At 36.4% G+C, this 288,358-nt stretch overlaps 1 long non-coding RNA gene and 2 pseudogenes across 3 annotated transcripts; 1 reads left to right on the top strand and 2 right to left on the bottom strand.

The window, feature by feature from the left end:
• Positions 1-41,030: 41,030 nt before the first annotated feature.
• On the bottom strand, positions 41,031-41,932 carry LOC147370834 (eukaryotic translation initiation factor 3 subunit K pseudogene; annotated as a pseudogene). The gene has a single exon (XR_015166185.1). The product of XR_015166185.1 is annotated as a eukaryotic translation initiation factor 3 subunit K pseudogene (transcript).
• A 53,842-nt stretch (positions 41,933-95,774) lies between these two features.
• LOC147370835 (uncharacterized) lies at positions 95,775-228,818 on the top strand. The gene is made up of 3 exons (XR_015166187.1): positions 95,775-96,056; positions 225,555-225,624; positions 227,771-228,818. It is a non-coding gene; the product is annotated as an uncharacterized LOC147370835 (long non-coding RNA).
• LOC147370836 (DNA topoisomerase 1 pseudogene) lies at positions 161,983-165,742 on the bottom strand (annotated as a pseudogene). The gene has a single exon (XR_015166186.1). The product of XR_015166186.1 is annotated as a DNA topoisomerase 1 pseudogene (transcript).
• Positions 228,819-288,358: the final 59,540 nt, after the last annotated feature.

Raw genomic sequence — 288,358 nt, forward strand, 5'->3', positions numbered from 1 at the left:
TTTTGAACTGTGGTGTTGGAGAAGACTCTTGAGAGTCCCTTGGACTGCAAGGAGATCCAACCAGTCCATCCTAAAGGAGATCAGTCCTGAGTGTTCATTGGAAGGAATGATGCTGAAGCTGAAACTCCAATACTTTGGCCACCTCATGAGAAGTGTTGACTCATTGGAAAAGACCCTGATGCTGGGAGGGATTGGGGGCAGGAGGAGAAGGGGACGACAGAGGATGAGATGGCTGGATGGCATCACCGACTCTATGGACATGAGTTTGACTGAACTCCAGGAGTTGGTGATGGACAGGGATGCCTGGCATGCTGCAATTCATGAGGTTGTGAAGAGTCGGACATGACTGAGAAACAGAACTGACCTGAACTGAACTGAAGAACTCTTGATGGTGAAGGTGAAAGTCACTTAGTTGTATCTAACTCTTTGCAACCCTGTGGACTATACAGTTTATAGAATTCTCCAGGCCAGAATACTGGAGTGGGTAAGTTGTTCCTTTCTCCAGGGGATCTTCCCAACCCAAGGATCAAACCCAGGTCTCCCGCATTGCAGGTGGATTCCTTACCAGCTAAGCCACAAGGGAAGACCAAGAATACTGGAGTGGGTAGCCTATCCCTTCTCTAGCAGATCTTCCCAACCTAGGAATCGAGCTGGGGTCTCCTGCATTGCAGGCAGATTCTGTACCAACTGAGCTATCAGGGAAGCCCATAAAAACTCTTAAGAGGATTATTTTATTAACTCAAGTGCCTAGTCTTGAAACACATTTTGGTTTTCATACTATTGCTTTTGCTAAATATTTACTAAGTCTACTTGACTGTTCCAAAATAGGAATTTGACTAGTCTTTCTTTACCATTCCTATCTTGAATAGGGGTAAATAAATATCTCATTGGTTGTATTAAAATATATTGCAATATATATTATAAGGAAAATCACTTAGTAGAATTATTTGGAATCACTATACCAAAACAACTTCAGTATTAAGATATTTCACAGAGCAATTTTAAAGTAAGAATGCAACAAAATTGAGTAGGATTATTTTTGTTGAAGTTGTTAGCACATTCTGGTTGATATCTACAATAAGCAGCTTCAATCCTCCTTTTTTTCCATGTTTCTATCATGCAGAACAAAATTAGAATGTATTTGACTGTTTCATTTAAGATATTTAACTATTAATTATCTCACGTCAGGAAGTTATGACTTCCCTTTAATTATCAAAAAACATAAACAATATAACAAAGTAATATCAATTAAGCTTTATTTGGCTTAGCATAAACAAAGAACAGCCTGCCCAGGACTTTGAGGGATATGAAAATTCTCAGAAACTACGCAAAGTCCTATACAAAATTCAAAATTCAATACTTTCATCCTCCATTTCAGGTCTACTCTTCTAACCATATTTGTGGTTGAACTCCAATCTTCTAGCATGAAGTGAAAAAAATAAAGTGAAACCCTTAGTAGCTCAGTCGTGTCTGGCTCTTTGCAACCCCATGGACTGTAGCCCACCAGGTGCCTCTCTCCATGGAATTCTCCAGGCAAGAATACTGGATTGGATAGTCATTCCCTTCTCCAGGGCATCATCCCAATTCAGAGATGGAACCCAGGTGGTCTCCTACATTGCAGGCAGATTCTTTACCATCTGAGCCACCAGGCAAGCACTCTAACCATACATGTGGTTGAACTCAAATCTTCTAGTGTACTGCCAACAAAATGTTGGTACTTGCCATCTACTGCTGCTGCTGCTGCTGCTAAGTTGCTTCAGTCATGTCTGACTCTTCACAACCCCGTGGACTGCAGCCTACCAGGCTCCTCCGTCTATGGGATTTTCCAGGCAAGAGTACTGGAGAGGGTTGCCATTGCCTTCTCTGGCCATCTACTGCTACAAAGAAAAAAATCACAGCTGTTGTGACCACTGACCTTTACCACACACTTTAAGGAGTTCAGGATGGAGATCAGGAATGAGGTACTCTGTGTGCTCTGGGAAAAATGGGCAAATCATGTTTCCAAATGGTTAGATATTTTCAGAAGATTTTATAAGCCTAATTCTTGAATCTCCTCTTATTGAGAAAAGCACTAAAATTCTTAATGGTGATGTCTAATCCTTGAAACTAGCAATAACCTTCACAAGGCTAACAGTGATCTTCTGCAAAAAATATGTGCCTGATTGCATGTACTCCCCCTCCACCAAAATCAGCTATACACTGAACTTTCCCCCTACCTCTTTGAAGGAGTTTCTCAGAATTATCTGAAACACTGTCTCCCAAGCTAGAGTCCTCATTCACCCTGCAAAATCTTAGCTCACAACTCTCATGTACATTTTTTTCCCTGTCAACAGTGCATATCAACACAGAGCACAAAAAATAAACATATAACTCCACACAAAAGAAGCACACATGCTTTTCTTGGTTTTTTTTTGGTTTTTTTTTTTAACTCCATAATTTATAGTACAGTTAGGTATTTTCTTATTATTGTTGAGTTATCAATCAATGCTCACATACTATACTTTTAATATTCCAGTTAGTTTATTGAAGCAACTTCCTCATAAATTCCAAAGCAACATATCTACCTACATTTTTGTGGTCAAAAAGTTATTCACATGGACACATCTGTGAACATGAAAACAATGGAAAAGCTATTCTTTAATTGCAGTGGCAATATAACTTGAGTACCATTATCCCAGAGCAATAATAGACAATAATTTCTACTAAACAGCATATTTTTGCCCTCAAGATGTGTTTCTTTTTTTTATAGCATTCTGGTATTATCATTAATATTAACTTATTTAACATGCTGAGAATTCCAAAATGAGTCTGAATTTTCTTTTATCTAGAATTAATATTGTTTCTTATAATTTATACTGTTGTTCTGGTCTGTTTTTCATGTTGAAAATGCTCTTTAAACATCAAGTGAACCTATGTTGTTCACTCATATTTAAGTGTAAGACACACACAAAAAGCTAACTGGAAACCATAACTGTAAGAAAGTGGAGGGACTTCCCATGTGGTCCAGTCGTTAAGATTCTACACTTCCAGCAGAGCACAGCCAAAACAAAGAAACAAACAAAAATGATAATAATAAAATGCAAAAAAAGGAGGAGGAAACTTGACAGAAACTACAACACTCAGAAATACTAGATTTCCTTGTCCCTGAATTTCTCTAGAAAGAATAATCAGATTTGCAACCTAACATAAATATTCATCTCACATTTCAATGGTAAAAGAAGGTTTACCATGGAGTTATTACAAAAATTCATTATATTGACTTGAGTAGCTCAGACTTCCTCTAGGTTATATGACACTAGACTTCAGAGTCCCTTTGGTGCTTTCTTTCTAGGTAATTCTAACTACTTCCAGTCTTCACTTCCTAGTGAGAAATGCCTTCTCCCTCTCTGGCATGGTAAAGAGGACCACAGGAACCAATTTCTAATGGACACATTTTAATGAGGGATGTCACCTGAGCAAGAATATATTTTACCTCACTGAAGGCAGTGCAGAGAACAGTGAAGATGGAGATAACCTGGAGAAAAGGAGTACTTAGCAAGTAAACGTCATGCCCTGTTAGCAAGTGATAAAGGCTTGTAATTAAGAGACAGGCAGTGAGAATGGAGATAATTTCCTTCCATTCATTTCATGTAGAAGTTGAAGTAATTGCATGCTGCTCAGTCCTTTCAGTCCTGTTTGACTCTTTGCAACCCTATGGACTGTAGCCTTCCAGGTTCCTCTGTTCAGGGGATTTTCCAGGCAAGAATACTGGAGTGGGTTTCCATTTCCTCCTTGAGGGGATATTCCCAACCCAGGAACCTGCATCTCCTGGATTGGCAGGCTGACTCTTTACCTCTGAGCCACAGAGGAAGCCCAGTTAAGTAACTGTGTCCATGTAATAAAGGCAGATTTTGGAGATGGTGGAACAATTATAAGCTTATATCTTTTTTGTGAATTCATTTGTATACATTTACTACAATGAGCATATGCTATTTATAATCAGAAAAAGGGTAAAAATACTACAGATGCTATTTAAACGCAGATTGTTAGCTAGGTTTCTAAACACATGGAATAAAATATTCCATTGTGAGGAGAAAAGGGCATCTTATAACTAAACTATAAATTCCTCTTTGTTACCTAATACTTTCCACTGTTGTTTGTTCTCCACAACAATCATTCACCTTCTGGACTTATCTATTTAAATAAACAGTTTGGTACCATGCACACTGTGTCTCTGATAATGTACTCAGTGCAAAAGAGCATTCAATTCCAAAGAAATCCAGAGTACTTGGAAAAAACAATTCTTAGATTTATTTTGTACTTTATTTAATACATATTCATTATGACAGATGACATTTTAGCAATGCTTCAGCTAAGAATTTCAAACTGTTAGGGGAAGCACATTGACTGAAACCACCCACCCTGGCCAGGCACCATAGTAACTATTTGTATGAGTTGTTTTATGACAGGAAGTCCTGGTAAGGAACACAGAAAGAATAAGCCACCACCAACCAGAAGAGTTCAGGAAAGGTCAAAAGGAGACACCACATGTCCGACCACCTCCTAGAATCCTTCTCTTTGGCATCCATCTTGGCTGAACAAGGCGTGCACTGCCAGGAAGGACTCTGAGTCAGAATGATTGGCTAAAGACAACCCGGAAACTAATCCCATTACCATAAAACCCAATACTGTGAACCACATGGTGGAGCTATCCTCCTGGGTTCCCTTACCCTACTGCTCTCTATCTGGGTGCCCTTTCCCAGTAAAATCTCTTGCTTTGTCAGCAATGTGTCTCCTTGGACAATTCATTTCTGAGTGTTAGACAAGAGCCCAGTTTTGGGCCCTGGAAGGGGTCCCCCTTCCTACAAATTGGACTTGAATGAATACAAATTGAAACCAACATGGCATCTTACAGTTAAACTGCCTTCAGTGAAAAAGTAAAACTACAGAGCAATAAAGTGAGAGTTTTAAAAATTAGGTTTTTTATCCTTTAATCTAAACAACAAACCATAATTCTTTACAGTTCAAGGTGAATAAAAATGTATTAAACACTGTAGGTATTTTTTAGTAGAAAATTGTTGATTTCATGGGCAATTATAACACATGTAGGTAATGCTCTCTAATCTCACTGTAATTATATGTCATGCTTCATAGAAAAATTTAATCACTATGGATGTAAAAGAAAGACTATTTGTCATCTCAGAAAGCAAGATGGGGCAACCTAGGTATAGCAGTTAATTTGTTTATCTTTGTGCAAGACCTTTGAAGATCAGAATTTTCAAGGCTGTGGTCAAAGAACCACTTATTTAACATACTACCGTGAGCAGATGTTGCCGGATTAAATTGCTACTAAATGTAATGGTGTGCTGCAGTCCATGGGGTTGCACAGTTGGACATGACTGAGCAACTGAAAGTTTTCTGAATGTTGAGCTTTGGGCCAACTTTTTCACTCTCCTCTTTCACTTTCATCAAGAGGCTTTTTAGTTCCTCTTCACTTTCTGCTATAAGGGTGGTGTCATCTGCATATCTGAGGTTACTGATATTTCTCCTGGCAATCTTGATTCCAGCTTGTGCTTCTTCCAGCCCAGCATTTCTCATGATAATAAAACGAAGATCATGGCATCTGGTCCCATCACTTCATGGGAAATAGGTGGGGAAACAGTGGAAACAGTGTCAGACTTTATTTTGGGGGCCTCCAAAATCACTGCAGATGGTGATTGCAGCCATGAAATTAAAAGACGCTTACTCCTTGGAAGAAAAGTTATGACCAACCTAGATAGCATATTGAAAAGCAGAGACATTACTTTGCCAATAAAGGTCCATCTAGTCACGGCTATGGTTTTTTCAGTGGTCATGTATGGATATGAGAGTTGGACTGTGAAGAAGGCTGAGCACCCAAGAATTGATGCCTTTGAACTGTGGTGTTGGAGAAGACTCCTGAGAGTCCCTTGGACTGCAAGGATATCCAACCAGTCTTTTCTAAAGGAGATCAGCCCTGGGATTTCTTTGAAAGGAATGACGCTGAAGCTGAAACTCCAATATTTTGGCCACCTCATGCAAAGAACTGACTCATTGGAAAGGGAGGGAGCGATTGGGGGCAGGAGGAAAAGGGGACAACAGAGGATGAGATGGCTTGATGGCATCACCGACTGGATGGATGTGAGTTTGAGTGAACTCTGGGAGTTGGTGATGGACAGGGAGGCCTGGCGTGATGCAATTCATGGGGTCTCAAAGGGTCGGACATGACTGAGTGACTGAACTGAACTGAACTGAGCAACTGAACTGAACTGAACTGAAACATAAACATCCACTGAAATTTCGGTTTAGAAGTACTGCCTTCACCTGTGAATACCTGTCTCCTTTTTATTGTTGTTGTTCAGTTGTTAATTTTCTCCTATGATTAGATAGAATTCTTGATACCACTATTGACTAAAAATACAGATTTGGCTAAGGAGAGAGAGAGATGTTTCCTCATTTTATTTTAACCTTAATATTTTTATAGTAGGTGTTCTGTTGGCTCACACGGTAATGAATCTACCTGGAATGTGGGAGACCCAGGTTCGATCCCTGAGTGGAGAGATCCTCTGGAGAAAGAAATGGCAACCCCCTCCAGTGTCCTTGCCTAGAGAGTTCCATGGACAGAGGAATCTGGTGGGCTACAATTCATGGAGTTGCAAAGAGTTGTCACAACTGAGTAACTAAGCAAGCATGCATGCACGCATAGTAAGTATTTAGTAGAAAACACACACACACACATGTATGTGAACCTGTACAGGTCAAACCTATGTTGTTCAATAGCCAACTGTACATATCCAGAAGAAATAAAAAGAGGGGTTCAAATAGATATTTGTATTACAGTATTTATTGTAGCAATATTTATATTAGCCAAAAGGTGGAAACAATGTAAGTGTCCATCCACAGGAAAATGAACAAATGAAATGAGTAGTAATATATACATACAATGGAACAATATTCAGCTTCAAAAAGGAATGTAGTTCTGATACGTCCTACAGAAGGGATAACCCTTGAAAATATTATGCTAAGTGAAATAATATATGAAAAATCTAGGCAAATTCATAGAGAAAGGCAGTTGATTCATGACTGCCATGGGCTAGGGTGAAGTGGTATGGGGATTTACTGTAAAAAAGTTACAGAGCATCTGTTTAAGATGATAGAAAATTTTTACATAGACAGTAGTGATGGTTGTATAACACTGTGAATGTATTTAACATCAGTTAGTTTTACACATTAAAATAGTAAATTTATGTTGCATCAGTTCAGTTCAGTTCAGTTGCTCAGTCGTGTCCAGCTCTTTGCGATGCCGTGGACTGCAACACGCCAGGCCTTCCTGTTCATCACCAACTCCCAGAGTTTACTCAAACTCATGTCCAGTGAGTCGGTGATGCCATCCAACCATCTCATCCTCTGTCATCCCCTTCTCCTCCCGCCTTCAATCTTTCCCAGCATCAGGGTCTTTTCAGATGAAACGGTTCTTCACATTAGGTGGCCAAAGTATTGGAGTTTCAGCTTCAACCATCAGTCCTTCCGATGAACACTCAGGACTGATCTACTTCAGGATGGACTGGTTGGATCTCCTTGCAGTCCAAGGGACTCTCAAGAGTCTTCTCCAACACCACAGTTCAAACGTATCAGTTCTTCAGTGCTCAGCTTTCTTTATAGTCCAAGTCTCACATTCATACATGACTACTGGTAAAACCATAAAATATATATTATGTTACATATATTTATCATAATAATTTTTTAAATAGTTCAATTAAATACATGAGGAAGATCTTGAGAGGTCAACCAAATTACATAAACTGTGTGTTCCTAAAATGCTCTGTAAAACAGGAGAAAATCTTGTCTTGAAAAAGGAAGAGTTTGGTGTTTTAACAACTTGCAACTTATTAATTAGCTTTGAGGCAAAGTATAGGCTACTAGCAAATTACTAAAAGAGAAAATGACACATTCTTTAGAATATAATGATTTTTAAAATCCTGATGTTATTAACTGATTCATCATACATTTCTAGAGTGTAATATAAAACACAATTCAACCTAATTAATGAAATATTCATTTTAGTTCATGCTATAGTCAGTAGTCAATAAATGTTTGTCAAAAGAGTAATTTAAAAATAAAATAAACCCTATAATAGGATGCAAAATATAAGAGGATATATTTTTGTTGTACAAAAAAGCATGCCAAAGGGAACAGTGAATATTGTGGAAATAATAAGAATTTCATGGTCCATAATTAATGATAAAATTCTAGCCAATAGATTATTTCCTTCTCTTACCTTTAAAGTTGTAATTGAAAGTGAAAATGAAAGTCCCTTGGTCATGTCCTAATCTTTGTGACCCATGGACTATATAGTCCATGGAATTCTCCAGGCCAGAATACTGGAGGGGGTAGCCTATCCCTTCTCCATGGGATGTTGCCAACCCAGGAATTGAACTGATCTTTTACCCACAAATAAATAAATACACACACACACACACAGGGACTTCCAAGGTGGTGTTAGTGGTAAACAACCTGCCTGCCAATGCAAGAGACTTAAGAGATGTGGGTTTGATCCTTGGATCAGGAAGATCCCCTGGAAGAAGGGCATGGGAACTCATTCCAGTACTCTTGCCTGAAGAATCCCATGGACAGGGGAACCTGGCAGGCTACAGTCCATAGGGTAGCACTGTTAGACACAAATGAAGTGACTTAGCACATACACACATGAAAGACAGATAGCACAGATGAGATACACAGATAGAGATTTAGATGTAGTTATAGATAGAAACACCTTTATGTCATTTCTTGCTCTGGTGGCAAAGAAGCTCTCAGGTTGAGACAGATTAGCCATAATCAGCCTAGGCAGCTGAGCCATACCATGAAGGACAGCTGCTCTGAAAGAGCAGCTCGATCTGCAATGGTGTAGAGACATTGACTGAATGTACAGACACATACAAATCTGCATGACTCTTTGTGACCCCATGGACTGTACAGTCCGTGGAATTCTCTAGGACAGAATATTGGAGTGGGTAGCCGTTCCCTTCTCCAGGGGACCTTACCAACCCAGGAATAGAATCCAGGTCTCTCACAATGCAGGTGGAATTTTTGTCATCTGAGCCATCAGGGAAGCCTGTGAATGTGGGAGTGGATGTCAATTAAGCCATGGACTAATTTGGGACTGTTTTGTCCCATAGCACAGTCTAACTTAAATTGAGTGATGCACATACAAAGAGATTCTTCTTCTACTTCTGATTTTTTAAAATGATTTATGTATTTATCACATTATGACTGAAATATTTATTTAGTCTCCTAGAGCCTGTGGTTCCATTAGTGCTAGATATATAAATACTGGAAAAGAGAGCAGGTAGGGATTTTTTAAAAATCAAATCTACGTATATATTCAGTGGGTAATTACAAACAACTCCCTAATATATTGGGTCATTTACATGCTTTTCTTCAGTGCAAACAGATACTGAACAGATTATCTTATCAGGCTTTCTTACAGAAGCTAATATGCAGACACAAGGGTTGGATTTACTTTCTCTCATTTTCTTTTCTGGAGATCACTCACAATCTGGGCATGAATTGTATTGCTCCTCTGAGCTTATCATTTCTCATTTTGAGGTTCCAACCTCTTCTCAGATTTATCTTAATGTTTTCTGCCCTTAATTTATCACTCATTTCCCCATGCATATGCATGTAAAAAAGCATGTTTTATGTATGTTTGTTAAAAAGTTTGGATTTTGTAAACTACCCTAGAGACCATAAAGAAAAAAGCAAAATATAAAATTTCATGTGTCAAAACCAAAGTTATTTAATTTTTTCCTTCATGGAATGCCTATAAAATTTATAAAGTTCATTAAGAATAAGCTTTGAAAGTCTTTGGATAACTGTAAAAAAAGACAGAAGGAATGTGGTTAAGAGTAGATGAAACAGCCATTGGGATATTTGCACCTCCCTGTCATGCCTTGCCTCCCTTCCCTCTCCCCATTGGTGACCACTGATTTGTTCTCTCTACATTTGGGAGTCTGTTTCCTTTTTGTATACTCACTAGTTTGTTTTACTTTTTAGATTCCATATATAAATGATATCATAAAAAAAAAGCAATCACAAAAAACTGATACTTTCTAATTACATCTAACTAGTTACTGCTAGTTTTTAATTACAGCTAAGTTTCCTTAGGGGAGAGTAAAGATTCTATGGAACAATAGAATCTTACTTTGGAAACATGTCTCTGCATTGTTAAAAGCACATTTGGTTATTTAGCACTAAGTTTTGTGAATGAATCATAGACAAAAAGTGAATGAAAACAAAACACAAAATCTGTATTTTTTCAATTTAGTTTTAAATTCAGATTTAAGTCAGTATCACAAATATTTTTACAGACAAAGCTATGAATAGCACAATTACAGCCAGAAAAACAGAACACTATAGAAAGCATCCTCTAGCTAAAGTTAGACACTCAGTCCTGACTTTCTATCCTCCTCTGCACCCATTCAGGAGCACAGCTTCTCCCATAAGTTTCCAAGACAGATTTCTGGTCAATGCATTCATCTCTTGTTGGATTTTGTACTAATGTCCGTTCATCTAGTCTTTTCACTTAATATGTCCTTTACACATCCTCTGCAGGTGCTCCGGTAAGATGAATCTCTTTTTCATATGTATAATTTTTCAGATTATCTTACAGGTTATTATGTTGTTATTGTTGTTGCTCAGTCGCTCAGTTGTATCTGACTGTTACTTCATGGACTGCAGCATGCTAGGCCCCCCTGCCCTTCATTATCTCCCGGAGTTTGTTCAAACTCATGTCCATTGAGTCGATGATGCTATCCAACAATCTCATCCTCTGTTGCCCCCTTCACCTGCCTTCAATCTTTTCCATCATAAGGGTCTTTTCCAATGAGTCGATTCTTCACATCAGATAGCCAAAGTATTATATTTAACAAAATCTCCTGCTGTATACAGCAAATTCTTGTTGCTCATCTACTTTACATACAGTAGTTTGTATCTTTTAATACCATACTCCTAATTTATCCTTTTCCTCTCTCTTTCACTTTTGGTAACCATAATTTGTTTTCTATGTCTGTGAGCCTGTTTCTTTTTGTATAGATTTATTTGCATTATTTTTTAGATATAGTTTAAAATTATGTCAAAAAATAAACATAACCAATGAAGTGAAAGATCTATATGCTGAAAACTAGAAAACACTGATAAATAAATTGAAGATGACTCAAAGAAATGTAAAGATATCCCATACTTTTGGATTATTGGAATCAATATTTTTAAAATGGCTATACTATCCAAGATTTAACATGATTGTTATCAAAACATTCCCACAGAGACCCAGAATTGCCAAAGCAATCCTCAGGAATAAGAACAAAACTGGAGGCATAACTCTTCCAGATTTCAGACAGTAATACAAACCTATTATAACAAAAGCAGCATGGTATAAACACAAAAACTGATAACACAGATAAAGGGAACAGAATAAAGAGCCCAGAAATAAACCCACACAACCTATATTCAATTAATCTATGATGAAAGGGGCAAGACTATACAATGGAGAAAAGGCAGTTTCTTTAGCAAGTGGTATTGTGAAAAGTGGACAGCTACATGTAATTCAATGATATTAGAATACTCCCTTATACCAGATACAAAAATATATTCCAAATGGTTTAAAGACATAAATATAAGACACGATGCCACAGAATTCTGGAAGAGAACATAGGCAAAACCTTCTCAGACATAAATTGTAGCAATAGTTTTTTGATCAGTCTCCCACGGCAAAAGAGATAAAATCAAAAACAAATGGGATCTAATCAAACTTAAAGAGCTCTCTTGATTTGTTGTCCTCATTTCACTGATTTTCATACTCAAGAAGTTTTGCAAAGCTGGTCCTAATAAGCTTCTTTTTCATCTCTGGATTTTAACAACTTAAGAACAAGGATCTGGTGACACTATACGTTCTAATCAACTGATATTATATGGGCAAACAAAATAATATCCCATTCTTTTATTGAATTTTTTTGTGGTCTTTATCTTCCTTTTCTTGCATGGAGTGCTGTTCTTTCTTATTTCAGTTGTATAAGAATCAGTGGTCTTGATATTTCAATTCCAAATGTGAGAGAACAATCCCCAAATGTCAATGTTAGTGTTTCTTTCCCTTGTATATAATATAAATCATGAATTTCAACTTTGATATAAACCATATTTTCCCCCAAATTTAGATCATATGATTCAGTTTTCTCATATTTAAAGATTTCACTGTAACAACATAAGATTAATCAGATAAAACTCATTAATATGTTAACCAGAAAATTATTCAATTAAATATAAATAAATCAAAGAAACATAAATATATTAGTTGAAATATATATATTGCACCTAATTCATTAGACCAATAGTATACAAATTATAGACATTATTTCAACCTGGGTTTCATTCTTTAGTTCATACTGCATGTTTGACTAAGAACACTTGACCAATAATCAGATGAAATTATAAAAGGCACTTATTTTTGAATCTGATTTCTGGAGGCACAAATACAACAGCACTGTTAGATACAGGTGTGGTATTTTGTTTGTGTGTTACAAGTAGTTTGAAATGGGACCAGCTACTTTCATTGACCTAATTTACTGAACATTAATTAAACAAGTAAATTTCAACCTACTGAATACATAGACAAGCGAGTAGTACTTATTTAGGTGACAGATGAGTCTCTGACCTAATGAAAGATTTTAGTAAATTATAAAGTATAGGTATTATAGGTTTTAATGAGTGATAAAGTTATATATTAAAACAAAGAAACATCAGGCCCTAAGCCCTCAAAAAAAGAAAATAATAGAGTGAAAGAGAGGTAGCTGAATGAGCCTATTTTTTTTTTTTTTTAAGGATGAGTAAACTGTAAGGCCTGTTACATATATTGACAACATCAAATAAAATAAATGGCCAGACTTTCAAAGGAATTGAGTGCGTTTACAAAGACACTTGTAACAGCATTCTCTGATTATGGAGAAAGACTTTAGTTTTCAAAGGACACTCTGGAAGCAGGGAAATCTCTAATTGCTTTGTAGAGTAGTTCAAATCACTGAGGCAGCATTGTGAATTCAGTATAAAACTGAACAATACTTTGTGGAATGAAAAGATGCTGAAGTGGTTGTTAACACAACCTGGCCTTAGAAACAACATAATACTAAAATTCTAGGAACTATGAAGACCATAGTAAATGGTATAAGAAATAACTTTTAAAATGAATTTATGTTCTTATATAAATCTTTTTGAAAATTGGAAAATATCTGCAATACAGTTTTATAAATAGCATCAATCCAATTCATTGGTTCTAACTTTTTGATGTGCATAAATGTCATCTGGGTAACCAGATAAAATTTAGACTCCAAGCCTTCTCATTCCAAGAAATACAGATTAGCAGGTTTGGAATAGAACCAAATCCCCACATTTTACTGAGCACACTGTATGAATCTTTATATCTCACTTTGAAAACCTCTGCTAATCAGTCCAACATGTGTCAGGGAAAGAGAAAAATGACATAAAAATCAACAAAGTAGTTCTTTTCTTAAATTGCATGGACATCACTTGCTGTAAGGCTATTATTAGGAGGGAAATGGACTAATCACCAAAGTGGCATAAGTGGAATTAATGAAGTTTATTCCTTGGGTGAGATCCCTATTACCTGCATAAATCATTATAAAAATGTCCTAATGTGAAAATATCAAGAGATAATTCAAGAAATGCATTTCACTGAACAATGATACAAATCAAAGATAATCTAATAAAGACAGTAAAAAAGCAGAATGACACACCATCTTGCCTATATAATAATAAATATATGCTGTTTTATTAGAGGGTTTTGTGGGTTAGTTTTATTTTATTGTATCGCATTTCATTTCCAAAATATTTCTAGGATGTAAGCAAGAATATATAACAAGGAATGTTGGTCTTTTCTAAATTGTTTTGAAGAAAAAAAAATTGCATTTTGGCATTCATATTGCAAAATCTCAGTTTTCCCAGTATCCATTTTGTAATTGCACTGAAAGCATCACAAAACATATTTTTCTTTCCTATATTAGACATGGATATAAGAAATTATTATGTTTTCAGGCCTCAATTCTTTCTTACCCCAAATCATAATTCATTCAAAAAAAATAATGATAGCAACAATTTCATAAGTGAGCCTGAGCACTCCTTATGGGGACAATCAGTGTTGGGCGAATCATCTTATTTAATCCTTATGCGAGCCTTTGACATAGGTACACTCATTATGTGTGCAATGCAAAGGAAAAAACAGTCCTAGATGGCATAAGCGATTTCCCCAATGTCACAGAGCTAGCTGACCATGTAGGAAGAGAAGTGGGTTGAATGTGATGTAAAATGCATCAGAATGTGAGACATGGGGCCTGACTTGTCTTCTTTCCTCAATTTGCTTCAAGCCAGGAATACTTTTTTTTGGAGGGCCTAGCATTTTTGATGGAAATGGGCTAGAAGTGATATATTAATAAGACATGGTCTCTTGCTTCAATGAATTCACAGCCTAGTCTGAGAAAAAGACACATAAAAAATGATTCCAAATTCTAAATGTAAGTAAAATTAATATGATGCATGGGTTCTATAACAGAAATATTGTATGCTGTATTTGGAGGAACAGAACATATTTGATATTACTACGTGTGAGAGTACTCAGTTGTTTCAGTTTTGTCTGACTCTTTTGTGACCCTATGGAACGGAAGCTGTCAGGTTCCTCTGTCCATGGGATTCTCCAGGCAAGAACATTGGAGAGGGTTGCCATGCCCTCCTCCAGGGGATCTTCCTGACCCAGGGATCAAACCCACATCTCTTATGTCTCCTGCACTGGCAAGCGGCTTCCTTACCACCACTGCCACCTAGGAAGCCCTTGCTATCACTCTGCGTGCTTAGTTGCTCCGTCGTTTCCTACTCTTGTGACCCCATAGATCTGCTATCACTATATTGCTATTTAATTTGATTCTTTTACAAGAGATTGTTATTGAAAATGGTAGAAGCACTTTAGGCTGAGGAACAACAAAGGTAACCAAAACAACAGAAATCTTCTACCAATTACAACAATGAATATCAAGCATGAGTGCAGAAGGCAGTGTATTATCTATCTATTATTTTAATTCTATCAGCTTGGTCTTATTTTTCCAGGAAATTGAAATATAGAGATTAAAGAATTTGTCAAAGGTCGCCATCAAATAAGTGGTGTCACCAGGGATTGAGTCTAAGGAAGTCTGACTTCACTGCTCAAGCTCTTAACAACAGCACAGCAATTATTCCCACCTGAACACTTGGTTGACACACTTGGGGACCAGCAGAAGAGTACAATTAGATTCCAGTGATTTTGAAGGACATAATGTGAAATGAGGCTGAATACTGAGATTAGGAACAGATTGTGGATGGTCTAGTATGTCTTACTGCAGAATTTAGAATTCAGTCTATAAGCAATACTCAGTGACTGTTAAATATGAGAAACTTAATGACCAGATGCGTGCCTTAAAGAAGACAACTGTAAAGGCAGGATGGAATCATCAGGCAGCCTGAAAATTCTGGAAAATATGAAAGTAGTTTACATGTGAGTTTAAAGAATAAAGTCAAGGCAGTAGGAATAAATCCCCAGAAACAGAATTGCTTTAAATGGCATTATAATGACAGAACTGATCGGAATCTGCCAATCTATTTTATGTGCAGAAAGCGATCCAAGTGTAGTTCATTACACTAGCAAAAGCCTGTAAGAGTTTACTTCATAGCAGGCCTTGCCTTACAAACATTCAGCCAATTAATCCTCTTAAAGCCCTAAGAGGAATATTCCATTATTACCCATTATACAAGTGAAGAAACTGAGGCAAAGAATACCTAAATATTTTGCAACAAATCTTTCAGCTAGTAAGAATTAGAGCAAAATTTGAACTTAATTAACTTATTTCATTAGAAGGATTGAAACTGATATTTACAAAACAAGTAATATGTTGTTATGCCTTAGAGAATATAATTTAAAATAGGATATTATTCATCATAATTATGAGAGATGTATTACAGGTGGAAACTGGCAGGTTGCCCAAATGCAACCCTCACCAGATGGCTTTGATCTGTCTAAATTTGGCAAGCTTAGTTGTAACCCTGTCTTTAAGGCAGGGGAAACTGATATCACCATGCCCCCAAAGTAATCAAATTTAAGAATTCTAATTCACAATAAAGCTTATGAGAAAAGGATACACACTATCACAATGTCAATTCACGTTTTATAAGGAGAAATACAATTCTCAGAATCAGATCAGCTTTAGCATCATTCTCTCATTCTGACAGGCTTTATGGAAAGTCAAATTATAATTGGAGTTTTTCTCAGTGAGCATGGAAATGATGCAAATTTATTTATTTATATGACACACGAGCAATATCAGGCTCTGTTAGCCCAACATGCCATACTCCATGATTGGGATTTGCCTACAAGGAAGATAAGATTTCCAAATTAACCCTGAGAAGGACTCTCTCCCAGGTGGAGTCTTTGTATAGTGATGCCAGTATGTATACAGGTGACTCTCCTTTCTTTGCTGAGCAACACCATCCATAATGACTTATGCATGCATATAAATGTGTAACTACATATTTAAATATCATTTCACATAGTACGTGTGCTACATATATGTACTGCAATATATACAACTATATATAATATATAAGATAGTCATTCACCTAAAAAACTGGTATTCACCCATCTCTATTTTTCTCCTTTATATGATAATTCAGAGTGCAGTGTCAAGTTCCCAGTCTTATTCCCTCATTTCCAAAAGCTTACTGGGTGAAGTAACTTTTTACCCTGGGATGTACCAGTTATGATTATGTCCATTTTAGAGATGTTGATATTAAAATGTTTGAGGGGTTATCCATCTGAAAAAAGTCAAATAGGAATTTTGAAATTTAAAACTGCAAGCAAACCCCAAGCAGAATAATAATTATCAGATTTAATTAAGACAATAATATTATAATATTAGCTCTTAAAAATTGCACATCAAATGTTTCCTAATATTAATAGGGTAATGTCTCAGACTCAAGAAACATATGCTATCTACATTGTTAAACAAAAGAAATATTCACCTGCATGATGGGATTAAAAAGTGATTAGATGTTTGGCAAGGTTTAGAACTCCAGTTCCCTAACCCTCATACCTCTGTCAGTAAAGAATCTGTCTTCAATGCAGGAGATCTGAGTTTGACCCCTGGGTCAAGATGATCCTCTGGAGAAAGAAATGGCAACACACTCCAGTATTCTTGCACGGAGAATCCCATGGACAGAAGAGCTAGGCAGGCTACAGGACATGGTAACTCAAGAGTCGGAAAGGACTTAGCAAATAAACCACCACCACCAGAGCTCTAATTAATCTCTTAAAGAGACAGGTAACATCTAATACATCATAATATCAAGGGTTTAGTTATCATTATTATTTTACTGTGGCAAATTTATATTATACATCTCATAATGGTAATCAATTGCCCAATTATGTGTGGTCCAAGATTAAACCCATCATTTTACTATACACATGGGTAAGCAGAGTTTTAAGACTTTTAGAAGGAAAAATGCAGCCAAGAAAAAAATCATTACCTATAAATGTTTCTTTTTCAACAAATGTCTGTTGTGAGTCTCAGTGAACTCCGGGAGTTGGTGATGGACAGGGAGGCCTGGCGTGCTGCGATTCATAGGGTCGCAAAGAGTCGGACACGACTGAGTGACTGATCTGATCTCATCTGATCATCAGCCTACTTCTCTCATATTTATGAATCATAATGTAGTTACTGTTGTGAAAAGAATGAATACCTACTACTTGTGTTTTATAAGAGGGTAATATTTTTGTGGTGCTGGAGAAGACTCTTGAGAGTCCCTTGGACTGCAAGGAGATCCAACCAGTCCATTCCAAAGGAGATCAGTCCTGGCTGTTCTTTGGAAGGAATGATGCTAAAACTGAAATTCCAATACTTTGGCCACCTCATGCTAAGAGTTGACTCATTGGAAAAGACTCTGATGCCGGGAGGGATTGGGGGCAGGAGGAGAACAGGACAGCAGAGGATGAGATGGCTGGATGGCATCACTGACTCGATGCACATGAGTTTGAGTGAACTCCGGGAGTTGGTGATGGACAGGGAGGCCTGGCGTGCTGCAATTCATGGGGTCACAAAGAGTCAGATACGACCAAGTGACTGAACTAAACTGAACTGAAGACACATATTTGGTGCCAAGATTCTTGAACCAGAACCTTCCTAAAAAGATGAAAAATAGTGACAACTCAACTGTGTTGAAGGTCGGAATGATTGGATTTAATGAAAAGAGTTTCATAGAAGTTATTTCCATTTTATTTTCTATACTCTAATCAATTATATGCATGGTAAGTAATAACATCAGTTCTAGAGATTTGGTCTCTAGATCATATCAGGTGGTTATTTAAAGTTGCTTCATTGGCAAACATTAATATTTCAACATGTGACTGCATTGTATCACCTATTTAGGTGTGGAAATGAACAGTAACTCAGAATCAATGCACACTTGAAAATATATACTCTGAGTTATACATGATAGTGTATGATTGGAGAAATACTTGTATTCAAAAAGCATTTGCCATCATCTTGTTAATAGGCCTTATTGCTTTAAATCTTCAAGGAATGCAAATAACTGATAATTCTACATTTATTGAGGAAATCTCCAGTGACTTACTTCAGTTAAATGTTCCAACAGGCATGTTTAGCACTACTTTTGGGATTGGTAAAATTCCAGAAGTCTGTAAATTAAAGTTCTGCAGAGTGCTATCAAATATGCATAATGAAGCCCAAGATGTAAATTAAGAAGATTTATATGGCTGCATTCTGCTTACGTTATTCAATAGCAATGCCTCATAGGCTTTTATGAAGCAAATGAAGTGTTCTTTTTCTTGAATTCCACTTTAAATGGTCACTATGGATTCATTCTTACATTACTTGATTCATGCATTATAGGATGAATTGTCGTTTTAAATCTACAATTCATCCTAAAGGTTTATCACAAAACACAGTCAAATTATATGGTAATCCATGCATACCATTGCAAAAAAGCTATATAAACAACTCAAGTAGATTTAGAGATAAATGAACATCATTTATACTGATGACCTTTCCAAACATGATTCAGGAATTATGATGTGGCATCCAACAATTCCCTTGTCATTTTAGACTTAGAGATGTTCATCTTGCCGTATTCACTCTTAAATTTGAAAAATGTTATAAGCTTGATAAGTAACACTAAGATCTATTAAGAGGAATATATGAATTTTATCTAGATAGAGACAATTTACCACCATATATAATTCTGTTGATAAGATAGGCATGTATCCTAATACTGGAAGCCTAGGTTCTTGAAAACATACATTATTTTATATAACAGTTAAGTGACAAAATAGCATCTAAGTCTTCAGATCATACTTCGTAGTTAGAGTAAAGGCATTTGAAAAGAAGAATAGAGACAAATAGGAAATTTTGGCATTACTTCCCTAGTAGCTCAGACAGTAAAGAATCTGCTTGCAATGTGGGAGAGCTGGGATTGATCCCCAGATGGAGAAGATCCCCTGAAGAAGGGAATGGCTACCTACTCCAGTATTCTTGCCTGGAGAATTCCATGGACAGAGGAGTCTCCTGGGCTTACAGTCCATGGGGTGGCAAAGAGTCAGACACGACTGAGCTACTAACACTTTCATTTTAAGGAAGCTATTAGAAAAACTTGTAACAAAAATGTACAGGAGAAGGATGTCCATTGGAATTAAGAAGTTAATTGTGAAGATTAAAAAGAAATGTCTAACAAGTTTAGACCTATGCATATCTTCAAATGTTTATGTCTGCATGCATTGGAAAAATGAATGTTATGTTCAACTTAAAAGGATTGGATTGTTCTCTAACCAAAAACTAAATTTTACTGGCACAAATTAGAAATCAGTTTTGTCTAAGAATCTTTTTATTTCCAACTTATTTCAGGGCATGGCAAGCATGTCAGAAATAATTTCATATTGAGTATTATAAATAAAAAAAAGGACAAGGCAGGGTGAATAACTGTAAAAATCCATTAATATCAAAGCTTGTTCATAAGCTTTAAATACTGACACACATACTTTTCATTTACATTTTTACTCTTACACATAAACTACTGTCTCCTTGATTCGTTGTAAATGTTTTATTTGCTTCCATTTTGAAGAAAGGTCTTCATCACTGTGGCAAGAAGGAATAGGTGAGAAAGCTTATTATTGTAACCCTCTCTTCAATCGACTCCATCTAAACGAGACTATCTTGACAAGATCATTATTCATTAAAGTCCAGTTTAACTTTAAAAAGAAGAGTGACCTTAACATTTAGATTAAAGGGTTTATTTTAAATTAAAACTTCAGTTCAGTTCAGTTCAGTCACTGAGTTGTGTCAGACTCTTTGCGACCCCATGAATCGCAGCACGCCAGGCCTCCCTGTCCATCACCAACTCCCGGAGTTCACTCAGACTCACGTCCATTGAATCAGTGATGCCATCCAGCCATCTCATCCTCTGTCATCCCTTTCTCCTCCTGCCCCCATTCCCTGCCAGCATCAGAGTCTTTTCCAATGAGTCAACTCTTCACATGAGGTGGCCAAAGTACTACAGTTTCAGCTTCAGCATCCTTCCCTCCAAAGAAATCCCAGGGCTGATCTCCTTCAGAATGGACTGGCTGGATCTACTTGTAGTCCAAGTTACGTGATTAATAAAATGAGAGTGATATAACTTAGGCTTTTTGTTGGGTACCTTACTCTTCTAAAAAGAGATTACAATGTTTATAGTTAGGGATCTGGTTCAGACTGAGTATTACCAGACTTTGCATTGTTATAGCCACAATGATTTGTAACAGGAGTTGGACTGCTGCTGCTGCTGCTGCAAAGTCGCTTCAGCCTGGCCAACTCTGTGCAACCCCCACAGAAGCAGCCCAACAGGCTCCTCTGTCTCTGGGATTCTCCAGGCAAGAATCCTGGAGTGGATTGTCATTTCCTTCTCCAATGCATTCATGCATGCCAAGTCGCTTCAGTTGTGTCCAACTCTGTGCAATCCTATGGACAGCAGCCCTCCAGGCTCCACAGTCCACAGGATTCTCCAGGCAAGAATATTGGAGTAGGTTGCCATTTCCTTCTCTCAGAGTTGGATTAAGTCAGCTTAAAGATTCTGAGAATATTTGGTAAATGAACTGGAAAAAAATATCATTTTCACTTGATAGTCTTTGTCTTGTAAGGAGAGATCAGAATTTTTATGCTCATTAGAAGAGACAGAGACAGTAAGAGAGACAGAGAGAGCAGTAAGACAGAGATGCCGAAAGAGAGAAAAAGAGATAGAAAGAGAGAAAGAGTTAAAGCTATGAAAAACAACAACACAAGATCATTGTATGTGATGGTTAACTTTATATGTCAACTTAGCATGGCTATGCTGTCCAGATATTTGGTCAAACATTATTCTGCAAGTTCCTGTGAAAGTGAATTTATATACTACCATCAAAATCAGCCGATTTTGAGTAAAGTATATTACCCTCCATTACGTGGATGAGCCTCATTCAATCCATTGAAAACCTTAATAGAAAAGGACTGACGACTCCTGAGCAAGAAGAGATTATGCTAGCAGGCTATTTTTGGATTTGAAATTCAACTCTTCCTTGAGTTTTCACACACCCTGTTGGTTCTGTTTTTCTGGAGAACCTGGCTAATACATCACTGTATTTATTGTTTAATCAATGACTGAAACCATATTCACTTCTGGCTTCTCAGTTACTTCAGGCCATTAAATCTCCTTTTTGTTAATAATTTGCCTTGATTTTCTCTTACTCATAGATGAAGGAATCCTGATGTAGTTTATATATCTCAAAAGAAGCAGAGTAAGAAGAAAAGGGGAAAGTTCTTAACTGATAAATGCTAACATGTCTATAAAATGTCAAAGTAAAAGAAGCTTACTCTCTGAGCCTCAGCTTTTCCATCTACAAAATGAATATAATTATAAATAATTATTTTATGATATAAAATGAATATGTGTGGTAGTGTTTTATAAACTCTAAAATGCCATAAATACACTATATTATGTGACCATTTCAAGAAGTCTGGGGTTTTACTTTCTTTTTATTTAAAATATTTTAAAGTATCATTTTATTAGTATTATGCGTCTTTGTAAAGTTCACAGTTTAAATAATATAAAATATTAGAAACACTGTAAGGAATCTCTAAAATAAATGGGTGGTTGAACAAGACAATCTGTGTGGTATATAATAAAGACATTAATTGGATTTTTATGTAATGGTGAGAAAGTTAAGTAAGCAGCCTATAGATTTTATTCTCGTAGGTAATACAGTTGTGCTTTTTCTTAAAGTATGTTTCTGTGTTGTACACCAGCCTCTAGAAATTTTTCTGCAGATAAATAAAGCCTGTATGGATGTATGAAGCATTTCAATATGCTGTATGAGATGGCTTTTCTAAGAAGTCTTCTAATTTTAAAAATCTGCTTTAAGTATGTTAAATCCATATGTTCCAACTTTATATAACCACAGATATTTTTATTCAGATGATATACTGTATCATCTTCTGGAATCATGTTACAGAAAGCTCAGTGGAAAACCACAACTTAGTGGTAGGTCTGTTTTCATTCTGGACACGAATTCAGTGGCAAACCTGGAAACACATAATTCTCCCCCATTACAGATTTCTATAGCACTCAGATTATATTCTACTCTGATACATTCACTAAGGAGTAAAGGGGAAAAAAAGGAAACTCAAGGAATAAAAGAAAAATTTGAAGGAATAGACACAAAAATTGCATTGTTCTTTCTGTGTATTATATGTCTATGGAAAGAAATATAAGAGGAAAAAACAATAGGTAAGTAAGCCAGGTATTGTTAGTAGGACTCAGGTTTCTGGGGAAGAAAATTAGATATGATTTTTAAATACAAATCTTACAGAAGCACAAAATTGATTAGTAAATACTATAGCATTTCTTCCCAGTCTACTTAAAGCAACACTGCATATAGAAATCGCCTCTCAAATTATTTATCACCATTCAGGTTTGTTATCAAAATTATTTTCAAATTTTAAGTGATATTCCATATAATTACAGAAAAACATTTTTTTCAAAATACAGATATATTAGATATTCTTGTTATGTTTATGTGTGTATACATATATACTTGCATGGGAATTATACTTTTTTTGTAAAATCATGCTTAGTGATTTTATTTCTTCTTTTTTATGTTTTAAATTCAATCAATCAAAGTTGAGTTAAATTCTCTCTTTTGGTAATGATAACCCCCAGTAAGTTAACATGATTGCTGTATTAGTCACATATATTCAATAAAATGATGCCACACATCTAGCCAGTAGCATGAGTATACAAAAATCCCAAGATTCCCAAGAAATCTAAACATTTAATTCAAGAGTACCCTGTTTCGACAGTCATACAGACTGACTACCAGTGTTGGGTCTCACTAGTCAACCTACACAGGGAAGGTGATGAGATTTTCAAATCAATACTATCCTACCCACAGTTGAGAACTTTTAGAGCTTATGCAACAACTATGTTCAATGTCAATACAGATTTTTTCTTAAATTTTAATAATTGATATAATTTGATCATGAAAAAAGCCACGTGTTGTTAGTATGGATATTATTTTCTATTTTTTTCTTAAATTAGCTATGGAATGAACCATAGTCACCTTCCTAATGAGTACTACTGAGTCGATGAGGGGAGAGAATTTCAAAATGAAATTTGTGAAGTGTTTATTTTTTTAAAGTAGAATATAATTCAAATTTAAAAATCACAATCAATAATCTGAATCATATTTCTAAAAATTAATGAGACTATAGATATGCAGGTGCTTTGTGAATTAAGTTTCTAATGGATTCCTTGGTGGCTCAGTGGTAAAGAATCTGCTTATAATGCAAAGGACATGCGTTTGATCCTTGTGTTGGGAAGACTTCCAGGAGAAGGAAATGGCAACCCACTCCAGTATTCTTGCCTGGGAAATGCCATGGACAGAGGGGCCTGGTGAGCCATAGTCCATGGGGTCACAAAGTGTTGGACATGACTTAGTGACTAAACAACAGCAAAGAACACTTAAGATGGTATTTCATTTAGCATTTAGATGTAATGAGTTGATACAGTAACGCCAATTGCCTCAGGGACTGCATGATGTGTGTGTATGCATGTATCTTTTAATTGAATGCATGCAAATAACTTTGCTGGGACTTGTAAATATAGTTACTATTACTTTGGCTTCAGTTCTTATTCTGCTTCTTAGAAGAAGCTGAGGTTGAATGGTTCTAAGAAGACCTACAAGATGTTTTAGAACTAACATCCCCAAAAAAGTCCTTTTTGTTATAGGGGACTGGAATGTAAAAATAAGAAGTCAAGAAATACCTGGAGTAACAGACAAATTGGCCTTGGAGAACAGAATGAAGCAGGACAAAGGCTAATATATTTTTGCAAAGAGAATGCACTAGTCATAGCAAACACCCTCTTCCAACAACACAAGAGAAGACTGTACACATGGATATCACATGGTATGTCAATACCATGGTGGTCAATACCAAAATCAGACTGATTATATTCTTTGCAGCCAAAGATGGAGAAGCTCTATACAGTCAGCAAAAACAAGACTGGGAGCTGACTGTGGCTCAGATCATGAATTCCTTATTGCCAAATTCAGACTTCAATTGAAGAAAGTAAGGAAAACCACTAGACCATTCAGGTATGACCTAAATCAAATCCCTTATGCTAATACAGTGGAAGTGAGAAATAGATTTAAGGGACTAGATCTGATAGAGTGCCTGAAGAACTATGGACAGAGGTTTGTGACACTGTACAGGAGGCAGGGATCCAAACCATCCCTAAGAAAAATAAATGTAAAGTGGCAAAAGGGTTGTCTGAGAAGGCCTTAAAAATAGCTGAGAAAAGAAGAGAAGCAAAAAGCGAAGGAGAAAAGGAAAGATATACCCATTTGAATGCAGAGTTCCAAAGAATAGCAAGGAGAGGTAAGAAAGCCATAGTCAGTGAATAAGGCAAAGAAATAGAGGAAAACAATAGAATGGGAAAGTCTAGAGATCTCTTCAAGAAATTCAGAGATACCAAGGGAATATTTCGTGGAAAGATAGGCTCAATAAAGGACAGAAATGATATGGACCTAACAGAAGCAGAAGATATTAAGAAGAGGTGGCAAGAATAAACAGAACAACTATATAAAAAAGATCTTCACAACACAGATAATCATGATGGTGTGATCACTCACCTAAAGCCAGATATCCTGGAATGTAAAGTCAAGTGGGCCTTAGGAAGCATCATTATGAACAAAGCTAGTGGATGTGATGGAATTCCTGTTGAGCTATTTCAAATCCTAAAAGATAACGCTGTGAAAGTGCTGCACTCAATATTCCAGCAAATTTGGAAAACTCAGTAGTGGCCACAGGACTGGAAAAGGTCAGTTTTCCTTCCAATCCCAAAGAAAGGCAATGTCAAAGAATGCTCAAACTACCGCACAATTGCACTTATCTCACATGCTAGCAAAGTAATGCTCTAAATTCTTCATGTAAAGCTTCAACAGTATGTGAACTAAGAACTTCCAGATGTCCAAGCTGGATTTAGAAAAGGCAGAGGAACCAGAGATTAAATTGCCAACATTGTTGGGTCATCAAAAAAGCACCAGAGTTCCAGAAAAACACCTACTTCTGTTATATTGACTATGCCAAGACTTTGACTGTGTGTGTGGATACAACAAACTGTGAAAAGTCCTTCAAGAGATGGGAATACTGGACCACCTTACCTGCCTCCTGAGAAATCTGTATGCAGGTCAGGAAGCAGCAGTTAGAAATAAACATGGAACAACAGACTGGTTCCAAATCATGAAAGAAGCACATCAAGGCTGTATATTGTCACACTGTTTATTTCAGTTATATGCAGAGTACATCATGAGAAATGCTAGGCTGAATGAAGCACAAAGCTGGAATCAAGATTGCTGGGAGAAATATCAGTAACCTCAGATATGCAGAAGACACCACCCTTATGGGAAAAAGAAAAGAAGAACTAAAGAACCTCTTGATGAAAGTGAAAGAGGAGAGTGAGAAAGTTGTTTTAAAACTCAACATTTAGAAAACTAAGATCATGGCATCTGGTCCCATTATTTCATGGCAAATAGATGGGGAAACAATGAGAGACTTTATTTTTGCAGGCTCCAAAATCACTGTAGATGGTGCCTGCAGCCATGAAAGTAAAAGATGCTTGCTCCTTGGGAAAACAGTTATGACCAGCCTAGACAGCATATTAAAAAGCAGAGACATCACTTTGCCAACAAAGGTCCATCTAGTCGACGCTATAGTTTTTCCAGTAGTCATTTATGGATGTGAGTGTTGGACTATAAAGAAATCTGAGCACCAAAGAATTGATGCTTTTGAACTGTGGTGTTGGAGAAGACTCTTGAGATTCCCTTAGACTGCAAGGAGATCCATCCAGTCTGTCCTAAAGCAAATCAGTCCTGAATATGGGAGTACTGATGCTGAAGCAGAAACTCCAATACTTTGGCCACCTGATGCAAATAACTGACTCATTTGAAAAGACCCTGATGCCGGGAGAGATTGAAGGCATGAGGAGAAGGGGACGTGGGGGATGGATGGCATCACAGACTCACTGGACATGAGTTTGAGTAAAGTCCCGGAGTTGGTGATGGATAGGGAGGCCTGGCCTGCTGCAGTCCATGGGATCCCAAAGTGTGGGACACGACTGAGCAACTGAAGTGAACTGAACTGAACCTCACATAAATTTATTAAACTCCTTGACCTTCATCTCCTTGATATGTAAAAGGGAGAGTCAAAACTAACTAAATTTTGGTTGATTCATTTGGAGATCATGCAATCTAAAAAATAAAAAAGATTATCACTGATTAGATTACCTAGGATAGAGTAGTTCCATAAAACCATTTTCTCAATGAATTGTTGGACACATGTATTCACCTGGATATTGTTGAGATATAAATGAGTATTTTTTGAAGCATATAGTGAAATAAATTAGAATATATGTTTTTCATGGTATCAGTACTCATTCTGATACTAATCAGTACAGTGAACACCTATCACCTCTCTGAACTTACTGTGTATTTCTCCTGCTTTATTCCCTTTGCTGTAGCCCATACTTGTCTTCTTAATGCACTGGGAGTGTTCCAAGTGGACCACATATATGCCTGCCTCAGATATTTGAATTAAACTCCTTTTTTTAATTGATGTATTGTTGATTTACAATAATTCAACTCTTCCTTTTATTTAAACCAAGGTCCACAAACTTTTCTGTAAGGTACAATAGTAATCTTTTTTTCTTCCTGTGTTTGCAGACAATATGGTCTTTGTAGCAACTCTGCTTCTAAAAGCAGTCATAGGTAATATGTAACAATAGATGCAACTGTTTTCCAATGAAACTTTACTTACAGAATAGGCTGGAGTAGGAGGAGTAGCTGGAGAAGGCAATGGCACCCCACTCCAGTACTCTTGCCTAGAAAACACCAGGGTGGAGGAGCCTGGTAGGCTGCAGTCCATGGGGTCTCGAAGAGTCGGACACGACTGAGCGACTTCACTTTCATGCATTGGAGAAGGAAATGGCAACCCACTCCAGTGTTCTTGCCTGGAGAATCCCAGGGACAGGGGAGCCTGGTGGGTTGCCGTCTACGGGGTCTCACAGAGTCGGACATGATTGAAGTGACTTAGCAGTAGCAGCAGCAGGAGGAGTAGCAGGCAGAAGGTTAGGTGCTATATGAGGTCTGCAGGCCCTGGTTTGTTGATCCTTGGCTTAGACTGCTTTCCTTTCCGATATCTGCATGACTTGCTCTCTCCCTTTCTCTAAGTTTTTGTTCAAATTCCACCTTTTCAAGTCTATCCAGAGAAATCCACTTACAATCGAATATGACTCCACCCCTCACTGGGCTTCCCATGTATCTCAGTGATAAAGAATCAGCCTGCTAAGCACAAGACACAGATGACACAGGTTCAACCTCTGGGTCAGGAAGATCCCCTGCAAAAGGGTATAGCAACACACTCATTCTTGTCTGAACAACCCCATGAACAGAGGAGCCTGGCGGCTACGGTCCATGGGGTTGCAAAGACTCTGACACGACTGCAGCTACTAAGCACGCTCGCACCACCACTCACCAACACAAACTTTCCCCTTCCTTAATTACATTTTATTCAAAGCAATTATCATCTTCCAAAAGACTTTACTGGGTTTTGTTTTAAATTATCTGCATCTTATTAGAATATTCCATGAAGTCCAGAATTTTCAATCTTCTTTTTCTTTCTCTTTCTATTCAATGTTGTATCCCCAGCATCAAGTACAGTACCAGACTCATAGTAGAGGTTCAATAAATATTCACCCTAATTTTTGGAATCTGATGTGAGGTAGGTTAACACTATATAAAGAATATCTTGAAGGAAGAAAGAGGGGGAGAGAAAGGAGAGGAGTAGTGATTTGTATTTAAGACTGCTAGGGCAGTGGCAGTGGAATTGCTAACCTGCTCTAGCACGTGCTTTTGCTGCCAGGTTCAATGATGCATGCTACTGCACTGTAACCTGAAGTTTCTTATCTGTTAAATGATGACACCCATTGAATGCGTTCAATTATTCGGTAACAAATAATCAGTACTAACTTTCTTTCTTGATGATATTTCAAATCTTCCCTCAGGATATTATTGGGAATCCACTAAGAAAGCAGTGCCTTTTCAAAGAATGCCACAGATGCCAGAAGTTGGGAAATAAAAGATAAGAGGAGACTTTTCTGGAAAACATCATTGATGTAAGGATAAGGGTTATGGTGGCATGTTCTTTTACCCTTTTCTTCTGATAATGATATTCCTTTACAGTCCATGGTTATTTGTATGGGTTGTTATAGAGTGGGAAAAAAATCTGGATTTGAGTGATATGGAGTAACATTTGAAATATTTTTTTCTCTTGTTTAGAAAGCCTATTTTGAAGTGGATTGGCATCATCAAACAAACAAAATGTCTGAAGATTCTTGTGACTGATGTACCAGCACGAGATTCTCAACCCTGCTAGAATCTTGGGGAAGTGAGGGGATGTAGAGGACTGTGATTCTAGAACACAGCAAATGTGATTCATTTGTAGACATTTGGGGTGATCCCTTAGCTCCTTTTCTTAATAAACTGCTTGACAAATAGAGTTCTCAGAGTAATGAAAATAAACTCACAGTAATTATGATTATTTTATGGTCAAAGTAGAAAATCCCCTATAGATAATAAACTTCTGCTTTGTTTTATGAAGAAATAACAACACTGTGACATGTAATTTTAAAAATTATTATTTGAGCCAAAACTCATACATATTGTGCTATTTGTTAAAGTCTAAATATGGTGTTATTATTTAAAATAAATAATTGAATTAAAAATAAACTAGATATTAATTGCAGCAGAAATTAATTGCAAAGATGAAAATAATGAAAGTGAGAAGAATTGCATATTTGAGATATTATTTAAAAATGGAGGATTAAAAGTAAATAGAGTTATATGACCTCAAAGATTCATTCTTATTGTATTATTCTACATGCCTTTATTTGAATAACTATGACTTTTCAATAAAGTGTTTATTTAACTAAAATGGAATATTGGTCATTCCCACTTTTTCACATAACTCTATTTTAATGAACAAAACAAAACTTTAAAAATTCATTGAATGAACACAGAACAAATTAACATTCCAGATAAACAACTGTTAATGAGAGCTATAATGTACTGCACAAAACAGAAATCGTGGATCAAAGGGGTAGACGGTAAACAGTTTTGAACCGATATCAACTGAAAGATGTACTGGCAGTGTCCATAAAAATCAGCACAACTGAACTGAGCATTAGGATTCATCCCGAAATCTAAAGTCCAAATACCTAGAAGACAGTTAAGACTTTCCTTATTCATTTATATGTTTAACATAAGCAGTCTTGCATTTTATATATCCTTACTAGAAGGATATGTCAAATGTCATTCACATGGTTTAATTTAAAACTTAGACAAATAAAGGAATATTAAAATTCTTTCCTATCAAGGTCTTGTTTTTGGCTGTCTACTACAGATACTGTTTAAACTTAATTAAAATAGATATGCCATAGTTCTTTTAGTAGTATGCGAATGCATACACTATGAGGGCTTACCTTGTAGCTCAGTTGGTAAAGCAGCTGCCTGCAATTCAGGAGACCTAGGTTTGATCCCTGGGTCAGGAAGATTCCCTGGAATCATTGCATTATATCACCAAACATGTTCTGACATATGACTTCAAGAGTTTTACCATTGCACTAGCCCCAAGCATCCAGTATCGTGCATTGAACCTGGACTGGCATCTCGTTTCATACATGATATTTTACATGTTTCAATGCCATTCTCCCAAATCTTCCCACTGGGACGACCCAGAGGGATGGTATGGGGAGGGAGAAGGGAGGAGGGTTCAGGATGGGGAGCAGATGTATACCTGTGATGGATTCATTTTGATATTTGGCAAAACTAATACAATTATGTAAAGTTTAAAAATAAAATAAAATTAAAAAAAAAAAGTTTTACCATTCATACTGGTTCATCTGAAGGACAGAGCTATAATCTACTTCTTTCTAAGAATGATAATAGTCTAACATTTCTATGAAGACAGGTCGTAATTAAACTAAATTAAAATTAAAATTTTAATTGAAAAAGGATTTTTACATTGTCACATTAAGAATCCATTCAATTTAGGGTAGTGTCAGATTTCTTTATTTATTTTGAGGATGTGCCTTTTTCTTAAGGATACTTCTCAACTGCATGATAATAATGTAATATTTTAATCTCATTGACACTGGTAAATATTATGATTAGCTAGATATGTCTTTAGTTCTGCAGTTAAAATGTACATTTACTGAACAGCAAACCAATTTCATTTACTGAAACTAAACTTCAGTCATGATTATGAACCTATTTAAAGGAAGAGAGGACTGTTTAAGTGGCCATGCAAGGAAGATTTAAGTGAAAAATGTATACATTTACAATGACTCATTGACCCCTTTCCAATAAATTAAACTTAATTTTAAACACTACTTTTAATGTATCATGGAAAATTTGAAATGAGGAGAACTATGATAAAACATGTCTGGATTTTTAATATGCAGTTTATCTGTTATGGTAAAAGAACCCTACTTCAGTACAAAAAAATTATTTGCAAGTTTGTCTTATAATTGTGAATACTTTCATTAATAATCTGTTAGAATATACACAATGGCCCTTTCTTTTATGCTAAATGGCTGGCAAGTGTTTTGCCAAATTTTAGCTGTAGAAGAAATGAAATCCTGTGGAATAGACCTGGAGAACCAAATAAAGAAAATGGAAGATAATAATTTAAAAACTACATATGAACAACTCAGCTACCTTATTTGTGACCTTTTTATCAACAGTTTAACTTAATATCCATAAAGATAAAAAGTAGAATATCTGCCCTGGTTTGACACGGTTGGAAAATATGGTAAGAGAGTTTTCTTAAGTGATGAAAAGAAAAATCACCAAATGTGTTGCAAAATATTTCTAACATAAAGGGAAAGAGAAAGGGAAATCGCTCAGTCGTGTCCGACTCTTCGCGACCCCATGGACTGCAGCCCACCAGGCTCCTCCGTCTGTGGGATTTTCCAGGCAAGAGTACTGGAGTGGGGTGCCTATAACCCTCAAAAGGCTTCTACCCAGAATACATAAAGTATGCCTCTAAAGGAATTAAACAGAAAAAAAAAAAAAAACTGGCCAAAATAGAAATAGACTATATAGAATGGGAAAATGGGCAAAAATAATATTGTAGCTTATAAAAGAAGCTTTATAAATGAACAATAAACATCTGGAACGCAAATAATATCATTAGCTATTTTATACATATGTAATTTTCTGGTGTGGCATGTATAATGACTGTAAATTCTTGAGAAAATCTAAAAATTAAATGACCTCATGGCACTTGAAAGTGAACAGAAGCAGGAGGACTCTGGTGGTGAGACAAAACTTGAAAAGAAAGAGACAAACAACAGAGAAAATTAATAGAGCCAAATGTTGACTCTTTGAAACACTAAAAACATGATGAAAAGCAAACTAAACCTCTAGGTAGACCAAAAAATTACAGTATGGAATTTACCAGTATCAGGAATTCAAATGATGTGTATGTAAAGATGTTCCTTCATGGGTCTGATAAGAGATTAAAATGATAAATTCTACTATGAATCATTTTTATGTCAATAAACTTTTTTAAAAATTAAAAGATGCACCCACTTAAAAATATAATTTAGCAAAAATGACACAAGATGAAATAGAGAATATTCATAGTATAATATCTATTACGTGCATTGAATTTTTATCTTAAAACTTTCCATTAAATAAAACTCTAGACACAGAATCTCTTCATTGGTAAATTCTATTTAATACTTAAGACAGAAATAACTATTTAATGGGGAAAGAACTGTGTTTTCAATAAATTTTGCTGGAATAACTAGATATTAACATACGAAAAAAAATAGCCCCATATCATAGTATGCACAAAAATTACATGTACATGGGTCATAAACCTCAACATAAAAGTTTAAACTATAGAGTTTTTGGAGGAAAAGTATATAATACTCTAAAATTTTGTCTTTATATTTGAAAAAGTATTTTCCAAGACAGTATATATTTGAATATTGCTTTTTAAAATAAAATCTGGAAATTTTTGCCTCTTAATTGATGTCTTTATACCACTTTGATTTAATGTGGTTATTGATACTTATGTTAGCATTTCTGTTGGCTCCATGAGTTTTTTTAATTCATCTTTCTGCCATTTTGAAATAACTAAATGAAATCTTAATTTCATTTTTCTAAATACAGATTTATTGAGCTATAATCTTTAACACAGAGAAGGCAATGGCACCCCACTCCAGTACTCTTGCCTGGAAAATCCCATGGATGGAGGAGCCTGGTGGGCTGCAGTCCATGAGGTCGCTGAGAGTCGGACACAACTGAGCGACTTCACTTTCACTTTTCACTTTCATGCACTGGAGAAGGAAATGGCAACCCACTCCAGTGTTCTTGCCTGGAGAATCCCAGGGACAGAGGAGCCTGGTAGGAGGCCGTCTACGGGGTCGCAGAGAGTCGGACACAACTGAAGTGACTTAGCAGCAGCAGCAGCAGTAGCAATCTTTAACAAGATTCATCTTTAAAAATTATACAGTTCCAAATAGTAGTTGTTTTTGTTTTTAAACAACTTTACTGAGATATAATTCACTTATGTGAACATCTATGTCTACTCCTGCAATGAAATATACGGTTTCTCCATTTAACTTGTACAACTCAATGTTTTTGTTATTATGCTATTAAATTTCTTTTTTACCACTTTGCAAAAAAATTATACAGTTCAACAAGGTTTGACAAATGTATACATTCTTGTAACCATCAACTTGATCAAGATAAATAATTTTTCAATAGTTTACCAAGGTTTCTTCAAAAATTGAGCTAATTCTCCTTTTCTTAATAAGTTGTAAAAATGATATATTCTAAGTAGATACTTTTATTACTTATATGTTTTACAAATATTTACTTTCAGGTCTATGGTTTGCCTAAGCTGCTTTTTTAACTTTATTACTTTATCTATGGACTTACAGAAAAATAGGGAAGATGGTAGAGAGAGTTCCTATATACCCCACATCCAGTTTCTCCTATTAGCAATATCTTACATCAGTATGGTACACATTCCAATTAATAAACACTTGTTGAGAAGTTATAACTTTAGTCCTTATTGTATTTAGATTTCCTTAGCTTTACCTAGTATCCATTTTCTACACAAGAATTCCATCCAACGTGTGTATGTGTGTGTGCCTGTGTGTGTGTGTTTGCCTGTGCATGTGCGTGTGTGTGTGTGTGTGTGTGTGTGTGTGTGTTAGTCGTTTCAGTCATGTCCGACTCTTGGCAGTCCCATGGACTGTAGCCCACTAGGCTCCTCTGTTCATGGAACTCTCCAGTCAAGAATACTGGAGTGGGTTGCCATTTCCTCCTCCAGGGTATCTTCCTGATCCAGGGATCAGATTCTTTACCATCTGACCCATCAGGGTACTATTTTATATTGAACTGAGGCATTTCCTTAGGTGCTTCCTGGCTGTGAAAATTACTCAGATTTTCCTTGTTTTTATTGCTCTTCCCATTTTTGAGAAGTCGTGATTAGGTATTCTGAAGAATGTTTCTAAATCTGGATTTGTCTGATATGTTTTTGTTTTTTGTTTTTTTTCTTGATTAGATCTAGTTTACTGGTTTTGGGGAGAGATACCACAGAGGAGAATATTCTCATCATCTCATCTCAAGGTTACATACTACTAACATTACATATCACTGTTGATTTACTTTGATTTTCTGGCTGAGGTAGTGGTTTCCAGGTTTTTCCACTAAAGTTACTCTTTTTTTGTTTTCTCAGTTTCTATGTAGGATGCTTTGGAAGCAACTCCATGTATTCCACACATATGGAGTGGGCATTAGGCTTACCTCCCTAACGGTTAGTTTATTTGGCATTCTTATGTACTGGAGATTTATCTATCTTCTCCCATTTATGAGTGAATTCAGTCACTTATTTATTTTAGTATGTACATATGAATATCTATTTTATATTTTGGGTATAATTCAATACTATTATTGTATTTATATGGCTCAAAATGTCTCAGTCTTCACCAGTTAGAGCTCTTTTACTTGTTCAGACAGTTTCCTGTATCTTTTTGTCATATCCACATCATTCTTTATCACAGCACTTTCCTACTTTCTGACACTACTCATTTTGTTTATTTCCCTGACCAAGTCCTACAATCAGCAATTCTCCAAGAAGCTTTGCTTCTTTTTACTAAAAAATGGTATTACATCAACATCTGAATACTAGATATGCTTGTTGCTACTGGGGAGTCATTGCTTCTGGGTAAGAAAGCTAGGTATTTAGGAATGCTATTTGAATTATTACATATTTAATAAATTTGATATTCTCTTAAAATTAAATCTCAATGGTAGCTTTATTTGGGGGTTAAGTTTTCTTAGTACAAAATTGGAGAACTGCTGGACACATTTATTTTCAGGTTAAAATATTTGCTGTGTATATATTTCCTTCCATTATATGCTAATCTTTATTTTCTTACCTGATTTTTGCTTTGTGGTACATCGTTCACCTATAAGGTTTGGTCTTTAGGATTAAGTTTTCTTAGCCCAAATTCTAGCACTTAATGATATGTTGACTAAAACTGTTTCCTAATTATTTGTTTTTATAAGTAAACTGCACCAATAGATTGTTAAGTACCATGAATACTCATCAGCACATTCAACACTGAACTTATAGAGCAAGTTCCTATTGAGCACTTCTCTCTCTCAGCAAATAAGAATCCATCTACAGTCATAGATAGACAGATGGCATATAGATACAGGTATTGGTATAGATGTAGATATAGGTATAGATACAGCCACGTGAAAGCCAGCAATAGTTTGGGTATCATATTTAGAACTATACAAGTTATTCTGAATCTCTATGCTTGGAATCGAGCTTGACTTTTAGTAGCATTTCAATGAATACTTGTTGAACAAATAAATTATCTCTTTTAGGGACACAAGCGTGATCATCCACATTTGACAAGTAGCTTCCAGCTGTAATCTACTGTAACCAGGCCCTTGGCATGTTGTCATTCTGATTGATGCCAATACATAAAACCATGTTCACATTTCTTGTATTGAGGTTCAGTAGTTGTGTTTTCTGGCAAAATTTTGCTCATGGCCCTTGGAAAGGAGTTGACACTGATTAAGTATCCTACTCAAATTTAAGTCTGCCTAACAGAGTGAAACGTTTTCTGTGCTATTGACAACACAGACAATTCTGACAAACATAAACAGCCTCAGGGGTACCCAGAAAAATATCATCTTGTTTACATGACTCACTTCATGAACCCAATCTGCCACAGACCCACTTTGCCATCTTTAAAGCCTATGCCAAAATTTGAGCCTTCCTGTTACAGCATTTCACTCCTTCATATGCAGTAACCTACAATTACAATTCAAAAGCATATACACATTTTCACAATTTTTATCCCTAAACAGAAATGTTCCAACATCTTTTACTAGTCTTTCTATTGAAAGAGATAGCCAGAGTCAAAGTAAATATTTAAAGTAAAATTGGATGGTTTTGTATCAGATTTGGTTTTCATACGACACAAAAATAACTCAGTTATACAGATTAGACTTTCTTTCTTCAAGAACAATTTTCTGAACTAGATGAACGATTCAAGACTTCCAAATATAATCCTTCCCAGTCAGTAAAATGATACTCTCAGTAAAATGTACTTGATCTTTTTCTTTGAAATTTGAAGTTTCCAATATAAAAAGCAATAAACAAAATATAATGATGGTCTGGCTTGGATGGTCTCAAAATAGTTGCTACCTCATGACGGTCTCCCTCTACTTTCATACACAAATTTCATCTCAGTAGAAAATTCTAGGGAGCTGATTGCATGAAACACACAATTGCTCAGATTCTGTCCTGTGGACACCTTCAAGATTGTGGTCCAGGAACTTGGAGCCCAAGGCTATCTATCTTGTATTTACTTTTCATTACATTTTGGGAGCATTTGAAAAATAGGAATATTTGTATTTAAATATTTTGTTTGGATTATGGGAGAACTTCTCTCACTGTTAATTTTCCATTAAAATTAAAATAAATTATTAAGGCTTTGAGGGCCACAAAGTTCCCCATAATCTAGCACATATGTAGCATTTCAAACTCATTTTGTAATACTGTCCATGTTCTTCACCACTTTCTCTCTACTCTGGTTTTCTTACTGTTCATGGAATATACTAAGCACATACCATTATCAGAAATTTTGTATTTGCATTTTCCTCTGTGTGAAATGTTTTTTCCTCAAATATCCACAAACATACGTTAGTAGTAATATTACTACCACTATGAGGATGTTTTTTAACAACCCCATATAAACCAGCATCTTTTATCATGATTAGTCCATTTCCATGTTCAATTTTTTCAAAACATTATAATCAGAAATGTGTATTTATTTATAGTCAAATTATTGCCTGTTTCTCACTCTAGATTGTACATTTAAAGAAAGCAAGAAGACTGGCTGCTTGATTCACTTGAATTATTGTATGCAGTTAACCAAGTACCAATAACTCTATGCCAGAGTTACAATTATCACCTTAACCTATGAGAATTGCTCTATGGCAAATACATTGCATTACTCCAAATGGAACTCTCTTGAGTCATGTCGTGCACAAGCTACTTTCTGTATATGTCTACATTAACTGCATCCCTTGAATCTATAAAAGTGACTAGCATAAAGAAAGCCCATAAATATTTTTGGACTATTATTTTATAAAAGCAAAAGGGCTTCATTGAAACATGTGGTCCCAGAGCTATGTAAGACTCTTCAGTCATCTTGTTCACTCTCAGCCAGTGTTAGCTATTCTTGCAGCATGTAGCTATGTTAGACCATTTCAGTTTTAAGGCCTGAAGGCACTTTTGCATTAGTTAGGGTATGCTAAACCTCTCTAAGAACCAAACCAAAGATAAATAAAGCTCAAAAACAATAGTTTATTTTTTTCTTGCTCACATATGAGTCAAAGGCAGATGTCCCTGGTTAGTGGATGGCTGCCTCCCACATAGTTATTAAAAATGCAGGCTTATTCTGCTTTGTGTCATTTGTACCCTCAGAATGTTATTGTCATTTTATTCAAATGTTGGAAGGGAAAGAAAATATGGAGGAAATATACCAGTTATTCAGTAATCTTTTACCAGAAATAGCACAAAAATTTCACTCATTTCTCAATTGCAAAAAAATTCACACGATCATAACAAAGTACAAAGAGGACTAGGAAATCTAGTAGCTAGTTCTGCAGGTGCATTCTAGCTATACCTGTATATTGTCAATGAGAGAATAGGATTTTAGTAAAACCGAGCTCATGAGATATCTGCACACACATATTTCCACAGATAGAATACATTCATGCCACACCCTCTGGAAGGTTAGAGAAGGACAACGGGATACGGGACCCAGAGTTTCAACCATCCAATCCATATATGCTACATTCCAGCATCTTCACTGGATATATTTCAGGTTTAGAAATAAAGTTTTGAATTTGGACATTCTGTACCTGCTTTTGATAAACCTTGACCCATATTTAGTAAGTTCACCTAGATTTACATCCATCAGCAAGAACTACACAGAGGGTCAGGCCTGGCAGCCAGAAAAGGAAATCCCTAAGTGAGGAGCTATTTCCTAGCTACGTACATTCTGTAAAAGATGGTGGCCTAGCTACAGAGCATACCATAGAAGAAATGCTTGACTTAAATGCATTTAAAGGGTATAGTTTGTCATGTTTGCTGTGCCCAAATAGTTGGCTTCTGGTAGAATCTCCAGACAGTATGAGATCCTCTACCATAGTTCTTTTAACAAAATGAACAGATTAGAAAATGAATATTCTTAAAGAACCTAACAATGCTACTTTTTTTACATACAGTGCTAGTTTTGTTTTTGTTTTTTTTTAATTCCCCAAACAGCTCAGTCAGCTCATCCTGTGGCTTCTTTCTCATTTAAAGATGGCATTTTTATGTGTCATTTGTTACAGCTTCCCAGGCAGTATAGTGGTAAAGAATCTGCCTGCCAATGCAGGAGATGCAAGAGACGCAGGTTTGATCCCTGGGTTGGGAGGATCCCCTGGAGGAGGAAATAGCAACCCACTCCAGTATTCTTGCCTGGAAAATTCCAAGGAAAGAGCAGCCTGGCAGGCTATCATCCATAGGGTTGCAAAGAGTAGGACATGACTAAGCACTACATGTCATTTGTTAGGTGGTATCAAAAGCACACTTCAGTTTGAAATACAAGTCTTCTAAAATGCAAGTGATAATAATCCTTAATTATTTCTTATCTTGATATGAGATTTGAGATAACAGAGATTTTATAGTTTTATTTGTTTTTGTGGTTCTTGGTTTTTGTGGTCATGTTGCCATTGTTTGGCAATACCTGAGTAGTCTAAATCCAAGTCATTTTCACTTTGGCTGGATTGACCAGTCAATCTCAGAATGCCATGTGTTATAATAACTTCTTCATATCATAAAACTACTTCACTGTCTATGACTTCTGCTAATATTATACTATAAGGAAATTAAATGTAAAACAGGTGTTGGTTGTCACCATCAGATATTTCCCGACTATGTCCCGTTATCAAGAAACTTGACATAACCTGTTTGCATCACATGAAGACATACTGCATATATGGTGGCTTCTTAAAAACATCTTCACTATGTTAATTATGTGGGATTATGGATGTGTTAATTATATTTATTTTAGTAACTGTTTTACAACATTTATGTATATCTAATCATGTTATACATTTTAAATATATACAATTATATTTGTCAGTTATTCCTTGATAAAGTTAAAACACACAAAAAAGCATGTCCCAAGATTCTTTGATACTCCTTTCCTAGAATGATTCTCTCCTTGGCTGTGGGATTGACTCAATAACTCATTTCTAAAAAGTAGAATGAGGTGCAAATAACAGTGGGTGATTTTAGAGATTGAAACTAGGTTATAAAATATTTCCACTGTCTTTTTGTTTTCTCTAGAGGCTCTGGGGGAAGTTAGGTACCCGTTCATGAATAGAGGCCCATGTGGTGAGGAATGAAAGCCTTCAGCCAACAAACCTGTAGAAGAGCCATTTTGGAATTACATCATTCAGTCACAGATTAGCCTTCTTATTAACAATGCCTCTGCTGACACGCTGACTGCATCCATATGTAAAATTCACTTGTGTAAACTACTCCTGAATTCTTAATGCACAGGAACTGTAAGAAACACTTATACTTGTTTTTCAGTTCAGTTCAGTTCAGTCACCCAGTTGTGTCCGACTCTGCGGCCCCATGAATCACAGCATGCCAGGCCTCCCTGTCCATCACCAACTTCGAGTTTACTTGTTTTTAGCCACTCACTTTTAGGCGTACTGTCAAGAGTTGCTAAGATATTCCCTGGCATTTCTGCCACTGTATCCACTTTATTTGGTCACGTGGTCTGCAGGAACCTTAAATGTCATCAAGCATATGCCCTAGAATGCATCCAGTGTCAAAAGCAAATGTAAGTCCCTGATGAGACTACTTCAACAGCACCTGTGATCAAAATATCCTCTGCTTCCCAATGCCTTATGTAACTCTTTGATGAGATGCTTCCCTCCTGCCTGGCCCCACAACCCATGGCATTTACCAAAGGCCTGCTCTTTTGGTTTGAATTCACCAATATGGCCTCAGTCTGATAACTCCAAAGCACTTTATTCATAAAGCCTAATAAAGACATGTTCCCCAGTTCCTTTCTCTTTCTCTTTGCATACAGGCTGCCTTAACCTCCCCATGGGGTCCCATGAGATGTGGCAGGTATTTCTTTTAGAAACTGCTAATAATAAACTTTTCTATTTCACTTGCTTTTGAGGTCTTTCGCAGAACCATGGCTCACCATCCACATCCTATGCTCCACTTAACAAGTGTTAATTTGACAAGTAATTTGCTATGCAGTGATAGGTGACTAATATGCATTTCATTCCATATGTAGTATTCTCAGCTAGCCTCTGAGATTGAACCAGAAATGGTATTAGCAAGTTTGATTATATCCAGCTTGCTTAACATATTTTATCTCAGGTATCATGCCAGTGGAGAAATGCCTTTATGGAGTGCCCTATGATCAACTGCAATTCCCAAGTTTCATTCTGTTTTACATGTATTAACCAGGTCAATCTATTATGCAAAGTGTGACAGGGTATCAACTCCTCCAGTGAACAGTTTGTAATTGTTAGCATTAATTCCAATTAATCCCCAAATAAGTCTAAACTGCCTTAAAACCTGTCCTTTGTAAATCATAAGATTCTCATTTATTCTATTAATTTTGGATGCAATATAAATGCAATTTTTTCCTTTATCATCACTTATCAAATCAAAACTAAGGTACATGTGTTCTGTGTCAGCCATCATCTCTCAAAGCAAAATTTATTTATTCCTTAAAATATTTCCTAAAGCAGCACATGATTCCACTACCAGATGAAGATCTGGCCCGACTCGTCAGCGCTCCAGCCGTACTTGCTCATCCACACCTTTAGCTGGCTGTCTGTCAGATTCCCGAGCATCTCAGCCAGCAGCCAGCGATCGATGTGTTGATACGTGATGCCCACAACATGGCAGATAAATTTTCGGACAGAGTCTTCAAAGCCGGTTATACCTTCCAGGAGGTCCATGTTTTCATCCAGGGCTTGCCAGAAGGCTTGGAAGTGGCAGGTCTCCAGCAGGTCTCCGAGGTACAAAATCTGCCGGATGGGCCGTTCTTCTTGGTGGGCCTGGTCGATCATGCACTTGCACAGCGTGAAGTCGGTGTGGGGCAGGTTGGTGAGGGCCTTCAGCAGGATCTGGGCGGTGACCGTGGTCTGGAAGAAGGCCGGGTTGAACTGGTACAGTTTCAGGACAGCCAGGTTGGCTTCCAGATCATAGGCATTTTCTTTGGCCTGTGTCTCCACATAGCGCTCCAGGGTGGCCAGGTTCTCAGGGTTGTACCTGTCGATCCCCTTGAGCAACTTGCCCACGTTCGCTCTCATCTGCTCAAACATCGCCATGACTGCTGCCGCCTCCCACACCAGGTTTATAGCCGAAGACCCTGCCGGCAAAGCGTCCTCGAGGACAGGAAGAGGAAGAGTTGGTGGAAACGGAAACTACGTAATTATTTTCTCTCCAGCCCCGGGGGCGGTGAATCGTGCTTTGGGTCTTGCGGCGGCTGCCACGCTTTCCGGCTGCCGCGTGACTTCTTCCCAGCCGGCGCAGTTAGCGCGTGCGCATACGCTCTACTCGAGCAGAAGCTACGGCGCGAGAAAAGTTTAAGATTGGATGCTTGTTGCAATATCATATCATCACTGTACATAAATCTCTTGTCTCAACATGGGGAAAACTGGTCCTCACCTCCAGGCAATTGAAGCTGTGCACATGACCTCAAATCTTTCATGACCTAGAGCTTAATATCTACTACAGAATGATTCCCTTCCCAGAGCAAACAACAAGTCTATCTCCTTACTTACCATTTTTTTTTGGACATTTTCCTTCTTCACTCCATCTTTGAATTGAATTGTCAAGTCTAAATCATGTAGATTGGAATAACAGACCGGTTCCAAATAGGAAAAGGAGTATGTCAAGGCTGTATATTGTCACCCTGCTTATTTAACTTATATGCAGAGTATGTGTCATGAGGAATGCTGGGCTGGATGAAGCACAAGCTAGAATCAAGATTGCCAGGAGAAATATCAATAACCTCAGATATGCAGATGGCACCACTCTTATGGAAAAAGCAAAGAAGAACTAAAGAGCCTCTTGATGAAAGTGAAAGGAGAGTAAAAAAGTTGGCTTAAAGCTCAACATTCAGAAAATTAAGATCATGTCATCCGGTCCCATCACTTCATGGCAAGTAGATGGGGAAACAGTGAAAACAGTGGCAGGCTTTATTTTTTGGGCTCCAGAATCACTGCAGATGGTGACTGCAGCCATGATATTAAAGGACGCTTACTCCTTGGAAGGAAAGTTATGACCTGCCTCTGTTCAGTTCAGTTCGGTCGCTCAGTCGTGTCTGACTCTTTGCGACACCATGAATCACAGCTGTTCACCTGTTCATCATCAACTCCCAGAGTTCACCCAAACCCATGTCCATTGAGTCGGTGATGCCACCCTGCCATCTCATTCTCTGTCATCCCCTTTTCCTCCTGTGCCCAATCCCTCCCAGCATCAGAGTCTTTTCCAATAATTTAACTCTTCACATGAGGTGGCCAAAGTATTGGAGTTTCAGCTTTAGCATCAGTCCTTCCAAAGAACACCCAGGACTGATCTCCTTTAGAATGGACTGGTTGGATCTTCTTGCAGTCCAAGGGACTCTCAAGAGTCTTCTCCAACACAACAGTTCAAAAGCATCAATTTGTCAGTGCTCAGCTTTCTTCACAGTCCAACTCTCACATCCATACATGACACTGGAAAAACCACAGCCTTAACTAGACAGACCTTTGTTGGCAAAGCAATGTCTCTGATTTTGAACATGCTATCAAGGTTGGTCATAACTTTCCTTCCAAGGAGTAAGCATCTTTTAATTTCATGGCTGCAATCACCATCTGCAGTGATTTTGGAGCCCAAAAAAATAAAGTCTGACACTGTTTCCACTGTTTCCCCATCTATCTGCCATGAAGTGATGGGACCAGATGCCATGATCTTAGTTTTCTGGATATTGAGCTTTAAGCCAACTTTTTCACTCTCCTCTTTCACTTTCTTCAAGAGGCTTTTTAGTTCCTCTTCACTTTCTGCCATAACGGTGGTGTCATCTGCCTATCTGAGGTTATTGACATTTCTCCCGGCAATCTTGATTCCAGCTTGTGCTTCTTCCAGCCCACCGTTTCTCATGATGTATTCTGTATATAAATTAAATAAGCAGGGGTAGGGGCGGCAGCCTGGAGGAGCTACCCCACACCCGAGGTCAGTGGCAGCGGCTGAGAGGAGCAACCCCACGTCCAAGGAGCGGTGGCTGCGTGGGCACAGGAGGGCCTAGAGGAGCTACTCCATGTTCAAGGTCAGGAGGGGTGGTGGTGAGGAGATACCCTTCATCCAAGGTAAGGAGCAGCGGCTACACTTTGCTGGAGCAGCCGTGAAGAGATACCCCATGTCCAAGGTAAGAGAAACCCAAGTAAGACGGTAGGTGTTGCAAGAGGGCATCAGAGGACAGACACACTGAAACCATAATCACAGAAAACTAGTTAATCTAATCACACTAGGACCACAGCCTTGTCTAACTCAATGCAACTAAGCCATGCCCTGTGGGGCCACCCATGATGGGCGGGCATGGTGGAGAGGTCTGACAGAATGTGGTCCACTGGAGAAGGGAATGGCAAACCACTTCAGTATTCTTGCTTTGAGAACCCCATGAACAGTATGAAAAGGCAAAATGATAGGACCAGCTCAGATAGCATATTAAAGAGGAGAGATATTACTTTGCCAACAAAGGTCCATGTAGTCAAGGGTATGGTTTTTCCAGTAGTCATGTATAGATGTGAGATTTAGACTATAAATAAAGCTGAGTGCCAAAGAATTGATACTTTTGAACTGTGGTGCTGGAGAAGACTCTTGAGAGTCCCTTGGACTGCAAGGAGATCCAACCAGTCCATCCTCAAGGAGATCAGTCCTGAGTGTTCATTGGAAGGACTGATGATGAAGCTCCAATACTTAGGCCACCTGATACAAAAAGCTGACTCATTTGAAAAGACTCCAATGCTGGGAAAAATTGAAGGTGGGAAGAGAAGGGAATGACAGAGGATGAGATGGTTGGATGGCATCACAGACTTAATGGACATGAGTTTGAGTAAACTCCAGTTGGTGATGGACAGGGAGGACTGGCGTGCTGCAGTCCATGGGGTTGCAAAGAGTCGGACTCAACTGAGGACTGAACTGAACTGAATCATGTACAGTTAACCAGCTTTAGCTTATGGAAGATAAATATTATAATAGAAAGTTATGTCCCATACTTTGAACTACTGCAACAGATACAAATGAGGGTGCATTACATATCAACAGATGGTTCACAAATTTTAAAAATGAAATCTAAAATTGAAAATAAGGAAAATATACAACTACATGTTTTCTCAATTCTAATCTGGAGAATTATCAATCCCAAGTATTTTTATTCACTTTTTAAAAATCGAAGCATAGTTGATTTCTACTGTTAATTTTCAGGTATACGGCAAAGTGATTCGGTTATACGTTCATATATATCTATTATTTTCAGATTTCCCTGTTATAGGTTATTACAAAATATAAAAATATACAGTAGGCCCTTACTGGTTATATATTTTATATAGTGTGTATATGTTACTCACAACTTTCTAATTTATCCCTCTTCCCCTTTTCTCCTTTGGAAACCAAAAGTTTGTTTTGGATGTCTGTGGGTCTACTTCTGTTTTGTAAATAAGTTAATTTGTATCATTTTTATAGACTTCAAACATAAGCAATATTGTATGATATTTACCTTTCTCTGTTTGGTTTACTTCAGTTAGGAGGATAATCTTTAGGTTTATCCATGTTGCTGCAAACAGCGTTGTTACATTGCACTCTGTATATTTATATATACATACACACACATATATATGTATATATACTGCATCTTATTTATCCATTCATTGATTGATGGACATTTAGGTTGCTTCTTTGTCTTGGCTATTATAAACATGGCTGGTATGAACATTGGGGTGCATGTATCTTTTCAAATTATGTTTTTCTTTTCCAGATATATGTCCCAGAGTGTGATTTCTAAATCATATGATAGCTCTATTTTTAATTTTATAGGGAACATCCATAATGTTTTCTATAGTGACTGTACCAATTTATGTTCCCAGCAGTAGTGTAAAAGGATTCCTTTTTTTCCACATGCTCTCTGGCAGTTATTATTTGTAGACTTTTTAGTGTTCAGTGAAGGCCATTCTGTTTGGTGTGACATGATACCTTGTTGTAGTTTTGATACACATTTCTTTAATAATTAGGAATATTGAACATATTTTCATGTGTCTTCTGGCTATGTGTATATCTTCTTTGAAGAAATGTCTATTTAGATCTTCTGCCCATATTTTGATTTTTTTTTATATTGCGCTGTTTCTATTATTTGGAAATGAATCCAAAGGGGAAATGAGCAGGGATAAATTAGTGGTTCTGGGTTAAAATAAATTCACTACTATATATAAAATAGATAACTACAAAGACATTACTTTCCCAACAAAGATTCACCTAATCAAAGCTATGGTTTTTCCAGTAGTCATGTGTGGATGTGAGAGTTGAACTATAAAGAAAGCTGAGCACCAAAGAATTGATGCTTCTGAACTGTGGTGGTGGAGAAGACTCTTGAGAGGAGATCCAACCAGTCCTTCCTAAAGAAAATCAGTCCTGAGTGTTCATTAGAAGGACTGATGCTGAGTCTGAAATGCTGATAATTTCATCACCTGATGTGAAGAACTGACTCATTTGAAAAGACCCTGATGCTGGGAAAGATTGAGTGTGGGAGGAGAAAGGGATAAGAGAGGATGGGATGGTTGGATGGCATCGCTGACCAATGGACATGAGTTTGAGTAGGATCTGGGAGTTGGTGAAGGATCTCCCAGCATGAGTTGGTGAAGGGAAGCCTGGCATGCTGCAGTCCACAGGGTCGCAAACAGTTGAACATGACTGAGAGACTGAAATGAACTGAATTGAACTGATACATTAATCAGTTGCATTTCTATACTCTATAAACAAAGTATTAGAAAGAAAAACTAAGAAATTAATCCCATTTACGATTGCTTTGAAAAGAATAAAATACCAAGGAATCAATTTAACCAAGGAGGTCAAAGACTTGTACTTTGAAAACTGTTAGGTAGTTAGAATAGGAAAAAGGAGTCCAGAATGGTGGTGGCTAAAAGACAAGGAAGGTAAAAGTTTATGAAAATAGAACAAAGGAAGGTCTGAGGACCAGAGTGAGGACCTCAGATAGAACAAACAGCACTCCTGGCTAGCCCAATTTACATAGGGCAGGCCCAGGGGGGAGGAGGAAAAACATATAAAAAAAGGAGCCAAAGAGCCAGGGTTTCTCTCTCTCTCTTTACATCTTTTGGGTCAGCCTGCCCTCACACCTCAAGGATGTATTTTCCTTTATTTTCTAAATAAAACTGAGCTGTAACATGGAACTGTAACACTGATCTGTGCGAGAGCTGTGACATGGTCTGTCTGAGCCTTTTAACGTCTGTTGCTTCAAATTTTTTTTATGATGAAACAGAACCAAGGAAATTACACACTCCCATGACAAAATCTATAAGACATTGATGAAAAAATTGATGATGACGCACATAAATGAAAAGATATATTGTGTTCCTGGGTAGCAAGAATTAATGTTGTTAAAAGTCAATACTGAATAGTATAACATTCTACAGGTTCAATATAATCCTTATTAAAATATCAATGGAATTTTCCCACAGAACTAGAGCAAGCAATTCTTAATTTATGTGCAACTACAAAAACTCCTGAACAGTCATTTTTGAGAAAGAACAATAACATAGGTATCACAGTCTCTGATTTAAAATTATATTTCAAAGCTACAATAATCAAAAACAGTATAACACTGCCACAAAAACAAACACACAGATCAATGAAAAAGATCAAGAGCCCAGAAATAAAGCCACACTTATACAGTCAATTAATCTATGACAAAGGAGGTAAGAGTATACCACGGGAAAAAAAAAAAAAAAAGTATACCATGGGAAAGACAGCATCTTCAGTAGATTTGAAGGTATCTGGAAAGACAGATAGCTATATGTAAAAGAATAAAATGAGACTATTTTACATCATATTAACAAAAACAATTCAAAATGGATTAAAGGCCTACATCTAAGAACTGCTGCTGCTGCTGCTAAGTCGCTTCAGTCGTGTCCGACTCTGTACTACCCCATAGACAGCAGCCCACCAGGCTTTGCCGTCCCTGGGATTCTCCAGGCAAGGACATTGGAGTGGGTTGCCATTTCCTTCTCCATTGCGTGAAAGTGAAAAGTGAAAGTGAAGTCGCTCAGTCGCGACCGACTCCTGGCGACCTCATGGACTGTAGCCCACCAGGCTCCTCCATCGATGGAATTTTCTAGGCAAGAGTACTGGAGTGGCTTGCCATTGCCTTCTCCAACATCTAAGAACAGAAGCCATAAAACTAGAACCAAATGGCGGCAGTATACTTTTTGACATAAGACTTAGAATTATTTTGTGGATCTGTCTCCTTTGTTGTCTATCTTCAAGGACAACAAAACAATTATTTTTTTTAAATGGACTTCATCAAACTAAACAGCTTTTGTACATCAAAGGAAACCATCAGTAAAAGGTAAAGGCAATTTAGTTAATGGGAGAATATATTTGCAAATGGTAAATCTGATGAGTAGTTAATAACCAAAATATACAAAGAACACATACAACTCAATATCCAAAGAAAAGAAAAAAGAAATGTAAAAGGAAGGAAAGAAATACAAAAGAAAGAAACAAGCAAATAAATAACTAAAAATGAACAGATGTCCTGAGTAGGCATTTTTTAGAGAAGACCTACAGATGGCCAACAGACACATGAAAAGATTTTCAGCATCACTAATCACAAGGTAAATATAAATAAAAAACAAAATGAACTATCACCACATACCTATCACCAAATAACCATCATTATTTTCAAAAAGACAACAAATATTATCACAGATGTGAAAATAGGGACCACTTTTGCACACTTGCTGGAATGCAAATTGGTACAGACACTCTGGAAAGCAGTGTGATGATTTCTCACAAGTTTAATTATAAAACCCTATTATCCTGCAATTCTACTTATGAGTATTTATATGAAAAAAATACAATCCATAATTTTAAAAGATATATACACCTCTACATTTACTGGATTATTGTTTAACAAATCCAACATATTGTTTAAAATATCCAATATGTGTTCATCTGTGGATGAATGAAAAAAAGAAGATGTAGTATATGTGTATGGAGAAGGGAATAGCAACTCACTCCAGTATTCTTGGCTGGAGAATTCTATGGACAGAGAAGCCTGGTGGACTATAGTCCATGGCGTGCATAAAGTCAGACATGACTGAGCAATTAACATGCAGTATATATGTATAATGAAATACTACTCACCTATTAAAAAATTTAAGCCTTGCCATTTACAGCAAATGGATAGACCTTGAGGGTGTTATGCTAAATGAACTAAGTCTGACAGAAAAAGACTCAGACCATATGATTTCACTTATATATTGACTCTATAAAAACAAAACAAATGGAGAGACATAAAATAGGGACAGACATGCAGATACAGAAAATAGACAGGAGTCTGCTAGAGGGGAGGGAAGCAAAGTGATGAGAAACAGATGAACGGGACTAAGAGGCAAAAATTTCTAGGTATAAAATACATAAGTTATGAAGATGTAATCTGTAACACATGGAATACTAGTCAATACTATTGCTATAAATTTGTATGGTGACAAATAATAATTAGACTTACTGTGTTATTTCATAATGTACAAAATAATGAGCCAATACACTGTACAATGGAAACTTACATAATATAATAAGTCAATTATATTTCAATAAATGGATTCAAGGGCTCTTCAGGTGGCTCAGGGGGTAACAAATCTGCCTGCAGTGAAGGAGATGCAGGAGACAAGTGTTTGATCCCTGGGTTGGGAAGATCCTCTAGAGGAGGGCATGGCAACCCACTCCAGTATTCCTCCCTGCAGAATCCCCATGGACAGAGCATCCTAGTGGGCTACACTCCATAGGTTTGCAAAGAGTCAGACACAACTGAAGCAACTGAGCACAAATAAAATAAAATAGAAGGTGGGATGATTTGGGAGAATGGCATTGAAACATGTATAATATCATATAAGTAATGAATTGTCAGTCCAAGTTCGATGCAGGATACAGGATGCTTGGGGCTGGTGCACTGGGATGACCCAGAGGGATGGTATGGGGAGGCAGATGGAAGGGGGGTTCAGGATAAGGAGCACATGTACACCCATGACAGATTCATGTTGATATATGGCAAAACCAATACAATACTGTAAAGTAATTAGCCTCCAATTAAAATAAATAAATTTAAATTAAAAAAGGAAAAAAAAAGAAAGTGAATTATGTCTCAATAAATCTAGTTATTTGAAAAAAAAAGAAAAAAATTATATGCCTTATTTCAAGCTTCCATTATTTGTTGTAAAAGTTATAATTTGTTGCATTTGTTAATTCCATTAGCATCCAAGGAGTCAAAGCATTTATATTTGATATTATATTATTCTTTGGTTACCAGTAAGGACAATTTCATAAATTTATCAATGGGAGACCCCAAGTGAAAAGACTCAGGAAATATTTTCCTTCTTTTATTTTAAAGCTCAGCAGTATAAATTTCTGTGGAATTTGGAAACTGGAGTATTAGAACTAGGAACAATCATGATGAGAACACTAATTAGTAAACATAACTTTAAAGAAGTTAATGATTCTAAGTTGAAGACCAACAGAGAAAAGGATATTCTGAGTCAGTCATAAAAATCCTTCCCCACTTTCTTGCATTCATGCTTTCAATTCTCAAATAAAGGAACAAATTTCAAAGGCAAACCAGGGAGTTCTGAATTTTATATATGTAATCATGTATTTATGCACAGTAGTTCATCAGAACCTATAATCAAGAATTCTACATAATTTGCAGAACATTAGGAAATCATTTAGCAAGAACACTTTTTTAATGGTTCTGTAAAATATGAAGGGGGCTTGTAAGAATTAGATTTTATTATAATTAAATTGAATGTATATAATCTGAAGCAAACATTGTTGGTAGTAAAAGTAGTTAATAACCTCTTACCCTCACAAAAAAGATACTTATCAAGAAAATTTTTATTTTATAATAATGATAATATTTTAGTATCACATGAAATATTTTTTTTGAAAAATTCCTAAGGAAAACTATGCCTTGTTCTTAGTATGTATAATGACAGTGCTGTTCTTCAACTGATTAGCCTACAACTGTCAGATACAATTTTATATTAATATTTCCAAAGACTGCCTTGTCATGTATTAAAATACGGTGTAAATTTTGTCAAGAAATGTCATGTAAACAAAAAATCATTGGGATATTCTCAGGAACTCCAGTTGGTTCTCTCTCAAGAAGATTCCCAAGGCATCAACAACTTAGTAAACTTGCCATAGCTTACAAACTCCTTATTTTTAAAGGTTTCAAATACTGATTTCCTGTCACAGGCAAAATAAGGTTATCTTCAGAGAAAGATTTGTATTCACCTTACATATTAAACAGCATTTTCTCTTTTTGGAATGAATACTTTAAATAGACTTATTTTTGTTTAAGGAAGCACTTGTCAATTCTCTATTCCTTTCTTCAACTTAGGCTTTAGCTCTTAAAGAAGAGCTTAAACTTTTCACCATCACTTATCTGGAGTGATGTGGAGTGGAATGGAGAGATTTGACTTTCTTAGACTCCAGGCTTCCCTGGGTGATCATATGGTTAAGAATTTGCCTAGAATGCAGGAGACCTGATCCCTGAGTCAGGAAGATCTCATGGAGGATAGAATGGCAACCCATTCCAGTTTTCTTGCCTGGAGAATTCTGTGGACAGAGGAGCATGGCAAGCTCCGGTTCATGGGATTGCAAAGAGTCAGACATGATTCAGTGACTAACATTTTCACCTTCACTTTAGGCCCAAAGGGTAAAAGGCTGCTTATATTTCCATCAATGTCTTGGTTGATCTACACATGAAGAGAAGATGAGGGAGATGAGCTCTCTGCTATATATCAAGATTATTTGGTTTCCATTTCAGCCTTCATTAGTGTTACCTAAAATGAGCCTTTTTGTATACTGTATGCCTTTACCAATTCTCACCATCTAAAACATAATTAACAGAAAGTTAACTCATTATTGGATACCATATGCTGTGCTGAGCTTAGTCACTCAGTCATATCTGACTCTTTGTAACCCCATGGACTATAGCCCACCAGGCTCCTCTGTACAAAGCGATTCTCCAGGCAAGAATACTGGAAAGGGTTGCCACGCTCTCCTCCAGAGGATTTTCCCAACTGAGGTATTGAATGAAGGTCTCCTGCATTACAAGAGGATTCTTTACCATCTGAGCCACCAGGGAAGCCCATTGGATACCATGTACGTTCTAAATTTTAAAATATTTATGTCTTTATTACCTCATGAATTTTTTACATATTGTGCTTCAGTTCAGTCACTCGGTCGTGTCTGACTCTTTGTGACTCCATGAATTGCAGCATGCCAGGCCTCCCTGTCAATCACCAACTCCTGGAGTTCACCCAAACTCCTGTCCATCGAGTTGGTGATGCCATCCAGCCATCTCATCCTCTGTCGTCCCCTTCTCCTCCTGCCCCCAATTCCTCCCTCTTTTCCAATGAGTCAACTCTTCGAATGAGGTGGCCAAAGTACTGGAGCTTCAGCTTTAGCATCAGTCCTTCCAAAGAACACCCAGAACTGATCTCCTTTAGAATGGACTGGTTGGATCTCCTTGCAGTCCAAGGGACTCTCAAGAGTTTTCTCCAACACCACAGTTCAAAAGCATCAATTCTTCGGCGCTCAGCCTTCTTCACAGTCCAACTCTCACACCATACATGACCACCGGAAATACCATAGCCTTGACTAGATGGACCTTTGTTGGCAAAGTAATGTCTCTGCTTTTCAATATGCTATCTAGGTTGATCATAACTTTCCTTCCAAAGAGTAAGCGTCTTTTCATTTCATGCCTGGGGTCACCATCTGCAGTAATTTTGGAGCCCCCCCAAAAAGATAAAGTCTGACACTGTTTCCACTGTTTCCCCATCTATTTCCCATGAAGTGATGGGACCAGATGCCATGACCTTAGTTTTCTGAATATTGAGCTTTAAGCCAACTTTTTCACTCTCCTCTTTCTCTTTCATCAAGAGGCTCTTTAGTTCCTCTTCAGTTTCTGCCATCATGGTGGTATCATCTGCATACCTGAGGTTATTGATATTTTACCCAGGAATCTTGATTCCAGGTTGTGTTTCTTCCAGCCCAGTGTTTCTCATGATGTACTCTGCATATAAGTTAAATAAGTAAGGTGACAATATGCAGCCTTGACATATTCCTTTTCCTATTTGGAATCAGTCTATTGTTCCATGTCCAGTTCTAACTGTTGTTTCCTCACCTGCATACAGGCTTGTCAAGAGGCAGGTCAGGTGGTCTTCTATTCCCATCTCTTTCAGAATTTTCCACAGTTTATTGTGATCCACATGGTCAAAGGCTTTGGCATAGTCAATAAAGCAGAAATAGATGTTTTTCTGGAACTCTCTTGCTTTTTTGATGATCCAGCGGATGTAGGCAATTTGATCTCTGGTTCCTCTGCCTTTTTTAAAACCAACCTGAACATCTGGAAGTTCACGGTTCATGTATTGCTGAAGCCTGGCTTGGAGAATTTTGAGCATTACTTTACTAGTGTGTGAGATGAGTGCAATTGTGCGGTAGTTTGAGCATTCTTTGGCATTGCCTTTCTTTAGGATTGGAGTGAAAACTGACCTTTTCCAGTTCTGTGGCCACTGCCGAGTTTTCCAAATTTGCTGGCATATTGAGTGCAACACTTTCACAGCATCATCTTTCAGGATTTGAAATAGCTCCACTGGAATTCCATCACCTCCACTAGCTTTGTTCGTAGTTATGCTTTCTAAGGCCCACTTGACTTCTTATTCCAGGATGTCTGGCTCTAGATAAGTGATCATACCATCGTGATTATCTTGGTCATGAAGAGCTTTTCTTGTACAGTTCTGTGTATTCTTGCCAATACGGTGTAAGCACTATATTGTGCTTACATAATTTCAGAAACAAAGAAAACCTACTTGAGAAGTCAAATTACATTGTTCATTTTTGTATTTAAGAATATTGAGCAAATAATGTAGAGTTTAAGAAAGCACATGCCTTTAGAGGATCTTCACAAGTTAAAGAATTTTAATTTATCTGTATTATTAAGAAATTTTAAAGTTTTGGACAAAGTTTATAGTTGAACCAAATGATTTTCCCACTATGAAAAGTAATTTTAAATATTTAACTAAGAAATCCATGAAATTTTACTAGGAAGTATCTAACTTTTCTACTGGAGGGATGACCAGAGATATAAGGAAGCAATTCAAGTTGGAATATCTTCCCATTTGAATTCTTCTTTTTTTTTCTCTTTTTTCAATATGACTCTCAACACTGTTTTTTTTGTAAGTCCTCCAATATTTTTTTATAGTTTAGTATTTGTTTTATATTGGAATATAGTTAATTTACAATCTGTGTTAGCGTCAGGTGTATAGCAAAGTGGCTCAGTTTTATAACATATATGCATTCTTTTTTCAGGTTCTTTTACCCGATAGTTTATTACAAAATATTGAGTAGATGTCCACTTCTTTTTAGAAAACTGTTTAGAATGAAGAGCTTTCTAGTATTTTTTCCTTTCACATTTGTGAATATACTAATTATCAGTATGGAGATTTTCTCCAGATTTTATTTTACTCAGCTTTGTCATTAAGTATGATTAATATAATTGTTAACTAATGAAAATAATAATGATAATAATAATCTTAGATAGTTTAAGTTTAGTGTCCTATCTATGCCTTTCATATGTTAAAGTGTACCCCAAAGGACTGATAACAAATGTAAAAGAGCTGTATAATCCACTAAATAGTTAATTATTTAATTCTTGATAAAATGTTACAAATTGAAGTCTTACATTTACCTTGCAAAATTTTCACATTTTCTTGTTAGTTTTCTAATATGTTGACATTTATTTAAGTATACAGCCATAAAAACAAATATCTACTTATTTTTGTACCACTTACTACATGTTATACCTTCCCCACCACACACAAAATTGATAATGTAGGAAGTTCACAATCATATGTAGATAAGAAGGAATATTTAGGTTTTCTAAAAAGAAGGAATATTTAGGTTTTCTAAAAACTTTGCTTTTTAACAGACTTCAATCAAGATGTTTTTTGTAATGTCTGTGCTTTGCATCCAAAATGCACACTAAAATGAGATTCATTTTTCATTATATCAGTCATTTCAGAGCATAAAATTGCAGAATTAGCATCAGCATTAGTTCCACAATGTACTTTCCTCAGATTAAAAGTCAGCAAATTAATGTAAACAACACGATTGAATTCATTGGCAGTGATATTTTTGGCAACTCAGTCACTGTTAAAGAGTTATGCTAGAATTGTTTTCTCTTTATTAGCAGGCATGATGTAAGTGATGTGAGAAACAACTATGAAATTATAATCTGCATAATAGACAATTCTGAAGCAGTTATTTTTCCTGTTTGCATGTGCTTTTGAGAATGTGAAAATAAATTTAACATCCAACCATTCTTCATATGTTTCTCTGTACTAACTACGAATACCAAATGCTCATTTGTGATAGCAATAGAACTCAAGAAGAAACATAATCCAGAGATTTATGTAAGAAAATTTGATGGCATAATAAAATATTGTTTTTGTAAAGGAGCTCAACAGCCATTTGAGTAAACTTTCTGAATATTTAACAATCTGGCCAATGACATATTTTCTCAGCACTGAAAGTTTTGAGTTTTTGTAGTTAATTTGACTATTCATTATAATTACACTCTGAAATTTACAGGTTATGTATCTTAAAAAACTCTCTAATTTTGATTCTGTCAAAGTAGAATCACATTAAGATTGCATAATTCATATAGTAGGTAAGCTGACGAAGTATCAAAAACATTAAATAGATATATGATAAGAACAATGAAGTGCTCTTATAGAAACTAGGCCATATTTGATATTTACATATTTAATTTGTGTATTAAGGAAAATATATAGAGAAATAAATGAAAAAAAATGAAATCTATTATATTTTAAATACCATGGAACACTGAATTTCAAACATGTGAACCTATGATCATTTCACTATACAGTTTAAATATACCTAGGTGTAATGCACTTGAAAGTGAAAGTCACTCCATCATGTCCAACTCTTTGGGAATCTCTTGGAATTCTCCAGGCTAGAATATTGAAATGGGTAGCCTTTCCCTTCTCCAGGGGGTCTTCCAGACCCAGGGATAGAACCCAGGTCACCCACATTGCAGGAGGATTCTTTACCAGCTGAGTCACAAGGGAAGCCTGTGACTTAATGATGTTAATAAAAACATCATTAAAAACACTTAATGATGTTAATAAAAGTAGATTACACTTGGAAGTCTCTTTTGGTAGATATCATTTGCACTGAAAATTCATTTGAGAGTAAAACCATCAAAAATTGTACAAGTATTTTCTGAATCCACACATTGGAAAAGAAAAATTTTCCTAAGAGTTACTTCAAATACAAGTGATAGGATGACATAAGGGAATAATTAAAGGCATTGTAAAATAAAATTTGATGTATAATTTATTATGAGGATAAATTTTTCTAGAAAGATAAAAATATGGAGGCTGAAATACTGTTAAAATCATGTTACCAATAATCCTCCATCCTCACTTCAGCAGAAAATGTAACTAGATGTTTCTTGGAACTCTGTAATGGTCAACATTCACTTAAAAGAAAGTCCACAGACTTCTGGAAAGACAATGTAAATTTTGACAAAAAAATGCAGTCAATAATTAAACTCTACTAAAGAATCTGATTTACCTTATTCAGATACTAGTACCAGAAACCAACTGTAAGCTAATGTATATTCTGTCATATGCAATCTCTTCTGCTCTTAAGGTCTCCTCATTTCAATAAGATTTGTACACTTGGACATTTTATGTCACCCTGCTGTGCCTGCATGCGTGTGTGTGAGCTTGTGTTCAGTTTCACCCAATGCATATTTTATCTGAAATGCAGTAAATACAGAATGTGAAAAAAAGTTCAGAATAATAGAAGGGACTTCTTCATCTCTTTTTCCCAGAAGATGAACCATTTTGTGACTCCCTGATGTATAAGAACAATCAACAGGATCTGAGCTACAAAATAGCTTTCATATACTTACATTACCAGTATGACAGGAAACTTACATAAATAATTTCTAGTTTAATCACTACAATTTTAAAATAAACATCATTATCTTCATTTTACACTGGGAAATTGATGCTAAGTAATACTAGAGATAACTAAAAGATCACATACTGCTTATAGAGGGAAATTAGATTTAAATTGATCAGTTGACCAGCTTCACAGATGATGTCTTCTTGAACAAAGGAATTGGTTCATGTTCTTGTGATGTCTTCTGTCCTTAAGTTGTTCCATGATGTCTTCTGTCCTTAAGTTCACAGTCTCATAAAGATTTATATTTATAGTTTGCATAATTTTTACATTATGCCAAAGGTAAACAATAAATCAGTGCACACTTGGGCAAGTGTTTAACCAAATAAACAAAACAAGAATGAGCAAAATAACATGTTTCCCAAAACTGTAACAGTGTATAAATTCACTGAAATATAGTAACTTAAGTATCAGTTCAGTTCAGTCCTGTCCAACTCTTTGTGACCCCATCAATTGAAGCACGCCAGGCCTCCCTGTCCATCACCAACTCCTGGAGTTCACTCAAACTCACATCCATTGAGTCTAAATTGTTATGAAATAGTGCTTTTAAAGAAATAAATGCCATGAACATGGGGTTTTCTAGACAAACCATTATAAATAGCAAGGTTAATGTTGTCACTCTTCAGACTGGAGGATTCTTTGTTGTGGTTACCTTAAGTTGAAAATGATGATGGGTTTTCTCTTACTGTGTTAGAATAGAAATAGAGATTAAAATAATTATAAGATGGTTTCATTCAGTTCAGTTCAGTCGCTCAGTCATGTACGAATTGTTGCGACCCCACAAATCACAGTACGCCAGGCCTGCCTGCCCATCACCAACTCCCAGAGTTCACTCAAACTCATGTCTATCGAGTCGGTGAGGCCATCCAGCAATCTTATCCTCTGTCATTCCCTTCTCCTCCTGCCCCCAATCCCTCCCAGCATCAGAGTCTTTTCAAATGAGTCAACTCTTCGCATGAGGTGACCAAAGTACTGGAGTTTCAGCTTCAGCATCAGTCCTTCCAATGAACATCCAGGACTGATCTCCTTTAGAATGGACTGGTTGGATCTCCTTGCAGTCCAAGGGACTCTCAAGCGTCTTCTCCAACACCGCAATTCAAAAGCATCAATTCTTTGGTGCTCAGCTCTTTTCACAGTCCAACTCTCACATCCATACATGACCACCGGAAATACCATAGCCTTGACTAGATGGACCTTTGTTGGCAAAGTAATGTCTCTGCTTTTCAATATGCTATCTAGGTTGGTCATAACTTTCCTTCCAAGGAGTAAGCATCTTTTAATTTCATGGCTGCAGTCACCATCTGCAGTGATTTTGGAACCCCAAAGAATAAAGTCAGCCACTATTTCCACTGTTTCCCCATCTATTTCCCATGAAGTGATGGGACCAGATGCCATGACCTTAGTTTTCTGAATATTGAGCTTTAAGCCAACTTTTTCACTCTCCTTTTTCTCTTTCATCAAGAGGCTCTTTAGTTCCTCTTCAGTTTCTGCCATCGTGGTGGTATCATCTGCATACCTGAGGTTATTGATATTTTTCCCAGGAATCTTGATTCCAGCTTGTGTTTCTTCCAGCCCAGTGTTTCTCATGATGTACTCTGCATATAAGTTAAATAAGTAAGGTGACAATATGCAGCCTTGACATATTCCTTTTCCTATTTGGAATCAGTCTATTGTTCCATGTCCAGTTCTAACTGTTGCTTCCTCACCTGCATACAAATTTCTCAAGAGGCAGCTCAGGTGGTCTTCTATTCCCATCTCTTTCAGAATTTTCCACAATTTATTGTGATCCACATAGTCAAAGGTTTTGGCATAGCCAATAAAGCAGAAATAGATGTTTTTCTGGAACTCTCTTGCTTTTTTGATGATCCACTGGATGTTGGCAATTTGATCTCTGATTCCTCTCCCTTTTGTAAAACCATCTTGAACATCTGGAAGTTCGTGGTTCACGTACTGCTGAAGCCTGGCTTGGAGAATTTTGAGTATTACTTTACTAGCGTGTGAGATGAGTGCAATTCTTTGGCATTGTTTTTCTTTAGGATTGGAACGAAAACTGACCTTTTCCAGTCCTGTAGCCACTGCCGAGTTTTCCCAATATGCTGGCATATTGAGTGCAGCACTTTCACAGCATCATCTTTCAGGATTTGAAATAGCTCCACTGGAATTCCGTCACCTCCACTAGCTTTGTTTGTAGTGATGCTCTCTAAGGCTCACTTGACTTCACATTTCAGGATGTCTGGCTCTAGATAAGTGATCACACCATCGTGATTATCTTGGTCGTGAAACTCTTTTTTGTACAGTTCTTTGTATTCTTGCCATCTCTTCTTAATATCTTCTGCTTCTGTTATGGCCTTACCATTTTTGTCCTTTATCTAGCCCATCTTTGCATGAAATGTTCCCTTGGTATCTCTAATTTTCTTGAAGAGATCTCTAGTCTTTCCCATTCTGTTGTTTTCCTCTATTTCTTTGCATTGATATCTAGCTTTATTATTATTATTATTATTTTTTTTTTGCATGTGGATATTCAGTTTTTCTAACACCATTTGTTGAAAAGATTTTCTTTGTTCCATTGTATTACCTTTTCTCCTATGGCAACTGTCAGTCGACTATATCTATGTAAGTCTACTTCTAGATTATCAGTTCTGTTCCACAGATTTATTTGTGTGCTACAAAGCATTCGGGATCTTATGTCCCCAACCAGAGATCGAACCCATGTCCCCTGAATTAGAAGCACGAAGTCTTAACCTCTGGACCACCAGGGAAGTCTAAGATGGCTTATATATATGCTATTATAGCACACAAATGCAATTTCTTCCATACTGTGTGTTTAATATATCTGTACTTAACCTAATCACTATAGTCTTTAGGTATTTCATCTATACAGAGGTAAAATAAGGTAAAGGAGGAACATAAGTAGAATAAAAATGAAAAAGATTGTTGTAAATATATTTCTTTACATTTTCATAATATAACTGTGAATTTTCTCTAAGGTATGGAAGATTATTTTGTGGAAATTTGTAAGCTAATTCTAAAGTTTATATGCAGAGGTCAAAGAACCAGAAAAACTCACACAATATTAAGGAGGAGCAAAGTGAGAGACCTGACACTATTCAATGTCAAGACTTACTAGAAGTACAGTAAGCAAGACAGTGTGGTATAGGCAAAAAATACACAAATAAATCAGTGGAACAGAACTGATAATTCAGAAGTAGACTCACATAGATATAGTCAACTGACAGTTGCCAAAGGAGAAAAGGTAACAATGGAACAAAGAAAATCTGTTCAACAAATGGTGCTGGAAAAACTGAATATCCATATGCAAAATAATAATAATAATAAAAAAGAAGCTAGATATCAACATTTTAGGAATCAGTGAACTAAAATGGACCGGAATGGGCAAATTTAATTCAGATAACCATTATATTTACTACTGTGAGCAAGAATACCCTAGAAAAAATGGAGTAGCCTTTCAGCCAACAAAAGAGTCCAAAATGCTGTACTTGGGCAATCTCAAAAATTACAGAATGATCTGAGTTCATTTCCAAGGTAAACCATTCAATATCAAGTAATGCAAGTCTATGCCCCAACTACTAATGTGGAAGAAATTGAAGTTGAACCATTCTATGAAAACCTACAAGACCTTCTAGAACAATAACCAAACAAGATATCCTTTTCATTAGAGAGGACTGCAATGCAAAAATAGGAAGTCAAGAAATACCTGGAGTAACAGGCCAGTTTGTACTTGGTGTACAAAATGAAGCAAGGCAAAGGCTAACAGAGCTTTGTCAAGAGAACACACTGGTCATAGCAAACACCCACTTCCAACAACACAACAGATGACTCCACACATGGACATCACCATATGGTCATGGTGAAGTCAGATTAATTATACTCTTTTCAGCCAAAGATGGAGAAGCTCTATAGAGTCAATGAAAAAAGACCAAGGGCTGACTGTGGCTCAGCTCACGAACTCCTTATTGCCAAATTCAGACTTAAATTTAAGAAAGTATGGAAAACCACTGTGCCATTCAGATATGACTAAATGAAATCCCTATACAGTGGAAGTGACAAATAGATTCAAGGGATTAGATCTGATAGATGACTGCCTGAAAAACTATGGACAATGGTTTGTGACATTGTACAGGACGTGGTTATCAAACCCATCTCCAGAAAAATAAATGCAAGAAGACAAAATGGTTGTCTGAAGAGGCCCTACAAATAACTGAGAAAAGAAGAGAAGTGAAAGACAAAGAAGAAAAAGAAAGATACACCCATCTGAATGCTAGTTCTAAAGAATAGCAAGGACAGATAAGAAAGCCTTTCTAGTGACCAGTGCAAATAAATATAGGAAAACAATAGAATAGGAAAGACTAGAGATCTCTTGAAGAAAATTAGAGATACCAAGGGAAAATTTCATGCAAAGATGAGCACAATATAGGACAGAAACCTGATGGGCCTAACATAAGTAGAAGATATCAAGAAGATGTGGCAAGAATACACAAAAGAACCATACAAAAAATAACCTCGTGACCCAGATAACCATGATGGTGTGATCAATCACCTAGAGCCAGATATCTTGGCCTGTGCAAAGTCCTTAGGAAGTATCATACGAACAAAGCTAGTGGAGATAATGGAATTTCAGCTGAGCTATTTCAAATCCTAAAAGATGAGTGTTGCGCTCAATATGCCAGCAAATTTGGAAAACACAGCAGTGGCCACAGGACTGGAAAAAGGTCAATTTTCATTCCAATCCCAAAGAAAGGCAATGCCAAAGAATGTTCAAACTACCACACAGTTGTACTCATCTCACCCACTAGCAAGCTTAGTTCAGTAACTCAGTGGTGTCTGACTCTTTGCAACATCACCAGACTGCAGCACTCCAGGCTTCCCTGTCCATCACCAATTCTCAGAGCTTACTCAAACTAAAATTTACTCAAACTAAAACTTACTCAAAACAAAAATTTTGAACAAAGTAAATGTTCAAAGTAATGTTTGAACAAAGTAATGTTGCTCAAAATTTCCCAAGGTAGGCTTCAAGTGTACATGAACTGAGAATTTCCAGATTCTCAAGCTTGGTTTAGAAAATGCAGAGGAACCAGAGATCAAATTGCCAACATCTGTTGGATCATAAAAAATGAAGAGAACTCCAGAAAAAAAAATCTACTTCTGCTTCATTGACTACACTAAAGCCTTTGACTCTGTGGATCACAACAAACTGTGGAAAATCCTTAAAGAAGTGGGGTTAACAGACCACCTTACTTGCCTCCTGAAAACCTGTATGCAGCTCAAGAAGCAATGGTTAGAACTGGAAATGGAACAACAGACTGGATCAAAATTGGGAAAGGAATATGTCAAGGCTGACAATTGTTACTTTGTTTATTTAACTAATATGCAGAGCATATCATGCAAAATGTTGTGTGGATGAAGCACAAGATGGAATCAAGATTGCCAGGAGAAATATCAATAACCTCAGATACTCAGATGACACCACCCTATGGCAGAAAGTGAAGAGGAACTTATGAGCCTCTTGATGAAGGTGAAAGAGAAGAATGAAAAAGCTGGCTTAAAGCTCAACATTCAAAAAAGTAAGATCACAGCATCTGGTTCCATCACTTCTTGGCAAATAGATGGGGAAACAAACCACTGCAGATGGTGACTGCAGCCAAGAAATTAAAAGACGCTTGCTCCTTGGAATAAAAGTAATGACCAACTTAGACAGCATATTAAAAAGAAGAGACATTACTTTACCAACAAAGATCCATATAGGCAAAGCTGTGATTTTTCCAATAGTCATGTATTAATGTGTGAGTTGGACCAAAGAGAAAGGTAAGCATCAAAGTATCGATGCTTTTGAAGTATAGTGTCTGAGAAGACTCTAGAGAGTCCCTTGCACTGCAAGGAGAGTAAACCAGTCAATCCTATAGGAAATCAATCATGAATATTCATTGGAAGAACTGAGGTTGAAGCTGAAACTCTAATACTTTGGCTACCTAATGCAAAGAGCTAACTCCTTAGAAAAGACCCTGATGCTGGGAAAGACTGAAGGCAGGAGGAGAAGGGGACAACAGAGGATGAAATGGTTGGATGGCATCACCAACTCCATAGGCATGAGTTTGAGCAAGCTCTGGGAGATGGTGAAGGGCAGGGAAGCCTGGCATGCTGCAATCCATGGGGTCACAAAGAGTTGGACATGACTGGGCAACTGAACAATAAGACACAGACTTCATACCATTCACAAAAATTACCTCTAACTGTATATAAAACTATATTTAATATAGACTTGCTAAAATTATTGCACAAGATATATCTGGTAATGAGCAGTATCCAAATTGCACAAAAAACTATTTTAACAATCTTCCTTTTCTAAACTGCCCATACATTTGGAAGTTCTTGGTTCATGTACTGTTGCTGCTTAGCTTGAAATATTTTGAGCACCACTTTGCTAGCATGTGAAATGAGTGCAGCTGCATGATTGAACATTTTTTGGCGTTGCCCTTCTTTGGGACTGGATTGAAAACTGACCTTTTCTAGTCCTGTGGCCACTGCTGAGGCCACAAATTTTCTAAATTTGCTGCCATATTGAGTTTTTCACTTTAGCAGCATTCTTTTAGGTTTATAAATAGCTCAGGGGGAGTTTCATCATCTTTAGTAGCTTTGTTTGTAATAATGCTTCTTAAGTCCACTTGACTTCACACTCCAGGATGTCTGGTTCTAGGTGAGTGACCACATCATCATAGTTATCTGGGTCACTAAGCTCTATTTTGTATAGTTCTGTGTATTCTTGCCATCTCTTCTTAATCTATCTGCTTCTGTTAGATCTTTTCCACTTCGGTCTTTTACTGTTCCCATCCTTCAATGAAGTTTTACCTTGATACCTCAAATGTTCTCCAGCAACTGTGCTCCTTTGTTTTACCCAAAGGAACACACAATGTTTATAGCAGCTTTATTCATAATATATGGTACACACAATGTTTGTGTACTATAAAATTAGTACTATAAATATAGAAGCTTTATTCATAATTCATAGAGTACACACAATGTTTATAGCAGCTTTATTCATAATTGCCAAAAATTGGAAGCAACCAAGATGTCCTTCAGTAGTTGAATACATAAGCCCACTGTGTTATAGCCAAATAATGGACTATTATTCAGTGATAAAAATTAATGAGCTATCACATCATGGATGGACCCGAGGGAACCATAAATACATATTAAAAAGTGAAAGTAATCAATCTGAAAATATAAATTCTGTGTGATCCCATTTACATGACATTCTGGATAAAGCAAAACTATGAGGACAAAGGATCAGTGGTTTCCAGGCTTAGAGGTGGAGTGATGAATAGACAAAGTATGGATTTTCAGGGGAGTGAGTGAAACCAATTTTTATGCTGCCACAAACATGCATACATATCATTATACATTTGACAAAAACAATAGAAGGTACCATGGGGGAAGGCAGAAGTCCAAGGTAAACTGTGGATTTTACCAAGGGAGAAGCTCAATGTGAATTCTGGACTTCATGGGTTAATGATGTTTCAGTGCAGGACCACTGCTTGAAATAAGTGTATCATGCTAGCACAGCCCGTTGTTGTTGATGAGGGGAGCTGTGGTGCAGATCAGGGAGAGAAAGTGTATGAGAAATATCTGTACCTAAAAAAAAAAAAAGTTGGTAGGACTTCTACCGTGAATAAAGCATAACAAAATTTGGCTCATAGGGTATATCTTGTGGTTATGATATCCCATTATATGCTAAGATGATTAAGAAACTTTTAAAGAGAGAAGCCGCAACAGTTGGACACAAATTCTGTTTTTCAGGACTGGGGATGTGTAACACTGAAATATGTTACCACTCTCCTTGATCTGACACTGGATGTCCTATTAATATACTTTTCATAGAACTATCTGCAATTGGGAAAGTAGCTTATTCCTAAATAGATACTCTTGCTCCTGTTCATAGAGTCCATAGCTCATGACATGTTGATTAAAGCAACAAATAAGCTAACTTTATCTTCAATAAATTTTCAGTGTTCTCAAGTGCAATAGTAACAGAAAACAGGCTTAAGCAACTTGGTCTGTTATTTTATAAAGCAAACAAAGTTAAATGTAAACGGAATGTCTTATAAAGTGTTAAGCTTCTATTTTGCGATCAGATCAGATCAGATCAGTCGCTCAGTCGTGTCCGACTCTTTGTGACCCCATGAATCGCAGCACGCCAGGCCTCCCAGTCCATCACCAACTCCCGGAGTTCACTGAGACTCAACGTCCATCGAGTCAGTGATGCCATCCAGCCATCTCATAGACTTGATCCATTTGAAGATGAGACAAATAAACTCTTTTTCCACAGCAGTCGGGCTATGCTTATGGCATAACCTCTTCCTAGAGTCATGTGATGCACAGTTGTCACAACTGGAAGTATTAGTCACTCAGTCATGTCCGACTCTTTGTGACCATATGGTTTGTAGCTCACCAGGCACCTATGTTCATGGGATTTTCCTAGGCAAGAATACTGGAATAAGTAGCCATTCCCTTGTCCAGGAGATCTTCCCATCCCAGGGATTGAACCTGGGTCTTGTAGATTGCAGGCAGATTCTTTACCATCTGAGGCAGAAGGGAAGCATGAGAACCCATACAAATAAGTTATTTAATATCTAAAACTGCTGCTTTGAATAATATCAACATATGTCTAGAGGCAAAGGACTTCCTTACATTGCTTAATTTTCTATAGTGGGAGTTTTAATTTTTATTATTTTTTAAAATAAGAAATATATTATGATGTGATAGCTCATCCTAACTTCATTGAAGCAGTTTTCTAGAAAGAAAGAGGAAAACAAATGTTACAATGCCATTAAAGTTAGAGGGCTTTACAGCTGGCAAAGAGAACACTGCATCATTCTATTTATCCAGTAACTTTTAGTCCTTGTTGTAGCCCAAGCAACAGGCTATATGCTTTAACATATTTTTTAAAGTGATCTTGACAAAGTACAAGCAATATATATTGCTGAAGCTCTGTGTGTGTGTGTGTGTGTGTGTGTGTGTGTGTGTGTATATCTATATATATATATTAGAAATAGCCAAAAATTATACTGTCTATAATTTTCACAAGGCTTCAATTTCCAGTAAGTGAATCTATTATACCATTTTTTTAAAAGGGACACAAATTATTTCATTTCTCAGGAGAAATTATGGTTCAGAAGATTTAAGGAAAATGACAAAATCAGAGTGAAAAAGAAATGTTGAAAATGATGCTGTGCTTTTCCATTTTTTTTCCCTTCAGTGTAGATTCAGCCTGAATCAAGGCAGACGCACTTCAAAGGCTTTTCATAAGTGATGTCAAGTAATTTCAACTGAATTGAAACCACCAGGTTCAGGAGAGATATTGAAGGTACCAGGACCCTAAGGACACTAGAAACTTCACTAGTTCCAAATTAATTTAAAGTATATTAACATCAAACACTGGAAAATACAGGTTAGTGATGGCATTAGATGAAGACTTTAGGGTACTATTCTCGGCTTTCCTTTTGAGTTGTTAGTTGTCATGGAAAAGCTATGTATAGTCTATACAAATGCTTTTTTTTTTTTTTTTTTTTAACTTTCAGAGATCCAGATTCTCTTTTTCTTAGAAATTAAATTCTGGAATGACTGGTTGTGGTTTATTTACCCTGATTAAGATATATTTGCTTCTGTGAGAAATTATCTACAAATTGATGCATCAGCGTAGAAGGTAAAGTTAAAAATCTTTGTGCTGCAACATACATTCTAGTTAATGTAGAACAAAATGAGTCAAATCTCCTTACAGTATTATTAATAGAATTATCTTTTTTTAATAACTGTTCACTCTTACGCAATACAAAAAATGGAATTGTAGTTTTGTTTCTTCACTCTTCAATCTGAAAATTAGGATAGAAGTGACTTTAGACATTGTTTTAAGCAAAATTCTTGGTGCCCGAATCTGGCATATCTGATCCATATCACACATAAGATGGTATAACTGAATGAACAGCATTTGCGCTAGGATTTTTTTTTTTTTTTTTGATAGAAGAAAGACTTAAGTGAGACTTTAAAATGCTTGTTGTCACTTTACCTTTCTTATACCTTCACACTTACTGGAGCAGCATTCTCCAAACATATTTAAACAGATATTTGGAAGTGTTTCCTTGACTGATAGTCACATATTTTATAAAATTTAATAATTGAAACAATAGTGAATCCATGACTGTGCTTTCAGAATTTGGGAAAACTTTAGAATTTTAGTTCTCATATATCCTATATAGTTAAACAAGGATTTGAAGGTTTCTACTTGAAGGTCATCTGAGTGGGAAAAACTTTTAAACTTCCTCTCTTGCATCGCCAAATAATTGAAATTTCCTGCATCTAGCTATTTCAGAACCCACAAGCTGTTATTGTAAGAAGGAAGTGGTATTGGTTCTTATTGAATTTTTATCCAACAGGATCAGGAATCATAGGTAGTAAATTTATCCAAAAAATGTTACCACAGGACAAAGAATCATGAAAAATAGTACGTATACATTGCTCATTTACAGCTGGGAGGGAAGCAGTTTTCTCAGCACTAAGTTTAAAATCCTCTGCTGCTGCTGCTGCTGCTGCTGCTGCTGCTGCTGCTAAGTCGCTTCAGCCATGTCCGACTCTGTGCGACCCCATAGACGGCCTCCCACCAGGCTCCTCTGTCCCTGGGATTCTCCAGGCAAGAACACTGTAGTGGGTTGCCATTTCCTTCTCCAAAGCATGAAAGTGAAAAGTGAAAGTGAAATTGCTCAGTCGTGTCTGACTCTTAGCGACCTCATGGACTGCGGCCTACCAGGCTCCTCCATCCATGGGATTTTCTAGGCAAGAGTACTGGAGTGGGGTGCCATTGCCTTCTCCACCAATTAAAATATGCTTTCCGTTCATTTTGTCTATCTCATACTTTCTCTAGTCATGCATGAAGATAGACAAATTTGGGGATTTTGAGAGCTCCCTATTTTAGCCAAAAGAAATTTAAATCATCCTAGGTTAAATAGGGGCTTCCCTGGTGGTTCAAAGGATAAAGCATCTGCCAGCAATGCAGGAGACCCGGGTTCGATCCTTGGGTTGGGAAGATCCCCTGGAGAAGGAAATGGCAATCCACTCCAGTATTGTTGCCTGAAGAATGCCATGGACAGAGGAGCCTGGCAGGCTACAGTTCACGGGGTCACAAAGAGTCAGACACGACTGAGTGACTTCACTCATTCAGGTTAAATAACCCATTTAGATAAGTAATTACAGAATAGGGGTGTAATTACAGGTGTTAAATATAAAGTTGGCATAAGCTCCTAAGAGTTCATTTTTCTTTAAATTTTTCCTGTAAGAACTTCCCATTATTCTGAATGTCACCAAAAGAAGAAAGAAAACCTGAAACTCACATCTCTTACCAAGCCATGAAGACAGAAATCCTGAAACGTGAATCACAAGATAGAAAAAGCTTGAATCTGAATGCTGAGATTAAAAATAAAATCTAAAATAAATCCCCAAATAAAGACCTAGAGCTCAACTAAGCGGGAGGTTCAGATCCAGGAGCACTCACCTGGAGTTCCGAAGCAACCGAAGAGAAGGCTGGACTCAGTGGGTCTGCGTCAGCACCATACATAGGGTCTGAACAGCTGCTGGACTGCTTAGGGAGCACTGATCTGGATCGTGCCAACCATGCCAGCTATGTTCACCAAAATTTCAGAGACAGAGACCTGATTGAACTAAAGAAGCATTTACAGGGCTACCCAGGTGGCTAAGCCAGTAAAGAATCTGCCTGCAATGCAAGAGACTTGGGTTTGATCCCTAGGTCGGGGAGATAGTCTGGAAAAGGAAATGGCTACTCACTCCAATATTCTTGCCTGAGGAATTCTTTGGACAGAGGAGCCTGCTGGCCTACATTCTATAGGCTTCCAAAGAGTTGGACACGACTGATTGACTAACTCTACATTTCTAATTGAGGTTTTTTTTAGGATTGCAGCCCCAGAAACACAGATTAAGAAATGTCTGAATTGTGTTCCACCAGACTACAGTATGGAGGAAGCCATAAAAGCAAAAGCTGCTAGGTCACAGTATTACATAAGTTGTCTCTCAAGAATTATAATTGGAGCTGGCAAGAAGTGAGGGTTTGTGTTAAGCAAGGGTTGGTTGGAGTCTGAAATGGTTGCATACTTATAAGTGGAACCTTGAGATCATAAGATTGCAGGTTGCAGATATTGTCTGAATGTGGCTTGTGGTGACCTTGGGTTTGGTTCAGTTTAGAGAAAGTTCAAATCCTTAATAGTGAAGGAAGGCTTCTGATACCAGATCCTCAGTGGCTGCCTAATTCCAGTTTTGTATGCCTGAATGTTAACTTTTTTTTTTTCTTTTATAGCCAAAAAAGGGAGGGGAAAACTTGAATGATGTGATTAAGGATCTTGACCTGGATTATCTAAGCAGGCTGGTAGTAAATGCAATTAAGTGTATCTTTTAAAAAGAAGGCAGAGAGAGATTTGACATACACATAGGAACAGGTAATATGAAGACAGAACATAGAGATTTGAAGAGTTTGGCCTTAAAGCCTGGACTGATGTGACCACAAGCCAAGGAATGCTGATAGCCACCAGAAAATGAAAAAAGCAAAGAATGGATTAACCCCTAGAGGGAATGTGACCTTGCTAACATCATGATTTTGACCTAGTGATACTTATTTTGGACTTCTGATCTCCAGAATGATGAGAAAACAAATTTCTGTATTTCGAGCCACCAAGTAGTAATTAGTTACAGCAGCTATCAGAAACTTACATATATGAACATAGGGTTGTATGGGGTGGGGCAGCATGGAAAAAAGTGCTATAGACCTTATAAACCAGCCTTTATATTGGACGCTTCCAGATTTTGATTTTTATTGACCCTTACAATTACAATAACAACAGAGAGTCAGGGCTTGCCAACTTTCCATTTTGCCAAACAATAAGACTTTCAAAATTACTCTCATAATTTCTATCTTTTTATGAGATAACTTTCTTGACTTATTTTTCCTGTTAGAGACAACTTCCCCAGCCTGTTTTAGCCCTGAAAGTGGGATATACGAAGTTTTCTAGGAAGGCTGATCTTGCAAGGTATACACAATAGCCCTGGGGAGATTCTTCTCTTGCTCCCACATGCTATTAATCAATCATCATCAAGTCCAACCAGTTCTACTTTCAAAATATGACCAGATCCTCAGCATGTCACCTCATCTCCATTGTTTTCACCCTGTTCCAAGACACCTTGTTAGCTTCTCTCTAGGATTCCTGCAGTTGGCCCTGACCTGTCTGCCTTACCTGTCTCTCCCCCTTCAGTCCATTCTCAGCACATCACTTGGAGAGATGCCTCAGTTCAGTTCAGTTGCTCAATCGTGTCCGACTCTTTGCGACCCCATAAACCACAGCACGCCAGGCCTCCCTGTCCATTACCAACTCCTGGAGTCCACCCAAACCCATATCCATTGAGTAGGTGATGCCATCCAACCATCTCATCCTCTGTCGTCCCCTTCTCCTCCTGCCCTCAATCTTTCCCAGCATCAGGGTCTCTTCAAATGAGTCAGCTCTTCACATCAGGTGGCCAAAATATTGGAGTTTCAGCTTCAACATCAGTCCTTCCAATGAACACCTAGGACTGATCTCTTTTAGGATGGACCGGCTGGATCTCCTTCCAGTCCAAGGGACTCTTGGTGCAGGAGTGACAGCTGCCAAGGTGCAGAAACGGCTTAGAGGAGCTACCCCACGTCCAAAATAAGGAGCAGTGGCTGCACTTTGCTGGAGCAGCCATGAAGAGATACCCCATGTCCAAGGTAAGAGAAACCAAAGTTAGACTGGGCACTGAGAGAGGGCATCAGAGGGCAGACAGACTGAAACCACAATCACAGACAACTAACCAATCTGATCACACGGACCACAGCCTTGTCTAACTCAATGAAACTAAGCCATGCTGTGTGGAAAGAGATGCCTACTAAAAGCCAAATCATGTGACTCCTTCACTCAAAACCCTCCAATGGCACCCACTACACTCATGATACCATTCCAAGCCCTTACCATTATCTACCAGGTCAACAAAATCCATTTCCACTATCTATCACAGTCTCCCTCTCTCTGCCCTAGACACATCGCCTCTTTTTTCACACACACACACACACACACACACACACACACACACACACACAGTACATTCCACCCAAGGGCCTTTATACTTGCTGCTTATTGTCCAGATACCCTCATGGCCATGTCTTCACTTATCTTTGTGCTCATCTTACAACCTCAGAGAGGCCTCCTTTGTTTTGTGAATCACCTTGTGAACCCAAAACACTCAGTAAAGGTTTGACCTCAACCCTATTACAGTCAGACATTCATACCAGTTGTTGGTATTCTGACTTCTACTTGGAATCCTAAGACAGTCCCATGCCAGCACTTCTCAAACTTTAATGTGAGTATGAACCAGAAAGATGGCTGGTCAGTGCTTCTCACACTGCAACATGCAAATCCATTTGCAGATTCTGATTTAGCAGGTTTGAGTCAGAACCTGAGATTCTGCATCTCTAACGTTAAGTCCAGGAGATGCTGACGCTGCTGTCTCCCAGCCCGTACTTTAAAAGTACTTTCATCCTGACTTAGGTGAAGAAACTCAGCACATTATCCCAGACACACAGGCTAGACCCAACTTCTCTCTTTGCCTCTTCCCTACCTGTTTACAATTTCCTCCATCAGTCACAGGGCTGTCAGATCTTCCAGCCTCATGGATGTAATGGCATGATAGCTGAGTCATTGTGAGGTCCCAGACCAGCCTGCAGGATGAACACAGAGCTGGACTGAGATGACTGCTCTGGGAACGTGACTGGACAAGACCCCCTGCTTTTTTCCATGCCCACCACACACACCAAGACCACCACACCCCACCCACTCACCACGGACCACCCACCACCCGTGTACCATGCACCATGCCCACCACGCGCTGCGGTGCAGGACCCTGCATCCTGCGCACGATGGTGTACCACACCCACCACGTGCTCCAAGAACAACCGCGCACCACCAAGCACTTACCACACGCACCACCACTTACCTGCCTCACAACAAACAGGCACGGAGCAGGTTCAAGGTGACATTAAAGTGGAGCAAGTTGACAGTGCACGGTGCAAGGAAAGGGAAGAAAAGGCTCCTTTCTGTTTCTTCTTTCCATTCTACTCTTCAAAAAGGTTGGGAAGGTAACTGCCCTTCAAGAACTTTTAATGAAATCCTTCTAGTTGTTTTGCACCTAGCTATTTCGACAAAATATACTGAATCCATTTATGAGACAATAGTTTCTATTCAATTTACACAACATTTGCAAAGTGTCAAAATTAAAGATGATAGAGGTAGAAAGCACATTAGTGCTTCCACATTAGGGGTAGGGAGGTGGATGTGACTACAGAGGTAGCCTCAGGGGGAACCTGTATTTTTTTCATGGAATAGTTTTGCATCTTGGATGCACTTAATTGCATGTAATTGAATGTCATAGTACTATACACACATATTGTGCCTACATCACATTCTTGGGTTAATTATGTAATACATTACCATTGGGAGAACTGGGCAAAGAGTATACTGTGCCTCTCTGTAATACTTTTGCATCTTCCTGTGAATCTGTAATTATTTTATATTAAAATAAGTCTATACATTTGGAACTGAGACAATTACTACAGAGCAGTTTCTCAGGCCTACTGAGCTGTTTATGAGTCATTTATCAGCTGAGCCACAGAAGCCCCTCTGGCTAGTGGACAATGGTAGGATTATCTGTTCCCAGGGATTAGTGTCAGTTTAAAGGACATTTCCAAACTTCTTCCAAAATGTACTTTCTCTATTAAACATTTGCCCTGATAAATGACTGCAAATCCATTGAGGAACACTGGAAGGAAGATGCACTTATGGAGTTCTCTCAGGGTTTGTCCATTCTCAGCTTGTTTCAAGGAATTCTGTATTTGTGAATTGACTCAGGGATGGGAGTTCCATCAGGACCATGTAAGAAGATGCAAAAAAATCTCCAAAATTAGAGGGCTCCCTCTTTCCACCTTCCCCAACTCCTGGTAAGTGAATAAAGAAGATAATGGGGCTTCGCTGGTGGCTTAGATGGTTAAGAATGCGCCTGCAATGCAGGAGACACAGGTTCAATCCTGGGGTCAGGAAGATCCTCTGGAGAAGGGAATGGCAACCCACTCCCGTATTCTTGCCTAGAGAATTCTATGGAAAGGGGAACCCTGCAGGTTACAGTCCATGGGGTCGCAAAGAGTCAGATACGACTGAGCAATGAATGCAATAAGACTTAGTCCTCACCATCATACCATTGGTTGGGCAAAGATTTATGAAGTTGACCTTCTGATTACAAATGCAGGTAGTTGACAGAGTAACCAAGACAACATAGCCTTAGCAACTTTGTATTATTGTTTTGTTTCTGCCACTCCAGGAATCTGTAAATCAAATCCAAATAGAGAATATAATTCAGTAGTAGCATTTCCTCTCTAACAGATAGAGACGAATTGTAAGGTTTGGTAATCTATTAATCAGTGTATTTCTCAGTGATCTGAAAATGAACCAGTAGTTAAAACGACTCCTAGTTTTTCAGCCTAGGAGAATGATTCAGAAATTTCTGGCAAATGTTCCACATTAATAAATTAGGCCTAATACCCTAATATGTTATTTTCGTCTCTGTTGAGCTCTCTCAAAATCTTCACACATAACTCCTAGGTTTCTGACCTGAATGCATGACCCAAATATTGCAATTATGTTGGTGTGTAAAGCTTTTTATACAAGTTTGGCTTTGCAGTTTCTCCCTCATAACATCTTGAATGTGGCGTTTATTGTATATCTGGTGGCAATAAAGGGAAAAAAAAGGAATATGAAAGAGGTTCCCATTCTCATTCATATGATTTTCTCATGTGGATTCATTGTATTTGTTTGAAGAAAGGCTGCTATTCAGCAGAGATTTTTGGAGAGGTTTGGAAATTGTGCCCCTCCTACTAGAATCCTGTCTAATGATGTCTTTCCAAATTTTACTCTTACTTTCTCTTAATATATGTCCTAATTTTGACATATGTAAAAAGATTGTTGTTCAATCTATCATTATTATGGGTTGGATTGATTATCTCAGAAAATGTATGTTAAAGCCCTAATTCTCAGTACCTCAGAATATGCCCTTGTTTGGAAACAAGTATTGTACAGAAAGAATGAGGTTAAAATGAGCATTTTAGGGTGACTCCTAATTTAACGTGACTAGGGTCCTTATAATCATGCGGACATTTGGACCCTAGACATGTATGCACAGAGGGAAGGCACTGTGAGGACACAAAGGGGAAAGTCAGTCATATGACTGGAGTGAAGAGTCCACAAGCCAAGAACACCAAGGAATGCTATCAAATAATAGAAACAAGAAGATGCAAGGAAGGATTCTGCTCCAGAGTTTTCAGAGAGAACAAGACTCTGATCACAGCTTAATCTTGAATTCCTAGCCTCCAGAACTGGGATACAATAAACTTTACTTGTCTTAAGAATTTTAAGTACCACATTTTAGTACTTTGTTAACAAAGTCCTAGAAAAGTGAATAGTGCCATAATTCACCAAACTGAAGGGATACATTTTATTTTAAATTGTATACCTATATAAATCTTGTTGTTACCAAGAGAAGTGATGATTTTATTGAAAAAGAAAATCCCTGTGTTCTCACCAGGCTTTGAGATGAGAATTTAAATCTCGAGCTGGTCACCATTGTTCCACATAATGCAAATGGTCAGCCCTCCCTCCCTCAGCCATATTGCCCTTTGTAAACATTGTCATGATCATTGATCATAATACCACTACATCTGTTAAAACTTAGCTCTCAGTAGGTAATTCATTCCAGGTAACCATAGGCAATAATAATTAAAATAAATATTTTGCCACTGCATGCCATGAATTTCTAATGTATTTACTTTGTGTTAATTGGTTCCTCACTGACTTAATCTCAGTATGTGAAATCACTAATCCTGAATTGTCTTGAGTTTCTTACTTTTCTTTTCTTTTCTTTTTTTTTTTGCAAGCACCTTTGTAATCAATTACAATATTGCTTATAATTCTTTAGTTTAAGGAAATAATATGACATTTATGAAGATAGAGTCATATTAAATAGTTTTTCAGTTCAGTCGCTCAGTTGTGTCTGACTCTTGGCGACCTCATGGACTTCAGCATGCCAGGCTTACCTGTCTATCACCAACTCCGGGAGCCTACTCAAAACTCATGTCCATCACGTTTGTGATGTCATCCAACCATCTCAGCCTCTGTCGTCCCCTTCTCCTCCCACCTTCAATCTTTCCAAGCATCAGGGTCTTTTCTAATGAGTTAGCTCTTTACATCAGATGGCCAAAGTATTGGAGTTTCAACTTCAGCATCAGTCCTTCCAGTGAATACTCAGGACTGATTTCCGTTAGGATTGACAGGTTGGATCTCCTTGCAGTCCAAGGGACTCTCAAGAGTCTTCTCCAACACCACAGTTCAAAAGCATCGATTCTTTGGCACTCAGCTTTCTTTAGAGTCCAACTCTCACATCTATACATGACTAATGGAAAAGCCATAGCTTTGACTAGATGTACCTTTGCTGGTAAAGTAATATCTCTGCTTTTTAATATGTTGTCTAGGTTGGTCATAGCTTTTCTTCAAAGGAGCAAGCGTCTTTTAATCTCATGGCTGCAGTCATCATCTTCAGTGATTTTGGAACCCCAAAATAAATAGCTTTTAGAATCTCCCAAATAGCCAAGGTTTAAATACTGCTTCTTCTTCTTGTTGTCCACTTACTAAGTTGTGTCTGAGTCTGCAACCCCATAGACTACAGCAGGTCAGGCCTCCTTGTCCTTCACTATTTCCTGGAGTTAGCTCAAAGTCATATCCATTGAGTTGGTGATGTCATCCAATCTTCTTTTCCTCTGTTACCCCCTTCTCCTCCTGCTCTTAATCTTTCCCAGCATCAGGGTTTTTTTCCAATGAGTTGACTCTTTGCATTAGGTTGCTAAATTATTGGAGTTTTAGCTTCAATAACAGTCCTTCCAATGAATATTTAGGGTTGATTTCCTTAAGGATTGACTAATTTGATTTCCTTGCTCTCCAAGGGACTCTCAAGAGTCTTCTCCAGCACTGCATGGAACACAGTAATTATAATAACAGTGAAATATACTATAATACTTTTTATTTATAATAGAGTTGGGCATGACTTGGCCACTGAAAAACCATAGTTTTTTCATATCAACTATAGTTCATAAATAAATAACAGCAAGATACACTATAATACTCTTCTACAAATCTCTTCTAAAAATTCTTTTTCAAATTCCATTGATGCACCACCACTGTACTCATTATCTGTGATTTTAGGGAGTCTAGGAAAGAAAGCAGAAAAAGTAACATACCATAGTAGTTTAGTTCCTGGACTTTGGAGCTGCCCTAGGTAAATTCAAATCTTACTGCCCCATCCATTAACCCTGTGACTTTGGCCTTATTAGGTAATAAGCTGTGCTTCAGTTCCCTCCACCTATAAAATGAGAATAGTAATAAAGCCTATCCTCTAAACTTGTTATAAAGATTAAATGAATGAATATTTTTTAAAATCTGAAATTTATTAAGCATTAGATAAAAACCTTATGAAACAGGAGATAAATAACTAAATAAAGACCAGACACTATAATATCTGCCTAACTTGTACCAGATAAAACTAAACATCTTCAACCATGCTAGAAGGATAAATCAATTTATTGCAAATATTTAAAAATTTCTGCTTTCTGGTCTCATGTGTGTGTGCCATAGTTTACACATCTAGAATCCTGGCAGCAAATAAGTTTAAGAAATATGTTTTTGTAGATTTGGAGCATCCATATTGAAAATGCATAAGTCAATTCATACTATGTGTGGTACCCAGCCACACCAACTTCTTCCCACGCAGACATCTTTCTTTGGATAACAGAGAACATGTAATTTTTTTTTTTTTTTGACAATGTCAGGGAAACCCCATAACTGTAAGCAGTTAAATCTCTTGGAGAAGAATTTATAAAATATATTAAACAATAAAAATATTACAAGATCAGAATTTGGGACAATTCACTCTAACACGATTATAAATCTGAATCTCATTTCTATCTGCATAAGTGGCATTCCCCAAATCAAATTCCAACTCTGCAGCAAGCAGCAGCTCCAGGGACTTGTTCACAGTGACTCCCCTTGGGACATAAATTTCCTTGGCCTTATAACTTTTTCACAAAGATCGTACTTGGGGAAAAGTAAATTTTGAAAACATTGTTTTATAACATAAACTTCAATCTGGCTAACCTATAGTGAGTTTCTGCTTTTGGTACAGAATGATTATTGATGCAGCTAAAATTTTTGCTCTGATTTCTCACGTTTTCTGCTGTTTGTGATAATATACACAAAAGTTGTTTGAATGTTTCAGGTGCTGTGTTTTTCAGTTATTGTTAGCTTTATCTTGTAGTGGCTTTTGGCCAGAAACAGTCAACCTGGTCTTAACACACCATTAACCCAATGATACTTTCTCTAAAGCCATGTTAAAGTTCTTAGATTCATTCATTTTTTTTAATAGGAATATAGCATGAGTAGAAAACTGTTTTACTAGCATTGAAATTACTCAGTTACAGCAATTTCATAAGTGAAGCAAATTTTTCATTGTAAATGTTGGCTGCTTCATGATGAAAAGCAAATTTTCACCTATATTTTCACTTTTTTACATCACAACACATTTCTGCAGCCAACATTTTGCATAGTCAGTGTCACTTCAGTGCTGAGTTTTCATGTGAGCTTGTTTCACATCCAAACTAACTAGTGGTTTATATGTATGTATATATATATCGGCTTCCCTAGTAACTCAGTTGGTAAAGAATCTGCCTGCAATGCAGGAGACCCAGGTTCAATCTGTGGGTCAGGAAGGTCCCCTGGAGAAGGAAATGGCCATCCACCCCAGTACTCTTGTCTGGGGAAATCCATGGACAGAGGACATGGTGGGCTACAGTCCATGGGATTTCAAAGAGTCAGACACAATTGTGCAACTAACTTTCACTTTTCATATATATATATATTTTCTTTTTTTTTCATTCTGTCAGAACTTGTCTTAGTTTGCCAATTATGTCTTCTTCGTTTATCACATATTTTCAGTTATGACACTGTCACAGTTTTAAACTTTCAAGCTATGGACTGGTACTGTTTTTAATTGTTTCTATATCATTCCTCTAATAAAATATCAACAAATTATGGTTATGCTTTTTAGATTAAATATGGTAGTAGTTTCTGACCTCATAGTTTCAGTAAATTGCCTCAATTCAGTAACACATTCAAGCTCCTATAATAATTTATTTTTCTGCTTTACCATTAAAAGAAGATATTTCTTTTTTTACTGTGTTCTTTTGCTCATTTTGACTCGTTCACATGGTATTGTCAGAGACATGCACACACAGTGCAGTATTACCAAATAGCAGTTATATGTAACTGACTGGTGAGAATACTGAGATCAATTGATAAGCTCAAGTAGATTGAACTCAGGTTTAGCTGCCAAATATCTGTGAAAAACTACCTTCAACAGTTTTAGTGTGTGTGTGTTTAACATAGGAGATGCATGCATAAACTTATTGACCTATATTAATAAGCGAAATAGGCTGGTTTAATAAATAACCAGATTCAGAGATACAAAAATTATTTTTACTGACATTTGTAAGCTAAAATTGCAGTTAATTAAATTAATGATTAAATGATTTAATCATTATTTTGGAAACATTAAATAAAAGATATTTTCTTTCTTACTCTACTTTTGTTTGGAAACTGACCTCTGAGAGCTTTTGTCTTCATCAAAATGTCTGTTACTATTGTTTGTTTTGTTTTGCAGCATTCAGTACAGAAATTGATTTGAACTTTGAAAGTTATATTTAATATTATTAAATCAGAACATCAGATAATTAAAATTACAGTTATTTTTAAGCATTATTAAAGAAAGAAAGAAAGTGAAGTCGCTCAGTCATGCCCGACTCTTTGCGACCCCATGGATAGTAGCCTGCGTCAAGCTCCTCTGTCCATGGGATTTTCAAGGCAAGAAGTACTAGAGTGTGTTACCATTTCCTTCTCCAGGGAATCTTCCCAACCCGGGGATCGAACCCAGGTCTCTTATATTGTAGACAGATGCTTTACTGTCTGAGCCTTTAAGCATTAGTAAACCTTGGCATTATTATTATTATTACTTAATTTATAATATAGCTACTCTAAAGGTGATCATATAATTCTGCTATGTTAAAAACATCATTTTAATGTCAAAAACATCATTTTAGTTTCAAGTTCCAAAAAACAATTTGGATAAATAATTCTCATTTGTAGATTTTTTTTTCTTCCTTAACAGTGTAAATTGAGAAAGCTGAACTAGATATTTGCAAATTCATTTTTCTAAAACATGATGTAAAAAAAAAAAATCTGTAACTTAATATTCCACCCTGCAGCTTTACAGTGTGGAGGTGTGTATATTGCTAAAAATCTATTTTAATGTAGGGAAATTAATCTGAGTTTTTCCTTGACAAATTAATAATTTTGAGATAGTATATAACCAAGAGTGAGACATTAAATTCTATATTCAATTTAATAACCTACCTTCACCTTTGCTGATATCCACTTGCCATCTTTCTTTTGACTTTTATCTTCCCTCTTCCTGTTCTCTTGCAGTCACACTAGATTATATGTTGTGTTCAGATACATCAATAGTTCTCCCAATATAGTGTATTTATTTCATTTTTTTTTCTTCTAAATATGGACAATTCTTTCATAGATATTTTTATGGGTCACCCTCTGTTTTTTTTGTTTCAATCCATTAAAAGGTCAACTAATCAGATATATTTCCTAATCATCAGAGACAAAATAAACTCTTAAATCACACTTATTCAATATCATTTTGATAACACATTTGTCTATTACTCTAAGTCTCTGCCTCCTCACAACACTTAAAATGTAGCTGCATGACATCAGTAAATGACAATTTACTATTTATTAGTATATTTAATGTCTTCTCATACTTGAAAATTAAAATAAATTCTGTAGACATTTTTGACTGAATATGCCAGCAAATTCAGAAGATTCACAGTAGTCTCAGGACTGGAAGAGCTCAGTTTTTATTCCAATCACAAAGAAAAACAGTGCCAACAAATGCACAATTGCACTCATCTCACACGCTAGCAATGTAATGCTCAAAATTCTCCAAGCCAGGCTTCAGCAGTACGTGAACCGTGAACTTCCAGATGTTCAAGCTGGATTTAGAAAAGGCAGAAGAACCAGAGATTAAATTGCCAACATTTGTTGGATCATCAAAAAAGCAAGAGAATTCCAGAAAAACATCTATTTCTCCTTTATTGACTATAAAGCCTTTGACTGTGTGGATCACAACAAACTGTGAAAAATTCTTCAAGAGATGGGAATACCAGACCACCTGACCTGCCTCTTGAGAAATCTTTAACAGGGCAGGAAGCAACAGTTAGAACTGGACATGGAACAACAGACTGGTTCCACATCAGGAAAGGAATACGTCAAGGCTGTATAATGTCACCCTACTTATTTAATTTATGTGCAGAGTACATCATGAGAAATGCTGGACTGGATGAAGCACAAGCTGGAATCAAGATTGCTGGGAGAAATATCAATAACTTCAGATATGCAGATAACACCACCCTTATGGCAGAAAGCAAAGAACTAAAGAACCTCTTGTTGAAAGTCAAAGAGGAGAGTGAAAAAGCTGGCTTAAAATTCAACATTCAGAAAACTAAGATCATGGCATCTGGTCCCATCATTTCATGGCAAATAGATGGGGAAACAGTGGAAACAGTGGCTGACTTTATTTTGGGGGGACTGCAAAATCACTGCAGATGGTGACTGCAGCCATGAAATTAAAAGATGCTTGTTTCTTAAAAGAAAAGCTATGACCAACCTAGACAGCATATTAAAAAGCAGAGACATTACTTTGCCAACAAAGGTCTGTCTAGTCAAAGCTATGATTTTTCCAGTAGTCATGAATGGATGGGAGAGTTGGACCATAAAGAAAGCTGAGCGCCAAAGAATAGATGCTTTTGAACTGTGATGTTGGAGAAGACTCTTGAGAGTCCCTTGGACTGCAAGGAGATTGAGCCAGTCCATCCTAAAGGAAATCAGTCCTGAATATCCATTGGAAGGACTGATGCTGAATCTGAAACTCCAATGCTTTGGTGACCTGATGCGAAGAACTGACTCATTGGAAAATACCCTGATGCTGGGAAAGACTGAAGGTGGGAGAAGGGAAGAACAGAGGATGAGATGGTTGGATGGCATCACCGACTCAAAGGACATGAGTTTGAGCAAGCTCTAGGAGTTGGTGATAGACAGGGAGGCCTGGAGTAATGCAGTCCATGGGGTCGCCAAGAGTTGGACACGACTGAGAGACTTCAACTGAGATATTTTTGAACTTATTTTTGTTTTTATATTTATGTTCTCCATGTAGGTAGGGAGATAGGAAGATAGGTGAATGATTAGTACAATGACCTCATTTCTATTTAACTGAAAATAAACATGTATGTAATACCTGCTCTGTGGCAGATACTATTATATTTTTTTTTAGAAATATTAATTTAGCTACTCTTCACTTTGAGAAAAAAACATATCCCCTTACTTTCAGCAGTGGCCTAGCAACAACTAAGTCTCAGTATTATTAGCTGCCATGTCAGTGCATGAAATGTCAAAAATATTTTTGGTGGAACATTCCATAGTGTCTCACTATCGCCTGTAATTTGTTTTTAAATATGACTTTGCAGCTTTGCTAACTTTATGAATTGCTTGCTGATACATATTTTTTCATGGGATAAATTCATTAATTTGATTTATCAGTGGGCATGTAAGTCTCCTATTATACTTGGCAAATAATACTAAAAAACTGTCAAATCTCACTACTAAGAAAAACGACATCTTTAGCCATCCCTTTATATTTTATTTTAAACTAAATCATTTATACAGTTGCAATTATGGAGAGTACTATCCAGAGCAGGGTTGACTACATGGTATTTATAAACTGGATTTCATCTGGTTATAGCTGAGAACTGAAACATGACTCTATATTTTAAATATTCTCTTCTCTATATGAATATCTGACCAAACCATGATATAACTATTCATTAGATGAATGTGGTCCTCAGTATTTCTATAAGGTAGCTGAAGTGGATAATTGTTAAAATCAAATGCTTTCATAAGTTCTTTGGCTCAGACAAAGAGACCTGGGATATAATTCCCTTGATAGAACTTGCAGTTTTCATTAAGTAAGAGGAATTTTCATATGGATAAAGATAAGAGTACACCCCAAAGAGTTGAATAGTGAAGAAAGTTAAAAATTCGTACAAGATAGCAGATAGAGTAGTTTAGTTGCTCTCTAAATACTAAAATAAAAGGTTAACATATAAAGACTTCACAATCTATAAAGTTGTATAAATATAAACAAGTATCTTGTTATATGCCTTCCTGGACAACATTACACTCTAAATTAATATGCAGTTTTTTATAACTTTAAATACTATTAAAATACATTATCCATGTATAAAATTTAATCTTGTTCAAATTTAGCAATTTTGCTCTAAATACCAAGATAACTTCACAAGTATAAATTCTGTTTCTTCTGGATGAGGTTTAGGACCAAATATCACTTTATAATAAAATTTCATGCTTTTATTCATGAAGGAATTTGTGACTTTCATAGAGAAGAAAAAGATTTAGTTGCTCTTTGTGATACCTTTAAAGTGAATTTGGTTAACAAGAGCTATTATATAATTCTATGTTAAAACTTTTTTCAGAGCTTCGATATTTCTATCAATAAATTCAGAAATGAATCCAAAGCAAAGTCATTATTCTCATAGTGAATACATTGTTTAAATCAGAATTGTCACTTATGGTATTAATTTAAAACATCAATCACAATTATATGCTTTTATTATTATATAATGACATTACCCATTAGCGAAAAAATACCATTCAAACCTTTAAAAAATTCATGAAGTCTTATCAGCGTGTGTCAAGGTCACTACTAAAGTTTCTGCATGCTCAGTCACTCAGTCATGTCTGACTCTTTGTTATCTCAAGAGCTGTAGAGCACCAGGCTTCTCTGTCCATGGAACTTTCCAGGCAAGAATACTTGAGTGGGTTGCCATTTCCTATTCCAGAGAATCTTCCTTACCCAGGGATCGAACCTCCATTTCCTGCATTGGCATGTGGATTCTTTACTCTGCACCACTGGGAATCCCTAATCAGATCAGATCAGTTGCTCAGTCAAGTCCAGGTCTTTGCAGCCCCATAAATCGCAGCACGCCAGGCGTCCCTGTCCATCACCAACTCCCGGAGTTCACTCAGACTCACATCTATCGAGTCAGTGATGCCATCCAGCCATCTCATCCTCTGTCGTCCCCTTCTCCTCCTGCCCCCAATCCCTCCCAGCATCAGAGTCTTTTCCAATGAGTCAACTCTTCGCATGAGGTGGCCAAAGTACTGGAGTTTCAGCTTTAGCATCATTCCTTCCAAAGAAATCCTAGGACTGATCTCCTCCAGAATGGACTGGTTGGATCTCCTTGCAGTCCAAGGGACTCTCAAGAGTCTTCTCCAACACCACAGTTCAAAAGCATCAATTCTTCAGCGCTCAGCCTTCTTCACAGTCCAACTCTCAAATCCATACACGACCACAGGAAAAACCATAGCCTTGACTAAACGAAACTTTGTTGGCAAAGTAATGTCTCTGCTTTTGAATATGCTATCTAGGTTGGCCATAACTTTCCTTCCAAGGAGTAAGCGTCTTTTAATTTCATGGCTGCAGTCACCATCTGTAGTGATTTTGGAGCCCAGAAAAATAAAGTCTGACACTGTTTCCACTGTTTCCCCATCTATTTCCCATGAAATGATGGGACCGGATGCCATGATCTTCGTTTTCTGAATGTTGAGTTTTAAGCCAACTTTTTCACTCTCCACTTTCATCAAGAGGCTTTTGAGTTCCTCTTCACTTTCTGCCATAAGGGTGGTGTCATCTGCATATCTGAGGTTATTGATATTTCTCCCGGCAATCTTGATTCCAGCTTGTGTTTCTTCCAGTCCAGCGTTTCTCATGATGTACTCATATAAGTTAAATAAACAGGGTGACAATATACAGCCTTGACGAACTCCTTTTCCTATTTGGAAGCAGTCTGTTGTTCCATGTCCAGTTCTAACTGTTGCTTCCTGACCTGCATACAAATTTCTCAAGAGGCAGATCAGGTGGTCTGGTATTCCCATCTCTTGAAGAATTTTCCACAGTTTATTGTGATCCACACAGTCAAAGGCTTTGACATAGTCAATGAAGCAGCAGTAGATGCTTTTCTGGAACTCTCTTGCTTTTTCCATGATCCAGCGGAATCATGGAATCCCTAATAGTCAATATTATTTCTCTAAAGTTAAAATAGCATTTTATTAGTTTTAATACAGTAAAATAAAATAGATATGTATTTTGATATTCAAATAGAACAAGATAGCTTTGAAGTTTATATGAGGGGAGTCCTGTAGCAATGATACAGAATTGATGAATTGATGGTAACAAATTTAGATTTTATGTCAGTGTAAAAATTTTATGTAAAAAAAATAAAAGTAGTGTAAAGTGACTGAAAGTTTCACTGTTAGGCATGTTAATTGTGTGTTCCCCAAATTTATTTTGTAGTATTTGGAACATTTCTGCACAATAATAATTATAAAAAGTTTTACAAGGGAAAATTTTATATATTACAGTCATGCCATGTAGCAAATAAAACAATTTTCACACACATAAATACAAATTATAATTTTATAAAAATATGTATTTGTATTTATGTAAGGATATGTATCTTCTTTTTCTTAATTCAAGAAGAGATATTTTACTGGGACGACCCAGAGGGATGGTATGGGGAGGGAGGAGGGAGGAAGGTTCAGGATGGGGAACACATGTATACCTGTGGCAGATTCATTTTGATATTTGGCAAAACTAATACAATTATGTAAAGTTTAAAAATAAAATAAAATAAAAAAAAACGTAAAAAGTTTTTAAAATTAAAAAAAAAGTAAAAAAAAAAAGAAGAGATATTTTAATGCCTTTATCTGAGATGTAATAAAATATATACCTTTGAAGAAATACTGGTTAATATTTTAGAAGAGTTGTGAAAATAAAGTCAAAGAGAAAAATCCCATTTTTGAAAATATGTTAATTTTATATCATACTCTTATTTCCCAGAAAAATTTTTATTTGGAAAAAATATGATGGCAGTTATTCTGGAATCTCAGATAATGAAGACTCTTTAATTCACACTGTTAAATACCAAAATGATCCTTACTTGTCTAATCTGGCCCACTCTTCAAGTGGTAGTTGAGCAAGAATACTTGGATCTTCTGCAGATCAGGCCCATCATTCCATTCAAACCTGCTTTCACTTTTGATATTTTCACTTTATGAGCCAACTACAATTAGTTAGGTCAATAAGCTGTTCTGAGCATTGCTGTTGTTCAGTCACTCAGTAACCCAACTCTTTGCAACCCCATTGACTGCAGCATGCCAGACTTTCCTGTCCTTCATCATCTCCCAGAGCTTGCTCAAACTCATGTCCATTGAGTCGGTGATGCCATCCAACCGTCTTGTCTTCTGTTGTCCGCTGTTCCTAGCTTCTATCTTTTCCAGCCCCAAAGTCTTTTCTAATGAGTCTGCTCTTCGCATCAGGTGGCCAAAGTATTGGAGTTTCAGCCTCAGCATCAGTCCTTTCGATGAATATTCAGGATGGATTTTCTTTAGGATGGACTGGCTGGATCTCCTTGAAGTCCAAGGGACTCCCAAGAATCTCCTACACCACAGTTCAGAAGCATCAATTCTTTGGTGTTCAGCCTTCTTTATGCTGCAACTTTCATATCCTTACATGACAACTGGAAAAACCATAGCTTTAACTATATGGAACTTTTTGGCCAAGTAATGTCTCTGCTTTATAATATGCTGTCTAGGTTTGTCATAGCTTTTCTTCTAAAGAGCAGGTGTCTTTTAATTTTGTGGCTGCAGTCACCATCTGCAGTGATTTTGCAGCCCACGAAAATAAAGTCTGTCACTGTTTCCATTGTTTCCTCATCTGTTTGCCATGAAGTGAAGGAACTGAATGCCATGATCTTTGTTTTTTTAATGTTGAGTTTTTTTTTTTTCTAATTTTATTTTATTTTTTATTCTTCACATAATTGTATTAGTTTTGCCAAATATCAAATTGAATCCGCCACAGGTATACATGTGTTCCCCATCCCGAACCCTCCTCCCTCCTCCCTCCTCATACCAACCCTCTGGGTCGTCCCAGTGCACCAGCCCCAAGCATCCAGCATCGTGCATCGAACCTGGACTGGCAACTCGTTTCCTACATGATATTTTACATGTTTCAATGCCATTCTCCCAAATCTTCCCACCCTCTCCCTCTCCCACAGAGTCCATAAGACTGTTCTATACATCAGTGTCTCTTTTGCTGTCTTGTATACAGAGTTATTGTTACCATCTTTCTAAATTCCATATATATGCGTTAGTATACTGTATTTATGTTTTTCCTTCTGGCTTACTTCACTCTGTATAATAGGCTCCAGTTTCATCCACCTCATTAGAACTGATTCAAATGTATTCTTTTTAATGGCTGAGTAATACTCCATTGTGTATATGTACCACAGCTTTCTTATCCATTCATCTGCTGATGGACATCTAGGTTGCTTCCATGTCCTGGCTATTATAAACAGTGCTGCGATGAACATTGGGGTACACGTGTCTCTTTCCCTTCTGGTTTCCTCAGTGTGTATGCCCAGCAGTGGGATTGCTGGATCATAAGGCAGTTCTATTTCCAGTTTTTTAAGGAATCTCCACACTGTTCTCCATAGTGGCTGTACTAGGTTGCATTCCCACCAACAGTGTAAGAGGGTTCCCTTTTCTCCACACCCTCTCCAGCATTTATTATTTGTAGACTTTTGGATCGCAGCCATTCTGACTGGTGTGAAATGGTACCTCATAGTGGTTTTGATTTGCATTTCTCTGATAATGAGTGATGTTGAGTTTTAAGCCAGCTTTTCCACTTTCCTTTTTCACCCTCTTCAAGAGGCTCTTTAGTTCCTCTTCATTTTTTACTGTAAGGGTGATGTCATCTGCATATCTGAGGTTATGAAGCAAAAAACCCCACCCTGCCTCACTACTGCTAGTCACTTTGTGAGTTCTTTTTTAAGTTTCTTTGAATTTGTCCATGAGTGTGTAGTGGGTAATATAGTTTAACAGTGACTAATTGGAAATCTTTGTTATGACATACTTAGTTTGCATTTGATTAAGTCATTTGTTTAAAAAAAATATGTATGAGTATTTCCAGAGAGATGGCTTGCTTGTTTCCAAAGGTTTGCAGTACGGTCTGGTAAAGTTTACCCTAACCTAGATGTTAGCAAAAATAACTGGTGAAAATCTTTTGAAAACAATTCTCTATTCTACCTGTGATTTTGTTTTCCTTCTTAAATAGTTTGATGACTCTTTAGGCACATTTTATCTTCAAATCTTCCAAGTTCTTTTTTGTTTTCTTTCTCTTGGACTTAATATTCCTGGTTATGTGAGTATCATTGTGCATTAATATTTTTTCTGGTTATTGATTTGTAGCTTTGTCTTTGAACCTTTATTGGAAAATGTGTTCTTTTGAATCTTTATATTCAGCATTTTAATTTATGGTAATTTTCACATGCACAAAAATGTCTGTGTATAAAATGCTCAGTTGAATGGATAAGTAAATAAATGAACATAGGTATTTTAGGGCCAGTATCTTAAACATTTAGTTTTTAGTTTTGGACAGTCTTACTTCCCAGGCTCTTCTTCTCTCCGATTTACCCATTTTATGTTTCTCTTATTATACTCCAGCACACTGCAGTATTTCTAGCCCACCCTGGATTATCTTGTTTCCTATACATTATGTTCTGTTTTTGTAAAGTCATTGTTAATATTGTTAACTTTATCAGGATTATAAAATCTTTGAAGATGGTGATAATTTATATAAATATTTTTAATCATTTCCAATGCCTTTTACCAAGGTGGAGACCAAATCAATTCTACCATTAATTCTGTTGAAGCCATAAGAATATCGTGGACTTGGCTTTCATCATCTAGTATGAATAGTCCAAATTCATCTTTTAAATTTTCTTTAATTTAATATTTTATAATTGCATATATGACCATGCTGCTTCACTATGTAATTCTCAGTGGCTTTTTCTAGTTTTAAAAATGAAAATCTAACTTGTAAACTACAGAGATAATTCTACTCAGGATCTGCTCCTTAGAACTCTCCATACCTTCCATTAAAATTTCTGTAAATCTTTAGCCACCCTAAAAAGAAAGTCTATTAATTAAAAAATAAGAATACACAGTGTATATCCAAATGGTCAAATGCAATAAAAATTGGTCTAACAATTCATTTAGCCTAGGCTGTGATGTTTCTATTAAGATAAACTTATTTGTCAGTAAAAGAGTAATAACTAAATTTCCATCAAATGTTTTCAGTGTCAGTGATCTTTTTGAGAATGTTACTTGACAAAAGTTAAAATTAAATATGTGCTGATTTTCTTGAGAAACATTTTTTAAATCAGTTGAGGTTATAGTTCAACTAACTAACAAGTGAATCATTACTGTATCATAGTAACATTCACCATAACATATAGTTTTAGAAAATATTTTCACAACTATATTTTTACTTATCCTCAGAATAATCCATTTGAAATTCATTTTATTTGAAGTTGTTTCTATTTTATATATTTGAAAAATGGATCAACTTTCAGTCTGAAAGATTCTTGGGTAAATGCTGTTACGTCCCTCTTGTGACTGTGATCTGCAATTCCTAAATCCAGGAGATGTGAACTTGTCTTCTTGCAGTGCCTCCATCTTCATTAATAAGAAATGCAAGAGCAGATCTAGTGATTTGAGTGTACCTGAGAAGAACTGGTACATAATACTGTTGTTTGAGCAGTTTATTCTTATACAAATGAATGGTAGTGCTTGCTGAATAGTGTGGACTTTTAACAACGTATGCTGTTTGTTTTTACAGTCTCAGAATACTTCATAGAATCCTTCAACTTTTTGCAAACTCCATACACATAAATATGCATCAGCTTTTAAAAAATGGCTTCATAGCAGCATAAATGCTTGTATTATTGCCTCCAGAAGTATTTACAATTTTAAGCCCAACTGGTTTAATTATATGCTGACTGCCAAAGCCATTAAATACACAAGTATCATCATCCTAAATATTTAAATTTTCCTCCCCATATCTTAAATAAGCAAATGAAACAAAGAGATTATTTGAAATCTCCAGATTAAAAAGTGCTTTCAGTGTATAGTTTTTAGATAAAATACAGGGCACCAGCTAAATTTGAATTTAAGATAAATAATGGATTTTTTTACTATAAGTATTAAGTATTTAATATAAATATTATAGAGATACTTATACTAAAACATTATACATTCTGTATCTGATTTTCAGATTTGACTGTGTATCCCATATTTTTATTTACTTAATATAGCAACCCAATCTCAGAGAAAAATATTCTTTACATCTGTCATTTTTTGTGTAAGTCTTACTGTTAAAAATTAGTGACTAAAAAGATTAAACAACAAGAATGTATTGAAATTAGGTAAGTGTCATTAGTTAAGAATGAGACTGAGTGCCTCAAAGGAATCGGCTCACACAGTTAAGGAGGCTAACCGTGCAGAATCTATAGGACAAACCAGCCAGCTGGAAATTCATGTAAGAAGGAATGTTTTGGAATTGTCAGGACAGGTCAAAGGGCTAAAAAAACTCAGGCAGGGTTTCAGTGTTGCAACCTTGATGCAGAATTTCTCCTTCTTTGGGAAACTTCAGTCTTTGCTCTTAAGCCCTTGCTTGAAATGACTAAAAGAACCTCATTCACATTGTGAGGGATCATTTTCTTTTACAGAGTGTAAATGTTAATCAGATCTAAAAATACCTTCACAGCAGCATCTAGCCTCAGTTCAGTTCAATCATTCAGTCATGTACAACTCTGCAACCCCATGGACTGCAGCATGCCAAGCATCCCTGTCCATCACCAACTCCCAGAGTCTACCCAAACTCATGTCCATTGAGTCGGTGATACCATCCAACCATCTCATCCTCTGTTGTCGCCTTTTCCTTCTGCCCTCCATCTCTCCCAGCATCATAGTCTTTTCAAATGAGTCAGCTCTTTGCATCAGCGGGCTAAAGTATTGGAGTTTCAGCTTCAGCTACAGTCCTTCCAATGAACATGTAGGGCTGATCTCCTTTAGGATGGACTGATTGGATCTCTTTTCAAGGGACTCTCAAGAGTCTTATCCAACACCACAGTTCAAAAGCATCAACTCTTCAGTGCTCAGTTTTCTTTATAGTCTAACTCTCACATCCATACATAACCCAAGACAGACAGGTCATGTTGAAGAGTTCTGACAAAATGTGGTCCACTGGAGAAGACAATGGCAAACCACTTCAGTATTCTTGCCTTGAGAACCCCATGAACAGTATCAAAAGGCAAAAAGATAGGACACTGAAAGATGAACTCTCCAGGTCAGTAGGAGCCCAACATGTTACTGGAGATCAGTGGAGAAATTACTCCAGAAAGAATGAAGAGATGGAGCCAAAGCAAAAACAACACCCAGTTGTGGATGTGACTGGTTATGGAAGCAAGGTCCAATGCTGTAAAGAGCAATATTGCATAGGATCTTGGAATGTGAGGTCCATGAATCAAGGCAAATTGGAAGTGGTCAAACAGATGACAAGAGTGAACATCAACGTTTTAGAAATTGGTGAACTAAAATGGACTGGAATGGGTGAATTTAACTCAGATGACCATTATATCTACTACTGTGTGCAAGAAGCCCTTAGAAGAAATGGAGTAGCCATTATAGTCAAGAAAAGAGTCCAAAATGCAGTACTTGGATGCAATCTCAAAAATGACAGAATGATCTCTGTTCATTTCCAAGGCAGACCATTCAACATCATGGTAATCAAAGTCTATGCCCCAACCAGTAATGCTGAAAAAGCTGAAGTTAAACGGTTCTATGAAGAACTAAAAGACCTTTTAAAACTAACACCCCCAAAAAATATCCTTTTCATTATAGGGGATTGGAATGCAAAAGCATCTAGCCTAGTGGTTGACTGAACAACTGGACACCAAGGCTTAAAATTGGTGAAACTAATGATCATACCACTCTAGGCACTACTATAATGGATTTTGATCATGTCATTCAGATCCCAAATCAGCTGACCCTAAGATAAAGAGACTATTGGGGTAAGCCTGGCATAATTACATGAACCTTTTAAGTCTGTGTTTAGTGGTCAGAAAGGAAGTAAGATATGTTTAAATTTTGAGTGGCATTTAAAGGAGCCATGAGAAATTTTTCATCACTGGCTTTGAAGATAGAGTGAGGCTCATGGCAAGAGGGTTGGTGGCCTCTAGATGCTGAATGCTCTAGCTGATAGCAACAAAATGGGCACCTCAGTTCTACAACCATCAGGCAATGAATTCTGTCAAAAATCTGAGTGAGCTCTCAAGCAGAATCTTCTTCCAAGCCTCCAGATGAGAACAGCTTGTCTGATACTTCTGTGTTGCAATGTAAAAATACTATCTTGTGATAACCTGAGTAGAGAACCCAAACATTGCACACTAAACTCTGACCAAGAGATTTATAAGCTGAAACAGGTGTTACTTTAAGTTACTGGGCTTTCCCGGTGGCTCAGCAGTAAAGAATCTGCCTGCAATGCAGTAGATGTGGATTTGACCCCTGGGTTGGGAAGATCTCCTGGAGGTGGACATGGCAACCTACTCCAGGAAAATCCCACGGACAGAGGAGCCTGGTGGGATACAGTCCATGGGGGTCACAAAGAGTCGGACATGACTGAAGTGACTGAGCCCATGCTTTAAACTACTAAGTCTGTATTTGTTAGGCAGCAAACTGATACACCCTATTTATTGTTTATTACATTTAAATTTTCTTGAATCTTCTAAATTCTAATAAATTCTATGGAAATTATGTCTTATATGATATTATTATACATTATGCAATGTAAAGTAATACATGTATACAAGTATGTGTTTATATATATATACACACATACATATATATATATATATATCCCTATTACTTTGTTGAAACTTAACATACTAATGTATTTTTTCTTTAACTTGGCTTAGCTATCTCCCTAACATAAACTGGATATATTGCCTGCTTAGCTAAGAGAACTCTATGCCTTGTATTAGTGGTTAACAGTGCAGCACGTGGAGATAGGTTGTCTGATTCAAATGCTACTTCTGACAATTCTATGCTATACAACTTTAGGCAAGTTAATTTTCTTAGTGTCTCTCTGAAATGTAAGGGAAGTAAGTTGTTGTGAGATATCAACAAGACAAGACCTGTGAAAATACCTGGAACAATTCATAGCACATAGCTTTCTGAAATGTTACCAAGTTGTGCTATTCCTATTAATTTTGTAAAAATTATTATTATTATTTTGTACAAAAAGTGTTATTTTGTAAAAATAATACACAAATACATTCTCTTGTAATAAAAAAGGAATACTGACACATATAAGTATGAAGAGTGAAAGCAGTCTCCTCACTCTTCTCACAATTATGTCTCTTACCTATGTCAATAACTAACTGAATTTTCATAGTTTTAAGGTTTTCTGTGTTACCTCATGTGACACGTCCTTCTTCATACTCATCTGATGATCTTGCACATTTTCATATGTAAAGATATTAGTTGGTTTTTTAGATATATAATTACATTTTCAAATCTGTCAAATATCTCATTGAAGGTTTTTTTTTTTTAATTCCATTGATTTGTTAATTTGGGGAGAATAGTCATTTTTAGATAGTGATACTTTTTCATCAATTTTGAATTTTACACAGAAGTATATTGAGCAGAACCTCAAAAGAAAGAAAAATGTGAGCAAATAAATTAATAAATTATCTAATTGTTGACATTTTTCAAATGCCCTTCAATAGAACTGGCAGATACTTCATAATGACATCTGTGCTGATTTCTTTTAGTTACTAAGGAATCTGTGTGATCTACATGTGTTAAAATTAACACCTTGAGTTACACCTTTGTAAAGCATTGGGAAGCTAGTGTTACAAATTTTTGACATGTTCACTACTACAGAATTTATTTCTAATTAGAAGAGACAATTGGAGGAATTTTTGTTGTTGTTGTTTATTAACAGTTAATATTTTAGATTGATTTTTAGATTCACAGCAAAATTGAGTACTTCCTATATATTATCTGCCACCATACATGCATAGCTTCACCCATTATCGACATTTTCCACTGGGGTAAGTACTCCATTCATTAGAATCAATGAAACTATATTGACAGATCATTATCATCCAGAGTCCATAGTTTACATTAGGATTCACTGTTGTTATGCATTTGTTCTACGACTGACAAATGTGTAATGGCATGTGTTCATCATTATACCATCACAAAGAGTATTTTTACTGCCCTTGATAGCCTCCTTGCTCAGTCTGTTGATCCTCCTGCTTCCCAAACTCCTGGCAGCCACTGGAATCTTTTCTCTATCTCAGTATTTTGCTTTTTTAGAATGCTATATAGTTGGATCATACAGTCTATACTTTTAATATTGGCTGCTTTCACTAGGTAATATGCATTTGATAATCCTAGCATCCATAATCCAATATAGTGTTGCTATTATTATTTTAAACAAACTTATTTTTACACCAATTAAAAGTTTTAAAATAATATCATTTTTATTCCATTTATTTTTTTTTAATTTTTCTTGCAAAGCAGATCTACTACCAACAGATTTCATCAATTTTTCCTTCTCTGGGAAGTCTTTATATCTCCCTTGCCTTTGAAGGATCGTTTCTCAGGATACAGAATTATGGTTTGGTGGAATTTTTTGTTTGTTTTTCTTTAAACACTTTAAACATTTTAGTCCACTTTGTTTCCTTGCATAGTTTCTTGAGTAGAGGTATGTAATTTTTATATTTATTCCTCTACAGATAATTCATTTTTCCCCTCTGACTTATTTCATATTTTTTTCTTTATCTAATTTTGAGTAGCTTTAAGATGATTTTCCCCTATGTAGGTTTTTTTTTGTATTTAATCTACCTTATGCTCTTTCGGCATCCTGGATCTGTGGTTCATGCTTGGTATTAATTCGAGGAGCTTCTCAGTTATTCATATTTCTAATATTTATTCTTTTTTTCTCTTTTTATCCTTTTGATATTCCCATTATATTAATGTTACATATTTTGTAGTTGTCTCCAAGTTTTTAGATAGTCTGTGCTGTTTTTTTCTCATCTTTTTTCCCTTTACTTATCACGTTTGGGTGTTTCTATTGAAATATCCTCAAGCTTAGAGAGTCTTTCTGCAGCTGTGTCCAAGGTACTGATAAGCTCATTAAAGTAATTATTCATTTCTGTTAAAGTGTTTTTGATTTCTAGTATTTCTTTTGGGTTCTTTCTTATCATTTATATTTCTCTGCTTATGTTGCCCATCTCTCTTGGCATGCTATTTTATCCATTAGCACCCTTAACATGTTAATTGTACTTATTTTAATTTTCCAGTCTTGTCAGGAGCCATGTTAGGCATTACTGACAAAATGGAGGCATGGCTCCAGCCTTCTATCCTCATTCCTCAGGCACAGACCCGGGATGAAGGAGTTAGCTCTTGTGATTCTGACTTGTTTCTTCCTTTCTTCAGTGAGTTGGCTGGAAAGAATGTTAAGGTGCTTATTATTCTTGAGACAAGTGTGAGAAAGCACAAAGCCTTCTGCAGTTGTGCCCAGAAAATAATCTATAAAGTAACCATTGACATTTGTTCAAGGATTTTTACAAAGAATGTCCCAGGATGAGCAAGTAGGCCGCAGCTTGTGGTCATGGTAAAGATTGTTATCTGAGACCTGTTTGTGAGGGATATGTTTATGGCAAAGGAAGTTTGCTGAGCTTAGGGTTTAGGAATAATTAAGAATAGCTAGAAGCCTGGAAAATCCCATGGATGGAGGAGCCTGGAAGGCTGCAGTCCATGGGGTCGCTGAGGGTTGGACAAGACTGGGTGACTTCCCTTTCACTTTCCACTTTCATGCATTGGAGAGGGAGGTGGCAACCCACTCCGGTGTTCTTGCCTGGAGAATCCCAGGGACAGGGGAGTCTGGTGGGCTGCTGTCTATGGGGTCACACAGAGTCGGTCACAACTGAAGTGACTTAGCAATAGAAGCCTTTTTAGGAGATAGAGAGCTTAAGATACTAGGGACAAGCAGGATTTGGAAAGATAAGAAATAAACTGTGGAATGTGATATGCAGCCCAGACATAAGCATGAGTTACAATGTAATCACAAGTAAAAATGATTCTGAGAGAATCGCTGAAGCAGGAACTCTGTTTGAAGGGCAACAATGAGACAATAATCTGGGTGAGGGAGAACTGAAAATGTCAAACCTCTGACCTAATGCTTTTGAAAAGGTATAAAAGAGAACCTGATGCTTGAAATAAACATGTAGTCCCATACCTCGAGTCAGAGGCTACATCATTTCCCACCAACACCACTCATCCCTTCAGGCTGATCCCCTGGATGCTGGAGCTGGACTCCAGCAGTCTGATAATTCTGATGATTTAACATTCCTAGCATTTTGGTTTTGATGTTTATTTTTGCCTCTTAATTTTTTTTTAATCTTTTGGTACAGCTTGCAACTTTTTTTTTGAGAGCTAAATATGTATGTGAACTGGATGAAAAGAACTGCTTTAAATAGGTCTTTCTTTAGTAATGTGGAGATGAGGTGTTGGGGGTGGGGGCGGTTGGTGAAAGTGTCCTGTGATCCAGTGATTAGGTACCAGCCAATGCTCCTGGGGTGTCAGCTTCACAAGAATTTCTGGGTTTTTACTAAATATTTAGATGGAATAGGATGGCTCATGTGGGCTGGAATTGTATATTTCCCTTCCCCATGTCAGTTAGGCTCTAACAGTATAGCAGGTTAGATTTGGTTATTAGTTTCTCCTGAGGCAGACCTTATTAAGAACAGAGTAACCTGGCATATTTCCAAATTGTTCCTTTTCCCTTCTTTTTGCAGGAAGCAGAGGGGCTTCTTTCTTCAGTGTTTACTGTGGGAACCTGGTCAACCTCCTGGAAGTAAATCTCCCAATATTGCAGGGTACCCCCTTCACCAGCAGCTGGTTCTTTATGAAGTTTTTAACTCTCAAGAGTCGGCCACACTGGGCCTTCAGCAACTCGTCAACTGCAGTTTCAGTTTTCCTACCATGGGATTTGTTCCTGGGGCAGCTTCATTCTTGAGTGTCTGCTCTGGTAAGTCATGACTCCCTGTGTTCACCTCTCTGTCTCTAATATCAGGGGTGACCTTTTGCTCTGCATCCTCTCCTCTCTTACTGATGCAAGGTGAGTAGTTGTTATTGTTGTTTTTCAGGCTCTTCAGTTTCTTACTTGTTATTAGAACGGAGTGCAAACTTCCAGGCTCCTTATACATGCAACTGAAAGCCAGAAGTCCTCATTTTTTTTTTTTTAATTTACCTTTAGAATGATTGAACTTTAATATGTTGATGGTAGTACAACCAGTAAATACAGTGGATAAATTATAAAATATTCTAAAGGACTTTTATTTGAGTTGAAATGAATGTGATTGCATAATGTGACTGTTAATTAGACAGAGCTTAAGAAAAACACAATTATAAATTTGGATTCCTTCAAGTTTACAATTCCCAGGTTAGGCAACTTTTTACTGTTTGAGGAATATATGGTGTCTTATTTAAAGAAAATCACTACTTTGACATTGACATCACTACTTTCTCTTCCCTCATCACATTGATATTTATCACAACAAAGCCCTGAGATAAGTTATTGTGAAACAAACACTATTAGCACTCTTAGAGTTTAATTATGAAAGAGCTAAATGTAACACAGACATCTGGCTGATATCACTGCTAACAACTGGTGCTCTTAACTTTGACAAGCTGAGAGGCTTCTTTGTAACAATTTCAGTCAGTTGATGGGATAATAGTGCACCTGATAACCTCAACTTTCTATAAGACACAAAACGACTGGACCAGATAATTCCACATATGTGTTGATCTATACAATATACACAGTATACAATAAATATTGAGTTAAAATTAACCAGTATTATTTGAAAATATTAGTAGTTTCTGAGAAGCATGACCCAAACTTGGAGGCAACAAAAAGATGGAAAGTGTCTTCATTCTGAATAAGAAAAACTTGTTATTTAAAGGTATATTTATAAATAGTATGTCACTGATTAATATCACCAGAACAACCCAAATTTCTTTCTTTTTGAATGCTTAATTCTTAAGCCTACTTTTTAAAAAGAACTTTTGTAAAATAATGTAAAGTAATACATTTTGATGATAAATTAGATTTTTACAAATTTTGGTTAAGTAATAATACCAGTTAAAAATACATTCATGTATTATAGCACAGAAATTTGAAGCCTTAACTGACTATGGTACTTTGTGTTGGATTAGACTCCAAACAGTATTTAGGGAAAAGCCTGTGTCTGGCAGTTGTACTTGTCAACGCCTATAAATAGATACTGTGGTTTGATAATTAGGAAGGGGGTCAGGTCAAACTTTTCTGTAACCCTCAGGGATAATAAGCACATGTTATACTATTAAACATATTTGATTAATAAAAATGAAAGGAAAACTATACCAAAGCTGATGCTGAAGCTAAAACTCCAATACTTTGGCTTCCTGATGTGAAGAACTGATTCACTGAAAAAGACCCTGATTCTGGGAAAGATTGAAGGCAGGAGGAGAAGGGGACATTGGAGGATGAGATGGTTGGATGGCATCACCGACTCGATGGACAGGGGTTTGAGCAAACTCTGGGAGTTGGTGATGGACAGGGAGGCCTGGCATGCTCTAGTCCATGGTGTCTCAAAGAGTCTGACACAACTGAGCAACTGAACTGAACTGACACCAAAGTTTATACCAAAGCTCCAACCCAGGTGATAAAGCATGTGGATCTGTACATGACTATCAGTAGAGGCTCTAGAGCTTCATTTATATTTCAAGATAGGAACAACTGGGGAAAATAAGAAAAGTTATTATTATTTTTTTAACAAGACCTTTTATCTTCCAGTCTCTCTCAGACTTTAAGTATACTGTGTTCTCTACAATCATTGATTTTCAAAGCCCATTAAAATTTTCTTGAAACATAGATCTTTCTCTTTTCAATAAGATTAATGGAAAAGCCAGTTGTTAACACACACACACACACACTTTTTCCTAGAAACTTAAATACTGAATATGAAAGAACTAAGCCAAGTTTCCCCTACTTTATATCATTCTATATTTCTTTCAATTTAACCTTCAGGAAATGGATTTTCATAGGGGCATTAAAATACCACTCATGTTCATACTTTTTAAATTTTTTACATAGATGGAATTTTTTGTTTCAGATACAAAACATTAGATGGCTGAATAAGATGACATGGTATATAAATGCTTTGAGAAAAGTCATTTGGAAATAGTTATTTGCAATTTATTATAAATATAGCCAAAATACAAAAGGAGTTTATCTAAAATTTATTGTAAAATTAGGAAATTGGTACACTCATTTTGATACTTAAAATTCATCCACTTCTTTGTAAATAAAATAAGATCTAAACATAGCCAACTATTTTTATCCTTTGCTTTTCAATTGAAATATAACCCCCACAAACTAAAATGAATAAATTTTAAGTGTATAGATACTGGATTTTTTAAAGTAAGTATTTCTGTAGAAATATCAAATATATCAAGAACTAGAATATTAATAGCCTCCAGCATATTCCCATTATGGCTTTACTCAGTTATTAGTCCTTTCAAAAATGTAATCACTCTTCTGGTATCTACTGCCTACTGATATCTACCTACTTAGATATCAGTAGGTAAATATTCTGTAAATAACAGTAGGTGGATATTCTTACATATAACCAGTGTTCATTGCTTTTTATGGATTTCTTTTTCATTAAATATGTCTGTGAGATTCATCTGTGTTGCTGTACAGAGTTATAGATTATAATTCTGCTTTTCATCCTGCCTTTCCTGTTTTACCTTGGTGACAATTTTGCTAATTTTTCTACTTTGGTGAAGATCATGAATAATGCTTCCTTAAATATTCTTGAACTTTGGTAACATATGCAGATTTCTGTGAAGTGTATATATAAATTTTAAAAATATATATAGGAATTTAATTGATTTATAAGTATAGATATGTTCAACTTTGGTAGGTACTGCTAAACAGTTCAAAGTGTAAAAATTTACAGTTTTACCAGAAGTGTGTGAGTTCCTGTTACTGTATATTCCTACTAACATTTGGCATTGCTATTTTCTGTTTAGTTGTAACCATTTTAATTCTTTTATAATAATATTTTATAAACTTACTTTTGAATAACATCTTCTTAAAGTACCTGTCACTTCTCATTTTTATTTTAGATGTAGTTTAACTTTTCATTATTGATTATTACTTATTTTTATGCATTTCTAAGAATCTTTACTTGTATTTCAAATATCTCACTCAAATCTGTGGATTGCCACTTATGGTCTTTCAAAACTGGTTTTTGATGCATTAAGAATTTATTAAATTCAATGAATTTAAATTTATCACTCTTTTTATAGTAAAGACTGTGTGATATCAGAGGACATAGTAACATATTCAAATATCACTCCTGTATGTAATGTTGGAGAAAATTTACTGTTTCACTCTGGGATTGTTATTTATGATCCATCTAGAATTGATTTTGTACATGGTGTGAATTAGAAATCATCATTTCTCCATATGTTACTGTAATTCTTATACAGTTTGTGAAAATGGTTACCATTCCCTTTTGCATTCAAGCTATTTTTTAATGTAATTCATGTGATATGGAAAGAATACGGAGAAGAACTTACTAAAAAGATCTTCATGACCCAGATAATCATGATGGTATGATCACTCACCTAGAGCCAGACATCATGGAATGTGAAGTCAGCTGGGTCTTAGGAAACATCACTGTGAATAAAGCTAGTGGAGGTGAAGGAATTCCTGTTGAGCTATTTCAAATCCTAAAAGATGATGCTATGAAAGTGATGCACTCAGTATGTCAGCAAATCTGGAAAACTCAGCAGTGGCCACAGGACTGGAAAAGGTCAGTTTTCATTCCAATCCCAAAGAAAGGCAATGACAAAGAATGCTCAAACTACCGCACAACTGCACTCATCTCACACACTAGTAAATTAATGCTCAAAATTCTCCAAGCCAGGCTTTAGCAATATGTGAACCGTGAATTTCCAGATGTTCAAGCTGGTTTTAGAAAAGGCAGAGGAACCAAAGATCAAATTGCCAACATCCACTGGATCATCGAAAAAGCAAGAGAGTTCCAGAAAAACATCTATTTCTCCTTATTGACTATGTCAAAGCCTTTCACTGTGTGGATCACAATAAACTGTGGAAAATTCTTCAAGAGATGGGAATACCAGACCACTTGACCTGCATCTTGAGAAATCTGTATGCAGGTCAGAAAGCAACAGTTCTAACTAGACGTGGAACAACAGACTGGTTCCAAATAGGAAAAGAAGTTCATCAAGGATGTATAGTCACCCTCCTTATTTAACTTATATGCAGAGTACATCATGAGAAACACTGGACTGGATGAAGTACAGGCTGGAATGAAGATTGTTGGGAGAAATATCAGTAACCTCAGATATGCAGATGACACCACCCTTATGGCAGAAAGTGAAGAGGAAATGAAGAGCCTCTTGATGAAAGTGAAAGAGGAGAGTAAAAATCTTTTTTTAAATTCAGATCACTAAGATCATGGCATCCAGTCCCATCACGTCATGGCAAATAGATGGGGAAACAGTGGAAACAGTGGCTGACTTTATTTTTCTAGGCTCCAAAACCATATGCCGATGGTGATTGCAGCCATGAAGTTAAAAGACGCTTACTCCTTGGAAGGAGTTATGACCAACCTAGGCAGCATATTAAAAAGCAGAGACATTTCTTTGCCAGCAATGGTCTGTCTTGTCAAGGCAATGGTTTTTTCCAGTAGTTATGTATGGATGTGAGTGTTGGACTACAAATAAAGTTGAGTGCTGAAGAATTGATGTTTTTGAACTGTGGTGTTGGAGAAGACTCTGAGTGTCCCTTGGACTGCAAGGAGATCCAACCAGTCCATCCTAAAGGAGACCAGTCCTGAGTGTTCATTGGAAGGACTCATATTGAGGCTGAAACTCAAATACTTTGGCCACCTAATGCAAAGAGCTGACTCATTTGAAAAGACCCTGATGTCCGAAGATTGAGGGCAGGAGGCGAAGGGGATGATAGAGGATGAGATGGTTGGATGGCATCACCAACTCAATGGACAGGAGACTGAGTAAACTCCAGGAGTTGGTGATGGACATGGAGGCTGGGTGGCTGCTCTTCATGGGTCGCAAAGAGTCAGGAACGACTGAATGACTCAACTGAACTGAACTGAAGGTGATATGGTATTTTTAAGTTCTAGCAATTATATATTTTTTAATTCCATTTAATTCAGATTGAGTCTGAGCAGGTAATGTGACACAATTATACTCATATTTTCTATTTTTTTATAATTTAGTATTCTCTGCATGGTTTATATTTGGTCTTTCTGTTATCTATTTATTTTTTCATTGAATTATGTTTTTTGATATGCGTGGTATGATTTTGGATACTTTAAGTGAAAAGTTGTGCAGTCTCTGGGTAATGTTATCATCTTCTAGAAGAGACTTTATCCTTTTCTCTGGAGGCAGGTAGAACACAAGCAAATCACCTTGCTTTGACAGTAACTGTGGATGCTTGAAACTTTACTTTGTGAATTTTCTTCTAATATTTCTTATATGTCTTTCTTTTAGGGCATAACCCTTTAGAACTATGATATAAACATGGAGTGATTGCAGAGTCTGACTTCCTTTTAAGGACTTCAGCTGTATCAGTTTTCCCCTAGAACTCTGAGACTGCCAGAATCTTAATATAGCTTTTCTTTCTTTTTTTTTTCAGAATATTTAAACTTTTATTTTGTACTGGGGTATAGCCGATTAACAAACAATGTTGTGATAGTTTCAGGTGAACAGCAAAGGGACTCAGCCATACATATAAATGTATCCCTTCTCTTCCAAACTCCCCTCTCACCCAGGCTATCACATAGGATTGAGCAGAGTTCCATGTGCTATGAAGTAGGTCCTTGTGGTTATCCATTTTAAATATAGCAGTGTGTACATGTACACCCCAAGCTCCCTAACTATTCCTTTCCCCAGTTCTTACCCCCAGCAGTCCTAAGTTTGTTCTCCAAGCCCGTGAGTCTCTTTCTGTTTTGCAAGTAAGCACATTTGTATCATTTCTTTTTAGATTCCACATATAAAATATGTCATAATTGGCTTTTCTTTCTTAGTAGCTGTTTTACTTTGCTGTTTTTAACCTTTTACTCTGGGCATGTCCAACTCAGGAATTGGTAAATGCCTTTTGAGCGATTGTATACAGAAGACCTGAATCAACTTTGATCCTTCCATTTATCTGCCATCCTCTCCTCTTAATTCCTGTGGTATCCATAAACTTCAATATCTGCTGCACCAGCTCAGTGGATACAACAAAAGTTCCAGATCTTATTCTCTGATCAGGCTCTACAAGCTAAAGATACAATGAAGGCAAATAGCTTTTCAGGAAGAAGGCTACTTTGAATTCAGTCTTGGTGAATCTCAATTGATACCTTAGTTGCATTCTGGTGCTTTCAATCAATATTTTTTATTCATTTATTATTTTCATAATTTATAAGACATATCTGTTTCATTGACTAATATGAGATTACTTATTATAGGTAGGGATGAAACTCAAGGTTAGTATTTATCAAGTTATATGGATAACAGTAAAAAAGTAAACATATATGAAAGGCAAGTCTTTTGATTCCCTAACACTCACAAGGGGTAGATTTGCAGAAAGTTCTAAACAGCAGATTTTCAACATTAAATTCCCCTAATGTGATGCCAAATCATACTTCTCCCTATGAGTGACACCGATTCCATTTGCAAAATTCTCTGAAATTCATCTCTTGAGGGTTAAAAAGGGGCTCTTCCTTGAGCTCCTTATCTATTCTTTTATTCTGTAGAGTTATCTCTCATTCCTTATTATTTTGATTCTCTGTTAACATTAATAAATTTATGTATTAAACTTTCTCTGTTCAAATTATTCTGTGATCCTTCTCTCTCTTCATTGTACCCTGACTGATGCAATCATGTAAATAAGGGTTTTGAGGAATATCCAGATGTACATAGCACAGGTATAGCTTCTCTAAATATAGTTTATATCCTTGGGCCTTGGAAGACTGATATATAGAGAAGAAAACAAAATATAGGTCAAATATAAATTTGGAACAGGAATATTGATAATGTAGTCTTGATTCTAAGACAGTGAGATGCAAGCCTACTTATACTCAGATTCTTGTGACAGAACTGTTTAGAATTCAACAAAGGGTGCCACCCTAGTTAGAGTTGTATAACCTAGTCTATATTGGTCAATTTATTGCAGAGTCAGGAAGTTGAGTAGGTTACAGCAATAGAATGAAAAATCAGTGGAATAAAATTTCTGATGGATATTCTGGAGACATGTTATTAGTATGAAGATTAAAATCCCTAGATTTAGAGAGAGAATCTGAATTCTGAAATTGCATTTAATAATGAAAAGTCAATTTTTAAAGCTGCCTAGTCCTATGTTTCTTACAATTGGGGAAAAAATGTAAGTCAGTTTTGTCATAGATGTGTTTAGGATGTGTGTGGTGGAAGGGAAACGGGTAGAAGGATAATACAAGCCACAGTAGGGGGTTTCAGCATCATTAGCAGCAGCAGCAACATCAGTATCTTCAAATTAATAATAAAAAACTGGTGAAATCGAGCAAAAACTATTTGTCAAGGAACTCTGTGTCTGAGGAGTACATAATCTCTTGATCTTCCAATTTTTAGAGCCTGAAAAGTCTGAGGGCATGAAGGGAGTCTTTGATTAGGAATCTTGCCTGGAAGACTTTAGGAAATATTGCTATAATCTCTATTTCTCTCAGTATAGTGACCAGAAAAGCAAGTAAAACTTTCAACATTTTTAAAGAGGTTTTTGTTAAAATTTTGTTGTTGAAATGTGCTTCTTATAGGGCATTAATCAAGCATTGAACTATTTAAATTATGATTTGTAAGCGGCCCAGAGCCCCATACCTTTAACAATAATATTTATATTTCCTTTTGCTAATACCATGCTCAAAACATTTTGGGAATTGTATTTAGTATGTCACTTAATCAGAAGGAGAAAAAACATGTGTTTGACAGGCACATTGGCAATCCAGTTCTTTATTTACTTGGAATAAATGCATTTTAACTTAACCTGTTGACATTGAGGATTACAATGTGTTAAATATTTTGTGAATATAAATCAACTTTTTTGTTTTTAGTTCATTCTGTAGAAGAAACTGATATCCTAACTCATTTGGATGTAGAACCAAATTCATGACAAGGGTGAATTCACCAAGCTTCCCTGGTGGCTCAGACAGTAAAAAAAAATGGATCTTTCCAATCCAGGGATTGGGTTGGAAAGATCCGCTGAAGGAAGGCATGGGAGCCCATGCCAGTATTCTTGCCTGGAGAATCCCCATGGACAGAAGAGCATGGCAGGCTACAGTCCATGGGGTGGCAGAGTCAGACACGACTGAGAGACTGAGCACAATATGACCTTAGCATTTGGTCCTTTGATAACCATTGTCTTCCCAGTAACTTTTTTGCTGGAAAATTTCTCAGTTTAGATTCCCAAAGTGAAACTGGACACACCGATCTTTTTTTTTTTTCAGTCCAATTTATTATGCTCTCCTTATAAGACAGCTCAAGCCAAAGATATTAGAAATAGCCACTCCAACAAGGTAGGGAACTGAAACAATATATAAAATAAGTATAATAAGAAGAGAAAATACAGTGATTATGACTTATAAATAGCTAAAATAATATATGAATAAATATAATGAGATAAATTCAGTGACATAAATAGTAAAGATCATGTGAATTCATGTAATATTCAAGAAGAAAACTAATATATAACCTTGTACGTACTCATAAGACATATTTAACTAATATGATGAATAATCTTATAATTGTTTTACATATATTGTACACACAGTAAAAATTTAATTATTGGTTAAAATTATATTGTTGCGGGAATTAAAATTTAATTCTTTGTAATCATAGCTTGAAAAAGAATGCTCAGAGGATTGTGAATTTTTCCTTTCAATTAGAATATTGTCATTTTTATTAATGAAAGATAATTATATAATAAATTAATAACTCTACTCTTGGAAACTAATTTTCTTTCACAGTTTTATAGAGCTTAATATTATTACTGCTTTTATAACAGACAATGCTTTGAGTCTTGGAAGATCCTCAAACTCTATTTATTAAGGTGATTATTATCTAAGAATTTAGTAACATTAAATAATATGTATTTTTATATAATACAAGGTTGTGCAAGGTTTAATTTTAAAACATGAAAATTTGGTACAACAAATAAAGGAAAAAAGCAAATGTAAATTAGAGATTTCACTTTCTCCATTAAAAGTAAATTAAGACCATTAGTAAACAATCGTCTATGCTACCCTCCCACACAGCTCAATCCAGCTGCATCTGTGAGTCAGACTATTTTCAACTGCTTTTAATTAGCAGTTTTTTAAAATATTTCAGAGGTTGCAAATTAAAGAGCACATTGACTAGCAGATTCTGTACTGTTTAGAAAGGAAATGTCCTGGGGAGAACTCCAAATAGTGATAAAGAATCCCAGTAGTAATTGAAGGCAATGATGGGGCATGTATGAGGAAATTGTTTTAAAAGTGATAACTACTAAAGTCTCAGACTTGGATGCTCTGAAATTAAGATTTAGATGAAATTAGTTGAATTTCTCTCCTATGATTAATAGATTTTTTAATAAATCTACCATTTCACTAAAAGCATTATAAACTGTGGTACTGAGAAAGTGAGGTGATCTGATTATTGTAATTTTATGCATGACATAGATTTTTTAAAAAATTACCAAATTTAGAACAGGTGATATTGTCAAGATTTTATTTTACCCATGTGCTGTATTCTGTGTTTAGTTGCTCAGTCGTGTCTGACTCTTTGCAACCCCATGAACCATAGCCCTCCAGGCTCCTCTGTCCATGGGGATTCTCCAACAAGAATACTGGCGTGGGCTGTCATGCCCTCCTCCAGGGGATCTTTCCAACCCAGGGATGGAACCCAGGTCTCCCACATTACAGATGGATTCTTTGCCTTCTGAGCCACCAAGGAAGCCCATATCATGTAGTAAATACTGTATCTCAAATTATGTACTATGAAAAATAAAAACCTGTATTCTTAGACAGGTATTACAGACAGAGATTCATGTATGTTCATTCAGAGTTTTTTTTAATTTTCATTTTTTAAGATAATTTATTTTTTAAGCAGTTTTAGATTGACAGAATTTGAGAGCAATATATAGAGTTTCCATGTACCTGCTGTTCCCATGGATGCAGCCTTCCCTGTTATCAACACCCACCCCCTCCACCAGAGTGGTACTCTGGTTACAGCTGATGAAGCTACATTGATGTATTATCATGCAAAGTCCCATAATTTACCCAAAGGTTCACTTTTGATGTTATGCATGCCACAGGTTTATACAGATGTGTGATTACATATATCCATCATAATAGTGTCATACAGATTATTTTCATTGCCCTAAAAATGATCTGTGTGCTCTGCCCATTCTGTCTAATTATGGTATCTCAAATGCTGGATTTTTTTTTTATTAAGATAAACTGTGCCTAAGATACTGTCCTGAAACAAACAAAATTATTCCAAGCCTATCTTCAACTTGAAACAGTTCTTTTTCTCTAAAAATCAGCTGGCAAATTAGTTTATATTTGTATTTATTGATTTATTAGGCTAACCTATAAAGCTCCTATCTATTTCATATGTGTGTATGTATGAATAAGTTTGTATACATTCATCTACACTTCCCATATCTACACCCCCCAAAAATAAAGATTTAAATCAGTTTTATTATATGAATCAAAAAATATTAGAAAAAGATCAAAGTAGAGGTCTTGCTCTTTTGAAGTCAAGAGAACCTTGAAATACTTTGCTTCAGAATATTTGATTTTTTTTAATAAATTCAGGATAGTCACAAACCATGTGCTGAGCAAATAAATACATTGATATGTAGCAGCTAAGTCACTACTGAATCATTCCAAACAGAACAATTAAAAAATGTATTCAGTAGAGGTTTTGTTTTGTTTTGTCCCTATATGCCAATTTACATAGCTATGTTAGTTTTACCTCATTATTAAAAACCGTGTTGGTTTAATATATTTTCTAAAATATCTCTCAGGTATTGAAAATGCACAAATATAATGCTAGATATTGGCTATAGAGAGATGAAGATGGTATTCCCTCACATGTAAAGGTCAAATAGTTTATAGAAGTTCTTATATGGTACTGTTATTATACTTTAGAGAGGATAATCATGTGTGATTATTCATGTATTGTTATAGAAATTAAGAATATTGTATTCATTTATTCAATTGAATATAGATATGTAAAGTTTACTTATAGTCAACAGAATATAAATTAACCCTAACAACTCTATGCTAATAATAATATTACCTAGCATAGTGATACTTTTTAGACAACAATCTATATATTGATCTTGTTGCTGTAATCCTTGTATTTTGTGGTAGTTTAAGGAAGAATTCTGTTTTATTTCTATTAGCTATAATGATTATGCTGCTGCAGAATGTAATAAGTGAGCTTATTTAAAATATAATGGGTATATAACTGCATTTATCATGTTAAGGATGATATAATATGCTTATTAAAGAGTCAAAAGTTCCCAGTTAACTTTTGTTACTTAATGCAAACATGCTGAGCAAATGCTGATGAGAGATCAAAGTCTTTTTGAATTTTCTTAACTGATTCAAATATGAACTAAAAGGAAAAAGAAATTGGCAGAGGTCAGGATGTGCTCTTTACCCTCTTCTGTTTCTTTAACCATATTTGGTTCGATTGAAAGGACATTAGCCTGTTATAGAAGTTGAAGATATCCAGTCTGTTGCTTTGGGCCTTAAAGTTTCCTCATCTGTAAAATCAGGATTAATAACTTAGGGAGTTAGTAATAATGGAATAATTTAATTATATGTGGTATTTAGCATAGTGAGTACCACACAGTAAGAGAGGTATTTTCTAGGATTTATTTATTTCTAGTCATTCACATTGATTTTATTCATTTCAATAAGATTAAATGAAATATTTTAGCTTAATACTATTTAAAGATAATTAGAAATGTTTTTCCTAACAGGAATAAAATCTTCTGTGGGTACTTAATAATGTATCTTTAACATTATAAAGTTGATTTAATCATGCAAATAGCTAGATTTAAGAATACAATTTTGTTTAGTAGATTGACTGACTGATTCACATATAGATGATACTCTGTTAGCTTTGAAACAGCTCTATTCTCCCTTGGTAGTTTTCTTTGTACTTTGAAATAACTTCCAGACAGCAAAATAGTTACAAAGATTAACAGCAGCAACACAATTTTTAAAGTAATTTTTTTTTTAAGTTTTCAAGAGTTACTTGGGGGAAAGCTGCTGACATAATGGCCAACCACAGTAAATAATAACTAACACTGATAGATAACTTACTATTAAACGCTCAGACTTCAAGTTTTGTTGTGGCCAGGTAAAGTCCTTTAAAAGAAAAGGATCCAATCAAGTATAGCATGTTGCATTTATTTTTCATTAATCTCTCAGTGTACTCAAAAAAATAAAAAGATGTGTCCCTTGGGTACACAACATATACTTGAGTTCCTGGTATTAACAGGAGAATTGCTGTTAGGTTAGGTTCAGGGAACTGAGAAATATAGATTAGCAAAGCAGCTAGGACACATTCTCTCACATATTCATATGATGAAATAAAAAGGATTCACCATTCATTAATATTGGGAGTATTAATATTCAGAGTGCCGTGTCATCAAATATTGGTTGAGGCACACAAAAAAGGAAACAAAGGACATTAATACAAAGAAAAATAATTAGTATTAATATAATATTTTGAAAATTGAGTTAAGTTTATCAAAAAAAAGTAACTGGTAAAATGCTAAATTGCTCCCCAAATGTTCACAATAAATCTGAAATACAAGAATGGCATGTAAGACACAATTTTCCAGCGATTTCAGAGGATTTCTATTGCTTCAAATGGCTGATTGCTATATAAGCAATTTTCCAGAATGTGAAATTTAAGTCATTGAAATAGTTTTTTGTCTGAATTTTTTTTTAATGTATAGAAATAGCCTTAATGTAACTTTCATTACTTATAGATGAATCACAAATCTGAATGTGTTAGACAAGCAAAGGCAGTTCTAAATAAAATTATCCCTTTTTTATAAATGCTGTAATTTCTATACTAAAACAGATTTTTTTTTAAATTTTATTTTATTTTAAACTTTACATAATTGTATTAGTTTTGCCAAATATCAAAATGAATCCATCACAGGTATACATGTGCTCCCCATCCTGAACCCTCCTCCCTCCTCCCTCCCCATACCATCCCTCTGGGTCGTCCCAGTGCACTAGCCCCAAGCATCCAGTATCGTGCATTGAACCTGGACTGGCATCTCATTTCATACATGATATTTCACATTTCAATGCCATTCTCCCAAATCTTCCCACCCTCTCCCTCTCCCACAGAGTCCATAAGACTGTTCCATACATCAGTGTCTCTTTTGCTGTCTCGTATACAGGGTTATTGTTATCATCTTTCTAAATTCCATATATATGCATTAGTATACTGTATTGGTGTTTTTCTTTCTGGCTTACTTCACTCTGTATAATAGGCTCCAGTTTCATCCACCTCATTAGAACTGATTCAAATGAATTCTTTTTAATGGCTGAGTAATACTCCATTGTGTATATGTACCACTGCTTTCTTATCCATTCATCTGCTGATGGACATCTAGGTTGCTTCCATGTCCTGGCTATTATAAACAGTGCTGTGATGAACATTGGGGAACACATGTCTCTTTCCCTTCTGGTTTCCTCAGTGTGTATGCCCAGCAGTGGGATTGCTGGATCATAAGGCAGTTCTATTTCCAGTTTTTTAAGGAATCTCCACACTGTTCTCCATAGTGGCTGTACTAGTTTGCATTCCCACCAACAGTGTAAGAGGGTTCCCTTTTCTCCACACCCTCTCCAACATTTATTATTTGTAGACTTTTGAATCGCAGCCATTCTGACTGGTGTGAAATGGTACCTCATAGTGGTCTTGATTTGCATTTCTCTGATAATGAGTGATGTTGAGCATCTTTTCATGTGTTTGTTAGCCATCTGTATGTCTTCTTTGGAAAAATGTCTATTTAGTTCTTTGGCCCATTTTTTGATTGGGTCATTTATTTTTCTAGAGTTGAGCTGTAGGAGTTGCTTGTATATTTTTGATATTAGTTGTTTGTCAGTTGCTTCATTTGCTATTATTTTCTCCCATTCTGAAGGCTGTCTTTTCACCTTGCTGATAGTTTCCTTTGATGTGCAGAAGCTTTTAAGGTTAATTAGGTCCCATTTGTTTATTTTTGCTTTTATTTCCAATATTCTGGAAGGTGGGTCATAGAGGATCCTGCTGTGATGTATGTCGGAGAGTGTTTTGCCTATGTTCTCCTCTAGGAGTTTTATAGTTTCTGGTCTTACGTTGAGATCTTTAATCCATTTTGAGTTTATTTTTGTGTATGGTGTTAGAAAGTGTTCTAGTTTCATTCTTTTACAAGTGGTTGACCAGTTTTCCCAACACCACTTATTAAAGAGATTGTCTTTAATCCATTGTATATTCTTGCCTCCTTTGTCAAAGATAAGGTGTCCATATGTGCGTGGATTTATCTCTGGGCTTTCTATTTTGTTCCATTGATCTACATTTCTGTCTTTGTGCCAGTACCATACTGTCTTGATGACTGTGGCTTTGTAGTAGAGCCTGAAGTCAGGTAGGTTGATTCCTCCAGTTCCATTCTTCTTTCTCAAGATAGCTTTGGCTATTCGAGGTTTTTTGTATTTCCATACAAATTGTGAAATTATTTGTTCTAGCTCTGTGAAGAATACTGTTGGTAGCTTGATAGGGATTGCATTGAATCTATAAATTGCTTTGGGTAGTATACTCATTTTCACTATATTGATTCTTCCAATCCATGAACATGGTATATTTCTCCATCTATTAGTGTCCTCTTTGATTTCTTTCACCAGTGTTTTATAGTTTTCTATATATAGGTCTTTAGTTTCTTTAGGTAGATATATTCCTAAGTATTTTATTCTTTTCGTTGCAATGGTGAATGGAATTGTTTCCTTAATTTCTCTTTCTGTTTTCTCATTATTAGTGTATAGGAATGCAAGGGATTTCTGTGTGTTGATTTTATATCCTGCAACTTTACTATAGTCATTGATTATTTCTAGTAATTTTCTGGTGGAGTCTTTAGGGTTTTCTATGTAGAGGATCATGTCATCTGCAAATAGTGAGAGTTTTACTTCTTCTTTTCCAATTTGGATTCCTTTTATTTCTTTTTCTGCTCTGATTGCTGTGGCCAAAACTTCCAAAACTATGTTGAATAGTAATGGTGAAAGTGGGCACCCTTGTCTTGTTCCTGACTTTAGAGGAAATGCTTTCAATTTTTCACCATTGAGGACAATGTTTGCTGTGGGTTTGTCATATATAGCTTTTATTATGTTGAGGTACGTTCCTTCTATTCCTGCTTTCTGGAGAGTTTTTATCATAAATGGGTGTTGAATTTTGTCAAAGGCTTTCTCTAATGACCTCATATGGAAAGGTTCATGTGCTTTAAATTTATAAATATGTGTTTGAATAAGATCTCAAACAAATTAGATAAATTAACTGACTTTTGAGAAATAAAAGATAAATCTTATCTTTCAATGTTTTCTAGATATTAATTACTGTTTTTAAGTGTCAGAGTTTAGAATTTAGACTATTTTGTATTGTAGATCATATAGTTTATTAAAAGATAAACTATATGAAAAATTTTAAGAGTTTGAGTGAAAATCTATTGGAATGGGGCAGCACCAAATCAGAAGTGGTGAGGAGCATTCCTCCCACAGTAGTTAGGGGGAAGATATAGAGAAAGTATGGAAGCAAAGAAAGGGAAATTTTGGTTGCCTATACCTTAAAATCTAGTTGGTTGTTTGTGATTGGTTGTCCTTAACGTTTTGATTTTATAACCTTGAGGCATTTACAGTCTTAGATTTTGGCTTGCTTAACTAGTCTACCACCACATTAAAGCTATCTCAGCCCAATGCCCTCCTGTTTTAATGAACAATTCTGATACTTTAGAGGATTTGATACTCAACTTTAGGTATAATAAGTTGGTTCCTAGCATTGTTTATTTGAAGAATTTAAATTTTAGATGGTTTGACAAGTCTGTATATATTGTAATGTGAAATCTATGACACCATTTTTCCTTATAAAAACTCAGAAAAATCAGACAAGTGTTTCTTAATTTCCATATGATGAGATACTAAGATTTACAGTGTTGGTATTCCTTGAAACTTGAAGAATAAGAAATGCTTTACAGATTAAATACCTGCCGTTACTGAATAGGTGAAGAAGCTTTACCAGTATTGATTTGGGAAAGATTGAGGGAAGGCAGAGAAGGAGGAGGTGGAGGATGAGATGGTTGGATGGCATCTTCAACTCAATGGACCTGAGTTTGAGCAAACTCTGGAAAATAGTGAAGGACAGGGAAGCCTGACATGCTGCAATCCATGGGGTGGCAAAGATATGACCGGACTGAGCGACTGAACAACAACAGCAATTTGGGATAGAGTCCTAGAGGTAAATGCATCTGTGGATCAAATGGTAATGTATGTACTTTTTGGCAGATAATGTAAAATCTCTCTCTGTAGATTTCATCTTTTTTAATCTCATCAGAAATATGATAATACTATTAATTCCTCACTTTTCTAGACATTTGAGCTTCCCTGGTGGCTCAGATGGTAAAGCATCTGCCTACAATGCGGCAGACCCAGGTTCGATCCCTGGGTTGGGAAGATCTCCTGGAGAAGGAAATGGCAACCCACTCTAGTATTCTTGCCTGGAAAATCCCATGGATGGAGGAACCTGGTAGGCTACAGTCCATGGGGTCGCAAAGAGTTGACATGACTGAGAGACTTCACTTTGACTTTCACTTTTTTCTAGTCATTTACCTACCTTCTTATACAGGCTCAAATTTCAAAGGCTCTGAAATCTATGCTGTGGGTATATTAATATAAATTTTATAAACATTCAAGTTAATTGGAAACAGGATGTTCATTTTTCAGAGAGAATTTGCGCTTGACTTTGACTCTGTTTCCAATGATTCTGTTTCCAAATCCTCTCTGATGTACTTATCAAGTACAGCTAGAAAATAGATTTGATGCCAAAACACCCAGGTGAAAATTGAATTTAGGGATTAAATATTCAATTGTAGCTCACTTATGCTCACAAGTAAGCTAACATTCTGAGTTAATTTGTGCCTGAGGTTTTGAAAGAGTAAATCCTCTCCATGCAAATATCCAGCATTTTAATCCAACTAATTTACACTTAGTGTTGACCTCTTTTTATAAGTAATAATAAAAGTTCACAAAACAATATTTTTTAAAGTTGAATCAGAAGAAATGTAAGTATCTGGACAAGACATCATTATAAAAATATGATTAATTTTATACCAAACGGACATAGAGTAAAATATATGTATATTTTTTTTTCAGAAAAACAGAACAGAAATTTAAATTTAGTTTTCAAATAGCGTGTCAAGAAATAGTTTTAGCCATCTCAAAGAACACTGGACCTAAAATTGTGGCTGGAAGACAGAAACACAAAATCTTAGGAGACAGTGAAAATGTAGCACAGATTTGCTGTACACATCTGATGATGTAAAGTTTTAAAATTTAGGTAAATAGGGTTTAGAGAAAACACTGCTCTATTTGAAGCCATTTATGGGGATAAGAGGAACTATGGGAAAAGCACAGAGTATAACCCTCTTAACTGAAAGACTTCCTCTAATGCATAGGCATGCTTATGTTTTGAAGCAAGTCATTTAAAGAGAAATTCTATGGCTTTGTTGGCATTGTTGTTGTTGTTGTTCAGTTGCTCAGGCTCCCAGACGTGTCCAACTGTTTGCAACTCCGTGGACTGCAGCACACCAGGCCTCCCTGTCACTCACCATCTCCTGGAGTTTGCCCAAGTTCTTGTCCACTGCATCGGTGGTACCATCCAGCCATCTCATCCTCTGATGTCCTCTTATTCTCATTCCACCCTCAATCTTGCCCTCAGTCTTTGTTGGCATTATTATTATTATTTGATTCTAACTTTTTCATCCTGATTCCTCAGGAGGTTATGAGTACCACCTTTTGTCATTAACTACTCATAACAAAGAGCTTAAAAACAAAAACACATTCCTGTTTTTTCATTAAATTACTATGTGAAGTCAGTGACTTTCAGGCCATTGTCCTTAAGAATAACTTCTATTTTCCAAGAAAAAAAAAAAAAAAAGATTTTGTTAGTAAATATCTCCCTGGATTGTATCAGCATGATTTGATTGTATACATTTGATTTTGTTCAGATGTAATCTTTGAGGATAATATGCCACAGGGGATGGAAAACTCTTGGAGATAAAATGGTTGTCCATGGGTAAATGTTTTTAGAAAATGAGGGAGGAAGGCAAAAGTTCAGCAGATTGAATTAGTACACGTTTGAACTGAAAAGCCAGATCCGAACACAATGTTGAAAGTCCAGTTGAATGCCAAAGGCTGAGCTTGCTTGAAGTCATTTTCTGAAAGGAATCTGAGGAAGAAACATCATTGTCCAAATGAGCTGGAAAAAATGCTGGCTCTTTATACTGTCTGTTTGACTTTTCCAAGAACAGAAAACAGCAACATTGCCCATAACAAACAGCACTTGTCTTCTTTACAGAAAGTAAAGGTTGGCTGACAGCCAATGTCAGTCTTGCTGTGAAAATAAATAAAAGCAAATACAGCATCACAATTCAGCCAGGAAAGACAAGTGGAAGGAAAAAAAAAAAAAAAAAAAAAGTGAGAATTCAGAAGAGAAAGCAAGTAGAGAAAAGGAGGCAACAAATGGATTATAAGTGAACAAATAACCTTGCTGAAACTCTTTAATATGTTGATTTACTGAAGTGTAAAGAGAATTTATTAACAGGTTTGAGACCACAGGACTCACAAACCTAGGTATTAGTTTTGGTTCTGTTATGTATGAATAGCTAAGGCCTCTCTGGGTTTAAATACTATACTTATTTACAAAAATTAAAAAAAAAAAAACAACAGATAGGATAGTTAAAAGAAGAAGAGCCTATAGACCCTTCCTGCTGTAAGACCTGAGGGATAACGAATGCTTGGTCTATGATTTTTGTAAAGTTGTGCTTGTTTCACTATCAAAGTGTGTACTCAGTCATCTCTGACTTTTTGTGACCCCATGGACTGAAGCATGCCTGGCTCCTCTGTTCATGGAATTTTCCAGGAGAGAATACTGGTTGCCATTCCCTTCTCCAGGGGATCTTCCTGATCCAGGGATTGAACCTGTATCTCTTGTGTTTCCTGCATTGGCAGGGAGGTTCTTTACTACTAGCACCACCTGGGAAGCCCTCATTACCAGGGTACTTCATCAAAATTTAGGACTACACTTCTATTACTTTTCCTGATATAATTTGTAGTACAGTTATGATATATGTAATTTGTAGTAAAGGTATGATTTTATACAATTTTATCAGTGAACAAAGAGCAACATACAGGTAGCATCCCTGCAGAAAACAAAAACAAAAACTTGGCCAATGGAAGTGTTTGGAAGTCAACTTTTTGTCATTGCCACACAGAAAGTTGTGTATGGCCACAGTTGTATGGCTGTTGTTATTGGTAATCCACAAACTGCTTCTTCCTTCTTCCCTTAAACATGTACTGATTACTAACTCTACACCTAAATATAAGTTAGAACAATTAAGTTCTATGTTATGTATATTTTACCACAATGAAAACTGTACCCAAAAATATATATTGATTAATTCCAGCAAGAATATGTTAAGGAAAAAACATTGAAGTTATGTTATTCACTTGGTTTAAATGGGATATGTTTGTGGGGAGGGCATCCTGGTTTTCTGCAAGATATTATTTTTATATATTGGATAAATTTATAAACTTTAACCATTTCTTCAACTAGCAATTGGAAACTCTCAGTGCAATAGGATTGCTTACTGACCTTTACAAAATACAGCTGCCAAGAATCCATTCTCAAGAGTTCATTTAAATTACTCTATGGTACAGACTATTCAACAGGATTGTTCAATTCTAACATGCAGTCAGGATTGAAAACTCCTGCTATACAGTGAAGAATCTTTGAAGGCAGGGACTGCATTTGTCCTGTTTACAAGTATAGCCCTTGCATATTAACTAAGTATCCATAGGCTGAATGAAGGATTACATAAACAATAATCTCCTAGTTTATTGTACCTGTATATTTAATCTCTATTATTTTCTCTGAAGCAGTAATAGTCATGCAGATTCCACAAAATCAGCCAGAAAACATGAAAATAAATTAATCAGAGTCAGTTACCTCTTCTATTTTCCTAATCTCTACCACTAACTACCCCACTGATAAATGTAGTAAGTGTGGTACATGAACTTTCAACTATTGTATCTGACTTGGTGTGCATATACATATACACATATACATACGCAAATGTCTTTTAAAAATTACTTACACTTTGTTATTCAGGAAAATAGAATGAAAATATACATAGTGATCTGCACTTTTTCCACTTAAACATTTTACTGTTTTTTTTTTTTTTTTTCAAAAAATCACACCACAAGTACTAGTTCATTCTTCACACAGAGCTAAATCATATTTTCACAGTATCTGTTCCCTAAGCTGTTTAACCATATTCTCCATTCATTTTTCTTCCTTTCTCTTCTGCACACAGTCCAGTATTACTTTGGCTTCCATCATACCAGAAAAGCCAATGTTAAACTGTTAGCATCATTCTCCAACTATATGTAACATTTGATCAAGTCTTCAATCCTTCCTTATTTCAACTTTTTTTTTTTTTGCCTCTTAGATCTCACTATCTCTCAATTTCCTATTTAACTGTTGCTGCAACATTTGTCGTAGAAGTCAATGGCACCCCACTCCAGTACTCTTGCCTGGAGAATCCCATGGATGGAGGAGCCAGGTAGGCTACAGTCCATGGGGTCACTAAGAATCGGACACAACTGAGCGACTTCACTTTCACTTTTCACTTTCATGCATTGGAGAAGGAAATGGGAACCCACTCCAGTATTCTTGCCTGGAGAATCCCAGGGACGGGGGAGCCTGTTGGGCTGCCATCTATGGTGTCGCACAGAGTCGGACATGACTGAAGTGACTTAGTAGCAGCAGCACCAGCAGCATTTGTAGGTAATATCTTATCTTCTCTAGCTGTAAGTTAGTAACTAAGCCCCAAAGACATTTCTATTTTATATACACTCATTGTCTTATTTCATCTAGCACCAGGGCTTTTAAGATGCCCTGTAGACCATCTATCTAATGTAGTCTACTGATATCTCTAATTTTGCATTCAATAGGCATCTTACACTTACTGTGCCCAAATTAGGACTTTGGACTTTCCACTAAGTTTTCCATTATCTTTTCCAGTTCAGCAAATGGCAACTCTGTTTTGGAGTTCTCAGGCAAAAATCCCTTAAGCCGTCCATGAATTCCCACTTTATTTTGTACCGTGCAACAATTCATTGACAAATTCTGCTCTTACCTTAGAAACCTATACAAAATGCAATCAGTTTTTACCACTTCATAGTCAAAGACAACACTGTTTTTCACATGGAATACGTCATACCCCAGTCATTCTCCCTGCTTCCCTCTTGGTCTCCTTAAATCTCTATACAGCAGCAGCAGTGATCCTTTGAAAATATTAATTAGGTCACATCATATTCTACCCAGGTCTTATCTTCCTTCACTCATTGAAATCCTATCCCTATGTACATCTGACTCCTGTCTCGCACCACTGCAAAACACAGACCATTACTCCTCAGATTTCACTTTCATTGTCATTTCTTCTATTCCCGTCCCACCTCTTTACTTAAGCTTCTTCAGAGGCACCAGACATATTCTAGCCTTTGGGTGTTTAGAATTTCCATTTAGCCTATGTAATTCTTGGGTAGATATTTGTAAGGCTTGATCTGTTATTTTATTTAGGTCTTAGCTTAAATATCACCTAATTAGAGAGGTTTTCCCTGATATTTCTAATCTAAGATTATCAGAACTTGTTGTACGTTACCTGGCCTCATTTCTTTTAACTTTTACCATACAGTTGCTGAATAAATGAATTATGATTGTTACCAATATCTTCCTGCATAAAATGTTATGTCAGTTATCTTATATTCATAGTTCTTTATATATTGGTGCTGTTAAAATTGGGGAGCTTCCCTGGTGGCTCAGTCAGTAAAGGATCAGTCTGCAATGCAAGAGACCCAGGTCAGGATCTGGAGTAGAATGATAAAAAATAACAGTACTCTCAGGGATTTATCAGATTTCTTTCAAAGAAATAGTGTGGTTTTGTATTCAATGTGTGTTATATATTTACCTGCATAATCACCTGTACTGAAGTTTGCTGATTGCTTTTTCTTTCTGACTCTCTTTTCTCGCCACTCTTTCCCTCCCTCTCTCCCCCTCTCCCTGTCTTTTTTCCTTATAACTACAAATTCTTTTAAAAATGTGGAAATGTAAGTTCTTCCTCTTGATTGTGGGTTGGCTGTATATAATATCTTGCTTCCTATAAATAGAATAAAGTGGAGAAAATGATGTACATACTTGGAAGAGTTCTGGATATGTGTGTGTATATATTAGCATGTATATACAACTATATATTTATACCTAAATACAAACAAATAGTCTTATACATCTGTAGTTCAATATTTTTTATAGTAACTTCTTCAGTTTGTAAAATTAGACCTTATTTGAATGCATATATAAAAATAATTTTGGTTTTTAATATTTTTACAGGTACAGTCTCATGTTGTATCATATAACTATGAAAATATTTTAATATTTCATAATTTAAAGTATTTATATTGAATTTGTCAGCATTTTCATTTTTTAAATTTTCTTCTGTTTTGATGGCTTATAAACCTCTCTTAAAGTAGTTTATTTCACCTTATTTTAAAGCAGATGTTATGTTATTTAAGGAAGTTTCAATGTTCTGGGATCCTTGTGTACTTTTATAGACACATATCTCTCACAAGCACTAGAGAAATATTTTAGACATATTTTTTCTAGGAACTTTGTAAACATGGCATGTTTCATTTGTCTAATGGGATACAGAGAATCGTGCACACAGATGGCAATGAGACTGACTTGAGAATCGTACTTAACAGTTCAAATATTTTCCTTTTTTTTTCCCCAAAAGTAAAGAGATAAATTTATTCAATTCAGATTGCTCTACTTTATGAAAGGAAATACTATCAAACATCCTCTAGACTCCCAATTTGGCTTCTAAGTACAGACCATGATTCAGGAAGAAAAGTACTGACTAAATATAAATAACAGGGATTTAGAACAAATGTTTATTATCAACAAGGAATCTCTTTATTGATTCACCTTCTGTTTCTTTCACCTGCCTTTTTCACTGGTGGCTGCATGGTCTGTTCCTCAGAGATTACATGGATTCATCTGGTTACCTTCATTTCATAGAAGTCCCACAGGAGGCCCATTGTAACCATAAAAAGGACTTCAAAATCTTATTATTTTCTTAGTTTTTTCACCCTGTCCTAAGAAGGGATAAGAATATTTAGAAGAAAATAGTTTGATGAAGGCACCACTTTTTGTTTGATAGTTTTACTCTATAACAAAGACGTTTATCTTCATGAAAGATAGGTGTTTGGGAGAAAGTAATACATTTTTCCCTTTAGATCTTTATTCCTTCAGTTATTCCTAAAACATATCCTATGTTTTACATGATATAGTAAGTGTCTTAAACTAATCTTTGTAGCTTATCAATATATCCTGTACTACAGTCATGCAGTATATTTCTGTCATTTACATTTCATGAATATTCAGTTCAGTTCAGTCACTCAGTCGTGTCCGACTCTTTGTGACCCCATGAATCGCAGCATGCCAGGCCTCCCTGTCCATCACCAACTCCCGGAGTTCACCCAAACTCTTGTCCATTGAGTCAGTGATGCCATCCAGCCATCTCATCCTCTGTCGTCCCTTCTCCTCCTGCCCCCAAACCCTCCCAGCATGAGTCTTTTCCAATGAGTCAACTCTTCGCATGAGGTGGCCAAAGTACTGGAGTTTCAGCTTTAGCATCAGTCCTTCCAAGTAAGGAATATAAATATGTTTTTAATTCTACTTAATGCATATGTATTAGATTATTTAATAATTTATATTCATGTTACTTTATCAAATTATATATATAATTAAATTCATAATTATATAACTCTCCCACCATCCCAGTTACCACCAACAGGATTGCAAATGAGAATGCCAAAGTTTCTTCCACTTCTTTACTCTATGTCAACTGGGTAGAGGAAAGTCAAACTTTGTTAATCAAATTCTTGAAATACAGACTAGAAAACAGTCTTATGGGTTACAGCTTTCATAATAGATTGAAAGATAAAAGATAAAAGTCATAACATGTAAAATTTTATTTCATCTCTCTTTTTATGATCTCGTACTCTTTTAGAGCCTTAAGTATAGGGCAGGCCCATTTATTTTATCATATGGAAGATAGAATGTCTTATTCTGTCTGCTTTGTTCTGAATCTCTTACATTCAGCTGTCAAAGTTCTAAGCTGTTTTTTCATAAAATATTAAGTCCTTGTTATTCCCATTTAAGATTTCCTCTTTCTTTACAAAAGATGGAAAAATGAAAATTGGTTTGGGAACTGCTGTACTTTACTTCGGAGAAGGCAATGGCATCCCACTCCAGTACTCTTGCCTGGAAAATCCCACGGACAGAGGAGCCTGGTAGGCTGCAATCCATGGGGTTGCTAGGAGTCGGACACTACTGAGCGACTTCACTTTCACTTTTCACTTTCATGCATTGGAGAAGGAAATGGCAATCCACTCCAGTGTTCTTGCCTGGAGAATCCCAGGGACAGGGGAACCTGGTGGGCTGCCATCTATGGGGTCGCATAGAGTCGGACACGACTGAAGCGACTTAGCAGCAGCAGTACTTTACTTTGTCAAGATGTCACTGGATTCCCCTTACTTCTGTTTCCCTTGTTTGATTTGTTAACTGTTCCACCCCTGGGATGGTTTCAAAGAAAGGTGAGAGTTAGATGAGAGTTGGATTACAGTCAAACAACTTCTATCAAATGGAACCTGAGTCATAATTCACTTAAGCCATTTTTGGGTCTTAGAACCCAAGCTCCAATAGAAATACAGTTGACCCTTGAACAAAAGATGCTTAAACTTTGGGGGTTCATTTTATGAAGATTATTTTTCAGTAAATACTGTAGTATTACATGATCTGCAGGTAGTTGAATCTGCTGATAAGGAACATCAGATGCAGAAGTCCAATTGTGAAGTTATGCAAGGATTTTCAACTGCAGGGAGTTGGAACCCCTAACCTTCCTTATTTTTACAAGGGTCAACTGTATTTTATTTTACTTCAACTTCTTCCTCTAGAATTGAATAATCTTATTTTAGTTCCGTACCAATTTTGCTTAAAAAGAAGAATAAAATGTTACTTATGATGATACATAAGCGTGATTATGCTGTATGTTCTCTTGTGTGTATACACAAATGTATTTATGTAAAAGTTTCCTTGTGGGTATGAAATAGTAAAAGAATTATATAATTAAAATTGAAGTCTGACATTTGATTTTAGATATTCTAATCAGTAATACCAGTCATATTGCCACTTCATCTGTAAATCAAAATGTAAAATTCTCTACAACTAGTTGATATTAACTCTTTTAAAGCAGGAAGAAATTACTCAAGTCACATTATCAGCACTTGAGGAACTCCTTAAACATCTTAAGCATGTTTCCTATAAAATAAAGATCTCTCTTTGTTATTACCCAACATGTAAGCACTGTTATCAAAAATAAGTTTCTCAGCAGTTTTATACTCAAAGCGGAATATGCTGTTTCAGTTAAAACAAGCATCCTGTTGTAATATCTTATTTGTATCTATTTTTATATGGGCTTCCCAGGTGGCACAGTGTTAAAGAATCTACCTTCCACTGCAGGAGATGAAAGAGACACAGTTTCGATCCCTGGGTTGGGAAGATACCCTAGAGCAGGAAATGGCAACCCACTCCAGTATTCTTGTCTGAAGAATCCCATGGACAGAGGAGCCCAATAGGTGGCAGTTCATAGGGTTGCACAGTTGGACATGACTGACTTGACTTAGCATGAATTCTTTATATATTTAAATTTAGATATTTTAAAAGTAATAGTGACATATATACTTTATTTTCTTTGTTCCTGTATATGTGAAGTTTTTATTTTTATTAAAATGATATTGAAATATAACATATAACAAGAAGAATTCACAAATTATAAGTGTATATTGATTCATTTTCAAAATCTGAGGATGCCCATGATTATAGAAGTATCAGAATTGAAAAACTGTCAGAAATCCCTAGCAGTCGGTGGGCCACAGTTTGGGAACTGTTATCACACAGGGTGAACAGAGTCTGTTCTGGAAATCGGGCTTCAGAGCCAGTATTCTTGACCACCATTGCTGCTGCTGCTGCTGTTACATTGATTTAAAAAGCAGAGACATCATTTTGCCAACAAAGATTCGTATAGTCAAAGCTATGGTTTTTCCAGCATTTGTGTATGGATGTGAGAGTTGTACCATAAAGAAGGCAGAGTGCTGAAGAATTTATGCTTTCAAATTGTGGTGCTGGAGATGAAGACTCTTGAGTCCCCTGGACAGCAAGAAGATCAAACCAGTCAATCCTAAAGGAGATCAAACTTGAGTATTCATTGGAAGAACTGAAGTTGAAGCTCCAATACCTTGGCCACCCAATATGAAGAGCCAGCTCATTAGAAAAGACCCTGATTCTGAGAAAGATTGAAGGCAGGAGGAGAAGGGGCCAACAGAGGACCAGATGGTTGCATGGCATCACTGATTCAGTGGTCATGAGTTTGAGCAAACTCTGGTAGATAGTGAAGGACAGGGAAGCCTGGCGTGCTGCAATCCATGGGGTTGCAAAGAGTTGGACACAACTGAGCAACAACAGTTTATTGAATCTATAGTTTACCTTTAAGGATTTAACTACAGTACTGCCTATAACTCAGTTTTTAAATTAATAATTCAGTGAATTCATCTTTTATCAACATTGAGACAAATCTCCTTGACTCCAGTAACAGTTAGAAGTATGTCCATAGATATCAACATCTCCCTTCATATTAGTAACTAAAAATAAGAAGGAAACTGACAACCATCTTATTAAACATAGGAAATCCATTAAAAGTACCAAACTTTGCACAAAGATGAAGCTTGATAATTGAAAGAAAGGCTAAATTTATTCATAGGACAATATAATACAACCTTAAGTAAAACAGCTTTACTGAGAGAATCTTAAGAAATCATGCTAAAGATTTTTAAAAAATATGTCCTAACTGCCTTATGATCCAGCAATCCCACTGCTGGGCATACACACTGAGGAAACCAGAAGGGAAAGAGACACGTGTACCCCAATGTTCATCACAGCACTGTTTATAATAGCCAGGACATGGAAACAACCTAGATGTCCATCAGCAGATGAATGGATAAGAAAACTATGGTACATATACACAATGGAGTATTACTCAGCCATTAAAAAGAATACATTTGAATCAGTTCTAATGAGGTGGATGAAACTGGAGCCTATTATACGGAGTGAAGTAAGCCAGAAGGAAAAATACCAATACAGTATACTAACGCATATATATGGAATTTAAAAAGATGGTAACAATAACCCGGTGTACGAGACAGCAAAAGAGACACTGATGTATAGAACAGTCTTATGGACTCTGTGGGAGAGGGAGAGGGTGGGAAGATTTGGGAGAATGACATGGAAACATGTAAAATATCATGTAAGAAACGAGTTGCCAGTCCAGGTTCGATGCACAATACTGGATGCTTGGGGCTAGTGCACTGGGACGACCCAAAGGGATGGTATGGGGAGGGAGGAGGGTGGAGGGTTCAGGATGGGGAACACATGTATACCTGTGGCGGATTCATTTTGATATTTGTCAAAACTAATACAATTATGTAAAGCTTAAAAATAAATAAAATTAAAACATAAAAAACAAACAAACAAACAAAAATATGTCCTAAAAAAAAATCAATTATCTTTAAAAAATACAACAGTAAGGTCAGGACCTACTCATCAGTGATTTTCTTTGTATAAAGAGGACGCTACCTGCTATATAGAAATTAGTTTATTGGAAATTGGACTAAAAAGTATAAATTCTATTAGATTCCTGTCACAGTAATTCTGGAGAAGGTGATGGCACCCCACTCCAGTACTCTTGCCTGGAAAATCCCATGGACAGAGGAGCCTGGTAGGCTGCAGTCCATGGGATCGCTAGGAGTCAGACACCACTGAGTGACTTCCCTTTCACTTTTCACTTTCACGCATTGGAGAAGGAAATGACAACCCACTCCAGTGTTCTTGCCTGGAGAATCCCAAGGATGGGGGAGCCTGGTGGGCTGCCGTCTATGGGGTCGCACAGAGTCGGACACAACTGAAGCGATTTAGCAGCAGCAGCAGCAGAGTAACTCAGGCAAGAGAAGATGGTGGGGACTGGGATAGGAGGAGTGCAGGTGAAAAAGAATTCCAGAGGTCTTTCAGATGTAGATTTGTCCCAGCTTTGCATGTACTGTGAACAGAGATTTAGAGCAAACCACCAAGTATGATACCTAGAATTATGACAGAAAAAAAATGAGAATATGAATGGAAAAGCAACTTAGAGGAAAATGGTAATTATTTTCTGTACATGTTAACTTTAATGTCTTTGGTCCGTCCAAGTATTGGGCCTACTAATCAACTGGAAAAGAAAATGTGCCAGGGAAAGACCTGGGTAAAAGATATTCAAGGAACAAATAGATGTTTTCTAACAGCTAAGAAATAGAGGGATAAGATGAGACAGCCTGATTACATTGTGTAAAATGAGAAAAGGTAAAGAATGCTGGAAAGTGAAATTATGAAAAGTTATTTGAGGGATAAGAAAAAAAACATTATTAGTATAAATTAAATACCAGAAAACTTCTACCTAGAAAAGCATAACCCAGCACAAAACTGGCATGAGAAATAGGCTGAGCCACAAAATGACACTAAGAATGCTTAAAGAAGAAAAAACAAACAGAAAGCAAAAAAAGACTGGAGTCAAATTAAAAAATATGTACATTTGCTACACAAACCTTCCTAAGGACTTAATTTTTTTCCTGCAAAGTGAAATCAGAGAGTCTCTGTATTATACTCAGTATCTGTAGTTTGCATAGAGAAATGAGCTGTATATTCCTACAAAAAAATTACATGTATGATTTGCTTTTTATATCATTGATTAAGCAAAAAATCATTACATGTGACAAAGTCTGTCACGTAAGCACCATATATCTGTTTTATATATATATACATACACACACACTTATCAATTTCATTTAAAATCCAGGTGTTCAGATTGTACATACTTGTTAATTCTTAGGGTACTATTCAGATGAACCTCATTTCTATTACATATGTTATAGTTTTATATATTGTTTTGCTTATTTCAAAGATATTAAGGTACTGTAATATAATCAGTAAATGATTCTATAGTTCTATTTCATGTGCTTTTACAGATGATGCTGACATACTTAAAAAGAGATTGGCTAGTTGGCAACAAACTGGGACAGACTGAAAAGATTATCTTTCTTCTTCCATTATTCACAAATGGGGCAGTTTTCTCATCTTCCCTCATTATGAGTTTTGGAGAAATAAAATTGCATCGCAGTAGAAAGTTTTCCTTAGATACAAGTCTTGTTGCTAGGGGCAGTCATGTTTGTAACCTCTTGTAACCTTGGTGACAGATAATAATGTACTTTGTGCTCTTCAGTTTTAAAAATATTTCCTCTTATACAATATGCAGTTCTTTACTCGGCTCCATGTACTTGGAATTGTCCAAAATTTATATAAAGATGCATATCACAAAAATATATAGATGGAGACATAAAATCTTAGATTATGCACAGTCAACTTATGTTTCCCCACATTTCCGCCTCACACTCAAAGAGAATCAAGAAACCTCTTTTGCTCATGGGCATGGTTTCAGAATCTTTCCAAGTAACAATGCAGGCATCAAACACATTAAGCTGGCTTTGACATGAAAGTGAGTCCTAAATGATGTTTTTACTTTATTACAAATTGTAATGGAGATATTGACATACAACATTACATTAGTTTCAAATGTACAATGATGATATATATGTATTTTATATATATGTATATGTATACTGCAAAATGATTACCAGAGTCTAGTTAGTATCACCATACAAAGTTACCATTTTTTCCTTGTGATAAGAACTTTTAAAATATATTCTCTTAGTAACTCTCAAATATGCAATATGATTGATTAAATTACATTTATCATTTTCATTAGAGAAACTGAAATGGATGAAATAATTCAACCTTAGCTTGACAGTAGCAAAAATAAGATTAAGTTGCATGTTCAACCAGGCAGGTTTTCAGGATAAATAATAATAATAATAATGTTTGGTGAAATTTAGTATCTTGCCAAAGGTCATTGGATGCCATTGATTCATCTAAATACCTGGTTCAGAGTTTCTTCCCCTAGAACAAAGCTCTTACTGAAGTTCTTCTATTTAATTTTCAGTTTCAGATCCTCTCCATGGTCTTTATTTGCTAGTACACTGTGTGTGGATTTCTAATGATTAATGCTGGAAGATAAACAGAGATCTCATGAACTCTTCCCTTCCCTCCCCTCCTCAGAGCTTGCCTTTTCTGTAGTGTTCCCTTAGCTTGGCCAACGCCATCCGCCTAAACACTGCTGAGAATCCCTGAACCTCGGCTGTCATCTTTGAGTCCACTCAGTCCTTTGTGCCTTACCCCTTTCCTCACTAAATTCTAGGTGTTCCTTCTGGCTATCTCGCAAATCTATTAATCTAATTCCAGGTGTTTTCAGGTTTCATTTCTTTCTCCTATTATAGCCACTTAAAACCGATCGTCATTTATTTTCTTTTTTTTCAACACCTTCAATCCATTCACAAATCTGCTCCCAAAGTAGAATAAGAGCTTGAGCATGTCTCCATACTAATTAAACTTTACTATGATTTCCCTTTCTCTTAAGGTCTAAAATATTTATTAAAATTTATGTCCCAATTAGTAAAACAACTCCTTTTTCCTTTGATCTCTTAGCCTAGATTATTGTTTTTGTTTTTAATGGACTTTATTTTTCAGAGCCATTTTAGATTCACAGCAAAATTGAATGAAAGGTTCAGATATTTCTCATATAACCCCTGCTACTGCATATTCATAGCCTCTTTCCTTATTCACATCCTCATCAGAGTGGTGTATTTGTTGCAGTTGATGAACCTGCATTGTTACATCTTTATCATCCAAAGTCCGTAGTTAACTTTGAAAGTCCCTCAATTGTGTCCAACTCTTTGTGACCCCATGGATTATACAGTCCATGGAATTCTCTAGGCCAGAACACAGGAACGGGTAGCCTTTCCTTTCTCCAGGGGATCTTCTCAACTCAGGGATCTAACCCAGGTCTCCTGCATTGCAGGCAGATTCTTTACCAGCTGAGTCACAAGGGGAGCCCAAGTTTACATTAGGGTTCCCTTATTGCCGATATACATTACAATGGTTTGAAAAAGTGTGTCATAACATGTACCCACCATTATATTAATAGCATCATGCAGAGTAGTTCCCCTGCCCTGAAAACCTCTGTATTCACCTAGTCATCTCTCCCTCTCCCACAACTGCTAATAATGGTAACCACTAATTTTTTAGTATCCATACTTTTGCCTTTTCCAGTATGTTACATAGTTGGAATTAGACAATATGTAGCTTCTGTCTAACTTGTTAACTCCAATTATTTTTTTTTTAAAAGAACAAAATTACCTTACCTCTTTAGTTAGGTCCAATGTTCTACTTTTCTGCATATACTATTGACTCAACCTACATAATTTTATCTTTCAGTTCTCAGTTGAGATGCTGTCTCCTTAGGAAAACTGTATTGAAATTTCCCAGAATAGGTTATCTTTCCTGTACATACTTCCATGATATGCTATACATCTATGTTTCCAGAATATCAAAAATGAGATTATTCTTAGTTATATGTATAAAATACTTTTGCCCCTCATATGTTAAGCTGTGTTTGGACAAGTATTATGTCTGTGATTTACACTGCTCTATCTCTAGTAACTAGCTTGAAAATTAGTATATATTAGATGCTTAAAAATGTATTGAATGATTAAATAGATTAGTGCCCATGTACCAAGTGAGGAGGAATAAGGGGCTATAACTTTAGTAACTGATATTAAATAAATACATAGACTGTGAAAACTGCATTTAAAAGTCATATGGAAAATTCTAGCAATCAGAATCCAGCAACACATTAAAAAGATCATACACCATGACCAAGTGGGCTTTATCCCAGGGATGCAAGGATTCTTCAATATCCGCAAATCAATCAATGTAATACACCACATTAACAAATTGAAAAATAAAAACCATATGATTATCTCAATAGATGCAGAGAAAGCCTTTGACAAAATTCAACATCCATTTATGATAAAAACTCTCCAGAAAGCAGGAATAGAAGGAACATACCTCAACATAATAAAAGCTATATATGACAAACCCACAGCAAACATTATCCTCAATGGTGAAAAATTGAAAGCATTTCCTCTAAAGTCAGGAACAAGACAAGGGTGCCCACTTTCACCATTACTATTCAACATAGTTTTGGAAGTTTTGGCCACAGCAATCAGAGCAGAAAAAGAAATAAAAGGAATCCAAATTGGAAAAGAAGAAGTAAAACTCTCACTATTTGCAGATGACATGATCCTCTACATAGAAAACCCTAAAGAGTCCACCAGAAAATTACTAGAAATAATCAATGACTATAGTAAAGTTGCAGGATATAAAATCAACACACAGAAATCCCTTGCATTCCTATACACTAATAATGAGAAAACAGAAAGAGAAATTAAGGAAACAATTCCATTCACCATTGCAACGGAAAGAATAAAATACTTAGGAATATATCTACCTAAAGAAACTAAAGACCTATATATAGAAAACTATAAAACACTGGTGAAAGAAATCAAAGAGGACACTAATAGATGGAGAAATATACCATGTTCATGGATTGGAAGAATCAATATAGTGAAAATGAGTATACTACCCAAAGCAATTTATAGATTCAATGCAATCCCTATCAAGCTACCAACAGTATTCTTCACAGAGCTAGAACAAATAATTTCACAATTTGTATGGAAATACAAAAAACCTCGAATAGCCAAAGCGATCTTGAGAAAGAAGAATGGAAGTGGAGGAATCAACCTACCTGACTTCAGGCTCTACTACAAAGCCACAGTTATCAAGACAGTATGGTACTGGCACAAAGACAGAAATATTGATCAATGGAATAAAATAGAAAGCCCAGAGATAAATCCACGCACATATGGACACCTTATCTTTGACAAAGGAGGCAAGAATATACAATGGATTAAAGACAATCTCTTTAACAAGTGGTGCTGGGAAATCTGGGCAACCACTTGTAAAAGAATGAAACTGGACCACTTTCTAACACCATACACAAAAATAAACTCAAAATGGATTAAAGATCTAAACATAAGACCAGAAACTATAAAACTCCTAGAGGAGAACATAGGCAAAACACTCTCCGACATACATCACAGCAGGATCCTCTATGACCCACCTCCCAGAATATTGGAAATAAAAGCAAAAATAAACAAATGGGACCTAATTAACCTTAAAAGCTTCTGCACATCAAAGGAAACTATTAGCAAGGTGAAAAGACAGCCTTCAGAATGGGAGAAAATAATAGCAAATGAAGCAACCGACAAACAACTAATCTCAAAAATATACAAGCAACTCCTACAGCTCAACTCCAGAAAAATAAACGACCCAATCAAAAAATGGGCCAAAGAACTAAATAGACATTTCTCCAAAGAAGACATACAGATGGCTAACAAACATATGAAAAGATGCTGAACATCACTCATTATCAGAGAAATGCAAATCAAAACCACTATGAGGTACCATTTCACACCAGTCAGAATGGCTGCGATCCAAAAGTCTACAAATAATAAATGCTGGAGAGGGTGTGGAGAAAAGGGAACCCTCTTACACTGTTGGTGGGAATGCAACCTAGTACAGCCACTATGGAGAACAGTGTGGAGATTCCTTAAAAAACTGGAAATAGAACTGCCTTATGATCCAGCAATCCCACTGCTGGGCATACACACTGAGGAAACCAGAAGGGAAAGAGACACATGTACCCCAATGTTCATCGCAGCACTGTTTATAATAGCCAGGTCATGGAAGCAACCTAGGTGTCCATCAGCAGATGAATGGATAAGAAAGCTGTGGTACATATACACAATGGAGTATTACTCAGCCATTAAAAAGAATACATTTGAATCAGTTCTAATGAGGTGGATGAAACTGGAGCCTATTATACAGAGTGAAGTAAGCCAGAAGGAAAAACATAAATACAGTATACTAACGCATATATATGGAATTTAGAAAGATGGTAACAATAACTCTGTATACGAGACAGCAAAAGAGACACTGATGTATAGAACAGTCTTATGGACTCTGTGGGAGAGGGAGAGGGTGGGAAGATTTGGGAGAATGGCATTGAAACGTGTAAAATATCATGTAGGAAACGAGTTGCCAGTCCAGGTTCGATGCACGATGCTGGATGCTTGGGGCTGGTGCACTGGACGGCCCAGAGGGATGGTATGGGGAGGGAGGAGGGAGGAGGGTTCGGGATGGGGAACACATGTATACCTGTGGCAGATTCATTATGATATTTGGCAAAACTAATACAATTATGTAAAGTTTAAAAAAAAAAAATTAAATGAAGGATGAAAAAATGCAGTTAATGTGTTAATAGTTACTTTTGAAAGTTTTAGATTTCCTGTTGTTATCTTGTTTTCCTTTAAGGAAAAACAACCAGCTGCTAGTTATGTGTGTTTAAGTTACATTTCAAGTCAATGTTTTATGTAAGTGTCTATGTACAGCAAAGTGTCTTATAAGATCTTCTATAAAGAAGGTGATCACCAAGTTGTTTCTATACAAATACCGAAATTTTTGGCAGAAGATTACATTGCCATTGTACAGCTGGAAAGTGGTATATTTGGGTAACTGCAGGTTTTCTCATCTGTCCATATTGTTACCATTCAAAGGCATTTTTTTTTCCATTGTAATCTTTTGAAAAATTGAATGTTAATGAAAATGTTCAAAAAAATTAATGCAAAAAATTAGCCATGATAAAAGTACAATAAAGAAAAGAATTACTGAATAAAAAAAAAAAAAGTCATATGGAGAAACAAACCTGATTCATTCTGGATAATAACTTTTGTGTTACACATGCTGTTAAAGAATCACATTTTTAAGAATTGATTAAGCCAATCTAAAATCTTAGACAATGTTAGGAGATACGTGTATGTGTATATATACATATAAAACTAGAATAGTTTTTTTAACATTATATATATATATATATATAAAATAGGAAATTGTAACAGTAGGTGAAGAACTTTTTCTTTTTATAAGACACAGAGGAAAATAATACAAAGGTAACTATTTTCCATGGTTAGTTATTTTACTGGTTTGATAGGGAACTTTTATTCCTAGTTATTAGCTATTCTCTGATTGATTTAGGTAGCCACCTAAAGAAGGAAGTCCTATATTCCTCCTTCCCTTAATATCCCAATAATTTTGAATACTGTTCTTACATGTCCTTATGGGAAAAGCTATACAGATAAAAAGATAGGAAAATTACAGTGTTTTATTTTTTATCTTAAGCAAAACTCTTTGGCCCAGTTGTGGAACAGATATAGAAATGAGGTTGCTGACTGTAGAATTCTGTTGGGCAAATAATATCACTTGCTTTAAAGACACTAGTGCTCAGAATTGAGCCAGACAACAGATGGAGAAAGTATAAAATAAGTCTGGGTAAGCTCCATTGAGTAGTGTGTGTGTGTGTGTGTGTGTGTGTGGGTAAGCTCCATTGAGAAGTGTCTGTGTGTCTGTGTGTGTGTACTTTTTTGTCTTTATAGAAATTTTAGAGAAATATTTCCCTAGTGAAAGTTCTCTCACAAAATGTATAACTTTATGTAAACAGTGAATGGAATAATATGAGAAGAGTCTAAGATTTTTTGTGTGTGTTTTAGATGAATCTTTATTTGTCACACAGGAAATCAGTAGGTTTCTTGGAGTCAACTTTATATGGATAGTAACAGCTGCCTGTAAATTACATTTGATTGAATACCCCTCTCATTTAAGTTTCTTTGCATTTTTCAAAGATATATTTTATCTTTATAATTTTCAATAGACAAAAGTTCTGATCGGAATAGTATTTTTATAGTTTATACTACTTTCTGCCATTCCCTTTGGTGCATATTTAACTGTTTGATATTATATTGTAAGATGATGTCAGTTGTCATTTACAATATTGAATTGATACAATTTATAAAAGATTATTTCAAGTAGCAAAACAAAATCTGCAGAAATATTTTTTATTTCAAGCACTTTTTCATTACATATTAGTAAATGAGACACATATATCATGACAAAAGTGATTATGTGCTTCAAAATAATAATTGATTATCAAAATTTAAATTTAAAGCACACGTTTAATGTCTCACTACAGAGGTCTGCAGAACACTGATTAGTATTCTAGTGAATGTTTTATTTTTATCATCCAGCTTGAAGGTGTAATATAAGCATTTTAAACAGTACCAATGAGACTACTTGAACCTGTGATAAATAATATCCCTGTAGATTTACAATATAGGCTTTGCTGGTGGCTCAGATGGTAAAGAATCTGCCTGCAATGCAGAAGACCTGGGTTGGATCCCTTGATTGGGAAGATCACCTGGAGAAGGGAATGACCACCCACTCCAGTATTCTTGCCTGGAGAATTCCATGGACAGAGGAGCCTGATGGGCTAGTCCAGGAAGTTGGAAAGAGTCTGACATGACTGAGTGCCTAACACTTTCACTTTCAGATCTACAACCTAGACAAATGTCATATAGAAACTTTACCAACCCATTAGTTAATTATTCATTTGGGTCATGGAAATGGCACATCTTAAAAGTGCTAATGGCACATAATGTCCAGCATCCACAAAATGAGTATTCAGTTCAGTTCAGTTTAGTTGTTCAGTTGTGTCCGACTCTTTGCACCACTATGAACTGCAGCATGGCAGGCCTCACTGTCCATCACCAACTCCCGGAGTTTACCCAAACTCAGGTCCATTGAGTCGGTGATGCCATCCAACCATCTCATCCTCCATCATCCCCTTATCCTCCTGCCCTCAATCTTTCCCATTATCTGGGTGTTTTCAAATGAGTCAGCTCTTTGCATCAAGTGGCCAAAGTATTGGAGTTTTAGCTTCAACATCAGTCCTTCCAATGAACACCCAGGACTGATCTCCTTTAGGATGGACTGGTTGGATCTCCTTGCAGTCCAAGGGACGCTCAAGAGTCTTCTCCAGCACCACAGTTCAAAAGCATCAATTCTTTGGTGCTCACCTTTCTTTATAGTTCAACTCTCACATCCATAGCAGACCTCAAAAAAGAGTCAATGCTATTTATCATATTAATTTTTACATTCATATTATTTGATGTAATTTAATGTTGAAAATCTCATCTGGCACAGTGCAGAAATCTTAGTGGTTCATTCTTCCACATCTCAATTAATAAACATGTTGTCTTCCCATTTAATTAGACCCCAAAATCCAGGCTTCCTTTACTTCTTTTTCTCTCACATCATATTTCCAATCATCAAATTGTATCCAGAGTCCTACCACTTCATAACCTTTACTGCTATTCTAGTGCTAACATTCTAACTAAGCCTTTTCAACTGATCAGTCCACTTCTATTCTCATTATTCTATAAATCATGTTCAATATATCAGCCAGTGCGACTCTTTCAAAGACAGATCAAGACTTTCCTCTGCTTAAAATCCTCCAAAGTCTCCCCATTTTATTCAAAGTCAAAGCCAAGATTCTCACAGTGCTATGCAGCATTTGACCACCATTGGTCCACCAATCAAGGACCATTGAGGGTTCTCAATCTTCTCTCTGATTAATCTCCTACTGCTGCTGCTGCTGCTAAGTCGCTTCAGTCGTGTCCGACTCTGTGCGACCCCATAGACAGCAGCCCACCAGGCTCCCCCATCCCTGGGCTTCTGCAGGCAAGAATACTGCAGTGGGTTGCCATTTCCTTCTCCAATGCATGAAAGTGAAAAGTGAAAGGGAAGTCACTCAGTCGAGTCCGACTCTTCGCGACCCCATGGACTGCAGCCTACCAGGCTCCTCTGTCCATGGGATTTTCCAGGCAAGAGTACTGGAGTGGGGTGCCATTGCCTTCTCCGACTATCCCCTCCTTAATCACTGGTTCACCAACATCAACTCCTTGATGTGCTTCAAATATTTAGGTGTGTCCCAGCCATAAAGCCCTTGAACTTTATGTTCTCTCTATGTGGAGACAAACTTTTTCCAAATATTCACAGAGTTAGCACCTTCTTTTCTTTCAGTTCAGTTCAGTTCAGTCGCTCATTTGTGTCCAACTCTTTGTGACCCCATGGACTGCAGCACACAAGGCCTCCCTGTTTATCACCAACTCCTGGAGTTTACTCAAACTCATGTCCATTGAGTCGGTGATGCCATCCAACCATCTCATTCTGTGTCATCCTCTTCTCCTCCTGCCTTCAGTCTTTCCCAGCATCAAGGTCTTTTCAAATGAATCAGCTCTTCGCATCAAGTGGCCAAAGTATTGGAGTTTCAGCTTCAGTATCAACCCTTCCAATGAACATTCAGGACTGATTTCCTTTAGAATTGACAGGTTGGATATCCTTGCAATCCAAGGGACTCGCAAGAGTCTTCTCCAACACCACAGTTCAAAAGCATCAATTCTTTAGTGCTCAGCTTTCTTTATAGTCCAATTCTCACATCCATACGTGACCACAGGAAAAACCATAGCCTTGACTAGACGAACCTTTGTTGGCAAAGTAACGTCTCTGCTTTTCAATATGCTGTCTAGGTTGGTCATAACTTTCCTCCCAAGGAGTAAGCATCTTTTCATGTCATGGCTGCAGTCACCATCTGAAGTGATTATGGAGCCCCAAAAGAACAAAGTCTGCCACTGTTTCCCCATCTATTTCCCATGAAGTGATGGGACCGGATGCCATGATCTTTGTTTTCTGAATGTTGAGCTTTAAGCCAACTTTTTCACTCTCTTCTTTTACTTTCATTATGAGGCTTTTAGTTCTTTTTTGCTTTCTGCCATAAGGGTGGTGTCATATGCCTATCTGAGGTTATTGATACTTCTCCTGGAAATCTTGATTCCAGCTTCTTTCAAATCATGTATAAGTGTCATTTTCTCACAGAGACCCCACCTTAAGCTTTCTATTTCAAATTGAGACCTGTCCTCCCCTTACGTATTGATGTGTGTGATTCTGCTTACTTTTGTTCCATTTTTTCCTTTCAATAACACTGTGACCTCCTAGTTTGCTATATAGTTTATTGTTTATTATGCTTCTTATGTAATTTCTGCAGGGCAAGAGATTGTTTTCTTTTTTTTTTTTCTTTCAATCTGTTTTGTTCAGTGATGCCTTTCAAGAGCCCAGAACAGTGATTCTGGCATCAAATAAATAAGTAAATGAATGAATGATAATCCAGCATCTGTGTCTTGATATCTTTCCAAAAATGAGATTTTGTTTGTATGATTTTGATTGACTTTTGATAACAGAGGATAAACCAGATGGTCAGAATGCTCATGAGCTGTGAGAGGCATTTATTACTATATATTGTTAGATTGAGATATGAATTGATGCTTACACTATAGCATTTTGATGTGGTCAGGGTGAATTTTAGAATCCAAATAATATATTACTTTATATCAATATGCCTTTAACTGTTTTCAGTGATAATTTATAAGCTTTTTACACTCCGTGGTAGCTCAGATGGTAAAGAATCAGCCTGCAATGCATGAGACCTGGGTTTGATCCTTGGGTTAGGAAGATCTCCTGGAGAAGGGCATGGCAACGCACTCCAGTATTCTTGCCTGGAGAACTCCTTGGACAGAGGGCCTGGTGGGCTAAAGTCCATGGGGTCACAAAGAGTCTCACATGACTGAGAAACTAACATTTTTTTTCTTGCTTTCAAATTTAGGACAATTTGCTAATCATGAAAATATTTTAAAATTTTTATTTAACTATACTTTTAGCTTCCAGAATTTCAATAAAAATAGAATCATTGAAAAAATAAATCTAAAAGTATATTAATGAAGTAATGGAAATATCTTTTATGTTATATGATATTGGAAATGACACACACACCACACATAAATACACACAAATTATAGCTGCATACGAGAATTATATCTGAAGAAATTATATTGAAAACTAGTAGACTATCAGAAGTATATCATTTAAATCATTTGAAGATAAGTTCTACCATAACAGATCTTACATTAGTAATATACATGGAGAATTTCCTTTAGAAGTTGAATTGAGACTTTTACCAGTATATGTTGTATGTTTTCTGATAATTTATAGTTTCACATTAAACAATAAAGTATCTGTGTTCTGCATTTGAAACTTTTAATGCATAAGAATCAGAAGTACACTTCAGTTCAGTTCAGTTGCTCAGTTGGGTCTGACTAATTGCGACCTATGGACTGCATCATAAAAGGCCTCCTTGTCCATCACCAACTCCTGGAGTTTACTCAAACTCATGTCCATTGAGTAGGTGATAGCATCCAACCATCTCATCCTCTGTCATCCTCTTCTCCTCACACTTTCAATCTTTCCCAGCATTAGGGTCTTTTAAAATGAGTCAGCTCTTCTCATCAGGTGGCCAAAGTACTGGAGTTTCAGCTTCAGCATCAGTCTTTCCAATGAATATTCAGGACTGATTTCCCTTAGGATGGGTTGGTTGGATCTCCTTGCTGTCCAATAGACTCTCAAGAGTCTTCTCCAACACCATAATTCAAAAGCATCAATTCTTTGGCACTCAACTTTCTTTAGAGTCCAACTTTCACATCCATACAGGACTACTGGAAAAACCATAGCTTTGACTAGACAGATTTTGTTGGCATAGTAATGTCTCTGCTTTTTAATATCTTGACTAGTTTGGTCATAACGTTTCTTCCAAGGAGTAAGTGTCTTTTAATTTCATGGCTGCAGTCAATAATCTGCAGTGATTTTGGAGCCCCCAAAATTAAGTTTGTCACTGTTTCCACTGTTTTCCCATGGGTCCCCACAGGTCCCCATGGGACCAGATGCCATGATCTTAGTTTTCTGAATGTGGAGTTTTAAGCCAACTTTTTTACTCTCTTCTTTCACTTTCATCAAGAGGCTCTTGAGTTTTTCTTCACTTTCTGCCATAAGGGTGGTGTCTTTAGCATATAGGGGGTTATTGATATTTTTCCCAGCAATCTTGATTCCAGCTTGTACTTCAGCCCAGCATTTCTCATAATGTACTCTGCATATAATGTAAATAAACAATGTCACAATATACAATCTTAATGTGCTCCTTTCACAATTTGGAACCAGTCTGTTGTTCCATGTCCAGTTCTAACTGTTGCTTCCTGACCTGCATACAGGTTTCTCAAGAGGCAGGTCATGTGGTCTGTTATTCCTATCTCTTGAAGAATTTTCCACAATGTTGTTACCCACACAGTTAAAGGCTTTGGCATAGTCAATAAAGCAGAAATAGATGTTGTTTTCTGGAATTCTCTTGTTTTTTCAATGATCAAGCAGATGTTGGCAATTTGATCTCTGGTTCCTCTGCCTTTTCTAAGTCCAGCTTGAACATCAAGAAGTTCACGGTTCAGGTACTGTTGAAGCCTGGTTTAGACAATTTTGAACATTGCTTTACCAGCATGTGAGATGAGTGCAATTGTGTGGTAGTCTGAGCATTCTTTGGCATTGCCTTTCTTTGGGATTAGAATGAAAACTGAACTTCTCCAGTCCTGTGGCCACTAAAGAGTTTTCCAAATTTGTTGGCATATTGAGTGTAGCACATTTATGCATCATCTTTTAGGATCTGAAACAGCTCAACAGGAATTCCATCACCTCCACTGTCTTTATTCAAAGTGATGTTTCCTAAGGCTCACTTGACTTCACATTCCAGGATGTCTGGCTCTAGGTGAGTGTCACACCATCATGACTATCTGAGACATGAAGATCTTTTTTGTATAGTTCTTCTGTGTATTCTTGCCACCTCTTCTTAATATCTTCTGCTTCTGTTAGGTCCATACCATTTCTGTCCTTTTTTGTGCCAAGACGCTTACTCCTTGAAAGGAAAGTTATGACCAACCTAGATAGCATATTCAAAAGCAGAGACCTTACTTTGCCAACAAAGGTTCATCTAGTCAAGGCTATGGTTTTTCCTGTGGTCATGTATGGATGTGAGAGTTGGACTGTGAAGAAGGCTGAGCACTGGAGAATTGATGCTTTTGAACTGTGGTGTTGGAGAAGACTCTTGAGAGTCCCTTGGACTGCAAGGAGATCCAATCAGTCCATTCTGAAGGAGATCAGCCCTGGGTGTTCTTGGGAAGGAATGATGCTAAAGCTGAAACTCCAGTACTTTGGCCACCTCATGCGAAGAGTTGACTCATTGAAAAAGACTCTGATGCTAGGAGGGATTGGGGGCAGGAGGAGAAGGGGACAACAGAAATGAGATGGCTGGATGGCATCACTGACTCCATGGACGTGAGTCTGAGTGAACTCCGGGGGTTGGTAATGGACAGGGAGGACTGGTGTGCTGCGATTCATGGGGTTGCAAAGAGTTGGACACAACTGAGCAACTGAACTGAACTGAACGGAACTTGCATGAAATGTTCCTTTGATATCACTGATTTTCTTGAAGAGATCTCTTGTCTTTTCCATTCTAGGTTTTCCACTATTTCTTTGCACTGATCACTGAGGAAGGCTTTCTTATCTCTCCTTGCTATTCTTTGGAACTCTGCGTTCAAATGGTTATATTTTTCCTTTTCTCCTTTGCTTTTCACTTCTCTTCTTTCACAGCTATTTTTAAGGCCTCCTCAGAAAAAGCCATTTTGCTTTTTCACATTTCTTTTTCTTGGGGATGGTCTTGACCCATGCATCCTGTACAATGTCACAAACCTCCATCCATAATTCTTCAGGCACTCTATCAGATCTAATCCCTTGAATTCACTTGCCACTTACAATGTATAATCATAATGGACTTGATTTAGGTCATACCTGAATGGTCTAGTGCTTTTCCTTACTTCCTTCAATTTAAGTCTGAATTTGGCAATAAGGGTTCATGGTCTAAGACACAGAAAGCTCCCAGTCTTGTTTTTTGATGACTGTATAGAGATTCTCCATTTTTGACTGCAAAGAATGTAATCAATCTGATTTCGGTATTGACCATCTGGTCCTGTTTATGTGTAAAGTCTTCTGTTCTTGGAAGAAGGTGTTTGCTATGAGCAGTGCATTCTCTTGTAAAACTCTATTAGCCATTTCCCTGCTTCATTCGGTAACTGCAAGGCCAAATTTCTTATTACTTCAGGTGTTTCTTGACTTCCTACTTTTGCATCCCATTCCCCTGAAATGAAAAGGACATCTTTTTTGGGTGTTAATTCTAAAAGGTCTTGTTGGTCTTCATTGAACCGTTCAACTTCAGCTGCTTCAGCATTACTGGTTGGGGCATAGACTTGGAGTATTGTGTTATTGAATGGTTTGTTTTGGAAATGAACAGAGATCATTCTGTCATTTTTTAGACTGCATCCAAGTACTGCATTTTGGACTCTTTTGTTGACTATGATGGCTACTCCATTTCTTCTAAGGGATTCTTGTCCACAGCAGTAGATATAATGGTCTTGAGTTAAATTCACCTATTCCAGTCCATTTTAGTTAACTGATTCCTAAAATGCCGATGTTCACTCTTGTCATCTCCTGTTTGACAACTTCCAATTTGCCTTGATTCATGGACCTCACATTCCAGGTTCCTATGCAATATTGCTCTTTACAGCATTGGACTTTACTTCTGTCACCAGTCACATCCATAAGTGGGTGTTGTTTTTTCTTTGGCTCCATGTCTTCATTCTTTCTGGAATTATTTCTCCACTGATTTCCAGTAGCATTTTGGCCACCTACTGCCCTGGGGATTTCATCTTTCAGTGTCCTATCTTTTTACCTTTTGATAGTGTTCATGGGGTTCTCAAGGCAAGAATACTGAAGTGGTTTGCCATTCCCTTCTCCAGTGAACCACATTTTGTCAGAGCTCTCCACCATGACCCATCCTTCTTGGGTGGCCCTACACAGTATGGCTCATAGTTTCATTGAGTTAGACAAGGCTGTGGTCCATATGATCAGGTTGGTTAGTTTCCTGTGATTGTGGTTTTCAGTCTGTCTCCCCTCGGATTGAGAAGGTTAAGTGCCTTATGGAAGTTTCCTGATGGGAGAAACTGACTGAGGGGGAACCTGAGTCATGTTCTGATGGGCAGGGCCATGCTCAGCAAATCTTCAATCAAATTTCTCTTGATGGGTGGAGCTGTGTTCCCTCCCTGTTATTTACCTGTGGCTAAACTATGGTGGAGTTAATGAAGATAATGGTGACCTCCTTAAAATGTCCCATGCATGCACTGCTATACTCAGTGTCCCCAACCTTTCATCAGGCCACCACTGACCCATGCCTGTGCTGGAGACTCCTGGACACTCCCAGGCAAGGCTGGGTCAGTCTCTTGTTGGATCACTGCTCCTTTCTCCTGGGTCATGGTGTGTACAAGGTTCTGTTTGTGCCCTCCAAGAGTCTATTTCCCAGTCCTGTGTTAAGTTCTTGCAGCTCTATGGTGGGGTTAATGCTGACCTTCTCTAAGAGGGCTTATGCTGTACCCAATTCTGCCACACCCAGCCATACCCAAGTCTGTTGCATCTATAGCCCCTTACCCCTGGGGCAGTCCTCTGCTAACCCGTACCTCCACAGGAGATGCTCAAACACAGTTCTGTCTCAGTCTCTGCAGGGTCTCTGGGTCCTGGTGCATACAAGGTTTGTTTGAGCCCTCTGGGTGTCTCTGGTGGGAATGGGGTTTGATCTAAACACGGATTCACCTCCTCTCCCATCTTGCTGGGGCTTCTCCTTTGCCCTTGGATGTGGGGTATCTCTTTGCAGTGGCTCCAGCACTACGCAGCCACTGCTCCAGTGCCTACCATCTTGCTAGGGCTTCTCTGACCTTCAACATGAGATGTCTCCTCATGGCCAATCCAGCGCCTCACAGCCGCTGCTCCAGCGCCACACAGCTGCCCATCAGAGGGCAGACAGACTGAAAACCACAATCACAGGAAACTAACCAACCTGATCACATGGATCACAGCCTTGTCTAACTCAATGAAACTATTGAGCCATGCCATGTAGGGCCACCCAAGAAGGATGGGTCATGGTGGAGAGCTCTGACAAAATGTGGTCCACTGAAGAAGGGAATGGCAAACCACTTCAGTATTCTTGCCTTGAGAACCCCATGAACAGTATCAAAAGGCAAAAAGATAGGACACTGAAAGATGAACTCTCCTGGTCGTTAGGTGCCCAATATACTACTGGAGATCAGTGCAGAAATAACTCCAGAAAGAATGAAGAGACAGAGCCAAAGCAAAAACAACACCTAGTTGTGGATGTGACTGGTGACAGAAGTGAAGTCCAATTCTGTAAAGAGAAATATTGCATAGGAACACTGGAATAAGAAGTCTATGAATCAAGGCAAATTGGAAGTTGTCAAACAGGAGATGGCAAGAGTGAACATCAACATTTTAGGAATCAGTGAACTAAAATGGACTAGAATGGGTGAATCTAACTCAGATGACCATTGTATCTACTGCTGTGGGCAAGAATCCCTTAGAAGAAATGGAGTAGCCATCATAGTCAGCAAAAGAGTCCCAAATGCAGTACTTGGATGAAGTCTCAAAAATTAAAGAATCATCCCTGTTCATTTCCACAGAAGTACAGGAAGTTTTAAAAATCTTCACCAAGATGGGATAATTTAATGTTTTCTTATTTACATAATGCAAATTAAAATAAAAAATTATAAGCTTTCATGAACATGCTTATTCTTATGATTCTAATAATGGTTTCTTTGTCCTTTGTAAATATGAATGCTAGTAACAGCGACAGTAGCATCAGGATCACAAAAAGCAATGAAAATACATATCGGATGGCTATGTTCCAGTCTTTATGTTAAATTAGATATGTGTGCCAGTTTTTCCTATTCCTTGGGGATAATGCTTTAGTAACTTATAAATTTAAGTGTTCTTCTTTTAATCATTGTGCAATTGTTATGGAAAGAAAACATCATGAGACATTATTATTTGAGAACAGAAACAGTTTCCATTTCCTTAGTAGAGAGACTGTTCATCAGTTTTGAAATTTATTTTTGAGAAAACCTTTGCCATCTGTATATCTGTAATGTGATACCTTCAATCTGGTCACTGATTACTGTCCCACAAATAATCCAGATTTATAAGATCATCTTGAATTAAAAATTAGCAGATAGTAACTGACTAGTAAAGATATCTAAAGTTTTGTTACACATTAAAAGTTATTTTGAGAAACTATGAGTCTAAAACAATATGGTCAGATGACAAGTTTCAGAGAAGGAAGAGTTCTAATGACATTTAGGTACTATGTAAATTCTGTTGTTTATGATTTCTTACAGGGCTTACTGTTGCTGAATTATTGGAATTTTATTATAGATAAATGATTTTGGAATTACATGCTGTGGTTAACTTTGCAAGAAAAAGATGAACTGCTTACTGAAATCAAACAAGCAAACCAATATCAAGCTATTGTCTAATGAAGGTACCTTAATGAAGGCATGTTCAATTTGTCATTTAGCACATCAGCAGGACTATTTTAGTACTGAACAAGGCAGTTTGATGTTCAACTTCAAGATCACTGTTGACTATTTGCATAAAGTCATCAACATGTGGGTTTATCAGTGATTTTAAGCTGGTTTCATTGAAAGATAATTTTCAAAGTCATTTTCATACTGATTAAGAGTTTACTTCTTGCAAAATAGTGTAAAAGTCAGAAAGAGGAATTTAAAGATTCTTAAGATTTTTATTACACAAAGAAAATTAATTCATGTAAATACATTCAGATTACATTAGCTAATAATAAATATTGGCCTGCTTTGAATGGCAGGGATGGGAGCTGTTCTTTTTTGCTAGAAATACAGTGTTTATAAGTGCCACGTCTTCAGTGTTCTAAGCTTCCTTGCTAATGTAGTGATTGTGTCAAATTTTACATGAACTATTTTTTAGCAAGAGATTAATAGTCTCAGGCCTGGCGTGCTGCGATTCATGGGGTCGCAAAGAGTCGGACACGACTGAGCGACTGATCTGATCTGATCTGATACATACATTTAAAAAATTGCTTCAGTCAAAATAGTTGCTTTTGTTCAGTTGTGAAATCATGTCTGACTATTTGCAACCCCATGGACTAAAGCACACCAGGCTTCCTTGTTCTTTACTACTTCCCAGAGTTTGCTCAAACTCAAGTCCATTGAGTCAGTGATGCCCTGCAACCATGTCATCCTGTTTCCTCTTCTCCTTCTTCCTTCAGTCTTTCACAGCATCAGGGTCTTTTCCAATGAGGCAGCTCTTCACGTCAGATGGCTGAAGTATTGGAGCTTCAGCTTCAGCAATAGTCCTTCCAATGAATATTCAAGGTTGATTTCCTTTAGTATTGGCTGGCTTGATCTCCCTGCTGTCTAAGGGACTCTCAAGCATCTTCTCCAGCACCACAATTTGAATGTAACAATGGTATTAATAGTAATGCTTATGAATCCCTTCTGTATACATATTTATATTTTTAATTTTCATACATAAAAGTTCAAACCCAATTTATACTTTAATAGTGCCTTCCACCCCCACCCCAGTTTTCTTTTAGTTTGTCTTGACTCATCACTTAGTTTCCTAACCTGCAATACAAGACCTGACCCTGACTCTCCTTTCCTCGCTGCTCTCTGAGCACCTGAACCTTCAGAATCCCTTTTCTTGGGTTTTCTCTGAATTTCCTCATTAGTGACACTTGCCTTCTCAGTATTCCACCTCACTAACTGAAGCAAACCCTGACTGTTCCCTGGGAACAGATTTAATTTAGCAGTTAACAATTTAACATTATATTATGTGTAGTGATCTACACAGCCTGACATCCTGGTGCAGCCAGGACATTTCCTCCTCTTGGAGTTCACCTAGTCCTTTTGAAGAGCCTCATGCTACAATTGTTCTTACTCTTAGGGAATTTTCACTATAAATTATTTGGGTTCTAATATCTCTTTTTTTCTTTCCTGTATCCCTCTGCACTCACAATGTAAGTGGTTACATAGCATCAGCAATTAGATTTACCATCATTTGCTTAATCTCATATTTCAAACTTTTAGCCAATTATGTGGTCTTAGCTACTCAGCTGAATTTTTGAAAAATTTATTTATAAAAATGTATTTGTTGCTTTTTTAGATTAAATTCTTTCTTTTTCCTCTTAGCCTTGGTGAGAGAGTTCTAAACTGTCTATAAGGGTAAATAAATACACAATGTTAATTAATGAAGATTTATGCTTAATTCTAAAAACTATATAATTGGATTATCCAGAGATGCAGAGGAAGGGATTCAGTTAAAAAAATAGATAAATAAACTGCTAAAGTTAAAGGACATATATTTGGCTTATTGGGACTTGTAGAAGTGCTAAAGATGAATTTGGAGTTAGGGGGAGGAAAGAAAAAGAATCATTTCAAGGGAAGGGAGTATAGAGGAAAAAGTAGCCTAGTTGTCTTTATATTAAACTTGGATGGGGAGGGAGTTCAAATAATGGAAATGGAATTTCAGAGATTTAATTTGTATCAAAGCCTTATATTAGCAAATGATAAATGCCTGAAAGAAGTGTCCCTATGAATATTCTGAATTTTTTCACTTGCTCTGGCCTTCATGTCATTTTTAAATTGTCTGTAAGATGACTTTGATTTTTCAATTTCAAATCACGTTATTCTTTCCTGTTGCAGGTATTTTGAGTCACATTAATGATTAGTGATAAAAACATGTACTCCTTGGATGCTAATACTCTCCTTAAATGTGAAATTCTTCACAGAAACCGTCTTATTTTAAAAACACATCCAGAGATGCAAAGTATCTTGTTTTTTTTTTTTTTTCCTGTTAAACAGTGAAGTATTTTAAAGGGCTCTCTTAGTAGGCTTTCAAAATGCATTCATTTATTTGTTTGAATAAAGGAGATATGCTCAAGAGCCATTTAAAAACCTTACTTAATGTCTTTTCTAAAGCCCTAGACAAGACTGGAAACTAAATGCAAAAGACAGAAAACCTCTGAAAATACATCTTTACAAATTCAGTACTAAATTCTCCTTGGAGTTTTGGTTTTCTGTTATCGAATTATAGAACTCCCAGAAGATCCCAAAGGGTCTGATGTTCATATCAATAACTCAAATGCACAAAGCTCCAAGTTTATCATAAGGTTTTTGAAAGAAAAACTAGTTCTGACTTTAACTTTTGTGAGGGCCATTAAAACAACTGATGGCTTCACTTTGCTATCATGTGAACAATAATTTATCATTAAAATGATAATCCCTGTTGGGCAACACAATGTTTCTACTCATATCAAATATTATTTCAAAAGGAATTATGGTTCTCAATCTGCATTTCTTTAGGTTTCCCTGAACAAATAGAAAAAGAAAGCAGGAAAAAAAATGATGAAATCCTTGTAGTGCTTTTATAATGTTACTTTTCAAGATGCAGGCTGTATTCTGTCCTCTGTTTTATGTGGTATTGTGCAGAATCTTTAGCTAGAATACTAGTCTAGATCTAATGATTTCCTAAGTAGAGTGGTCATTCTGTTTCTAAGCCAATATTATAAATCTTGTGTTTAAGCCTCTGCCAGATTTATTGATATACAATTGGTCAACTGTTATAAACAAAGTTTCATTATTTTTTGTTCTTGATAGTTGTTTGCTCTTGATGTGACTTTCACAAGTAGAAAATAGAATCTAGTTACCAAAATGAAATAAGGAACTTTGTAAACATGAAAACAAACAATGAAAGAAAAGAGGACAGTGACAAAATTACAGATAGTTCTTGTTATTCTGTCAAGTGGTAGTTATATGTTATCATGTTGTGTGGCTATTGTATTAACAAACATGTAAATTCAGGGTTAGGTTCCTGCAGAACCTCTGTTTACAACACTTAGACAACTGATCAATACATGCTTTTATGTCTGTTTCTGCTTAAAAACACCTCGTTTAGTGTATATTATTAATTCATTAACACTGAAGTCAGGGCCTACAGAACTATAACTCACGCCTAAGTAGTTGTCTAACATGCATTTTTCCCATAAAGTGTATCACAGCCTTTTTGTGTTTACAAGCACTATGTCAGCCTTTCAACACCACACTTGTGGGCATTTTTAAGAAATAAAATGCCCATTAAAGCACACAAGTGTGTTAAGTGGTACTAAATAGACTGCAAAAAGAAGACTTGTTTACAGAATGAATACTGTTACAAGAACCACCTCAGCTGGAAAGTGCAGTGTAGGGAATTCACATTTTTTTGCAGCCCTGTGTCATTTCCACAGATGACTGAAAATATTGTGAACATTGATTTTGAGGTTACAAATACATTTTTGTGAGTATTCAGATTCTTAAAAACCAACTCTGAATAAGGAGAATTGACTGTATATCTCAAGTGATTTAGAAAACCATATATTTTCTCTTTTTATTTTACAAATGACCATTGAATTGGATACTTCATAGAAATATTTCTTAAGAAGATATCTATTTCACAGACCTAATGGATAACAACATGTCTAAAATATCAATCTAGAAATATTTGCAAATCCTGGAAAGATCAAAATGTCAAATGTTGCTGTTATGCTTTAATATTTTACTCTTTCACTGTCTGAGATGTATAAAATACTACATTCATAATGTCTTAGTGTTTGGGTTGCTTCTATTTTTCCCTTAGAGAGATACCACTATTTTTTTTACCCAAACCTTTTATTTTTCTATTGATATATTTTCCAATGATGTTTATTATACTTTTATGTTTAAATGATGTTATTTTTATATTTCTTGTTAATAATTTCCCTTGTTTTCCAATTTAATTATTTGCTATTTTAGTTGAATTTATTTGAGCCTGCTGGGTGAAAATTATGCCATGGTGTTGGCTGCCTGGTGATGGGAAGTAGTATAATGTTTATCAAGTACAGGACATCCTCCTTCATGTGACATAACTCTGTTCTTTTATTATAAATCTAATTTGTAAAATGTTCTTTTTCTGTTAAAACCTCCTTCAGTTCCTTTATTTTTTTCCTACAGTTGTATTTTTAAGCATGTAGTGTCTGATAATCCCGTTGTTATTATTTCTGGGTTGCTACTATGTACTTCTCCAGAATCTGAGTTCAGAAGCCTTTTAGAAATGAGTTGAGTTCCTTTGCTCATTCTGACTCCATAAGTTGGTTTTCAAGCTTTCATTTTATTTTTTGTTTTTCCAATAAAATTTAATTGAATTTAAAAGTCAACAAATACATAATGTCTCTTCCTGCATAAGATTATGACTGTTGTATGTTTTTTATATTTAGTATTATGATAGGTTGTAGATAATATTACATTTCATCTTCCTCTTTGCCTATTTTTCATGTTGGCTGTTTATAGTTCATTTGTTTCCAGCAGTTTATGATAAGTAAAAGAAAATGAAGACCAAAAATGTGTCAGAAATAAATGACCAAGAAAAACGTATTAGAAAATATTCCAATAGTATAATATATATGTATAAAGAAAGTATCACCTAGAAAGCAGTTAATCAGTGAAGCGTTATTAGAAATATAACAAGAACTTTTAACAAGCTCATGATGTAAACTTGTTTAAAAGTTTCAGGTGGCCATGCTGGAATCTAATTGTTTCATTCATTGTTTGGCTAAAATAAAAGAATAAACAGAAACAAATAGGAATACTATTGGATGAGTGCAGCTTCTACCTGATTTCAGTGACTTTTGAAGAAATGTAAAGGGGGCAATTTCAGATACTAAGAGTAAACAGCCATGGAAAATCAGAACTGAAAGAAGTCATAAATATCTTTGGAGAGTTTTCTGCTAGAATTCTGGTCAGTGAGATCTGTAGACCTGCAGCATTGCCATTATCTGGAAATTTGTTGGAAATGAAAATTCTTAGATCCACCTCATGTATGCTGAATCAAATTTCTTTAGAATAATAAGATCAAGCTGTGTTTATAGAAAAAGCCTCCCATGTATTTCTTATGCACTCCAATCTAAGAACAACTAAAGAATGAGTAATGACTCTGTGTGTGTGTGTGTGTGTGTGTGTGTGTGTGTGTCTGCATGTGCTACCCTGTGCATAGATATACAATTTAATGATATCAGTTCAGTTCAGTTCAGTCGCTCAGTTGTGTCCGACTCTTTGCGACCCCATGAATTGTAGCATGCCAGGCCTCCCTGTCCATCACCAACTCCCGGAGTTCACTCAGACTCACATCCATTGAGTCAGTGATGCCATCCAGCCATCTCATCCTCTGTCGTCCCCTTCTCCTCCTGCCCCCAATCCCTCCCAGCATCAGAGTCTTTTCCAATGAGTCAACTCTTCGCATGAGGCGGCCAAAGTACTGGAGTTTCAGCTTTAGCATCATTCCTTCCAAAGAAATCCCAGGGCTGATCTCCTTCAGAATGGACTGGTTGGATCTCCTTGCAGTCCAAGGGACTCTCAAGAGTCTTCTCCAACACCACAGTTCAAAAGCATCAATTTTTCGGTGCTCAGCCTTCTTCACAGTCCAACTCTCACATCCATACATGACCACAGGAAAAACTATAGCCTTGACTAGATGAACCTTTGTTGGCAAAGTAATGTCTCTGCTTTTCAATATGCTATCTAGGTTGGTCATAACTTTCCTTCCAAGGTATACACATCTTTAAATTTCATGGCTGCAGTCACCATCTGCAGTTATTTTGGAGCCCAAAAAAATAAAGTCTGACACTGTTTCCACTGCTTCCCCATCTATTTCCCATGAAGTGATTGGGCCAGATGTCATGATCTTCGTTTTCTGAATGTTGAGTTTTAAGCCAACTTTTTCACTCTCCTCTTTCACCTTCATCAAGAGGCTTTTGAGTTCCTCTTCACTTTCTGCCATAAGGGTAGTGTCATCTGCATATCTGAGGTTATTGATATTTCTCCTGGCAATCTTGATTCCAGCTTGTGCTTACTCCAGCCCAGCATTTCTCATGATGTACTCTGCATATAAGTTAAATAAGCAGGGTGACAATACACAGCCTTGACGTACTCCTTTTCCTATTTGGAACAAATGACAGACTGATCTCCATTAGTTTCCAAGGCAAACCATTCAATATCACAGTAATCCAAGTCTATGCCCCAACCAGTAGCACTGAAGAAGCTGAAGTTGAATGGTTCTATGAAGACCTACAAGACCTTTTAGAACTAATACCCCAAAAAAGATTTAATAATATAGTAAGTGAATATTATCAAAGATAATGACATCTACATGTCCCAAACAGTATGAAATCTGGAGTCCATCAGGTTATCAATAATTCAGTTTCCTTTCTCATAGGCAAGATGTGATGATGCTAGATACTGATTCTGGTAAAATGAAGACAGGCTTTTATGTCTCCTCGGAGGTGGATGCTAGTGTGTTGTTTAACATGTGGACAGTGAAATAACACTGCCTTAAGCAAGGAGATCCAACCAGTCCATTCTGAAGGAGATCAGCCTTGGGATTTCTTTGGAAGGAATGATGCTAAAGCTGAGACTCCAGTACTTTGGCCACCTCATGTGAAGAGTTGACTCATTGGAAAAGACTCTGATGCTGGGAGGGATTGGGGGCAGGAGGAGAAGGGGACGACAGAGGATGAGATGGCTGGATGGCATCACTGACTCGATGGATGTGAGTCTGAGTGAACTCCGGGAGTTGGTGATGGGCAGGGAGGCCTGGCGTGCTGCAATTCATGGGGTCGCAAAGAGTCGGACATGACTGAGTGATTGAACTGAAGTGAACTGAACTGAAGCTTAACTCCTGACTCTCCCACTTACTATCTGCATGACGTCAAACCAGGTACTTAATATCTCTTTGTCTTTGTTGCTGATTTGTAAAAGGAAGAAAGAATCAATGATACCTACAAGTTTGTAGCAAGGATTAAACACATTAACACTTTTAAGGTAGTGGTATTTAACATCAGGTCTGATTTGTATGGATCCATTGTTAGAAATAGTAGTGTATGTGTTCTTAAATAGAATTGCATGAATAGATTCCATACCCTCATTCCTTAAAAATATCTAAAACTTCAAATTGATTTGCATGGGAACTTATAAAATGATATTTTGTCATTTTTGTTTGGGACGTATATATTTCCTATAATCCTAGAATTCTTGTATCCTTTTGTTCAAATGGAATTTTCCAATATCCCGTCTGTCATTGGCACAGTCTCCTAATTTTGAAGCAGAACTTTTATTGTAACTAGATGGATGTACTTTTGCTAGTTTTCCCGAGTTGAACAATGTGCCTGATGCTCCATTTTCCTGACAGTTTGGTAAAATCCCTTTATGTCTTTGTATGCAGGCTCTGTGCTTTGGAGGGGGCTCTTTTACCCATTGTTTAAAGAGGAACCTACCTGTCAGTCACTGTAGCCCTTCTGTATTTTTCTGCAATTTGCACATCGATCCTTAATCTGTGTCCCCTGAAAGGCTGCTATTTTTCACTATTTCATTTGACTTGCTAAGTTTTTGGTTCCAATTAAAGAATCGTGGGTCACAGTTATAGCAGTTGAACACTGTCATCCAAAAGACCACAAATCTCACATCCATCTACTCGGCCTTATCTGCATCCCATCAATTACAGCAGTCCTAGAAGTTTCTAACAGATTTTGACATTTATGTCTTTATTGGCAATCATCTTAAGGGAGCCTGTCCTTATATTTGAAGCATGAAGGTAGTTAGAAGTTACAATCTGTGATGCTAGCATTGGGAGATTTGAATGCCCAAATCTCTCAGCTTCTTGAATGATCCCATATGCTGTATAGATGCTTTTAAAGTACCTTCAAATAGTTGAGCTAGAATTAGGTGAATCCTATAGTTAAGCTATCCGGTGAGCGCCAATGGGAGAGGAAATTGAAGGTCTTTCAGATTAAAAGTTCAAATTGTGATGATTGCACCTTTTAGCCTCCAAACTGGCTTTTACCTTGATCTCCCTAAGCCTGTTCAGTTCATCATACTGAAAAGATTATGACATTTTCTAAATCACCTGGGGGGGAGTATTCCATTTCAATTCAATGACTAAGTCATTCCCTGGGCCTGCAGTACTATCCTGCTGTGTTTAGTCCTTTAATGTGGAAGTAATTCTTATGTTTATAAAGTTTTGGGGCTTTTAAATCCCACAAGGAAACCTCACACTTTAATGTGAGATAAGCTGAAAGAAATTATTCACTGTACCTCAACTGGTCTAAAAGGAAAAGCTTATCAAAGTAGGGAAATGCTAGGCACAGCCACTTTAAACATCAGTAAAGAGACATCACTGAAAATAAAATCACATGAAATAGCCTTTTGATGTTGGGAATTTTGAATTGAGACGCCCAATCTGAATCTTCATTTTTCACAAATAATGCTTTCATATTTCAAAAGTTATATGTATTCTTTGGAATAGATTTTTAAAATATTAAAGCAATAGAAAGAAATTACCTTCAGTTGAATGCAACCATAAATTTATACATCTTTTCCAGTATTATTCTATACATGCACACATGAATTTAAGTAGTTATCTGAATTTAGCATTACTTATTAATTTTATCCATCATTATAATTTTGAAATGATTTTTAATATTTTATAGATAAATCATAATATTGAATTTCCATATTTTATTAAAATTTTTTATTATAAATCAATTATAAAGTCATGAACATCTTTGCTCATCAAGTATATCTTGGCTTATGTTATTTATTATTGCCTTAGGCTAAATTCTTTGCAATAAAATTGATGGTTAATGACATTAAACATTTAAATATACTGCCAATATTTCCTCCAAAAGATGGTACCAATTTTTGCCCTTAACTTTGACAGCAATAAGTTTTATAAACTAAAAAAAAAAAAAAAAAGGATTTTAACCAAAAAATGTGTTAAAAATTATTTCATTCCAAATTTCTTTTATTGTTTCACTGGAGAAAAAAGAATATTTTTTATTTTATTATTTTTCTCTATTTTTTGGGGGAGGAGGGTTTGTCTGTTACTTATCTTTAATATTTCTATGTCATTCTTACCAACACTGTGAAGGGGAAATCTGCTTCCAATTTTAGTAATTGGGTTCGTGTTATCTTTAGATATATCTATTAGATATATCTTTGAGAAAAAGTTTTAAAATGAGAAACTTTATTTAGCTTTTATAGACATTGTATAAGTACAACTTTTAGTAAAACATGAAATGTGTTCCCTACCATTTCTTTGCTGCTTTGTCAGAAGCTAGATAATACTTGTAAACCCTCTGTGCTCATATTTAAGTTCACACCTGTTAGAAAACTTGAGAGTTATAAGGCTAATAGCAAAGAAGAAAGTCACTATGCTTGAATTAATTTTAGCTGAAGGATGTGGGACCTTCCATTATTGTTTGTTGTTGTGTCATAAAAGCAGTTAATCAAAATGCTGATATTTTGAAATATCCTTTTCTTGATAATGTTTCTGTGATGTGTTGCTGCTGCTGCTAAGTCACTTCAGTCATGTCCGACTCTGTGTGATCCCATAGACGTCAGCCCACCAGGCTCCCCCATCCCTGGGATTCTCCAGGCAAGAACACTGGAGTGGGTTGCCATTTCCTTCTCACAATGCATGAAAGTGAAAAAGTGAAAGTGAAGTGGCTCAGTCGTGTCCGACTCTTAGCGACCCCATGGACTGCAGCCCACCAGGCTCTTCCATCCATGGGATTTTCCAGGCAAGAGTACTGGAGTGGGGTGCCACTGCCTTTTCTAGGCCAGTTTTTAAACTCCCTTCCTATGAGAGACTTCCCTGGTGGCTGAGACGGTAAAGCGTTTGTCTAAAATGCAGGATCGGGAAGATCTCCTGGAAAAGGAAATGGTAACACACTCCAGGATTCTTGCCTGGAAAATCCCATGGACAGAGGAGCCTGGTAGGCTACAGTCTATGGGGTCGCAAAGAGTCAGACATGACTAAGCGACTTCACTTTCTTTCCTTATGAGAACTGTCTGTAAGTGTTGTTTCTGGGCTTTGTCTTACTTTACTATGCAAAGCAAATCATGAATCTGCAGAAGTAAAATATTTGAATAGTCATCTTCATCTGTTGAGGAAACAGATATTTCTGTCTACTATGTAGCACCCAGTTCTTAGTTTTTAACTTCACAGATGTTTCACTGTGTTAATTTGATCTGATCCTCTAATTAATTATTGTTCATGACTGCATAATATCCACCAGTTTATATGTTCCATTATTTTTTATCCAAGTTTATAATCAACATATCTTTTTACTATTATAAAGAGGTCACAGTAAATACAATATCTTCATATATGTAAATGTATGTGTTATTTATAGCATTATGGGATTGACTGATATATAATGTATGCAAATACACCTAATTGTAATAGAGGTTATCAAGTTGCTTTCACAAAATTATGTAATGATTCATATTTCTGACATGGTATGTAAACATAGACTTTTTTATTTTTCAGATCCCTGGCACAAATAAATTGTTGTCTATTACATGTTTGCCAGTCTGATGAGTATAAAGTGATATCCTGGTTTTACTTTAATTTGCATTTCTCTGATTACTAAAAATGTTAAACATTTTTGTACATGTTATTTTGTTCATTTGGGTTCTGTTCTGGGACCTATCCATTTATATATGTTTTATCTATTTGCTATGAGATTTGTGTTTTTCTTAATGATTTGTAAATCTCCTTTTTATAGCCATCACAAATCTGTTCTTTTCATCATAATATTTACTAATATTTCTGTTTGATTTATGTTTAAACTTTTTTTTTCAAAGGCTTAGCTAGGGGTGTGTTCACTGTTTTTCAAGTAGATCAGATTGTTTTGGTCTCATTTTTGTCTAATATTTACTTTATTACTATTGAAACTCTTAATTCAACTTTTTAAATATTAAATATTTTAGTTCAGACTTATCGCTGTAAGTTTTATCTTTCCTGATTTTCTTCTACTAACTCTAAATAAAGTTCCCAAAGGCAGATTATCTTTATATCTATGAAATTGAAAGATTTATAAAAAAAAAAGTTTGTTCTTTGTTTTCTTTTAGATATAATTTTAATTACTACTTTGTACTGTTTGAAACAATTTCTAGTCTAGTATATTCTTTTATTTTTTTAAGGAAACAAAAACATAATTCTAACATATTGCATTCTTGTAACATAATCTTTTATAATAGTGGCTCAACTTTAGTACTATCAGTGAAAATAGTCAATAAAAATATAATAAAAAGAATAGAAAGGAATTTTATTTGAGCCAAATGAGGACTAGCCTGGAAGCCCACTTCTCAGGTTACTCTTAAGAAATGGCTCACTTATTGAAAAAGAGAAAAGAGACAAAGCTCCTTTTTTTCAGAATATTGAGAAATGTCCCCTGAACAAAAGATTAACTAGTTAGGTTAAGAATACAATCATTAATAAAATTAATAAAAATAATTAGTAGCTTTTTCAGAAAACAGAGGAGATCTGCTGCTCAGAAAGAAAGCAGAATATTGTAATACTTATTGCCCTTCAATCCTGTAGTCACCAACCTGGGTTTAAAGCTGGGTTTAAAGAAACAAATAAGTAACATAGCTCTTGTTATTTTTATTTTAATCAGAACATATTCCCAGTATACAAAGAAATTCTAATTTCTAACTCAAAAGATAGCATTTTTTTTGAAGTGTATGGCAAAACCAATACAATATTGTAAAGTCACTAACCTCCAATTAAAATAAATAAATTTATATTAAAAAAAAAGTGCTGGATTGTCACATAGAAACTGCTCTTGGTAGGGGCACATTATATCTTGAAGCAACGGTGTGTTTCCATTATACACAGGAATATATGCCAATCAAAAGGAAAAAAATAACTCACTAAATAAAGCAAAATAAATAAATAAAATAAGCACACAAACAAGCAAACAAATAAATCCTAAATCTAAAACAACACTCTAATAGCTAGGCATTCCAGGAAATGCAGATTTTTAAGTTAACCACTATTTTAGCTGTCAACAGAACTGTGTGATGTGAGTAGGACACTGTATTTGGCTTACAGAAATTAATGCATGCTATTTACATGTAATTTAGCCTTTATTTATATCTGAGAGTAGGACATAAACAGTTCCCAAATAGTGTGTGTATGCATATTGTATGTGTTTAGATAGAAGCTAAATAAAACAGAGGAAAAGTAGTATGCTAAAAATGTTTTGCTGTAAAAATTATTATGCTCACTGTCCAATAAATATAATAGAAACTATTTAATTACATGGAGGAAAAACCTGAAATTTTCCCTTATTAAAAAAAAGAAACACTAAAGTGTTTGAAATGAGAATAGATTTCTCTGTGAAAAATGTATCTTACTCAGGAATAATAGAAATTCAATTGAATAAAAAAATTCAATTATAAAAGACAAATTGAGTTAAAAGTATTGATGAGCCCTCATTACATAAGATCAAATAAATTTTTTTTATTTATTTCAAGGATAAAAAATATGTCTGAGTTATTCAAGTTGAAAAATAAAATTATGCTGTGGGGAAAATTTGCTTATCTTTGTAGATTTGAATAGAAGATAAAAATGAATCATTAAAAATTATGTAAGATATTCAACTTTAAGAAGGAATAGAGATTTGAATGATTTACAGTATTTTAATTTTGTTTTCAGATGGAAGATGGTGGTATATGTACATAAGATTAACAGAATTTTTTGCCAACTGAACTAAACTCATTTTTTTATGTGCAGTAACAATGTAACTCTGCAATATGTCCGGTCAGTTCACAGCTTTTGAACTCCTGTTATATTTGCCAAAGAAACAGTTTTCTCACATCCATTTACTAATTAAGTAAGCCATTTGTTTTGCCAAAGATATCCAGTGTCTGTAACATCATTTGGCTTAGTTAAGACTTTGTTGAGACTGCTGGTAATGATCCAAGAAAAAGATTAAACTGATAATATAATTCTGTCTAAAGTTGTGGACATTTGAATAAACACTCACCATACTTGATATTTATATAACTGATTAGGTAAATGTAATATCCCCTAAGGTAAAAATAAAGCTAACAAATGCCTAAAATGCACATACACGCATCAGTAGTACCATGTTGGGGGAAACAATAAACACAATATTATTATGGGATTTTGTGTCAGGAAGACAAATTTGAAACTGATTATGTTTTAGGCATTTTGCTTTAATAGCCATGAGCCTTAGATCCATCATGCATGAAATGAATATAATACAGACCACCCACAATAGTACTGTAAATATTAAATTAGATAATGAAATAAGAGAACAGCATGGTGCCTGGCTTGTCAAAAATTGCAGTTGTGTTAATGATTATATGAGGATAATTTTCTTTGGAGGATAACTGTAATTTTTCCTTGAAAAATACTTTAATATTTGAGCACACAGCTCCTGAAACATGATTCCAGATATATATGCTTTAAGATTGTGTTACAAAATCCCTGATGAAGTATTCTGGAACCTATACAATTAATCTCCCCAAATACATTTAATAATAAGGGATCATTATTAAAAGTTTAAATGCAAAATCAGAATAGATGTACATATGTGTAGTGGAATATTTATGTAAAATCATCTGAAAAGGCAAACTATTAAAACTTGACTGAGATAATTAATGAATTTAAGGGGTTGTTGATTTTTCTGAGTTGTTTTTCAGTCACTAAGTTGCATCCTGACTCTGAGACCCCATGGATTGTATGTAGCACATGAGGCTCCCCTGTCCTTCACTGTCTCCTGGAGTTTCCTTAAATTCATGTCCACTGAGTTAATGATGCTATCTAACCATCTCATCCTCTGTCACCCTCTTCTTTTGTCTTTAATCTTTCCCAGAATCAGGGTCTTTTCCAATGAGTAGGCTCTTTGCATCAGGTGGTCAAAGTATTGGAGCTTTTGTAAGGCACATGCATAATTACTTTGAGAGCAGAGAAGAGACAAATGACTATATCCATACTGCAAAGGCCCTTTATTGTTATTATTTTGCTGAGTTTTTTGATGAGTGTGAGTATGTATCTGGGGGAACATGTGGGAAAAGCAGACATAGAATTTGGAGCTGCCAAGGTCGTTCTAGAAAGAATAGAGGAAGGAAGTTAGAAGATAAAGCAGAACTGAGACTTTGGAGATGTCAGAAGGTCACAAAGTCTTCCACATGTCCCTTTGGTTACCTTACAAATCTTCAAAATTTTTGCTAAATTTCTAAAAATCTTGGATTAAGGATAGTGTTTGCCAGCCATTCAAGGGAATGGATTTGAACATCTGGGCCATTTATGGTACTATATGGCCAAACTCGGCGGGAAAAAGGCAGAAGAAAAATCAACCTTTAGTTATGTGAAAAAGTCTCAGGGACTGGTGGATTTCAAATTTCACAGCCGTTGAAAGAAGCAGGGATTGAAGTTTCTCCAAGGGACAAAGGGGACCTAATTATGTATCTAGGTTGGAATATAAAAAGTAAGACATTTTATTATTTGTTTCTTCTTTAAACTAGAGCAGATAATATAGTTATAATAGATTTTCACATCAAGTGGCTAAAGTCTTGGAGTTTCAGCTTCAACATCAGTCCTTCCAATGAACACCCAGGGCTGATCTCCTTTAAGATGGACTGGTTGAATCCCCTTGCAGTCCAAGGGACTCTCAAGAGTCTTCTCCAACACCCACAGTTCAAAAGAATCAATTCTTCAGTGCTCAGCTTTCTTTATAGTCTAACTCTCATATCCATGCATGACTACTGGAAAAAGCATAGCCTAGACTAGACAGAACTTTGTTGACAAAGTAATGTCTTTGCTTTTTATTTTTATTTATTTTTAATTTTTTTTAAATTTTATTTTATTTTTAAACTTTACATAATTGTATTTGTTTTGCCAAATATCAAAATGAATCCATCACAGTTATACATGTGCTCCCCATCCTGAACCCTCCTCCCTCCTCCCTCCCCATACCATCCCTCTGGGTCGTCCCCGTGCACTAGCCCCAAGCATCCAGTATCGTGCATTGAACCTGGACTGGTTTCTCGTTTCATACACGATATTTTACATGTTTCAATGCCATTCTCCCAAATCTTCCCACCCTCTCCCTCTCCCACAGAGTCCATAAGATTGAAACTGGAGCCTATTATACAGAGTGAAGTAAGCCAGAAGGAAAAACACCAATACAGTATACTAACGCATATATATGGAATTTAGAAAGATGATAACAATAACCCTGTGTACGAGACAGCAGAAGAGACACTGATGTATGGAACAATCTTATGTCTTTGCTTTTTAATATGCTGTCTAGGTTGGTCATAACTTTCCTCCCAAGGAGTAAGTGTCTTTTAATTTCATGGCTGCGATCACCATCTGCAGTGACTTTGGAGCCCCCCAAAATAAAGCCAGCCACTGTTTCCACTGTTTCCTCATCTATTTGCTATGAAGTGATGGGACCAGATGCTATGATCTTAGTTTTCTGAATGTTAAGCTTTAAGCCAACTTTTCCACTTTCCTCTTTCACTTTCATCAAGAGGCTCTTTAGTTCTTCTTCACTTTCTACCATATGGGTGGTGTCATCTGCATATCTGAGGTTATTGATATTTCTCCTGGCAATCTTGATTCTAGCTTGTGCTTCTTCCAGCCCAGTGTTTCTCATGATGTACTCTGTGTATAAGTTAAATAAACAGAGTGACGATATACAGCCTTGACGTACTCCTTTTCTTATTTGGAACCAGTCTGTTGTTCCATGTCCAGTTCTAATTCTTGCTTCCTGACCTGCATATAGGTTTCTCAGGCGGCAGGTCAGGTGGTCTGGTATTCCCATCTCTTTCAGAATTTCCACTGTTTATTGTGATCCACACAGTCAAAGGCTTTGGCATAGTAAATAAAGCAGAAATAGATGTTTTTCTGGAATTGTCTTGCTTTTTTGATGATCCAGTGGATGTTGGCAATTTGATCTCTGATTAACACAGACATTATTTTTAGCTTTCTGTGAGCACTTGTGCATATTCTATATGCTTTTTTTTTGGTGGCTCACTTTCTATCATTTATAGTTCCATTGTAGATCACCAGGTTGATGGTGATCAGTTCTCAGCTGAAGACCAGTGGAATCTTCTGTAGCTCCTCTCAGCATCATCTGTCTGCATCACCCTCCTCTTAGTGCAGTGTTCTCCTATCCTGTCATCTCTCCTGAAAATTGTAGCAGCTTGGCCAATCTGAATCTTCAGCATTTCTCTCTTCAATTCATGGAGACTAACAGAATCTATTTGGGTTTTCCATCTTTGATCTTACCCTACAGAATTTCTCCATATAGTAAGTTGAAACACTGGTAGACCCTGACTTACTTTTTGATCTTTTCTCAGGGATCACTGCCATGTACTTCCTGTATCCCAGTATGTGAAAAACATGTCCACCAGCCAACAATGTTCTACCTTGATCAATAGCAGAAAAAGTTCCATGGACTTTCAATTCAATGACACTTGCAGTCTCTATCTTATGGAAGAGTGTGATTTTATATATAATAAGTATTAAAGTCAGAATTCAGGATTCATAATAATGAGATGTTTTGGGATATAGACATAATGACATTCATCAAATGTTAGTTATTTTCTGATTGTTTTATACATAGAAGAATAAATATACAATGAAAATTCTGTAATTAATAAACATACTTTTTCTGCACATACTACATATTTATAAGATTTCTTTAGATATTTCAACCCACTCCAGTGTTCTTGCCTGGAGAATCCCAGGGATGGCAGAGCCTGGTGGGCTGCTGTCTATGGGGTCGCACAGAGTCTGACACTACTGAAGCAACTTAGTAGCAGCAGAAGCTTTAGATATTTAAAAAATTCTGGTTTATTTATGGCTTAGGTAAGAATATTAATGGATTATACTTGTTAATGCTAGATAAAGGAAATAGCATGTGATAATGCAGGCCCTATAGAAGTTGAAGAAAACTAATCATGAATGCATTATTTTAATTGTTAATACCCATGTAAAAGAGTTTAAGTAGATTAATTGAAAAGAAAACCACCTAATTAAAGTTGAAGAGTAGGCAACTTAATTTGTAATTTAATTTCAGTTTTCATTTTCTGCTAAAAGATTTGAAATATCAGCTGAAAAGACTATCACATAGTAATCATGTTTTTGTGTATATATATTTTATGTATATGACTCTGTGCAACCCCATAGATGGCAGCCCACCAGGCTCCCCATCTCTGGGATTCTTCAGGCAAGAACACTGGAGTGGGTTGCCACTTCCTTCTCCATATATATGCGTTAGTATACTGTATTGGTGTTTTCCTTTCTGGCTTACTTCACTCTGTATAATAGGCTCCAGTTTCATCCACCTCATTAGAACTGATTCAAATGTATTCTTTTTAGTGGCTGAGTAATACTCCATTGAGTATATGTACCACTGCTTTCTTATCCATTCATCTGCTGATGGACATCTAGGTTGCTTCCATGTCCTGGCTATTATAAACAGTGCTGCGATGAACATTGGGGTACACGTGTCTCTTTCCCTTCTGGTTTCCTCAGTGTGTATGCCCAGCAGTGGGATTGCTGGATCATAAGGCAGTTCTATTTCCAGTTTTTTAAGGACTCTCCACACTGTTCTCCATAGTGGCTGTACTAGTTTGCATTCCCACCAACAGTGTAAGAGAGTTCCCTTTTCTCCACACCCTCTCCAGCATTTATTGCTTGTAGACTTTTGGATCGCAGCCATTCTGACTGGCATGAAATGGTACCTCATAGTGGTTTTGAGAAAGAAGAATGGAACTGGAAGAACCAACCTGCCTGACTTCAGGCTCTACTACAAAGCCACAGTCATCAAGAGAGTATGGTACTGGCACAAAGACAGAAATGTAGATCAATGAAACAAAATAGAAAGCCCAGAGATAAATCCATGCACCTATGGACACCTTATCTTTGACAAAGGAGGCAAGAATACACAATGGATTAAAGACAATCTCTTTAACAAGTGGTGCTGGGAAAACTGGTCAACCACTTGTAAAAGAATGAAACTAGACCACTTTCTAACACCATACACAAAAATAAACTCAAAATGGATTAAAGATCTAAATGTAAGACCAGAAACTATAAAACTCCTAGAGGAGAACATAGGCAAAACACTCTCCGACATACATCACAGCAGGATCCTCTATGACCCACCTTCCAGAATATTGGAAATAAAAGCAAAAATAAACAAATGGGACCTAATTAAACTTAAAAGCTTCTGCACAACAAAGGAAACTATAAGCAAGGTGAAAAGACAGCCTTCAGAATGGGAGAAAATAATAGCAAATGAAGCAACTGACAAACAACTATCTCAAAAATATACAAGCAACTTCTACAGCTCAATTCCAGAAAAATAAATGACCCAATCAAAAAGTGGGCCAAGGAGCTAAACAGACATTTCTCCAAAGAAGACATACAGATGGCTGACAAACACATGAAAAGATGCTCAACATCACTCATTATCAGAGAAATGCAAATTAATATCCTCTTGATTCTGTGTAATACGCTGTGCATTTTGGTCCTTCCAAGATATATTTGAAAAGCTCACACCTTAGAGAAGATCTTTCAGGCGTAATTCATCTTGAGTCATTTGACTCATATTCAGACACTCTCCTACTCAATTTTTCTAGGTAGCGTTTTTTGTTGTTGTTGTTGTTGTTGTTGTTTTTAACAATTTTTTGTACTTTCAAAACATTTGTTAGATATTTCTTTTTTTTTTTTTTTTTCCGTTAAGTTGTAGGAATTTATTTTAAATAACCTACAGTTGATTAAAAGGGAATTCATGATAAAAATAGAAGATACTTGAGGAAAGATGTGGGAAATGGACTCTGCACACACGCTAAACTAACAATGCCTCTAAAACTAATGATTATAGCAAAAAATGTCTTCACATTAAAATTCTGCTTTTTATGTGTTTTTTTTCCATTTTTTACACAATTACAAAAGAAAAAATAAAAGCCCTAAAATCTTGATTATTTTTCCTTTTTTTTTTTTTTTTTGACCAAATACTCATTTTCCTCTAAATTTTTTACCTGTGGAACTTTTATACAATAAAATCTTTCAAGTGAAAGACTGGGGTTTTAAATGAAAAAGATGGGTATCTGAAAGGGCATAGAGAATGCTCAGAACAAAGAATGATGGGAAAATGGTTTCAGTCACTGATTATTTATTATCCTTAGACTCGCTCACCCCTCATCCCTCCCCAGCCCCAATCTACACGATCTTTAAGATCAAGAAAAAGGTTTAAATATTTTAAAATAATTAAAAAGAAATAAAAATTCACATTTAAAAAGGAACACTCAAGTCAGGAAATATTTTCCCATCATGCTTTTCTGTGAACAGGTGTCTGAACCAAAACACTGCCGATGTCACGACTGCTTCAAGTTTAATGAAAATTGATTCCCATGACAATAGATAGTGACAACTCTAACAGGTGCGTTGGGTTTTTGTTCTACTTAATTTTAAATTCCTGAAATGGGGGGAGGGGAGTTTAGGAATTCATTTCTATTAAAATATAGAAGTTATTGCAAAACCCTAACTGTAAAAACGCACCAATATAATCGGACTTCGTATACAGTAGCTAAGAGAATCCAAATGTTTCAGTGAAACAGTGAATTTGCCTGGCAGAACTCTGACAAATTCCCATCCACTTGACCCCTTGAAAATAAAAACAAAATTCAAAACAAATCATACAGCTAGAATTTTGATATCTGAAATATTTTTAAATAAGTTGTCCATAGGACAACTGGCTCAGCTCTCCCTTATAATATCTTTTCTCAAAGATGTTAGTTAAGACTTGCTGCCTCTTTCCCTCGGGTGTGAGGGCAAGTGAGGCTCACAGTTTATCCATCTTTCCCAAACCACACTGTTCCTTTTCACAGAACTCTTGCCCCTCAAGACTGGCTAGAACTCGTAGTCCTCGTCAGCCATGTCAATGGCCCAGGCAAACTTCTCCCGCTGGGTTTTGTTGTAAATTTTCTCAATGGGGACCCCCCACTTCTTGCACCAAGCCACGGTGACCCTTGGGTCCAAATAATTGAGTTTAGAGGTTCCCAAAGCAATCTGTTTATTCTCCTCTCGGTCTGTGGCCTGAACTTCGAGCTTCATCAGCTGTTCCTCCAGCCTCTGGACAGCCTTCTTCTTTGACTCTACAACCTTCTTGGTCTTTGCATCCTTCAGGACTTTAGCATCAGCCTTAGCACTTTTCAGGTCTCTCCGGGCATCTGCTAGCTGTTCCTTCTTCGCATCAATCTTAGACTGCAAGTTCATCATGGACTTCTCAAAGGTTTTTGGTGGAGCCCTCTGATGGTTACAAAGAATTGCAACAGCTCGGTTGGCACGGTTATAAGACAGTATCTTTGCTGGGATGTTCTCGTCAGGAGCTGTGAGTTCCTTTAGCTGCTGCTGTAGCGTGATGGAGGCGTTGTATGTATGGAACACCTTGGCTGTCAAGCCCTCCATGAGATCCTGAAGATGTTTATTTAGAATACCAGTATTGAGTCTATCAAAAAGATCATCCTCAGGCTGTTTGTTTTCCATAAATAGTTGTAAGTTCTTAAAAACTCGTTTCTCAACGGGGACTTTGTTATAGTATCTGATTGAGTCCTTTCCCAGGAAGTCAAACTCCACCACATATTCCTGACCATCCAACTCTGGGTGCAGATTGATGTGCTCCACACGAAGCGAGCAGCAATCTACAGTGTCCGCTGTTTCTCCTTCCTCCTTCTCATTGCCTGCTCGCAGAGCAAGCTTATCGATGAAGTACAGGGCTACAGCTCTCTGCCGGACTTTCATCTCTTTGGACTTCCAGTCTTCCCGATACTGGTTCCGGATCTTATCCACACACTTCTTCAGCCTCCGAGCAGTCTCATATTTCTGCCAGTCTTTCTCACCCTTGATTCGTGAGCTGGGGTTCAGCATGATGTATTTAATAGAACCTTGGATGTTCTCTGTCCAGGAGACTAGCCAAGTAACCTTGTTATCGTGTCGGACTTCTTTCCACTTATGACCTGGAGGAGGAGAAGGAACCTTGGCATCTTTGCTACAGTTGATGATTATATCCTCAGGCATGATTCGTCTCTTCAGCATGCCCATCTTGGGGTGGTTGCCGCGGCCACGGAAAAGCCCAGGAGGTTCTATCTTGAAGTTGGCGATCCTCTCTCTGTGGTTGTCCATAACACAAAAGCCATATTCTTTCAGTAATTTTTCATTCTCCTCTTTGATTTTCAGTTTCTCTTCCTTGCTCATCTGTTTCCGAGCTTCTGTCTGGGCTTTGAAATACTGGCTCATCTGGGTAAAATCACATTTGCTGAGGTTGGTGATAATATTCTTCTCTTCATTGGTCATTTCCTTTCTCCAGTCTTTAAAGAAATTTTTCCTAAATATTTCCTTAGTAGTATATTCATGGTCGAGCATTTTTGCAAAGAACGTAGCTACTTCTTCCGCTTTGGGGCTCAGCTTCATGACTTTACCATCATAGTAAAACTTGACATTCTCTGGAAGAGGTTCATATGGTGGAGCGAATACAGGACCTTTATGTTCTAGGAATTTCCATTTGATGCCTTCAGGATAGCGTTCTTCTTCCCACCATTTCCATTTCTGCTCCTCTTCCTTCTTCGGCTTCTTTTTCTTGCTATCTGGCTCAGGAACTTTTTTATCTTTATCTTTATCCTTATTCTTGGGTTTTTTCAATTTACCATCCTCTTCTTCCTCTAGTTTTCGTTTCTTCTCTTTCTTGATATCTTCTGTTTTAATTTTCTTAGGTTTATAATCAGCATCATCCTCATCCCGAGGTCTCTTTAATGGCTTTATATCCTCTTTAGGAGGAGCAAAATAGCCATCATCTTCAGGTTCATCTTTAATCCGTGGTGGACTAGAAAAGCCATTTTCCTTCTCCTTTTTTATTTTTGCATCCCCAGAAGCTTTAATCTTCTCTTCCTTTCGTTTTTCCTTGTCTCTGTCTTTGTGTTTGTCTTTATGCTTCTCTGAACTTCCATCTTTGTGTTTGGTCTTCTCCTTCTCTTTGTGTTTCTTTTCAGAATCTTTATGTTCACTGTTGCTGTGCTTGGACTTTTCTCGGTCTTTCTCCTTGTCCTTCTTGTGCTCTTTGTGCCGGTGTTCTCGATCTTTATGCTTATCTTTGTGTTTATGAGAATCATTCAGTCGGAAATCCGCCTCGATCTGGGAATCGTTGTGGAGATGGTCCCCACTCATGTCGGCCGGAGCGGCGAGGGGCGCCGAGAAGACGCAGACGGTCGCGGCCGGCCTGTGCGGGCGGACAGGAGACACCCGGAGGCTCCGGGAGGCGCGGGGAAAAGGTGGTGGGGCGGGCTTAAGACTACCGGAACCGCTGAGGCGGCGACAGCGGCAGCGAGGCTGACTGACTGCCGGGCGGGCGGCGAGAGCAGACCCCAGCAGTTGTGTAACAGCCTAAGTTCGCATTTCGGCATGTTAGATATTTCTAAAAATCATTTAAACCTTACTCAATTTTGTTGCACCAGATGGATTTAAATAAACAATTGAATTAAGAAATAAGGGAAGAAGAGAAGGAAACACATACTAATAAGCATTTTTTTATATACTCACTAATACAAAAACTGAAACTATATAATTGGTGAGATATAGCTATGTCAATATCATCTATGTATATATCTTACGAGTTTAAATTGCATGTGCCCTCCAGTGCTTTCTCTCCAGAGGTAGATAACAAGTAACTTGAATATAAGGACATAATGATTTTCCAAATTTTAAGATCCTTATAAAGTGACCTGCCGATAAGCAGGTTCTTGTGGCTTTGAAGTAAATGTGAACTTCCTTATATGCTGGTAAATGATAACAGGTTATATGTGCCATAATTGTGGTGATTGACAGCAGTATTCATGGATATAAAGTAAATATTGGTTTCCGATACTGACTCTATAATTCAATGTAAGTTATTTCTTCTTCTAACACCTCTGTTTCCTCACTTGCAAAACTGAATATTACCTGTCCCATGGTCTTACTGCAAGAAGATTAAATGTGAAAAATGTATGTGGGAGTGCTTGCCGTGTATTGGCTGACTACCAGGTATCCTCTACACATTATCTGGGACTGTTAGTATTCTTAGAAGCAAACCTGACTGTCTCCAACTGAAAATTACAGATTTCTCTATAGAACCAATGAATTCAGGGAATCCACTGGGGATATGGTGAGAAAGTTGTCTAAATACCTCAAATCCTTTGATTCTTTTTGTCAAGACTGAGGAATGGAGGTAGGTATTAGACAACAACAGACAAGTGAGAAGTAGGGTATTTTGCTGGAGGATGCCTGGGTTTACAACAATCTGAAAGTGAATGTAGTGTTTTGTCCTCTTTGCCTCTGTCTAACACCCTGCATTTCTGAACTCCGACACTTGGTCGACTATAGTCTTCTGTTGGGATAGTATTTCCTTCTAGCCAGAAAGTGTTATTGGAGTAACATTTATGTTTAAAAATAAAGCAAATGAAATTTCATCCGATCTATGGCATGTCTAAGGGTATAAAAATTATTTACTGATTATAGGATTAAGTTGTTTGGAGAAATACAATAACTGTTTTTGCTAGTGCCAGAAGAATAGTTTCCAGACATAATTTGAGGAAGTAAAGATGGAGATAATGCTATCTAACATGGATCAAACTCAGTCCAAAATTCACTGCAATGCAAGTAAAATAGATAAGCAATCCTCAGGAAATATATAGTACAATTTTAAATTTAAATGGTACACATATGTTAGATGAAAGGTGGGGAATTATATAGTGAACAGCAGCACTACGGAGTAGCCATTCTTCTGAGAATACAAAGTCAGTGTTTCTGTATTTTGATCCTGAAATATCTAAGCCAAAATTATGTGTTAAATAACTAAACAACTTGTTAAAATACAATTTAGAAAATAGAAACATTTGTTATTTTCAATCTACTAAATATTTAATTCTGTGTGGCTGAAAATTGTATATATTCATTCAAAGCCATAACTTTAGCACATAGTAAAATGTTAATACATAGTAAACATTCAAAATATTTACTGAATGAATGAATGAAAGAGTATTACTAAAAGGCAAAATATCATCTAATAACTATGTTGACTCTAAGAATGGCATCTAAAAATTAAATTGATTGGGTACTCTCACTTATTAGGACAACTGATGAGACAACCATGCCTGTTATGGTTACATTACATGGTACAGGATACCATCATGTGTCTATGGAAACTATCAATAGGATCTGCAAGATAAAGGTAAATAAGCCTTTGGATTCTGCATATATGGATTTGAAATAATTCCTTTCTTGATATAAATTTTTTTATTTAGAGGTATTGAGAAACAATTTTTTTTTATTTAAATTTATTTTAATTAAAGACTAATTACTTTACAATATTGTATTGGTTTTGCCATACATCAACATGATAAACAATTATTTTAAAAACTTATCTAGTATTTTAGATGTCATTTTTCTTGGATGAAATATTAAGTATGTTATGACATGAAAAAAATATTTTTAGTATAGATGCTTGCTGTATATGTGAACATATGAAACTGTAAGGTTAGGTTGAAATCTTTTCCAGTATAAACACTTCAGAGTAATGATTATAAAACACCAAAACTGTACATTATAATCCTTTAGAAGAATCTTGACAAGATGCCATGTTAAAAATAATCACCTGATCTACTTAAAATCACAATACAAGGAGGGAAGTCTTACAAAGTCTTAACATCAGTGAATTATTTTTCATTATACCCAATAAATCTAATTTCATAAAAACATATGCTCATCAATGACTTAAAAGCTGAATTTGGCACAAACAGTGTGAAGCATATGGATTAAAATTCTGCTATGAGCTCTATAAAGCACTTCACATAACAAAGCATGGATCAATATGCTCTGAATGTTTAATTTTATTTCAGTAATATTTTTCTCACTGAGGGGTTTTACCACTTGTGAATTTTTTAAGGCAGCATGGACATGGTTTATTTCTTGATTGTAAGCATTCTCACTGAGGAAGGAGAATTTTTACCATCAATATTGGCACTCTGTTGGAACCTGATAATAACACATAAATTAAAAATTTCTTTTCTAAAACTGCCACAATTTTTAGATTAAGGCATAGACAGTGAGATACACTCACATGCACACATATATAACTTTATATTTACTATACCTCCATATTTACTATAATTTCTAATGTGTCATAAACACTCATTTTATTACTATTTTAATAGTGCTTTTTATTTCCATTTCTTGGCAATATCTTTTTTAAAGTGTTGAAAAATACTCTGTTTCTAAAAAAGGGATTAGACTTACTCTGTCAATTGGAGAAGGTACGTTTAAAGTAAAAACAATTCTGAAGGAAAATAATAAATGTTGACTGTTTAGTGGCAAAAAAGCAAAATGGCTGTCTGGGGAGGCCTTACAAATAACTGTGAAAAGAAGAGAAGTGAAAAGCAAAGGAGAAAAGGAAAGATATAAGCATCTGAATGCAGAGTTCCAAAGAATAGCAAGAAGAGGTAAGAAAGCCTTCCTCAGCGATCAATGTCAAGAAATCGAGGAAAACAACAGAATGGAAAAGACGAGATCTCTTCCATAAAATTAGAGATCCCAAGGGACCATTTCATGCAAAGATGGGCTCGATAAAGGACAGAAATGGTATGGAACTAACAGAAGCAGAAGATATTAAGAAGAGATGGCAAGAATACACAGAACTGTACAAAAAAGATCTTCACAACCCAGATAATAATGATGATGTGATCACTGACCTAGAGCCAGACATCCTAGAATGTGAAGTCAAGTGGACCTTAGAAAGCATCATTATGAACAAAGCTAGTGGAGGTGATGAAATTCAAGTTGAGCTATTTCAAGTCCTGAAAGATGATGCTGTGAAAGTGCTGCACTTAATATGCCAGCAAATCTGGAAAACTCAGCAGTGGCCACAGGACTGGAAAAGGTCAGTTTTCACTCCAATCCTAGAGAAAGGCAATGCCAAAGAATGCTCAAACTACTGCACAATTGCACTCATCTCACATGATAGTAAAGTAATACTCAAAATTCTCCAAGCCAGGCTTCAGCAATATGTGAACCGTGAAATTCCTGATGTTCAAGCTGGTTTTAGAAAAGGTAGAGGAACCAGAGATCAAATTGCCAACATCTGCTGGATCATGGAAAAAGCAAGAGAGTTCCAGAAAAACATCTGTTTCTGCTTTATTGACTATGCCAAAGCCTTTGACTGTGTGGATCACAATAAACTGTGGACAATTCTGCAAGAGATGGGAATACCAGACCACCTGACCTACCTCTTGAGAAATCTGTATGCAGGTCAGGAAGCAACAGTTAGAACTGGACATGGAACAACAGACTGGTTCCAAATAGGAAAAGGAGTACGTCAAGGCTGTATACTGTCACCCTGCTTATTTAACATATGCAGAGTACATCTTGAGAAATGCTGGACTGGAAGAAACACAAACTGGAATCAAGATTGCCGGGAGAAATATCAATAACCTCAGATATGAAGATGGCACCACCCTTATGGAAGAAAGTGAAGAGTAATTAAAAAGCCTCTTGATGAAAGTGAAAGTGGAGAGTGAAAAAGTTGGCTTAAAGCTCAACATTCACAAAACGAAGATCATGGCATCTGGTCCCATCACTTCATGGGAAATAGATGGGAAAACAGTGGAAACAGTTGCTGGCTTTATTTTTCTGGGCTCCAAAATCACTAGAGATGGTGACTGCAGCCATGAAATTAAAAGACTCTTACTCCTTGGAAGGAAAGTTATGACCAATCTAGATAGCATATTGAAAAGCAGAGACATTACTTTGCCAGCAAAGGTCCATCTAGTCAAGGCTATGGTTTTTCCAGTGGTCATGGATGGATGTGAGAGTTGGACTGTGAAGAAGGCTGAGCACTGGAGAATTGATGCTTTTGAACTGTGGTGTTGGAGAAGACTCTTGAGAGTCCCTTGGACTGCAAGGAGATCCAACTCGTCCATTCTGAAGGAGATCAGCCCTGGGATTTCTTTGGAAGGAATGATGCTAAAGCTGAAACTCCAGTACTTTGGCCACCTCATGCGAAGAGTTGACTCATTGGAAAAGACTCTGATGCTGGGAGGGATTGGGGGCAGGAGGAGAAGGGGACGACAGAGGATGAGATGGTTGGGTGGCATCACTGACTCGATGGACGGGAGTCTGGGTGAACTCCCGGAGTTGGTGATGGACAGGGAGGCCTGGCGTGCTGTGATTCATAGGGTCGCAAAGAGTTGGACACGACTGAGCGACTGAACTGAACTTAGTGGCTTCAGTTAGGCTACCCTTGCCACATTAAAAGTCAATCTCTTGCTTCTTTTCAATATTAGCTTGTTGATTCTAAATATTAAAAAAAATGACATTTAGCTCTCACAATGACTAAAATCAGTTGTTTTTATATAATTTCTACCTGGAAATTAAGTTTTATAACTTTTATTATAAAATACTCAAAATAACTCGATTCCTGATTGCACTTTGCCAGAACTTCTATTCTTTCAATTCAATTTTTTCCTCAAATGTCTCTGTGTCTTCTGTGATATTTTTAGTTTGTGTAAATCCAAAAAAAAGTGAAGGAAAAAATGACTTTGATTATAACAAGTGTTGCCTATAAGATAGATCGAAATAATCAAATAGTAATGTCTTTAAGCCATTACTGTGCTCTTGTTACCAGCAAGTGTTATAAGTGTTCACATGAAGTGCTATGGAATTACTCCCTATACACAAAATGTCCTTTCATAAGGACAAGAGTTAGACTAGCATTGTTTAATGGAAATATAATGTAACCATATGCTATTTTAAATTTTCTATTAGTGACATTAGAAGATAACAAAGTGAAAGGATGCCCTATTTGCAAGCTAATATGAATAGATGGATGTATTATAGATAGATACATCTAGATCTGGATGTTTGTACATCTATACAGACACATACATGCACACACATATAAAGGCAAGTCCTAAATATATATTAACATGTATATATATTTAGTTTCAAGTAAAATATACAGGATAGTTGATCCTTGGGAAAAAGTACAGTATAAATTTAAATGGCAGTTTTAAATTGATAATTTTAAACTTATGTTTTAGGCATATCTATATCAAATATCTGGAGAAGGCAATGGCACCCCACTCCAGTACTTTTGCCTGGAAAATCCCATGGACGGAGGAGCCTGGTAGCCTGCAGTCCATGGGGTCGCTAAGAGTCGGACATGACTGAGTGACTTCACTTTCATGCGTTGGAGAAGGAAATGGCAACCCACTCCAGTGTTCTTGCCTGGAGAATCCTAGGGACGGGGGAGCCTGGTGGGCCACCGTCTTTGGGGTCGCACGGAGTCGGACACTACTGAAGCGACCTAGCAGCAGCAGCAGCATATCAAATATCTAGTGGGATAGGGAGAGAGAGAGGGTGGAGGTAGGGAAAGAAAGGAGGGTGAAGAGAGAGAGAAAAGTGAGAAAACTACATGTATACTCTGGGAGGAGACACAGCCTTGTGGATTAGATTAATAAACAGTTATTATTCATAGCTTGTGCCAATTTCCTCTTGTCCAAAGGACTGTTTGAATAAAGACATCACCTTCATATGCAGTGGATTTATTCTCAAAAAACATATCCCAGAGTTAAGAAAATTGAAATTATATAAGGTAGTTGTCATATCTTATGAATACGTTCAAGTTTCTGCATGGTTTAGGCTTTCTGAAGAAAGGGCATTAACAACCTGATTGAATGCAAATTGTGTACTAAAGCTAGTGATACTGCATCACTCTGCAGAGACTGAGAGAGTTACATCCCTGCAGCCAATTGCAATTTCATGGTAGTGAATCTACAGACTTTCCCCTTCACTCTCTGGATAAAATTTGTTTAAATTTCAAAGTTATCTGTTTATCTTTATTTTTGTCTCTCTCTACCCTCTTAAATTTTATTTTTTCCATTTCAATGAAATGAGATATCACTCAAGAAAGTAAATGGAATAACAGTTATAAAACAAGTTCCCATATATTTAGAACATATATTTGAGATGCAAAATTGCAATTATATTTTCCATTTAATCTTGAAAGTAACCATGTGAGGCAGATTATCGTATTCTACCAATTTTATAGATGATGAAATTGAGACACAGCTTTTAAGTACCTTTCTTCTTGTATCCAGATCTGTTTTGTATGACAGAATCAGCTTTGAAGTATAGTGAGTTAAATGTTCCTGTAATTTCTAATTATTTAGAAATCTTTCAATAAGGAACAATTTATACTTGTGTTCATTCACTTATTCAAAAAATTATCTGTGTGTCTATTCTTTTCCAGACACTAGGCTAGTGGATACAGTGGTGGCAAGTAGGAATGAGAAGCCAGAGATAAATAATGCATGATTTATACTTTTTAATTCCCACTTAATTGTGTTTTCAAAAATTATCCTTTATATTTAGAACTTTGCAATGCATTTCTTATTTTGAAGAATAATGCATATATTTACCACTAATAAGAAGTTTTCTTATTAGTGGTAAATATATTGTGATTTGTAAAAATGATAGTACCCTAAGTTCACAAAGCTCTCTCTCAGTGTTTTATAAAAGTAACTACTTTACAAAACATAAATGTCAGCTTTTGGACAGAAATTTATTTCCGTTCAGCTTTGTTGTGTTTAATTAGGAAACATTATAGAGCATGTTTATATTCCTTTTTGACATCAGAGTGTCATGATCACGAACTGACATGACATGTATTGCAAAACATTTTCATGTTGTGAGACATCGTCCAAAGCTTTGCATGGAGAATCATATTAAGAAAAGCAAAAGCTATTGAGCATATAAGTTCCCATGTACTTCTTCAAAAATTCACTCCAATGGGTTATTTTTTGTTTTGTAGGCTACTGGATTGGTTAAAGATATACTTTTTTAGCAAACATTTGTTAGAAGTCATAAATAATAACCTTTCCAATATAAAAGTATATAAATAAAATAGTAATTGGGGGAAACAGTCAATGTGACCCTCTAAATTTAGATTTTCTTATGAAACTTGACACTTTTTCTTATGAAACTTGAGGAGGCATGGCAACTCACTCCAGTATTCTTGCCTGGAGAATCCCATGAACAGAGGAGCCTCATGGGCTATATGGTCCATGGGAACGCAAAGAGTCAGACATGACTGAAGTGACTGAGCATAGCACAGCACACATGAAACCTGAAGTGAAATTCATGGTTACCGTCATATGTATTGCAAATCTTTGGTTGAAAATAATATAATGAATATTTTTTAAAATCGTAATGAATTGAAACAAATTGGATGACTTATCATTTTGACTTCTCTCTAAATGTAGCAAATATTCCCATCCATTGTTTTCTAAAGGTGCTTGAATAGAGATATTGAAGTTAAAATATCCCTTTTAATTATAAATAAGGGTAATGAAATTATTAGAGATATTAATATAAACATTAAGTACTTACTAAACCAAAAAGTTTATTTCCAAAAGTGGAAATATAAGAGAAAATAGCTTTATCTTTATATATTCCAAATGTAAAGTAAAACAAAACAATGCATATTCTCTAATCAAAAATATATGCAGAATACATCATGAGAAATGCTGGGCTGGAAGAAGCACAAGCTGGAATCAAGATTGCCGGGAGAAATATCAATAACCTCAGATATGCAGATGACACCACCCTTATGGCAGAAAGTGAAGAAATAGTAATTGGGGGAAATAATCAATGACTTAAATTTTATTTTTTCCATTTCAATGAAATGAGTTATCACTCAAGAAAGTAAATGGAACAATAGTTATAAAACAAGTTCCCATATATTTAGAACATATATTTGAGATGAAAAATTGCAATTATATTTTCCATTTAATTTTGAAAGTAATCAAGTCAGGCAGGTTATTGTATTCTACCAATTTTATAGATGATGAAATTGAGACACAGCTTTTAAGTACCTTTCTTCTTGTATCCAGATCTGTTTTGTATGACAGAATCAGCTTTGAGGAAATAAAAGCCTCTTGATGAAAGTGAAAGATGAGAGAGAAAAAGTTGGCTTAAAGCTCAACATTCAGAAAACTAAGATCATGGCATCTGGTCCCATCACTTCATGGCAAATAGATGGGGAAACAGTGGAAACAGTGTCAGACTTTATTTTTCTAGACTCCAAAATCACTGCATATGCTGATTGCAGCCATGAAATTAAAAGATGCTTACTCCTTGGAAGGAAAGTTATGACCAACCTAGATAGCATATTCAAAAGCAGAGACATTATTTTGCCAACAAAGGTCCGTCTAGTCAAGGCTATGGTTTTTCCAGTGGTCATGGATGGATGTGTGTTGGACTGTGAAGAAAGCTGAGCGCCGAAGAATTGATGCTTTTGAACTGTGATGTTGGAGAAGACTCTTGAGAGTCCCTTGGACTGCAAGGAGATCCAACCAGTCCATTCTAAGAGAGATCAGTCCTGGGTGCTCATTGGAAGGACTGATGCTAAAGCTGAAACTCCAATATTTTGGCCACCTGATGCAAAGAGTTGACTCAATGGAAAAGATCCTGATGCTGGGAGGGATTGGGGGCAGGAGGAGAAGGGGACGACAGAGGATGAGATGGCTGGATGGCATCACTGACTCCATGCACATGAGTTTGAGTAGACTCCGGGAGTTGGTGAGGGACAGGGAGGCCTGCCGTGCTGTGATTCATGGGGTCGCAAAGAGTCGGACGTGACTGAGTGATGAACTGATACTGATAAATTGCCTTAATACCATAGATTGTCTTTTTAAATAAACCTGCTTAGATTTACTAGTGAATATCTTTGACTTAATGTTTGGGCATTTCATATCTTATAACCCTATTGTAGCTGTAGGAAAACAGTGATATAGGTAATTTCTAGGATCATTGTTCATTTATGGTTTTTAGAAAAAAAAAATAAATCTCCTCTGACGTGAACCAAATGAAGCATCAAAATTAATATTGGTTTTTGTACTTTATTAAGTGTAATGATAAATGATAAATTATTTAGTATCAATGAACATGTCAGTAAAATTTCATTTATACTTGGAGAGTAGGTAAGATAAAAATCAGTTATTAAAGAGCAGAAAACATTTCATAGTGTCAGATTGTTCTGTAGATTGTAAAAGGATAAGGTTTATTTAAAGCCATATGCTTTCTTTATTCTTACTGCTTCATAAACTTAAAAAATTAAAAGCACTTATTTTAGAACTATGCAGTACAAAACACTGTTTTGAGGGTCTATAGATGAATGCCAAGAGGTTATCCCACAGTGAAAATAATTGGATGCCCCAGAGGTTAGCTTTTTTTTTTTTTCATCTTCTGTTTACTTATCTCATTCCTAGCTTTTCTATCTTATAAAATCCTCTTAAAAGTAAAAGTATTAGCATGGTGATTTTAAGGAAAAAAAAGTTAAGACTGAAAAAGAAGGCTGTGAAAACTGAGTAGGAAAATTCATTGTGATTATAACAAATTGCATAAAATTATCCTACTCTTTCTTTGGACTATGAGGCATTTTTTTAAGAAGAAAAATAAGTTACCAGAAGCATATAGCAATACTGCATATTATAGAGCACTTAAAACAACTTATATTGCATTCAAACTTGTAATTAAAGTGTTAAATATTCTCATGTGATTAAAGGTTATTAAAATGTGCATAGCATCAATTATCAAGTAAATTTTACTATTATAATCTTATTGGTAGGATGATGTTTTGGCTTCCAGTATGTAATCACCTGATTGTTCCATTTTACTTGAAAATAAGAAATAAAAGTTGTTCAAGTTTTATTATCATACAAGAAAAGTGACAGTATATATTCTTTGATGCAAGTAGTCCAGTCTCATTTTTAAAATGCTTGTAATGATTAAAGGCTTTCATAAGGCTTTCTCTATAAACGCACACACACACATACACACACACACACACACACACACAGACTGATAATTACCAAACAACTGAAGTACATTTAATGAATTCCTTCAATATAGAAAACAACCTAGACTCTACTGGTCCTTTACTCTGGATGTCATCTTTAAAATATAATTTTCATTTCTCTTTCTCCTACAGTCTGACTTGAAAATTTTATAGAGTGAGAACTGATAAAAACTAATGCAATGCTGTACTGGGACCCCATTAAAGAAGGTGAAAATGTTTATATCTGCATAAGCTTGCTTGGACTTTGCACAATTCCTGATTGATATGATGTACATAATGACCATTTGCTAAATGGGAGAATAAATGAAGATTTAATGTTTATACCTGCAAATGTCATAACATAATGGCCACAGAATCTAACTAAATGAAGGTTAAACTTGGCTGTACTACCTATTATGTGATCCTGAGCAAATTATTTTACCTTTGGCTAAATTTCAATATCAGAGAAATGGAGAAAATTATTATTGTGCCTACTTCAGGATTAGATGTTAGAGTATGAGTAAAATGCTTTCACCAATGCTTCTTGTATAATCAGCTAAGTGTATTTTTGTTTTTTCCTCTCTAATTTTAATCACAATTTGAAAACTATCAAAATAAATCTAAGTCAAAAATAAGAAGCATTTATTGGATAAATAACTATTGTTGAAATTTGAAAAAATAATATTGGCAAAAAGAAAGTGCTTCTGAATAATACCTAACAGCACATTTTCTGAATTGTGATTGCTTATTGCATGGCTTCCTAGATGGCGCTAGTGGTAAAGAACCTGCCTGCCAGTGCAGGAGACATAAAAGACATGGGTTTGATTCCTGGCTTGGGAAGATCCCTGGAGTAGGAAATGGAAACCCAACTTCAGTATTCTTGCCTGGAAAATTCCATGCCTGGAAAACTCCATGGACAGGGAGCCTAGCAGGCTACAGTCCACGGTGTTGCAGAGTCAGACATGACTGAATGACTGAGCACACAGCACAAAGAAAAGCACAGATGTTAAAAGCTTATGTGCTCTTGAATCATCATAAGTGAAGTTGCTCAGTCATGTCTGACTCTTTGCAACCCCATGGGCCTAATCCAAGCTCCTTCGTATATTAGTTTAATCAAGTTGGGTCTTAGTGTTCTATTCTCTGCACTAGAGATAATATCTTACTTACAATGTTGAATATTATATGTAAGAGTTTAAAAGAGTGTGATTACAAACTAAGATCAATTGCTAGCTTTTATTTGTTGAGCTATAATTTAGGAGATGGAAGTCTGATTTGTTGTCATCACTGTTCAGTTAGTAGGCTGAGTATTTGGAAGTACACAGAATTATCAAGAATAAAATGTAGAAGGAGAACAAAGATGAAACCTGGGAAATTCATTACGATTTAAATTTGATTTAAATTAATCACGGTTTTAATTTGATTAAAACTATAAGTTGAGACCACATTTGGACTTCAGACGTCATTAAATCATGAAAATAATTCTTACTATTACTTAAAAAGTTACATAAAAGAAGATAGATACAATTTAATAGTGTTTTTTTATAGACAATAGTTTTATAGTGGTTACTCCAGAAGATTAGCTATGACACATGAAGGGGTTCTGATTGTAATAACTGAAAGTAGGTACCCAATTTGAAAAAAACTCTTTAGAAGAAGACTTTTGATAGATGAGATATGGCTAACTCAGGAAAAGAAGAAATCAAAGATGACTGTCTATACATTTAATAGCCTGATGAGCTAGGAGTGTAACGATGATATTGACAGTGATGGGAACGCAGAAAAGACAGAGAAACTAATGAGCTTGGCTCTAGACTTGTTATGTTTTAAGTGTCAGCAGGAAGGTCAAGTAGAGATATCATGCAGATAACCAAAAATGAGGGCTTGGAGAGCAAATGGGATTAAATTTCCTTTTGTAGCTTATGTGTTACTTTCACCTTTTCAATTTTATTTCCCTTGGTGATTTGGCCATTTGATTTCTTTACTAGCATCCATCCTTTCTGCCTTTTTATTACTTCATATTATAAATATTATTTTTATTAGAAATATCTGACTACATTTCAAGTTGCCCTTTATTTCAGTAAAATTCCAATATTTTCTCATATTTCTTAGAAAACATTGAGGTTATTTTATTCATTTCCCTTAGTTTTATTTTGAAACACTTACTATGATACTGCTGCTGCTGCTAAGTTCCTTCAGTCGTGTCCGACTCTGTGCAACCCCATAGACGGCAGCCCACCAGGCTCCCCAGTCTCTGGGATTCTCCAGGCAAGAACACTGGAATGGGTTGCCATTTCCTTCTCCAATGCAGGAAAGTGAAAAGTGAAAGTTAAGTCGCTCAGTCGTGTCCGACCCTTAGCGACCCCATGGCCTGCAGCCTACCTGGCTCCTCCATCCATGGGATTTTCCAGGCAAGAGTACTGGAGTGGGGTGCCATTGCCTTCTCCGATTATACTGCTAATATTTAGGAAATATGTAAAGTCTGCAGGTACACACATACTACACACAAAACTACTAGTTCAGGAAAGTCTTTTCATCTTTAGTTATTTGTCAAGAACTTGTCTATATCATCTCTTGTGTTTTTGAAATAGTTTATTTTGGCTTGGACTGTAGCCCCTCAGGCTCCTTTATCCATGGCATTCTCTAGGCAGAAATACTGGAGTGGGTTGACATTTCCTTCTCCATATGAGTAGAGAATTTGCCAAAAAATTTGGTTGCATTAAATATTAAAAATCACCTAATGGATAATTATTTATAAGCTCTAGCAAAGTTTGCAGGGCAGGGAAAACCTGTTCATCTGTTCTTTTCAAAGTGTGAGAGAACTAACCAGATATGACATTTTCTAGGGCTTTAAGCCCCATTTGCTAGTTGGTCTTTTCCTTTCTCTAAGTTACTCAAATGGATTTCCAGATCTTTTCATCTTAGGGAACCTATCTTATCCAAGTTAAGTCATCCACTACTGTAACTTCCTGTTTGAAAATAAAAGTGTTTGTTCAGAAAAAGCTTATTTTTCTAATATTATATGTCATTTAGATACATACCATTTGTACAAACAGTTATTTCTTTTAATATCCACAGCCTTCCACACAAGCTACCACAAGATGTTAAACCATTTATACCATAAACCTACCAAAAACTTGATAAGAAAAATTTAGCTGAAACATTTTAGTGGAGGATTTCACCATAAAAATATTGATGATCTGACTTTGGCTTAAAAAAAAAAAATCCAGGTAATGATTTTTATCTTGAGGGGTGTTAGCTTATATCAGTTATGAAAGAGCTGCACTTAATATCAGTAAGATTCATCATGGCACCAGCTTTTCAAACTGATCTTTTGAGGGACTGATTTCAAAGAATAATGTAAGAAAGATTTTCACATAGATTCTGCATATACTTATATTTGTTCTATACTGAAATAATACTACTATGACCTGGCAATGGTTTTATATCTTTGTTCTCTGGTCAGACCCATTTCATTCTTGGAAGATATTAGATGTCAAATATCAGCTTTCATACAAGAAAAAATTTGGAGGTATAGATTACCCAGGATCCTTCTGAGGCTATATATAGCAGTGTAGAAGCCATTAGTCACCACCTGACTATAATATCATTTTAAACTTGGATATCCTGTGGGCTCTAGACATGTTAAAGATTCTTGAGAAGCTTTAAAGAAAAATAAACTCTGGTTTCAAAAAACTGTTAAAAAAATCAGGTAGTGACAGACATTTATAAGTGAACTGATTAGATAGTGGTATGGGTGGCACGTGTTTTCATTCATCAAAAGTAATCAAACTGCACATGCCAGGTATATGTATTTCATACCATGTAAACTATATTTTAATAAAAATAAAAAATATATTTACATTTTGACTCATTTGTCCCATCAAAGGAATTTTTAGTATGTTTTGTTCTTAGATTCGTTTTCTCTTAGCTCTTAAAGTAATTTCTGCATTTGCATTGAATAGATTGACCTGATAAATATTACTATTTATATGATATGAAAATGATTACACCAAGAAGCTCTATATAAAAATGATAATCCAACAGTAAACCATGCCAAAACATAATATTTTGAAATTTTAGTTGAGAGTTTTTAATTTAGTTGTGAAATTTTAGAGAAATTTAGTTGAGAAATTTTCAACATTGAAATTTTTTAAAATGCTGTTAATATCTCAAGATTATTTATTAAGCTAACTCTGTAAGCAAGATATTCTGATGACTTTTCCTACTTGAATTATTTATTATTATTTATTGCTGTAAAATGCCTTTGAATATGATTACAAATGAGAACTCAATTAGACAACATTCAGAAAGCATGTATATACCAGTTTTCTGTATTTGATCATATTAGTGTTAGTACTAGTTATAAACAAAATATAATTTATGTTTAATAATATAAGATCCATAAACAGAATGTGTTTAGTCACTCAGTCATGTCCGATTCTTTGCGATCCCATGGACTGTAGCCTGCCGGGCTCCTCTGTCCATAGGGATTTTCCAGGCAAGCATACTGGAATGGATTGCCATGCCCTCCTCCAGGGAATCTTCCCAACCCAGAGATCAAACCCAGGTCTCCCTCACTGCAGGCGGATTCTTTACTGTCTGAGCCACCATGGGATCAGACCTAGAAAAAAATGTTTTGGTTCAGAAGTCTAGAAATGTATTTGTTAAACATATTTATTAAGCATTTACTATATGACAGGTACTTTTTTAAGCACTGGCAATCTGATAGTTGACAACAACAACAAAAAAAATTGGCATAATAAATCTTACATTGATGCAGAAATAAAAATATGTCTTGGTTATGATTCAGTTGACATGGATGGTAAATATCATGTATGTTAGTTGCTCAGTCATGTTCGACCATTTGCAATCCCACAGACTTTAGCTCGCCAGGCTCCTCTATCCATGGGATTCTCCAGGCAAGAATACTGGAGTGGCTTGCCATTCCTTTCTCCAGAGGATCTTCCCAACCCAGGGATCAAACCCTGGTCTCCTGCATTGCAGGCAGATTCGTTACTGTTTGAGACACAGGAAAGTCCTGGTATATATTACATGTAGTTTTATTTCCTAATGTTAAATCCTTTGTCTCTGAAGGTGCCACATAAGGGAATATGATCTGAAACCATGTCCTAAGATATATACCACACACATACATGAACAAATAGCACACATGAAGGAAATTCTCAAGTGTGATGAACAACCTGGTGACCCTGTAAAGAAGAGCATAACAAATGACTAATAGCAAAAACATATCATGGAGTTGCTCTTGAAAAAGGTGAGAGAAGACATGACAGGAACAGTTTGAGTAATACAGAGAAATAACCTCGTAGCCTTTCAGTATCCAGCTAATGGACACCACTAGGAACCTTAAGCAGAGACTATGTCTCTACTAATAGGTCCCTCTGTGACTACATACAGCACACATTTTGGCGAGTGAGGAATAGAGAGGAGTCACTTAGCTCCTCTCTCTACACATCCTGCAGAGCTTCCTTGGTCCAACATTTTCAAACCTTTCTTTTATACTTCTAGATATTGCTTTTCCTTGGGGAGAAAAGTACATCAGAACATAAAAAGTTACTATAGTTGTTTGAAATTGTTTTTTTGGGGGAAGAATAAGCCAATAATTTGATAGAGGGCGGATGATCACAATATTTGTGGGAAGAGAATATTCCATCCAGTATCTAACACTATACAGGATTTTAAGAATGCAAAATGATCTTTGAGTTATAGGTAAAAAGGAAAATTAAAAAAGCATAAATAATAAAATGGATCCAACAGAGTTTATGCAAATATTTGGCTAACATTGCACAATCATTGCCCAAACCTGAAATGATATTCACAGGTCAAGAGGGCAACTGTCAAAGTTAAATATTTTCTATTCCCCCTTCTTGTTTCAGTATCTTGTGTGGCCTTCAAGGTAAATATGTAGATGTATTGTGAACCAGAAATGTCAATAGTTACACAAGTGAGATATCAAGATCTCTGAAAACTGGTTTCATTCCAGTTAAAAAAAAATTTAAAAGCAGATGGCACCTGAAAAAGGGGCATATTTAAGATAAACTTAACATAGAAACTCTCTGCTAAGTACTACTGGCCTTTTCAGAACTGCCCAGAATTATAGGCTGGATTCAGAATATGGAACTTTCTTCATGTTTTGTGGTGAGATGGACGATTGTCAGTAAAATGTCTGTGGCAACTTTCTTATACAGAACCAAGCTAATTCTGTTTGTTACTTCCCAACTCAGTTGAAAAATGCATGCATTGATATCTAAAAATTGAGATTCAATATGAAATAGAGAGGAAAAAGAGATTTTTTTGTTGCCTAACATGAGTAGCAAGTATTTGTCTTAAAAATACAGTGTCAGAAACTGCACTGTAATTTCTCCCAGTGTCAATTTTTGTTTTTAAACTTAGTGTGTTGAGAATACTTTCTGTTATTTATATTTTGTAGTTGTTATAATAATGAAGAAGCTTTCTAGTTTTTCATGCTTATTTAAGTCATTAGCTTTTCAGAGGTAGATCTGTGATCTTTTCTCTCATTTATCTTCAATACTTTCCATTCTATTGGAGCACAAGTTTTATAGTTTACAAATATAACCCAGGTCTCGATAACCCGGGTCTCATACATTGCAGGCAGACTCTACTGTCTGAGCCAGCAGGGAAGCCCTAGATGCAACATTTATTTATTTAAATAAATAATGTTTGAGAATAAATTATGATACAAAATTACTTCTTAATTTAATTATCTTATTACTCACAAACATCTAAATATTTACTATTTACTTCTTAATGCCAAATGTTAATAAGCCAACTATTCACAGGACAAAATACCATCCTCTAAGTCTCTGGTCTTGAAAAGGGAGGTAAAATAATTAACATAATATAATGGCATGAGGATACATATACTGTAGGGTTTATATGGAATGAGAAGTCATTTATTTTTGTGAATGTTAAGGAAAGGTTTTTACAACTTAGTCTTGAAAATGAGAGACTATGACATATTGGAGCACATGACAGGCCGATGGAGAAATGTGATCAAACAAAATGCGAACATATAGTGGATGTTTTGGGGAAGTCTGAGTTGTAAGAGTTCTATTTCTCCCTTCTAGAATACCAAACAAGCTCTGTAAGGTCCATTTGTAGGAGAATTTAGAGCAGTTTTCAAATTCCAGACACATCAAGATAAGGTGCTACCTATGGCAGTCTGTCTGTCTTAAAAAAAAAAAAAAAAAAGAGAGAGAGAGAGAGATTTTCTCTATACAAGGTCATAGATGTAGAACAAAGAGACTATTCAGTCTGGAAATATCTTTAATTTTTTTATTCTTCCAATAAATATTTATTGAGATACCACCTATGTACCAAGCACTCGGGTTACAGTGCTCATTTAGAAAGGTATAATCCCTGTTTTCATGAAACTTAAAGTCTAAAGGAAGAGGTAGATGGTCTTAAAATAGTCATGTTTTTTTTTTTAATTTAAATTTATTTATTTAATTTTATTTTTTTTAACTTTTCAAAGTGGTTTTATTATTATTATTTTTTAACTTTATTTTATTTTTAAACTTTACATAATTGTATTAGTTTTGCCAAATATCAAAATGAATCCATCACAGGTATACATGTGCTCCCCATCCTGTATTTTAATAGGAGGCTAATTACTTTACAATATTGCATTGGTGCTGGAGATATCTTTTAGATATGAATTCATTTTCTCTTTTGTGTGAAAAACATGAATCCCAAAGTGGTGTACAGAATTTTCTAAGGTTTCACAGGTAATTGAGAGAATAAATTTGAATATTTCTAAAATAGTTTGTAGTTGAATTTCTTAAAAATAAAACATTGTTACATTATGTAACAGTTGTAAAACTATCCTTAGGGGAGTTTTAACAAAGTTTGGGGCTTCCCTGGTGGCTCAGAGGATAAAGCGTCTGCCTGCAATGCAGGAGACCCTGATTCGATCCCTGGGTTGGGAAGATCCCCTGGGGAAGGAAATGGCAACCCACTCCACTATTCTTGCCTGGAGAATCCCATGGATAGAGGAGCCTGGCGGGCTACAGTCCACGGAGTCGCAAAGAGTCGGACACGACTGAGCGACTTCACGTCACGTCACGTAACAAAGTTTAAAACAAAATTAAAAGGGAACTACAGAGGTCGCTCATATACCACCTGCATCGCCTCCTCTCTTATCAGCATCACTCACCTGAGTGGTATTTTTACCAAGGATTAAACTATATTGACACATAATAATCACACAAAGTCCATAGTGTATCTTAACAGTTTACTCTTGTTATCATTTTATGGGCTTGGACAAATGTTCAGTGACATATATCCATTGATATATCATACAGAGTAATTTCACTGCCCTAAAAATAGTGCTCTGCTTATTCATTTTTCCCAACACCAACCCCATAGCAACCAAAGATATTTTATTGTCTCCACAGTTTTATTTTTTCTAGAGTGTCAGGTAGTTGGAATAATACTATATGTAATCTTTCAGATCAGCTTCTTTCACTTAGTAATACGCATTTAAGATTCCCCATAATCTCCATTAACTGATAGCTTATTTTTTAACCCTAGTATTTCTTTGTCTAAGATGTACCATAGTTTACAATGAATTTGAGTTCCAGTTGCCTCAAATCCTTACCACCATTTGGTATTGTTGGTGTTCTGGGTATTGTCCATTGAATGAGTGAGTATTGGCACCCCATTCTGCATTAATTTGTATTTCCCTAGTGACATAATATAGAGCATCTTTTCCTATACTTATTTACCATCTGTACATCTTCTTTGGTGAAGTGTCTGTTAAGGTGTTTGGCTCTTTCTTAATCAGGTTGCCTGTTTTCATATTGTTGAATTTTAAGAGTTCTTTGTATATTGTGTTTGACAAGCTTTTATCAATATGTCTTTTGAAAGTATTTTCTCCTAGCTATGCTTTGTCTTCTAATTCTATTTAAATTGTTTTTGCAGAGCATACATTTTCATTTTAAGTTTTTCATTTTCAATTATGTCTATAATGTACATAAATGTACATTTACTTATGTACATTTATTTAGGGAATCAGCCTATCTAAAAAGGCATCACCATTGCCAACATCATGTTATTTCCTTCTATGTTATCTTCTAGGAATTCTATAGTTTTACATTTCACATTTAGATCTCTTCTTATATAGTTTAAATTAGTTTTTAATGAAAGAGGTAAGGTTTGAATCTAGATTCATCTTTTCTGCATGTGAATTTGTACTTATTTGAGTATCATTTGTTGACAAAATTGTCTTTGTTTTATTGTGTTACCTTTGCTCCTTTGTCAAATATTAGTTAACTAGATTTGGGGGGTTCGTTTCTAAGATCTCTATTCTATTTCATTGATGTATTTTTCTATTCTTTGGCCAATACTACACTGTCTTGATTATTGTAGCTTTACAGAAAGTCTTGATGTTGGGTAGCATCAGTCCTCCATTTTTTTTTTTTTTAATTTCAATATTGTTGACTGTTGTGTGTCTTTTGCCTCTTCCTATAAATATTAAAATCAGTTTGTGAATATTCATAAAATAACTGCCTAGGGTATTGACTAGGATTGCAGTAAATCTATAGATCAAGTTGGGAGGAACTGACATCTTGCCTGTAATCTCATTTTGATGATATGCTAGTTCTTGTGGTTTCCCAAATCATCCTGATTGTGATAAGACTTTTGTTCCAGTTCACATATTTGGCTAACAAATGTTTGAACATAGACCATAACATATAATCAAGAACTAAAATACAAACAGATGGATATGATTCCTATCATGCTAGAGTTTTATTTATTGCTGGAAGATAGCTATTGGGAAAAATGTTGAAAAATTGATAATTCTGGGAAAGAAAAAAAAAGCCAGTATGATACTGAGTGAAAGTGAAAGTTGTTCAGTCATGTCCGGCTTTTTGAAACCCCATGTACTATACAGTCCCTGGAATTCTCCAGGCCAAAGTACTAGAGTGGGTAGCCTTTCCCTTACTGCAGGGGATCTCCCCAATTCAGGGATTGAACCCAAGTCTCCTGCATTGCAGGTGGATTCTTTATCAGCTGAGGCATAAGGGAAGGCCATGATATTGCATATATAGCATCAAACACCTGAATTCTTAGGATTGCACCTTAATCCTTCACTGAAATTTAGCCACTGATCTTTAATATGTGCTAGTAGGACATTTGTATAACTTCTTTGGAAAATTCCTATTTAAGATTTTTGCCCATTTTAATTGGGTTTCTTGTTTTTTGATTGTTGATTTGTAAATATCCTTTACTTATCCTGTATACTAGACCTTATCAGACATATAATTTGTAAGTACTTTTTCCATTGTACAATTTTCTCTTTTTTCTTTCTTAGTAGTGTTCTTTGAAGCACAAAAGTTTTCCATTTTAATAATTTTTGATGTATATCTGTTTTTCTTGGGTTTTCATTTCCTTTAGGTATCATATCATGAAACTATTGCATAAAACAAGTTTATAAACATGTATTCCTATATATTTTCTAAGTTTCTTCAATGCACGATACTGGAGGCTTGGGGCTGGTGCACTGGGACGACCCAGAGGGAGGGTATGGGGAGGGAGGAGGGAGGAGGGTTCAGGATGGGGAACACAGGTATACCTATGGAGGATTCATTTTGATATTTGGCAAAACTAATACAATAATGTAAAGTTTAAAAATAAAATAAAATTTAAAAAAAAAGAAAGAAATATAATTCATTTTTAGTTAATTTTGATATTTAATGTGACATAAGTGTCTAAATTTATTCTTTTGCATGTTGATGACCACTTGTTGTAGCACCATTTCTTAAAAAGACTACTCTTTCCACTTTGCATTATCTTTGGCATCTTTGATAAAAACCAACTGACAATAAATGTAAGGATTTATCCTTGGACTTTCAATCCTATTTCATTGATCTATATTTTTATTCTTATTCTGACATCTCACTGTATAAAATCTTTAGATTAATTTGGGACATATCTTACCATTTTAACAATATGAAGTTTTCCAATCATGAACATGGTATATATTCTCATTTATTTATATGTTCTTCAGTTTCTTTTTATGATGTTTTATAGTTTTAAGAAGAATATAAGAATACAGCTTACTGCTTAATTTGGTTAATCTATTCCTGAACATTTTATTTTTGATACTATGATCATTGAAATTATTTTCTTAATTTTAATTTCATTTTTTACTAGTATCTAGAAATACAAATAAATTTAATATATAATTATTCTATTCAGCAAAATTCAAAATTGATGAACTTGTTTGTTAGCTCTATTTTGTTGTAGATTTCTTAGTATCTTTTTTTTCTATGTATCATCATGGATAATCTCAGTTGACTTATCTTCAAGTTCACTATTTTATGCCAGCTCCAATTGTCTGTGAATCTAATGAATTTTTCATTGTAGTCATTGGATTTGTTAACACCCAATATTTCTATTTAGTTCCTCAAAAAATGATTTCTATCTCTTAATATTGTCTATTTGATGAGGCCCTATTCTGAGAGTTTGCTTTAGTTTGATCCATGTTTTTTTTTTTTAATTCTTTGAAAATATTTAAAATAATTGATCTAAAGTCTCTATTTAATAGATTCAACATCTGCATCTTCTAAATTTCTATGCACTCCTTTTTATTATTGTATATGGGCTATATCTTCATGTTGTTTGGCATGACTTGTAAATTTTGGGTGAGAACACTTTTAAAGTGGCTACACTTGCTTAAAGCTCAACATTCAGAAAACTAAGATCATGGCATCCGGTCCCATCACTTCATGGAAAATAGATGGGGAAACAGTGTCCGACTTTATTTTGGGGGGCTCCAAAATCACTAGAGATGGTGAGTGCAGCCATGAAATTAAAAGACACTCCTTGGAAGGAAAGTTATGACCAACCTACATAGCATATTCAAAAGCCAGAGACATTACTTTGCCAAAAAAAGGTCCGTCTAGTCAAGGCTATGGTTTTTCCAGTAGTCATGTATGGATGTGAGAGTTGGACTGTGAAGAAAGCTGAGCGCTGAAGAATTGATGCTTTTGAACTGTGGTGTTGGAGAAGACTCTTGAGAGTCCCTTGGACTGCAAGGAGATCCAACCAGTCCATTCTGAAGGAGATCAGCCCTGGGATTTCTTTGGAAGGAATGATGCTAAAGCAGAAACTCCAGTACTTTGGCCACCTCATGCAAAGAGTTGACTCACTGGAAAAGACTCTGATGTTGGGAGGGATTTGGGGCTGGAGGAGAAGGGGATGACAGGGGATGAGATGGCTGGATGGCATCACTGACTCGATGGACGTGAGTCTGAGTGAACTTTGGGAGTTGGTGATGGACAAGGAGGTCTGGAGTGCTGCAATTCATGGGGTTGCAAAGAGTCAGACATGACTGAGTGACTGAATTGAACTGAACAGTTGACATCAATGCCTCCCCAAGGTTCTTGTTATTGCTGATTATTTTGGTTTTCTGTTTAATAACTTTACTGTAATAATTCTGCCAAATCTGTATTCATTGTCATATTTATCTACTGCAGTCTCTGTTTAGTCAACTGAGCGGTCAGCTAATGATAACATAGAAGGTTCCTTAACTCCCAGGAAATGGTAAGTTTCCCAAACTTTGTGAACAAATTCCATGTGAATGTTTTGATACATCATACCTTAGTATTCATACTGGTAGTTGACAGCTCTGCCTTAGACTTGACTTCTTACTCAATGCATGTCCTTAAAGTTAGCTAGAGATAAGACATTAGGGTCTTCTCAGATTTTCTTAAGTTGCATACAGCCCTGGGAAGGCAAGATGTCCTCTGTGCCTGTGACCTCCTAGATTTTAATGAATATATAGAGCTTCATGAAGCTGCTGTGAACACATGAGTTCAGTTCAGTTCAGTCGCTCAATAGTGTCAGACTCTTTGTGACCCCATGAACTGCAGTATGCCAGGCCAACCTGCCCATCACCAACTCCTGGAGTCTACCCAAACCCATATCCATTGAGTTGGTGATGCCATCCAACCGTCTCATCCTCTGTTGTTCTCTACACCTCCTGCCCTCAATCTTTCCCAGCAGAAGGGTCTTTTCAAATGAGTCAGCTCTTCGCATCAGGTGGCCAAAATATTGGAGTTTCAGCTTCAACATCAGTCCTTCCAATGAACACCCAGGACTGATCTCCTTTAGGATGGACTGGTTGGATCTCCTTGCAGTCCAAGGACTCTCAAGAGTCTTCTCCAACACCACAGTTCAAAATCATCAATTCTTCTGTGCTCAGCTTTCTTTATAGCCCAACTCCCACATCCATACATGACCACTGGAAAAACCATAGCCTTGACTAGACGGACCTTTGTTGGCAAAGAAATGTCTCTGCTTTTTAATATGCTGTCTAGATTGGTCATAACTTTCCTTCCAAGGAGTAAATGTCTTTTAATTTCACGGCTACAATCACCATCTTAAATGATTTTGGAGCCCCTCAAAATAAAGTCTGACACTGTTTCCACTATTTCCCCATCTATTTCCCATGAAGTGATGGGACCGGATGACATGATCTTTGTTTTCTGAATGTTGAGCTTTAAGCCAACTTTTTTACTCTCCTCTTTCACTTTCGTCCAGAGGCTCTTTAGTTCTTCTTCACTTTTTGCCTTAAGTTTGGTATCATCTGCATATCTCAGCTTACTTATATGTCTCCCGGCAATCTTGATTCCAGCTTGTGCTTCATCCAGCCCAGCGATTCTCTGGGCTGAGTATATGTATATGTACTCTGCATATAAGTTAAAGAAGCAGGGTGACAATATAGAGCCTTGATGTACTCCTTTTCCTATTTGAAACCAGTCTGTTGTTCCATGTCCAATTCTAACTGTTGCTTCCTGACCAGCATACAGGTTTCTCAAGAGGAAGGTCAAGAGTTCTGGTATTCTTATCTCTTTTAGAATTTTCCACAGTTTACTGTAATCCACACAGTCAAAGGCTTTGGCATAGTCAATAAAGCAGAAATAGATGTTTTTCTGGAACTCTCTTGCTTTTTCTATGATTCAGCAGATGTTGGAAATTTGATCTCTGGTTCCTCTGCCTTTTCTAAAACCAGCTTGAACATCAGGAATTTCATGATTCACATATTGCTGAAGCCTGGCTTGGAGAATTTTGAGCATTACTTTACTAGCGTGTGAGATGAGTACATTGTGCAGTAGTTTTAGCATTCTTTGGCATTGCCTTTCTTTGGGATTGGAATGAAAACGACCTTTTCCAGTCCTATGTCCACTGTTGAGTTTTCTAAATTTGCTGGTGTATTGACTGCAGCACTTTCACTGTGTCATCTTTCAGGATTTGAAATAGCTCAACTGGAATTCCATCACCTCCAATAACTTTGTTTGTAGTGATGCTTCCTAAGGCCCACTTGACTTCACATTCCAGGAATTCTGGCTCTAGGTCAGTGATCACACCATCGTGATTATCTGGGTCATGAAGATCTTTTTTATACAGTTCTTCTGTGTATTCTTGCCACCTCTTCTTAGTGTCTTTTGCTTCTGTTAGGTTCCTACCATTTCTGTCCTTTATTCAGTCCATCTTTGCATGAAATATTTCCTTGATATCTCTAATTTTCTTGAAGAGATCTCTAGTCTTTCCCATTTTATTGTTTTCCACTATTTCTTTGCATTGATCACTGAGGATGGCTTTCTTATCTCTCCTTGCTATTCTTTGGAACTCTGCATTCAAATAGATATAACACATCATTACAATCATTTTCCTTTACAGATTTTTTTGTTGTTATTAGATCTTTGCCCTAGCTCTTGCTTACAGTTTTAGGCTGTGACATTTAATAATTGCTTGTAATTATTTTTGACAAATACCTTTGAGGAAAAGACTTTTCACACTGACTGCTCTCTAAGTAAAGTCTGATACAGAGAGACCTGGCCAGTGGAAGTCTTTTAGGAAACCACAAATGGATAAAATAATGACAGTTCTCTTGGAATAAGCTTTTTTGAAGCAGCTCCTGCACTGGTCTTTTCCCTTCAGTGCCTGCAAGACTGCTAATTTTCACTATGAGTGTAGATTATTAGTTTTCAAGGCTCACAAACAGTTTGGAAAATGGGGAATGGGACTACAGAAAGTCAAAACAGAACAAAGCTCTCAGTTCTAACAAAGATTCAGTCATTTTTTTTTTTTTTTGAAATAACAGTCGTAGATTACTGCAAGTCTTTGATTAATTTCTTTGCTTAGTTGCTCAGTTGTGTCTGACTCTTTGCGACAACATGGACTATAGCCCACCAGGTTCCTCTGTCCATGGAGTTTCTTCAGGCAAGAGTGGATTGCCAACCTTCCTCCAGGGAATCTTCCCAACCCAGGAATCAAACCCAGGTCTCCCACATTGCAGGCAGATTCTTTACTATCTGAACCACCAGGGAATTTCTAGACTTCTGAAAAAGATGATTCCAGTAAGTCTTGCTAGTTTTCTTGTTGCTTTCATGGAGCAGAAATTTTCAGAGATCCTTACTTCATTTTTGCTCACATCTGTATAGTAGATTGAATATGAAATTCAGTTGTAACAATTTCCATTTTTCATTTAACATACAATTAATACACACACATATATACTATATATATGAGCTCCCCTGTTGGCTCAGACATAAAGAATCCAGCTGCAATGTGGGAGAACTGTGTCTGAAACCTGGGTTGAGAAGATGCCCTGGAGGAGGGCTTGGGCAACCTAGTCCAGTATTCTTGCCTGGAGAATCCCCAAGGACAGCGGACCTGGTAGGCTCCCGTCCATGGGGTCACAAAGAGTTGGACATGACTGAGCAAGTAAGCAAACACACACACATATATATGTATGCGTGCACACTTAGTTGCTCAGTCATGTCGGACTCTTTGCTACACCATGGACTGCATCCCACCAGGCTAGTTCCATGGGTATTCTCCAGGTAAGAATACTAGACTAGGTGACCATGCTCTTCTCATATATATGTATATGATTCCCTATTTATACACTACAAAAACTACAGTATTCAGTGACAGTTGTTTTTATAAAATGTAATTCTGTTAAGTGGACATTATAATTTGATTCAGCTCACTTCAGCTGTGTCCATATCTTTGCAACCCCATGATCTATATCACACCAGGCTTCCTTGTCCATCACCAACTCCCAGAGCTTGCTCAAAGTCATATGCATCGAATTGGTGATGCCATTCAACCATCTCATCCTCTGTCATCCCCTTCTCCTCGTTCCTTCAATCTTTCCCAGCATCAGGGTCTTTTTGAATGAGTCAGTTCCTCGCAAACTATTGGAGCTTCAGCATCAGTCTTTCCAGTAAATATTCAGTGAATAATAATAAAAATAATATCTATATTTATATCCATATCTATATCTGATGAAAAGTATAAGGATCCAGAAAAATAGTCATACAATTGAATTCCTGTTACATACTAATATGAAAGAATTAATCAGATGCGTATGAATTGCTTGGTACATGAAACATCGTCTTGAATAATCTGGTATAATTAATAACTGTATTTGTTAAGTTACTATCTGTATACATGATGCCTACTTATGTCTATTCTATTAATTTAGGGACAGTCAGTTTTCTTTCTGATATTTTTTTAAATTGAAATCTAGTTGACATATAACATTATATTAGTTTCAGGTATACAATATAATGATTTTATACATGTATATATTACAAAATAATCTTAGATGATACTCAAAGTATTACCAAATTCCCAGGTACAATTGCTCATTTTTAGGAATGCATCATACCGTAAAACTATGCATATTGATCATTTATTTTAGAAGATTTGTATTTGTATACATATTTACACACAAATTACATGGCAGTCTCAAAAGAAAAAAAATGTAAGAAACTTTGCAGTTGCTGTCCCCTAGAATATTATTCTCCTTGGTATCAGCACTTGTTATCCACATAGTTTACCTTCTTATCTCCTTCATATTGCTCCACTACTTTATCTGAGAGACATTTCCTGTTCAGCCTATTGAAAAGTGGCGCTTCTCTTACTTTGTGCTTTATTTTCCTTCATAATGCTTATCTCCTTCTAAAATATTTTATATTTACATTTTCTACCTTACTGTAACTTTTGTTTACTGCAGTATCCATCTAATCTAGAATAGATGTAGTATACACCTGATAAATCTTTGTCAAATTTTATGTTTCTGTGCTGATCAACCCTGTTCTTTCTTTCCCCATAATTCACGCTGTTCTGTAGAGCAGATCTTAGTTTCCCCTTTTTTGATAAATATTGCTATATTTTTCCCCTGGATTGAAGAATAGAAAAGTAAAATACTTTCTCTATGTTATCCAAAATTTTAAAGGGAGAGTAATGTCTCCTTTCTTAAATTACTGAATTTTGTATGTAAATTATGGCAGGGATTTTTTCAGTCTTTTCTGAATACTTATTTCAGAATTCCTGAAGACCAGCATTGTATTTTGAATGGATATGTTTGTTACTTGACCAACTAGTTAGTATAATATATAACTTCTCAGACTGTAATATGATTGAACTAATGGTCAGTAATATGTGATTTCAAGTATTACCAAAAGGAAGTTCTTTGTTATAAAAGCCAAATGTTTCAGCTGATCCTAAAGCAAACTTGTAACGTTCTGGATTCCCATATTAATTCTCTCACCACTATTATATTTAAAAGAATTATTTTTGTAGCTTTTTGTGGTGAAAATTTAATGAGTGTCGGCCTTTGTTTCAAACAGTGAAACTAGACACATGGCCTTGGGCAACCTTTTAATGATTTCGGATTTAAAATGAAGTTTCTACTCATGGTATTCATTATACCTTTTAAAACCAAGCAATACTTTCCTAATGCCGTTATTCAATCACCTACCACACATAGTTCTGCTTACCTCTAATTACTTTAAAACGTGAGACTGAGGTCTACATTTTAATATATGGGATGGAAAATCAATAAAAACCTAGAATGATATTTACACTATTAAGGGTATCTATACATTATTAAGGATATGAAAGGGAACAGTTTGGCCAGAATTCATTTCTCGTGCCTTCAATTGTTTGCTTCCTTGTTGCTATAATACAAGACTCACTGGATTTAGATGCCCACCAGCAAACCTCGCTGTCAGTGTCGCACCAAAAAACAACCTCCAGCTTTTTAGAAAACTAGATTTGTCAATGTTACTGAGTTATGTGGCACAATACACAATAGATGAGAATGAATGATTATAACTTAAGTCTGTAGAGTCTTTTTTATTTATTTATTGTTGAAGATTATTGTATGTTTGCCTTCCCCATCTGTTCTGAATGTGCTATTCTGTCATTGTTTATAAAAGCCTTGTGAGACATCAAGTTCACTATTTTGACTTGCAAGCAGAGTCTTTACTGTCTGATCCACCAGGTAAGCCCAAAGGACCCTATAAACCAAATTAAAGGAACTTGGATTTTAACCAGGCACATAGCAACCATTTGGGCTTCCCTGGTGGCTCAGATGGTAAAGAATCTGCCTGCAAAGTGGAAGACTCGGGTTTGAACACTATGTAAGGAAGACCTGCAACCCATTTCAGTATTTTTGCCTGGAGAATCCCATGGATAGAGGATCCTGGTGGATTACCAGACAATATTACCTGCCTCCTGAGAAACCTGTATGCAGGTAAAGAAGCAACAGTTAGAACCAGACATGGAACAACAAACTGGTTCCAAATTGGGAAAGTAGTATGTCAATGCTTTATATTGTCACCCTGCTTATTTAACTTATATGCAGAGTACATCATGCTAAATGCTGGGCTGGATAAAGCACAAGCTGGAATCAGGATTGCCAGGAGAAATATCAATAACCTCTGATATGCAGATGACAACACCATTATGGCAGAAAGTGACAGGGAACTAAAGAGCCTCTTGATTAAAGTGAAAGAGGAGAGTGAAAAAGCTGGCTTAAAACCAATATTCACAAAACAAAGATCATGGCATCCAGTTCCATCACTTCATGGCAAATAGATGGGGAAACAATGGAAAGAGTGAGAGACTATTTTGGGGGGGCTCCAAAATCACTGCAGATGGTGACTGCAACCATGAAATAAAAAAGATGCTTGCTCCTTGGAAGAAAAGCTGTGACAAACCTAGACAGCATATTAAAAAGAAGACACATGACTTTGCCAACAGAGGTCAAAGCTATGGTTTTTCCAATAGTCATGTATGAATGTGAGAGTTGGACCATAAAAAAGTTGAACTCCAGAGAAAAGATGTTTTTGAATTGTAGTGTTGGAGAAGGCTCTCTGGAGAGTCCCTTGAACTGAAAAGAGGCCAAACCAGTCAATCCTAAAGGAAATCAGTCTTGAATATTCATTGGAAGGACTGATGCTGAAGCTGAAGCTCCAATACTTTGGCCACCTAATGCAAAGAGCTGACTCATTAGAAAAGACCCTGATGCTGGGAAAGATTGAAAGCAGGAATAGAAGGGGATTACAGAGGATGAGATTATTGGGTGGCATCACCGACTCAATGGACATGAGTTTGAGCAAGATCCAAGAGATGGTGAAGAACAGAGAGGCCTGGCGTGCTGCAGTCTGTGAGGTTGTAAAGATTCAGAGATTACTGTGACTGAACAACAAATTTTGACTTTTCTTGTTATCATGCATTATACTGTTGTTTCATTGTTTCCCTGTGTAGAATTTTGGGAGCACTCTTCCTATAAGAGAGAGCTCACAAATTCATGTTTTAAATAAAATTATTTTGGAAATGGACATATCTCACATGGCACAAGATATGTATTCACTAGCTGAATTGAGGATAGTTGTGAGACATAAACCTTGTGAGGAAGATCTACTTCCTCCAATTTTAGGAATATGTAATTTTGAAGGAGTGGTATTAAAAATCATATTGTTTTATATATGTGGATAATGCATCACAAGTTTATTAACTGACTTCATGTATGTCAAACAATTAAGAAGGTATCTAATAAAAGTATGGCAGGACTTCTAGTTCTGTGAACTTCTACAGTCATGTCAAAATTTTTGTCTATGTTTTTCAGTGAAAATAGCCATAATTACTGCATATCTATATGCAGTATTTGAGGATTTTTATAAAGAAAAGTATTATGGGCATATAAATTTATGTATATTTATGTAAATGTATAGATGCTATTGGTGAATATATGTGTTTGTTGATGAACGCACATGATACCATGGAGAGAATTCTCAGGAAATAAAATGTTTATTAGACCTAAATCATTATTAAATATAGTTTAGCCAGTTTGGAAAATTTCACTTTATATTAATCTCAGTGCTTATTGAAGAATGTCTTTTTGCTCTTATTTTAATAACTAAGTTTAATTATATAATTTATATTACATGTCTTTCTTCTAAACTAATTTTAATAACCTAAGATTCTTGATTGAAATTGTAATTGCATAGAATAGAAATATTACACTAAAATATGAAATATGTGCATGAATTTGAAAAGTTAATTGCTTAGTAATTTTATATTCTATAATATCTGATTTAATACTATCCACAATATTCTTTCATGTCTATCAACTTGTTATCTATATCCCAATTGCCTATTCAATGGTTTATAAAAAGATAAACCCAATGAACAATATTTAATAAAAATATATTTTAAGTAATCAGTATAATTTAAAAGGGTATGAATCTCAGTTAATAATCCATAATTTCAAGAGTACCAAGAAAAATTTTTTCATGACAGTTATTACTGAGATATCCATGGTTGATTTAATCAGGTGCCTCCTGTTGTGGTGGTTCTGTTGCTTTTGTGAAATGACTAAGATTAAGTATCCTCCATGATTCAAGTCTTGGTTGTTGAGTCCAATCTTTGTTGATGCATCACAGGTATCTTTTTTGAGGTCTTTCTACATCCCACTCTAGACACTCCCAAGAGCAGAAAGGAAACATGCTTGGTACCTTAGCTTCAGCTGCCATTACAAAACTTCAAAAACTAGGCAGCCTGAACAACAGAAATATATTATCTCACAATTCTGGAGGCTACAAGGCCAAGATCAGGGTGCCAGCATGATTGAGATGTGGTGAGAGCTCTCTTGATGGTTTACAGATGGCTGCCTTCTTACCATGTCTTTACATGGCAGAAAAAGAGTAAGAACAAACTCTCTGGTGTCTCATCTTATATGAGTATCAGTCTCATTCTGAGAGCCCCAGTTTCATGACTCCATCTAAACCTAATTACTTCCTCTACTCTATTTCCAGTACCATCACACTGAAGGTTAGGGTTGTAACACGTGAATTTTGTAGGAAGACACAATGTAGTTGCAAAGCATCAGACATGACTGAGTGACTAACAATTCAGTCCACGTTACTCAGTTCCATATTATTTACATAATTGCTACATACTACCTGTTACCTTTTCCAAAAAACACTTTTTCCCCCCCTGTTCTCAAAGAGAGCTGACAGACATTGTGTTTTTCTTCTGATAGCTACTAAAATATGCTCTTATTGAGAAGAATATGATAATAAATAAAGCCAAAACATTCAAATTCCCTAATATCCTAAAAGGAATGGTGGAGGGAAGGGTGCTGTGAAATATCTTGCCACAAAACTTAACAGGACTTTTTCAGTTTGAATTTTATTGAACAGTAAGTAGCTCTGGCTTAAGATGGTAGGTCATAATATATCATTAAGTACTTTATTACTACCATCAAAATAATTTTCCTAACATCTTATAAGAAGAGCATTCAGTTTCCAAATATTGGTTATTTTGTTCCATGTCACTTTCTTTTGAGATTAAAATTTTTTCCACTTTTACATTTCTTTCAACTTCTCCTAGAGTGATAATTTTAAGACATTCTGGTAAGTGAATAAAGACACTTCAAGAAAATTAACCCAATTTTACTTCCAGCCAAGTCAATATTATATTTGTTAAAAGGAGAACAAACTTGTATCTATAAACAATTTTGAATAATCTGCATCTGAATAATTCCAACTGACTTAGATTTCCCCCATTAACTTGTCCTAACTCCCTAGAGAGAAGAGCTAACACCTATCCTACTCAAACTCTTCCAGAAAATTGCAGAGGAAGGTAAACTTCCAAACTCATTCTATGAGGCCACCATCACCCTAATACCAAAACCTGACAAAGATGCCACAAAAAAAAGAAAACTACAGGCCAATATCACTGATGAACATAGATGCAAAAATCCTTAACAAAATACTAGCAATCAGAATCCAACAGCACATTAAAAAGATCATACACTATGACAAAGTGGGCTTTATCCCAGGGATGCAAGGATTCTTCAATATCTGCAAATCAATCAATGTAATACACCACATTAACAAATTGAAAAATAAAAACCATATGATTATCTCAATAGATGCAGAGAAAGCCTTTGACAAAATTCAACATCCATTTATGATAAAAAACTCTCCAGAAAGCAGGAATAGAAGGAACATACCTCAACATAATAAAAGCTATATGTGACAAACCCACAGCAACCATTATCCTCAATGGTGAAAAATTGAAAGCATTTCCTCTAAAGTCAGGAACAAGACAAGGGTGCCCACTTTCACCATTACTATTCAACATAGTTTTGGAAGTTTTGGCCATAGCAATCAGAGCAGAAAAAGAAATAAAAGGAATCCAAATTGGAAAAGAAGAAGTAAAACTCTCACTGTTTGCAGATGACATGATCCTCTACATAGAAAACCCTAAAGACTCCACCAGAAAATTACTAGAACTAATCAATGAATATAGTAAAGTTGCAGGATATAAAATCATCACACAGAAATCCCTTGCATTCCTGTACACTAATAATGAGAAAATAGAAAGAGAAATTAAGGAAACAATTCCATTCACCATTGCAATGAAAAGAATAAAATACTTAGGAATATATCTACCTAAAGAAACTAAAGACCTATATATAGAAAACTACAAAACACTGGTGAAAGAAATCAAAGAGGACACTAATAGATGGAGAAATATACCACGTTCATGGATTGGAAGAATCAATATAGTGAAAATGAGTATACTACCCAAAGCAATTTATAGATTCAATGCAATCCCTATCAAGCTACCAACAGTATTCTTCACAGAGCTAGAACAAATAATTTCACAATTTGTGTGGAAATACAAAAAACCTCGAATAGCCAAAGCTATCTTGAGAAAGAAGAATTGAACTGGAGGAATCAACCTGCCTGACTTCAGGCTCTACTACAAAGCCACAGTCATCAAGAGAGTATGGTACTGGCACAAAGACAGAAATGTAGATCAGTGGAACAAAATAGAAAGCCCAGAGACAAATCCATGCACTTATGGACACCTTATCTTTGACAAAGGAGGCAAGAATATACAATGGATTAAAGACAATCTCTTTAACAAGTGGTGCTGGGAAAACTGGTCAACCACTTGTAAAAGAATGAAACTAGAACACTTTCTAACACCATACACAAAAATAAACTCAAAATGGATTAAAGATCTAAACGTAAGACCAGAAACTATAAAACTCCTAGAGGAGAACATAGGCAAAACACTCTCCGACATACATCACAGCAGGATCCTATATGACCCACCTCCCAGAATATCGGAAATAAAAGCAAAAATAATCAAATGGGACCTAATTAAACTTAAAAGCTTCTGCACAACAAAGGAAACTATAAGCAAGGTGAAAAGACAGCCTTCAGAATGGGAGAACATAATAGCAAATGAAGCAACTGACAAACAACTAATCTCAAAAATATACAAGCAACTCCTACAGCTCAATTCCAGAAAAATAAATGACCCAATCAAAAATGGGCCAAAGAATGAAATAGACATTTCTCCAAAGAAGATAAACAGATGGCTAACAAACATATGAAAAGATGCTCAACATCACTCATTATCAGAGAAATGCAAATCAAAACCACTATGAGGTACCATTTCATGCCAGTCAGAATGGCTGCGATTCAAAAGTCTACAAGCAATAAATGCTGGAGAGGGTGTGGAGAAAAGGGAACCCTCTTACATTGTTGGTGGGAATGCAAACTAGTACAGACACTATGGAGAACAGTGTGGAGATTCCTTAAAAAACTGGAAATAGAACTGCCTTATGATCCAGCAATCCCACTGCTGGGCATACACACTGAGGAAACCAGAATTGAAAGAAACATGTGTACCCCAATATTCATTGCAGCACTGTTATAATAGCCAGGACATGGAAGCAACCTAGATGTCCATCAGCAGATGAATGGATAAGAAAGCAGTGGTACATATACACAATGGAGTATTACTCAGCCATTAAAAAGAATACATTTGAATCAGTTCTAATGAGGTGGATGAAACTGGAGTCTATTATACAGAGTGAAGTAAGCCAGAAAGAAAAACACCAATACAGTATACTAATGCATATATATGGAATTTATAAAGATGGTAACAATAACCCTGTATACGAGAAGCAAAAGAGACACTGAGGTATAGAACAGTCTTATGGACTCTGTGGGAGAGGGAGAGGGTGGGATGATTTGGGAGAACGGCATTGAAATATGTGTAATATCATATATGAAACGACTCGCCAGTCCAGGTTCGATGCACGATACTGGATGCTTGGGGCTGGTGCCCTGGGACGACCCAGAGGGATGGTATGGGGAGGGAGGAGGGAGGAGGGTTCGGGGTGGGGAACACATGTATACCTGTGGCAGATTCATTTTGATATATGGCAAAACCAATACAATATTGTATAGTTAAATAAAATAAAATTTAAAAAAATAAAATAGATCATCTGGAAAATAAAATAAAATTCAGGGCAATTAGACTCTCTTAAATAGGGCTTCCCTGGTGGCTCAAATGGTAAAGTGTCTACTGTAATGTGAGAGACCCAGGTTTGATACTTGGGTCGGGAAGATGCCCTGGAGAAGGAAATGGCAACCCACTCCAGTATTCTTGCCTGGAGAATTCCGTGGATTGAGGAGCTTGGTAGGCTACAGTCCACGGGTTTGCAAAGAGTGGGACACGACTGAGAGACTTCACTTCACTTCAGACTTTCTTAAAACACCTTTGAATGATCTTTTTCAATTAAACCTAAAATGAAAGAAGTGTTTTAAATATTATTTTTCGTAAAATTAATGAAGTAATTTTCATTAAATTAAAAAAATAATAATAGTAAATGGGCACCCGGGGTTTATATGAATCTGAGAATAGAGTGAGGAAAATGGATTCTAAATCCATGGGGATGAGTTTCTATGTCATGGAGAAAAAAATACAAGTTCCTTCTGAGAAAATGAATTTAGTTCATGTATTCTACTTGTCTACATCTCTTGAGTTCCAAGGATAGCTTTGAGAAAAATGAAAACAGTAACAGATGACCTTGCAATTGATGAATCAATTGACTTCACACTGAAACTATGCACCTGGTGATAGCAAGATGTTTTAATATTTGTTACAGAGAAACAGAAGTTAAATGAGGGTTTACATCCATACCCCTTGAATTCTCAGAAAGATGATATAGTATGAGGTACTTTAATAAAAAACTCTGTTTGTTAGAAGATTATTTAGCATATCTGAGAACAAGTTATAGTTATAAAGAATATAGTTTGATAAGCTGTGTAGTATGGATTTCCCTGGTGACAAGATATGTAGTATATGGAAGTATAATACAAGCATAAAGTTATTAATTTCCAGTCAATACTGTATACAAGTATTTAATGCTTGTTAATATAGAAATCTGGATCCCACCATTATAATATACCATTTTACAAATCATTGAGTCACAATTTGTGAATTATACTACCAAATTGCCTTCTAGTTATTGTCTTTCCGGTTTAAGCTTCAACAAAATTGGAAATAGTTTCACATTTGCTATTTCCTCTTTTTATAGGATTACAAAAACAACCCACTGAGGCATTTCCCTAGTATATACTACCTCTTTCTCCAAGTCACTTTCACATTGTTCACATTCAGTTTGATCATCTCAGTTGATTGTGAAAATAATGATATATATTCTTAATAATTTGTACTCACTAAATATAAGCTTGGAATAACTGAATAGCAGTTTAATTGAGTCCTCCAAGATAGTTACCACTTTAAAAAGGAAATTTTAAACTCTACAGAAACTGTTTAAAATAAAATTTTAAACGGTTTCTAAAATGGCATGTCCAGCAGCAAGAGTGTGCAATAGCGATAATTTTAAGAACAGAAGTTCTGTAAACTACCTCTCACTGTGATTGAACAGTCTTTTTCTCTCATGGGCTGTCCAATCACTGCAGCTTCCAAGCTCCATTCTTGTGGATGTGTCACATATCCACAGCAGTCTGTTCACCTCACATTTCCTCCTGCTTTCTAATCTTTTAGGGATTGACATAGGAAATCCCTCTTCCCATCCATAATCTATCCTCCCTGTGTTTGTGTTACTGATGCCTTCTTCTCAACTGATAGAGGGAGGGATGTATCCTGTCCTGTCAAAATCAGCATCTCCACAAATGCATCTCTCATTTTATATTCTCAGTGGTTTCACTTTTTCGGATATCCCCTCCTGCTATTTCTCACATCTGGGGTATTTTTGCCAGTAGCCTAGAAACATATATTAATTTCTATAATTTTCAAAAGGAAACCAAATAAAATGAAACCCCCTTTAATCCCCCTATTCCTCTATGGTAACTGTTCCATTTCATTTGTTCCCTTCATATGTGCACTTTTAAAAAGATAGACCTGTTCATGCTGTTTTCCATTTCCTGTAAAGTTCATTCATGTTGCAGCTCCTGTAAAATCTTGCTCATACTCCATCATTCCTTCAAGTGTGGAGAGGTCCAGGGCAAACAGTCACCTCTCTTCAGCTGTCCTACTGACTTAAATTTATATATCAGAGCAGCCCTTAGCTAAACTGACTTCTTTCTCAAGAAATTCCTCTTCTATTTCATGCTTACTCCCACACTACAAGTTTTCCAACAATCAGTTCAATTCATTTAATTTCAGTCACTAAGTCATGTTCAACTCTTTGTGACCACAGGGACTGCAGCACACCAGGCCTCCCTGTCCATCACCAACTCCTGGAGTTGACTCAAACTCATGTCCATTGAGTCGGTGATGACATCCAACCACATCATCCTCTGTTGTCCCCTTCTCCTCCTGCCCCCAATCCCTCCCAGCATCAGGGTCTTTTCAAATGAGACAGTTCTTCACATCAGGTGACCAATGTATTGGAGTTTCAGCTTCAGCATCAGTCCTTCCAATGAATGTTCAGGACTGATTTCCTTTAGGATGGACTGGTTGGATCTCCTTGCTGTCTGAGGGATGCTCAGGAGTCTTCTCCAACACCACAGTTCAAAAGTACCAATTCTCTGGTGTTCAGCTTTCTTTATAGTCCAACTCTCACATCCATACATGACTACTGGAAAAACCATAGCTTTGACTAGATGGACCTTCATTCGCAAAGTAATGTTTCTGCTTTCTTAATGTGCTGTCTTGGTTGGTCATAACTTTTCTTCCAAGAAGCAAGTGTCTTTTAATTTCATAGTTGCCATCACCATCTGCAGTGATTTTGGAGGACAAAAATTAAAGTCTGTCATTGTTTCCATTGTTTCCCCATCTATTTGCCATGAAGTGATGGACCAGATGCCATGATCTGAGTTTTCTGAATGTTGAGTTTTAAGCCAACTTTTCCCCTCTCCTCTTTCACTTTCATCAAGAGGCCCTTTAGTTCTTCTTTGCTTTCTGCCAAAAGGGTGGTGTCATCAGCATACCAGAGGTTATTGATATTTCTCCCAGGACTCTTGATCCCAACTTGTGCTTTATCCAGTCCAGTGTTTCTCATGATGCATATAAGTTAAATAAGCATATAAGTTAAATAAGCAGGGTGACAATATACAGCCTTGACGTACTCCTTTTCCTCTTTGGAACCAGTCTGTTTTTCCATGTCCAGTTCTAACTGTTGCTTCTTGACCTGCATACAGATTTCTCAAGAGGCAATTCAAATGGTATGGTTTTCCAATCTCTTGAAGAATTTCCCAGAGTTTGTTTTGGTCCACACAGTCACAGGCTTTGGCTTAGTTAATAAAGCAGAAGTAGGTGTTTTTCTGGAACTCTCTTGCTTTTTTGATGATCCAGTGGATGTTGGCAATTTGACCTCAGGTTCGGCTGCCTTTTCTAAATCCAGCTTGAACATCTAGAATTTCATGGTTCACATACTGTTGAAGACTTGTTTGAAGAATTTTGAGCATTACTTTATTAGCGTGTGAGATGACTGTGGTTTTGTGGTAGTCTGAGCATTCTTTGGCATTGCCTTTCTTTGGGATTGGAATGAAAACTGACCTTTTCCAGCCCTGCGGCCACTGCTGAGTTTTCCAAATTTGCTGCCATATTGAGTGCAGCACTTTCACAGAATCATCTTTTAGGATTTAAATTAGCTCAACTGGAAGTCCATCACTTCCACTAGTTTTGTTCATAGGGATGTTTCCTAAGGCCTACGTGACTTTGCATTCCAGGATGTCTGGCTCTACATGAGTGATCACACCGTTGTGATAATCTGGGTCATAAAGATCTTTTTTTGTATAGTTCTGTGTATTCTTGCCACCTCTTCTTAATATCTTATGCTTCTGGTAGGTTCACATGATTTCTGTCCTTTAGTAAGCCCATCTTTATATGAAACCTTCCTTTGGTATCTCTAATTTTCTTGAAGTTACCTCTAGTCTTTCCCATTCTATTGTTCTCTATTACTTTGCACTGATCACTGAGGAAGGCTTTCTTGTCTCTCCTTGCTATTCTTTGGAACTCTGCATTCAAATGGATATATCTTTCCTTTTCTCCTTTGCCTTTTGCTTCTCTTCTTTTCTCAGCTATTTGTAAGACCTCCTCAGATAACCACTTTGCCTTTTTGCAATTCTTTTCTTGGGGAATGTCTTGATCTCTGCCTCCTGTACAATGTCACGAAACTCTGTCCATAGTTCTTCAGTCAGTATATCAGATCTAATCCCTTGAATCTATTTGTCACTTCCACTGTATAATCATAAGGGATTTGATTTAGGTTATACCTGAATGGTCTAGTGGTTTTCCTTACTTTCTTCAATATAAGTCTGAATTTGGCAATAAGGTATTCATGATCTGAGCCACAGTCAGCTCCCAGTCTTGTTTTTGCTGACTGTATAGAACTTCTCCATCTTCGGGTGCAAAGAATATAATCAATCTGATTTCAGTATTGACCATCTGGTGATGTCCACGTGTAGAGTCTTCTTGTGTGTTGTTGGAAGAGGGTGTTTGCTATGACCAGTGTGTTCTCCTGGCAAAGCTCTATTAGCCTTTGCCCTGATTCATTCTGTACTCCAAGGTCAAATTTCCCTATTACTTCTCATATTTCTTGACTTCCTACTTTTGCATTCCAGTCCCCTATAATGAAAAGGACATCTTTTTTGGGTGTTAGTTCTAGAAGGTCTTGTATGTCTTCATAGAACGATTCAACTTCAGCTTCCTCAGCATTACTGGTCAGGGCATAGACTTGGATTACTGTGATATTGAATGGCTTGCCTTAGAAATGAACAGAGATCATTCTGTCATTTTTGAGATTGCGTCCAAGTACTGTGTTTCAGACCTTTTGTTGACTATGATGACTACTCCATTTCTTCTAAGGTATTCTTGCCCACAGTAGTTTATATAATGGTCATCTGAGTTAAACTCACCCATTCCAGTCCATTTTAGTTCACTGATTCCTAAAATGTCAATGTTCACTCTTGCCATCTCCTGTTTGACCACTTCCAATTTTCCTTGATTCTGGACCCAACATTCCAGGTTCCTATGCAATATTGCTCTTTACAGCAATATTGGACTTTACTTCCATCACCAGTCACATCCACAACTGGGCATTGTTTTTGCTTTGGCTCTGTCTCTTCATTCTTTCTGGAGTTATTTCTCCACTGGTCTCCAGTAGCATATTGGGCACCTACCGACCTGGGAGTTCATTTATCAGTGTCATGTCTTTTTGCTTTTTGATACTATTCATGAGGTTCCCAAGGCAAGAATACTGAAGTGGTTTGCCATTCCCTTTTCCAGTGGACCATGTTTTGTCAGAACTCTCCACCATGACCCATCCGTCTTGGGTGGCCCTACATGGCATGGATCATTGTTTCACTGAGTTAGAGAAGGCTGTGGTCCATGTGATCAGGTTGGTTAGTTTTCTGTGATTGTGGTTTTCAGTCTGTCTCCCCTCTGATGGAGAAGTATAAGAGGCTTATGGAAGGCTCCTGATGGGAGAGTGACTGAGGGGGAAATTGGGTCTTGTTCTGATGGGTGGGGTCATGATCAGTAAATCTTTAATCCAAATTTCTGTTGGTGGATGGAGCTGTGTTCCTTCCCTGTTATTTGCCTTTGTCCAAGCTATGGTGGAGGTAATGAAGATAATGGCGACCTCCATCAACATGTCCCATGCATGCACTACTACAGTCAGTGCCCCCAGCCTTCTCAGCATGCCACTGCTGACTCACGCATCCACTGGAGACTACTGGGCACTATGGGCAAGTCTGGGTCAGTCTCTTGTTGGGTCACCGCTCCTTTCTCCTGGGTCCTAGTGTGCACAAGGTTCTGTTTGTGCCCAAGAAGAGTTTGTTTCCCAGTCCTGTGTAAGTCCTGGGCTTTCTGGTGGACTTAATGGTGACCTCTTCCAAGAAGGCTTATGCCATACCCAGGTCCTCTGCACCCAGAGGCCATGCCCCTGCAACAGTCCACTGCTGACATGTACCTCCACAGGAGATACTCAAACACAGTTCTGTCTCAGTCTCATAGGGTCTCTGGGTCCTGGTGCAACAAAGGTTTGTTTGAGCCCTCTGAGTATTTCTGGTGGGTATGGGGTTTGATTCTAAATGCAATTTCACCCCTCCTACCATAGCCCACTCATGTAGACTTCCTTTCTTCAACCCTCTAATGGGTATTACTCTTTGGAATTCTAACCTTACCCTTTCACTCTCCTTTCCTTCTCTTTCTAGAAGATTTAGACAACCTTGAATGCCGTATATATGGCAGTGATTCACAGATAGTGACCTTTATTTGAGATAAATAGAGATAAGTCTATCTTTACTTCACTTATCTACTTATCTATGGTACAGCTATCTTAGATTAATGGGTGCAAACTCTTTGGAATGTTTGTCCTTAATTCCATGTTTTCACTTTAATTAATATTCAACAGCTTGCTAAGTTTTGCCAGTCACCCAACCCCACAAAATATGGCCTCCTTAACCAACTTATGTCATCTCACATTTTAAAACCCAATTTGTAAAGCCCCCATAATCAGTAATTTTGAATACATAAATTTAATTATGCATTGTTTCTTCTGTTTGCTAGGGTCTGCTTTAATATGGGCAGGGAGTGCTCATATCTCTAATATATAACTCATTCAATTTCTATCAATCAGTGTAGTTGGAGTATCTTTGAGCCAGGCCCTACTTTTTTTGACTTCATTAAAGATATATTTTTTTTTAATTACCAAGAAAGAGAACTTTTCAAAACACTTCACAAACTTTGAATAGAATTCCATTTTTAACTTTTGTCTACTTGCCAAACTTTATTTTTTATTTTAAGATGTGATTTAACCCCTCACAAGTTAAATGCCTGATTCTGAATTCCAGTTCTACCAGCCCCTTTGTATGTGATCTTTGGCAAAATATAGTGTGTCTTTGTGCCTCAGTTTTATTGTCTATATAAAAATGACAATCTCATGCATGTGTGCTTCGTCCCACAGTCATTTCAGACTCTTTGAGAGCCCATGAACTGTGGCCCTCCAGGCTCCTCTGTCCATGAGGATTTTCCAGGCAAGAATACTGGAGTGGGTTGCCATTCATATCTCCAGGGGATCTTCCCAACCTAGGGATTCATCCTAGGCCTCCCACATTGCAGGTGGACTCTTTACAGTCTGAGCCACCAGGGAAGCCTGGCAATCTCATACACGCACACACACACATATATATATAGAGAGACACTCATTGGAAAAGACCCTGATGCTGGAAGGATTGAAAGCAGAAGAAGAGGGTGACAGAGGATGAGATGGCTGGATGACATCACCAATGCAGTGGGCTTGAATTTGGGAAAACTCCAGGAGAAGGTGAGGACTAGGAAGGCCTGGCATGCTGCAGTCCATGGGGTTGTAAAGAGTTAGACAGAACTTGATGACTGAACAACAACAGCTGTATATATTTAACAAATACAAGTATTGCTTTCAAGCTTATTTGTGTGAAACAATCAGAAATATTCTTGGTGCCTATTGAAGAAAGTAGGGAAAACCACTAGACCATTCAGGTAAGACCTAAATCAAATCCCTTATGATTGTACAGGGGAAGTGACAAATAGATTCAAGGGGTTAGATCTGATAGACTGCCTGAAGAACTATGGGCAGAGGTTCATGACATTGTGCAGCAGGGAGTGATCAAGACCATCACCAAGAAAATGAAATGCAAAATGGCAAAATGGTTATCTGAGGAGGCCTTACAAATAGCTGAGAAAAGAAGAGAAGCAAAAGGCAAAGGAGAAAAGGAAAGATATACCCATTTGAATGCAGAGTTCCAAAGAACAGCAAGGAGAGATAAGAAAGCCTTCCTCAGTGATCAATGCAAAGAAATAGAGGAAGACAAAAGAATGGGAAAGACTAGGGATCTCTTCAAGAAATTTAGAGATAACAAGGGAATATTTCATGCAAAGATGGGCTCGACAAAGGACAGACGTTGTATGGACCTAACAGAGCAGAAGATATTAAAAGAGGTGGCAAGAATACACAGAAGAACTATACAAAAAAGATCTTCGTGTCCCAGATAGTCATGATGGTGTGACCACTCACCTAGAGCCAGACATCCTGGAATGTGAAATCAAGTGGTCCTTAAGAAATATCATTATGAACAAAGCTAATGGAGGAGATGGAATTCCCATTGATCTATTTCAAATCCTTAAAGTTGATGCTGTGAAAGTGCTGCACTCAATATGCCAGCAAATTTGGAAAATGCAGCAGTGGCCACCGAGCTGGAAAAGATCAGTTTTCATTTCAACCCCAAAGAAAGGCAATGCCAAAGAATGCTCAGACTACTACAAAACTACAGTCATCTCACATGCTAACAAAGTAATGCTCAAAATTCTCCAAACGAGGCTTCAACTGTACATGAACTAAGAACTTCCAGATATTCAAGCTGGTTTTAGAAAAGGCAGAGGATCCAGAGATCAAATTGCCAACATCCACTGGATAATCAAAAAAGCAAGAGAGTTTCAGAAAAACATCTACTTCTGCTTTATTGATTATGGCCAAAGCCTGTGACTGAAGACCACAACAAACTCTGGAAATTCTTAAAGAGATGGGAATACCAGACCACCCGAACTGCCTCTTGAGAAATCTGTGTGCAGGTCAGGAAGCAACAGTTAGAACTGGACATGGAAAAACAGACTGTTTCAAATCGGTAAAGGAGTACATCAAGGCTGTATTTTGTCACCCTGCTTATTTAACTTATATGGAGAGTACATCATGATATATTCTGGACTAGATGAAGCACAAACTAGAATGAAGATTGTCAGAGAAAGATCAATAACCTCTGGTATGCAGATGACACCACCGTTATGGCAGAAAGTGAAGAAGAACTAAAGAGCCTCGTGATGAAAGTGAAAGAAGAGAGTGAAAAAGTTGGCTTAAAACTCAACATTCAGAAAACTAAAATCATGGCATCTGGTCCCATCACTTCATAGCAAATAGATGGGGAAACAGTGGAAACAGTGACTGACTTTATTTTGGGGGCTCCAAAATCACTACAGATGGTGACTGCAGCCATGGAATTAAAAGACACTTGCTCCTTGTAAGAAAAGTTATGACCAACCTAACGTGAACGTGAAGTCGCTCAGTTGTGTCCGACTCTTTGCGACCCCATAGACTATAGCCTACCAGGCTCCTCTGTCCATGGGATTTTCTAGGCAATAGTACTGGAGTGGATTGCCATTTCCTTCTCCAAGGGATCTTCCCAACCCAGAGATCGAACCCAGGTCTCCCACATCGTAGACAGACGCTTTACCGTCTGAGCCACCAGAGAAGTCATGACCAACTTAAACAGAACATTAAAAAGCAGAGACATTGCTTTGCCAACAAAGGTCCGTCTAGTCAAGGCTATGGTTTTCCACTAGTCATGTATGGATGAGAGAGTTGGACTATAAAGAAAGATGAGCACCAGAGAATTGATACTTTTGAACTGTGGTGTTGGAGAAGACTCTTGAGAGTCCTTTGGCCAGTATGGAGATCCAACCAGTCCATCCTAAAGGAAATCAGTCCTGAATATTCATTGGAAAGACTGATGCTGAAGCTGAAACTCCAATACATTGGCCACCTGAAGAACTGTCTCATTTGAAAAGACCCTGATGTTGGAAAAGATTAAACATGGGAAGAGAAGGGGACAACAGAAAATGAGATGGTTAGATGGCATCACCAACTCAATGAGCATGAGTTTGAGTAAGCTCTGGGAGTTGGTGATGGACAGGGAGGCTTGGTTTGCTGCAGTTCATGGGGTTGCAAAGAGCTGGACAGGAATGAATGACTGAACTGACTGAGGAACCACTCAGTGAATGCTATGCTACCGGTTATCCTCTTCCTTTTCCTTCTTGTCATTATTTTCACTGTTAATACTTGGATAAGACATACCGTTATTATACTGGCTAATCACTTAAGAAGAATGGGCTTATCTTATTTATCTTGTATTCTTATGTGCTACTTATTCATGGTTTCTGAAACAACTTACCACGAACCTAGTGACTTAATAGCACAAATTTTCTATCCTACTGTTCTATTGGTCAGAAGTCCAACATGGAAATATTGGGCTAAAATCAAGTTGTCAGTGAGGCTAATTTCCTTACCAGAGGCTCCTTGGAAGGTTTCTATTTCTTTTCCATTTCTGAAGCTTCTTGTGTTCATTGACTTGTGCCTCTTACCATCTTTCTTTAAAGTCAGAAATATTGCCTCTACCTTTTATTTTCTCCTACTTCTTTGAATTTTTCCCTCTGACCACAATGAAGAAAGGTTCCAGGCTTTCTAGGATTCATGTGGGTAGATTGGATCCACTTGGATAATCTAGTCTAATAGTCCCATTTCAAAGTTCTCAGCATTTATCATATCTGACAATTCCCTTTGGCTCTGGAGATTGAGACACTCATATCTTTGGGAATCCATTATATTGACTACTATACCTACTTTCTAATATACCTGCTACCTTATTGAGTCATAGGCATCATATGGAGTCATATGATGGGTGAGGAAAATTGCCAATATAAATCCCTTATATTTTTGCCACAAATCCTTTTAACAATATTGTAATTAAAAGTTACTCTTGAAATTTATTTGTACTCTTTACAGTATATTGATACTTCAGATATAATGCAATTTTGGATGTCATATATTTCTTTTTGATGTGCATAAACAATGTCATAAAGGGGACACATTTAGTTTAAAATACCATGCATTATTGAGAATGAGTAAAATAATTACCTTTAAATATTAAATTATCACCAATACACATTAATATTCAAAGATGTTTACAAACTCTGAATGGAATTCCAAATTTATCCTCCATGAGCAGTATTTTCTAATAGGAAGCCATCTGGAAGCCATTATACTGGAGAGCAAGAAAATTATAACAGTTCAAAATGTTCTCACATTCTGTAGCATAAGTTTTCTTAGGGGATGTTAGGGCTGTTATAGTGTTAGGCTCTTTTGGAAGTCATATAAGTGTTATTTTTAGTCCATTAACACTTCTCCCATATTAGCTATTAGGGTTGCTTTGTTGTGACTGCCAGTGAGAAAGGGATTGATTATAAAGGAAGAGTGTATCTATATAAATGAATCTAAGATGAAGAAAAGGATGGATGTAGAATAATAAACTAAAATAGACAAAGCTATGGATTCATACATAGTAGGGGAATTGTGAAAGGATAAAACTTGATAGATTCTATAACCAGTTGTAGAATTAATGATAGATTTTTTGCCTACTTTACACTTCTGTTAAACTTTCTAAGCATTCATGTGAAAAATAAGTAGCTTCCAGATACTGAAAGAGGTTTCTCTTTCCAAGTCTTAGGTAGGTATTGCTTTTTGTAGGTGCATTCATTATTCTTTTAATTTCATTGAAATTTAAATGTTTCTAACATATTGAACCTAGGTTGAAATTTTCTGCTATTTTAAAAAAGAAGTGTTAATTCATGAATGTGGTCTAACTGTAAATGATTTATAAAATATATAATAATTATATAGAATACACATTTTGAATCTTTTATGGCCCTGGTTTGTTACATTTCTAACTCCCCCACAGAAATAAACATGGCTAACATTTTTACACATGTATGTGTTAGTACACTCACATTTGCATGTGCATACACATGCACACACATTAAACAGATATTTCATTTTAGTAGAAATTAGATCATGCTTTCATATATCTTTTTTTTTTTTTTTTGCTTTTTATAATGTATAGCCACTTCATAGATTTTCCCTCTCAGACCATGTAGGTGTTAATTATTTCTAATGACTTCCATTTTATTCATTGTACATAAATAACATACTATTTTCCTACTCCTTTTTTAAGGGATATTTAAGATGTTTCTAGTTGATTACCATTTCACATTAAGATATAATAATCACATTTGATACATATTTTTTATGCATAGATGTGGTTATTCTTTGAAGATAGATTCCTTGAAATTACTGTCTTCTAAGAGTTACTGTCAAATATGATCGTCAGTCCTGCATACTTCTAAGCCACAATAACGTTTCATTTTTGCCATAGTTTTTCAATAATTACTATTTGTTTTTAGTATTGCATGACTTTAATATCCCTCTATTTAAAATTACTAAATATTTGCATTCCGTTACCAAAAATGGATGTTTGACACATCACTGTTATGGTGACATACTTTGATTTCACTTAAAGTTGAAGCGATCATCAGTTATCCTCCCTTACTCTCGTTTATTTATTGAGCAGTTATTTATTGAATACCTACTATGTGCCAGTCTGGCAATAAAGATATAAATGAAGCAAATAAAAAGTCTTGTTCTCTTGAAGTTTATCTTCTAGCAGGAAAGAGACACTCAATGAAAGAAGAAAAGAAAAAATTGCATGTAGTGTGTCATATGGTGAAAGAGCTATAATTCTTTATTTAATCAGATAAAGAATATATGGCCAATGAACATGTGAGAGGGGAGAATTTACAATTTTAAATATAGAAGTAAGGAAACATTAATTTAGTGGATGGGGTTTAAGCAAAAAAAAAGAAAAAGAAAAAACTAAGGAAGTCATGCTTATATGTGCCAGAAAGCTTTCCAGCTTAAGGAGCTGATGCAGGAATGAGCCTGTTATGTTTGGGGATCATCAGGGCTACTGGTGTGACAGGAAAGAATGAGCTGGGAGGGTAGTGGGTGGTAAGATTAAACAGGCAACAGAGACAGGACTATGTCCATCATGTTAGACAATAAGGAGCACTTTGGCTTTAATTATGAATCATGTGAGAGGCCAAACTTTTAAAGGTTATTGAGTAGATGAGTAGGTAGTGGCAGCATAAATCACACATTTAAAGGATTCAGGCTTCTGTGTTGGGAAAAAATTAAATTATAAGTAATGAGAATAAAATTAGCTTCTTGCATTTTCCTGCATGTGACATGATGGCAGCTATTTACAAAATGCTAATTAGACAAATGGTGATAAATATTCAAATTCTAGATATATGATAAAAGCAGAATTATCCAAATTTGTTGATTCATTTAAGGAAAATGTGAAGGCAAAAAAGAAAAAAAACACTAGAGAAATCCCAAAATGATTTCTCAGTGATTTAGAACAAGCAAATGGAAAGATGAAATTGCAGCTTGCTAAGGTGGGAGACAGAATATGTGCCTTGGAGGAAATGAGAAACAGAGATTGCTGATCACTGTGTTTATAGCACTTTACTTTTGAATTGTCTGTTACAAGGGAAAATGTTAAGAATGCTATAGTACATTCAACTCATGAGTTCAGAATATTGTTAGGAGATACACATCTGTGAAATAGATCCTATTTAAATCAATGAAGCTGGGTGAGTAAGTGTGAATAAAGAAGAATGCCAAGGATTGAACTCTGCGGCTTTCCAGTACTCATATGTTCAGTTGCTGAAGAGTCTGAGGAGAAGCCAATGAAGTAGAAAGAAGAATCAGGAGACTGCTTCAAGCCAAGTGACAAAGACATTTCTAGGAGAAATCAAATACATGTGAAAGATCCAGTAGGATGAGGAGAGAAAATTGAAGACTTGAGTTGAAGACATGCCTTCTTAAGGAGATGAGAATACCAGACCACCTTACCTGTCTCATGAGAAACCTGTATGCAGGTCAAGAAGCAACAATTAGAACCAGACTTGGAACAAATGAATAGTTCCAAATTGGGGAAGGAGTACTTCAAGGCTGTATATTGTCACTGGTTTAACTTATATGCAGAGTACATCATGCGAAATGCCAGGCTAGGTTAATCACAAACTAGAATCAAGTTTGCCAGGAGACATATCAACAACCTCAAGTATGTATATGATACCACTCTAATGGCAGAATGTGAATAGGAACTAAAGAGCCTCTTGATGAGGGTAAAAGAGGAGAGTGAAAATAGTGGGTTTAAAACTCAGTATTCAAAAAATTAAGATCACAGAATCCAGTTCCATCACTTCATGGCAAATAGATGGGAAAAAAAACAGAAACAGTGACAGATTTTATTTTATTGGGCTCCAAAATCACTGCAGCCATGAAATTAAAAGAAACCTGCTCCTTTTAAGAAAAGAAAGCTATGACAAACCTAAACAGTATATTAAGCAGCAAAGACATAACCTTGCTGACAAAGGTCAAAGCTTTGGTTTTTCCAGTAGTCATATACAGATGTGAGAGTTGGACCATAAAGAAGGCTGAGTGCTAAAGAATTTATGCTTTCAAATTATGTTACTAGAGAAGACTCTTGAAGAGTCCCTTAGACTGCAAGGAAAGCAAACAAGTCAATCCTAAAGGAAATAAACTTAGAGTATTCATTTGAAGGACTGATGCTGAAGCTGAAGCTCCAATACTTTGGCCACCTGATGCAAAGAGCCGATTCATTGGAAAAGAACTTAATGCTGGGAAAGATTGAAGGCAAAAGGAGAAGAAGAAAGCAGAGAATGAGATGGTTAGACAGTATCACCAACTTAGTGGACATAATTTGATCAAACTCGGGGAGATAGTGAAGGACAGGGAAGCCTGACATGTTGCAGTCCATGGGATCACAGAGAGTTGGATACAACTTAGAAACTGAACAGCAAAACAAAAGACTTAGGTAGAAATGTAGATTCTACCTGGACATACTAAATCAGAATATTTATTCTAACAAGATTTCGGTTGGTTCATGGCATTTTAAGGCTGTTAAAGTGAGTTTCCTGTTAAGGATGTATGGTGCATGTATGTCTCTGACATATCACATTTTGCTAAATCAGACAGTGGTGAATTATTTGATAGTATTTTAATCATAGCATTAAGTAAATTGTTCGAAAATCAGTCCAGAGATTAAATTTGTTTACATAGCTTATGAAATGGAAAATGACAAGAATTGTTAATTATCATGAAGTTTTTAATGTTGTTTTATATTACAGAAATAACACATTGTTCTCTCTTCTTGGAGAATTTTAATTCCACTGCATTTACTCAGAGATGACTTCCCAAACCTTCCCCCATCCTCTAGTCCAGATTTATTTCAGTAACTGTAAATATTTCACCTTAGCTACATTAATCAAAAGTGGGGTGGCAAGGATTGGGAACTAAAAAATCATTGGGTACCCTGGTATTGCTTTATATGAGAACTTTGACATTTCTTTAAACTGGTTATAAATATTTACTTTTATTTTATTTTGGGGGAAAATTTGTTTGTTGAAGATTTATACAGACAAAGATTTGTTTGCTAAGCCATGTCTATATGTTGGAACAAAGTAAAGAGTATGAAAATGGCAAAATATTTATTACTTTTATGTATTCTTTTTTAAGCAATGTTTTTCTTTGTGATTTTCCAAATTTAATAACTTTTACAGGGAATATTAAACAGCATAAATTTAGATGATTAGCTTAAAAATATTTCTTAGTAAGTAACAAATACATGCATTAATTCCATTGTTTCTCAAATTTAAAGTAATCTTCAATTTACATTAATGGAAAAAATTTTAGAAAAACTTTGAAAGTAATTTTTTGATCTTAATTGCATATAATTACCATTATAAAGAAAAAGTTTGCCAGTTTAATTTGATAGGTGAAATATAATAATTTTTGAACCATCATCAAAATGAATAACACACACCTATTAGAAAATTTTAAAAATTGTATTACCAATTGTTGATGAGAGCATGTAGCAAATTTAACTTTTATATATTTCTAATAGGAATTCAAAATTATATAACCTTTTATAATTAAATATAAACTATCATCATTTAATAATCCTAATCTGAGATATTTACCCAAGAAAAATAAAAATATATGCCTTCACAAAGACTCTTATGTGAATGTTTATATTATAATCATTAAATATAGAATACAACCTAATGTCCATCAACTGGTGAATGGATAAGCAAACTGTGATACATCAGTACAATAGAAAAAGAAAAAAAAATAATGATTTCATGTAACAACATGAAGTATCTCAAAAGCATAAGGCTAACTAAGTCAGACCAAAGAGGCTATAACCTGAATGTTACCATTTACATGCTCTTGTGAAAAAGGTGAAAGTAAAAGTTCAGAAATCATATTGGTAGTCCCAGGGAACAGGGGTAGAGGGAAGGGAATTCACAACACGGCTGGGCATGGGAACTTTTACATGCATGTATTTGCGTGGGTATACATTAAACATATATTATATATATTTATGTGTGTGTGTATGTATTGAATATATGTGTGCATAACAAATATACAGCTAAATGGAATATATTTCACTGTGTTTAAATTACACCTCAAAAATTCTGACTTAGATAAGGAAAAATGTAATTATAAATTCTTACAGATTAATATACTGTATATACTACTTCACTTTGAAAAAATACTGACTTTAAGTTTAAGGTAATGTGTTTACATATTCCCCTTAAAAAGGTTTTCAAAAGAGACAATTTTGACTAGAAAGAAGTTTTAGTTACTTTCCTGCACAAAGTTCCCACCACTACCTCTATTTCTCACAGTGTTCCTGAGATCTGACTTTCAGTAGAAATAAAGCAGACTATAGTTTAAAAGTTTAGTTCAGTAATGTTTCATGGAATCTTATATTTCTTTATTTAAATTGCCCAGGGCTGGTTTCTCTTCTTCATCAATGTTAATAGTAATTTAAAAATATGTTGTATATAACTGATTAACTGAGTGCGTAAGAGGTCTCATCAGCATTATTAACTTTTGTTCTTATTACTAATATATTTTAGTAATTAATTGCACAATCGATTGTTTTAACATTGTAACATGTATAAAGAATATAAGCTTCGGGAGAGGAGGCACCATGGTTTTATTCATGACTGCTATATTCAGAGTCTAGCATTGTACTGTGCAAAAATTATATTAATAAATATTTCTTGAATAAATAGCTATGGATAAATAAGGTCATAAACAAAGGAACATAAAATAATAATAGTATCTAAATAAATGTAAATGGGATAATAGAAAAGAGACTAAGCCTTATTAAACTCTTATTTTGTATTTGAGCCTCATAGGGGGAAAAAAGGAAAAAAAAAAACAAACTAGAAAGGTATATAGAGGGAAACTGTTAAATTTAAATATGTACTATAAAATATTTTTGGAGAAGGCAATGGCGTCCCACTCCAGTACTCTTGCCTGGAAAATCCCATGGACAGAGGAGCCCGGTAGGCTGCAGTCCATGGGGTCGCTAAGAGTCAGACACGACTGAACGACTTCACTTTCACTTTTCACTTTCATGCACTGGAGAAGGAAATGGCAACCCACTCCAGTGTTCTTTCCTGGAGAATCCCAGGGACAGGGAAGCCTGGTGGGCTGCCCTCTATGGGGTCGCACAGAGTCGGACACGACTGAAATGACTTAGCAGTAGCAGCAGCATAAAATATTTTAAAAATTTCTATCAACTCACATTATCATTAGTCATAAGACATCTATACTATTCCTAAATGAAAGATGTAGTGTTCATTTCAAGGATTAATCTGTGAACCAGTACATTCAAGTTGTCTTTTTATTAGCCCTAAAAGTCTGTGGGATATTATGCTTCATTTTTCAAATGAGATTCTCTTCCCTTAGCTCCTTTTTCTGAGACAGTGTCCCTTTTTGATGTGGGGAAGTCTGTGCCCCACACAGACCTGCAGGAGATAAGTAGTTCTGTTGGCTTGATTTTCTCTGCTTCCCCATGATCCTTTTGTCTATCTGATCACTCCTGGTCTGATTAGCATCTGTGGCAGAGATCTGAAACTGTCCCTCAGCTTGTCTAGGCCATTAATTCCCAACTGTCTTGGCTTCATCCTGCCTCCTACGATGCTCAGTCCCTATGATTTCTATCCCCTATCTCTCAGGGTGGTGCACCTACCTTACCCTGCTGCAGGGAGCCCCATACTGCATTCACTAGCTGTCAACTCCATGTCCACCCGCTCAAGAGTGGGACAAACCTGGGGTCAACTTTGACCCCAGTGTGTCAGTAGGGTTGATCTATACCTACACTATGGGCATGCACTGAGGAAGCCAGAGAGCAGCTGTTTTTCTAGAGTTTTAATTGATGAGTGGATGTATGAGAGCTATGTATTTTACTTCTCACTTGTCTAATCTCTTGAGCTAAAGCCCAAAGAGGAGAAAAAAGTGGGCCAGATTGGCTCAATTTACAGTCTTCCTTCTCTCTTCTTTTTTTTCTCTAATAATTTCCTCAACTCCCAGGCTCTCTAGAGTTTTCCCTTTGCTGTTGTTGAATTTATTATTAGTAGTATTTATCTCATTGCCATGCATCTGTTAGTTAGTCTGCTCATAAGGGACAGAAATATGGTTCCAGTATCATAGGGAGGTTATTTTCTCTAGACAGTAGGAGGCTCCTAGGAGATGTTTCCAAGCCTTAGTTCCTGCAACTTTAGTGGAAGTTTTTGGGTGAGGAAAAAGGTCGTGAGGCAATTTCAAATATCTTCCTTCAAGATAACAATCTAGCTGAGGTTATAGGTTCCCTGAAAAATTCTATTCAGTGTGTTGGAAACTGAATATTGTCTCTTTACTTTCCTTTATAATCTTTCTATAGTGAACCGTATTTTAACTACAAGCAACTACATTTCTTACAATGACTAGGGTAAAGGTCATATAGTCTGAAGGAGATGGGGAGGAGATGTGGAAGGACATTTTTTTTAAAGTTCACAATTTTGTGTTAACTACATCTGACATATTTTCTCATAGTATTCATCATGTGCTATGTTATAGTATTTATTTATATATTTAGTTTTTGACTTTCTGTCTCCTCCTCTGGAATGCAGGCACCATGAAATATATGTTTAACTTGTTCATCACCCCATCCCCAGTGCCTGCAATTGTGCCTGGCAAAGAACAGTTTACACACAGTTAAATTTTTAGAATCAATAAGTGAATGGAGTATAGTAAGTAGTTTTTGCAGCTTTTAACACAAATGATCAAAAATTGAAATGTTTCATAATATAAGAGAAAATTTAAAAGACTGATAGCAGTTTTGAAATCTCAACATTGATTCTAGTTGTGTTTGTTTCTTGGTCCAGTGACTGTGTTAAATCCATGGTTCAATTTACTTCATTTATTCTTTCTATTTTTATATTCTCATGCTGAAATATCCTCTGTACTATGCCTTATGAACACTCATATTTTCAACTGGGACATAGCTTTTGCATTTTAAATTCTATATCCCTTTATCCTCTCACAAAATATTCTTTTCAGTTTATATTTCCTACATCTGTAATAATAAAACAGGTTGATTTGATTTATGCATTACGTCTAGAATAGAGATCTGGTCTAAGCTTGACTCTGACATTAGACCATATCATGTGTCATTGGCCTTCTGCTGATGGCTATATTGGGGTCAAGTAACAAAACATGGTCCAACTAGTAGGAATGTGCAATACAAAATATGATAAATATACAAATATATATCTTCCTGTACTGCTAAATGGAGGAAGAACATTCTAAGAATTATCATAAAAATTGTCCAGTGCTGAAGCTCAGTCCCAGGGAGAGGACCAGGCTTAGGTGCAGAAAGAGCCTGAAGAGTTTGGGCCATGGCAACTGAGTGTGTACTAGGAAGAAACTGAGGCCTCCAGAGGCAAGTCACTAAATGAGAAGTGCATGAGGAGAGGGGAAGCACTACCATAAAGCTTTGTTCCTTGTGAGTGTTCCAAGGCAACAGGACACACTTATGGAGCTATGGGGGTTGGCATGAATTGCCAGTGCCTCTTACAGATGTATGGGCAAACACAAAGCCCCACCCCATCTAACCTAGAAGAGTGTGAATAGCTACTGAGACTAGAAATACTGCCAGTGGGCCACAGGACCAGCAACTCTTCCAACAGGCCACAGGGCCCACCCCCACTGACCTGGAGAGTGTGGAGACAGATTCAGCCACTCAGACTTTTGTCAGTGGGCCTCAAAACCTGCCCATGCTATCTCAGGAAGATGCATATGGCTTCCACATCTAAGAGGTCCATTGGTAGATGCCAGAACTCACCCTGCTGCCCTGAGAGCACTAAGATAGCTCTCTCTCTCTCTTAGGAAATTCATCAGTGGGTACTGGAACACTCCCTGCTGTCTCAGGATAGCTCTCGATATTGGAAAGCCTGCCAATGAGTGCTGAGACTCACCCCACTGTCCTGGGAGAAAGTAGAAAGTTTGCATGACTAGGAAATCCATCAGTGGGTGCCAGAACCTGGGAGTACACAGATAACTACCCCTACTAGGAAATCCATCCCAAAGAAGTGTTATGACCACAACACTAGGAACTACACAAAGAGCCGAAATCTCTTCTCACAGCTGTGCAAACTGGGGGATTTACACCTCAGCTGATGGCTTTCTGTTAATAAATTCATTCCCTGTGAAACATCCAAAAGAATAAGTGCTCTTGCAGCTGGGGCAGTTCTGAATGTAGCATCCGTGGGCTCTGTGGGCATGTACACATATGGGTAAGACCAGACCAGAATTCAAGCTGCCTTCATAGATCCCACAGTGGGTCCAAGTGCACAACTACTGCAGTATTTGAATCTAACTTCATTGTACCAGTGCCAGTGGCTGAGTGAAAACAATGCCTGAGAATCATCAGGGCCAATTGCCAGCATGCCCACAGTTAAGGCAGGACCAAGGACAGCGCCATCAAATTTACTTTGTGAGCCCACTCTACAGACAGAAGGGGAGCCATGGAACATATTTGTAGGTGAACAGCTCCAAAGGAGTAAAATGCAATGACTTCTGGCCAGTGGCAGTGCTACAGTCCCCTCTACCTCACACTATAGATCAGAATCACAGCCAAGAAATAGAGCTGGGGGCACGTACTCCAACAACTAGGGAGCAGACTCGGCCTCTTAAAGTGCAGTGAGGACCACAGAGCAAAGGGTAGCTCTCCTACTCAATATCTTGGACAGGCTTTGATAACCACACCAATCAACCCCCACAACCTTCAAGGAGATAAGGACACAAGGACACAACTTCTGAACCAACCTCACTCACCAGAGGGTAGACACCAGAAGCAAGGGGAACAGTGATCCTACAATGTGCAGAATAGAGACCACAAACACAGTAAGTTTGACAAATGAGATGACAAATATGCTGCAGACAAAAGGAGCAAGATAATAACCTATAAGAACAAGTAAATGAAGAGGAGATAGCAATCTATCTGAAAAAGAATTGAGTAATGATAGTAAAGATATCAGATACACCAAGATATCAGAAACATAATGGAGGCATAGGCTTCTCTGGCAGCTCAGATGGTAAAGAATCCATCTGCAATGCAGGAGACCTGGGTTCGATCCCTAGGTCAGAAAGATCCCCTAGAGAAGGAAATGGCAACCCACTCCAGTATGCTTGCCTGTACAATCCCATGAACAGAGGAGCCTGGTGGGCTATAGTACATGGGGTCAAAAAGAGTCAGAAACAACTAACACACATGGATCAAGAAGATAAAAGAAAAGTTTAACAAAGACCTAGAAGAACTAAAGAACAAATAGAGATGAACAAGAGAGTAACCAAAATGAAAAATACTCTAGAAGGAATCAAAAATACAAAAATTAACACAGATGAACTGCTAAATGATCTGAAAGACAGTATGGTAGAAATCTCTGCCACAGAACAAAGTAAAGAAAACAAGTTAAAAGAAATGAGGATAGTCTCAGAGACCTCTGGGACAACATTAAAAGCACCAACATTCAAATTATAAGGGTCACAAAAAAAGAAAAAATAAATAAAATATTTGAGGAGATCATAGTTGAAAACTTTGCTAACATGGAAAAGGAAATAGTCACCCAAGTCCAGGAAGTGTAGGGAGTCCCAAAAGGATAAACCCAAGGAGGAACACATCAAGACATATATCAATCACACTAACAAGAATTAAATACAAAGAAAAATTTCAACAAGGGAAATGCGATGAATAACATTAGGTGAATTTTCAGCAGAGATTTCAGGCCAGAAGGGAGTGGTAAGACATATTTAAAGTGAAGAAAGAGGAAAAACTTACAAACAAGAAAATTCTACCCAGAAAGGCTCTCATTCAGAGTCAATGAAGAAATCTAAAGCTTTACAAACAAGCAAAAGCTAAGAGAACTTAATACTATCAAACCAGCTTTACAACAATAGCTAAAGGGAATCCTCTAGGTAAAAAGCACAAGAGAAGAGAATAAAAGAGACTGGGAAGAAAATCGACCTAGAAAAAGAAACACAAAACAATTTTTAAAATGGCAATAGGAACATACATATTGATAATTACCTTAAATGTAAATTGATTAAATATTCCAACCAAAAGACGTAGAGTATCTGAGTGAATGTAAAAGCAAGACCCGTATATATGCTCTGTATATATTAGAGACCCACTTAAAAACTAAAGATGCTTACAGACTGAAAGTAAGGGGATGGTAAAAATTATTCCATGCAAATGGAAATCGAAAGAAAGCTGAAGTAGCAATGCTTGTATCAGACAAAATAAACTTTAAAATAAAGACTGTTTACAAGAAACATGGAAGGACACTATATGATGATCAAGGAATGAGTCCAAGAATATACAATAATTACAAATATTTATGCATCCAACATAGGAGCCCCTCAGTATATAAGATAAATGCTAACAGTCATAAAAGGGAATCTCTTGCATTCCTACACACTAACAACACAAGATCAGAAAGAGAAATTAGGGAAACAGTCCCATTTACCACCATAACAAAAGGAATTAAATACTTAGGGATAAGTATTTGGTTTTAGGAATAAACCAAACTCAAGGAAGCAGAAGACATATACACAGAAAACTAAGATACTGATGAAAAAATCAAAGATGACACAAAAAGATGGAGAGATGTTGTCGTATCAGAAGAATCAATATGTGAAAATAACTATACTACCCCAAGCAATCTATAGATTCAATGCAATCCCTAAATTACCAGACACTTTTCACAGAATTAATTTTTTTTTTACAGTTTGTATGGAAATAGAGAAGACCCCAAATAATCAAAGCAATCTGGGGAATGAAAAATGGAACTTGAAAAATAAGGCTTCCTGACTTCGGACTATATTACAAAGCTACAGTGATCAAGACTGTATGATACTGGCACAAAAACAGAAATATAGATCAATCGGACAGGATAGAAAGCCCAGAGAAACCCACACATCTATGGTCACCTAATCCTCTACTCAAGGTCACCTAATCCTCTACTCATGGTCACCTAATCCTCCACTCAAATGGGAAGGAAATCTAGAAAAGGGTGAATATATTTTATGTGTATATATAACTGATTTCTTTTAGAGCAGAAACTGGTGTAACATTGACCTTTTCATCATAGGGGATTGAAATTCAAAAGTAGGAAGTCAAGAGATACCTGGACTGGCAGGCAAGTTTGGTCTTGAAGTAAGAGCAAGTATACTCCACTAAAATTTTTAAAAATTAAAAGCAAACCAAAAAGGCGTATTTTGTACAAAAACTATTTTTTATAAAATAAGTTACAAGGATATAATGCACAATGCAGGAAATATAGCCTTATTTTATAATAACTATAAATCGAGTATAATCTTCAAAAATTGTTAATTACTATATTGTACACCTGTAATTGATATAATATTGTACATCAATTGTATTTCAGTAAGAGAAGAAAAAAAGAAAAAAAAAACATGGGCCTCTATTTAATGAATTTTAAGAATTAAAGTTGTAAAAAAATTACTTATCCATTGATTAATGCAATGTATTAGTAAATTCCTAATGTTAAATTACCTTGACATTCTTAAGATTAACTGTAGGTAAATTATTCTTTGAATATACCACTAAATCATTTTTGTTACTTTGTCATTTTTAATATATAGTGCATTTGTTAATTAGATTATATTTGTGTTGCAAGAATCAGTCTACATAATTAGAATTAGCTTGATTTAAAAAAACTCACAGCTTTCCATTTCTCCTTCCACCTGCTGCTGTATTCTAATGATAAAGAATCAGCTGTGTGCGCTAGGTCATTTCAGTCAGGTCCAACTCTTTGTGATGCTAAGAACTTTGGCCCGCTGGGCTCTTCTGTCCATGGGATTCTCCAGGCAAGTACTGGAATGTTGTGTCATTTCCTTCTCCAGGGCATCTTCCTGATCTAGGGGTAGAACCCATATCTCTATGTCTCCTGCATCGGCAAGCAGGTTCTTTACCACTAGTGCAACATGGGCAGTATTGGCTACTTAAAGATTTAAAAGAACACAGCAGTGAAACTTGCTGAAGACATCAACTTGTGTGGAATGACTCTTGTCTATTGTTGTTGTTTATTCAGATTATCTACTCATTATGAGATCATTTGGTACTTATTTTTTGAGCAGAAAAAGTGAAAAGTGACATGAGGGAAAGATTTCTTGATTTCTAGACCTAACCCCACTGAGTTGTACATGCAGTGTATACCATACACTGTAAACCTGAAAGAATAATGAATGAAATTCAAATACAGGTCAGAAGGAAGATTTGAAGTTCTTTTTCTTATTATTGTTGTTGATGTTTTATTGTTGTTTTTGCTTTTTGTTTACTGCTCATTGTAATACAGGGAACATTCTTTAAACATGATGAAATTGAGACAATCTGCAAAGGACTTAGGGACTAAAGTGAATGTTTTAATCCTCATTTTTCTTTCAAAATAAAAATATTAACACAAGATAAATTAGTGTTATGAAATATTATAGTTCTGATACTTTATGAAGACTTCAGTGCTATTTTTGAAGTATTAACTACCAAGTTCCTTTCAAACTATTTGATATGGTTGCTTTTCAAATCTTTATATTTTTAATCTAACTGGCTTATCCTATAATGCATCTTTGATTTCTAGAAATAGTATTGCAACACTTTGAGAAGAACGAGAGGTCCTCATGTGAATTGAAGAAAGATATTTTGAAATTGTGAGTGTACTCTGAACTTAACCCTATATTTGCCTACATATTGGCAATGTGCAAGAATACTGCACATTTAGTTGGAGCTAACTAAAATATTGTTATGCGGAGCATTTTGAAGCTTAAGTAACACAGATTTGGAAGGAAAAATGTGGTCTTTTTTAATTTATATAATAATAAACTTATGTATTTCAACTTAACAAATTTTTAAGAAGTGAATGTTTATAACTAGAGTTCACCAAAATTTAATACTTTGTCTTGTGTAGATAGGGCATATAATTTGAGCTCCAACACTGTGAAACAGTGTTTTTTTCTTACCAAGTTTGTAAAGACAAAAGCCCTTATGCACAGTATTTATTTAATCTAAGATATTGATAATTATCAAAGGTAATATACACTCCTGTAAACAGTATGAATTAAGTTTATGTTTTCAACTTGTTTGCATTTAAAATTCTTATGTGTTTTCATGCATGGATCAAAAAAAAAATGCGTAGAACCTAAAAATAATTCTAAAAAAAATATAATGTTTTCTAAATTAAATCAGTATTTTGTGGAAATATAATGCAAAGCATATTCTTTGTATATTTTCCAAGTTGTTTTCATAAAGTTAAAACATATAAACACAATTATACCTAAAACAGGCCTTTTATACATGCAAACTTAAGATAAAGTGTCAGTTATAAGTTTGAGTTATCTTCAGGGATTTTTAGTTATTTTACCAATACAATATGCATACAATTACTTTTTATGTATGGCATTTAAAATATATTTTGATGTCCAAATACTATTCTGGCATAAGAATTAAATAATTAACTATTGTAGGGATCAGACAGGTTTTTAACGGACTTTATTGTTCAGGATGTTTTAGGGTCACAGCAAAATTGAGTGGAATATACAGAGATTTCTCTCATCTTCCCAAGCACTTTAAGTATGAATTCTGTAAAAATTCTGGTATATATTTTTTAATTTATACCTTTATACTTTTTATAAAAATGGACTAATAAAAATCAGTGTCTTTTTAAAATTAACTGGTTGAAAATGTGCACTTAAGTGAACTAAATTTAGTTTTAGCTCCCTGTAATGTCTGGAAAACAGTTGTCCAGGTGAGATATGCTACATTAAGAATAAGGACATTAGCATACAAGTTATATGCATTTGGGTATGATACAGCAAAGAGCAGATGTCTAAGCAATGGGAATTCCCAAACTGGAAGCATTGTTGTGATTTTCCTTTTAAAGTCATTATTTTAATTCAGTTCTTGGTGATTTCTGCTGTAATATATGCACTTGACATATGGTCATTTTAAATGCAAATATTCTGTATCAAAGAGGCAACAGTCTCCTGCCTATTTTGGATACCATCCAGAAGCTTCTAATGTGACTTGACAATAGATAAAATTACTATGATTGAGCATACATTTTCCTTGAATATCCATATATAAGTATGTATTTGGAAAAAATAAGTTTACAAAAGGGAACTCTTATTTTCCTTCCTCCTAAAGGAGAGGGAGAAGGGAGAAAAGCAGAGATCTGGCCATCTAAGAATAATGAACAAATTATACAACAACACTTCTAATAGCACACATTGATTCTTTAAATTAATGTCAGTTAATCAAGGAATTGATAAGAGGGCTTCTCAGACCAAAAACATAAAGAAAAATAGAAAAATGAGTATACAAATCAATTCCAATTTTAATTTTGTTATGTATGCTAATAATACAGTTATCGCTAAGAAAACAAAGAGGAAACAAGAGTTTCATGTTAAATTGTTTTTACAATCTGGTTTTCTGATTTATCTTCAATAAAAATATTGTGAAGGAAGTTAAGTCACTGAATTTAATTCATTCTGCAGTTATTTATTATGTAAGAATAAAATGCAATATTAATGTTGTACAGTCAAATGTTGAAACTGTTTCTAAAGATTTCTTTCAATCATTTCATCAGTTTCCTTGAAAGGAAAGTATAATAAATACTTAAACACTAAGATAAAGCTTTCAAACAAAATATATTTCCATTTTTTTTTCTTTTTAAAATACTGAATTTAAATTTATGGTTGAGATAGGTGGGTTAATAGTTCCTGGTTGATTTTAACATAAAATAAAATTTACACTTGATCTACTGAACAGAACATTTAAATACTACCATTATGTTAATAGGCTTCTCTGGTGGCTCAGCTGGTAAAGAATCTACCTGCAATATGGGAGAACTGGATTCAACCCTGGGTTGGGAGGATCCCCTGTAGAAGGCAACAGCTACCCACTCCAGTATGCTGACCTGCAATTCCAGACTGAGTGACTTTCCATCATTATTTTAATAATTGAGGAAGCTTAATCTTAAAGGTACATCTAAAGAGTTAATGTCTTATGATATAGTGTACTGAAGAAAAGACAAATCATTTAGGACCTAAACATGAGCTTACTGAGTTTTACTAGAATGATGAATGCTTATTTTAGACTTCCAGTTTTTTCTCTAACATATAAGAATCCTGAAAGTAAGAAAAGAAATAATCGGAGTGATAATGGCTGAGAATTTTCTAAAATAAATAACACACAAGACTATAAATTAAGGAAGCTGAGAGAACTCCAATCATGTCCTTTTCATACACTAGAAAAATAAGGACAAAGAGACAACCTTGAAAGTATAGTTGCCTTACAGCATTATAATGGTTTCAAGTATACAACATAGTGACTCAATATTTTTATAGATTATGCACAGTCCTTAATCCATTTTGAGTATGTTTTTGTATATGACATAAAGAAGTGGTCTGTCTTCATTTCTTGCATGTGGGTGTCCAGTTTTTCCAACACTATTCATTGAAAAACTTTTTTCATCACTGGATATTCTTACCTCCTTTGTCATAGACTAATTGACCATATAGGTATGTGTCAGGAAGCATTTAACAGGAGGCTTCCTGTGTGCTGTTTTGGATCTTTCAGAAATTCTCTGTTCCTTATTAATTCCTGAGGAGAGGCAAGCCTTTCCCAGGGGCTGAGGAATCCAGGCATTTCCTTCGTTAGTTTTTCTATATGGTGATAAGTACCCTCTTTCTTTTTATGAACCATATTGTAAAAATGATTACTTACAACTCTCTCTCTCTTTAGTATGGATCGCCTATGTTTTGTAAGTCTGGAATTTTAATCTTTATCTTTGCTGAGAATAACTATGGTATATATGCCCACACCATGTTGATTAAAACACCTTTGTTCCATCAGAGCTTGGGTCCCCGTGTCTTGCTTTCTCTCTCTCTCTCTCTCTTTGTCCCTCTTTTTCAGGCTGATTTCCTGGAGCACAGAGGCTCTCAGAGTTCACTTTCCTGCCCAGGCTTCTTAGACTTTCTCGATAAGGCGCTCTGGGCCTTTACCCCATCGAGAGGGCGCCTGAGGGCTCGGTGAACAGAGCAAGCCCCGTGTAAGGGACTTTATTGGCTTTCTTCGTAAACCAAGGAATATCAGCCTCTTTCTCTCTCCTTTACTTTCTTATCAGTCAACTTGGGACCACCAGGTTCTGGTCCATTAAAGGACCTCAACAAGTATGGGTTTATTTTGGGACTCTCTATTCTGTTCCTTTGATCTATATGTTTGTTTTTGTGCCAGTTCCATACTATTTTGATGACTGTAGCTTTATATTATAGTTTGAGATCAGAGAGCTTGATACATTTAGCTTTGTTCTTCTTTCTTAAGATAGCTTTAGATATTCAGGTTCTTTTACAAAATTAACAAATCTCATTAAAGTCACAATATTCTAAAATTTGCACAAGGAAAAAGAAAATTAATAGGTCTTTATCTTTTAAAGATATTGAATCAATACTAAACAATTTTCCAATTTCACTAATGAATTATACTTACCATTTAAGGAAAAATGAAACCAATTCTCCACAATGTTCTGAAAAAGACAGAGGCAGAGGGAATATTTCCTTCAGTGAGCTGAGTGTAGTTCCAAAAAAAGATTGGCCCCTGAAATTTATGAATGTGAAATTATTTGGAAGAAGTGTCTTTGAAGATGTAATTATTTTTAAAGATCTATAGATTATATCATCCTGAATTAGGGTGGACTCTAAAGTTTCCTTAGAAGAGAAGAGAGGGAAAAAACTAAAACAAAGAAGACATGAAAATGGATGCAGAATTATGTACCTCCAAACCACGATATCAACAGATTTAGGGTTCAAGGATAAGTAACCCAGTACTGTAAATAAAGAACAAAGCTATAGTACTCACATTACTTGTTTCAAAACTAACAATAAAGATACAGTAGTCCAGACAGAATAGAAACTGAATAAGTAAATCAATCAAATAGAATTGAAAGCCCAGAAATAGAGCTACATAAATATAGTCAACTGATCTTTGACCAAAAAAAAAAAAACAAAAAACGGCAACAGTACACTGGAGAAAGAATATTCTTTTCAACAAATTATACTGGACCAAGTAGACATCTGTAAGCAAAAAATCACCTAGATTAAGACCTTATACCTTTTCCCACAGTGGATTATAGACTTAAGTAAAAAACTCAAAACTGTAAAACATCTAGAAGGAAATACAGAAGAAAATCTATGTGACATTGGCCTTTGGTGATGGATTTTTAGATTCAACATCAAAAGCACAATCCAGGGAAGGAAAAAAAATGCGAATTGATAAGTTGAACTCTATTATAATTAAAACTGCTGCTCTAAAAAGGTAAGCAACTAACTGGAAGAACATATTTGATAAACACACAAAGGATAAAGCACTTGTGTTCAAAATATATAAAGAATTCTTAAAACCCCTATTTTAGAAAGCAAACAACCCAGTTAAAAACTGAAGATAATATCTGAGCAGATACTTCACCAAAGAAGATGCATTGATAGCAATTAAGCACATGAAAATATGCTTCATTGCATTTGTTTTCCCAGCATCTCAAAATTATGTGATGCTGCTACAGACATATTAGAATGGTTAAACTGTAAAAAAGGAAGAAAAAAAAAGGGTACCATCAAGTGAAACAAGAACTCTCATTTATTACTGGTAGAAATGCAAAATAGTACATATATTTTGGAAAACAGTTTGTTTTTTACAAAGGTAAATATTGTATTGTTCATCTGAAAGTTCTTGATTTATGTAATGATGAAGCCTGGCTTGAAGGATTTTGAGCATAACCTTGCTAGCATGGGAAATAAGCCCAACTGTACAGGAGTTTGAACATTCTTTGGCATTCTTTGGCCTGGTCTTTGGAAGGAAAGCTATGAAAAGCCTAGACAGAATATTAATAAGCAGAGAAATCACTTTGCTGACAAAGGTCCATATAGTCAAACCTATGATTTTTCCAGCAAACAAGTATGGGTATGGGAGTTGAACCATAAAAAAAGCTGAGCATAGAAGAATTGATGCTTTTGAATTGCGGTACTGGAGAAGACTGCAGGGTGATCAAACCAGCCAATCCTAAAAGTCAACCCTGAGTTTTCATTGCAAGGTCTGTTGCTAAAGTTCCAGTACCATGGCCACCACATGTAAAGAGTCAACTCATTGAAATAGACCCTTATTTGGGGAAAGATTGAAGGCAAAAGGAGAAAGGGGTGGCAGAAGATGAGATGGTTAGATAGCATGACCAACTCAGTGAACTTGAATTTGAGCAAACTCTGGGAAATGGTGGAGGACAGGGGAGCCTGGTGTGCTGCCATCCATGGGGTCACAAAGAGTTGGACACGACTTAGCGACTAAGCGACCACAAAATGTTGTATTATCATGCAGTCCAAGGATCACACTTCTAGGAGTTTACCTAAAGGATTTAGAGACATGTTCACACAAAAATCTGCACCTACGTGTTCTGCTGCTGCTGCTGCTGCTACTGCTAAGTCACTTCAGTCGTGTCCAACTCTGTGAGACCCCATAGACAGCAGCCCACCAGTCTCCCCTGTCCCTGGGATTCTTCAGGCAAGAATACTGGAGTGAGTTGCCATTTCCTTCTCCAATGCATGAAAGTGACCTACGTGTTCACAGAAGTTTTATTCATGATTGCCAAAGCTGAAAGCAACCTAGATACCCTTGAATAGATGAATGTATAAACAAACTGCATTATTCTCATACAATGGAGTGATTTTTGGTGATAAGAAATAAGCTATTAAATCACAAAAATACTTGGATAAATTTTAAAAGTATGTTGCTAAGTAAACTCATTCTGAAAATACCACATACTGTATGAATCCAATCATATATCATTTTAGAAAAACCAAAACTGTAATGACAGTAAAAAGATCAATGGTTGCTTGAAGTTTGGTGGAAAGTAAAGCACAGGGGAATTTTAGGGGAGTGAACTATTCTCTTTGACACAGTAATTGTGAATATATGACAGTATGCATTTGTCAAAACTTATAGATGTTCACATCACAAAAAGTGAGCCTTAATGAAAGCAAATTAAACAAAAATCATTTAAAAGCTCATGTTACCCCAGGGAGATATGTATAATATGACAGGATTTTTTTTTTTTTTTGTAAAAGCAATACTCTGCTAAGAAAGTTTTATTTGTCCATCTGTCTAGACAACTATATTACATCCTTGGTTATTAAAGCCTTTTATTTTCTTGTATACAATATAGAATTAAATCCCACATTTTAGAAACTATTAGAATTTAAGAGGATAGATTTAATATATTTTAAAATAATTGTTTAAACTCTTACAGAAATCTGTGTTATTACTTTTCATTGAGCATTGAAATGTGAAGCAAAAATTACTAGTATTAAAAAATATGAATTCACTGTTTCACTATGCACCAGTGTTGGACTCTAGGTTATAAATTGTTAATTGGTTCCCATGTTTAGGGTCTTTCTCTGCTTCTATATTTAAAGTAAAATCAGTTTGTGACTATTGTTTTAGGCTGAAGTGAGAGATGTTTATTTTGCTTAGTTCTTTGCTATTTAAAAGATCATTGTTTTTGTTTTTTTCCTTTTCCTACGTCCCCAAGCTACCTTCCTTTTCCTTCCTGTCTTTCTCTGGGAAATGATATGTTTGAAATGGGGTTATTTTCCAGGTATTCTACAAGGCTAGATTATCTCTCATCCAGCTTCTCACTGAAGCTATTTAAAGCTTCTGTCAATAACCCAACCTTTCATTTCTTAATAGTTGACTGGGAACCATTTAATCAGTGATTAAAAAGTGTTAAACGTAGTTTAATCTCAATCTCCATCTCTTATCTCTATGTCTCATCTTTCATCAACTGAAGCACAGAAAACATTAAACCCTGGGGAGCAACGGGGCAGTACAGGAGCTTCTTAAGAGAACTTTAGAATATTGTGCAGTATAACTCTTTCTAAGCTGCAATCCTATATTGTTTTTGACATTTCCAACTAGAAGAAGTCATAAAGGCAATATAAAAGCTTAAGTACAACAAAATAAAATGAAACAGTAATAAAGTTATGTCTCCTTTCAGATATTTGTTAATTGTTATAACTAATAAAAACATGATTGAAACATCATACTTCTTGCTTGATTTTCCAGTGTGGCAGTGAATAAATAACTTCACTATATTTAAAAATACAATACAAATATTCATTTTCCTCCTAAAAATTGATTTTCAGAAAGGAATAATGTGCCTGTTTTTAAAAGTAATATAAGGAATTTCATACTACCCAGAATTTGCATTAGGCTAAAATATCCTTGTTTTAGGAGGTACTAAAATAAGCTCAAGCATTCCTAGTTCTGGATGTTTAAAAATATTAATTGGTGGAAGAGGTGAAATAGAAGGCAAAGGGATTATCAAAGACATAGTGATTTTCCTGATGCATATGACCACATATTTATTCTAGTGTAATATTGTAAAAAAATATTTTAAAAAATAATGAGAATAATGTACTCTAAAAATGTTGGATGCCATCAAAAATGTTTAAATGATACTGAAGACATTACGTGTATAAATGACTTTAATAAAAATATTTTATGAGATGTACAAAAGGTAGTGTTTCTAAATGAAAACATGCTGATTGAATGTGTTTAAGTTAACTAAAAAAATATTCATAGATTATTTTTATCATTTTTGCCCCTTTAAACGTTCATGTATTTGATCAATTTTTTTGAGACTTGTAGGAAGAGTGAGCCTCCATTTTTACTAGAAATTGTCTTAAATCATGGCATAGAATGGATGTGAGTATTGTGTTTAATCTGTTTGTAGAGCAAGTGCAATAGTAATTATAATAAAGGAAAGTTTTAATAAAGCTCAAGCTAGGGAGAAATTCAGGATAGATATTTATTCTAAAGTTTAATGCTCTCTTGCACTCCAATTTGACTGTATGTTTTCAGAAAGAAACCATCAAAGTATTGCCCTTACCAGTAGGATAGACCTAGTATTTGACTGAAGAACATGAACTATCATTATTACTAGGTCAAGTGTTGTAACTCTTTTAAGATGTAAAGATCCAGGAAGAGAGACCAAATGTGAATAAAGAATAAAGGAATTCACAAGAGAGATTTGTTTAATGTACCATTTTGTAACCTGAAGAGCTATAGCTGTCATTCATCTGTCAGTTATCTCAACATTATTTCTACTTTAGGATTTAAATTGTACATGTTAGTTACATTCAGCTTCAAAGTGAAGAAGAAGTGAAGGAAAATCCTCCATTGTTCATTTCTCAGAATCCATGTGCCAAAAGAAATTCTGGGACATATCCACCATATCAATGCTCATCATGAGGCGAGATGCATATTCAGAACTGCTTTTTAGCCATGACCTATAGGTGGCCCTCAAAGAGTCATAAAGCCACGTAGAGACATCTATACAAAGCTTCTGGGTTGTAGAAGCAGTTCTTTGGATGAGATTACTTCTTTATTCACTAAGCACAGTGTTTACAACAAAAATAATCATCATAAAAAGAATAAATATATTCAAGTGTTGAAAGTTCAAACAGCACCAAATGATATATAATTTAAATATACCTCTTATGCTTTCTTGTCTTCCTAAATCAGTCTTACTCATTGACTCGCAAGGCAGAGAATGTAATTTGATTAATTTTTTTTTCATTTATCCCTAGGATGGTACATAACTAGTCATTGTAGATTAAAAAGTATAAGATTAATTTGTTACATAGCTGGATGTATTAGGATACCAGTGATTAGTTCTTTACAGAGAATCCTACTTTTAAAACAATGTAGTGCTTACACATTCATGAAACCTCTTTTGGGTAGACAGTTTCATTTGAGGGATAACAGTCCATAAGAATCTAATGCATATACAAGCATGCAAGCAAGCAAGGATATGTACATATAATTGAATGTGTGAGTTTGTATGCATGCATAGCTGCTGTTTAAAAATAAAAATATGCTATACTCCTCAGTTCAGTTCAGTTCAGACGCTCAGTCATGTCCGACTCCATGTGACCCCATGAATCGCAGCACACCAGGCCTCCCTGTCCATTACCAACTCCCGAAGTTCACTCAGACTCACGTCCATCGAGTCAGTGATGCCATCCAGGCATCTCATCCTCTGTCGTCCCTTTCTCCTCCTGCCCCCAATCCCTCCCAGCATCAGAGTCTTTTCCAATGAGTCAACTCTTCGCATGAGGTGGCCAAAGTACTGGAGTTTCAGCTTTAGCATCATTCCTTCCAAAGAAATCCCAGGGCTGATCTCCTTCAGAATGGACGGGTTGGATCTCCTTGCAGTCCAAGGGACTCTCAAGAGTCTTCTCCAATAGCACAGTTCAAAGGCATCAATTCTTTGGCGTTCAGCCTTCTTCACAGTCCAACTCTCACATTCATACATGACCACTGGAAAAACCATAGCCTTGACTAGAAGGACCTTTGTTGGCAAAGTAATGTCTCTGCTTTTCAATATGCTGTCTAGGTTGGTCATAACTTTTCTTCCAAGGAGTAAGTGTCTTTTAATTTCATGGCTGTAGGCACCATCTGCAGTGATTTTGGAGCCCGAAAAAATAAAGTCAGCCACTGTTTCCACTGTTTCCCCATCTATTTCCCATGAAGTGATGGGACCAGATGCCATGATCTTCGTTTTCTGAATGTTGAGCTTTAAGCCAACTTTTTCTCTCTCCTCTTTGACCTACTCTAAATCTTTGACACTCAAAATCTATATTTGGGTTATTCCTTATCATATAACCTAAATGATAGATTTTTAAATGACTATTATTTCATTGTAAAAATGTACCATTAATCACTTAAATTTCCCCTAGTTCAGTTCAGTCACTCAGTCGTGTCCAACTCTTTGTGACCCCGTGAACCGCAGCATGCCAGGCTTCCCTGTCCATCACCAACTCCCAGAGTCCACTCAAACACATGTCCATCGAGTCATGATGCCATCAAACATCTCATCCTCTGTTGTCCCCTTCTCCTCCTGCCCTCAATCTGTCCCAGCATCAGAGTCTTTTCAAATGAGTCAGCTCTTTGCATCAGGTGGCCAAAGTCTTGGAGTTTCACCTTCAACATGAGTCCTTTCAATGAACACCCAGGACTGATCTCCTTTAGGATGGACTGGTTGGATCTCCTTGTAGACTAAGGGACTTTCAAGAGTCTTCTCCAACACCAGGTTAAAAAGCATCAATTCTTTGGTGCTCAGCTTTCTTTATACTCCAACTCTCACATCCACACATGACCACTGGAGAAACCATAGCCTTGACTAGGTGGACCTTTGTTGGCAAAGTAATGTCTCTACTTTTTAATATGCTGTCTAGGTTGGTCATAACTTTCCTTTCAAGGAGTAAGCATCTTTTAATTTCATGGCTGCAATCACCATCTGCAGTGATTTTGGAGCCCAGAAAAATAAAGCCAGCCATTGTTTCCACTATTTCCCCAACTATTTGCCATGAGGTGATGGGACCAGATTACCATGATCTTAGTTTTCTGAACATTGAGCTTTAAACCCACATTTTCTCTCTCCACTTTCACTTTCATCAAAAGGATTTTTAGTTCTTCTTCACTTTCTGCCATGAGGGTGGTGTCATCTGCATATCTGAGGTTATTGATATTTCTCCCAGCAATCTTGTTTCCAGCTTGTCCTTCCTGTAGCCCAGCATTTCTCATGATGTTCTCTGCATATAAGTTAAATAAGCAGGGTGACAATATACAACCTTGATGTACTCCTTTTCCTATTTGGTACCAGTCTGTTTTTCCATGTCCATTTCTAACTAATGCTTCCTGACCTGCATATAGGTTTCTCAAGAGGCAGGTCAGGTGGTCTAGTATTCCCATCTCTTTTAGAATTTCCCACAGTTTATTGTGATCCACACAGTCAAAGGCTTTGGCATAGTCAATAAAGCAGAAAGAGATGTTTTTCTGGAACTGGCTTGCTTTTTCTATGATCAAGAGGATGTTGGCAATTTGATCTCTGGTTCCTCTGCCTTTTCTAAAACCAGCTTGAACATCTGGAATTTCATGGTTCACGTACTGCTGAAGCCTGGCTTGGAGAATTTTAAGCATCAATTTACTAGCACACAAGATGAGTCCAGTTGTGTGGTAGTTTGAGCATTCTTTGGTATTGTCTTTCTTTGGGATTGGAATGAAAACTGACCTTTTCCAATCCTGTGGCCACTGCTGAGTTTTCCAAATTTGCTGGCATATTGAGCACAGCACTTTCAAGAGTCATCTTTCAGGAATGAAATAGCTCAACTGGAAATCCATCACCTCCACTAGCTTTGTTCGTAGTGATGCTTGCTAAGGCCCACCTGACTTTACATTCCCGAAGTCTGGCTCTAAGTCAGTGATCACACCATCATGATTATCTAGGTCATGAATATCTATTTTGTACAGTTCTTCTGTGTATTCTTGCCACCTCTTCTTAATCTCTTCTGCTTCTGTTAGGTCCCTACCATTTCTGTCCTTTATTGGGCCCATCTTTGCATGAAATGTTCCCTTGGTATCTCTAATTTTCTTGAAGAGATCACTAGTCTTTCCCATTCTATTGTTTTCCTCTATTTTTTTGCTTTGATCGCTGAGGAAGGCTTTCTTATCTCTCCTTGCTATTCTTTGGAACTCTGCATTCAAATGGGTATATCTTTCCTTTTCTCCTTTGCTTTTTGCTTCTCTTCTTTTCACAGCTATTTGTAAGGCCTCCTCAGACAGCCAATTTGCTTTTTTGCATTTGTTTTCCTTGGGGATGGCCTTGATTCCTGTCTCCTGTGCAATGTTACAAATCTCAGTCCATAGTTCATCAGGCACTCTGTTTATCAGATCTAGTCCCTTAAATCTATTTCTCACTTCCACTGTCTAGTCATAATGGATTTTATTTAGGTCATACCTGAATGGTCTAGTGGTTTTCTCCACTTTCTTAAATTTCAGTCTGAATTTGGCAATAAGGAGATCATGATCCAAGCCACAGTCAGCTCCCAGTCTTTTTGTTGCTGAATGTATAGAGCTTCTTCATCTTTGGATGCAAAGAATATAATCAATTTATTTCGGTGTCGACCATCTGGTGATGTCCATTTGTAGAGTCTTCTCTTGTATTGTTGGAAGAGGGTGTTTACTATGACCAATGCGTTCTTTTGGCAGAAGTCTATTAGCCTTTGTCCTGCTTCATTCTGTACTCCAAAGCCAAATTTGCCTGTTATTCCAGGTGTTTCTTGACTTTCTACTTTTGCATTCTGGTCACCTGTAATGAAAAGGACATCTTTTTTGGGTGTTAGCTTTCCCCCAGCTTATAAGTAATTAATTTGGTTTTAGTATTTTGACATTAAGAACAGTGCTAAAATGGATAGCTTTTCATACTTTTTTTTGCACCTATGTATGTCTGTAGAAGAAATTACATTAAGCAGAAACTCTGTGCATAAAAAAGCACCTTTCAAAAGTAATGTGTTTTGTCACATTATTCCCTAAAGAAATTGATCCAACTTATACTCTGAACATCAATGTCTCTGTTTAATTCATCTTCAGTATTTTATATGTCTTTGTGTTGATATATTAAATATGACATTATTCCTTGATTTTTTATAATCTTTATGCTGTAATAAATGCAAACTTTCCCTTTTATTTTACAACTGGCAGCTGTTTATATAGGGGAAGTTATAAGAAAATCTGCTTTGATAGCTTTACTTATTCCTCTTATATTTAGGATAACTGTTTTAATATATTATCTTGAATTAGTATTTTAATACATTTTCTTGTATCTTTCAGTGAGTTAAAGCTTTGCATGTGTGCTCAGTCACCTCAGTTATGTCCAGCTCTTTCAACCCTACAAATTGTAGCCCATCAGGCTTCCCTGTCCATGGGATTTCCCAGGCAAGAACACTGGAGTGGGTTGCCATGCTTTCCCTGAGGAGATCTTCCCAACCCATGGATCGAACGCCATCTCTTGCATCTCCTGCATTGCAGGCAGATTCTTTATCCACTGAGCCACCTGGGAAGCCCCAGTTTATAACATTAGAAATGATTAAATTTCTTCTTTTCAACTGTCATATGTTGACAACTTTCTCGGAGAAGGCAATGGCACCCCACTCCAGTACTCTTGCCTGGAAAATCCCATGGACAGAGGAGCCTGGTAGGCTGCAGTCCATGGGGTCGCTAAGAGTCAGACACGACTGAGTGACTTCACTTTCACTTTTCACTTTCATGCATTGGAGAAGGAAATGGCAACCCACTCCATTGTTCTTGCCTGGAGAATCCCAGAGACAGGGGAGCCTGATTGGCTGCCGTCTATGGAGTCGCACAGAGTCAGACACGACTGAAGTGACTTGCAGCAGCAGCAGCAGACAACTTTCTCATATCTAATTTTATTAACTAGCCAGAAAACATTTTAAATAATATTAGTGTTATTATATGTTTTGTCATTTTAGTCCTAATTTCACTTTTTTTTTTTTTTTGCTAAGCTTTTGCTTACGACAGATCATTACTAAAATTTCTAATTATTACCTGGTGATTTCAAATACTGATTAGCTTTCTGTTTTTCATTGTCTCCGCTTTTGTTTTTATTCTTCTTATTTTTTTTAAGTTTCTGGTATTAAGAGTCCATACATAATAGAAATGACAAAGGATGTTGGTGATTTAGGGTAGCTAGTAACACATACCTCCTTTCTTACAGTTTTTACTAATTGGTAATTAAGAAAAAGGAACCAATTGTGGATGGATCAGGTCAGTTAATGGTAGTGAATAAAGTGGAATGGGGATTAGAGAGGATCAGTTCAGTCAGTCACTCAGTCATGTTGGAATCTTTGTAACCCCATGGAGTGCAGCACGCTGGGCTTCCCTGTCCATCACCAACTCCTGGAGCTTGCTCAAACTCATGTCCACCAAGTCAGTGATGCCATCCAACCATCTCATCCTCTGCTGTCCCTTTCTCTTCCTGCCTCAATCTTTCCCAGCATCAGGGTCTTTTCCATGGTCAGTTCTTTGTATCGGGTAGCCAACATATTGGAGCTTCAGCTTCACCATCAGTCCTTTCAATGAATATTCAGGAGTGATTTCCTTTAGAATGGACTGGTTTGATCTCTTTGTAGTCCAAGGGACTCTCAAGAATCTTCTCTAACACCGAGATGGTAGGGAGATGCATTTCAAGGACATCTTGCCTTGCATTTCAGGCAGCTATTTCCTGTGGGCTGCTAAGGCACTGCTCACTGGGTAATCTAACCAATGTTTGCTTGGAAAAGAGATATTAAGTAATGGTTGGGAGAGGGGTGGTCTTTCCCATGTGGTTCAGTGGTGAAGAATCTGCCTGCCAGTGCTGGAGACATGAGTTTGATCCCTAGGTCAGGAATATCCCTGGAATAGGAAATGTCAACCCACTCCATTATTCTTGCTTGAAAAATTCCATGGACAGAGGAACCCTAAAGAGTCAGACATTACTGAACATGCACAAAAATTATCAAGGTCAGGGTAGGAGGCTGTTGGACAGGACTGAAGCGACTTAGCAGCAGCAGCAGCAGCAGAGAGAAGTAAGTCATCAAAAGATGTTTTCTATCTTCTTTGAATACCCAAAACTAGGCAGAGGGGATGGAATAAACCTCACCTTTCTCTACTATTTCAGAATGAACATATCATTATATGTATATATATATATATATATATATATACACATAAGTGTATATATATATAAACTATATAGTATGCATATATTTTGTGTATGTACATATATACAGTATATATAAATATATAATATATATGCATACTCATTCTGGAGTAGATTTTATGAATCCAGGAAACATATCACAAGTCAGTGAAAGACTGAAAGACTTGTAGTAACTGTAAAATATGGAGTGGTGTAGGAAACACATGCAGCTTCTATGGTAATTAGCATCATCATATGAAATAGTGCAGCAGGGGCATCACACACGACTTACATAAGTTTTTTGACTAGGTGAATAAGTAATGCTGTCACTAGATATCTTTCAGCAATGAAATATTGTATTTTCTATGTTCTATATATCAATATTTTGGGTAAAAATGGAACATCAGTCTAACTCAGTGACATCTTCAGCTACAACATTGTTTTTTGAAAACAGCAACAGTTCTCTTTCTTCTCCTGGAAGGATTAAAAACAAAGAAAATGAAAAAAATATATATAGCCTTAAAAACAGATGAAACCTATGTAGAATTTTAGGATCTTAGTTTTCAAAAAGTCTTAAGACTTAATTTAGTTCACCTTTCTAAACAATCTACTTAATGTCACAGTGTGGAAAAACACTATTGCTCAAAGGACACTAGTCACCTCTTCCAACTAAATTTGTTTGTTTGTTTGTTTAGTCATGGTGCCTTGCATTCCCTTGATTAATATCATGAAGGTCCTTTTGGAATTTCAGTTTGTTTCTTGGGTGGAGTATTATAAAGTCTAGGAAGACTAAAACAGTGACTATTTGACCATAATTAGATAAACTCAGAATTTTTCCATATAACATATATCCATACCAACATCCATTTAATCATAGAAAAAGCAATAGAATTCCAGAAAAACATCTACTGCTGCTTCATTGACTATGCTAAAGCCTTTGACTGTGTGGATCACAACAAACTGGAAAATTCTTAAAAAGACTGGAATACCAGACCACCATACCTGCCTTCTGAGAAACCTGTGTGCCAGTCAAGAAGCAACAGTTAGAATTGAACATGGTACAACTGATTGGTTTAAAATTGGGAAAGGAGTAAGTCAAGGCTGTATAAAGTCACCCTGCTTATTTAACAGATGATACCACTCTAATGACAGAAAGTGAAGAGGAACTAAAAAGCCTCTTCATGAGGGTGAAAAAGGAGAGTGAAAAAGCTGGCTTAAAACTCAACATTCAGAAAAACAGAAATCATGGCATTTGGTCCCATCACTTCACGGCAAATAGATGGGGAAACAATGGACAGTGACAAACTATTTTCTTGGGATCCAAAAATCACTGCAGATGGTGGCTGTAGCCATGAAACTAAAAATGCTTGCTCCTTAGAAGAAAAACTATGACAGACCTAGAGAGTGTATTAAAAAGCAGATATATCACTTTGTCGACAAGGTCCATATAGTCAAAGCGGTGGTTCTTCCAGTAGTCATTCCCAGATGTGAGAGTTGGACCATAAAGGAGACTGAGTGCCAAAGAATTGATGCTTTTGAACTGGAGAAGACTCTTCAGCATCCCTTGGACAGCAAAGAGATCAAACCAGTCAATCCTAAAGGAAATCAATAGTGAATATTCATTGGAAGGACTGATGCTGAAGCTGAAGCTTCAATATTTTGGCCACCTGATGCAAAGAGCTAACTCAATGGAAAAGACCCTGGTGCTGGCCTGGAGGAGAGGGGGCAACAGAGGATACGCTAGTTCAATGGCATCATCAACTCAATGGACATGAGTCTGAGTAAACTCCAGGAGGTAGTGAAGGACAAGGAAACCTAGAGTGCTGCAGTCCATGGAGTCACAAAGAATCGGATAAGACTGAGTGACTGAAAAACAGTAACAGCAATATAATTTTTAAAGTAAATATATATTTTGAATTTAATTTCTTAGAGACTTTGAATGCACACTGAAATAAAAACTCTAAATATGCAACTATGTTTCATTGAGGAAAGGAAATTTTCAGAAACATACTGTTTTATATTTTTCAAAAAGCAGTGCCTTTTATGCGACACATATTGCTTTAATTCATTATGTTATGTCCTAAAATATATCCTAAAATACCTGGAAATTAGAATGACTAATAAAAATGACTAACTACTATGACTATATTTCATAGACAGTCACATTTTAAATCTTTCATGTATGCATCATGTGTCTTCATTTCTGCAGCACAGTTGGCAGGTTAAACATTCTATTCTATAGTGTTATACTATAGGCATCCATATATACCCATATATTCTGTGGGTATATAATATCACATTGTCAGTTAGAAGTATTCTTCTGAGCTGTTGAATTTTAATAAACCAACATTCTCTATGGGTGCTCATTTAAATTGGTAGAAACAGTTGCTAATTGATTAAATTAGATTTTTTAACATAACTTTTAAAAATTGCTATTAGTGACTAGTTTCAATTTCTTCTTCAGGTTTGTCTTGATGTACACAAATTCTTAATTCATTTTTGGTTTGACTGAGCCTGAATTGCTTTTTCTGTTTAATAGGCAGGTGACCTCACTTAGCTGCTGCTACCAACCACTAAGTCGCTTCAGTCGTGTCTGACACTGTGCGACCCCATAGACGGCAGCCCACCAGGCTCTGCCATCCCTGGAATTCTCCAGGCAAGAATACTGGAGTGGGTTGTCATTTCCTTCTCCAATGCATGAAAGTGAAAAGTGAAAGTGAAGTCACTCAGTCATGTCTGACTCTTCGTGACCCTGTGGACTACAGCCTACCAGGCTCCTCCGTCCATGGGATTTTCCAGGCAAGAGTACTGGAGTGGGGTGCCATTGCCTTCTCCGGACCTTACTTAGAACTGACCTTAGATAAGAGTTTTAGTTTGTTTTTGGTCTCTTTACATTAGAAAAGGGCTATTTAGAAGAAAGTTATTACCTCAACTATTATCTCAGTATGTACATGTGTGAAGAAACGCATTTGATTGCTTAAATAAAATAAGTAAATGAGTTATATTCAGTAACAAGAACAAGTTCTATGTTTAAAATATGATAAGATTAAAATATGGTTATAATTAAAATATTTAGAGCTTCAGAACCAACTCCTATTCATATGTATGACCATATTTCATTTCTTGAACATGCCAGTTGAAGAATCATTTCACAATATGTTATTTCTTTCTCTAATGATTTTAATGTTATCAACAATAATATAAATGAAAGCTTTGCATTAGTCTGGGTTTACCTTCACTCATTAGCAAAAAATCAGCTACTCACTAAGAATTCATTTTTAGCATTAAAATTTTATTTCCTAGAATATAGTCATGTTTACATATTCCAGTAAATTGTTACCATTTACAGTTATGCTGAATCTTAAGAACATTATTTAATTTTAGATTAATGCCATAAAGAGTGAACCAGAAAAAGAAACCTCAATATTTTATGCTGTCTATGATGTTTATTTACTGGATGGCTTGGGAATACTCATTTTTCTCTTTGTATAGATCCATTTTCATAAACCCTACTATGACATAATCCCTTCTAAAAGCCTGTAAATATAGCCTCAATCTCTTTACAGTATTATTGAAACAAATAAATATAGCCAGTTATCATTAGCTAAATGGCTTTTTCTAATTTGTCACACTCTCTTTTAGAAGCTTTTCCACTTTCAAAGCCTCATTACCAGCTGTCTATTGATGGTCTCCCAATCTGTATATTCAGTTCAGATCTTGCTTCCAAAGCCTAGGCCTATTTTTCAGCAGTTCCCTGCTCAGAGATGAGACATCCTCATCTGAATATATTAGTTCAGTTCTGCTATCATGGCATCCTGTTTATTTTCTTCATAGAATGTGCTCCAAGTTCCAGTTATCTTTGTATTTGTTTGTTAATATGCTTATTATCTACATTATTTACTAACTTATAGTATCTCATCCTGCCTATTTGATTTATAGATAAAAAGCCAGTGCCTAGCATTTAATATGTTATTAACAGTCATACACTTTTAAAATTATTGAATGGATACATCTCAGAAATTCCAAGCATATACACAAGTTCCAATTTATAATTCTGCCTCTGAAACCCATAGATTTCATTATCATTATTATCATCATCATCACACTATTTCGGTTTATTTCATTATTTGACAACATTGCCATCTGCACAATCATCCACAACTCATCCATCTCCTTTGTTCTCAAAATCTAGATGATTTTTAAATACTTAACTTCAATCTTTTCCATACTTCATGACACTTTCTCAGTTTGTTCAATTATGACAGATTATTGCAACATCCTTTTAACTTTTTAGCTTATTTTCTTTGTTTTGTTTTTATTTGTCTTTTGTTTGTTTTGCCAACAACTTCTATTTCTCTACAGACTCTACTTACTCTCCAAGTTATCTTTTACCAAAAGAGATTTGACCCCTTCAATTCTTGATTAACCTAGATAGCATATTAAAAAGCAGAGACATTACTTTGACAACAAAGGTCATTTAGTTAAAGCTATGGTTTTTCCAGTAGTTATGTATGGATGTGAGAGTTGGACTATAAAGAAAGCTGAGCACCAAAGAATTGATGCTTTTGAACTGTGGTGTTTGAGAAGACTCAAGAGTCCCTTGGACTGCAAGGAGATCAAACCAGTCAATCCTAAAGGAAATCACTCCTGAATATTCATTGAAAGGACTGATGCTAAAGCTGAAACTCCAATACTTCGGCCACCTGATGTGAAGAACTGTCTCATTGGAAAAGACCCTGATACTGGGAAAGATTGAAGGCAGGAGGAGAAGGGGATGACAGAGGATAAAATGGTTGGATGGCATCACCGACTTGATGGATATGAGTTTGAGCAGGCTCCGGGAATTGATGAAGGACAGGGAAGCCTGGTGTGCTGCAGTCCACACAAAGAGTGGGGCTTGAATGAGCAATTAAACTGAACTGATTTTTGATTAAAGATCTCCACTGTTTCTTCATGAACCAACTGTTTACACAGAGATCTTAGCCTATATCTTTTCACCATTCAACTGCACATGACATTTTCTCTAACCTGAAACTTGCCGGGGTCCAGCCCCAGTGGATTCAGTGAATTCGAAGTGGGAACAGCATCGGCGAGGGTCAGAAAACAATTGCTTTAATTAAATATTAATTAGAGATATAAAGAGTAATAGAATAAGGATAGCTCAGCAGGAAAATTCAGTGGAGAAAAGAGGCTGAATAATTCAGCCAGAAGGTGAAAGAAAGGACATGGGGAGACCAAGCTTCGGTGAACAAGGCCCACACTTTATTTTCCAAAGTAGTTTTTATACCTTAAGTTGTGCATAGGGGATAATGGGGGAAGGGGTAGAGTTAGCAGTAAGCCAGGCTTTCTTCCTGCAAACTTATCATATGCAAAAGTTTAGGTGAATTACATCATCTTCTGGCCAAGAGGCCTGTTAACCTTTTATGATCCTTTCTTCAGAAAACTTATTTTTCTCTGAAGGTGATTATTCTAAAGTCAGGCACCACCCTCCAAAAGCATTAGATAAAGTTGCATTCCTATAGGGCAAAGTGTGGTGGGCTATAACAAGAAAAGAATTAACTCAAGGGTCCAAGGTTACAAACATTAAAGGTACTACTTACATTCCTATACACCAATTATATTAATCAATACACTGCCAGGGACACAGTTGGTAAGGGATATGGAAACTTAGCAGCAAACATTGGCCCAACAAGTGAAAAACCCTTCACCAATACAATTTCTAATCAATCTTTTAACTGCCCAAAGGAATCTGTATTTAGACAGTTTAGAACATCTCATGCCTCTCACGGTTGTGAACTAAAACACTCTTGTCACACCCAGGAACTTTATTAACTGGAGCTGTAAGTTAACTCTTTTTCAGAGAGAGGCGGTGGGGGACAGCCCACCCTAAAGTCAGAGGTGTAGGTGAGAGCACAAAGCACAAAGTAGGCAGACTCTGGTTTTGGGGGTAGATGCTCGAGAATTTCCAGGGAAACTCCTGAGGCTCGATCCCACCTTTGAGTATGCCGAGCCTCCTTCCTCATGACCTTTGCCATGGGCGGAGTTCCTCACGCTGGCTCCCAGCACTGAAATATATATATATATTTTAACTATGTCATGAAAACCATGAATTTCCTTTAGGATTCAGCATAAACACCAGTTTTTCTCAAAATCTCTTTTAATACATCAAGGGGACAGTTGTTTTTATCTCTTTTTATATATCTACTGGTGATAGTGATAGTAATTTCCCTATCATTAAACATTGTTCCAATAAATGGTGAGTGATTGATTATAGATGAATAATAAGTAACTTAGTCTCTTCTATTTCTGAAAAACTGTGTCCACTCAAAACTTGTAGGTTGATGGTGGTAAGAGAGGGACCTTTGGGAGGTGATTAAGTCATGAGGGCAGAGCCCTCATGAATGGGATTAATATCCTTATAAAAGAAGAAGCCTGAGAGAAATCCCTCCACTCCTCCACTGTATGAAGACAGCAAGAAGTTGGCGGTCTGCAAGCTAGAAGAGGGCCTTCACTGCTTAGTGAAAAAAGTTCCCTTAGGATCTTACTATGAAATACAGATACTATATACTATATAGAGAGAGGCTTCTGGATTAAAAACTGACAGAGCTAGCATTTCTGGGTATCTGTTCCTTGGTTTCTAATCAATAGCACATGCCACTGTCAGAAAATTTTCTGAAAACACTGTTGCTGTTTCAGACTCATATAAAGAGATCCCAAAGTTTATGGGAGTTTGTATTTTCTTTTTTAATCTCACACTAAATGACTTTCAGTATAGAATTATGAAAGCTGACTTTACTTGACTCTGCAACTGTTGACTGTTAAACCCTAATAACGGTAAATTTATGTTTTAGGATTTTCTGTAGGATTTGACTTCACTGGATCTTCCTCAGAAAGAGCATCCTTCATTGACTCTCTACCATCTCTCCTCTTGCCTCCTCACATTTTTCCTTAGTAACTCACTTCTTTAATAGATTACTTCCTCAATAAGTCACTGACATATGAATCTTTACTTCACTGTCTGCCTTTGGGTAACTTTATCATTATTCCACTCTAGATGTTAAGAGTAAAGCCAGAAATATGAAGAGCAACTAGAGGAAATATATAAATGTATGTAAATGTACAAATGAGTATGAACATACACATATTTGCATGTATAAGTATATAGATATACAGATACACCTGTGTATCTTTTTTCTTAGTGCATTTACTTTAAAAAAACTTATAAATTCCTTTTCTGCACTCTGTACCTCTCAGATATAAAACCTTTAAGAAACTTCTTGCCACTTTCAAAACCCAGGATTTTTTTTTTTTCTCAAGGACTTATGAAGGCATTGCTTTAAACCATAATGGTCAAGGAAGACGGCATCCTTATTGCACAATTTCTGTGGGTGCATAGGTATCTAACTTCTCTACATGTATTGCTCCGAGTTGTAAAACTACCTTCTGTTTTAAAAGATATGAAAAGTTTATTTTGCCTTTGGATAAATCCAATTAGCAAACACAGTGCCCTACCATCCTCCAGTACTTTTCCATTAACTCACTACAGTGCTTAAAAATCCTCTTGCCCTTTATTTCAGTAGAGTTGTGTTCAGACTAAAATAATTGTCTCTCTCCCCTGTTCCAATAACCTCAAATAGTCATCCTTGCCTGTTGAACTTTGATGCAAGTTTTTCTATAACAGTGATCAGAACTTTTGCTTTTATTAAGTGAAATAAATAGAAATAGAAAGATATTTAAAAATGTTGAGCAGATGAGTGACATGATATGCTTTGTTTTTAATGGAATACAAAATATACTGAAGGAAGGTAAAAGCATGAGTAGTTAGAGTTGGAAAGATGTTACAGTAATCCTATCTGCTGATGACAGTGGTCAGGTAAGGAAGGTAACAAAGAAAGTAAATGACCATACGTGAATGTATTTTCCCATTAAAGCCAAAAGACTTTGTTGGTGGGTTATATGTGTGCTGTGACAGAGAAAGAGATTTAGAGGGACAGGGGAGGAATGAATGAAATAGTGACAGTGAGACAGAGACTGAAAGAAGGCCAGTCATTGGTGACTCCCAAGATTTTCTTTCTCAGTTTTATTTACTAAGTTTCCTTATAGGAGGAACACAATTGGGACATAGAAGGGGAGTTCATTTTGCCACATATTGAATTTAGATGACTCTTAGACAATGAATAGCCATTTGGATGTTATGGATGTCAACTTAATGAAGAAGTCAAGTTTGGGAATATAAATGTAGCATCCCAGTATAGGAAGTTATTTCAGGAGAGGACTCACTGAAATAGAATTGTTGTGTATGCATGTATGTGTGTGTGTGTGTGTATGTGTGTGTGTTTTCTAGATGTATTTTGCTGTGCAGATGCATATGTCATAGGCGTAGAAATGAGATTTCTGTAGGATTGTAATTTAGCCATACCAGTACAGCAAAGCAAAAAATTGAGAAAGAAATTAGGTGTTATGTAATGATTAAATATAGGATTAAAACTATAAGCAAAGAAAGAAGACTAGAAGCAGGAGGAGGGATATTATTGGAAGCACTGCTTCACAGTTTTCATTAGACTGAACGTAGTCAATGAAGAATTGGGAAAATGGGAGGTGGTAGCTGGAGAGTGAGCTGTTGATAGTAATAGCATCTAGTATGTCTATGATGGGACTGGATACCTGACAATTGGTAGAGATAACATCATGAAGCAGAGAGGCTATGGTAATAGCCACTAACATTTCTGAAATTCATAACAGTGACTGTGTTGGCAAAGTCATCAGTGTGGCAGGAGCTAAAGTCTTTTTATTAGAAGGAAGGCTGGCCCAAGGATCAGCAGATAATTAAAACAAGCAACAACAGTTGGTGGTAGAGTCTGATTTCACAGCTGAATAACTTTTCTCCCCTCTCTGGGGGAGAGAGAAAGAGCAATTTGAAAGAGACAAGGAAGAGTAAGGAAGAAAACTATCCCGCCTTGAGTTTCAGTAGGTCAAGAAGTATGGGGGGAAAAAAAAAAACAAAAACAACACTGACACTGTGTCACTGAAACAGTCAACTCAAAGCAGAACCAGGTTTCAGAGAGAAAAAGATGAAAAGATTGTTCAAGGAAGAGTTATAGAGTGTCACAAAAATTGCTGATGACTGACTTTGAGTTATAGAATATTTAGTGCAATATTTTGGTAGTTGGTGAGATTTGAGAGATGGAAACAGGGAATTCAGTATATAGAATCCTATGGGGACTGAAATCCCAGGCAAAAGGACTGATCTGGCAGAACTGAAGTTCTTGTGTTGAATGACATAGATAGATTAAAAGGCGTAATGAAATTTTATTTGGTGTTCCCAAGGCAGTTGTGAGGAGCAAAGAATGTTGGAAGGGAAAGAAGAGTAGATGATCTGGCCAGAAGTGCTCGGTGTCGAGAGGATCCTGCATGACTCCTGGTGACAGGTACCAAAACTGACAAAACAAAGATCTTATTTCAATACCACAGGCTCCCTTTTTGTGACGGAGGGTTTGAAATCTGCTGTGTCTGCAGATGCGGGCTTCTTATTTAACTGAGATCTGTTGAGGCTTACAAGCAGCTGATTTAACTCTAAAGGGATGGGCATTCTCTTGACTCCTACCAATGAAGTACAGTGTCAATTTGAACCCTTCTCTGAGATCCTCAGTGGTACTTTTTGCAGCATACTAATCAATAAAGATATATATGTAGCAATAGTTAAATAAGATACTAAGTGTATAACCAGTAAAAGGCAAATATTCTTAGTATATTTACATATATATTTATGATGTGTTCATGGAAGACACACTGGCTAAATGCTGAGAGAAACTATGACAAGCAGATTCACTGGCATAGCTTCCCTCAAGGAAGACTTGAAAACAACAGAACACATCAGAGATGCCTAACCTACTTTAGAAAGGTAGGGAAACTCCATCTTCTCTATTTTATCTTATAATCCTAAAAACATGTTTTGAGTAGACTATAAGAAAGGGAATATTTTAAAATAAATTCCTATAACTATTTCCAAATATCCAAGGTTTTTCTAAGTGTAGTCAAAAGAAGCAGTTCTACTTGAACATTTTATTGACTGAATAATTTCCAGTGTTCAGCAATTCATTCAGCAAATATTGTTGAAATATCATATTGGGTATAGTAAAATGAATATAAAATATTTTTACTCTCTCAGTAAGATATTATTAGAAGAATCAATTATAGAAACAAATAACCCCAAATTCTGAATGACTGGTATAATCGATTATTAGAGCCCTAAAAAAGACTACCCATTTGTTGTGGCAAGAGGGTGAAGGGAATAAGGATTGCCTATAAACCTAGATAGCATATTCAAAAGCAGAGTCATTACTTTGCCAACAAAGGTTTGTCTAGTCAAGGCTATGGTTTTTCCTGTGGTCATGTATGGATGTGAGAGTTGGACTGTGAAGAAGGCTGAGCACCGAAGAATTGATGCTTTTGAACTGTGGTGTTGGAGAAGACTCTTGAGAGTCCCTTGGACTTCAAGGAGATCCAACCAGTCCATTCTGAAGGAGATCAGCCTTGGGTGTTCTTGGGAAGGAATGATGCTGAAGCTGAAACTCCAGTACTTTGGCCACCTCATGCAAAGAGTTGACTCATTGGAAAAGACTCTGATGCTAGGAGGGATTGAGGGCAGGAGAAGGGGATGACAGAGGATGAGATGGCTGGATGGCATCACTGACTTGATGGACGTGAGTCTGAGTGAACTCCGGGAGTTGGTGATGGACGAGGAGGCCTGGCGTGCTGCGATTCATGGGGTCACAAGGAGTCGGACACAACTGAGCGACTGAACTGAACTGAAAGAAGGAAATGTCTGACTTGTTTCAGATGATGTTTAGGATTAGAAAATCCTCAATAGCAAATCCATAGGCAAAATAAATAGCATCCATTCCCTCATTCTTTCTGTTTAAAAAGATGCCAGTTCTGTTCAAGTGACACATCTCCCAAATATAGTCATGGCCTACAGTTTTCACTGCCCTACTCAGGCCTTCGGTGGTAACTCATTATTCTGAACATAATCCCATTCCTCATGCATATGACTGGTTCAGAAATGATTATATTACTCAATTCTAGCATACCTATGCATGCAGGGCCACCAATGATGCACGGGTCATGAGAGAGAGTTCTAACAAAATGTGGTCCAGTGAAGAAGGGAATGGCAAATCACTTCAGTATTCTTGCTTTGAGAAACCAATAAACAGTATCAAAAGTCAAAAAGATAGGACACTGAAAGATGAACTCCCCTGGTCGGTAGGTGCCCAATATGCTACTGGAGATCAGTGGAGAAATAACACCAGATAGAATGAAGGTATGGAGCCAAAGCAAAAACAACACCCAGCTGTGGATGTGACTGGTGATAGAAGCAAGGTCCGATGCTGTAAAGAGCAATATTGCATAGGAACCTGGAATGTCAGGTCCATAAATCAAGGCAATTTGGAAGTGGTCAAAGAGGAGATGGCAAGGGTGAACGTCGACAGTCTATGAATCAGTGAACTAAAATGGACCAGAATGGGTGAATTTAACTCAGATGACCATTATATCTACTACTGTGGGAGGAATCCCTTAGAAGAAATGAAGCAGCCATCATAGTTAACAAAAGAGTCCGAAATACAAAAGAGTACTTGGATGCAATCTCAAAAACAATAGAGTGATCTCTGTTCATTTCCAAGGTAAACCATTCACAGTAATCCAAATCCATGCCCCAAACAGTAATGCTTAAGAAGCTGAAGTTGAATGGTTCTATGAAGACCTACAAGACCTTTTAGAACTAACACCCCCCAAAAGATGTCCTTTTCATTCTAGGGGACTGGAATGCAAAAGTAGGAAGTCAAGAAACACATGGAATAACTGGCAAATTTGGCCTAGGAGTACAGAATGAAGAAGGACAAAGGCTAATAAAGTTTTGCCAAGAGAACACACTGGTCATAGCAAACACCCTCTTCAAACAACACAAGAGAAGACTCTACACATGAACATCACCAGATGGTCAACACTGAAATCAGATTGATTATATGCTTTGCAGTCAAAGATGGAGAAGCTCTATACAGTCAGCAAAAACAAGACCAGGAGCTGACTGTGGCTCAGATCATGAACTCCCTATTGCCAAATTCAGACTTAAATTGAAGAAAGTGGGGAAAATAGAAGACCATTCAGGTATTCCCTAAATCAAATCCCTCTGATTATACAGTGGAAGTGAGAAATAGATTTAAGGGACTAGATCTGATAGACAGAGTGCCTGATGAACTATGGACGGAGATTCCTGACATTGTACAGGAGAAAGTGATCAAGATCGTCCCTAAGAAAAAGAAATACAAAAAGCAAAATAGCTTCTGAGGAGGCCTTACAAATAGCTGTGAAAAGAAGAGAAATGAAAAGCAAAGGAGAAAAGATAAGATATAAGCATCTGAATGCAGAGTCCCAAAGAATAGCAAGGAGAGATAAGAAAGCCTTCCTCATTGATCAGTGCAAAGAAATAGAGGAAAATAACAGAATGGGAAAGACTAGAGATCTCTTCAAGAAAATTAGAGATACCAAGGGAACATTTCATGCAAAGATGGGCTCGATAAAAGACAGAAATGGTATGGACCTAACAGAAGTAGAAGATATTAAGAAGAGGTGGCAAGAATGCAGAGAAATGTACAAAAAAATCTTCACGACCCAGATAATCACAATGGTGTGATCACTCACCTTGAGCCAGACATGCTGGAATGTGAAGTCAAGTGGGCCTTAGAAAGCATCACTATGAACAAAGCTAGTGAAGGTGATAGAATTTCAGTTAAGCTCTTTCAAATCCTAAAAGATGATGCTGTGAAAGTGCTACACTCAATATGCCAGCAAATTTGGAAAACTCAGTAGTGGCCACAGGACTGGAAAAGGTCAGTTTTCATTCCAATCCCAAAGAAAGGCAATGCTAAAAATGCTGAAACCACTGCACAATTGCACTCATCTCACACGCTAGTAAATTAATGCTCAAAATTCTCCAAGCCAGGCTTCAGCAATACGTGAACGGTGAACTTCCAGATGTTCAAGCTGGTTTTAGAAAAGGCAGAGGAACCAGACATCAAATTGCCAACATCTGCTGGATCATGGAAAAAACAAGAGTTCCAGAAAAACATCTATTTCTGCTTTATTGACTATGCCAAAGCCTTTGATTGTGTGGATCACAATAAACTATGGAAAATTCTGAAAGAGATGGGAATACCAGACCACCTGACCTGCCTCTTGAGAAAACTATATCAGTCCAGGAAAAGAAACCAAGTCAGGAAGCAACAGTTAGAACTGGACATGTAACAACAGATTCTTTCCAAAGAGGAAAAGGAGTACGTCAAGGCTGTATATTGTCACTCTGCTTATTTATATGCAGAGTACATCATGATATATGCTTGACTGGATGAAGCACAAGCTGGAATGAAGATTGTCAGGAGAAATATCAATAACCTCAGATATGCAGATGACACCACCGTTATGGCAGAAAGTGAAGAAGAACTAAAGAGCCTCTTGCTGAAAGTGAACGAGGAGAGTGAAAAAGTTGGCTTAAAGCTCAACATTCAGAAAACAAAGATCATGGCATCTGGTCCCATCACTTCATGGGAAATAGATGGGGAAACTGTGGAAATCGTGGCTGACACTATTTTTGTGTCTCCAAAATCACTGCAGAATGTGACTGCAGCCATGAAATTAGAAGACGCTTGCTCCTTGGAAGGAAAGTTATGACGCACCTAGACAGCATATTAAAAAGTGGAGACATTACTTTGTCAACAAAGATCAATCTGGTCAAGCCTATGATTTTTCCAGTAGTCATGTATAGATGTGAGAGTTGGAATATAAAGAAAGCTGAGCACAGAAGAATTGATGCTTTTGAACTGTGATGTTGGAGAAGACTCTTGAGAGTCCTTTGAACTGCAAGGAGATGCAACCAGTCCATTCTAAAGGAGATCAGTCCTGGGTGTTTGTTGGAAAGACTGATGTTGACACTGAAACTGCAATACTTTGGCCATCTGATGGGAAAAGCTGACTCATTGGAAAAGACCTTAATGCTGGGAAAGATTGAGTGCAGGAGGAGAAGGGGATGGCAGAGGGTGAGATGGTTGGATGGTATCACCGACTCAGTGGGCATAAGTTTGGGTAAACTCCTGGAGTTGGTGATGGACAGGGAGGCCTGGTGTGCTGCAGTTCATGGGTTCGCAAAGAGTTGGACTCGACTGAGTGACTGAACTGTACTGAATGGTATGTTAGAGAAAAAATACGCAGGTCATTATCTGGAGACTGTTTCCTGGTTCCTAAAGGAAAATCACAAAAAATTAAGACACTCTATATTAAAAAAAATATTGCTGTGTGTATATGAAACCTGGACAGCTACTGGGCTGCTGATGAAACCAGTACTAAGAATGGCAGAGCTGAGAAACTGAAAATTCCCTAGAAATTCCTGACATTGTTGTCAGTTAAGTTAATCAACTCAGAAATCTACCTTATTTTGGGGTTTCTTATTTTTGGCCATAATAAATAATATTTAAGCCAAATTGACCATAGAGCTAAGATATATACAGCAGGATGCCTCCTAAGTTCAGTCACATGTGTCATGAGATGCTTGTTTTGTGAAATTCCAGCAGATAAAGCTTAGTCACAGGCAGAGGTTGTGTTATGTACTCTTGTGCCTGGTAGATAACACAGAGCCCAAATTCATGTAGTACTCAAGCGACTTGCTGAAGAGTGAGGAATACGTTGTCAGTAAGTTTAGACTTCAGAAAAATTCTTGATTATTAGGAGGAATGACTGGAATTAGGAAGAAAGAATAAGAAGCTAATGAAGTAGTTTAGGCAAATAATATAGATCTGAACTAGGGAAGTGGAGAAGGAAATGGCAGCCCACTCCAGTGTTCTTCCCTGGAGAATCCCATGGACGGAGAAGCCTGGTAGGCTGCAGTCCATGGGGTCGCACAGAGTCGGACACGACTGAAGCGACTTAGCAGCAGCAGCAGCAGAACTAGCAGAATGAAAAGGTAAAGTATGAACATTTTTAATGGGTTAAAATCAGTAATACATGATTGATTACTAATTCTGAGTGATAAAGGAGCAGATAACATCAGGGATTATTTTTTTCCTTCCTTGGATTAGTTATAGGATAGAAACAACAGAAATTAGATTCATTTCAAAAACTAATAGATGGGCTGAAGTTACTTCTATAATATCCTCTAAAACCTATATTTATAAACTTGAAAAAAACTGTTACCTTCTTTTTGACATATTCCCAACTAAGTTTTAATTAAGTAATTAAATGTAATAATCTCTGGCTAAAATTCTGAGTTTTACTTGCAAATCAATTGTTATTCGTAATTATTTTACTCTAATTGTATTCATTTCATAGTATAGCAATCTGTACAGACACTGCATTTAAACACACGGAAAAGCTTAAATATAAAAATGGAATGTTTCTACTACCTGTTTGAACTAGGGTGTTACTCACATACTTTAAGAAAAACCATGTTTTAATATTTTTTTCACACATCAGTTTTAGAATACTTTCTATTTTCTGAGGACTGTGAAAGTCTTAACAACTTAAGAAGGCCACTTTACTGGTTGAGATATACTTCAGTGACCTGAGATCAATGCCCATTTGTCACCACTTCTTTTCATTTGACCTTCCTATTTCCCATTGCCACATTGTTTGATTATGTAGCTAAGCATCAAAGCACTTATCACTCAATGTTCTTGGCTAGATTATCCAACCATGACATTTTTGTATTAAAAAAAAATCTTTAAAGTCCAATAGTCTACCAGTAAGTTATACAACACATTGTAAAGTCTTTAAAATGCTTTATCAGTGCTAGAATATATCACTGTTTTTTTCTTTATTCAAAGATATAACCACAGTACATATTCAAGCCATCTTGTTTGAAATTCAACAAACATTGTATTTCTGCATGTTAATGGAAAGAATCATATATGAATAGAAAGTATGTCATACTAGTATTCTTGGTAAATATAAAATTTTCAATATCTGTATAGGCTTTGCAAAAATATTTTATTTGATATTTTTAATAAAAATCCTTTATACTCAAAGAAGTTTGGTTGTATTCAACAGAATATATAGAGGACACATTCTGATCCCTCAGTTTCCTTGGAGGCCTCTTTTTTACTTCCTAAGCCAATCATATAACCCTTACTGGGCCAGTCATTGTACTGATGACATCAGAGACCATTTCAGCAAGCCCAAGACCTAGGCGGGTCTAGTAAAATGCAAACCTGCATATGTGTGTGGTCCTTTTTCTATTACACAAAGAGATTTTCTCTATAGAATAAAGATAACATATAGAAATAAGCAGAGAAAGAAAGAAGAGAACTGTAGTCCTTGATGATATGAATTTTGCTCTTGAATCCAGACTTCCTATAGACAATTTATCCTATGGACAAATTGATACAGTAAGTTTATACTATAGGAAATCTGACTAGGGTTTGCATTATTTTTTTAAAGCTCTGAGTATTAGAATACAATGCTTTATAATAGGACATCACAGAAACTTTTAAGGGTAATTTGCCTCATGAATCTCCAAAAAGGTTGGCCAAATTTATTTAATTATGAAACTTGTTTTCTTTTTCTGAGAAGGACACATGTTATATTGCTTCATAGCTGTGTAACTAAAACCTTGCACTAAGCTAAATAAAAGCCAGGCAAAAAAGTCACTGACACATTGCTTGAAAAATTGACATTTAGGTTCATTTATTCTTCTTCACCATATCTTCAGCAAAGATATCATTTCAGTGTGGAATAATACAGATATTTCATAGTTTGAAAGTTAGATTGGTTTATATTGATCAAAGGAGTAGAAAAGTGGGTGTAAAGAGAAAAAGACCTGGAAAGAAAACATACCTTAAAAAAAATAGAGAGAATATATATTCCCTGTTCTCTGAAAGAGGCAGCTTGGAGCTCCATACATTTTTTCTAATCAGTACCGTAATGTTGACTTGATTCATCATAGCAGTGACTATCATTGAGCATCAACAGCATCATATCAGTGAACATGAATGCTCGAATCTTTGGTGTGGTCAGGATAATTGGTGATATGGTGATACTACTGATGTTTCTTTCATTCACAGTGATAATGTGAAATAGCAGCATCAGAAGTATTGGGTTTTAACAGATAATAGGAAAGATATGCATCAGGTTACGCAGATATGATGCTTGACTATGTGGATGGAGCAGAAATATTGAAAACTCTGTACCTAAGATGCATCAAAATGCTCAGACTGTTGTTGACATTCACCAGTTACAGTGAAGGAGTCAAAGGCTAAGCATTAACACAATGGCAAGGATTCTGATTCATATAGACTATTTAGTTGTTGTTCCTGAAGAATATCAAATATCAGTGTGTATGTATGTGAGTGCTCAGTAGTGTCCAACTCTTTGCAACCCCCTGGACTATAGCTTCTCTGTCCATGGAAATTTCCAGGCAAAAATAATGGAGTGAGTTTCCATTTCCTCCTCCAGGGAACCCACATCTCTTGTGTCTCCTGCTTTGGCAGGTAGATTCTTTACCACTGTGCCACCAAATATCAGCAGAGGAGACAAATATCAAACCCTTGATATAATAGCATACTTCAAGGAGAACCCTCAGTGTCAGGTTGATCTCAAGAAGAACAATAATTCATCCTTACTGAGGTCAGTATGCATTCCAGGTCTGGGTTTGCCTTCACTTCCTGCATACCTCAGCATGCAGTGCTATTAGAAAGGTGAAACATTGATTGCTAACATAGGATCCAACTTAACATTCCTTTGGAGAGGATGTTTATTTTGTAAAAAGTGTGTCAGTGCACATAGGTAAAGGACCCATAGTTACGGATAGTGTCAACTGTAAACTACTTACCTGGTTGAATATTGGAATGGCCTGTTGAAGATTTGACCTGGGCACCAGCTTAGAGGTGATCCTTTTCACTGTTGAGAGAGTGTCTTTCAATTTTCAGTATTATATTTGACCCAATGTCCACTTTATACTGTCATATCCCTATAGTTAGAACATGTAGAACTAGAAATAAAAACAAGGATAAAAGAAAGAGTGGTTATTTTAGTATTACTCTCAGTGACTCACTTGGGGAATTTGAGATTTCCCTACTGCAGCTTTAGTGTAGTTCCCTAGGGCCACTAACATTTCCTCATTCCCTAAAGGTACATTTACCGTTGTGCTGTGCAGTAACTTTGGGCTTTACATAGAATTTGACCAATGGATAAAACAAATAATAATAATTTTAATGATATGTGGGATATTAACCTCAATTATTATGAGAATCAAGAGTTTGCTGCTACATAGTGGGTACAGAGGTGTCTATGTCTGGGGCTCAGGGCATACCCTGTGTTTCTTCTTCATTCTTCTGTTATGGTTCTTCTATTGTCATCAGCAATTGTAAATAGGCCATGGCACCAAATGAACCTCATAAAGGCAGAACAATGAGAGCTCAGACACCTTAGGGATAAAGGTCAGGTTCATGCCACTGAAAAAGCATCATAGGCCAGTAGAAGTGTTGGCTTAAGGTGAGCAACACTGCAAATGAGTAGGTGAGAAGGGGGATGATGGTATCAATCATGGTCTCAGGACTAACACACATATCTAAGAAATCATGACCTTGAAAACTAGATTAGTGTTTAAATTCATTAAAGTAAGAGTTTAACTGAATAAAAATACCCTTCTGATTTTATGAAAGTTTAATAGTATATAAAAGCTAGGATATAACTTTATTTATAGTGTTTGATACCTAGTAGGCATTTTCCAGGGGTATTACTATATTAAACATTTATCTATAATAAGATAGTTGCTATGATGGTGATGATGATAAAGAAGGAAAGGGGGAGGGGAAGGAGAAAATGAATATGATGATTCTCATTTTATAAGTGGAGAAACAAAAGCCCAAAAAGTTAAGTAATACACCCTCTCTCACACAGCTAAGTTAAAGTGTTAATCACTCAGTCATATCCAACTCGTTGGGATCCCATGGACTATAGCCCACCAGGCTCTGCTGTCCATAGGATTTTCTAGACAAGAATATGGAGTGGGTTCTTCTTCAGGGGATCTTCCAGACCAAGGGATTGAACTTGGGTCTCCTGCATTGCAGGCGGATTCTTTAATCTCCTGAGCTACGAGGGAAGCACCGCACAGCTAATAAAATGGCAATTTAAAATCAGATATCTGGCTTTAAAGCTTGTGTTTTTAATCAATGATTGTTGTTGTTCACTCAGTCATGATGAATAATCAGGGTTGACTTCCTTTAGGATGGATTGGTTTGGTCTCTTTGCTGTCCAAGGGACTCTCAAGAATCTTCTCCAATACCATAGTTTGAAAACATCAATTCTTTGGCACTCAGCCTTTTTTTTTTTACATGAAACTAAATACTGACAACTTTAATTTTTCTCTCTATTGACAGTATATAATATCTTTTTTACTAACGTGCTTTTGATATTCTGTAGATAATTTAATGAATTACAAATAAATGATTTATGATTGTTCAGGTTGGATAACAATGCATATCTTCCAGAGAGTGAGATTCTGTTCTCCCTCCCAAGAAAATCAGGTGTCCACATAATTTTAAAATATTTTAGATTTGTTTTTTATATCAAACATCCTATGAAGATGTAGTGTCTCCCTCCAGAGAAAAGAGCTAACTTCTTTGCTGCAAGAAAATGAAGGTAGTGTCTCCCTCAGAGCAAAGGCTGAATGGATTTGCTGTTGCCTCCTTTATAGACTCAGGGGTTTTCTAAGCTCAAGATTTCTAAGCTGTATCACATGTGCCTGGGCATCTACATTTCTGTCTTCCCTCCATAGCACCTGAGGGCAAGAGGAACAAAGGGGAAGATGAAACCAATGCTGCCTACTATGCAGGGAGCTATTATTATAAACTATTTGTTTCCTGGCTCAAGTCATAATCCTGGTCATTCAAACTGAGGGAAAGTCATCTGTCCCATATGAATTTTCCAAATATATGCTTGAAATTTCTTACTTAATTTTAGTGCTTTAAGTTTATTAACATTTGTAACATATTCTCTTGGTACATAAAACTTTCAGCTCCTTAAGATTGTTTTTTGTTAATTAGTTTAAATAAAATATTTCCTGCTACAGATCCTAAATGTAAATGCCAGGTTTGTACAGGTTTATTAATATTTCTATAAAACTTTGGGTATAAATCTTTTTTTTTTTTTAATTTTTAATGGCACATAGCTGATTGGGTACAATTTCCCTAATTTGAGTTTTTAGAAAACACTGGACTTGGTTACAGTGATGTTCTGACTTTATGTTGGGAATATGCTTCCCACTTTTTAACTTTGGACTTGGCTCTGTGACTTGCTTTGAACAGTGGGAGGTTACTTTTAATGTACTTATTTGATCGGGTTTGGTCTTTTGCAAATCTGTCTTCATAAAAAATGACACGACTAGGTTAGCTGCTGCCATTTCAGCCTGGGAAGTGGAATGAACATATACGATGCAGACCTAAACCTAACCAAGGATAAGGAGCCAGGCCCAGATGGAACTTCAGCTTGAGCAAAACAACTCAGCCAGGCCAAGCATAGGTTAACCAACCCTCTAGTCAGCCTGCATCCTGCCTAAATGAGAATAAATGAGTATTGGTGAGTTCATTAATCAGAAATAGCTCACTGACAATAATACATACAATGGTGGGCAAGGAGAAAGAGATTGAGACAAAATGAGAGGAAGATTGAGATCGATTTGAAACTTTAGTAAAAGATTTTCGTTGCCCATCCAAATAATATTCTTCCTTCTTAATAATAGAAATCAAATTAATTTAGATTTACCTACCTAGGGCAGATTTTTTTTAATTTCCAAGAGTTTAGTTTTCCAAAATGGTGAGGTATTTTTTTGCTTTATTCTGTTGGATTTGTTTTGCTTTGCTTTTGCACATAGAAGAATAGTATTTAGAGGATATTAAGGGTTGCATTTACTATTTTTCACAACCTTGAAACTGTGAAAGCAAGTGTCAGATAAAATTATTCTACTTCACATAGATGATAATGTTGAAGCACATAAGCACACTGTCGTTTAAATCTCTTGTGCAACTTCATGCAGTCCCACCATTCAGCTCAGTGAATATATGAATGAATGAATACATGCATATATCATACATCCTAAAACCAAAAATCGATATCTAGCATTTAGTGATTTCCATGATGTAAATACTCGTGGTGGTGGTGGTTTAGTCACTAAGTCTTGTCTGATTCTTTGCGAACCCATGGACCAGTGCCCGCCAGGCTCCTCTCTGTCTGTTTCCCATACGAGAACACTAGAGTGGGAGGCTATTTCCTTCTCGAGGGATCTTCTCAACCCAAGGATCAAACCTGTGTCTCCTGCTTGGCCAGATTTTTTACCACTGAGCTGCCAGAGAAGTCTGCAAATCCTCTTACCCTGGCCAGTTGTAAGCAGTGGGCGTTACATCTCTGTATGTGGCAATGGAAAGAGAATCTAACCATTGGTGCTTGCAGACTGGCACAAACTGACAAGAGCACATTTTTCTTTAAACTCACTTTTTATGAAAGATTTTACTCATGGCAACATGACACTATTCTAGAGGCTGATTTCAGTCAATCTACATAAGGGACTTTCTTATCTATCCTGTTTCTGGACATAGAAATCACCCCCTCAAAAAAAAAAAAAAATCCCGCATAGCACTCTGAATGTAAAAAGTGAAGGGTTTACTAAGTTCTTACTCATGGAAATACATAAAGTGTCTCAGGTAATAATATATTACCTGATTCATACACATTCACCAGTTCACTGATTTAACCAAATAACTTTAATTCATAACATAGATTTTAGTAATTAACAAGCTATCAATTTGTTCCATAAAAAGTCTATTTCAGATTTTTATTTCATTAATTAGCAACATCTCTGGCACTTCCCAATGACAAATATTGCTGAATTAATGGAATTAGACTTCAGATTTAATAATGATTTTAGAGTGTAATTACTGAAAAATCCCTGCATGTAGATTAAAATACACACACATCACGTAACAATATAATTTACTTACTGCATAATAGTGACTGTCTCCAAGTGTAGAATAAATTTCACTAGCCTAAACCAATTGATGATCATTTTTGTTAACAGTGTTCTTTTGACTCGTGATTTGATTCAGTTCAGGCCTATGAGGAGAAATCTGCTACAGAACAACTGAGAAAAATTTCTTTGTTCTTAAAATCAAAACATGGAAGATAGATATTCTATTTTTCTGTTTTATATTATACCCCTGGATGGAATACAGGAATTATAATTGCTGTTGTGCTTGGACAGTGCAACAGAAAGATGGAAAGAACCTGTTTTCTTAATGATGACATTGACACAGAATTAGAAGCCCTACTAGCTTTCCTAGTTCACAATTTTTAATATAATAAATTTACATAATTTTTAAACTGTATTTAGATTACCTTATGTAACCAGGCTAAAAGGAATTCTACCTGATATAAGTTTGTGTCTGTATCCTAAAGAGACTGATTTTCATAGTTTCTCAGATTTCAAGATTAAACTACCAATTTAGAAAGGCATACTTCTAAATAATTCTTATTACAGAATGGTTAGACGTTAAGTAAGTATTAGTCGCTCAGTTGTGTCTGGCTCTTTGCAACTCCATGGACTGTACAGGCTCCTGTGTCCATGGGATACTCCAGGCAAGAATACTGGAGTGGGTTGCCATTCCCTTCTCCATATTAGATGGTAGACGTGTAATAATATCTGCTATCTGGATAAAAATTCATTCTAATGATATCATATTCTAAAATCTAAACTGGTGTAAATCTGTAATCACACACACACACACACAAACACATATATATATGTATGTATGCTGCTGCTAAGTCACGGCAGTCGTGTCTGACTCTGTGCGACCCCATAGACCGGCAGCCCACCAGGTTCCCCCGTCCCTGAGATTCTCCAGGCAAGAACACTGGAGTGGGTTGCCATTTCCTTCTCCAATGCATGAAACTGGAAAGTGAAAGTCGCTCAGTCGCCTCCAAGTCTTTGAGACCCCATGGACTGCAGCCCACTAGGCTCCTCTGTCCATGGGAGTTTCCAGGCAAGAGTACTGGAGTGGGTCGCCAGTGCCTTCTCCATATATGTATGCATACATATATATAATATGAATATTGAGAAAGTGAAAACAGAAGTTTATATGCCAGGTATATTTAAAAATGTATCTTAAAGCATTATCCCTGACATGTGGATGGAGTAATTGATTTTTTCCACATATTTAAAGATTATTCTGTAGTTCAAAGAAATATTGTTAGATGTCTAAGATCTGCTATTTTTATAGTTATGAAAAATAATTTCTTTGATAACATATCATCTTTTTCAACAACCAGTGTGGAATATATTTACAGTTTTTAATATTCTCTATTTCTTTGATTTTGGTTTTGCAAACAAAGCAAGAATAGTATTTTCCTATTATAGGGTACTTCTGGAATGTTAAAAAGGATTAAGTCTCAAAATTTTAAAATTGTGATATTTGTAGTTTTGCTACAATATATCAAATATACTTTCAAAGTCAGTTATTTTACTGTTAGTTCATTTTGATATCTTTTGGTAGAGTTCTGCTTTGTGATGAAGAATGGAAAATAATACTCTTAAAACTGTAAGATTAGAGCAAAGGATGGCTAACAGGAATGAGTGGGGAAAAAAATTGTTTCACAGATAGAGAACTGCAATAACATCTGATAATATAAGGCTTACCAGATTTTGTTTCCAGAAAAGAGATATAAATGTTTCAAGTAGATAAGAAGTAATGCTGTGGCTGTCACACCATATCAGGGATAAAGACTAAAACAAAGTTTCCACATGCATAGGCCTAGGTCTTTCCACATTCCATCCACGTACCTGCCAAAAAAACACAAAACTGTATTGAGAGAACACACAAGCAGACATTGAGAATGTAATTTCTTCTGGGTCACTAAGCTATTCTCAAACAGTGGCCCCCAACAATTTCTCCCCTTTGCACATCCATGCCTTTTCTCACATCAGGAGGCAAATATTATTTTCTCTGTCCTGAATCTGAATAGGTCTTGTGACTAGTCTTGACAAGGAAATGCATCACAAGTAACATCAACAGACTTTCAAGGAAGGAAATACATCATCACAAGTAACATCAACAGACTTTTCATAATCAGCCTTACTTTAAAGGACTGCAAGTTTTCACTTCATGCCTGTAAGAACTGAGCCACCACTCTCTGATAAGCTCAGCTACATAACATATGGCTAAGGGGGCAGGTGTTTCACTAGACAGCCTCAGCTGGTCCCTCAGCTGATTGTTTGCACCAACCGCTAGTTGTGTGAATAAGCCATTTGGGGGGTTCCAGACAAGTGAGTCTTTTAGTTGACAGTAACCCACAGAATCACGAGAAGAATAAATCCATTCCTATTAATCCACTAAGTTACATAGTCATTTTTGGTACCAGAGTTGAGAAAGGCTTAATGATCCACATCCTATAAAGATTCATCATTTTCAACTTTGAGAATTGTCAGTTCCTTTTCCTTGATAAGTTGGACAGCAGTTAATGATTGTTCTGTCCAGGATCTGAATGTTTTATGACTTACCAGTCCAGGGAGGTATTCCTCTGAATGCCTAGAAATTGGAACAAAAAGATATGCTTACTTGAGAAGAAGAAAATTGAAATTAAAGGAAAAAAAGAATAAGAATTGAGATCTCAAAGTCCTATACTGTCCAGCAATTTCTGCTCAATTACCCCCTCTAGAAATGTGAACTGCAATGTATCTTTATTGGGAAGATGAAAGGTGAAGATCACTTTTGTAACTTCTTCAATCTGGCAAGAGGCTTGTAGACCCTACAAGCCTCTTTTTTGGGGGGAGGGGGGGTCACAAAGTTCTCATCTGTATTATTAAGGGGCCCCAGGGTGTTGTTATTTCAGTAGGGTCCATTTTGAAGAGTGACCAAAATCTCTGTATCACTGTTCTCTTGTCTGGGAGTCTGCTGTGTCCTTAGAAGGAACAAACTAGGCAAGTAGATTAAAAAGGCAGGAACCAAAAAACAGTAAAAGAATTATTGTAACCAGCGGTCCAAGCAAGAGTAAGAACCAGGTCACATTTGGCAGTGACTTTGACCTTGGTCCAGGCTTCCCTTGTGGCTCAGCTCCTAAAGAATCTGCCTACAATGCTGGACATCTGGGTTTGATCCCTGGGTTGGGAAGATCCCCTGGAGAAGGGAAAGGCTATCCATTCCAGTATTCTGGCCTGGAGAATTCCATGGTCTCTACAGTGTGTGGGGTCACAAAGAGTCAGACACAACTGAGTGACTCTCACTTTCACTTTCCACTTTTGATCTTGGTTCAGATAAAGTCAACACTTGGGCTCTTCTGTTTATAAGAATGGAGCCATTTGACGTGGTCATATACATTTAAAGGAATGGAAGTAAACTATTGTAAAGCTTCAATATACAAGAGAAAGAGAGTAAAAAATACTTGAAAAATCAACAAATCTGAAATGCAAGTGAAAATTCCAACACTGCTTTCTCCATAATTTACAAAATTAGTAGATCTCACACCCTACTCCAGTACTCTTGCCTGGAAAATCCCATGGAGGGAGGAGCCTGGCGGGCTGCAGTCCGCGGGGTCGCTAAGAGTCCGACACGACTGAGCAACTTCACTTTCACTTTTCACTTTCATGCATTGGAGAAGGAAATGGCAACCCATTCCAGTGTTCTTTCCTGGAGAATCCCAGGGAGGGGAGAGCCTGGTGGGCTGCCATCTACGGGGTCGCACAGAGTCAGAAACGACTGAAGTGACTTAGTAGCAGCAGCAGCAGCAGCAGTAGATCTCAAAAAATCAGTAAACCTCTAGATTATCTGAATAGTATCATCAAACAATGGAGCCAAATTTACATTTGTAAAACACTATCACCAACAAGCGAATATACATCCCTTTCAAGTATATAGTGACTTTGATTGTAAAATACCACATCCTGAGAAATTTTAACAAATTTAGAGAGATTGAATTTATACAAAATATATTCTCTGATCACAGTTAGCTTTAACTAGACATTAAAACAGAATATTATGAAGATACCCAAATATTGAAAATTAAAAATATAATTAAAATCCATAAGAAAATGAAAAACACAGCATGAATTTTTGAATATTCTGTACTGAATGAAAATGAAACAAAGCATGCCACACTTTGTGGAAGCAAGATAAATCTATACTTAGAACTTTATGGCTTTAAATGCTTGTATAAGAAAAAATTGCCAAAGATTTGCCATGTTATAGAAAAATAAGAAAAAAAATAAATGTAAGTAAGTGGGAAGAAAAAACAACAAAGAAAGGGAGGGGGAGATAACCTAAGATTTAAATATATATATATATGTATATATGTATATGTGTGTGTGTGTGCATATATCCTATGATGCTGTACTCATTGTCCTAGTTCTTATACACTGTTGTAGACTTTTCACCTACTATGTGTCTATCAGTGCATAGAAATAAATGTTTGAGAGCAGTAAATTAACAGTTAAACAGACTTTTGTTGTTGTTGTTATTGAAATATAGTTGATTTACAATGTTGTGTTAGTTTCAGGTGTAGAGCAAAGTGATTCAATCCGTCGAATGTATATTTTTTTCTGTTTTACATCCTCTTCCACTATAGCTTATTATAAGATATTGAGTATAATCCCCTGTGCTATATATAGTAGGTCCTTGTTGATTATCTATTTTATATATAGTAGTGTGTATATTTTAATCCCAAACTCCTCTAATTTATCACTCCCGTCTTTGGTAGCCATAAGTTTGTTTTCTATGTCTGTCAATCTGCTTTGTAAATAAGTTCATTTGTATAATTATTTTAGTTTCCACATATAAGTGATATATATTTGTCTGGCTTACTTCACTTAGTATGATAGCCCTAGGTCCATCCATGTTGCTGCAGATGACATTACTTCATTATCTTGTATGTCTGATTAATATTCAATTGTATATATGCAGTACATTTTATGGAGAAGGCAATGGCAACCCACTCCAGTACTCTGGCCTGGAAAATCCCATGGACAGAGGAGCCTGGTAGGCTGCAGTCCATGGGGTCACGAAGAGTAGGACATGACTGAGCGACTTCACTTTCACTTTTCACTTTCATGCATTGGAGAAGGAAATGGCAACCCACTCCAGTGTCTTTGCCTGGAGAGTCCCAAGGACGGGGGAGCCTGGTGGGCTGCCGTTTATGGGGTCACACAGAGCTGGACACGACTGAAGTGACTTAGTAGTAATAGTGCATTTTATGTATTTGTACATCTGTTGATAGGTACTTAGTTTGTTTCCATGTTCTGGCTGTTGTAAACAGTGCTGCTGTGAACATTGGGGTGTATATATTCTTTCAAATTATGGTTTTCTCTGGCTATATGCCTGAGTGAGATTGAAAGATCATATGGTAGCATATTTTGACTGTTTTAAAGGAACCTCCATACTGTTCTCAATACTGGTTGTACTACCAACAGTGTCAAATGTGTTTTGTTTTTTTCTTTTTTCTTTTTTCTTTCTCTGCACACTCTCCAGCACTTGTTGTTTCTAGACTTTTTGATGTTGGCCATTTTGACCAGGGTCACACCTCAATGTGGTTTTGTCTTGCATTTCTCTGAAAATTAGCAATATTGGGCATCTTTTCATGTGCATTTTGGCTATCTTTATGTCTTCTTTGGAAAAATGTCTAATGGATTTTCTGCCCATTTTTTTTTTTTTGATTGGGGTGTTTGTTTGTTTTGTATTGAGCTGTATGAGCTGTTTGTATTTTGGAAAGTAAACTCTTGCAAGTTATATCTCATCGCAAATGTTTTTTTCCCATTTTTTAGATTTTTTTTGTTTATTTTATTTATGGTTTCCTTTGCTGTGCAAAAGCTTTTTAGTTAGGTCCCCTTACTTTGTTGTTGTTCAGTCAGTCAATAGTGTCCGACACTTTGTGACCCCATGGACAGCAGCACACCAGACTTTCCTGTCCTTTACCATCTCTTGGAGTTTACTCAGATTCATGTCCATTGAGTCAATGATGCCATCTAATCATTGCATCATCTGTCACCCCCTTCTCCTGACCTCAATCTTTTCCAGCCCCAGGGTCTTTTCCATTGAACTGGCTCTTTGCATCAGGTGGTCAAGGTATTTGAGCCTCAGGTTCAGCATCAGTCCTTCCAGTGACTACTTACTTTATTTTTGTTTTTATTTTTATTACTCTAGGAGATGAATCCAAGAAGATATTTCTGTGACTTACGTCAAAGGATGTTCTGCTTATGTTTTCCTCTTGGATTTTTATAATATCTTGTCTTACATTTAGGTCTTAATCCAGAACATGCTCTAGTATCATACAGTTAAACAGACTTTAAACTCCATTTTAGGCTCCGTGCTACAGGGCTTACTATTGGTTTGAATTCATTGAAGGATATTTACCTGCAGGTAATGTTTGTAATATTAGTAATAATAGCAAAATGGAAATGATTTAGGGAAAAATAAAACTTTTTAAGAAACTTTTAACACCTTTCCAAAATGCTAATAAATTATGATTAGCTAATAAATTGAATTCAGAACTACTTAATCTTTCATTTTATTGATAAAAGACTCAGGTAAAATGCTAAACTAGAATAGAAGTGTGAAAACATTTTCTGTAGGCAATGTTGATCAAGTGTTTGAAGAGAAATGAGTAGCTTGACGTTTATATATATATATGTATATATATATATATATATATATATTCTTTTGCTTGCTATAAAATGCCCACCAAAGAATTCAGAAATATGAAATCAAATCAAGACAAAAGTTACAAATAATTTGGCTCAGAGGATGAGATGGCTGGATGGCATCACTGACTCGATGGACGTGAGTCTGAGTGAACTCCGGGAGTTGGCGATGGACAGGGAGGCCTGGCGTGCTGTGATTCATGGGGTCGCAAAGAGTCAGACACGACTGAGTGACTATACTCAACTGAACTGATGGTTTGCTACATGTTTCTCTAAAGCAAAGAGATAATCATTTTTGTTAATGAAAATTCACTGTTTCTTTGGCAAAAATAAAAATAATTGTACCCATAGGTGTTAAACAGCAATATTTCATTCCAGTAAAACTAAGTAACTAAATAATAAAAATAATTTAAAATTTTTATACATTAGTTGTACAGATGAATGATGTTAAGATTTTTAATTAAGGGAGTAAATGTTTTTATTCGAAACCATTTATACATGTGTCTTTATTCATACATATGTATTTGTTGTATCTTTCAAAATTCATTACATATAATAGTTAACCTCAGGAATCCCATTAGGCTATCTGAAGAATTCTGTCAATTCAATATCTGTGTCCATGATCATTAATGTATAAAACAAAATGTGGAACTCTTAAGTTATAGCACAAAAACATCATCTTAAATATTTAATTCATCTAGTTATTAATTCATCTGATTATTCTAGAAAGATTTAAAATAATTGAATAAAAATAGAGCATCTTTTTGGAGAAGGCAATGGCAACCCACTCCAGTACTCTTGCCTGGAAAATCCCATGGACGGAGGAGCCTGGTAGGCTGCAGTCCACGGGGTCATGAAGAGTCAGACATGACTGAGTGACTTCAATTTCACTTTTCACTTTTATGCATTGGAGAAGGAAATGGCAACCCACTCCACTGTTCTTGCCTAGAGAATCCCATGGGTGGTGGAGCCTGGTGGGCTGCCGTCTATGGGGTCGCACAGAGTCGGACACGACTGAAGCAACTTAGCGTAGCATAGCATAGCATAGCATAGCATAGAGCATCTTTTTAAATATATCAGACACTAAGTAAAAAATAAAGATGACCAAAACCAAATATTATTTTCTTATAAATAAGCCCATCATGCCAGATAAAATGAGTCATGTCAAGCCTATTTTCAAGAAGAGAAAATTTATCCATATTAGTTTAGGAATAAATTTGTAACAGAATTGGATTAAATGGATACTGGTAAGAAGAGTGTCATCAAAACTCAAAATGCAAATTTAAATACAGCAAAAGATTTTGCTTTAGTGGAGTGAAAATACCTTAAGGATAAGCTCCCTGATATATTTGTATATATTTTTGCAATAGAAATGGCAATAGATAACCCTAAAACTAGATTTTTATTCAAGAAATCACATTCAAAGAAATGTTTTGGCTTTAATTAGAGTTATTCAATTTTCCCATCACATCTATGTCAGATCCAAGTACTTTACCAGAATTATAACCTATCTAGGAGAATAGACATGTCACTTCTTATAATCACTATTTTTTGAACAAAGCCTTACATGTGGTAGCTGTGGCATAAGTATTTGTTGAATGAATGAATGTTCTAAAAAACAATAAAAAGTTGAAATATTTCTAATATAATGTAAGAAGTTTACATTATATCATTTAAATTATATATGAAAAATAATGACAAACTGATAAACCAAACAAGGGAAAGAGAAACAATTTTTTTTAAGATCAAATGATCTTAGAGAAACAAGCAAATATAGAAGATAGGCAAAGAGGGGCCAACATGTGAAAAATAGGAAGCTTCAAATTAGGAAACTAAATGTATAGAACAAATGTGCAATTATGTATTATTGTATTGAAGAGAACTTGGCCTTTGAGAATAATTGCTCTTTGTAGTACACATTATACATATATATATGCTTCCTCTGGTAGCTCACTGATAGAATCCACCTGCAATGCAGGAGAAACAGGTTTGATACCTGGGTCAGGAAGAGGATACCCTGGAGGAGGAAATAGCAACCCACTCCAGTATTCCTGCTGGGAAAATCCCACGGACAGAGGAGCCTCGTGGCTTGTGGGCTGCCATTCATGGGGTTGCAAAAACTCTAATACAACTGAGCACATGCATGCACGTATATATATTTTATATATAATAAACAAAATGTATTACATTTATAAGAATTATTTAGGTACCTGTGTGCATGCCAAGTCACTTCAGTCATGTGCAACTCCCTGTGGACTAGCCCACCAGGCTCCTCTGTCCATGGGATTTTCCAGGCAAGAATACTGGAATGAGTTGCCACACCCTCATCCAGGGAATATTCCCAACCCAGGGATGGAACCCAAGTCTCTTAGAAGTCGTAAATTGACTTCTGGGTTCTTTACCACGTACCTAGAAAGTGGCTACGTCTGAAAATTGAATTCTAATTTGTAAATCAAATATATTGCATTTGAATACAAATTTTGTTTTGAGTTTGTTTTATACATGGGACCAAAATTTCACAAAGTTTGTTAAAATTTTCTAGATCCAGGCATATTCTACCAAGATTTTCAAGCTGAATTTAAAACTCTAAGATGGAGGTCAAATTTTGGAACTGGAACTTATATAAATTGAGTCCTAATTACTTAAGTTCTTTACTTTTCTTCATTCAAAAACCACCCTTGAGGACAACTAAAAGTGCATCAATAGGCTTATGGGGTTTTGGTGCTTAGAACATAATTATACCCGAGAAATTACAGATGAGGCTTATCTAGGAGGCTTTCCTAGAAGGTGGTCACTTATCTTCATTATTAAAATAGTAAAAAGAGCACTTGCACATTGTCGAATGCCCCGCTTCCCTTTGCTATAACTTCTTGTGATAGTTTGTCTGTGAGTAATGTGTACTGCTTAGCAGAAGGTCCACAGGTGCTTTCATTCTGTACTGTAGAGGTAGTACAGTACGGAGAACAGAAGCAAAGTTCAGAACATTTAGGCCAGAAGCAATGAGCCTGCATCATTAGCACTTCAGTGGATCACTCTAAAGGAATTAGCATCAATTTGAATGATGTCTGCAGTACTCTTTTCTCTGGGAGCAACTGCTCCACTTTCCCCTTTTTTGAACTACTTACATGAAAGAGATAACTATTTCTTAAGAGATTCCCTAATCAGAGGAGCTAGGAAAGACTCCCACTGCAGGAAACTATTGAGGGAGGAATGTAACATACTTTTCAAGGAATATGCTTTATTCTCACAAACATACACCTATACCCATAGACACTTGTGTCTCAATATGCAAATATGCGTGTTTTCCTTAATCCTAGGAGTATACTGTTGATTAGAAAAAAGATTTCAAATTTAAAGATCAAACAAAGCGGAGCAATTCAGAATGTTAAATCTTGGGGTGGGGGGGACTTCAAAGATTATTAGGCTTGTTCTCTCATTTTAGAGTCTATAGCACAAAATAGGTTCAATAGATTTTCCAATTTATACCTAACACCCTGTTAGTTTCGAAAAACATATTTAGCCTCCAGTTTCGTGTTTATTTCCATTTAGCAACTATAGATTAAGCTGTTTCTCTGAATACGATGAAATTAGATGACAATTTTTACGTATAATTGGAGAAGGCAATGGCACCCCACTCCAGTACTCTTGCCTGGAAAATCCCATGAACGGAGGAGCCTGGTAGGCTGCAGTCCACAGGGTCTCGACGAGTCAGACACGACTGAGCGACTTCACTTACACTTTTCACTTTCATGCATTGGAGAAGGAAATGGCAACCCGCTCCAGTGTTCTTGCCTGGAGAATCCCAGAGACAGGGGAGCCTGGTGGGCTGCCGTCTATGGGGTCGCACAGAGTCGGACACGACTGAAGTGACTTAGCAGCAGCAGTGTATGAAAAGTCAAAAAACTTGTACTGTATGAGGAAAAGACTGTGAATATAAAGTCATAAATTGATTCTTGGATTTTGGGCAATGGTGTTTTATTAGAGGATGTTTCTTTCTTCAGTTTGTAAGCAGCTATCATGGAGTGGGCACATAATCTTCAGTTTAGATAAGTAAGTAATTGGAGAATTTAAGGACCAAGAATTCCTTAGAAGGGCTCCAAAAACTGTTTAATTAGCTGGAAACTGTTAAGAGAATCCCAATGAAGTTCTGATAAAGAAATGCACCATTTCTATATCTTGTAATATGAAAATACAGGTGAAAAATTAAAAAGGCAATATAGTACCCTAATAAGCAGATCAAGAGAATAGGGAATCTCTCTTTTGGATATATTTTAAACACAATGATAAGAAATATTTTAAATAATATTATTTATTAATAGAACATTTTCTCCAATGTACAAATATTATCAAAAAACTCGTTAGAAATAAAAGAATACTTAAATTAAATTTGCCAACAAATGTCCATCTAGTCAAAGCTATGGTTTTTCCAGTAGTCATGTATAGATGTGGGAGTTGGACTATAAAGAAAGCTGAGCGCAGAAGAATTGATGCTTTTGAACTGTGGTGTTGGAGAAGACTCTTGAGAGTTCCTTGGACTGCAAGGAGATCCAGCCAATGCATCCTAAAGGAAATCAGTCCTGCATATTCATTGGAAGGACTGATGGTGAAGCCTAAACTCCAATACTTTGGACATCTAATGCAAAGAACTGACTCATCTGAAAAGACCCTGATGCTGGGAAAGGTTGAAGGCAGAAGGAGAAGGGGATGACAGAGAATGAGTTGGTTGGATGGCATCACCGACTCAACGAACATGCGTTTGAGCAAGTTCCAGGAGTTGGTGAAGGACAGGGAAGCCTGGCGTGCTGCAGTCCATGGGGTTGCAAATAGTTGGACACAACTGAGCTACTGAACAGAACTGAACAGAACACCTGGGTGAATAGAATTAGTGTCATTAAAATAGCAGCTTTAGAAATCAACTTTGTCCTTTCTGTCTTATGAGGTTACAGTGGAAAGATGACCATCTAGGAAGTGGGCTCTCACCAGACACTAGTTCTGCTGGAACTTTAATCTTGGACTGGTCAGCTTCCAGAACAGTAAAAAAATAAATTCTGTTTTCCAGAAAGACTAAAATAGAGTGTCACTCATTTATGACAATAAAATAAGATAAAACTTTTGAGTACTAAATGGCTGAAATTCAGCTTAAACTGAGGAAGGAAAATGTAGCTCTGAACTTAATCCCTGGGGGAGGATAGACAAATAGGACCAGGATCAAACTTAAGAAAACTTGTTTCACTTAAGATCATGTGGAAGTTTCTGTGACAAAGGATTATACCTCAAAAGATGTGTTGACAGTTTACACACTTCAGATCAGCACATATAGAGCCAGTAGTGGGGTCTTCATGACCCCTTATGAAATTGAGAAGGAAAGTCACTTCGTAATGAGGTCTTGTTAATGCAGATGCACACCACACACTAAAATGGAGGGAAGAGACTCAAATGGACAAAAAACCATTTTATATTTTTTTTTCTTGTCTTGACATCAAATATGAATTTGATTTCACCAATATTTATGCACAAACTTGTTTGGGTTAGGATTAGATGGATAACAAAATGTAATTTAATTTTAAGTTAAGTTGGTTTTTGTATAAGTATCTATTTGTAAACATATGCTAAACCCAACTTCTTTTTAATTATACTGAATGAGTGTGTTGGAAGAAAGAAAGTGGGGCTTGAGACGATGGTCACTCCTATGCCTCAAGTGAGTTTCTGGGATGGCCGTAGAGTGTGGATTCTTGGCTTCACACAGAAAAGAATCTGAGAGTGAGCCATCATAAAGTGAAAGAAGGTATATTCAGGAAGATATATACTCTATAGACAGAGTGAGCCATCTCAGAAGGCAAGAGGCCCCAGGGTACTGTGTTGTCAGTTTTTATAGGAGTGGGTAATTTCATAGGCTAATAAGTAGCAGGATTATTTAACTACTTTGGGGAAGGAGTGGAGATTTCCAGGAAATGGCCTACTGCCCACTTCTTGACCTTTGTTCGGCCTCAGAAATGTCATCACCCCTATGTGTTTGTCATTTAGCATGCTAATGTGTTACAATGAGTGCACACTAAGGCTCAATGTCTTGTGGAAGACAATTCATTCACCATCTTGGACCTAATTGATCCTAACCAGTTTATATTGTGGAGAAGGCAATGGCACCCCACTCCAGTACTCTTGCCTGGAAAATCCCATGGACAGAGGAGCCTGGTAGGCTGCAGTCCATGGGGTTGCTAAGAGTTCGGATGCGACTTCACTTTCACTTTCACTTTTCACTTTCATGCATTGGAGAAGGAAATGTCAACCCACTCCAGTGTTCTTGCCTGGAGAATCCCAGGGATGGGGGAGCCTGGTGGGCTGACGTCTATGGGGTCGCACAGAGTCGGACACGACTGAAGCAACTTAGCAGCAGTTTATATTGTGTCCTCAATGGCTGTCATTAATTTAAAGGTTGTTCCCTGCCCTCTTCCAATTTCAAGTGTACACTCAATGAATTCTTTTTTTTTTTTTTTTTTTTCTGGTTGTGTGCTTATATTGGCTCTAATAATATAATAATAAAGCCTAAAGAAATTCCATGGTATTAGATTAAGATAAATATTTTGAGAACCTTTACATATTATGATTATAAATCTCTAGTTCTGTTGCCTATTTTTCTCTCCTTAACAGAAGTACTTACAGTAACCAATAATAGAGTGGAAGCTAAGTCTTCTGTAAAAATATACTGTATATATTTTTTTCATAGAGTATTTAAGGTAAATACAGATTTTTTATAAAATTTACACTTAAAAAGATACCTGGTTTCTGAAAGTGAAATTGAATACAAATTTTAGCACTCTTTACTATCATCTTAATTCTTACTTTTCTTCCTTGATTTCAATGCCCTGAATACCAAGCACTTAGTTGATAATTAGTACTTTAACAAGAAAATTGCTTCTTTGCTTCAGGTCAGTGATCAGCAATAATTAAAGTAGCTAAAACACTAGGAAAATAGGCTAGTAAGTAGAAGAACATGGTAAATCAATTCAATTTTAAGTTGTTAATTAACATAGGCAGAGACACATGCAAAAACAAATATGCCCTCCAATCAATAAACATGATTCCATTTTTGTGCTATTGAATATCTTTAGCTTAATTTAATCTTTATTATTCTTATTATTTTACATTAAGATTTAACTAAATACATGATAGGTGATTTTTACTTCATTAAAGAAGATATCAAACAATTAAAAATTACTGGCAAGTACCAGGAAATCTAAGTAGAGCATAAACACTCCAAACAGAAACAAGAATAGGATTAAAGATATTTTGATTATAAAATAGGTCAAATCGGGAATCATCAGGTTTCTATATTTGCACAAAATAACTGCACAAAGAATTATTTGAAGAAAACTACTACATTAAAGATATTTTATTCAATTTTTTCTGTTCATCTATTCTTTCAAAAAATATTTATTTGTTAGGTATTGTATCAATCATTGAGACACAATAGTAAGAAAAACAGGATCAGGCCTTATCCTGCTCTTAATTAATCTAAAATCATATGCCACAAAGGAAGGAATATGGAAACATATTTTATGTAACATAGGTTGTATAATATGGGTTAAATAGATCATTATATTTTATAAGCATTCATTAAAACTTTGCCATGTAGAATACTAACCAAATTATGTGATGCTTTAATAAGTTGTGATTAAACAATTCTTAGGCAGCTGAAAATTTTTCTTTGAAAAATACATGTTGGGGTGTTGTGTTCAAAATTCAAAAGTACTATAGTAAATGATCACTGGCAAGTGAATTTCAAATCAAAATTTAAAAGAATAAAAATGTAGAAAGGTAACATTAAAACAAATATTCAAGATACAGCTTGTGTTTAATTTCCTATATGAGTAGAAAATAGAACTTCTACAGAGAAATACAGGTCACTTTAAAATTTAATATATTTAAAAATATGTTTGCTTAGCAATAATCTGAGTAGAAATTGTTAGAATTATAAGTAAAGCACTGCATGTACCCAAGTGTTCATAGCAGAATTACTTACAACAGCCAAGTTGGAGAACAAAAATATCCATCAACAAATGAATGGATAAAGAACATGTAGCATATACATAAATGGAGTATTACTCAGCCACAAAAAAGAATGACATTATGTCATTTGCAACAATGTGAATGGACCTAGAGGATATTATTTTCTTAGTGAAATAAGTCAAATAAATAGACATACTGTATGTTATCACTTATATGTAGAATCTAAAAAATAAAATAAACAAATGTATATAACAAAATAGAAACAGATACACAGATACAGAAAACAAACTAGTAGATAACAATGGGGAGTGGGAAGAGGAGAGAATAAGATAGGGGTAGAGGATTGAGGAAATGGCACCCCACTCCAGTGTTCTTGCCTGGAGAACTCCATGGACGGGGGAGCCTGATGGGCTGCTGTCTATGGGGTCGCACAGAGTCGGACACAACTGAAGCGGATTAGCTTAGCAGAGGATTGAAGCGACTTGGCAGCAGCAGCAGCAGCAGAGGACTGATAGATACAAACTACTGTGCATAAAATCATAAGCAACAAGGATCTATTGAACAGCATAGCAAAATATGGTCATTAGTTTTTAATAACTTTAAAAGGAATATAATTTATGAAAGTATTGACCCACTATGCTGTTCACCTAAAACTAATATCATATTGTAAACCAGCTATATTTCAATTAAAATATAAAATAAAGAAGTTAAGCACTAACCAATGTCTGCATTGAACTCACAATTTGATACTTACATGTGACTTTCTTAAGCTTTTGCGAGAGGTATTTTGAACAGAAAATCTAACATCTGAGATTTAATAATAGCCAATGATTGTATGTTTCTATCTTTAGTTGTAAACAGTTATGTTACAGTAAACTAGCTCTTCAGAATAAATTACAAAACCTTAATATAGCATTTGTCAATTTTTGTAATATAAATACTCCCACAATGGTCAATTTCAACATACTGAACATTTGAACTGAGACTTGGGAGAAATTTGGACACTTGGCACTTGCAGAGCAGTATAAACTTGATTCAGCACAAAATTAGTTTCATCTTTTAAGATGCATCGCTGCCTAGTAAATCGATATGTATACCCGATTTATTTCTAAACCTATTGCAGAAGTTAGAATATTTGGAAAACTTTTTAAATAATGTAAAAAGATACATATATAGTATAAGACTCCAGTCTACATTCTTTCTTTTTAAAATATCCCTTCTCATTTGCAAGAGACAAATTGTTTTCATAAAAAGTGAGTTCGTGATTTTTTTCCTCAAAAAAGTAGCAAATAACACTGGAATGCAGTGCTAACATTAAAAGGTTACAGAGTTTTGGCAAGCCACACCGCTCTTTTGGTTTTCTTCCCATGGAGGATAATATTGAGCTACATGTTAATTCTTCTTGGCATCAATTCTGTTGATTTTAGTTTTGGAAATACTGTCTAGTAGTGTTAAGTTAAAATGTCACTACTCTGTGTATTTTTTTTTTTTTTTGAATGGAAATTGTTTCTAGAGATAGTGACAAAAATAATCAAGAGAACCACATTGAATTAAAAGAAGCATGACCAATACCGTAACACATTTTTCACTTGGCATCATAATTCAGAGATTAAGGATATCAGAAGTGAAGCAACAGGAAAACAGTTTACTGCAGGCGGCATAGTGTCATCATAGTTTATCAGTGTACGCTGGGATAGAGTTCAAAGAATTAGGCATCATTGTCACTATCCCTCTGAGGCCAATAACAATCAAAAAGAGAAAGAAAAATTTGGAAGTCACGTTTATAAACCCAAAGGAATAGTACATTATGCTGAATCTACATACAAAGGAAAATAAGAAAATATAAATGGGAAGTAAAAATCCTTTTTGAGAGATGAAAAAAATGAGTTTTGGATGATTTTTATTCATTAAGTGATGCTGTATGTAAGCAAGGTTAAAAAATAAAATCACATTTCATGGAATAATTGGTTGGCTCAGAGGCTAAAAGGGCAAGGCATCAGAGGATAGTGAGAGGGAGAGGTTTCTCAAAGATACAGAAAAAAAAAAGAAAAAAGAATGGGTTATATTTTAAATATTCAAAAAGAAAATAAAGTTAGAGTTTTTTTTTTTTTTTTTAAGCTATTGAAGAATAAATCAAGGGAACAGAAGATGTTTCCAGTAAAGCCCTGGCATCTGAAACTTGAGGTATCCTCTTCCTTGCTAGAGATTCTCTTTCTCACACTAATTTTTAACCTCAAACCATAAATTCTGTGCCATTGATTTTTATCCTGAATCTTATCAACTACCTGTCTGGCTAGCTTTGGAGTCTATATTTTACCTCTTTCTTTTTTGTCCTGCTGTGTAAACTAAGAATCTCTGCTCTTGAAATTTTATGGAAACTGAATGTCTAACTACTGATCACTTAGGCTGCCAGCTGTGTGACTTAGAATTGCTCCTTGTGAAGGGTTAACCCAGAAAATATGACTCATTGGAAAGACAACAAAGGTTTTCCCCTGATAGCAATTATATCTGATTAGAGTAAAAAAGAGATACAGGTAGATATAATGCCAGCCAGAGCTAAACAGATGGAAATTCGGTTGCAGGAATATTTTTATATTATCAGAGATCTAGTTGGTATGTTAAACTTGTTTTTCATTCCTTTAAAATATTTGATTTGGGAAATCAGAGTATATATTTACAATTAAAAATTCAGTCATTCTTATTTTTTCTTTCTTTCATAGCATCTTTCATATCAGGGTTCCCTTTAACTTTAGATCTTTAAGACATATTGAAGAGTATATAATCAGGATATCTGAAAAGAAGCTTTCACAAAAAATTTTCTGTGAAGAATTGTGAAGTGTTTCAAACTTTACCCTGTTTGCTAGGCAACAAGTTAGTATACCACACTTTCTTGAATACTGCTACTTATAGAAGACAGTACTTCCCTGGTGACTCAGATGGTAAAGAATCTGCCTGTAATGCAGGAGACCTAGGTTCGATTCTGGATCAGGAAGATCCCCTGGAAAAGGGGATGGCAATCCACTCCAGTATCCTTGCCTGGAGAATTCCTTGGACAGAGGAGCCTGGCGGACTACTGTCCATGGTGGTCACAAAAAGTCAGACACGACTGACCAACTAATACTTTGATGAGTCTCCTGAATCAGAGAAAAGACAATTTATTAATCACAGCAATGCAGTAAACATTGTATTATCATTTTGATAAGTCCTCTGACTGTCAGTTTCTACAGAGCTATACAAAAAAAGTCAGAGGATACTTGCACACAGTTAGTTTCATTATAGATGCAGACCCTAAGCTTAGGGAACTCAAATCGTTTATAACAGTATTCAGAATTCCTTTTCTTTTTTTCTGGAGAGATATATTTTCTTTGCAGCAAGTCCACTCAGTGTATAAGTCTCCTTGAAAAAAATAGTCTGGAGCAAGATTAAGTTAGTACCTCTACTCTTAGACATGCAGAAACATGAAAAGCCCTTAGAGAGTCATCTCCAATCACAAAAGTGAGGAAATACATAGAAGGGAAGAAATGCCCTTTTATATTGACATTGTTAATTAGTACAACTTACTATACTCAGTTTATATTGGAGAGGGTTATTTTAGGTATGTGTTTCTCCTTTAAAAATAATCATTTCAGAAAACTAAAGCATTGTCTAGTTTCAGTTATGGAGAGCAAGTATTTGGTTTTTAAGAATCATGAGGAAGCAAAATGATGTTTCATTTCCAGGCTACTGTCTATTTTTTTATAAGGCACTAAGAAATGTCCTCCATCCATGGGATTCTCCAGGGAAGAATACTGGAGTGGGTTGCCATTTCCTTCTCTGGGATCTTCCCGACCCAGGGATCAAGCCAAGGTCTCCTGCCTTGCAGGCAGACACTTTACCCTCTAAGCCACCAGGGAAGCTCAAGAAATGTCTACTTAGTTTGTGCTTACTTTCTAGCCATGTGGCTTCATGCGACGTGTTTCCAAAACTTGGCATAATTCCGTCCTGTACTCTATTTCTACTCAGTTGAAATCTTCAAAGAAGACCTTGAAAACCTTGAATTTTAACAAGTACCACTAACTGATTTTGATAATTAGAACAAGTTGGGAAAGTGGCTCAGAGCAACTATGTGTGTAGCTTTAGCTGTGTAAATTAAATGAAAATAATTGAGCCTCAAATCTAAATAATCTAAATGCTAATATCCAAATGTTCTTCATCATGATATCTCAAGTTTATTAAACTCTGGTTTTCTAGTAGATGTGTTGATAAGTGTTTTAAATGCTTTATCGAGGTTACCACTCACATACACCTATGAGGCAGGGTGATGTTATCACATCCATCTTCTTGTTGTGAAATGAGCCCAATGAAGATAAGTAATTTGTCTAAGACGATAAGTGGCGTAATGGATGCTTGAAGCCAGGTCACCAATTCAAGTGCCTGGGCTCTTCCTATCTTAATTACTTACTTACATCTTTAAATGTCTAACAAAAATATCATCCACCTTTGCTTCTTAGTCTAAGTTCATCCAGACATTATAATTGTGAAGATCCACTCTTTAATCACTCTTCTATCCTGCCTCATTCCAAATCCTAAATGTTAAGTACACAGAAAGCTACAAAAGAATGGCCTATTACTAAAAATTATGCTGTCATTGTATTGTCCGTTTATACTGTAAAAGGTTTACACGTGAATAAACTTTTAGCTGACATTGTACTTATTTGCAGAGAGAAGAGAGAACCCATTTTGGCAGTATTAGGTTTCTTATTGGAAATCCCAAATTTATTTTTCATGTATCACCTGTGACATTAATATAATTATAGCATAAAAATGTATGCCTTCTATACATACAGTTCTGCTAATATTTTCTTGTGTTTTAATAGTGCTTCAACTTCTAACTACAGGCAGATTCTTTGAAGGTGGCATTAAATAAACCACTCTTATCAATGGGAGTTTTAAATGTGGCTCGAGGGCTCCTGGTACACAGCAGAGTGACTAAATATGGTAAAAATAAGCAAATGCTGCACAGATGCTCTTAGCTGACTTCTTCATTTCCAGCTTATTAAATGGTCTTTTTGCAAACCTATAGATCATTATTCATGCAGATTCTCTATCAAGGGTGCTTCAGGAGAGGCTGCCTATTCTGAGTTAATGAGAAAAGTCCTAATTAAGGTAGCCATATGTTCAATTGCATTTATAAATGGAAAAAATAGCCCCCTTTTTATTTTTTTTGCTGCTGCTACTACCATTTTCCTCTCCTGCTGCTATGGGTGTCACTGAAGTAGTTACTGTTTCAACAGTCTCCTCTGTATTCCAGCATGTTCATCCCAGGCCTGCACTGTTTCATGAGATATTCTTGGCATGCACAGTTGAATACCTGCAATGCTTGTTTATGAAAATATCTTTCTAGAGATCTATATCTGTATTGAATACAAGGTCTTCAATTTTATCCTGGGGATACAGATCTCACCATGCTGCCAAAACATATTCTTCTTTTCATGCATTTAATCTATTCTGGAGCACATAGAGAGCTCAGGAGTCAGGATTGCCCTCCCGAGCCCTTGTCCCTTTTGCCGTGATATTTGGGTTTCCTTTGGAGCCCTTTCTTCTGTGCAGGTGCAAAACATTTATTTGAAACGTTATGATTGAAAGTCAAGTAAATATTCTTAAGTGTAAATCTGTACTACCTTGAGCCTAAAACTGCTTAGAGAAACATAATTTCTTTTTCAATTACTGATGCTTTTGAACTGTGGTGTTGGAGAAGACTCTTGAGAGTCCCTTGGACTGCAAGGAGATCCAACCAGTCCATCCTAAAGGAGACCAGTCCTGGGTGTTTTTTGGAAGGAATGATGCTAAAACTGGAACTCCAGTACTTTGGCCACCTCATGCGAAGAGTTGACTCATTGGAAAAGACTCTGATGCTGGGAGGGATTGGGGGCAGGAGAAAAAGGAGACAACAGAGGATGAGATGGCTGGATGGCATCACTGACTCGACGGAGGTGAGTTTGAGTGAACTCCAGGAGTTGGTGATGGACAGGGAGGCCTGGCATGCTGCAATTCATGGGGTCGCAAAGAGTCTCACACGACTGAGCGACTGAACTGAACGATTGAACTGAACTGGACTGAAACATCTGAAAACTGTAAAATAAAAATTTCTAATTTATTGAAGATATCAGACCATTTTTAATAGCATTATATTATGTTTTGGGGCTTTCCCAGTGGCTTGATGGTAAAGAATCCACCTGCCAATTCAAGAGATGCTGATTCGTCCCAGGGATAGGAAGATACCCTGGAGAGTGAAATGGCAACCCACTATAGTATTCTTGCCTGGGAAATCCCATGGATAGAAACACCTGTGGTTATAGTCCATCAGTTGCAAAAGAACACAGCTTAACAACTAAACAACAATTTATTCTATACTGTTTAGTCATATGATGAGCATGTACTGTGCAACTATTATGACCTTTATACTTCCAGGGGAGTTAAAAGTATAATTATCATCTATTTTCAAGGATCTCATAGCCATAGTCCTCAGTGATTTTTGTGCACATATGCATAGGTTCTGCGACACTAAATATATATAACTATACTGCTGCTGCTGCTACTAAGTCACTTCAGTCGTGTCCAACTCTGTGTGACCCCATAGACAGCAGCCCACCAGGCTCCTCTGGCCCTGGGATTCTCCAGGCAAGAACACTGGAGTGGGTTGTTATTTCCTTCTCCAATGCATGCATACATGCTAAGTAGCTTCAGTCATGTCCAACTCTGTGCAACCCTATGGACAGCAGCCCACCAGGCTCCTCCGTCCATAGGATTCTCTAGGCAAGAATACTGGAGTGGGCTGCCATTTCCATCTCCATATAATTATACTGCTGCTGCTGCTGCTGCTAAGTCGCTTCAGTCCGTCCGACTCTGTGTGACCCCATAGAAGGCAGCCCACCAGGCCCCGCCATCCCTGGGACTTTCCAGGTGAGAACACTGGGGTGGGTTGCCATTTCCTCCTCCAATGCATGAAAGTGAAAAGTGAAAATGAAGTCGTTCAGTTGTGTCCAACTCTTAGCGACCCCATGGACTGCAGCCTACCAGGCTCCTCTGTCCATGGGATTTTCCAGGCCAGAGTACTGGAGTGGGTTGCCATTGCCTTCTCCAATATAACTATACTAAATATATACAATTAATAGATTTGGATAACTTAGATGCCTTATCTAAATAAATAAAAAGAAAATATAACATATGAGATATATATATATATATTCCCTGTTTGCTCAGATGATAAAGAACCTGCCTGCCAATGCATGAGACACAAAAGACATGGGTTGATCCCTGGGTCAGGAAGATCCCCTGGAGAAGGGAATGACAACCCATTCCAGTATTCTTGCCTGGAGAATTCCATCGACAGAGGAGCCTGAAAGGCTACATATAGTCCATGGAGTTGCAAAAAGTGGGACGTGATTGCGTGACTAACACATACATCATCACAATAATGTAATGTTTTACTTATTGTTTTGTATCTTTCTAAAGCTACTTATTATTTCTCAAATTTATTTTGCACTCATCTCACATGCTAATAAAATAATGCTCAAAATTCTCCAAGCCAGGCTTCAGCAATACATGAACCATGAGATTCCAGATGTTCGAGCTGGTTTTAGAAAAGGCAGAGGAAGCAGAGATCAAATTGCCAACATCTGCTGGATCATGGAAAAAGCAAGAGAGTTCCAAAAAAACCATCTATTTAGCTTTATTTACCATGCCAAAGCTTTTCACTGTGTGGATCACAATAAACCGTGGAAAATTCTAAAAGAGATGGGAATACCAGACCACCCGACCAGCCTCTTGAGAAACTTATATGCAGGTCAGGAAGTAATAGTTAGAACTGGACATGGAACAACAGACTGGTTCTGAATAGAAAAAGGAGTATGTCAAAGCTGTATATTGTCACCCTGCTTATTTAACTTATATGCAGAGTACATCATGAGAAATGCTGGGCTGGAAGAAGCACAAGCTGGAATCAAGATTGCCGGGAGAAATATCAATAACCTCAGATATGCAGATGGCACCACCCTTATGGCAGAAAGTGAAGAGGAACTCAAAAGCCTCTTGATGAAAGTGAAAGTGGAGAGTGAAAAAGCTCGCTTGAAGCTCAACATTCAGAAAACTAAGATCATGGCATCTGGTCCCATCACTTCATGGCAAATAGATGGTGAAACAGTGGAAACAGTGTCAGACTTTATTTTCTGGGGCTCCAAAATCACTGCAGATGGTGACTGCAGCCATGAAATTAAAAGACACTTACTCCTTGGAAGAAAAGTTATGACCAACCTAGATAGCATATTGAAAAACAGAGACATTACTTTGCCAACAAAGGTCCGTCTAGTCAAGGCTCTGGTTTTTTCCAGTAGTCATGTATGGATGTGAGAGTTGGACTGTGAAGAAAGCTGAGTGCCAAAAAATTGATGCTTTTGAACTGTGGTGTTGGAGAAGACTCTTGAGAGTCCCTTGGAGTTCAATAAGATCCAACCACTCCATTCTTTTTTTTTTTTTTTTCGGGAACGACGACGAGGCCGCGCCGTCAGAGGAGGAGGAAACGGGAGGGTAGCCCCCGCCCCGGGGTCGCCAGCCACCCTCGTCCGCCCCGGTTTTTCCCTTGGCGGCGGCGGCCGGGTAGAGGCACCGCACCGGTATGAGTAGAGAGCGCACGCCGGGTACAGGTAACCATCCAGGACGACGTCCCCCAGGACAGCCATCAGTGTACCCCTCCAACCACTCCATTCTAAAGGAGATCAGTCCTGGGTGTTCATTGGAAGGAATGATGCTAAAGCTGAAACTCCAGTATTTTGGCCACCTCATGCGAAGAGTTGACTCTTTGGAAAAGACTCTGATGCTGTGAGGGATTGGGGGCAGGAGGAGAAGGGGATGACAGAGGATGAGATGGCTGGATGGCATCACCGACTCGATAAAGGTGAGTTTGAGTGAACTCCAGGAGTTGGTGATGGACAGGGAGGCCTGGCATGCTGGGATTCATGGCGTTACAAAGAGTCGGACATGACTGAGCAACTGAACTGAACTGATGATATGGGGTAAATATTTTTTTTAATTTTCTATTATTATTATCCAGTGGAGTGATAACCATCAATGTACTGTCCTTTCCCACTTATTACACTAAAGGAAATTAATAGTTCTATATTTTACTTGACTGCCCTGGGTATTTCAATTGAAATATTTTAGCTAGTGCAAATGATGATTTTGTCTTCTTTCAGCATTTATGCCACGTTTCATTTTTTCCAAGTATTTGAGTTAATTTTCAGGACAATATATATGAAAAACATCTGGAAAATAGCCATTTTCATTGTATTGTAACTGCCTGACATCATGCTTTTGATGGCAGAGTCCTCTACTTAAGAAAAATCCATCCTGAACAAACATATCGCCCAGGTTAATGAGCCAAGTCACCTCACCATTGAAGTTGTCATTTTTTGAAGAGCTCTATTTGACTTAGATAATTGACAGTTTCACTGCTTGCTTTTCCCTTCTTCCACTTTAATGCCAGCTACTATGTTTTAAATTCAATAATAAGGAGTGAACCCATGAAAACCTAGGTACTCGACCCTCAACATCAAGAAAAATAGAACCCCAGGACTTTTCTTTCTCTCTCTCCCTCTCCTGGATGACCTCACTGTGTGGCCCCAGGCATGCCATGATCCCTTCAGGACCTATGAGTAATAAACCTGTCTTTTCAAAGTTCTCTGATGGTTGTTGCTGAGCTGAATCTTATAATCACAACAAGAACCTCAGGGCTTTATGCCTAAGTCACACCTTCAGTGATCCACCTCAGGCAATTACTGAACCTTGGCAACCCACTCCAGTGTTCTTGCCTGCAGAATCTCAGGGACGGGGGAGCGTGGTGGTCTGCTGTCTATGGGGTCGCACAGAGTCGGACACGACTGAAGCAACTTAGCATCAGCAGCAACAGCAGCATGGAGGTATTAGTGTTGGCCCATTACTTCACGAGAAGGGACTCCAAAACTTGGTAACTCCCCATTGTTAGGCATGTAATAAAAATGGAAAATATGGTCCAGGCAGTATGTATAATGATGCCCCTGAATGTGTAAGAATATTTGCTAGCTCAAATGAATCCATAAAACATCCAGTAATTAATTGCAAAATATTTCATAGTTTTTTCTATTTCAGTGTAAGTTCACTGAAAAACTATCTAATGCTTTAAATTAGACAGTTTTTTGTGGGTTGGTTTTGTATTTGGAAAAACATATGTTAGATAATGAGTGACAGTGCAGTCTAAAAATGTTATGGAGATGTATCTTTAGTCCAACAGAAAACTTCCTGATTGATATTCCTGGTAATATTACCTTGTGTAATCAAGACTAGATAACTCTCATCAAGAAACTGGAGATATCAACCTCATATTTGAACCGAAAGTCATTATTGTATTTTATTAATCACTTGTTGATTCTCTTTACCCAAGAGTAACATTCACTGTTTTGACAATATTTTATTATCCAACTGTGTATAAATACAGAGTTTATAAGTGAAAATAGTATGAAGATCACTTCAGTAAAAGTTGCAGGAACTTTTTTAGATAATTTATCACCTGAGTTAGAATATCATATACTGGGACTAAAGATTAATCCTTGGAAAAGAAGCTATTTTTGGTCTTTATTCTATAGATTTAGCCATACAAACTTAATAGAATAGCAGTAATTCCTCAAAGTTTTAACAACTTGAGAAACACCCTGGTTCCACTTTTCATTTTTAGAAGAAACTGATATTTGAACATGATAATCACTGAAGGATGTAAACTGTATCTTCCTAACTATGTGTACCTGAGCATGTTATGAAAGATAAGATCTGCTGATCTTCCTGAATATGAGATATTTGATTATTTTATTATGGACATCTATCTCCAGGTATTATATTAATTCCATTTATTTTTCAAAATCATACATTATAGATGATTTAAGACATAAAATTGCGTTTAATCAGTTCATTTGATATACTCCAGACTTCTTTCTCTCTCAAAATAAATTAAATTTTGAGAAAAGTTGAAATTATTTCTTAATGTATAGTTATACCACATTCTGTGATAATGTAT

Source organism: Bos grunniens, chromosome 6 (assembly GCF_055505025.1).
Source record: "Bos grunniens cultivar Pamir isolate PY7600 chromosome 6, Bosgru_T2T1.0, whole genome shotgun sequence".
Classification (NCBI taxonomy): domain Eukaryota; kingdom Metazoa; phylum Chordata; class Mammalia; order Artiodactyla; family Bovidae; genus Bos; species Bos grunniens.